The sequence below is a fragment of the Hemiscyllium ocellatum genome, chromosome 18, assembly GCF_020745735.1.
Source record: "Hemiscyllium ocellatum isolate sHemOce1 chromosome 18, sHemOce1.pat.X.cur, whole genome shotgun sequence".
Lineage (NCBI taxonomy): Eukaryota > Metazoa > Chordata > Chondrichthyes > Orectolobiformes > Hemiscylliidae > Hemiscyllium > Hemiscyllium ocellatum.
This window is the reverse complement of record NC_083418.1, coordinates 31,609,539-31,889,743: the sequence shown is the minus strand read 5'-3', so window position 1 is coordinate 31,889,743 and position 280,205 is coordinate 31,609,539. Positions and strand designations below refer to the sequence as shown.

Sequence of the window (280,205 nt, the reverse complement as noted above, 5' to 3'; positions counted from 1 at the left end):
CTTGCAGAGTTACATTGTACTTCGCTCAAAAACTGCATGAATCCATGTAAGACTCTGTTAACTCACTTTTGAGATTAGAATCAGTCTAAATATTATGGCACAGGCAGGGAACATGGGGGCTAACACTCTCAACATAGAATCTGGCTGACACCAATTGTTACAGTTAACCTGAGAATGTAACTTTTAAAAAAAAGTTTTGTGATTTACATATGAAAGAAGTGACACTATCATCGTATTCTAACAGATGAAAGACTCAACAAACAATCAAGATATTTTTCAATGTATAATTTCAGTTCCATCACACTGTAAACTTTTGATATAAATTCTGTGTCTTACAATTATGGCCTCCACAACCACCTGATGAAGGAGCAGTGCTTCGAAAGCTTGTGCTTCCAATTAAACCTGTTGTGTGATTTTTAATATTGTACACCCCGGTCCAACACCAGCATCTCCAAATCACTCCTGAAGTGTGGCTAAGTAGATGGTGGATTAGTCTTTACGGTAATAAAAGAGAAGTTACTTAGCGCAGAATTCTTAATGTCTGACCTTTTGTAGCAACAATATAGGGCTGATCTAATTCAGTTTCTATTCACTGGAAAGCCTCTGGATGTTAATAGTGGGATATTCAGCTATGGTATTGCCAGTGACTATTTAGATACTGTCTTATTGGATATGCTACACACTGTGTATGAATGTTACTTGCCACTTGACAGCCCAACCCTGAATGTTGTCTAGGTCTTGCAGTGTATATAAACTGCTTTCATGCTTGAAAAGTTGCATTGGGTGCTAAACATTGCACAATCATCAGAGAAAACTCGACTTAGCCAATGGAGAAAAGGTTGTTAATGAACTGTGAAGAACTCACGTCATAGAGTCATAGTGATGTACAGCACAGAAACAGATCTTTTGGTCCGACTCGTCCATGCCCACCAGATATCCCAACACAATCTAATCCCACCTGCCAGCACCTGGCCCATATCCCTACAAACCCTTCCTATTCATACACCCATCCAAATGCCTTTTAATGTTGCAATTGTTCTAGCTTCCACCACTTCCTCTAGCAGCTCATTCCATACACATACCACCACCTGAGTGAAAAGGTTGACCCTTAGGTCTCTTTTATATCTTTCCCCACTCACCCTAAACATATGCCCTCTAGTTCTGGACTTATCCCACCCCAGGGAAAAGACTTGGTCTATTTATCCTATCCATGCTCCTCATGATTTTATAAACCTCTATAAAGCCACCCCTCAGCCTCCGACGCTCCATGGAAAACAGCCCTAGCCTACTCAACCTCTCCCTATAGCTCAATCCTCCAACCCTGGCAATATCCTTGTAAATCTTTGCTGAACCTTTTCAAGTTTCACAACATCTTTCCGATAGGAAGGAGACCAGAATTGCACGCAATATTCCAACAGTGGCCTAACAAATGTCCTGTACAGCCGCAACATGACCTCCCAAAACCTGTACTCAATACTCTGACCAAGGAAAGCATACCAAACTCCTTCTTCACCATCCTATCTACATGCGACTCCACTTTCAAGGAGCTATGAACTTGCATTCCAAGGTCTTTGTTCAGCAACACTCCCCAGGACCTTACTATTAAGTGCATAAGTCCTACTAAGATATACTTTCCCAAAATGCAGCACCGCAACTCCATCTGTCACTTCTCAGCCCATTGGCCCATCTGATCAAGATCCCATTGTAATCTGAGGTAACCTTCTTCGCTGTTCACTACACCTCCAATGTTGGTGTCATCAGCAAACTTACTACCTATACCTCTTATGCTCACATCCAAATCATTTGTATAAATAATTGGACTAAGATGATTGACCTCCAACACTGATTCATCTTCCTTTGTGCAGATATGACTCCAACTGCCATAGAGTTTCCCATCTCCAATTCCCAGTTTTGCTAGTGCTCCTTGATACCATAACCAGTCAAATGTTGCTTTGAAATTCAGTGCAATCACTCTGACCTTATTTTTGGAGTTCAGTTCCTTTGCCAATGTTGAACCAAGATTCTAATGAAGTGGAATCCAGATTAATTTCAATGAGCAGATTATTTTTTTCTACATCCAGCCTGATGAAACTATGAATGACCCATTTCACTATCTCGCCGATTATCGAGAGTAGACTGACAGGGCAGTCATTGGCTGCATTGGCTTTGTCCTGCTATTTGTGCATAGGCTGTACCTGAGCAATTTGCCATATTTCCAAGTAGGTAACAGTGTTGTAGCTGTTCTGGAACAATTTGGCCTGGATCATCCATGTAGCACTTCTGGCTGGTGCTTCAGCTTTCTCTTGGCAGTGTTGAGATAGACTCCCTATAGTTGAGGATGGAGACATTTATGGAGCCTCTGCATTCTATTAATTGTATGATTGCCCCCCCCCCAACATTCATGACTGAATGTGGTAGAACTGCAGAGATTTGATTTGATTTATTAATTGTGAATTTATTTAACCTGGTTTATTGCATGCTGCTTCTACCATCTGGCATACAATTTATCCTGAGTTATACATTCATCAAGTTGATATCTCATTTTATATATTCCTGCTTCTACTATGTCCTCCTAAACTTAGGGTTGATCTCAGCTGATGCTAATGATAGAGTGAGGCATATACTGGGCCATGAGAGGACAGACTGTGAGTAAATAAAATTCTGCTATAGTTAACGAACCGCACCGTCTTAAGGAAACTTAGTTTTGATTTAGTACAATGATATCGCAATTCAATGTGAATATTTTCAATGTGAAAACTGAACTTTGTCTCCGAACAGGTAAGCAGCAGGTTTATTGTACCATGTTTATGCAAGGGTTTCCTTTAAACTGGGGAGACCAACTGTATTCTGGAAATCCACTTTGCAGAACTGACTGACCCTGAGCTTCCTGTCACTCACCTTGTAACTTTTCACCTTGCTCTTATTCTGACCTTTCTGTCCAAGGAAACTCAACACAAGCTTGAGGAACAACAGTTCATCTTTTTTCTTGGCATTCTGCAGCCTTTTAGACAGATCACAGAGTTTAACAACTTTAGATCACAGCTTCTGCCACTATCTTGTTTGGTGTTTTACTTTGGCTCTTTTGGTTAGTTATCTTGTTTCTTTCTTTGTTCTTTAATGTTTTAGAGTCATACAACATTGAAACAGACCCTCCAGTCCAATTAGTCTACACCGACCATATTCCCAAACTAAACTAGTCCTATTACCTGCATTTGGCCCAAATCCCTCCAAACTTTTCCTATTCATGTATTTGTCCAAATGTCTGTTCCGTGTTGTAACTGTATTTGCATCCACAACTTCCTCTGGCAATTCATTCCACACACTGACCACTATCTGTGTAAATAAAAGTTGCCCTCATGTTCTTTTTAAAGCTTTCTCCTCACCTCAAAAAATGCTCCCTAGTTTTGAACTCCCCCAGCTTACAAAAAAGATCTTTGTTATTACCTTATCTATATTCCTCATGATTAATAAACCTCTGTAAAGGTGACCCCTCAAACTCCTACACTTCAGTGAAAAAGTTTCCAGCCTGCCCAGCCTATTTCTATAACTCGAACCCTCCATCCTGGTGGATCTTTTGCTGAACCTTCTCTAGCTTAATAGTAACCGGGTGACCAACCAGAACTGCACACAGTACTCCAGAAGAGGCTGCATCAATGTCCAATACAACCTCAATATGATGTTCCAACTTGTACAGTCAAAGGTCTGAGCAATGCAAGCAAGCATGCTAAATGCCTTCTTGACCATCGTGTCTATCTGTGACACAAATTTCAAAGAACTATATACCTAAATCCCTTGATCTCTCTGATCCAAAACACTACCTAGGTCCTATCATTAACCGTTGCAGTTAGATGCTGGTATATAGTCATTCGCACCTCTGACATATTATTTAATCATAATCATAGTGTTACAGAATGAAAAAGGGCCCATTAGCCCATCATGTCAGAACCAGTCAACAAAGACCTATCTACTCTAGTCCCATTTGCTGGAACTTGACCTGTCGTCTTGAATGCTGTTGTGCTTGAAGTGATCATCTAAATGTTTAACTGTTGTGCGATTCCTGCCTCTACCACCCTTTCTGACGAAGGGTTCCGGATCCCTACTACCCTCTGGGTGAAATAGAATCTTTGTATCTTCTCTTAGCCCCCAACAATTTACCTTAAATCCTTTGGTTATTGATCCCTCTGCTAATGGGAAAAATGTATCATTCTATCTACCCAATGCCTCTCATAACTGATGTACACAAAATCAAGTGCCCATTCAGCCTTCTCTATTCTAAGGAAAATAACTCGAGCAGATCTGATCCATTTTCATAGTTAAAATACTGCAGCTTAGGCAACATCCTGGTGAACTTCCCTTAAACCCTTTTGAAAGCAATCACGTGCTTCCTATTTATGTGGCAGCCAGAACTGCACATAGTACCCCTGCTGTGGCCCAACTAACATCTTAGACAGATTCATAATAATCTTTGTTCTTAAAGTGTTCTGTCAGTTTGTCTCTCCACAGATACTGTTTGTCCTCCTGAGCATTTCCTGCATTTTTATTTCGAGCAGTGAATGGCTCTTTGGTTTCAATATTTACTTCCCTATTCGACATATAATGCGTCCATTAAGGATGGGCTAAACAACATCAAATAATGACTGACAATCAGGCAAAAGCTTCTACAAGGTTGTTTTTTCAATGGTCAATCATGTGCTTAAGGACCTATATTCTTAATGTATAAACTTGAATGCAGATTGTTCTTCCCCAAGAGCTCAAACATGGAACATCTCTCAGGAGTTCCTTCCTGTTACAATCTAAACATACTCAAAGCAGTCCCAACATCAACTAATAAGTACTCCTTTCTGACATCTTTACAACCTTGCTATTGTACTATATTTCCAATAAGTTTTCTCAATGATAAATAAGTCACTTGGACCTCAATGAGACATTTCTTACTATTTTATTGATACACTTTCCTTTGGTTTATATATGTCCGAGATATGAAACTTACATTTGAATGAAAGAAATGTATGATTGGAACAGATCTAATGGCTCAATAAGTAAATGGAATAGCCACATAAACTAAGAGTGGGAAGGTTACAGATTGTCTGATCTCAAGTGTGTAAACTACAAATCTGCCCCAATTCACCAGAGTGATCCAGGGAGAGGGAAAGAATGTCAACCAGAGTTCCCAAACAACACTTTTCATGTAAGGACAACACCAAACATATTCTTGAGGGATATTCTTCAAAGCACTGATAAGTTGCAAGGTCCAGTATATTTGAAGAGGTATCCATCTCTTTGGCAGATGAAGGGAGGGAAGTAAACAAAATAACAATCTATAAAAGGTGTACAATTCCAGCAATACAAAAAAAATCTTAGATCACATAATTCACAGACCTATACGTTATAGATAGGAAAAATTGGTTCCATTCCTATAGACTATAATTTGTTAGATAATACAGAAGCAGCAGCAGGACATTTTCTTTGAATCAGTCCTGGTTCCAAAAGGAAAGTCACTGGTTGACCTGTAAGAATAAATGAAAAGGGGTGTTACAAGTTTAGGGCTTTACCTCAGACTTTCTCAAAAGTATAATGTTAGTCATGTGCTTTATATCCAGCAATGTGATCATAAAGCTCAATGTCCAGCTGTACAATGACTTAACTCAGGACTGGCAACCCCTTGTGGTTTGAACTGGATATTCATGTCCACATGCCTCCATCTGCACCTGTAGAACTATTTTGTTGACAAAGCAAGAGAACACTTGATAGATACATACAAAGTTCCTTTATTTCTCAGCAAGTGAGCATACAGAGCAACAAGCAATGACACAAGTCACTCAGTTTAATCAGTACTGCTTGTGTTTGCAATACAATAAAGAATAATGAACCTATTGTGTTTCCCCTTGAGGAATTTAGCACAGTGGTGATATAGAGAAAGTGAGGACTGCAGATGCTGGAGATCAGAGCTGAAAAATGTGTTGCTAGAAAAGCGCAGCAGGTCAGGCAGCATCTAAGGAGCAGGAGAATCGACATTTCGGGCAGAAGCCTTTCTTCAGGAAGAAGCCCTTCCTGAAGAAGGGCTTATGCCCGAAACATCGATTCTCCTGCTCCTTAGATGCTGCCTGACCTGCTGCGCTTTTCCAGCAACACATTTTTCAGCTCCACAGTGATAGCATCCCTATCGCTGGGCCAGGAACCCCGGACCCAAGTCCCACCTACTCCAGAGGTGTGTCAAAACACATGTCTGAACAGGTTGGTTAGAAATCTACTGTGCTTTCCACATCAGCTAGTCATTTTGCTTAATTTCAGCAAATTAATGTTAAACCACTATTTAACATGCCTAACCTTCTAGGCTCAGTGATGTTTTTAATCTTCATCATGGCTTGGAGGCTTCCCTCTGAGCCAGGATTTATTTCTCATCCTTCGTTGTTTTTGAGAAGATGGCAATGAAAATGTGCACTTTCAGTTTTCTATATATAAACCACATAATTAAATAAACATTTGGGTCACTGTTATTATCTCAAACAACTTAAACAAACCCTAGGAAAGTACTCATGGCCATGGATCAGACATTAGTTGTTGCACTGTGGATCCCACCAGGAAGACTGGAACTTGATCGGAATCCACAACAGTTCCATTACAGCCAGCTATCTGTGATTACATGACAGCTGGCTAATTAATAGAAGTGGGGGCATGGAGCCCATCCGACTATGTAACACTGATGGGATTCAGTGGAAGAATACCATAATTGGGTGATTTTAATCCAAGATCTGACACTATTTCTAATATTACAGACAAGCCTTGTTTGCACACTCCCAAAACTTCTGAAAGCAGCTGAGTCAGAAGAGTATATCAAGTCAAAAGACTCAAAAAATATAATTGCGAATAGATGCTAATGAACAGGATACCTCAGAGTTGAAAATATCCCTCAGCAATCTCAGAGGGAGATTAAAACTTGCAGTGAGAAACTGTGCACCATGGAAGAATGACTCTGATATACAGAAAAAAATCTAATCCCATTGTTCAGCTCCAGGCGATCTGTGAACAGTGAGGTGTATTGGTCACATTCCAAAGGGAATGGAGTGTACTGTGTGCTCTGTTTTACAGAGACATGGCTCACTCCCATTACACTTGACTGTGCTTTACAACTGGAGGTTTCTCATTTCACTGAATGGACCACTTGGTATCCTCAGGCAAGGCAAGGGACGATGGGGTCTGTCTCCTAATTAACACCTCCTGATACTGAGATGTGGTGATGCTGGTGCGTTACACTCCCAAGACCTAGAATTTCCTTAGACTTAGTGCTATCCTGACCACTTGCTGTGCAAGTTTACCTCCGCTATCCTGACAGTGGTCTACATCCCAGCAAGTGCAGAAGTGAAGAGTACACTTGATGTAGTACAGAATCAAATCAGTCTTGACACAGAATACCCAGAGGCCTTGTTCATCTTTGCCAGTGATTTCAACCAGGCCAACCTCAAGAACGGGCTATCAAAATACCATCAACACTTCTCCCATTCCAGCAGAGATTCAAACATCCTTGACCATTGCTATACAACCAAAGATGCCGACCACTCCATCTCCCATCTGCGTTTTGGAATATCAAATCACAACGCTCTGTTTCTCCTCCCAGCTTGCAAGCCAAAATTGAAGTGTGAGGACCAGTACAGAAAGTAGTACAGTGTTGATCTGAGGCAACAGAAGGGTTCCTACAGGACTGCATAGAGTCAGTGGGCTGGTCCACATTTAACAACTCAGCTGTTAACTGAAAAGTGTATGTTCCTACCATTTCAGACTTCATCAGTAATTGTGCAGAAGACTGCATGTAAAAGAAGTTAATCTGAATGTTCCCCAAACAGAAACCATGGATGAACTGGGAGATTCACTCCTTAGAGAAGTCCAGGAATTGACCACAGGTTACACAGTATTCACTCAGACTCACCATCATGAGGTGGAGTAGGTCATTCACTTTCTTCCTGAACTGGACCCAGTCTTGCTGCTTCACATCACAACTGCTCGCTTCCATTCAACTCCTGGCCAAGCCTTGTGGTTAGTTGGGAATGTTTTAACCGAACCAGTATGGGTAATCTGGGTATGACCTTTATAAGGCTAACCATGCTGAGAGACAATACCAAACTAAGCTTGAGACCCAGACCAACCACAGAGACATCCATTGTTTGTGGCAAGGCTTACACGACATAACAAGCTACCAAGCAAATTCAAACAGAATTGCAAATAACAGTACATTCTTTCCCACTGTGCTCAAAGCATTCTGTGGTCTCGTTGAACAGAAGGTCAGTGAAGTGATGTCACCTATCCCAACTGCCTCAGATGCTCATGGTCACCACTGCAAACGTTAGATTGGCCTTCTTGAGATGGAGTCAAAAAGTGTGGTGCTGGAAAGGCCCAGTCAGTCAGTCAGGCAGCATCCAAGGAGCAGGACAGACCATGTTTTGAGCATAAGCCCTTCATGAATAGTCGACTCTCCTACTGCTTGGATGCTGCCTGACCAGCTGTGCCTTTCCAGTGCCACACTTCCTGACTCTGATCGCCAGCATCTGCAGTCCTCATTTTCTGCTTCTTCAGACTGAATCCATGGAAAGTAATTGGCCTGGATGGAGTCCCCAGCCATGTACCCTGATCCTGTAGGGACCAGCTGGCAATATCTGATCTGCAGTATCTGATCTGAAGTCTCCACCTGCTTCAAGACCACCATAATCTTGGTGCCAAAGAAAAGCTTTGCAAATGCCTCAATGACTACAGCCTGGGGACTCTGACCTCCATAATTATTAGATGATTTGAAAGGTTAGTCATAGTCCACATCAACTCTAACCTCCCAAATTGCCGATATCCTTTGCAATTTACCTACTGGCATAACCGATGCTGGCCCTAACACTCATCCCTGGAATATTTGGATATCTACGTCAATATCTACTTATTGACTACAGCATTGCCTTCAACACCATAATTCCAAACAAACTCATCTCTAAACCCTAAGACCGAGGTCTGGGCTCCCACCTCTGTAAGTGGATCCTCGACCTCCTGATCCATAGACTGCAAATCAGTAAGAATAGGTGACAAAACCTCCACCACCAAAATCCTCAACAACAGTGCCCAGCAAGGCTGTGTACTCAGCCCTCAATTGTACTCCCATTATATACTTACAACTGTGTAGCCAAATTTCACCTCAACTCCATTTACAAGTTTGTTGATGACACCACCATTGTAGGTCAGATCTCAAACAAGGATGAGACGGAACATAGAAAATGGAGGAGCTGGTTATTGACTTCAGGAACTGGAGTGGCGTGCACATCCCTGTCTGCATCAATTGTGCTGAGGTGGAAATGGTCAAGAGTGTCAAGTTCTTAGGAGTGATGGTCACCAACAATCTGTCCTGGTCCACCCACATCGATGTGACAGTCAAGAAAGTACAATAATGTCTCCAAGTCCTCAAAAGGCAAAAAGAAATGTGGCATGTCCACAAGAATTCTTACCAAATTTTATAGATGTACCACAGAAAGCATCCCATCTAGCTGCATATGGCAACCACTCTTCCCAAGACCACAAGAAACTAAAGAGAGTTGTGAACACAGCTCGGTGCTAGCCCTCCATCTGATCTCTCATTCTGCACTTTCTCTGTGGCTATAACACTGTATTCTGTACTCTTCTGTTACACTGATACACTTGATTTGGTACAATCTACCTGTATAGCATGCAAAACAACATGTTCCACTGTACCTCAGTACTGATAACAATAAATCAACCAACATAAAACATTCCCAGCTAGCCACAAGGCTTGGCCAGGAGTTGAATGGAAGTGAGCAGTTATGATGTGAAGCAGCAAGACTGGGTCCAGTGCAGGAAGAATGTGAATGATCTACTCCACCTCATGAGGGTGAGTCTGAGTGAATGCTATGTACCTGTGGACAAATATGTGTAAGGCACCCCCTCTCTACTCCAAAATTTGCGTGGATCAGAGCTCTTCCCTGGACCTCTACTGAAAATCAGGTTCATTCTCATACAGAGACAAAGAAGCCACTCATAAGCTGCCAGCTTTTACTCGTCAGGTTTCTGAAGGCATGGAAGAATCTAACAAATCCAGTCAATCACCGTAAAGATTTTACTGAGGTTTGAGCAAATTTGCTTTAAGGGGTTGGCATGAAGGTTAATTTATTTCCTGCCATTAGACGGCAGCTTTGTCACTTTGCATCCTTTCCCCCATACACTTGATGATACACCTATCGACTGCTGCTGAGGTTCAGTTGGGAATCCTCCCATACAATTCTCTCAGACTTTCCACCAGTTTTGCCTGCTCCAATAATCTTCACTAACTTCCACCCCTTGTTCTCCCAACACGGATATATATATCAATTGCTGAGTGTCACTAGCAACTGGTTATTGTTTTCAATCTTTGGGGAAAGTTTAGTTCAGGAGCATTTTAACCATTATGTGTATGTGATTTTTTTTAAAAATGTGAACATATTTTGTTTTAGAATGTAATATTTAAATCCTTGTTCCAAACCTTTAATATGCAGCAAAGCACAGAAAATAATAACCACAGATTGATACAAAGTTATCATGCACTACAAACAGTCACATTAGATGGCAAAGCTTTAAGGAGATAACCACTTAGTGAAAATAATTCTTCATTTTCAGCAATGTTGTACTTTATGCTTAATAACATCTTTAATGTAAACATTTGGAATTTCAAAACATAAATCAAGCCATCACTTGCTCTAGAGTTATTTCAACAATCAATCTTTCACAACCAACTCCCATTGCTCATAACAGAGGCAACCTCCAGCCTCAAGGTCCAGTTTACACAGGTGTTCCTACCCAACTAACTCTGGAACCTTTCATAAATGTATTTTTTCCAAAACACGAGGTAGATACTGACATTCTTATGGCTCAATTTAAGACAGCATTTTCCTTTCCCCCTTCATTGCTCAAGCTGGGAACAACCCTTCTCAATTCAACCCTCACTCTCCCAAACACAGTTCATTCTGGCACTTCTATCTTTGCTCCCTCTCAATTAATGTAAGAGTGCACTGCTTTGGGTGGAAGAAGAAGGCAAGTGCTAACATGAAGTTGAGATCGACAAAAATCAGGTGGACATAAAAGCTCTCTTAGCTCCACACAAAGAATATATGTAATTCTCTTAGCACCATGGCCAATATGCATTCATAAATGAATGGCCAATATTCATTCCTAAACCAACATTTTCAAAACCGATTAATGGGAGTTTACTATGTGCAAATTCGTAAATACATTTGCTGACGAAGCCACAGTGGTTAATAGCTGTGCAGCATTTTGGATTAGCCTGAGGATATGAAAGGTGCTCTGAATAAGAAAAACTAAAAGTATGTGGTCACCAGAATCATTTCTCAGTGCAATGATGAAACACAGATCTAATTCCTAAACACGAACTGTTAGCTGCTGCTATATTTGTGTTCTCCTTTGGCCAATATCTCCTCAAATACTGATCACAGAGTTCAACAGGCCAGTCAAAGTCCAGAATTGTCCCAATTCAGTGAGATTATCCAGAACATAAGGTGGCCACCATAAGCAAAGGCATAGCCATTGATGTCACCTGGTCGTGACAGGACAGGTTGCATAAAGTGTCTGTGCATGCACCAATGATGTCAATACATTCTGTGGACACTGATCATAAGATGCAGGAGCAGAAGTAGGCCATTTGGCCCATCGAGTTTGCTCTGCCAATCAATAAAATCATGGCTTATCTGGTAATCCTTAACTCCACTTTTTATTTTATTTTCACTCTATAATTCCAGATTCCCTTCCTGATTAAATATCATCCTATCTCAGCCAAAAACAGACTTAATAATCCTCCCAGCCTCTGTAGCCCTTTGCAGTATAAATATCCACAGATTCACTACGCTTGAAGAGAAAAATAATCACCACATCCTCATCTAAAAGTGCAACCCAAAACTCACCATCATCAGCACATGTCACACCGACGGATTGCCTGGCAGCTAATGACTCTTGAAGTGTAGACAAAGGATATTTTGGTTTTTTTTGGGGTTGTGGGGAGAGGCAGATTGGAGGAAGGCCTGTACCAGCAGCAGGGTTGGGAACAAGACCTGCACCACTGTCAGGGGCTGGGCCTTCACTGGGAACAGGCGTGTTGGGTACAGGCTGCACTGAACAGGCTTCAAACTAACATTTTTTTTGTCATACAGGGGATTTAAACACCTGCTTTCCTTCGTTTGAGAATGATGTCAGTTTTCTTTCTGCTCTTTGCATCACCGACATGTGGCATGCATGGGATACTCTGACAATTGAATTATGGTATGGACTTCCCAATGTTACCTTCGTTTAAAGCAAATTTCTTTCCTGAATCACTTAAAACAACTTCCAAGGCCGAGTGCTGAAACCCACAAGGCCTTATCAAAACAATGGTGACTTGCTTTGTCGAAAACTGAAAGTGCAGTTTATTTCCAAGGTAATTAATTCCAGTAATCCATAGTTCACCCAGATTGTCTGGGATCGTGGGATCAAAGTATAGATAGTTTTTCATTATCCTGCAAAGGAAAAGGACAAAATACAGATCAGAAGAGCAATTTTCAGACAAAAAGTTTGGTCTGCATTGTGATTGTAACTGGAAGCAGTAATAACTATACTAAATGCACTTTCCTGAGTAATCTATATTACAAAGAAATGTTGACACATGGAAATTGTTCAGTTAGGAAAAAGGATTCCAAGGTCAAGATTTCACCACACGTTCAAAAATCAGGAAGTTACGAGTAAGACAGACAGTCAGATTGTCTTTTTTTAAAAAAACATTCAAGATAATGAATCAATGAGTTACATGGAAAGATACTGAAGCAGACAGTATAGTAAGATGGAATGGTCAAAATTCTCACGTACTTGCATACATCCACAGTACTTCTGTGTTAAGCTTTTTATCTTAATTCCAATTGTGAATATTAGGAACGTTTTTCAGCAAGGAGGCCTGTGACAGTGGAGTGCCACAAGGATCAGTGCTGGGTCCACTACTTTTCATCATTTATGTTAATTATTTCGATATGAACATTGGAGGTATAGTTAGTAAGTTTGCAGATGACACCAAAATTGGAAGTATAGTGGACAGCGAAGAAGGTTATTTCAGATTACAATGGGATCTTGATCTGATGGACCAATGCACTGAGAAGTGGCAGATGGAGTTTAATTTAGATAAATGTGAAGTGCTGCGTTTTGGGAAAACAAATCTTAGCAGGACTTATACAATTCATGGCAATGTTCTAGGGAGTGTTGCTGAACAAAAAGACCTTGGAGTGCAAATTCATAGCTCCTTGAAAATGGAGTCGCAGGTAGATAAGACAGTGAAGAAGGCATTTGGTATGCTTTCCTTTATTGGTTAGACTGCTGAGTACAGGAGTTAGGAGGTCATGTTGCAGCAGTACAGGACATTGGTTAGGCCACTTTTGGAGTATTGCATGCAATTTTGGTCTCCTCCCTATCGGAAAGATGTTGTGAAACTTGAAAGGGCTCAGAAAAGATTTACAAGAATGTTACCAGGGTTGGAGGATTTGAGATATCGGGAGAGGTTGAATAGGCTGGGGCTGTTTTCCCTGGAGCGTCGGAGGCTGAGGGGTGACCTTACAGTGGTTTATAAAATCATGAGGGGCATGGATAGGATAAATAGACCAAGTCTTTTCCCTGGGGTGGGGGAGTCCAGAACTAGAGAGCATAGGTTTAGGGTGAGAGAGGAAAGATATAAGAGAGATCTAAGGGGCAATTTCTTCACACAGAGGGTGGTACGTGTATGGAATGAGCTGCCAGAGGGAGTGGTGGAGGCTAGTACAATTGTAACATATAAAAGGCATCTCGATGAATAAATGAATAGGAGGGTTTGAAGGTATATGGGCCAGGTGCTGGCAGGTAGGACTAGATTGTGTTGTGATATCTGTTCAGCAAGTTGGACCAAAGGGTCTGTTTCCATGCTGTACATCTCTATGACTCTAAAAGAGGCAAAACCTGGCCTATGCACCTGCACAACTCACTGTCAAAGCCTGTTAGAACTACACCAAAAAGTAGCAATCTGACTTCTGCAGGAGAAGTATTTTCCATATGTTTATACAGTTAGAGATAAAATAGCCAGAGTTCCTGACCTTGGCACATATCCAGTGACCCTGTTTGGAAATTCTGTCTTTGTGTATATAATTACGTTCCAGACAGGATCACTTAAGCTAACTACACTCCTTTACTGTAGCCCAACAGATACACACATAAAGTATGATAACTTGTTAGAGATAGTAATATTAGTGATTTATCACCATTTAGAACTGAAGAAAGAGCATTAATTAAAGCGAGAGCATGTAGTAGAAAAATATACAAATACCCTATTCTGATATATATCTTTATGGAAAAAAAATTGTGTATAATAGATTATTGTATATCTGAATGACTCAAATAAAAATTGGCTATATTTACACTGACCTGAAGCCAGTATAGCCAAATAACACTGTTTGCATGAAGCCACCCATTCCGGTCAGGAAATTCACAGCTCCTGATCCATCTGGATTTTCACTCCAAACCTGACGTAGGGGATAAGTAAGGGCAAAATAAGTGTCCAGAAACTTTTCAGCAAGCTTCATGCTTACCCTTTGATTCAAATTCTGTATATAGCACTAATGATGACCCGACTTAGAAATAAAATAATTCATTCCTTTATCTAATCCATAGAGGAACAGCCATGGCTCAGTTGTTGGTGCTTTCACCTCTGAATCACAAACTTCTTTGTTCAAGCCCTAGACCAGAGCATGAGCACAGAAATAATGTCCCGAGGAAGTATAGCAATATTGGAGATGCTATCTATCAGATGAGACACGAATCTAGAGCCCCATCTGCTGGCTCTAATTAACATAGCAGATTTCATGGAACTATTTTGAAGTAGGCAGGAGAGTCATCCCCAGTGTCCTGGCCAATATTTAACTCTCAATCAACATCACAAAAACAGGCACGTAAATGACCAATGAGAACCACAATAATATGTATAGATAATAATCACATCCAATACCGTGCTCTCCATACCACATCACTACATAGCTGTCTCTAGGAATTTGCTGAGTGCATTTTGACTGTTGAGTTTTCTACATTATAACACTGACTACATTTCGCAAATAACCGAGCATGGAGTAGATGGAACCTTGTGGGGCATGTGAGCCAAACATGGCTAAGCACTTAAGAAAAGTCTGTCATGTTGAATTTTTAATGTTATTTCCTTATTTTTCTATGTTATACTTACAATTTTGTACCTAGGCACCTTTATACTCAAGATGACGCTGAGAATGGTGACTTTGTACATTTTCACTGTTGTCTTGAGTACATGTGACAATAAAATCTAATTGTAATTCTATACCTGTGAAATGCTTTGAAATGTTCATTTGTCATGAAAAGTATTATATGAATAGAGGTCATGTTAATTTACCTCAGCAGAGTAAGAAGGTGCCTGCTACAGGTAACCTCAGTGACATAGGCATCAGGATGATGTGAAAGGGATTGACATCAGAGACTGATGTCACATTTCAGTAAGGTGGTCAAATAAGGAATTCCTTACATAAATTTCAGGGCATGTTTCAAGCAAAAACAGATATCCTTACTAAATTCAGGGACGAAAATTAAAGTTGCGGAAAATCTAAATTTCCTGGTAGAACCCACCCCTCCAACAAAATTTAATATTCTTTCCTTCTGCACTTATATCCTCTTGAGTAAAATTTAAAATCTACCTTTGTTCTGAAATAAGCTTGTGTACGTTTGTTGTTAAAAAGCTTTTGTGAAGGCCTTTGTTTGCCTTTCATAGTTTTATAGTTTGGTATGCATGCAATTGTACAGAGCCTCAAAATGTTTTGATGGCATTACCTTGAATGGTTCCTGAATGTGGCTGTAACATTTGTTAAATTGATGCTGAGCCTGACTAACATTCTTCAGCTCCAGCCAACCGATTGCAAACATACTCTGAAAAAGAAATGTGTTTTAAAAAAAAATACAGATATTGACTATTTTGATTAAATTAATAGCCAATCGAACAGGAAATTTCAGATACAAACATGAGACCAAAAGGATTTTGGTCAGTATAGTGGAGATTAAAATATAACCCCGAAACAGTTAACTTAAGTAAACCTGTTTACATGCACATGGGAGGTACGAGTATTCTAGACAGCCCCTGTTGATGTATTTGTCCTCATTCTCCCTCAGTCATAAGATTGCAAAGCTTCTATAGTTGCAGCTTATTTTGGCTACACATTTCTTACATTATACAGCGACACAACCCATCATGGCTGGACATGCCCAGGCCATGGCACCAGGTCACATGCATGCACATTAGTTTTTTTTAGATTAGATTCCCTACAGTGTGGGGCCCAACAAGTCCACACCGACTCTTCGAAGAGTAACCCACCCAGACCCATCTCCCTCTGACTAATGTCGTTAACACTATGGGCAATTTAGAATAGCCAATTCACCTGACCTGCACATCTTTGGACTGTGGAAGGAAACCAGAGCACCCGGAGGAAACTCATACAGACACGGGGAGAATGTGCAAACTCCATACAGACAGTTGCCCAAGGCTGGAATTGAACCTAGATCTCCTGGTGCTGTGAGGCAGCAGTGCTAACCACTGAGCCACCGTGCCACCCCACGTGATTGGATCATGTCCTTCTAACTGCTGAAACTGTGGTTTTTAACTCCAGCATTGCAAGGTTCTACCAAGATTGCCTGTTAACATTCATTATTACTATAGCCTTGAAATTATGACCTTTACTGTTTACTCAAGCAATCAAGCAGTTACATTATGATTTCTTACTACAAACACACAAAACTATCTTTTGACCCTTATGTTCCTGATTTGTAGTGTGGCACGTCTGCCCCTCTCTAGTTAAAGTTGAAAATCACACAATACCAGGGTTACAGTCCAACAGGTTTACTTGGAAGTACTAGGTTTCAGAGTGCCTACTTACCTGATGAAGAAGCAGTGCTCTAAAACCTCATACTTCCAAATAAACCTGTTGGACCATAACCTGGTGTTTTGTGATTTTTAAACTTTGTCCACCCCAGTCCAACACCAGCACCTCCACATCAGAGCCACTTTAGTCAGTAAGCCTTCACTTTTCTGTGGTATTTATGGATAAAAAGATGCTGTTACCAATTCGTTTTGACTATGTCAAAGGGTCTATTCACTTTCGCAGTGGTGAAGGCTCAACCACCACTGAATCTGAACAAAAGGCTCTGTCTGACCAAGCTATGCAGCTGTGTGTACAAATGTATCTTTTGGCGAGACTTGTCTTATTAATAATGTCTCTATCTCTGACCAAAAGATCTAGGTCAGCCTATCTCGAAGTGTCATAACATGTCCAAACAGGTTAATATTTTAAAAAATTGTTAAAAATTGTTGCAAAGACTATAAGGAGGCCTGTTGATCATAAGTTTGCACTCCACGTGAACCTAAGATGTCTACCTTATTCTCACCCAAGCTTTTCTGACATCATCAGACTAGGTGGAGCTAAATGTAGTCCCCAGCATTGATCCTTTCAGAACCATTACCTAAACACCACCGTCCACTTCTCAGGACTATATTTCAATTGTTTACTCCCTCTGTTGAATTTTAAGTTCCTAAGTTATTTCAATTCAATGTTGTTATAATCTCACTGCAAAAGAATAGATAACACAGTTTGGCAGTTCCAGGATAACTGAACTGTCATATTGCTGTAGAAGAATCAACACAAATAGCTGACTATGTTTGGTAAACAATCAACATTATTACATTAATACAAAAATCTGTATATCCCTCTCCATAAGCTGCCACACACCACCCATTCCAGGTTCTTTTCTGTTACAGTATTTTATTTAGGGATCTAATTCGGTTTCCCTGAACAAGAGTCAAGAATTCCTGGTTATTTTACTTTGATATTGTACAAGGATATTTTAATCTATTTGCAAATGCCTGCACTTCCAAATTCACCATATTTTTGGGTGAAATATTTGCTAATTTTTGTATCACTAGGCATGAATACTCTCTGTGCAAAATTACATTACTCTGCTTTTAATCTATTCTGTATTGACAAGGGATTGTTGAAGAGAACTAGTCATCTATACTCTGTCCACATAATCTGCACTGAAAAGGGTAGGTAATTTATGATTATTTGAGCTGAGGTTTTTTAGAAGATCATTTGCGATGTTTGAATTTCATCAACCTTTATTCAATTAGAAAGGGCTGTTTTTAAACCTGTTGCCTCATTGGTAGATAAATTTTGATCTTCTGTCCTGGAATTTGTCAGTATCAAGAACTTGAGATCTGTAAATTAATAGAAACATGGATCTTAAATCTTTTATGCATCTCCCTAAGTGCCATTGTCTACTGTGGCATATATTTAAATGGCCGATATAAACCAAAAGCTTCAAAGCACCCACTTTATTCCAGATTTAGCTTAGAGTCTAACTATCTGAGAACATTGATGGGGGTTCTCTTGAAAAATGGGAAACTATTCAATTCTCAATCACAATAGAGAAATAAATCATCCAAAATAAGAATTAGGCACAGATATCAGCACTTTTACCTGACAAGATACATGAAACGAAATTAAAAAATGCCTGAAATATTCAGCAACTCAGACACTGTCTGTAGATAGAGACACATAGTTAATGGCCCAGATTTTTAGCATATTGAAAAACTTGGTTACACAATTAAAATGGTGGAAGTTCTCCAAGATCACAAGTGCTGCACACAAACTCATAGTTTCCAATTTAAATGGCCAGCTGTCTCCATTTAAATCCTATTTTGGGGTCACTGATGCATGAAACTGGAATGCATGAGATAGACTAGTTCAGGTCTGTCCACTGCATTTTTTTGGACTATTCAGGGAACAATTCAATGTTGACATGCCCCAGTGGGCAAGGTCCCAGAACATTCTTTGGTGGGGGGGGGGGGGGGAAAGAGAGAGAGGAAGGGGGGTTTAACAGGGTCAGATATCAGATTTCTCTTGGGGAGTAGGGAAGATTATGCCTAAAATGTGAATACGAGCCTGGGAAATGAAAAGATGTAAACTGTAAACCTTTCAAAGCAGTATGAAACTTGTCAAGGTATCTTAATAAGTATCAAACTTTTTTCAGAACTATTAAAAAGCATCAAATTTGTTAAGCCCTGTCAAAAAGTGTCAAAATTACGAAAACTACAATGAACTGCCAAGGTGTATCAAAGCTGCCAACAGCTGTCAGAAGGTTTTTTTAAGCACTAGATAATATTCTCAGTACAGTGTAATCTGCTATAGAACATTATTTTTCTCCTGTCTACTTGAAAACTATTAGAATACAGGTAAGTTGGTATCGTAGGTGAAGGACTAAAGGGTGGATCTATGGTTGACATGAAAAGGCACTAAGTTAACATTGGGAGTATTAGGGACGTATGGAATATGAGGGGACATGTGTATGGTTATAGAGAATTAAGACTCATGTTGGCATGGATGGACCATGGAGTGTGTGTGGGGATGGGGCGGTGTTGACAATTGAGGTCTAGGGGGAATGGCTTATATTTAATTCTTTGAGTTTAGTATTTAGAAACAGGACTGAAGCCTTGCCAAACCAGCTACTGTAACTGGCAGCCTTCAGCAATTCATGGTTTGCCTGGTCCAACTTCAGATCCAGCCCGCTGTATATACAATATCAGGAAGATAGGCAAAAGTGAGGACTGCAGATGCTGAAGATCTGAGTCTAGATTAGAGTGGTGCTAGAAAAGCACAGCAGGTCAGGCAGCAACCGAGGAGCAGGAATGAAGGGTTTTTGCCCGAAACGTCGATTTTTCTGCTCCTCGGATGCTGCCTGACTTGCTGTGTTTTTCTAGCACCACTCTAATCTAGACCCCAATATCAGGAAGATATCAGTGTGGAGACTGTACTAGAACAGCTTAACAATGAGTGCAGCAATTTCTGGAGCAGAACTCTTCAGTACTATTGCTAGAATGTTACAAAAATCCAAAGCCTTTGCAATAACCAATACTTTCAGCCGGTTTCTTAGTGTCACTTGGAGTGAATCAAATTGGCTGAAGTCCTGCATTTGTGATGCTGGAGACCTTCTGAGGAGGTCAAATGGACCATCTACTCAGCACTTCTGACTGAAGGTTGCTGCGAATTATTCAGCCTTATATTTTATACATGTGCTGGGTTCCCCCATCATTGTGGATGGTGATGTCTGCAGAGCTTACCTGAACAGATAGGCAGTAAAAGTTAGAAATGCACTAACTTCTGGCTAACCTTCCTCCACAGTGATCTGGACCCAACTCAACACCCCGGTTGGTAGCTGGAAGGAAGGGTCAATCAAAGAAATGGAGTGTGTGTGTGTGTGTGTGTGTGTGTGTGTGTGTGTGTGTGTGTGTGTGTTATTTGAAATTGGAGAACTCAAATGTTGAGCCCTCCAGGCTGTAGGCTGCCCCAGGCAGAAGATAAGCTTCTCTGATAATCCAAAGGTTTTCAACATGCCCTGTCACTCCATCCCTGATTGTGGACTCCAGTAATTTCCTGACAACAGATGTTAAATTGGCCAGGTTCTTATTCCCTCTTGATTATCCACATTTTAGGTACTACTGTACTGTGATTAAAATAGCATCATTCTGTGCCTGTTGAACTATCACCTTCTACTAACCCAGGTCATGGCAGGTCCATCCTGAGCTGTCACACCTTGATACATCACTAAGTCATTCTTCCGCACCTGAGTACTCATGGGATACATGAAAGGGTAACCGAGTAGCACAACATCGGCTTGTTTCACGACGACTCCTGGAACACAGAAACACAATTTTTAAGCACATAAGATGCTATAACCAAATCTTCAGCAGCACATACAGTGTGAGAAACTCCAAGATAAACTATTTTAAAATTCTAATCAACTTTTTATCTTCCTTTCCTTGGACACAAACACCAGTAATGTCTTGCCGAAGTGAGCATTGTTCAAATGGGCTTAACATCACAGTTTCGCTCAACAATATCAATACGAATAGACTTTCCAGTAAGGATTACTGGTTTGTGATCAAGAGTGACTATTTTCTTCCAATTTAAAGGCTGAGATAGACAGATGTCTAATCATTACAGGAAACAAGATTTATGATGATAAGGCAAGGAAGTGGATTTTAGGATTATTATATCAGTCATGATGTCATTGAATGCCAGAGTGGATTTGATGGGCCAAAGAGCCAACATTTCATTGTATGTCTTATGAAATTAACTACACTGCCTCTAACAAGGATACAAGAAACTTAAGAAATAAACAAAATAGGAGTAGGGGGTAGGCTACTTGGCCCCTCGATCCTGTTGAGCCACTTCAATAGGGTCATTGCCAATTGGCTCATGACTTTAACTCCACCTCCCTGTCTTGCATAATCTTTGACTCCCTTAAGATCAATACTCTGTCCAATTTAATGGTGAATATATCCAAAGATACAGCCTCCATTGCTTTCTGGGGTAGTGAATTCCAAGGTCAAAAACCCTCTGAGAAGAAGTTATTCCTGAATGTCACCTTAAATATTTTTAAACTGTGGCTCCTAGTTCTAGATTTCCACAAGATTTCCATCTTACCCTATCAATCTCACAGCCTGGATGTAGGAACAATCCAAGTGCCAGAGAAGTAGCCTTTTTTTTGAAAGGAAGGGAAACTTGGACAGTGGAATATCAGAATTGCTCACCAATGTCTTTCACCTCCATATTTTCCCATAAAGGGGCTCCCAATGGCAATAGCTGCACACCAGTTCACGGTGGAGGGCCAGTCAAAGGATAATTAGCTATTAAATTCTGTCTTTTAATGCAAAATGAAAGAAGGCATATTTTTCCTGGGCAATAAGGAGAACCTAGCAACACATCAGAATGCGGAGGGCACTGGAGGCAGCCATAAATGCTGCGATCACAGAACCATGAAACTGAAATGGCCAGAAACATTCTTGCAGAGAAGCACGTGTGAAGGATCAGGACCTCCACGTGCTCCCAATACCTGAAAAATTGTGGAAGAGGATTCTGCCCTGCCTTGGCAGATTCTTCAGCTTGGGTTATGTCAAACCTTCAGTCAAAAGAAAGTGAGAAACCATAGTGGGTTTTGATAAAACAAGTCATGTGGCAGGAATAGAGGGGAAGGTTGTTGGAGAAGGATATAGTAAGGAAGTCTGAAGTTAATTCTTCTGCACCTGACTTATATCCATCAAACTCAGGATGATACTGCTTCAAATGGTCAAATGGCACTTTGATTTTCTCAGCTATTTTCATCCATTTTGATGGAACTGTAACTTTTAAACGTGATCCCAATTCTGTTGCAAACTGGAGGCTGGAAAAAAATAAATAATTTAAATCTACTGAATTACTTGAAGATTAGTTGTAAATTTGATGTGTAACACAATGTGGCAAATGAAAGTCTTATCTATAACATCAATTACACCTTAACTCACACAGACCCGTTGTCCAGTCACGCACATGCTCACTCATCTACAATGACTGCAGGCAGGCTAAACCTTAAATTTAAAATTCAAGTCTTTACATCAAATATCTCCATGATCTGCTCCTACCCCCAAAACATCTCTGTAATTTCCCCCAATCCCAAAACTCTCCATGTTATTTGCATGCCTCTGATTCTGGTCATTTGCACTTTCATAATCTGTTTCACTGGCAGCCATGTCTTCAGTTGCTTAGGCCCAAGCTCTGGTAGTGTTGCTATATAGCTCTCTGACTCTCAATGTTACTTTCCACATTGAAGACTCTTTTTAAAATCTCTTTGATCAAGTTTTGGATCAAATAACCTATTATATGCTGATGTGGTTTTGTGGTAAGCAACTGATTTTGTAATGCTCTTCTGAAGTGCCTTGGAATGTTTCACTACATTAAAAGCACCATGTTAGCATTGTACCACTCAGAAGTAAGCATTCTTCAAACCCTGCGATGAGGTGAATTCCTGCAAGAGTGGTCCAACGTCTTGATTTAATGAGATAGTTTGAAGATAAGCAGTTATCTCCTCCTCAAATTACATAAGAATAGATAAATTGAGAATTACATATAGATATGTTGCCAGTAATGGCATAGTGCACCACTATTCTGATGTTCTTGGCCAATAAACCTACTGCAATACGTACTTCTCACTTGTTCTCCACTCTACTGATGGCTGCATGCAAGAATCATTGAATGGTATTCTAACATAGGAACCCTAGCTGACTTCTTTCCTCTCCTGCCTTAGATGCTACAGTCAGTCATTGTTGTTATACCAGGGAGCTTTCCTGAACTAGGAATGATGAAGTAGGTAAAAGCAGCAAGTGTGGCACAATGACATTCACATAATTAAGGTGTAAGTAGCGACATGACTGATATCAGTGAGACAGAAGACACTAGTCTAGAATCAGTTAGGTCCGAGACACTACAAAGGAGCTGTATTTGACAACTACTATGTATAGATGTAAATAAAAAGTATTACACCACATAAAGAGTTGATGAGATTTACTCCATAATAAGATGCAAGCAGCCTTCGGGACAGTGCATGTAGATACTGATAGACTGTGATACTCCAGATCAATATGTTAATTTGCAAGTAGCAGTTCTGATTTAAAGCTCAAGACAAAGCACCAATGTTGAGGTTTATGTGAGGCTTGGAGGGCAGTGGTGGTGGTCCCACATGCCTGCTGCTCTTTAACTCTGCTGAAGCGTCATCTCGACTCGAAACGCTAGCTTGCTCTCTCCATAGATGCTGCCTGACCAACTGTGATTTCCAGCAATTTTTGATTTCAGTGTCCACTGCTCTTGTTCTTCCAAGTGGTTAAGATTACATGCTTTGGTAACTTAATGCAATACTTTGTCATAATGCATTTCAGTCACAACGGTAGAGGTAGTGGATGAGTTTGAAATAATGGCGAGTGTGCAAGTCAAAAAGAATACTTTATCCTAGATGGTATCAAACTTCTTGAATGTTGTTACAATTGCACCCATTCAACAAAGCAGAGAATTCTCCATCATACTTATGACTTCAGACAAGTAGGTGATGGACAGGCAATAAACCGCTCTCTAAAGAATACAGCACTGAACCCATAGTTAATGATGGTTGGGGATTTGGTACCAGGTAAAACCACTGAGTGTTAAGAATAATTAGGTTTCTCTTGTTAGAAAATGGCCATTGCCTATGACTTGTTTTGTAAAAATGTTACATGCTACCTATCAGCACAAGCTGTTGTCCAACTCTTACTGTATGTTAGCGTGTACTGTTTCAGTATCTGAGGAACTGTTAATTGAACTGAGCACTCTGATATCATCAGAACACACTCCCACGTGACTTTATGATGTTGGGAAAGTCACCGGTAAGGCAGCTGTTACACCTAAGGTCTGCTCCACGACACTATCCTGAAGAACTCCAGCCACATCCTGTGACACCTTTGGAAGATTGCAAATGGTTAAAATAACAAAAAGTTGCTCACCAGAGTTTCACCTCTTCTATCTAGGTTCAAATTCAATTTATGCTGAAGGATTTTTTTCACTGTTAAGTTAAAGGTTCAAATGAGCAATTTTGTGCAGTTCCAATTCGTTGGAGATAACACAATAAAGTGTACAGACAGCAGCTTAGATTTGGCAAATAACATATTGCTGCTTTTGGAAAGTCTTTTGTCTAAGGATGGGACAGAGAGGAGAAAGCTTGATGATGCACCCAAAGTAGTTATGTTCATTTTCAAATGTCTAGACTAAAAGTGAATGAAAAAAAGAGAGAAAAGATTTCATAAACATTTTTCAAACAATCTTCATCTTTCTTCCTGTGTTTCATTCTGAGGATTGGTAACAACACAAGTTCAACACTTATAAAACTAAACATAATGAAAGCTTGAAATATGACATAAAAACAGGGAATGCTGGAAATACTCAACAGATCAACTTTCACAGAAAGGTCATCTACATGAAAAGATATTTTTATTTTTCTCTCCACAGAAGCTGCCAAATCTGCTAAGTATTTCCATCTACTTTTTCAATTTCAGTTTATTATTGGTCTTGTATTTTCATAAGAGTTAGTGCCACAATTTCAGTTGTTTCTTATTACTCAATACTAGCAACTGTAGAAAAATGGGAAAAGGAAATTTCACCTCCCCTGTCCCATCCTCACCTGTACTTGGCCACCACAGCAGTGTAGGCAGAATTGGTAACATCAGATTGATATTCATCAGGTGGCATTACTCCTTGAAGAAATTACATGCAGTGAAATAATCAGCGAGTCACCAACAGATGGGTTCCTGGGTACTTTTCACACAATGTCAGTTACCAATCATGCAACAAATGAGAAAAGGCCACTTGGTTCTTTCAAGCTCATTCCATTCATACATTAAATCTGCCCTTTATAATATCGGATTTTGTTTTCTATGACATTTGCTTTTATTACCTTGCTTGATATTTTATTCCAAAGAGTTCCCACTACTTCAGAAAAGCAATTCTTCCTGACTGCAGCCCAATTTGGACAAGGACAAATACAGAGGTACTGAATAAATTCAACATGACATGACAACTAATTGATAGCATTCAGAGGCCATGAAAATAGCTGCCGTTAGAGATGAAGGTCAAAGGTTGCAGCAGGAATGTTCTTCAGAGACAGGTTTATAGAATTATAGAAATACAGCACAGAAGGGGGTTATTTTGCCCATTATGTCACGCTGATTCTTTGAGTTAACAGTCATATTTAATCTCATACCCCATGTATTATCCATTAAAACCTTAGTAGGAAGAATAAATAAAATACTTTCTGCATTCGATCTCAAATGAAGTACTTGGTTATGGATGCCTAAAATATGGAAATGGATTTTATTTCCAGTGTTAAGGCACTTCATTTTAGGACGAAAGTGTCAGGGACAGGGAGGTGTTACAGTGAATGAGGCGTGTACAAAGGCAGAAGCAGAAAAGTCTCAGCTTTTGCAAATTATATAACAGGTACGAAGTTCTTGTGGTTTGTACATATGAAAACAGAGGCTGCAAAGTGGATGTGCATGGTACCATAGAGTAGGAAGCCTCCATCAGAGAAGAATAAAATAGGAATGTAATGGCATTGGGGACAGTATAACCAGGAGGATAGACACAGTTTTCAGAAGAGAAAAGTCAGTGTAGAATATAGTGTTGCCTGCTCAGTACCAGAGTTTAAGATATCTACTCTAGCCTGGCGAGGACCTTGCAGTCAAAAGGGCAAGAATTAGTTGTTGAGTTTTACACAGGTGACAATGATGGAGATTGCACAAGGAAAGAAGTACTGCAGTAGGACTAGGAGCTGCCAGAGGTGAAGTTAAAAAGCAGAATGTCAAATGTAAATCATCTCGGAATTATTATTGGAGTGACAAGCAAATAGGTGATGTGTAAATAAAATTCAATATTTGAGTGCATGGCTCAAAGATTGATATGGAATAACTGGTCTTCATTCACGAAGCATGGCACCAGTCCTAATGAAAATGGGAGCTATACCATTGGGAGAGGTCTTCACCTGAACTGTGCTGGAACCAATGTCCTTTTAAACCATATATCTACAGTGATAGAGATGGCTTTAAATTAAATACTGGGGTGAGGGATCAAACAAGGGACAGTATGATAAATCAAAGAGAGAAGACAAGACATGAAAGCAGGTTAGCAATAAGGGTATTGATAGTCTGAGCATGGCAGGAAGCGACCAAGCTTAAGAGTGCAACAGCAGATAAGGCTAAAGATTTGAATAGTAAAAAGACAAAGCAAAAGGGATCTGTATTGTCATCTATGTATTTTGCCTTGAAGAAAATTGTTGAATGTTGGCAATATTGCAATTCATCCTGGCAGTTAGTTTGCCTTGAGTCTGCCACATGCACATACAGAAAATCAGTTGGTTGCTGTAATGCCTGCTTCATAACTTGTAATGTGTTGTACTGTTTTAAACACACAAATCCATAGCATTGCAATTCCTTTAATAACTTTAGGCTGACCTAATTTTTTTCTGCTTTTCATAAACATTTTGGAATTTGTGTTTGCACCAAATATTCTGTGGAAATTCGGTAAAACACAGACCCACTCGAGAGCTTCTGTGTAATAGTTAAGGTTAAAATATTGCCGACCATTCAATGATAGCAATGTGACAATGTTTGACTCTTTTGACCTTGGTGCAGCTGACAGAGGCATACAGCATGGAAACAGACCTTTCAGTCCAACTTGTCCAAGCCAACCAGACATCCTAAACTGATCTAGTCCCATTTACCAGCATTTGGCCATACCCCTCTAAACCCTTTCTATTCATATACCCATCCAGATGTCATTTAAATGTTGTATTTGTCTCAGCCACCATCACTTCTTCTGGCAGCTCATTCCATTCAAGCACCAATCTGTGTGTGAAACAGTTGCCCCTTCGGTCCCTTTTAAATCTTTCCCCTTTCACCGTAAACCCATGCACTCTAGTTACCTACCCTAGCAAAAAGACCTTGGATATTCCCCAATCCATTGCTCCTCATGATTTTATAAACCTCTATAAGTTCACCCCTCAACCTCCAATGTTCAAGGCAAAAAATTTCAGCCTTTTCAGCCTCTCACCGTAACTCAAACCCGCCAACCCTGGCAACAAATCCTGAAAATCTTTTCTGAACCCTTTCAATTTTCACAACATCCTTCCTATAGCAGGGAAACCAGACTTGAACTCTGAATTTTAAAAGTGGCCTCACCAATGTCCTGTACAGGCACAACATGACTTCTCAACTCTTATACTCAATGCATTGACCAATAAAGGCAAGCGTACTAAATGTTTTCTTCACAACCATGTCTACCTGCGACTCCACTTTCAAGGAACTATACACCCTTACCCTTAAGTCTCTTTGTTCAGCAACATTCCATAATTATTGGCCAAACATATATGTTTTCCTTCATCCCAGTGACTCTATTGGTCATAGGATCACTTGTAGACAACTCCATTGTGGTTATAGAACAAACATACTAGAAACTTCTCACACAAATGCGTAGGTAAATAGACATGGCCTACTTCATTCAGATCCCATGTTTTTCCCTGGGGTGTGGGAATCCAGAACTAGAGGGCACAGTTTTAGGGCGAGAGTGGAAAAATTTAAAAGGGACCTAAGGGGCAACATTTTCATGCAGAGGGTGGTGCGTGTATGGAATGCACTGAAGGAAGTGGTGGAGGCTGGCACAATTACAAAATTCAAAAGGCATCTGGATGAATATATGAATAAGAAAGATTTAGAGGATACAGACCAAGTGCTGGAAAACAGGACTAGATTAGCTTAGGATATCTGGTTGAGATGGACGAATTGGACTGAAGAGTCTGTTTCCATCCTGTACATCTCTACGACTCTAATTATACAGATGAACGGCATAAGAAATGTTCTGAAATGTGAAATCTATCACAAAGGGAGATGTTTCAGCGTGTAAACAAATTCTTAACAAATCAGTTAATAAAAATGATGCATTTCAGAGTCTTAGTGACATGGTCTCAACTCTAAAATTTCCAATTTAGGGAGTTCTTGATTCTCAGTGTACCTCACACCTTCATCATCTAACTGGATCTTCTTCCTTATAAAATTTTCTGAGATTGAAAGTCTGAAGTAGTCGAATGACCCTAATTTTTGCTCAATTTCATATTTATTACCTTTGATGTCATAGCACTCTTCCAAAGGGTTCCAAGTAACTCGACTGCTCCAAAATTCAGCTATGTTGCTGACCACATACCAACCTCCATCATTTTGGAAAAACTCCAGGTCCTAAAACCAAAAGTAAATCGTGAGATTAAAATAAACATCCAAAAAATGACTGAGAATAGAAACTACAACTGTGGAAACTTGCAAAGACCTAAGTGTTCGACTTTGGGAAAACAGTTTGATTGTGACAGACCTGCTTGACTTTCTTAAGGAGAAATATCGGAATTCTATTCTCCTTAATGTAAAGGATCAGAGAGTGGTGGGCAGGATGTCTGTGATAGAATAAACATGGGATCTGAATGAAGTTGGTTTGAAGAGAAAATTGCATCTTGGTACTTCACAGTTTTAGCATTTTCAAAAAGCAACCATACAAGTTTCCTGCAGATTTCCACCACTTATGAAAATAAAAACCAGTTAATGAAGTAAGACATTAAACTTCTATAGAAGATCATTGACTTAAAAGCCCCAAATGCACTCTGTCCAGTTGTCCCAAATTCACATTTGAATTAAATTCTTCCAGTAGCCTTAAACTGTAGCATTTCCAGATTGCACACAGTGATGCTTCCAATCTCACAATCTTTAAGACTTAAATTCATCACATAAATTTCTTCCTCATTGCCACAAATGTGCTTCCTTCTTCAACAAGCATAAAAGGAATTCAAAAACTTGAAGTTTGAAGATAGAAAACTGTCAAAAGTGAAGAGACAAAACACCAACAAAAGTTGAAATGTAAATTATAAGTAGATATCAAAAAATGTGGGTTTTTTTAAATCCTTCACATCACAGATTGAAGAGAGGTAATGAGTTCCAGTTTTCAAACTCAATGAAACAAAGACAGTCTTGATTTCAACATTAGGATATAGGGAAGAGGAAGATTATGTAAGGTCGAGCATTAACCGTTTATGAAGAACAAAAGCACAGTTCAAAACAGCAACTTTCCATAGTGATATTGAGAAAATAACTCAAAGAAAGACTGCAATGAATAAATTGATTTGAGCAAGAAATTCCAGAAGCATCATTCAACAGGTGACATTTTTCTTTTCATATCCAGAGTTCAAAACCGGAGCAATAAAAACATTAGTTGCAGTCTGCTATAAGGAATGCTGCAGAAACAGTGCTCACCTGGGTGACGTAAAAATACTGCTGAAATGCAAATGAGATGTCACCATTGATGTGGATTTCTTTTAGTCCATAAACAGCTTCATTACAAACCTCAAATCCAGTCACTGCACTCTCCCATGGATATTTGGCACCCTTATGAAACAAGAGATATTAAACTTCATACACAGAGCCCATTTATAAGGATGCAAGTAAAGCAGATTACTAGCAAATAATGAAGTGCAGTGAGATTAACAGGCTGTAACTCTAAATATTTAGTCAGTTTGGTAACAAAAGAAGCTTTTTAGAATTAAGTTTTAGATTTTGATTTGTAAACTAAATGTGATATACACCATCCACAAGTGAACAATTTACTCTTGTCTTACAGTATATGGTTCATCTGTGTTATGGTGTCAGCTCCTGTACAACAGGAAGCAATTACTGTCATCTGGTATTGTATATCTCAACATTAATTTTCATAAATTAGCTAAGATGTGATCATAGCATAGAGCAAGTGGTGCTGAGAATAATGTTTTATTGGTAGTATAGAAGATTATTTTCATTTATCAAACATTCCAAACGAACAAAGGAATCTCCTCAATTTATTTTCACAGAAGAACTGGATCATGCTGCTGTTCAACTTTATTTACTCTTTTACACACTAATCATTTCATTTTGGGTGCCTACCATATTAGGAGAAAGTGAGGACTGCAGATGGTCGAGATCAGAGCTGAAAATGTGTTGCTGGAAAAGCGCAGCAGGTCAGGCAGCATCTCAGGAGCAGGAGAATCGACGTTTCGGGCATGAGCCCTTTTTCAGGAATGAAGAAGGGCTCATGCCCGAAACGTCAATTCTCCTGCTCCCTAGATGCTGCCTGACCTGCTGCGCTTTTCCAGCAACACATTTTCAGCTGCCTACCATATTACATAACTTAGGTTTACATGAAAACCTTTTCACACATTAGTGTGGTCTGAAACCTGAGTTAATGACAATTTTTCTGTACAATTTAATATCTACTCATCCGGGAATATCAGCTAACATAATAAACGTACACTGATCTAATAGAAGTTTTTTTTATAGACAGATCAGAAGGAATATTGTTCTATTTACCACTGAAGGCACATATTGGGTAAAGTATTGGGTTCAATTATAACATCATACCAAACCTTTTCACACCAAACTGAAATAATTCTCTGATGTTTACTTAGTCAAACAAAACTACAGTAGTCGTCATTCATTTCTGGCTGGATAATTTTTCTCTGAAAATATGGAAAAGCACTATCATTTTGGCAGTTATTTATTTGTGATCAGATGCCTTGTATCATTCATGTTTAATGAACAATAGGAAGCAGAGTGGAGCAAAACACATTTGTAAAGAAACATGTCTGACCTTCCTCTGCAAAAGAAGTGGAATGTGCACACCTGGGTAACTGCCAGCTGCTCAGTTCAGTGTCAGGAAAAGCATCATCATTATACTCCTTTGAGAATAAAAGCATGGCAAGAATTCATGGAACCTCTTCAATATCAGGACCAGAAAAAAAAACCCACAAAACAAACAAAAGGCAGGTATGGGACGCTGAGCCCACAATGTGAAAAGAAATTTACTGTTCTGTTGCCACTTGCTTACCCGATATCCTTGTTGTCCAGCAATGACTTTTGCAGCAGGAAGTGTTTGAATGCGGTTCTTCAGGAGGATACGTGCCAGCTCTGGATAAAATACTAATACATTTGGAAACATCCAGATTTCCTAAAACAAACAAAGCCAAATATCTTTAAAGGATCCTGGCAGCTAATAACTAGATCGCAGAACTATTAAGTTAAGTAAAGAGGGGAAGCTGATGATGACATCCTGAAATGGATCAGAAATTGGGATGGGCATTTTATAACAAAAAGAGTAACTGAGCTCTCCAACAATTGTGGTTTAAAGTACCATCAATATGGTATAAGACTGAGGTTTGATCTCTAATTCATGTTCACATTAACTGACCTCACCCCAAGTGTTTTGCTCTGGACTTCAGATTTCTTTTGCTTTACAGAAAGGACTTAGGGAAAAAAAAGTGACATCAGTGTTCTCCAAGACATTGGCCACTGCATGCATGGCTAATTCAGAATCTAGGTGCAACCTTGTTGATTATATTTTGTAATACACTCATTCATGTGATGTGAGCATCAATGTAAGGCCAACATTTATTATCAATTCCCAATTTCCTTCGAGTAGGTGTTGGTAAGCAGCTAGCCTTCCTGAACTGCTGGAAGCAGTCCGGTGTCCACAATGTGTATCCACAATGCTGTTCATAACGATATTCCAGGATTTTGACACAATAACTGTGTGAAGGAACTGGAATACAATTCAGGTGGTTTGTGACTTGGAGGAGGTATTACAAAATGGTGATGTTCTCACATACCTACTGCCCTTATCCTTCAAATAGTAGAGTATATGGTTTTGGAAGGTGCTGTTCGAAGAGATTTTAGTGAGCTGCTTCAATGCATCTTCTAAGTAGTACGCAAAACAAAGTATCTACTGAACTTGGGGTGAAAGGAATGAATGAAGGTTTAAGGTGGTTGATAGGGTACTGATCAAGTGGTTACTTGGTTCTGGATGATGCCAATCAAGTGGGGGGCTATTCCTTCACAATCCTAATTTGTATCTTACAGAAGACGACTTTGGAGAATCAACTGGCAAGTTCTTACTGTGATCTACAGAGTTTATATGGATGATCTGGTTATTGATGTCATGCTTTTGAATGTCATGGGGAGATGGTTGATTTCTATCTGAACGGTAATGGTCATTGCCTAGCAATTGAATGAAAAGTGAACAATAAACATTTTTGTCAGTCATGTGATCTCAATATTTGAATGGCACTTGCATGTGTCCTTTTAACCATTTTGTCCATTTGTTGATACAACAACAATAGGGTGGGGCAGTCAAGATATGTCCAAGAAGTACAACTTGAAGTACATTGTAATGTTTAATGAATGCAAGTTGTTTCTGACTAAAATTACTCCATGTAGCAAAAGGAATGTCATATTAGTCACGGTAGCACTAGTCAGCAATTTCTACGGACATCAGAGTCACATATTAAAGTTGTATTATCAAGCAAAATGCATGCACACAAATTTAAAAACAAAAGAAAGGCAATTTCCAATAATTTAGACTTTAAAGCCATATCCTCAAAGACAGATAGAAGCTTATTTTTACAAAATTAATAAATAGTTCAAATGTATTAGGTTGTAAGGTCTTTGATGCAGAGAGTGCTCAGTAGGGGTCCATACACGTGTGAAAATAAACCAAAGAACAGTGGATGCTGGAAATCAGAAACAAAAACAGAAATTGCTAGAAACCCCAGCAGGTCTGGCAGCATTGGTGGAGAGAAAGCAGAGTTAACGTTTCGGTCCAGTGACCTTTCTTCAGAAACGTTAACTCTGCTTTCTCTCCACAGATGCTCCCGGACCTGCTGCATTTTCCCAACAATTTCTGTTTTTGTTTGTATCCGTTGTAGTCTAAGATCATATAGTTTCATCTTACTAAGGTTTTACAAATTACATTTTTCAAAAAAAACTGGACAACCACACAATGGATACAAACAACAGGCAGCGGTAAAATGGACTCAAAAAAGGCTAAGTCTGAGTCATAAGGTTCCACATCTGATTTGCTAAAGACACCATTATTTTTCACAGATGGCTATGATTATGGCAATCTAAACAGTGGTTTATTCAATGAGATTCATTCTTATTTTTAAAAAACTTTCTCTGACTTACAAGACCCCAAAAGGCCAAATCACAATCCTTACATTCACATCAATAGAGAGAGTTATACAACATGGAAACAGACCATTCAATCCAACTCATCTGCCTTGACCAGGTATCCTAAACTGATTTAGTCCCATTTGCCAGCATTTGCCCCATATCTCTCTAAACCCTTCCTATTCACATACCCATCCAGATGCCTTTTAAATGTTGTACTCTAATAAAAGAAGGAAACTGTATTTGTATAGTATTTTTTAAGTGTCATCACTATAATTTTAAAGGCAAATGCAGCAAATAATCGTACACAACGAATTCCACAAACAGCAATGAGATAAAATGACTAGTTTGTCTGTTTCGGTGATATCAAGAGATAATTACTGGCCTGCACTTCAGGCTGAATTCCCCTGATATTGTTCAAATAGCACCTTGGGATCTGGTACTTTTATCTCACTGTCATTAGCTCCAGCAACATAGTGTTGTCTCATATTCCCTGTCAACTGAACTCAAGAAATACTGGGCTCTTGGGATGCGGTGTTACTGACAGAATCTTTTAAAAAAATAGGGAGTCATTTAAAATTGATTTTTGTTTTTTTTCAACTTGCATTCAGCCTTGAAGTTCCACATTATACTCTGCAAGTATTGAGGACTACCACCATCGCTTTATATCCTACCCACCAGTAGGCGCCAATAATATTTGAGTTGCTCTGACCCCTGAAAATCAACTGGGATCTGATTCCATTCAACAAACGAAGCAAGCAGAACATATATCCATAACAGTTTCATCAAATTTCCTCAAAATGTACAAAGTTCAGCCATATGATCAGAGCCTTCATATCTAATACCTCCTACCTGATCCCAGAAAACGTGTCCGTGATAAACTTCTCCTTTACCCCCATTGGAAAGACCTCCAGGACTTAATCCTATATAGTGGAAGTCAGTGGATTTCAGAGGGGGAAGAGCACTGAGCAGGTAATATAGACACCCGTACATAGCCTGGTTTAACTTTCTGCAGCCTTTGGCATGAATACAGCTCTGCTTCCATAATGCAGCCCATGCAGCCACATGCGAAGAGTACAGCTGATCGAATTGGATCAGGCTTTGTCCTTCCACAAAACAAGCCTTCACTTGCTCTGCTGTGCCGGCCACCGCAGTTAGGAATACCCAGGAATTTCTCTGCTCCTCTGGCAACAGAGTCAGAGACTCTGGAAGTGGCACTGAGATCATGTGAACATTTTGTCTTGCAGCCCCTTTGACCTCTGGGGTAAGAGTCTGTCCATAGATGTACCTGAATTACAAAGAAAGAAAAACTTTCCTAAGGAAGCGTCAAAAGAAAGATCTTAACTATACTCAGCCAATGAATATTGAGAAATATAATTCATGAGAACAGATGGGGGGAAATTTAAATTTGTTATTTCGAGACATTGGCTACCAATTATGACATGGGTATCTCTAGGACATGAAACATTTATAGCAGAGGCTATACAGAGAAATAGTCTAAAGCTGAATTTGAGGTTGAATGCAAATATTTAAGCATTTTAACATAATTTTTAATTTATTGACTTTGCATTTTATGTATGCAGGGAATAATGTCTAATGTTTCCCAGTGTATTCTTGCTCGACATGTCGTACTTTTTAAATATAACACACATGCTTGGATTGGGGGCAGGTTGGAAGATTTATCATGGGATGTAGGTCTCTGCACTATTCTGTCACTAGACATCCCTCAGAGTTTATTGAGTTCTGAGCATGGGTTGAAAGATTCCACAGAGGACTCGCCCTCTTCCAGAAGGGTCATCTGCTGCAATGTACCGATAAGGTTGAGATCACCACATCTGGAGATGGTGATAATTCAAGGCTAGGGATTTAAAACTCAGTTTAGAATAAACAGTATGCAAGGATTCATATATTTTGGGTGGAATTTTACTCAGAAGACAGCATCAGGTTTTCAGATAAAGAAATTCAGATAGTTACAATGCAGGATGGCTCTCTGATCCTGTACATATCTTCGACAGTTTCCGAGGTAGCAGGCAGCAAATACAAATATGCTTGGCCTGCCTCATTGAGCAGAGTAGCCAATGAAGGCCCCAATAAGAAGCCATTCGCAGAAGCTGCCAGCATTTCCCAGCACTGGACTCATCCTCTGCTGAGTTTAGCCATGACTTGGACACAACCTCCCAGCTGCAACCCCCACAGAGACATCACTGCCTTCTCTCACTGATGAGCTCACAACGATTAAAGGTTACGATTGAGGGTAAAGCCATTTCTGTCAATAGGTTGCACAACAGTACAATTTGCGTATCTTTATAGCCAGACCATTGGTAATAATTTGTAAAGCCATGGCTGAAAACCATTTGAGCACAGTGGGTTGGGGAGTCAGAACAAAAGTTTTATTCACCCAGCTATGAAGTGCATAAAAGTTTGGCATTATATGAGACAATAAATTTTATTTCTTATTCATTGTCAAAAAAAATTGACATTCCAAACATAACTATCCACACATAATAATCTCATCTTTCACATTTGCAATCTCTTATCGGCATTGCTTATGTGTATTATAATTTGTGCATTTTGCACAATTCTCAAACATTATCGAGGTTAAAATATTAAACATTCACATTATTTTGGGTGCTCAGAGAGCTGGTAGATTGATAAGGGGATCCACTATAAATAAAGATTGTGAACTATGACTTTTAGGTGAAGAATACTCAGTAGAGGAAGGATTGGAGGATAGATAATGTTTTCCGTAATATTGATTCTGGGTAATCCAAGATGGAGGACGGGAAAGATTTCTGGCTGTAACATGCTCCTTCTTTGTTGAGCTGTTTTAGGTGTTGGAGGTGATTTCCTTGAATTCCAGGAACATCAATTAATGTTTTATATGCTGTTGCATTGTTTTGGAACTTTGCAGAAAAAAATGTCAGAGCAACAGCAGTTTTAAAAGGGAGAAGAACAGACAAAGGAAGCACCTGGTGAGGTCTGTGCAGGAAAGAGAGAGAGAAAGAAACCCACATTGCTAACTGACAGAGTTAGCAGTTACTGTCTTTGTTGTTGAATTCATGTATTGCTGGTCATTGGAGTGCGTCTGGAAAACTTAAAAAAACAGTGAAATTCACAACTGATCTTGGAGGAACCTGTTTGGGAAAGGTCACAGCACAGAAGCAGATAAGTGAATTTTAAGCGTGGCCTTAAAATAAGTCTGCAGTAGTGAGCAGAGTGGGTTCTTTCTTGATTATATGTTTTATTGAGCTATGTCTCTTGATTAAACTTAAGATATAAGCCATAAGTATAAATTTAACCTGGAGCAGTGTTATGTAGAGGAATAAGACAGTCCTATTTTCTGGGTCTGTAGATTGAAAGAAGCAAAAATGGCCCTTAGTAGAGTGATATGCTCTTCTTGTCGGGTGTGGGAGTTTAGGGAGAGTTTATGGGTTACTGAGGATTATATCTGCAATAAATGCCATTGTTATGAATCCTATCAGATTGAATAGATCGGTTGGAGAGGCCGTGACAGGCAATGCGGAATTTACAAGAGCAAGAGGATGTGATGGACAGCAGTTATAGGAAGGGGGAAAAGTCTCAGATACGGTCACATAGATGGGTTAACTCCAGGAAAGGTAAGAGAGGTAGGCAGGTAGTGCAGGAGTCTTCTGTGGCTATCCCAATTTCAAACAAGTATGCTGTTTTGGAAAACGTAGGGGGTGATGGACACTCAGGGGTACGTAGCATGAACAGCCAAGTTTCTGGTATTGAGACTGGCTCTAATGTAATGAGAGGTACGTCAGGTTCCAAGCAATCGACTGTGTTAGAGGACTCTCTAATCTGAGGCACAGACAGACATTTCTGCCGATAGCAGCGAAAAATCAGAATGGTGTATTGCTTCCTTGGTGCTAGGATCAAGGATGTCTCAAAGAAGGTGCAGAATGTTCTCAAGGGGGAGAGGGACCAGCGGGATGTCATTGTACACATTGGAACTAATGACATAGGAAAGGAAAAGGTTGAGATTCTGAAGGGAGATTACAGACAATTATGCAAGAATTTAAAAAGGAGGTCCTCGAGAGTAGTAATATCTGGTGCTGCGAGCTAGTGAGGGTAGGAATAGGAGGATAGAGCAGATGAATGCATGGCTGAGGAGCTGGTGTATGGGAGAAGGATTCACATTTTTGGATCATTGGAAGCTGTAGAAGTGACCTGAACAAGAAGGACGGATTGCACCTAAATTTGAAGGGGGTCAATATACTCGCAGGGATATTTGCTCGGGAGGATTTAAACTAGTAAGGTGGGGGGCTGGGACCCAGGGACATAGTGAGGAAAGAATTCAATCTGGGACTGGTACAGTTGAGAACAAGGGCAAGTCAAACAGTCAAAGAACAAAGCAGAGAACAAGGTAGGACTGATAAATTAAACTGCATTTATTTCAATGCAAGAGCCCTAACAGGGAAGGCAGTTGAACTCAGGGCATGGTTAGGAACATGGGACTGGGATACCATAGGAATTACAGAAACATGGCTCAGAGATGGACACTACTGGCAGCTTAATGTTCCAGGATACAAATGCTACAGGAAGGATAGAAAGGGAGGCAAGAGAGGAGGGTGTTTGGCGATTTTAATAAGGGATAGAATTACAGCTGTACTGAGGGAGGATATTCCTGGAAAATACATCCAGGGAAGTTAGTTGGGTGGAACTGAGATATAAGAAAGGAATGATTACATTATTGGGATTGTATTATAAACCCCCTAATAGAGGGAAATTGAGAGACAAATTTGGAAGGAGATCTCAGTTATCTGTAAGAATAATAGGGTGGTTATGGTAGGGGATTTTAACATTCCAAACATAGGCTGGGACTGCCATAGTGTTAAGGGTTCAGATGGAGAAGAATTGGTTAAGTGTGTACAAGAAAATTTTCTGATTCAGTATGTGGATGTACCTACTAGAGAAGGTGCAAAACTTGACCTATTCTTGGGAAATAAGGCAGTGCAGGTGACTGAGGTATCAGAGGGGGAGCATTTTGGGGCCAGTGACCATATTTCTATTAGTTTTAAAATAGTGATGGAAAAGGATAGACCAGATCTAAAAGTTGAAGTTCTAAATTGGAGGAAGGCCAATTTTGACGGTATTAGGCAAGAACTTTCAAAAGCTAATTGGGCACAGATGTTCGCAGGTAAAGGGACGTCTGGAAAATGGGAAGCCTTCAGAAATGAGATAATGAGAGTCCAGAGAAAGTATACTCCTGTTAGGGTGAAAGGAAAGGCCGTTAGGTGTAGGGAATGCTGGATGACTAAAGAAATTGAGGGTTTGGTTAAGAAAAAGAAGGAAGCATATCAGGTATAGACAGGATAGGTCAAGTGAATTCTTACAATATAAAGTCAGTAAAAGTATACTTAAGAAAGAGATCAGAAGGGCAAAAAGGGGACATGAGATAGCTTTGGCAAACAGAGTTAAGGAGAATCCAAAGAGTTTTTACAAATACATTAAGGACAAAAGGGTAACTAGGGAGAGAATAGGGCCTCTCAAAGATCAGCAAGGCAGCCTTTGTGTGGAGCTACAGGAATGGGGCAGATATTAAACAAGTATTTTGCATCATTATTTACTGTGGAAAAGGACATGGAAGATATAGAATGTAGGGAAATAGATAGTGACATCTTGAAAAATGTCCAATTACAGTGGAAGAAGCACTGGATGTCTGGAAATGCATAAAAGTGGATAAATCCCTAGGACCTGATCAGGTGCACCCTAGAACTCTGTGGAAAGCTGGAGAAGTGATTGCTGGGCCTCTTACTGAGATATCTGTATCATCAATAGTTACAGGTGAGGTGCCGGAAGACCAGCGGTTGGCTAACATGGTGCCACTGTTTAAGAAGGATGGTAAGGACAAGCCAGGGAACTATAGGGCGGCACGGTGGGACAGTGGTTAGCACTGCTGCCTCACAGCGCCTGAGACCCGGGTTCAATTCCCGACTCAGGCAACTGACTGTGTGGAGTTTGCACTTTCTCCCCGTGTCTGCGTGGGTTTCCTCCGGGTGCTCCGGTTTCCTCCCACAGTCCAAAGATGTGCGGGCCAGGTGAATTGGCCATGCTAAATTGCCCGTAGTGTTAGGTAAGGGGTAAATGTAGGGGTATGGGTGGGTTGCGCTTCGGCGGGTCAGTGTGGACTTGTTGGGCCGAAGGGCCTGTTTCCACACTGTACGTAATCTAATCTAATCTATAGACCAGTGAGCCTGACGTCAGTGGAGGGCAAGTTGTTGGAGGGAATCCTGAGGGGCAGGATGTACGTGTATTTGGAAAGGCAAGGACTGATTACGGATAGTCAACATGGCTTTATGCATGGGAAATCATGTCTCACAAACTTGATTGAATTTTTTGAAGAAGTAACAAAAAGGATTGATGAGGGCAGAGCAGTAGATGTGATCTATATGAACTTCAGTTGGGCGTTCGACATGGTTCCCCATGGGAGACTGGTGAGCAAGGCTAGATCTCATAGAATACAGGGAGAATTCACCATTTGGATATAGAACTGGCTCAAATGTAGAAGACAGAGGGTGGTGGTGGAGGGTTGCTTTTCAGACCAGAGGCCTGTGACCAGTGGAGTGCCACAAGGATCAGTGCTGGGTCCACTACTATCATCATTTATATAAATGATTTGGATGTGAGCATAAGAGTTATAGTCAGTAAGTTTGCTGATGACACCAAAATTGGAGGTGTAGTGGACAGCGAAGAAGGTTACCTCGGATTACAACAGGATCTTGATCAAATGGGTCAATGGGCTGAGAAGTGGCAGATGGAGTTTAATTTAGATAAATTTGGGAAAGCAAATCTTAGCAGGATGTACACACTTAATGGTAAGGTCCTTGGGAGTGTTGCTGAACAAAGAAACCTTGGAGGGCAGGTAGATAAGATAGTGAAGAAAGCATTTGGTATGCTTTCTGTTCTTGGTCAGAGTATTGAGTACAGGAGTTGGGAGGTCATGTTGCGGCTGTATAGGACTTAGGTTAGGCCACTGTTGGAATATTGCGTGCAATTCTGGTCTCCTTCCTATCGGAAAGATGTTGTGAAACTTGAAAGGGTTCAGAAAAGATTAACAAGGAGGGTTGGAGGATTTGGCTACAGGGAGAAGTTGAATAGGCTAGGGCTGTTTTCCCTGGAATGTCGGAGGCTGAGGGGTGACCTTTTAGAGTTTTATAAAATCATGAGGGGCATGGATAGGGGTGGGGGTATCCAGAACTAGAGGGCATAGGTCTAGAGTGAGAGGGGAAAGATATAAAAGAGACCCAAGGGGCAACTTTTTCGCTCAGAGGGTGGTACATGTATGGAATGAGCTGCCAGAGGAAGTGGTGGAGGCTAGAACAATTGCAACATTTAAAAGGCATCTGGATGGGTATATGAATATGAAGGATTTGGAGGGATATGGGCCAGGTGCTAGCAGGTGGGACTAGATCAGGTTGGGATATCTGGTTGGCATGGACAAGTTGGACTGAAGGGTCTGTTTCAGTGCTGTGCATCTCTATGACTTTATGACTCTATGAGATAAACAACTAAACCACACTGCTTCTATGGTCAACCCAGGCAGCCAACACATTGGGGCTGAATTTCCAAAGTGGGGATTCTGTAACTTCAGCAGAAAAGCAAAATGAACCTTTACAAATAGATCAAGCTACATTTATGTCTAATAATCTGATGGTGGATGAATGGAAGGTTCCCATCCCCACATACTGGGGTGGAGTGAGGGTGAATAAAAATTAGCCAATGTTTTCTGTCCTGGTGATTATTGCTCTTACATGTTGACAAGGGTGAAGATTGACTTTGAATCTTCTGTAAATCACCACAGTTGATGAGCTTGCCAATATTAGTTACACACACGCTTGCTTAAGTACCTCAGGAAAAGTTAGCATCTTCAGGAGCCAAGTTTCCAAAATTCGAAGCTAGCAACTTATATTGATTAAAATATAACAATTTAATAATAAATATGTACAATTTCCAAAATAGGTGAGAATCTGTGAGAACACACTGTCGAGGGTGATAAGATTAATGTATAATGCTGTTTGTAATATAATTTCAGTATTTACAAATTTTCTCCCAATCACCAATTCAACATACAAAATTGGATTGCCAGAAAAAAACAATGGGTGTAAGACAGTGGAATCATTCATTAGCTGTTTTAGATGTTACGAACAAAGTATTTGTGCATGGGTGGTGTCGGATAGACTAAATGGCAGCCTCATCTGAATTTTTGCTCTGAAGCTGTCCAAAGATTTTCAACTGCATGCATATTGAAAAATACAAAGAGCAAAGTCATAGTGAAAACAAAATATAAGGGTATCAATATTATAAAATGGATGAAGCTTGAAAAGAGAGGGTGGCAGTTTAAAGAAGTAGTTCACCCATAGAGACAGCAAGAGAATATTGTTAGCAATTATAGTTAAAGGAAAAAAATAAGCAATGTAAGAAGGTCCAAATGAGTTATGCAAGGGAGAAGAATGATCAAGCAAGATATTGAAGACACAACTATGACAACATGCATATAGCCCTGTCCTTACATCCAAACAGCCCTCTGAGATTGAGCTGTCTCTATTGGCACACTGACAATGCCATAAAACAAAACCTCAACAACTCCAATAGGAAAAAAGAAAGGAAATTTTATCTCAATAACACTAAACGTAAAAACTTTGTTGCCCTGAGCACCAACATACGACATCAAGAATCAGAGATCTGATCCTTACTTTGCTCCCATGAAATCTGGTCCACTCACGAAGTCAATATTCTGGCTGTGGGGAGCAAATGACGATTTTATTTGGACTATGCACTGCTCCTTGGAAGTGGTTAATCGCTCCAAAGTTATGGTTAGAACCATGAGATGAATCTGAGTGCGATGGGCAAATATCTGCTGGATCATCCTGAAATTCTGTGTCTCTATGATATGGCTAAACACACCTAGGGAAAGGAAAGCAGCAATCATTATGCAACTAGTGAGAGGAATTTTAGAAACTTGCGTCCTGGAAAAGCAACCACCATATAGGTTATTTTAGCTATAAGAAACATAGGCAGAGAAACAGTTAACATGTATTTTTTTTAAAAAAAGAAACAGCCGAAAGAAACAAAGAGAGAATACAGGGATAGGTAAACAAAGAGATTGTTGATGATAAGGAGAGTGGTGGGGGGGGATGGAGAGAGATACAGACAGAGACAGAGACAGAGATTATAGGTAAGTGGGATGCTAATGAGAAGTGTAATTGTTTGAAAACCAGTTGGCTGTGCTGGGAACAGATCATATAGGACAAGACCTAGGGGTACACAGGTAGGAAATAAACAATGGAGAGAGTATTCACATTCTGAAATTGTTAAACTCAATGCTGAATCCTGAAGGCCTGATGGTGCCCAGGCAAAAATGAGACATTGTTCCTTCAGTTTGCCTTGAGCCTCATGTGATCCCTGCAGTTGACACAAGGTGAAAATGTTGGCATGATTATGTCTCAGTCTTATGCAGTGCTGCAGCAGGACAGTACGTTTTTAAAAAGGAGATGATTTGGATACATTTAAGATACATTCCTGACAGGGGGAAAGGTAGAACAACCTTTTTCTGCTCCTTGGATGCTGCCTGACCTGCTGTGCTTTTCCAGCCCCACTCTAATCTAGACCAAGGCCTAAATTGTCCATCTATTGTTTGTAAAAAAAAGTTAAAGTTTGTTAACCTCAAACAAAGTAGCTGGTGCAGAATTCAGAATTGAAAATGTCACACTCAAGTCTGGGCTAAAACATTGTTTTATCTGCAAAAGAAACTTTATTCTATATTTTACTATCTTGCACCTAATCTTGGATGGCATATTCAGAGTCAAAATGGCAAGTATCTGTTTCTGCAGGACATATTTCTCACTTGATAAGTAGAAACATTGACACAAAAGCAATGACATTAGTGTAAGGCGCTAGCTATCCGCAAATAAAACCTGCATGACACAGACAGTCTTTGAAAAGGCATTTGTAAATTTTAAAAATTATAAGTAAATAGATTTCTTTTACCTATCCTTGTGTTCAAGGTGTAGGTTTCTTTAAAAGTTCTCTCATCGGGTATGGTCAGTCTGGCATTAACAGTAGATGGTACATCTGCCCGACAGCTGTCACCATTTGCACCATTATATATCCCATTAATATGCATTACATCACCAAACACTCGAGTGCCAAGGTATCCATTGGCAACTGTTGCCATAAAACGAAGGTCAGAAGGCAATGTGTCACTGGAAAATACTGCAGGGTCATCTTCATAATCTGACATATTGCATGTGGCATCTAAATGGGAAGAAAACATTTCTGAAATTTAAATCTAATAACTTATTTCTCTTATTCTCCCATCCCCAATCTCCATAATAATATGCACTTTTGCAGACACAGAGTGAAGGGACTGAACAGGTATTTAACATGAGGTGGTGCGACATACTGATGATCTGCCATGAGCATGCTATTAAACTCACGCTAGTTCTCGTAACACATGGACAAGACATGGGTCACATAGTACTGCAAAATTAAATGAACTTCTATTACAGCTCTGTGTATTTACACAAGTAGGTTCCAATCACAGGTACATTACAATCATAGGTACTTGCATGTCTGGACTGAAGCCAAATAATTTGGATGTACTGTAGTTTGCTTCACTTAGCATGTCATGCTGCAAGAGGCCAAAGCTCAGTAAGATGGAGACTTGAAATTGTATACTATTATGCTATGATACAGTGATGAATTCTTGAACATATACCTTAAAAGGGATATCACATATCTGCTGTGAGACATAGCACGAAAGAATTGACACTTTTTTGAATACAAAATCACTGTAAAAATGTTTTTTCTCATGTCGCCGTTATTTCTTTTGCCTACTATCTTAAAACTGTGCCCTCTGGTTCTCAATCCTTCCAGTATTGGGAACAGTTTCTCATCTACTCTATCCACACCTCTCAAGATTTTGAATAATTCTCATCTAATTTCCTATCAAATTCTCATCTAATTTCCAAGGAGAACAGACCCAATTTCTCCAAACCTTTCACTTCAAGAGTTTAAAATTGACGAGGAGCATGTTTCATCTTTTGTTTGTTATTAAATAACCACGCCGGGGTGAATTGCATCCAAGTTTACTGAGGGAAGTGAGAGGAGAAATTGCAGAGACACTGACCAGAGTGTTCCAACTTTTCTTAGACTCAGATGATGCCAGCAAATTCAAGAATTGCAAATATTTTACAATCTTATTCAAAAAAGGTTATGATCCACACACCCCCCACCAACCCAACCTCCACTCCCGGCACCTTCCCCTGCAACCGCAGGAAATGTAAAACTTGCGCCCACACCTCCACACTCACTTCCCTCCAAGGCTCCAAGGGATCCTTCCATATCCGCCACAAATTCACCTGTACCTCCACACACATCATCTATTGCATCCGCCGCACCCGATGTGGCCTCCTCTATATTGGGGAGACAGGCCGCTTACTTGCGGAACGCTTCAGAGAACACCTCTGGGCCGCCCGGACCAACCAACCCAACCACCCCGTGGCTCAATACTTTAACTCTCCCTCCCACTCCACCGAGGACATGCAGGTCCTTGGACTCCTCCACCGGCAGAACATAACAACACGACGGCTGGAGGAGGAGCGCCTCATCTTCCGCCTGGGAACCCTCCAACCACAAGGTATGAATTCAGATTTCTCCAGTTTCCTCATTTCCCCTCCCCCCACCTTGTCTCAGTCGGTTCCCTCAACTCAGCACCGCCCTCCTAACCTGCAATCCTCTTCCTGACCTCTCCGCCCCCACCCCACTCCGGCCTATCACCCTCACCTTGACCTCCTTCCACCTATCCCACCTCCATCGCCCCTCCCCCAAGTCCCTCCTCCCTACCTTTTATCTTAGCCTGCTTGGCTACTCTCTCTCATTCCTGATGAAGGGCATATGCTCGAAACGTCGAATTCCCTATTCCTGAGATGCTGCCTAACCTGCTGTGCTTTAACCAGCAACACATTTTCAGCTGTGATCTCCAGCATCTGCAGACCTCATTTTTTACTATGAAGATAAAACCAGCAACTACAAGCCAGTCAATCTAAATTCGTGGAGGGCAAGTTTTTTTAAAAATGATCATTTAGGGCAAAATTAATGGTCAATAAGGAAAATGTTTTTGAAGGCAAGCCAGGATGGACTTAAGGTCAAACTGAGACTAACTAACTTGCTGGAGTTGTTTCAAGTAACAGAGAGGACTGTTGAGGGTAGTGTTGTTGATGTGGTGTATATGAATTCCAGAACGCATCTGATAGATTGCCATGAAACAGTTTTGTAAATAAAGTTAGAAGTAAAAGGTACAATAGCAACATTGATATAAATAGGTTGAGTGACAGGAAAGAAAGAATGGTGAATTATTTTTTAGAATGGAGTTTGTAGTAGAGTTTTCCAGGTATTGGTGTTGGAATCCCAGCTCTTTCTCATTATATGTTAATATGCTAGATCTTTGTGCCTATGTCACATGTGGATCGCTTAAATTTCTAAGTACTGAACCTCATGAGAAAAGTAGTGTCAAAAGGGCATGAACATGTGGCAGATTAAATTTATTGCAGAGAAGTGTAAGGTGATTATTTTTTGGAGGAAGAACATGGAGATAATAACATAGAACAAAAGATACAATTCTAAAGGAGGTGCAAGAAAGGGACTAGGTGTATTTTATAAATTATTGGCAGGACACATTGACAGCACACTTAATAAAGCATGAGGAGTCCTGAGCTTTATCAATAAAGGCAAGGGAGTTATGTCAAACCAGTATCAAACACTAGTGTGGCCTCAACTGAAATATTGAGTCCAGTTCTGGACTTCAGGAAGGATGAGAAGGTGGTAGAGAGTGTGTAGACAAGATCCACAAGAATGTTCCAGAGATGAGGAACTTAAGTTAGTTGCTGGGTATATCTTCAAGCTTTTTTTGAATAGGGTTGTAAAATATGCAATTCTTGAATTCACTGGCAGCATCCCTGACTCTAACACAGATTGGAAAATTATGATCAGTGCCTCTGCAACTTCTCCTCTTACTTCCCTCAATGGCTCTGAACACATCTCATATGTACTTGGTTGCTTATTAACTTAAAAAACAACAAAAAATTCTCTGAAAGTTGCCACCCAGGTAAATAGTGCTGTGAAGAAGACATACGGCGTACTGGCATTTATTGGTAGAGGAATTGAGTTCCGGAATCCTGAGGTCATGTTGCAGTTGTATAAGACTCTGGTGCGGCCATATCTGGAGTATTGTGTGCAGTGGTCGCCATACTATAGGAAGGATGTGGAGGCACTAAAACGGGTGCAGAGGAGGTTTACCAGGATGTTGCCTGGTATGGTAGGAAGATCATATGAGGAAAGGCTGAGGCACTTGGGGCTGTTTTCATTGGAGAAAAGAAGGTTTAGGGGTGACTTGATAGAGGTGTACAAGGTGATTAGGGGTTTAGATAGGGTTGACCATGAGAACTTTTTTCCACGTATGGAGTCAGCTATTATGAGGGGCCATAGCTTTAAATTAAGGGGTGGTAGGTATAGGACAGATGTCAGGGGTAGATTCTTTACTCAGCAAGTCGTGAGTTCATGGAATGCCCTGCCAGTAGCAGTGGTGGATTCTCCCTCTTTATGGGCATTGGATAGGTATATGGAGGATAGTGGGCTAGTGTAGGTTAGGCGGGCTTGGATCGGCGCAGCATCAAGGGCCAAAGGGCCTGCACTGCATTGTATTTTTCTATGTTCTATGTTCTAAGCCTCCGTATCAATTTTAATGCCTGAAAGAGTGTTTTAACTACCTTTCCTTTCACCAGGACCTGGGTGACCTCATCCTCCTTGGTTAACACAGATGCAAAGTATTTGTTTAATACTTCAGCCATGCCTTTTACCTCCATATAAATCCCCTTTTTGATTTCTAATTAGTCCTGCTCCTCCTTTTATTTATATTTCTATAGAAGACTTTGGGATTTGCTTTTATGTTGGTCACCTGTCTAATCTTGTACTTAGTCTTTGTTTCTCTTATTCTCTTATTTTAAATCCCTTCTGAAACTTCTTTCTTCAGATTGGTTCGCATTTAGATTATCCATATAATCTGCCACAAGTGCACCTTTTCTGTTTCAGTTTAATCCTTATCTTTTTCATCATCCAGAGAGCTATGTCTTTGCTAATAGTCCGTTGTTCAGTTACAGTTTTGCTGCCAGTCTTTGATCCCTATTTGTTTGGATTAGAGTTAAAAACCACACAACACCAGGTTATAGTCTAACAGATTTATTTGGAAGCACTAGCTTTCAAAGCACTGCTCCTTCATCAGGTGGTTATCATTTGGATTAGATCCATTCTCACTTCGTTGAAATAGGTTTTTCCCAGTGAGTTATTCTCGTTTTGGTTTGCATCTTTTCCACTGAAGACCCTAAACTTTATGATATAAAGATCACCAACTGCTGCTTCACTTCAACCCCCTCGTCCCATAAACTTCCTTTCACTGGACTGAAGCATCCCAACTTTTGTCTAGTTTTGGGGTGGCCGCGCGGGGGCGTGAGGTAGAAAAGAAAATTCAATTCTCCATTCCTTCCCTCTTTGGAACCTTCACCTCCCCTGTTAAAGCTGTTTGTCAATTCATTTAGGCGAGAAATGCTACAAGATCGAAATTATTGTTTTGCAGAAACTTATTCCGGCTTGACATGTGGCTCTTTAAATTGCCCAGGTTGACGGGTAAACTGGAAGTTACCAGTCTCTGCCTGACTATAACCTAAATTGATCAGATTTACCTTGCGGAAGCCCCGACTCCTTCTCTCGTTATTTATTTTGTAGGTCTGGCTTTCAATGTACCACTGAAGTTCAAATCCAACCAAAGTTCCGACCTTAAAGCCTCAAGTAACCTCCCCTAGCCCGCTTCTCGTTGTCAAAAACAAAAGATTACATTTACTCCAATCAGGAAATAAGGGTTCCCAGTTTCAGACTTCGCTCGGACAACGAAAGCTTCTAAAGTGTAACCATTTGCTACAATAGAAAAGACTGCTCGCGCAAAGCGCCCCGTCTCATTCTAACGGGACAAAGCCCAGAGTTTGTTACAGAGGATTACTCAAACGGTTACTTGCAGTTCTCAGCTATTTCCTGCGATCAAGTGTGGTTTCCGCCATTCCTGCATTCTCAAATAATCCCGCAAATGCAAACTCTGTCCACTCACCGAGAGTCCCAGGGCAATCTGCTAACTTTCCCGGGCCTGCTGCAACCGTTCAGGGCCTCGCCTTCCAATCGGTGCCCGAGGGGAAAATCAACAACCAGCTCAAACCCTCCCTTTTGTACACGGAAATCACCTCAGTACTAAAACACGACGGGGGTGGGATCACAAAGCGGGCGGCAGATGGCTTTGCTGTGAATATTTGAAAACAGTTTATAACTTTCTAGTAACGAAAATAATTCCAATGGTATTGTGTTTAATTTTAATAACATGCCCCCAGACATGTAGCGAAGCAAATGTTTGGAGTAGTTTGTTCAGGAACGGTTCAGCATATAGACTGACATGAAGTTAGGGGCTGGGCGAGGAGACGCAGAATTCTTCGCATATGCCATCCTGTTTCAGTAGCTCGAGTCCAATTTGAATGGCTATTTTGACATAGGGTCATGGGCCGAACAAAGCTGTCAGCGTCTCCAAACTGCGCTAAGATCCAACTGAGACTTTCTTGCCAAGACATAATAGCAGTAATAGGTAATTCAGCCCATTGAGTCAGATTCACAATTCAATGAGATTATGGCTGACTTAGCGAGTTTTGAGAAGATTTGTAGCTCAGGTTGAGGTTTTGGATGTAAGTTTGCTTGCTGAGCTGCAAGGTTCATTTCCAGACGTTTTGTTACCCTAATCGGTAACATTTTCAGTGGGCCTCAGGCGAAGCAATGTTGAAAATTCCTGCTCTCGATTATATCTTTGAGTTGGTGATGTCATTGCCTATGGTGAAGTCACTTCCTGTTCCTTTTCTCTGGGGGTGGTAGATGGGGTATAATTCAATGTGTTTGTTGATAGAGTTCCAGTTGGAATACCACGCTTATAGGAATTCTCGTGCGTGTCTTTGTTTGGCTTGTCCTAGGATGGACACCAGTCGAAGTGGTGTCCTTCCTCATCCATACATGAGGATACTAGTAAGAGAGGGTCATGTCTTTTTGTGGCTAGTTGGTGTTCATGTATTCTGGTGGCTAGTTTTCTGCCTGTTTGTCCAATCATGGTAGCCCACAAACCTATCAACATCCTAAAACAGCAGCTAATGAACTTGAAAGACCCTATTCAGATAACGAGCAAAACTCATGTCATTTACAAAATACCGTGCAAGGACTGTAACAAACACTACATTGGACAAACGTGCATAAAACTAGTCACCAGGATACATGAACACCAACTAGCCACAAAAAGACATGACCCTCTCTCACTAGTATCCTCACATACAGATGAGGAAGGACACTATTTCGACTCGGGCAACACATCCATCCTAGGACAAGCCAATCAAAGACATGCACAAGAATTCCTATAAGCGTGGAAATGCAACCAGAACTCTATCAACAAACACATCGAGTTAGACCCCATCTACCACCTCCTGGGAAAAAAGAACAGGAAATGACTTCACCACAGGAAATAACATCACCACAGGCAATGACATCACCAACCCAAAGAAATCCAAATATATAAATAGAAAGCAGGAATTTTCAGCATTGCTTTGCCAGAGGCCCACTGAAGATGTTATACAAAATGTCTGGAAATGATCTTTCCATCTCAGTGAGCAAACCTACATCCATGGCTGATTTGATTTTATATACATATATATAGAACTAGAACATTACAGTGCAATACAGGCCCTTTGGCCCTTGACGTCGTCGCATCTTAAACTTCACTTTCCTGTCTTTTCCCCTTGACCATAATTCTGTAATTGATTAAAAATCTGTTTATCTCAGCCTTGAATATTCTAAATGAACCTATCTCAATCTACTTTTGAGGTCACCCCTTCACTTTTTCATTCAAGTCGGCATTGCCCTTGAAAAGAAGAGTACTGCTTGTCACTGGCCACTCGGGTGTTTTCTTTTCTTGGTAGTGGAACACCAATAAAGTTTTCTGCACTCCATGTTTCTTCACTGTGACCCTGCACCTACACGTACAGGACATGGGTACTGGGGAGAAATAAGCATCACTCTTGTTTGGCAGTAGTGTGGGGGATTTAAAAAAAGGCATAACCAAGAGCTTTGATTCTCAAAACAATATATATACGTTGGTGGTAAAGAATTTCACAGACTCACAACCCTCTGGGAGAAGAAATTCTCCCTTACCTCCATCTTAAATGTGTGATTCCCCCTTCTCTCAAGTTATGCCCTCTGGTCTTAAGACTCTCTCGCAACAGGGAACAGCTTTCCCACATCTACCCTGTCAAGTCCTCGAAGAATCTTCAGTTTCAAAAGAACACCTCCCATTCTTTTATCTTCCAATGAGTATAGGGCAAATCTACTCAACCTCTCCTCATAAGACAGTCCTTTCCCATCTGGTATCTTTTCTAGACTGCCTCTCGTGCCAATATATGTTTCCTTAGAGAAGGGACCCAAAACTGTTTACAGTATTCTAGCTGTGGTCTGACTAGTTTTAGCAAAAGCTCCCTAATTTTTTTTACTCCATTCCCTCTGAATTAAAGGCCAACATTCCAAATTCTTTCCCTATTACCTGCTGAATCTGAATACTTACTTTCTGTAATTCATGGATGAGGACTCTGAAATCCTTCTATTCTGAAGCTTACTGTAGTCTTTTTCTATTAAAATAATATTCAGCTCTCTTATTCCTCCCAAAGTGCATGACCTCACATTTCCCCACATATTCCAGCTGCCAAATTTTTGCCCACTCACTTAACCTGTCTACATCCCTCACCAGAGTATTGTGTCATCTGTCCCACTTACCATTCCACTTGTTTTTTGTGCAGAACCTACTTAAAGTAAATGAAAGGCTAAAAGATCAGCATGATGTGCAATGGGATTCTCAGATCTGCTTGTCTATGGCTTTACCCACTGTGTTTTTGGGGAATTTAACTGACATTAAATATATTACCCTCGACTATTTCCCAGTTTATTTTGATAATACTTGAGTGACGAGATCCTTGTGATTTAGTGGCTCGTGCCCCTTCACCCTAAGCCAGAAGGTCTATGTTCAAGCCCATGAATGTTCAATAGTGGACTGAACACATTGATAGTCACTAAAATAAAAGCAAAATATTCAAGCTGTTGGAAACCTCACAAAAAAAATCGAAATATTAGATAAACTCAATAGGTCTGACATCATCTGTGGAGAATGAAACAGAGTTAATATTTTGAGTCAAAAATGACTCTTCGAAATGAGAATGCAACAAGTCCAGAGGGAGACAGGTTAGAGTGAATGAGGGGAGTGGAGAAATTAAGGTGATCAATGTTATGTCAACAGTTTACAATTAAAAGAACTAGAACAGGTAAGAGTTCAAAAGGGGTCCAAGTGAAGTGAAAATATTGGAAATTGATGAAATGGAACTCATGTCTCAGGGAGGAGCCCTGCCCAGAAAAAAAATGAACACAAATGCAAGAAAGAAGTGTTCAACATCATGCTGAACTCAAAATTCAGAGGGTAGGGCAAAAATTATTTGCTAAGTGCAATTTATTCAATATCAGGGAAAGCAAGATCAGAGAGTACAGATGTCAGTTTTTTTCAAACACTCTACTTTATTTCAGTCACTATTTACCCTGCTAAACCTTCCATCATGACTGGTTTTAGCAATGAAAGAAATTCTTGATTATGCCGGTCTTAGTGTAGATGGTGCTTCTCAATCTTTTTCTATTTATTTCTCCCTAACAGAAAGCGTGCCTGCAGTCCTTTTCTGTGGCTTAGAAGTTGTGACTGGATGTTAATTAAAATTTATTAGAAAGGCCTTTTTGAATTGTCATACAAGAATATTGTCTGAAAAACAAATTTTATAAATGGGCCTTTATAAACTAATATAATGACTGAACCAACATCCAATTTGAAAAGAAATAAATTTACTATCAGTGTTTTTACTTATGTCCACTGGGAACCCTATTCTTGTGCCCAAGGGATGTGGAAGGCTCCAAATATGCTCCAAACTGCATGCTTTTTTACCCAAGGAATCCAAATAAATACTATTCAGCAATATTTGAGGACTAGATTTTGGTGACAATTGTTCTTAGCCAAAATAGGACAGTTTTTTAAAAAAAACATTAGAAATGTCACATTTCCTGAATCAATGTGTTAGTAGTCGCTCAGTTTGTATTTCTTATTCATGGGTCGCTTTTGTGTCTCTAATTATGACTATCCCAACTAGATTTAAAGGTAAATCTGACAGTCAAGATTAGTTGAAGATTAAGTAACCATGCATTAATCTCAATTTCTTTGAAACAGTTTGTCCAAGGACCAATCTCCTAACTAACCAAAAGAAAACATCATGTTTTCATTTTCTTCTATTAAAAACATTTGCTGTGCTAGCTGCTGCTCAAGTAATTTTCCAGAAATATGAATTGTAAAACAGAGCTAGGATCTCCAATTTTACTGAGGAGCCGGTGAATCAATTTCACATGTACAGGTTTATTTAGGAAGCTAAACAAAGATTCTGGCACCTTATGAATTCAATTCCACTACATCTAGTGTGCATAATCTGTGCAATCCTCTAATGTTGCATTATTGGAGGTGCTTTCTGAGATGTAAATACAAGGACCTGCCAGTCTGTTCAGAAACACAAAGAAATTGGAGTTCCGGTTAACATTCCTCCCTCATCCAATACTTTCAAAAATTTAATAAGCTTTGTTTTACTGTTATTAGTAGGATGTAGGGCTTTTCCTGAATTGTTTCCCTTTCACTGACATTGTTAAATATGACAATTTAATAAATGCAAAGATTAATATTATTTAAGTATATTTAAACAAATCAGTGCTGAGTAAACAAGGAGAGTGGCTATCAACAAATCCATCAACAATCAGATGCATTAGCTCACATAGAACAAACATTTGACTCATTTTTTAATAAAACATATGACGTTGGTTTTGCTGTTTTCTTTACTTGAGTGACAGGAAAATATGTGTGATAAAAGCATTTTGATGAAAGAACTCACTGATACAGCATCAAATGACGTGCATTACTACAAGGTTAGATCTTGCAATGCATTATTAGGACAGTTACTGCTTCATAATGTGTGATGATAAATGCTTTTTAAAGACTCCAGAAGTTGTTTGCTGAAAACATAATGGTCTTCATAACATGAGGGAATGTCTCCATGTAAAACCAATTGCTTGATCCCAAAATAAGAAAGAGAGGTTCACTGATATTAACTACCCATGATGCTTTTCATCCACCACCAGCTTTTGCAGACAAGGTTTAAGATTTGCCATTATTATACGGTAAACTATTTAATTTAGTCAGTATTAAAGAAAAATAATATTTTTGAAAATACTTCTCTTGTTTTAGTTTTCCTCCATCATCTAATTCTTGCTGGGGGATGGTTCTATGGTGCCAGTATAGTTCTGCACCTAAATAACTGGACTAACTTGTAAAGGCAAGGGATTCAACTATGATACCAACAGAGCTAAACCTCTTCTCACCCGAGCCATACATATTTTGCATCTCGATAATAATCAGGTTATCAATGGAATGATCTTTCCTCCATAAAGAGGCAAATTGACCCACAATGACCAAAGATGAATTCAGTATTGACAAGAAATCAAACTGAAATATTGCTGCTCTGTGGCTTTTCTGACTGGCTCAGTAACACAGCACAAGGTATAGGTACTCGCTGAGATATTAGATTGCTCTCACTTGAAGCTCTCATCATGTCCCAGTAAGAAAGTATTCTCACAGAGCAAAGAAAATTTGATAATTTATATAGGACATCGATTAATCCTGTAACATAGTGCCCCTCATCATCCTTTGCAGTTCAGGAAACTATCCCGGTTCCCCAATACATTTTAAAATCACAGCTTCACTGACTCAAATAGCAACTAAACATGAACTTTTAAAATTAATGGTGAAAGTGTTGAATGTGCATCTGCATTTGAGAAGTCGGGTTAACATTTTAAAGTGAGAGCATATTCCGAGGAATAGTCCCATCCCAAAATGTATCCTTTTTTAGATGCTATCAACTTACCTTTCCATTGTTTTTTTCTACAATTAATATTTTTTCCTGTGATGATTCGCTGGGATACAATTCCAGGTGGAAACAGCTTCCAGTCCTGTTGAGCCGAGATACCAAGTCGCGACAGTAAACCTTTTGAATGTGGGAAGGGGACTTCACCAGCTAAACCCAAATATGCACACACATACATACACACAGATGCTCACACAAAGCTTGGATAAGTCAATTCTAACATCACCAATATTGAGGTCACTTAATGTAGCATCACCTGTCGATAGAATCTGGGACCTACTTGGCTTGTTTTAGTTGGTGTATAGTGCAATTACTGGGGAAATTTTCTTTCATAAACACTGTCACCATCCTTTCACTTCATCTTCCTGTTAAGACTTGGATGCATAAGAGCTGGCAATAAGGGAGCAAATCTAGGAAATGGCAACTTAATTGGTCCTGACTAACAATGCTGTTACAACAGTGCACCATCAACAGCAAATAATTTAAAATTATCAAAAAAAGATCCTGAATGTTAATTGTTTGAGGGAGGAGGGGTGAACACATTGGTGTTCTGGCTGTGCAGTGATCTCATGTAATCGGGTGTCTGAGGTGTCTGAATCATTGAGGATCTGGAATGATCGAGCAATAGTTGGATAATCCGCAGCTCATGCTCACGCTCCTCTCTTCGCCTCTCTTCCTCCCATTTGTAGAACCTCTCTTCAGCTTTCCTCTGATAGTCCATAAAGGTGTTGATAATTGTGCCAATGTGTCTTTGAAACATGGTTCCTTTCTTCAGCTTCATCCTCTTGTTTGGCACTGTGCATTCTAGAGGTTTTCAAAAGGACAGTTAAGTGACATATGATGAAATTACTTGAGATAAGGCAAAACATGGATTTGCATTTAGCAATTAAATACATTTCAAAGTGCTTCACAACCAATTAAATACTTTTGAAGAGTTGTCATTCTAATAATAAGGCAACCAATTTGCATGCAGCGAGTTCCCAAAAATAATCTGTTTGTGAGACATTATTATGGGCTAAATATTGCCAGGACATGAAGGAGTGCCCCCTTACTTTTCTTCAATAATGTCATGGGACGTTTCATACCAACCTGTCAGAGAAGATGGGGCCTCTGTTAAATATCCTAGCAGAGGTCATTCAAGATGGAGCTTTGAACTCTTCTGAACTTTATTGTTTAGAGCTACATTTTTTGTGATGGTTACTTTGTCACATAATGTACTTTTTTAAGGTTTGGTTTGGTGACTGAGAAGGTCTAGCCTGGGATGTCTAAGGAAAGGGGAAAAGAGGGCAGCTTGGGTCTGGAAAACAGCAAACACCAACATTACAGAATTACAGTGAATGCATTAAATACATAAATAATACCCGAAAGAAGCATATAACATTAGGTTCTTCCATTGTTAGGTCACAATCTAGTATGTATTGACTGTGCCAATTATTCCTGACAGTTTTCCCAATTTATAAGCCATTATTTAACTATCCAGCTCATACTCAACATGATTAGTGTATCATTGTTCAGAAACACACCGTGTTCAGATTCAGTCCTTTTTCTGCTTGTTGCAGCAGGGGTCTCCGAGGCTGTACTAACCACCTCTTCTTCCACAGGGCCTTCTGTTTCTGCTACACCAGAAATCAAGAGAAATAAAAGGCAACCATAAGCTTTAGAAGTCCCATTTCAACACAGAACTCCACCAAACATTTCCTTTTCAACATTAAATTTCATGACTCACTATCACTGGGATTCACATTATCCAGTAATTTCTATTGGAAGTCAACAAATTGAACAAAACCTCATACACCCTTAAGATGTTTCATGAGACTTTAACCATTAATTACCCTCTGTCACAGTATGTCCTAAGCCTTAGATCCAAATGTAAATTCCAACCTGCTCCTGATACACATTACCATCCTCAATGTGAGCTTCAGGCTGGAAATAAGATCAGAAGCAGAAGAAAACCACTCAGCTCCTTCAGCGCACTCCACTGTTCAATAATATCACGGTTGAAGTGATTGTGGCCTTAACTCTATTTTCCTGCCAGCCACTCATAATCCTTCACCCCCTTTCAGATTGAAAATCTGTCTAACACAGCCTTGAATAAATTCAGAGATCTAGCCTCCACTGTCTCTGATGAGAGGCAAAATTCTGTCTAATCTGTCCAATGTGGGAGACATCGTATTTTTAAACCGACTACTAGTTTTAGAGTTCTCAGTGAGAAGAAACATTAGCACTGCATCTATCCTGTAGAGTGATCTCAGATTTCTATGTTTCATTAATATTATCTCTGAGTCCTTTAAATATATTTTTTACTATCATCTGGACTTATTAAACTCTGTATTCCCACGCTAGTCTATTTCTCTTACTATTTCAATTCTGTAACAACACTTAAAGTATCTGTAACTAAGTACGCTGTACCTAAGATGGCACCAAGAGGCGAGATTACAAACTTTTCACTACACTCATTTGAGCGCATGTGACAATAAAGGCTAATCAATTCTATTCATTCTCTTTACTCTCCAATGAGTATCATCATAATTAATTGTCTTATCAATAAGAAATAGGAAGAGTAGGTCATTTGGCCCACTCAAGTCTTCTCCATCATTACCCTTCATTTCCCTATTGATCAAGAACCTACCTACCTCAGGTTTAAATAAATACAGGGATTTTCCCCCCATAGCTGTTTGTGACAAGAGTTTCAAAGACTCCAAACCCCTCAGGAGAAGAAATCCCTCCTCACCTCAGCCTTAAATTGGAAACCGTTTATTCTGAGGCTATGCCCTCTGGTCCAAGACTCTTCGATGAGAGAAAACACCCTCTTAGCATTTAGCCTGTCAAGTCCCTTAAGAATTCTATATGTTCAAATAAGGTCACCTCTCATTCTACTAAAGTGAGCAGAGTACCAACCTGTTAAACCTTTGCTCATGAGACAATCCCTTCATATGAGAACCTTCTATGAACTGTCACCAATTAAATGATATACTTTCTGAAATAAAGAGGACCAAAACTGTTCTCAGTCATAGCGGCCCCAGCATGTGTACAGCTGCAGTGAGACTTCCTTATTCTTATACTCTCAACATCCTTGAAATAAGGGCAAACATTTCATTAACCTTCCTGAATATCTGCTGCAGCTGTGTGCTCACTGTCTGAGTTTAATATCCAAGTATCCTGAACTCCCTTTATATTGCAGCTGCCTGCAGTTTTTCTCCATTTAAATATGACTCTGTTCTTTTGTTCTCGCTTCTAAGATGAACTTTACATTTTCCCACATTTTCTGCCACTTACTTCAATTATCTACATCTCTCTGTAAACTGTTTGTATCCCTCTTGCAACTTGTCATCTACAAATTGGGCTATTGTATATTCACTTCCTTCCTCCAATTCATTAATATATATTGGAATTAGCTGCAATCCCAGCACTGATCCCTCTGGAACCCAACTGATTATAGGTCATCAACCTGAAAAAGAACCTGTGTCCCCACTCACTGTTTTCTGCCCATGAACCAATTCCCGATCCATGCCAGTGAATTACCAAATGAATTGGACCGAAAGGTCTGTTTCCATGCTGTACATCTTTATGACTGTATGAATACGTATTCACCCTTTTTAGGGACAATACCCATTTATCCAAGTCCAGACAATCTACCTCAACTCAGCCCCACATCATCCCAGGCACCCACAAAACAGGATGCCATGCTCTCTCTTCACAACATTATTAGTTGCATCCATAAGTAGTTTATGTAAGTGCTAGCATTTGATCCTTGCCTTCCCATCATCATCAGTGTGTATACATACCTGTAACACTGTCTGCTTCAGACTGTGGTTCGGGCAGAACCTTATCGTCTTCCCCATCTCTGCTCTGGGCAACAACTGGTTGGATATAGCATGCTGTAGGAGTTTAAAATTTACAGTTTGTCAGTGCTCCACAATTTCAAATGTAAGACATGACCTGCTTCTAATTTGAAATCTGGGGTGATCAGTAGTGGAACAAAGAGTTTATAATGTTCTCTTGAAGATTCATTCAAGCAAACAGATTTTCTTTAAACAGTTTTCTCCTACATCTCACTCCAAGTTGTTGATTTTATTTGGGGTATAGTTGCACAGGAATGAGGTACTGTTTTGATAGTTCATGCAGGGACCACTACTTATTTCAGAGAGTGAGTGTTGGTAGGACTTTTAACCTAAGTAAGTATTGAAATCCAAACCTGTCCTTAGTCCATATCCACCTATGAGCATTGTCACTAAGCTCACTGGATACTAATCAGGAACAGAACACCTCATTAACTTTCACTTCCTGAAATCAGGCCTTTGCAGTATCTTTCTCACTGTCTTGAATGAGATCAGCAGTCAGACACAGGCTGAGAATATAATCCCAGATCTTCTGGATCCTGTAACTCAGCTGCTCATTTGTGTAATTTATCAAGTTAACAAGAAATCAATAAATGATCCATTGAAATATGTGGCAGGGCATTAGCCCAGTCATTAGGCTGAATTTTGTCAAGTCTTGATACAGGGATCAACTGTGGATCAGTGACCATATGCATAGGTGGAGGTGGCTGATTTTCCCATCTCCAACAAATTAATGTCCAGTAGGCTGGGAGTTGGACAAAAGTAGGTATCAGGCAGATGTTCTGGCAGTTCAAAGGCAGGCACTATAATTAACGGCCAATCTACAAATTTACTATGGGCAGAAAGCAGACAAGATTGAAAGGGGTACAAATCAATTATTGCTGTAGAAGTGTTGAAGTCAGATTATGAGTGGATCCAAAGTTTAGTAGCCCTTGGTGGTTTTCTGTAGGAGGGAACAAGGGTTGAAATAAGTAAGCCTCACCAAGAGAGCAGAGGTAGAGAAAGTCAGAAGCCACAGTATTAATATGAACATATAATGTTGAAAGTGAACCAATAACCCTTGCAGTTTGGCAACATAACTGCAGCCATAATTGCAGGTTTGCAGCCCTATTGATCCTAAATACAATCATGTGACATAAAATGATGTGGCCTACCCACAAAATGGGCTTGACCAAGGATTAGTGTCCACAGTGAGGAATAGAATTAGCTCATGTAAGATGTCAGTTAGATGTGATCATTGTATTGACAAGACTGAATGGCTGTTTGCTTCATACCTCTCAGTGTTACCAACGTGAGACATGTAAAGAGGCACCAGACTGATGAGTACATGACGAGACATGACTAGCATTGTGCGTGTATTTGTTTCAGCAAAAGCATGCTCCCAATTGTTTTCTATTCTTTCATGATTTGCAGCCCATCTCTAATAATCTTCTTGTACCATGGCATTCCATCTTGGTGTAGGGTACACACACAGCGCTGTTATGAAGGGAGTACAGGTTTTTGATCAAATTACAATGAAGGAATAGCAACATAACTCCAAATCAGGATGGTGTGGGGCTTGAACAGAAGAGGCTGAGGGGAAACATAATTGAAGTGTAAACAATTACAAGGGGCCCAGATAGAGTGGATACGAAGGCCTTGGTTCCCTTATTTCAGGGGTCCACCACCAAGAATCATGGACCTACTGTACAAGGTAGAAGATTCAAATGGGGTTCTAGGGAAAATTGTTACCAGGGAAGGGTGGTGGGATTTTGGAATTCATTGTCTAAAAGGTTGGTAAGGTAGATATGCAGCTGAAGTACTGTAACTTATAAGGCTACAGGCCAAAAGTTGGAAAATGGAATTAGGCTGGATGATTATGGTGGAATGGCCTAGTGCTGTACATTTCTATATTCATATATATAAATATATGAAATAGATGAATATTGATTCTATATTCATCTAAAACTACGCAGCTGTGCATCAAGTGAACCATGTCTAAATATGTCATCAGCAACAGTTGCTGGATGCCAAAATAATTGCATGATAAATGCTTTGTAATATTACTGCAACGTAATTACAGACTTTTTATCGGCAGTCCTTTCAAGTTAATTGATCATCATTCGAAATGAGTGACAAGAGCCACAATTGTAACTGGGGTAATAGGAGTAAAATGTTCGAACAGGCCTTTCTTTGGCTGGAAGAAGATCAAGACTAATTATTTTCTACCCAAGACTTCTGGAACCTGCTGTGAATGTTAAAGACTATGATAACTGTTGAGGTCGATGCTTTGACTATTAAGGACACTTGAAAGATGATTCTATCATCAGGTGCCCATAACATGCTGCATCCATCAGGAGCACTCATGCCAGAAATTTAACAGTTCTCAAATTTCCATCTATTTAAATTAATTATTTGCATTTTATAACAACTTTAAAACACAAAAACGCCAAGCTTCATTCATGGAAAATTAATTTGTGGAAAATCAAGCACGGTTGGTCAGCAACTTCCTCACAGTGCCATTCCTCACCTGGAACATGCTAATTAAAATCAGCTTGATGGTGACTTTAGGGGTAAGTACAATGAATGTTAAAGGACAAATATATCTCCAGATGACTGCATCTGAGATATTAAACATAAGAATAGTTATCAAAAATTGTGAACATTTATGACAACCTTTCATATCACAAAAAAACATAGCTCCACCGTTTTGTTAATAGGCCCTGTTGCATTTCAGCTGTATTGTGCTTAATGACACTATTGTTTCCAGAGTACTGTACTTTAATTAGAGTCAAAAGCATTGACAGATGGCGGCCCTCAGAAATGCTTATATTTGAAAGTATCTCTGATGTTTCTTTTTGTAACTGTTATCAGTAATTGGCATTAATTTCGCTTACGTAAAGAAAATTTCGGAATTGTGTTTTTCCCTTTAGAATCAACTCGATTATCTATATGATTCGCCTGTTGTAGAAAGAATTAAGAGGTTACCTGTGATATTTTCGGAGGCTGCTGAGGCCTGTGCTGGGCCATTTTCCAATTTATCCTCCCTCTCCTCTTGCTTGATGACCACACTGAGGACTGTTCTGTCCTGTGATCCTTTAGCCTGGGGGGATCGGCATCCCAGAACAGCGTCAATTTCATTGTAGAAGCGCATGGATTTACACCTCCTACCGGATTTCCTCTGGCTCATCATGGTCCTGTATTCGTATTTCAGGTTCTTCACTTTAGCCCGGCATTGCTTCCAGTCCCGATTGACCCCTAAGGCGTTAAGGTTGTTGGAGATCCTCACGAACACATCTTTATTCCTCACTGCTCCGGCCAGCTGATCCTGAATGGACTTATCTTTCCAAATGGACAGCAAACCTTTGATCTCCTCGTCTGCCCAGTTTTTACTTGCTCTCCTGGCCATTGTTAAAAATGCTGGTGATCATCCAATTTATTCACGATTTTCAGGGATGTATGGGTTTGGGGATGATGATGATGGTGGAGGAAGAAGAATGATGATTGGTGTTGGCTGAGGGGTTGGAGAATGCGTCACTGCGTACCTCGGCAATGCAGCGTAAAGGCGATTAACCCGTATACATGGAGAGGGAGAAGGCAGGCAAGAAACCAGGGCTTACATTCACAAGTGCTGTACGAGAATAGGAGTCAATCTCTGCAGAGAACTAAAGATTCCACAGACTACTCCAATTGCTTTTGTGAGGTACAGGAGAAATTGAGGTTCCGGTCTGAAATCGTTGATTCCTTTTTTCCAAAAAAAGGCTCATTGGTCTATCATAAAAGTGGCGGACAACGAAAAGGAAACATAGCCAGCTTTTGTTCCCTCCTTTTAAATCTAACAGGGATAGTCAGAACGAATCTATTACAGCTGGTTATATGAATAAGGTTCTGCCTTTTGACTATGTCAGTAACAGAACTTATAAACCACTTCGAATATGTGGCGTGCCCTTTTTGTGATGACATCCGTACGCTGTTCCTTCTTTCCCTTCCTGAAGACATTGATTTTTTATTTGTCCTGGTCCAAGTCGCGTGCTGTGCAGTGTGTAACTAGAAAGCTTCTGGACGCAACTGCATTTCCCGAATATATTCATTATTATTTGTGATTGAGCGTTTGAGAACAAGGAATTCCTACGCTGCTATCAAAGATTGCAACCGCTTAAGTAAAATTATTTTGTACTTGGTGCTACAAATAAGACCGTAAAATATAGGAGCAGAATTAGGCCATTTGGCCCATCGACTTTGCCATTCAATCGTGGCTGACAGGTTTCTCAAACCCATTCACCTGCCTTCTCCCATTAACCCTTGATCCCCTTGCTAATCCAGAGCAAACGCAAGATAATATGTGAGCATCCAGAGCAGTGATAGGCACCCCACTGTCACAGAGCCAGCGGCTTGAGAAGTTTTACTGTTGCAGAGCTTGAGTGATCTTTCTTTCCTGTACAGTAGCTTGGAGCGAGTCAGGCAGCTTGAGGGGAGGATGACACTAATTCCCAAGGCCAGCAACACCATTGATACGCGAGATTCAGCATCTGAAAGGTTTGAAACAGTGAAGAACTACATTGGCATTCATATTAATATGATGCAGCAACTAACATCTGGCACAAACTTGCCATTTGCCCACACCTTCTTACAGCTTTTGACTGGCGTCTTGAGATTACCTGTTCTGCTTTCCAGCTCCACCTGCCTCAGTGCCTTGAGGTGCTGAACAACCTGCCAAATATTCATATTAAATTCATCTGCAGAATGTATGTTTTGTCTTCCCAACACTAGCACTATGATAAACACAAGAATAATAAGCTTTGCGTTGCCAGTGTTACAACATGTTGTTATTTTTGGGTTTAAAGACATTTGCATTTATCACGCACACCTTTGTTAACTCTAGGTTTTGCTATTCAAATGCACTTTTTTTTAAGATTAGATTAGATTACTTACACCGACCTGCCGAAGCGCAACCCACCCATACCCCTACATTTACCCCCTACCTAACACTATGGGCAATTTAGCATGGCCAATTCACCTGACCCGCACATCTTTGGACTATGGGAGGAAACCGGAGCACCCGGAGGAAACCCACGCAGACACGGGGAGAACGTGCAAACTCCACACAGTCAGTCGCCTGAGTCAAGAATTGAACCCGGGTCTCGGGCGCTGTGAGGCAGCAGTGCTAACCACTGTGCCACCGTGCCGCCCACTTCTGATTGGCCATTAGAGTTCTACATCTGTAAATGAAGTCATCCAAATATCTGCTGTCCATGTCCCATCTTGCACCAAATCCCATTCATTCATCACCCCTATGCTCAATGATTCTGATTAAACAACAGTTCAATTTTAAATTTTTTGTTTTTAAGTTACTTTATGTCTACACACCTACTTCTTTCTGTATCCCAGCCTAATAGGCTTTCAAGATTAAAAAAAAACAGAAGTTACTTGGAAAAGCTCAGCAGGTCTAGCAGCATCTGTGCAGAGAAATCAGAGTTAATGTTTTGAGTCCGGTGACCTTTCCGCAGTTCCTCAAGGATCATGGGAAGCAGGCGGCACAATCGGTTTGAGAAACAAATTGGCCATGATTGAATAGGAGAGCAGACTTTATGGGCTAAATGGTTGAATTCTGCTCCTATATCTTATGGTCTTATCTGTAGAACCAAATACAAATGAATTTTATTTCAGTGGCTACAATCCTTGAATCCAGCACAGGAATTCTTTAGCCCCAGATGCTCAACCATAAATATTATATGATGCTAGATGCTTGTTTCCACCTTCCAATGAAGACTCAGGAAATGCAGTGGTTAATGTATGCCTATTTAAATTGCTTGACTTCCTAAGCCAATAGGCAACATTTGAAATGCTTTCTCACCAAGAATATGATAAAGTCTACCAAACTAGAAATTCCATTTAGATGACGAGCATACATGGCATTGTTGACAAGGTGCATATCTTCTGGGTCACCCAAGGCTGAAAACTAGAATCTGATTTTTATGTATTTAATTTCTTTAATGTGGAAATAAAACAGTTTAAGAGGAGATCAGATTAAAATGTGGAAAATAATGAAAACCTTGGCACAACAAAGCAAGAACAACTCTTCCCTGCAGTTGAAGAGTCAGGATAAGATAATCCTGGAATTTCAATTAATTCAGTTAAAAGTAAATCCGAGAAAAAAAATTCACAGTGAATTGTGAAAATGTGGATAACACTATTCCAGAAAACCACTGTAGTAAATTTATTTGAGGCATTTAAAAGGGAGTTAATGTTTATTTGAAAGTCATTATTAGATAAAAGTCAAGCAATTGATATTAAAATGATACATCTACTAAAGCTAACAAAAATATCAAAAGCTCTCCTTTTCAAGGGCTTCATAAACAAAAGCACAGGAAGAAATCCTTGCTGGAATAAAAATAACACACTGATTTTGAAGCAGTTCCATGCATACCTCAATCCAACTTTCTAAGTGAATGTGAAAAAAATACAAGAAATAAGAGCAGGAAAAGGTCCTCTGGAACCTATATCATTCAATAAAATTATGGCTGATGTTTTACCTCAATTTCACATTCATGCTCTCTTCCATATACCTTTATTCAGTTAGTACAAAAAAAAGTATCGATCTGTCTTAAATATATAGAACAATAGTGTAGCCAGTATCATCTTAGGTGAATTCCAAATGTAAATGTGTTGCTGGTCAAAGCACAGCAGGTTAGGCAGCATCTCAGGAATAGAGAATTCGACGTTTCGAGCATAAGCCCTTCATCAGGAATAATGCTCGAAACGTCGAATTCTCTATTCCTGAGATGCTGCCTAACCTGCTGTGCTTTGACCAGCAACACATTTGCAGCTGTGATCTCCAGCATCTGCAGACCTCATTTTTTACTCGAATTCCAAATGTACATGACTCTTTAAGTGTGGAAAGTTCTCCTCATAGGAGTCCTACAGAGTTGGGCTTTTATCCTAAGAGGTGTAAACTCCTCAACCAGGGAAACATCTTGCCAGTATTTATCCTGTAAAGACATATAAGATTTTACTTTTCAATGTGATCACCTGTCATTCTGTTGTATCTAAGGAATGTAGATCTAATCTAACCAAGCTCTCATCTTTGGACAATCCCTTCTTCCTGCAACCAATCCAGTTATCTTTCATTGCATTCCCTCCAAAAAGTGTTCCTTTCCTTCCTAAAGCAAGGATACATGTACATGGCATTCTAATTTGGTCTTGGCAAGGAATTCATTGCAACAAGGTTTAATTTTTTTTATACGTCAATCCCTTTGTTAAAGAAGCTAATGTTTTTTTTTCATTGTTTGCTAAATTTCTGTAATTTGTAAACAAAGGGATAGTCAAGTCCTTCCAAATACCAATACTCCCTCGTCTCTAAACTTCAATACAAATATAGCATTTCTGTTTGTTATCCAGAAGTGGACAACAACACTTCCAGACATTACATTCCATCTGCCAGTGCTTATCAATTTACTTTAAAATATTATATCCCTTTATTAACATTTTGCAGATTAAAAATACCTTTTGCTTTAATGTTTTTCTCTATCATCTTAGTCACTAATATTATTTTTGTTATCTGTACCACCTTGACCCACTCTTATTTTTACTCAAATCACTACTATGTTCTCAGACTGCTTTTGAATTTGCTCTTTCCTGAATCCTGATATTATCCCTTCTGAGACATCTCAAAGAGAACTGAAATTTCACTAACAGTGATAGCTGAGGCACTGATAGAACACTACAATTGGTCTTATCCTGGGAAATGAGGGAAAAACAAACCAAGCATTCTGGATTCCCTCATCAAAGTATAAGTGTCATACTATCAAGTGAAAATAGGATGAGGTTTGACTGTGATGTGCTTTACTGCTAAACAGCTTGATACTCACTGTTTAGACTTCCACATTAATAATAAGTCTAAAAAAATGTGTATAGTGTCAAAAAGCTGCAAGTACACATAGAAAGTATCCTAGCAAGAATTGGCATCTTTGAACAGGAATGAGAGAGGAAATGGCACATCTGCAGATTTAATGAAAGTCTCCACATCTTCGGAATCTTGATCTAATCCTGTGGCTTGCCCTCACTGTCTGTCCATGCCTGATTTATGGTGGATGCACCAGATACCAGTTTGTCGACCATCATCTCATTTTCTGTGGAGGTGTGGTTACCCTCAATGGCTGGGCTTATTGGCAACGTTACCTTTGGGTTCAGGAGATTCAGAACAGACACCCTCTGAATAGTATTATTAAGGTAAGCAAATGGAAAAAAATGAATAAGGGGTAAGGATGAATTTACATTGCTGTGTTGCATCCTATCATTTCCTCAAACATTTCATAATCAACTACTTATAAGTAATATTATGCCTATTTGACAAAATAGTCAATTTTCTGCAGAGCAGTCCTATTAACACCAAATCAGATAATCTCAGTCTTTGTTTGTAGGTGTTGGTTTATATAGAATGATGGGCTGGACACCAGAAGATTTGAGTTGATACTTAACATCCTTCGTCTTTATTTTCAACTGAATCACCCGAAAAGCAGAATCTCCAACAATATGGCACTCTTGGTGCTATAAAGTACAGAAAAGCTACCCTAGATGTTTTGGAGTGGTACTTGAAACAACAATTTTCTAAATGAATCCTATCAACTGAAGCAAGATGCAACATGTGGCAATATTACACACAGGATAATGCAGAGACAGGAGTGCTTCTCATGTTTTATGAGATCTCGGATATTTTTCATACTCAGCCTCCTAATATCAGTGAGATTAAAATTGGGGGAAACAAAAGAAGGTTTTGGTTCACTGTCACCTATTTTACAAGACATCACAAAGTCAAATCTATTCTCTTAACATTTCCACAAAACTGTTATTCCCGATATCTATAGTCATCTTCATTGCGAAATTCAGTACCCTTCAATATAATTCTGTGTGACCATCAATAATATAAGCAATGATCCTGATCAGCTAACTACCTGTTACAGCAAAACTATAACCTTTTTAAGATGTTTTACTTTTTAAAAAATTATTTCTATTCCTTTAATAGCAATCAGCAACATCATGTGAAGGATACAGTGCTGCTGCACAGAGTGGGGAGGCTAATCACCGATGGTGCTTGGGTTAGACGGAAGAAACCTGCTGATCCTGATGGATGAAAGTACAAACGAGCCTTTGGAGTAAATACTTGTCCAACCTTCATTGGCATGAACAGGGCTGGGAAACAAATTTCATCTACCAGGGACAGTAGAAAACATTAATAAGTTAATATACGCATATTTATGGGTTCTAATCACTGGTTAACGTGTGTACACATATACTTTTGATCTGAGATCAATGGCTCGTGATTAGGAGAAGAAACAAAATGCTCTTAACTAATGGTACAGACCAAATATCAGATATGACTCTTGAATGGCTCAGGCCTTTTTAAAAATAATGGGGCACCTTTTATCTTTTTCCACAAAGACATGTCATTTTTATTATTTGTGGTTGGCAATCCTACAAATATAGTTTGCAGTATATTTGCTTGTATGTTTCCTCTCATTAAAGATCTTTGTGCCTGTGAGGAAGGAATAATGGCTTCCACACACTCCTCGGTACTATTCTACCACTGGGACACTGAGATGTATGTGAGTGAAGGGGCATTTCCTTTTTAGGGACTGTATCTGGCTTCCAATTGATCATCACTATATCTTTAAATGGAAGGTTTACCAAGTAGGAAAATACACAAGTGAGCCTGTAACCAGTTCCTCAATGTTACACAGCAATTCAGTCCTGAAGAAGGGTCACTGGACCCAAAACGTTAAATCTGCTTTCTCTCCACAGATCCTGCCAGACCTGCTGAGATTTTCCAACAATTTATGTTTGTTTCAGATTTTTGGCATCCATAGTTTTTTTTTTAAACTGTACAGTTGAAGCTCTCCAACGTAATGTTACTTTTTTTTTTGCTAGAGGTCACCTTTACAAGTAATGACTTGCTAAAGGTTGGCTTTTGCAAAATTATTATTAACCAACTCAATTCCATCTGTTTCTTAAACAGAATATTTTCTCTGCCTCCTGTCTTCTATAAAATCCCACGACATGCCATCTGAGAGATTGCGATCACAGGGCTTCTGAAACTGCATGTAATGAGGGGGAAACTAGCTTTAGGAATGCATCAGTATGAACGTCTGCCAACTCTGACATTTTAATATGTTCATAGCAACCTCGGAAACTAGGAAAAGCTGATCGATAAATTTAATTTAAAAATGCTGCTAACAGCCTTAACATAGAAATTGGAAGTAAAAGCTTTAAATTATGTCAACAAGGATATGGTGAGGGGCTGAAATTATCGGGTAGTTCTGGGGCAGGGAACAGAATTCAATTTGCTCCAGAGATGAATGAAAAGCTCTTTTGACTGTCTTCACTGCATCGTACAGGTAGTTTGGGAATGTGTCGAGGTATGGTTCTGGGAATTCTACCTGAAGTTCTCTGATAAGATCAGCTGGATATTTGTCTGCCAAGTGCAGGCTTGGATCCTGTTCTAGGCCTTGGGAAGAATTGCTAGTGCAACAATAATTTACCACAAGAGAAACTGACTACCCAGAACAGCAATCTTATACCGATAGAATCCACATAAAATTGGAAGGCATCTTTATTTTCAACATCCAATCCTCAGTCATGGATGCTTAATTTATACCTGAGATTAGGATCATTGTGGGGGGGGGGGGGGGGAATGATTTGTGAAAATTGTAACATTCAGGGAACTTGTGTTACAGTGGCTGCTACTTCCACACTTGGAACAAAGCTGGGGCTTGAGAGACTTTCAATAGGTCACCCCAAAACAGTTCCTGGGTCAAAGTCGGTTTTAATTTGAGTCAGAGAGAGAGTCAGGAGCAGGCCTACTCCATGCAGAGAAAGTGCTGCGGTTAACTGTGCTGGTGAGAAGTCAGCGAAACATTACTGGCTTCGTGTCGTTGAGGCTCAAGAAGATAATCCAGGAGCTGCTTGATATCTCCCCACAGTTAGGGCTCAGATAAGTCCTCGAAGCCAGTAGGTGTTAACTAAGTGTCAGAATTTGGGTTGAGTAAAACCCCGGGGGTGGTGAGGCTTCTTAAGAAATCTGTGGAACATGGACATTTGACATGAATGTTAGTATCAGGATTTGCAGTCAGGACTCCAGCTCAGACTAAGCTTTCTAATTCACCAAGACATTTATATTTGAAATGGACCCATTCTCTGGCACGTCCGAGGCTGAGGGGTGACCTTATACAGGTGTATAAAATCATGAGGGGCATGGATACAGTAAAGAGACAAGGTCTTTTACCTGGAATGGGGGGGGGGGGGGGGGGGGGGGGGTCCAGAACTAGAGGGCATAGGTTTTAGGTGAGAGGGGAAAAATTTACAAGGAACCTAATGGGCAACTTTTTCATGCAGAGGGTTGTGCGTGTATGGAATGAGCTGCCAAAGGATGTGGTGGAGGCTGGTACAATTACAACATTTAAAAGACATCTGGATGGGTATATGAATAGGAAGAGTTGAGGGATACGGGCCAAGTGCTGGCAAGTGGGACTAGATTAATTTAGGATATCTGGTCGGCATGGATGAGTTGGACCAAAGGGTCTGTTTTCATGCTGTACATCTCTATTACTCTATACCATATTATGTAATACTCACTTCAAAAGAGATGGAGAGAAAGTTGGAAACAATACAGCAATCAAAATCATAATTGTCTTTTAATTTTGCCAGACCACAAACCTTTGCTTCTGTTGCCACTTTCTCTGTTGTCTGAGTGCCGGTGAAGCCTTTTCTGAACCAAAAGCTGCTTCTCAAGGTTCTGACGAGTCTCACACTGGAGCTTTTCAATCATATTTTGTTTATTTTTCCACATGTTTTCCTCCAGCACTTTCATTCTCTTCCAAACCTAAAACCAACATCACACTCCTTACTGCAGTGCTGTGAGTTACATACCCTGTTCTTTCACTAGAGAAACTCAGGTCTGAATCTAGTCCAAAACGAAAGACCTGAAAATGTGTTAGATTAGACTTACAGTGTGGAAACAGGCCCTTCGGCCCAACAAGTCCACACCGACCCGCCGAAGCGAAACCCACCCATACCCCTACATTTACCCCTTACCTAACACTACGGGCAATTTAGCATGGCCAATTCACCTAACCCGCACATCTTTGGACTGTGGGAGGAAACCGGAGCACCCGAAGGAAACCCACGCAGACACGGGGAGAACGTGCAAACTCCACACAGTCAGTCACCTGAGTCGGGAATTGAACCCGGGTCTCAGGTGCTGTGAGGCAGCAGTGCTAACCACTGTGCCACCGTGCCGCCCACTTGCCACCGTGCCGCCCACTACCACCGTGCCGCCCACTGTGTTGCTGGTGTTGCTAGAAAAGCGCAGCAGGTCAGGCAGCATCCAAGGAGCAGGAGATTCAACATTTCAGGCATGAGCCCTTCTTCAGGAATGAGGAAAGTGTGCCAAGCAGGCTAAGATAAAAGGAAGGTAGGAGGAACTTGGGGGAGGGGCGTTGGAAATGCAAAAGGTGGAAGGAGGTTAAGGTGAGGGTGATAGGCCGGAGTGGGGGTAGGGGCTCAGCGGTCAAGAAGAAGATTGCAGGTTAGGAAAGTGGTGCTGAGTTCGAAGGTTGGGACTGAGACAAGGTGGAGGGAGGGGAAATGAGGAAACTGGAGAAATTGGAGTTCATCCCTTGTGGTTGGAGGGTTCCTAGGCGGAAGATGAGGCGCTCTTCCTCCAGCCGTCATGTTGCTATGGTCTGGCGATGGAGGAGTCCAAGAACCTGCATGTCCTTGGTGGAGTGGGAGGGGGAGTTGAAGCGTTGAGCCACGGGGTGGCTGGGTTGGTTGGTCCGGGTGTCCCAGAGGTGTTCTCTGAAACGTTCCGCAAGTAGGCGGGAACGCCGTACCAACCAATACCCTTCCACTGACACCCTCCTTCGACTGACTGAACTGGTCCTCACTCTGAACAACTTCTCTTTCCAATCCTCCCACTTCCTCCAAACCAAAGGAGTAGCCATGGGCACCCGCATGGGCCCCAGCTATGCCTGTCTCTTCGTAGGATATGTGGAACAGTCCATCTTCCGCAGCTACACTGGCACCACTCACTACCTTTTTCCTCCGCTACATCGATGACTGTATCGGTGCTGCCTCGTGCTTCCACGAGGAGGTTGAACAGTTCATCCACTTTACTAACCCCTTCCACCCTGACCTCAAATTTACTTGGACTGTCTCAGACTCCTCCCTCCCCTTCCTAGACCTCACCATTTCTATCTCAGGCGACCGAATCAACACGGACATTTACTATAAACCGACCGACTCCCACAGCTACCTAGACTACACCTCCTCCCACCCTGCCCCCCTGTAAAAACGCCATCCCATATTCCCAATTCCTTCGTCTCTGCCGCATCTGCTCCCAGGAGGACCAGTTCCAATACCGAACAACCCAGATGGCCTCTTCTTTCTTCAAAGACTGTAATTTACCCCCAGACGTGGTCGACGATGCTCTCTACCGCATCTCCTCCACTTCCCACTCCTCCACCCTTGAGCCCCACCCCTCCAATCGCCACCAGGACAGAACCCCACTGGTCCTGACCTACCATCCCACCAACCTCCATATACATCATATCATCCGTCATCATTTCCACCACTTCCAAACAGACCCCACCACCAGGGATATATTTCCTTCCCCTCCCCTATCAGCATTCCGAAAAGACCACTCCCTCCGTGACTCCCTCGTCATGTCCACACCCACCACCAACCCATCCTCCACTCCCGGCACCTTCCCCTGCAACCGCAAGAATTGCAAAATTTCCACCCACACCTCCCCACTTACTTCCCTCCAAGACTCCAAGGGATCCTTCCATACCCACCATAAATTCACCTGCACCTCCACACACATCATTTACTGCATCCGATGTGGCCTCCGCTATATCGGGGAAATGGCCACCTACTTGCGGAACGTTTCAGGGAACACCTCTGGGACACCCGGACCAACCAACCCAACCACCCCGTGGCTCAACACTTCAACTCCCCCCTCCCATTCCACCAAGGACATGCAGATCCTTGGATTCCTCCATTGCCAAACCATAGCATCACGACGGCTAGTGGAAGAGCGCCTCACCTTCCGCCTAGGAACCCTCCAACCACAAAGGATGAACTCAGATTTCTCCAGTTTCCTCATTTCCCCTCCCCCGACCTTGTCTCAGTCCCAACCCTCGAACTCAGCACCACCTTCCTAACCTGCGGTCTTCTCTCCGCCCCCGCCCCCACTCCAGCCTATCACCCTCATCTTATCACCCTCACCTTAACCTCCTTCCACCTATCGCATTTCCAATGCCCCTCCCCCAAGTCCCTCCCTACCTTTTAGCCTGCTCGGCACACTTTCCTCATTCCTGAAGAAGGGCTCATGCCCGAAACGTCGATTCTCCTGCTCCTTGGATGCTGCCTGACCTGCTGCGCTTTTCCAGCAACACATTTTCAGCTCGGATCTCCAGCATCTGCAGTCCTCACTTTCTCCCAAAATGATAGACCATCATCGATTGGCTGCAAGAGTCTTAATGATGTGAATTTGGACAATTCCAAATCAAAATACTAATGCCTTATTCAGCTTCAATGTATCAATCTCATTCAGAGCAATCAAAGATAGAGAATGTAAAAATGTTACAGGAAGTTGCATCAGAATAGATAATATTTATATGGAAAAAGTTTCTGGCTGTCCTTATTTCTTTGTTGAGAGATTCCTGCTCTGAGACAGCAGCTCCTCTACCATTCTCCACCTCTCTTATTCTCGTCAATACTTGCAGTAGCCTATCTGATTTGTCCTCTCCCGCCAGAAAGCATCATTTAATTAGGGAAGGCAGATCAGAAAATACAGCAAACTTTGTTTTAACCGGCACTTTATAAACCAGTTTTCTCAATAAACTGACAAAAATTATGTATCTCAAATACTGTGAAGTTTAATGTATCATTCGTGCAATTATAATAGTTTTCTTTAATTTACTTACCTCAATGTAAATACAGTATACTTGTTGTTCAATTGAATAACGACATGAAATATCAACAGTTGATTCAATTTCGAGTCAATTTCTCCTCAAATACCACAATCTACGGCGATGTCTGAGTAGTCAGTTGAGGATGCGAATGAGAAGCCTCTTTGCCGCTAAGTTTTATTTAAGGTACAGTTGCATAATTATTTAAGTATTTAAGCTATAAATAAAGTATAAACGAGATGTGTATGCCCCCTGCATTACGTTTCATTTACTTAGTGTGTGCTTAATATTAACTATGTGGACCTCTTGATTATCGGAATATTTGATCAACTGGCATACTCTGGTCTCACAGCTGCCGGTTAATAAAAAGTTTGCTGTTCCTGAATGAAAATGTGCTGAAATTCTGAAAAATAAACAAGGAATTTCCTTTTCGATTTAATCTTTGATGATTCCTGCTAGGGTATTTAATTGCATCCTTTGGTGCAATTATAGGTTGCTACTCCTGACATAATTATCTGACTTAACCATCTGACAGTTAAATCATTATTGTTCTATATCTAAAGCAGCCATTAGAAAGAAGAGCATCTTGTTTCCTTGACTTAAGAATAAAGCGTCAAATGAAAAAAAAGTAAATAGTGCAAAACCATTTTATTTATCCCGTACTTACATCCTGTGGAAGTTTCCTCTTCAACAGCAGGCTCTCAGTCATGCTCATTTTCTGTTGTTTTTTGGCAGCACTGTGGGCAAAATGAGAGAGAAATCTACAATAAATCAGACAAACAGACTGCATGGAACAACTAGAGCCAGGGCTTTACACAATTAATAAGAAATAATGAGAATGTGACTACAATGACAAATGACCACATGATAGATTGAAGGACAAGTTTACAGACATGTGGATTGTAAAATCCTTGTAAACATAAGAATAGATAAATACATTACCCAAATCTGAAGGCTAACAAGGTTCACAGTACAATTCTCAGTCTGTAAACTTGGGTAAAAGTTGCAGGCACTAAATATGTATGAAACATTCTTAGCTGGAGGCATACTAAGTCACGCAGGTTCCCATTATAGATTAAAAGTGTCAGGTGTCATCCTCCTGCTGTAGGGTACCATATGTGCAAACCCTCTGCTCCAAGTTTCACTCTCATCAGGAAACACTAGATGGTATTGTCTATCTCTTTGCAGTAACACAGCACAGATTGATAGCTGTAATGATATCACCTCTGTTCTCCCACTTCAAGTCATATACAATAGTGACATGTTTCTTCAAAATTTCCCTTTAAAATCTCTTCCTCATTCCTCTGAAGATATTGACTTATTTTCTGGGTGCAGCTTCAAAGCCAAATTACCTTCATCCACACATGAATCTAGTACCTGCAGCCTCAAAATCCCAAACACTACAGAACTGAATTTTGTGATCCAAATTTCCCACCTCTTAAATTATTTAAAGTAAACTTTCTAATCTGATTCCTCTTTGTTTTCATAATTAAGTGGCACCAAATCCTCACCTTTTCTGTGGTGATTTTGGACTGACCAGTGATGATCTGGGATCTCGAGCTGAGCGATTGAATAGCCATCTATCTTTTGTCTCTGTGCCATCATGCTGGCTCTCAGTTGTCAACTGGGCATTCTCTGATCTCAGCAACCTCTCTGGCACATCTGCTTAAAAATACAAACTTTGTTTCGCTTACACTACTCACTTTCGATTAATAAACACTAGATTACATTCAATATAATTATTGAATAAAAACACATTACTGCAAGAAGCTCAGTCTGTTAACCTAAATGTTGCATTCTCTTCCAGGCCATTGGTAACAGGAGAAGAGTCGAAGGTAGTCATCTCAAAGAATAAATGAAATATCTAAGAAGAGGTTACAAAGGCATTTCAACCCCTGTAATTGCAATGTTCTGCTCCAACTTGATTAACTTTTCAGACTTTTACCTCAGCCTTTCCTGGTGTTAAGCACTCTTCATACAAAGAAATTCCATCAGGTATTGTTCCAAAGATCTGTCCAATGACAAATTGAACCTAAGCCCCCTGTTCCATTGGCATGAGCTACATTCAACTATAATCGAGCTTTTGAGTGTTCCATATCAGATAATATCTTCTGATATGCAGTTGCCATCAAAGAGTCCTTATGTTTCCAGTCTTTCCTGAATTCCTGCTTTTGGAGTCAGGAAGGTGACTCCTCTCTGATCCATCCTAGGTTTTGAATTTCTTCTCTTTCGTCTTAAACTATCAAAACTAGACATAATATTCAGGGTGCAATGTGATTCAAACACTTACGTTTCAGTGGAACTGTTTCAGACATTGGCAAATTTATTCAGTAGTACTATGTCAGCATACTGTCTTTTGATATGGCTTCATGTTGATTACAAATCTACAAAGTGTCAAAATTTTGAACGACATTTTTAGCTCTTTCCACATTTTATTCAGATTCCATTGCCCAATTTTTGCTTTTCATGTGGAGAACCTTATGCTTTGTGTTCATACATTTGAGACAATACTTTCACAAAAATAATTTTTTAAATAAAGTTTTAATAATGTTTTTAAAATTGCACTGAGACTGGAAGGTATCTATGTCTCTGCACGAGACCTAAAATCTTGATGCAGCTAAGATTGCACTCCCATTCCCTTTATCCTGGGATCTCAATTCAGGGACTGTGATTATGTATTTACAAAAGTATATGGCCATAAAGGAGGACATAGAGGAATTGTTGCCAACTTTTCAACTGGCAAGAATGAGATTTTAAGCATTGAATTGTTTATTTACTGTTGGTTGTATTATGACCAGAGAACTACTTTGCACACTGATTATTGTATGAATTCAATTCAAGATTGATAAGTGGGAAATTTAAGATCTAAAGTTGACTATGTTTAGGATGATCTTTAAAACTGTATTGATATAAAGGATAGAGTATCTGGTCATTATCACTTTGTTTTGCACAAATACTAAGATTGTTCTTATATTAACTGCAAAAATATATAAAGGGCTGCAAAGAATTTTGCAGTGTCCTGTTTTCATGAAAGGCACTCCATTCATTGTATCCTCTGACTCTCCACGGGCAACTGTCAGGACCTCCCAGGATTCCTAGTACTGGCATAATCTTTAAAACCCAGTCATACACCCAGTCAAGCACCTGCAGTCTACTGTTGCCCATGTGGTACGTTGGTAATGAGGCAAGTTCGGAAAAAAGAGTGCAAGAAAACATACTAGGGTCACAGAGAGAAACTGAATGAAATTCATCAAAAATGATCCAGCTGATTTCTGCCATGGAAGAGTCAACACTTCTTTTTACAGTGGGATATGTTTTCTTATATAAATTAAAAATTTCTCTCTCAATATGGACTTTATCAGGGGAGGCAAAGTCCAATTGGTATTATCGCTGTACTGTTAAATCAGAGACTAGGGTAATGTTCTGGGGATCTGAATTTGAATCTCATCACAGCAGATGGTGGAATTTGAATTCAATAAAATAAATCTGGAATTAAGAGTCTAATGATGACCATGAACACACTATCAATTGCCGGGTAAAACCCATCTGGTTCACTTGTGTCCTTTAGGAAAACAAACTGCCATCCTTACTTTATCTGGCATACATGTGACTCCAGACCTATAGTAATGTGTTGACTTTTAACTACCCTCTGGGCAATTAGGGATGGATAATAAATGCTAGCCTGATCCATCAGCCTTTATCTCATGAATGAATAATAAAAACAAACTACACCAAACTTAATCTTAACTATCCCTGAAATGGCCTAGCAAACCACTCAGAAGTACAAAACCTCTCTGACATAATATAATTCCTGTTGAGCCAACTTCTTTAGCTACTTTATTCAGTAGCATTGGCAAAATGCAAGTCCAGATTCCAGTGCCTGCCAAAGCAGTATATCCCCCTGCCCCCAAACCTCCAATCTCCACCTTCAGCCTCACCCTTAGTGCATCTGGAAATTCTCAGCTAGAATATTGATTCAACATCCCATCCAAAGATACTGGCTCCATCATTATTCCCTCCGTATTTCACCAAGGTCAGTTCAGATAATGCATTTAAACCTTGGTGTAGGGTTGAAAAACACAACTTTTTGAAATGAGTGCAATGATAACATCCTCAGAGACAAATCATCAGAGAATGAAGAATGACTGAACTGAGGCAGCAATAAATTGGGAAGTATAGTTTGAAAAATGGAAATTAATGGACTCATGATGCTATCCTCCCCAAGTCTATATAAATACAAGTCAACAGAAATGCCTCAACACCTACCGAAATGCGTCCAGCTAATTCACCCAGACTGGGTCTAAAACTTGGACTTTTGCATGCCTTATGACTCCATCTCTTATTGTACATAACAGTAGCAGGCCAAGCCTTTAGGGGCCTCCACTTTTGGTGGTTTGCTAGGAAAATATTATCAATGCATCATACAAATTTTGTGATATTGCAGACTACAGCAAAGGTCAAAATAAAATCCAAAGTACACACAACTGTCAATCATTGATGCACACCGATCATAAATGGGGGAAATATTCCATAGTTCTCAAATGATAGCTCTTTAACATGGAAATTAACACACAAAAATGCATATATACAAACACATTAACATACACTCAGCCTACCTGACATGGAAGTCTGATGGAGCGCACGGTTTGTTGTAGTGTTTGATCTTAGTGACTCTAGAAGGTTCCACAACTGCTTCCTGAAATTTCATAGCAAAGTAGCAATGAGATTGAGTTCACCCAAATTGTTTCTAGTCTGGATATTTTATATGTGTATATTTGTGTTTGCCTTTGACTTCAGAACATGCATTGCTATTTCCTTTGTGATGTTAGTTCTTCGCCTTGTTGGCCATTAAGTTGGTAATTAAGTTAAAATACACAAGTATATTTTATATTAATAGAAAGCTTCTCAATCTGAAAACAACGTCCTTTTACATATTTATGACAGAAAAACACAATAAGATTCTTTGCAGAAATATAGTCAGACAAAAATGAACACTGAATCAATGAAGCAGATATTAAGGGGTTGATCAAATATTTGGTGAAACAAGATTTAAGGACATCCTTGTAGTACTCACCAAAAGCCTTTGTATACACAAATATATCATCACCTATCTCATCAAAAAACTCATCACCTATTAAAGCATTTCATAGCAACTAGTAGAAGAAGAGATAGAAAAACTGATCGTTATTTAAATTTGTCTAAATCTTTGAGGTGAAAGATGGTTATTAATGGAATCTCTGACTGCGATAAGAATCTGGGTATGCAAGTGGCCTTTGAATAATGAAGTCTATCCTTGGGATTCTAGTCAAAAAGGTGGATTTATCCAGATTCAAAGCCATTTTACAGTGGGCACTTTATTTTTCCCAGTGGAGTGAAGAATATGTTCTTTTCAAGTACACACTCAAAATGTTATCATGCACGGAACAATTTGCATCAAGGTCAGACAAAATTGAGTTTAGACACAACTGGGAATATTGAATTTCAATCTCGAAGAAAATTTGATTAATCTGGAAATTGATTAATCTGGACCATCTGGTAATTTCAGAACCAGTTCTTGAAGTACCAATATGACTGAAATTAGTAAAAGCATAACTATGATAATATGTTGGAATTCCTGTAGCAGGAGAGTCCCCTTCTCCTCATGTGACATTTCCATTTCTGAAATTCTGATACCTTATCCAATAAGAATTGTTGAATTTGTGCCAGATGCACAACTAAGGAGACACTGTTGTGTGATCCCAACTGATAGTAATCCTGGACAGGTCGGATTCAAGTGTGAAACGTGGCTTGATAAATCATAGGTTTAGTTTTTGTAGTTGGATACTGTAATGACTGAACATATTTACATAGGTTACTAATGACATTTTTAATCAAAAGAACATAAGCTTATTACATAAAATAAAAAAACGCAAACAGAACTAAGACAGTTCAGAAAGATCCTAACTTGAACAGCAAAATAAAATTTGAGTACTTTTTTCCTAGCAATTTTCTTTAAAGATACTCAAGTGAAGTGTCACTCTCATTTCTATCCTTAATTTCTTATTTAATTGGCTGTTTCAAGTTTGGATAGTTCATCCAGTTCCGAGGACCCAGATGTCTATTCAATTCTGATGGCCTAGAGACTCCTTTCCAGCCATGACACCCTAAAACCTAAGATTCTCACAACTCACTTTGCTGAAACAGCTTTTTAAGACTTCAAAAACAAACGTTCTTTCGTCTAGGATGAAACTGATTTGCACTGAAATCTGATTCTGAACTGAATTTAAAAAAAGTCTGTTTTCTTTGTGTGTCATAAAAGTTGAACTTTGTAAACACTTCATCAATTACCTTCACAGGCATCCTACCAGCTACTTAAATTAAGTGACATCTTGGAAATTCTGTCTTTAATCACTGTTCCAAATTACTGACATTTTAAAACCTATCTTCACAGTACCTAAACCACACACCTCTTCTTCTTCTACTACTACTTTAAAATCCAAATTCCCAAACTGCAGCATAATATTATACACTTATCTGTCCCAAATCATTTTACTTAGGACTGTTGCTACTCTTTCAAATTCAGAACTAGGGTGAAATATATCTTCAATGAGAAAAAGCTAACAAGCACTTCAGCCAGAAGTGCCAAGTGAATCATTCATCTTGGCCTCTTCCTCAGGTCTCAGCATCAGAGATGTCAGTCTTTAGCCAATTCTATTTACAGCACATTCCCCTGGCCAAGCTGTTCCTGTACAAGGATGACATTAGAAACTGTCTGACAATGTGGACAGTTGCGCAACTGCATCCTGTCCACAAAAAGAAGGTCCAATCCAACACATTGGTCTCCTCTTTATCATCAGGAAACTGATGGAAAGAGACTTCAATGGTGGTGTCAAACAGCAATTAACCTGCTCATTAATAAAGCCAGGACCACTCAATTCCTGACTTCATTACAGATTTGGTCAAATATGGACATAAGAGCTGAATTTCAGAAATAAAGTGAGAGTATCTGCTCTTGGCATCAAGTTAGCATTTGATTAAATATGCCATCAAGGAGCCCTAGCAAACTGGAGCTAAAGGGAATTGGGGAAAGCTCTCTGATGGTTGGAGTCATACCCAGAACAAAGATGGTTGCAGTTGTATTTTGCATTAAATTCATTAATGTGAGAATTATAATCCTCTATTGTAGTTAGCTACACATACTCACTCATGCATTTCCTGCAATTGGGCGAGCTGGAGATTGTGCTCTTCTATCAAAAGCTGCACTTCTTCCTCAGGAACTAAACCCTGAAAACAGGGAGGAAAATATCAAAAAATAACTTCATAGTGCTACATATTAAACTAAAGCAGTGAGGAAGGAAGAGTTATAGGGACAAGTGTTACATCTTCTGCGACCGATTGGTGGTTGCATCCTGATGGATGATCCTCTGAATTCAGAGGCTTTGGAATGGAAAGAGAGGACAAAAGGTGGACACTATTGTCATGGAAAGGAGAAGTAGTAGTGAGGGTAGAAGCATGGGAAATAGGTCAGAAACAGCTGAGGGCTTTCTCAATCAATTTCTTAGTTGATTTCTCTATTGAAGAAAAATAAATACATATCAGAAATATCCCTGTTACACATCTATTCCAGTGATGTTACATTCCACCACCAAAACCATCTTCACTCCCTAAGGGTACCTTCCTATGCAATTGTACTTGTCCCTTTACCTCCCCTCTCCTCATTGACCAAGGTCCTAAATTCATCTTTCAGATGAAGCAGCAGCTTATTTGAAACTCTCTCAATATAGATTCACAGCATGCCTACAATGTGGAAGCAGCCACACTGACCCTCCAAAGAGCATTCCACCCAGACCTACCCTCACCTCCCCCAACCTATCCCTGTAATCCTGCATTTCCCATGGAAAATCCAGCTAGCCTGCACATCCCTAGACACAATAAGCAATTTAGCATGGCAGGCCCACCTAACCTGCATAGCTTTGGACTATGGGAGGAAACCAGACTACCTTTAGGAAACCCATGCAGACACAGGAAAACGTGCAAACTCCACACACTCACCCGAGGCTGGAATTGAATCTGGGTCCCTTGGGCTGTGAGGCAGCAGTGCTAATAACCATTGAACCACCTTGCCACCCCATATAGTCTACAGTAGTGAGACAAAATACAGACACTTTCCACAACATGTCTGCCGTTGTCCTCAAGCATGACACAGACCTTTCCAACTTTTGCCATTTCAGAACAAAAGTTTATTGTCATGCTAATGCTTCTGTCCTGGGCCTACTGTGGTGTTTCAGCAAAGTCTAACACAGGATCCAGATAATTTCCATTTAGACACTTTACAGCCTTCAGGACTAAAGACTAAGTTCAACAAATTCAGACCAAACTCTGTCCCGGTTTTCATAATATCTTTCATACCCCCCTCCCCCCCACCATGTATCTTGTTTATATGGTTTTGCTGTCAGCAGAGATATTTTTTCCTGCTATTAAGATCTACCATTCACCTATATTTCGTTTACATTTCATTTATCTTCTGTTCAGGAGCACATTTTAACCATCTATTCCACTTGCTCCTCTCCCCTTTCTCCACTGCATAAAACCCACCACTTTCCCAGCCATTTAATCCTGAAGATGAGTCATAACAGACTCGAAATGTTAACTTTATTGTTTCTCTTTCCACAGGCTGTGTTTCTTCAGAACTTTGTTTTATTTCAGCTCACCAACATCTGCATTACTTTGCTTTTACTGGAGTAAACGAAGGTTTGAATATAATTGAGGACTTGGGTAATTTATATTTTGATACTAATATATAGTAAGAGACTGGGTCTTGGCTCAAAGTGCATGACAGTCAAGACCAGTCCAATTATTAGTGAACAACTACACATAAGCACCGGTCAATACAGATCACTAGACAGCCACAGACAGAAGTCTCTAATATCCTATGTTAAAAATGTTCTCTTTCTTTCCAGCTTTGTATGGCACTTACTGATTTTTCATGAGAAGAGGATACCCAGGACATTGCAGAAGTGCAGCATTCTCTTAGCTCAGGTTTTTTGACACAATTTTCAAGCTCAACTTGACTAGTTTCCTTCAAGTCTATCCCTGTGCAAAGAATTACATAGAAGTTAGAGTCTTTTTTTGATTGATTAGATTACCCATGCAACCATTCTGAGGTGTCTCCATACTTGGGCACATATTTTCTCTTAGTCATGTGATTGAAATTAGGATCTTGGCATGTGAAACACATGGGTACAATGAAACTCAGTCAGACTGCACCAGCATTTGTCTGTTTCACATTGAGCTGTTAATTCAAAATGATCCTTGTGATTTACAGAAGCATTCATGCATTTTAAAACCAATTAATTTCTAAAATGGAAGGATCCACTACTAAGAGCCATGAATCAGAATGCTACACACCAATGTAAATTTTGTTTGTTATAACTTCTTCACTTATTTTTCTTTGCTAATTGTCAAGTTTAGCTCCATGGATGCTACTCTGTTAACACCAGAATGACTGAATGAGTGTCAGCACAATGTTCATGGGGAGGATATCAGGATCCTCAACTCACCAAATACAAACAGCCCTTTCAGCATTCAAAAGCAATTGGGGGCAGGAACATCAGCTGCAGACTGCAAAATTCTAACTAAAGTATTCATTAATCAGGTCAGGTCAGCTCTGGGATCAGTGATTCACCCCAACTAAATCTGTGCTGTACCTGGCAGGACAATCACTGAGAGCCTTCCACTTCTCATGGATCTGATCAGTTACGTGCGGGACATGGGGTGGATGTATACCTCATCAACCTGGTCCAGGAGAAGACCTTTGACAGAATATAGCACAGCTGCATTTGGGACATGCTCTCCAAAATGGGCTTTGAGGAGGGAATCTGTAATTGGATCTGCCTGCTGTACACTAACATCATTGGTGCAATTTCAATTAATGGGTGGGAATCAGAAAGCTTCCCGATAAGAGCAGAGTCAGGCAGGGCTGCCCACTCTCTCCTGCCTTGTTTGTGTGTTGTATGGAGCTTTTTGCCAAGTCCATCAGGATGGATGCAAGCGTGAGAGGTCCTGTAGGTCTAAGACTCCCTATATTTGAACAACATTGCAGCTTTCCACTCAGACCAACTGTCAATGTGCAGATTCATGAGCATGTCCAACCAATTTAACTGATCTTGGGAGCCAAGGTAAATCGAGACAAAAGTGAAGCCATGTTCTTTGGGATCTGGGCTGATCGATCCTTTATCCACCTTACTGCCAGAACAGATTATCTGAAGGAGCTTGCAATAAGGTTCAGAGGGGGCGGGCATGCACTAAAACTTGGGAGGAGCAAATCACCAAGGTGAGGCACAATTGGGCTTTTGGGAGCACTGCTCCCTCTCCGTTATGGGTAAAAACCTGGCCATCAAGTGTGAGGCACTCTCTCTGTTGTTGTACGTGGTGTAGGTCTGGCCCATTCCCAGAATCTGCGCCATTGCAGTCACCCAAGCCATCTTCCACTTCATTTGAAGGTCTAAAATGGACCACGTCCATAGGGACACCATGTACAAAACTCTGGATAAGGAGGGGGAAGAAAGTACCCAGCATTGCCCTCATCCCGATGGCCATTTTGTTGTGGCTGCATCAAGCTATGCATAGACCCTCAGTACATAAACGCAAGTCTCATTTTATAATGATGTTCTACCTGTCCCCAGTTTCACGAAGGATGGGCCAGGCCTCGTTGCCGTGGAATGCTCCAAGTAGTTGGACTATTCCATATTACCTATCCTTTATGCAGAAATTTGTAAAGAAGAGCACCTTTGACCACAAGTCCATTAGGAATTGCTCAGCATGTAGCATCCTCGAGACCCTGCAGGAAAAGGAGAGGTGGATTTTGCCAGGCTGTTCCCTGAGCAGTCTGCCAAAGTCATTTAGCAGAACACCTCATTGCCATAACTTTCCAACAAGCAACAAGACATCACTTGTCAAGTGGTGAAAGACTGTGTCACCGCATGCTGCTCTCAAAGCGTTCTGTGGGGGCGGGGTTGAGAATGTCACATAGCTCCTACTGGCATATACCTTTGCAAAGAAAGTCTGGAGAAAGATGCAATGGTTTTTGTTGAGATTTGTCCCCTGCAGCTCTGTGACGCAGGACGCTGCTCTATTTTCAGATCCCTGGAATGCAAACCAAGAAACATCGACCATGCCTGCGGACCATCAACTCAATGAAAGATGGTCTTTTTGTTGGTCTTCCAGAGCAAGGAGTTGACCTTGGCTGGGTTTTGCAGACTGGCAAGGTCCAAGACTACGTGTTGAGGGACGCATTAAATCTTGGGGTAGCTGCTGCCAAGGTACAGTTGGGACAGACCACCATCTAAGGTCTTTCAGCTGAAGTTAAATGGGGGCCCATTCAGCTATTGGATCATACAGTGCCTCAAATATCTATAAATATAGCCTTGTACAAGTGAGAAGTGCCTTTGGTTTGTTTGTTGGATAGAGTCAAACTCCAATTTTTGTTAGTTTCTTCATATGCTACTCTACAGAATCAAACTGCTTAAGTATGTATATAAAGATATTTTTATGAACAAATATTCTTGAAATAAAACAAATCAGCTGAATTCCACCTAGCCTCCTGAGGGAGCTATAACCCACATACTTTTACCTCACTCAAGATCCAAACCTTTAGATGAGACCGGAGATCAAAGCTGGAATAATCCTGGTCATGTGGCTCCGTAGAACACCATGCAGAACATCTTCTCTTCCTACACATTCATGGGATACGGGCATCACTGGCTAGGCCAGTACTTTATTGCCCAGTTCTCTTACCCTGAAGGAAGGCAAGCTGCCATCTTAAACTGTTGCTGTCCTGACGTGCAAACATCCAGAATGCACCTGGAAAGGGAGTGCCAGGATTTTGATTCAGCAACTGTGATAAAGTACTAAGTCTAGATTGTGTGTGACTTGGAGGGGGCATTGCAATGGCTGATGTTCCTGTGTATCTGTTGCTCTTGCTCTTCTTGCTGTTAGACATTACAGGTTAGAAAATGCTGGGAAAGGAATCCTATTTTTTCACTAAAGTGCATTTCTACCACAGTGCATGCCAAGCAAGAGGGTTGCTTTGACCTAGATGGTGTCAAGCTTTCGCACCGTGTGATGCTGAAACTATCAAGCCAAGGGGAAGGTACTCCATCACACCCCTGCCTTATGCCTTGTCGGTAATTGACAAGTGGTGAATTAGTGGTCACAGAATTCCTAGCCCCTGACCTGTTCCTGCAGCCACAGTATTTATGTGGTCATAGAATCATACAGTACGGAAACAGACCCTTCAGTCCAACCAGTCCATGCTGAACATCATTCCAAACTAAACTAGTCCCACCTGCCTGCTTCTGGCCCACATCCAAACCTTTTCTCTTTATACATTGAAACAAATGTCTTTTAAATGTTGTAATTGTACTCACATCCACCACTTTCTCAGTAAACGCCAGAATGTTGGTCAACGATAGTAATGTAATTGTACATCAAGGACAATTTTTAGAAACTTTCTTGTTGGAAATGATCATTGCCTGACACTTATGTGAGATTAAAGTTATTGCCACTTATCAACTCAAGCCTGAATTTTGTTCACGCCTTGCTGCACATGACACGGACTGCTTTAGTATCTGAGGAATCACAAATGGTGCTGAATGTTTTGTAATCATCAGCAAACATTCCCAAACTTCTGATCTTATGATGGAGGAAAGGTCAGTGATAAAGTAGCTGAAGATGTTTGGGCCTAGAGCACTATCTTAAGGAAATCTCACAAAGATGTCCTGGAACTGAGATGACTGACCTCCAACAATCACAACCATCTTTCATTGTGCCAAGTATGATTCCAACCAGCATTGGCTTTCCAATTCCCACTGACTCAAGTTTTGCTCGGGTTCTTTGAGGCCAAGTCAATCAATTGCAACCTGTCAAGGTGCAGTCACTCTCACCTCAACAATTCAGTTCTCTTGACCATATGTGAACCAATGTGATCAGTAGCTGAATGGCCCTGGCAGAACCCAAATTGGACACTGGTGAGCAAGTTATTACTGAGCAGGTGCTGCTTGATAGCACATCAATGATACCTTCCAGCACTTTACTAATGGCCGAGAGGAGACTAATGGTTGGTAATCGCTGGGTTGAGGTTCTCCTGTTGTGTACAAGATGTACCTGGTCAGTTTTCCATTTACTTGCTCAGTTAGGTGCCAGTGTTATAGCGGTATTCGATAATCACTAGTTGAATCCTTTTGAGAAATTGATTCTGACCAGAATACTAAGAATATTTCCTTGCTTGTCCTCGAAATTAAAGAATTCACCTGAGAAGGCAGACAGGATCTGAATTTTATGAATCAATTGAATGACAGTACCTCCAACAGTGCAGCACTCCTTCAGTACCCTTCTAAAAGTGACAGCATGGACCATGTTCTCTCAAACTTGAACCTACAACTTTCTGACTCAAAAGCAAGTGTCATACATTAAGGCTGATATGTTAACCTTTATTGGAACGTTATTTATGATTTGCAGGATCTAAACTAAAAAAGGTTCTTATCATAGTGCCAGTGGAAAACCTGTGCAATTTTTACTCTCAAGCCCCATTTAAAAATCCAGCCCCATTAAATGATGACTATCATCCAAAGCCAGAGACAGGTCTGGCAAATCACAAGGAAATCTTAAAACAACATAACTTAGCTCGGGATCTTCTGACCCCATTCCTAAATGGTTCACACATTTTGAAATTAAATTAGCATCAGAGTCCAAATTATAACATCAGATCTAGACATTGAAATACTTGAGGCCCCATGTGCAGCAGCATATGGTCTAGACACAAAGAGTTAAAATGCTGGGGAATGAATAGCCATTGGGAGTTTTGTTTTACTTTTACTTCAAGTTATTGTTAATAAGCGGTTTCACCTGTAGCATCCAAGACCAACTCCTCTAGACTCCAAGCTTCAGTGGACTGATCCTTCCACATGAACTCCTCCATCTCCTCTAAGTGGAGGCTGATGCATAGGGCCGCAATGGTTCTCGCTGCTAATCGTGAAGATTTAGGAGTAAAAAGTTGAATTTCGATATTACTCCTATGTTTTTGTTCCATCTGTAGATCCTGAGAAAAAGTCAAGACAGAGAGATCAGCCTCTCTAATTGGGGACAATTATATTTGAATTTATTTATTTACTCCAACTTATGTTCTGCTTGGCAAGTTGAGGAATACCAGTGCTGGAAAGTAGAACATTGTTTGACTTTCTGCTTTGAGGCATCAATACTGAATGGCATAAAGTTACATTCATATTTATCCAAGAAATTCTTCTAAGTTAATCAAGTACAACATAGATTAAATGCTTTCTTTCCAAAATCCCTTAAATTGTTCTCACTTCAGCATGGAGCGGCAGTAGTAAACAGAATCCCTTAAATTTGGATCAGCATGCCAAGACCAGTTACAATATTGGTTAGATGCTCCCTCTCTGTTGCCAGGGTAACATTTCTTTGGCTCACCTTCTATTGTGCAAATTAACATTTACGACATCCAACAGGTTTGAGTGAGACTGCAAATCTACATTGAATTTTATCCTATAGTTTTACAATTATTCATAACTGTGCTGAAATTCTTAAAATTCATTTCAATTAGAAGAACTGCAGCCAAAAATCCCAATTGTTTAAGGCTACAAAGAAATCCAAGAAACAGATTTAAAGAATTGCATTTTCAATATGCTACCATGAATTTTCCAGGCTTTAATATCAATCCGTACAATCTGATCTTGGCCAGATAGCAGTTTGGTTCTACAGTTGGTCTCAACACTCTTTAATTAAATGAGAAGAAAATCAACTCATCTTCTTGCTCCTGGTCTTATATCTTTCCAATAGTGTGTTAGAGAAGGAGTAGGTGTGGAAGTTTCATGGTTCAAATGGCCTGAGACACTCATTGTCTAGGTTTACTCATGTGCATTTAGGTGATGTAACTGACCAACCAATGTCCATAGATCTATTTCCCAACAAGAACACAAATTCACCCAAAAGACAAACATATTGACAGGGAGTGTGAATAAATGCCAATATTTTGACTATCTATTTGCACTGAAACTAAATCACTGTAGCAACGCAGAGGAATACTGTGTCACTAAAAGCTGCCTGCTTCATACTTGGAAATCAATGTGTATTAGTGAAAAATAGTTGAAATAGTGTAATTATTTTCACATGATTCATAATGTTCCTTTAAAAATGAATTAACTTAGATTACAACTTAAATGCCAACTGATTGTGACTTACGTCTAGGGCTGATGTTGAGGGGGAATGCTTGTTGTCGTACCTATATGCCAGACCATCCTCAAGATTGTGTCCCCACATTTCAGATCCTTTTGCAATGCACTTTTCTCTCATTCAAAAGGGTGCCAGACAGATTTGATGACAGCTCTGCTGATATAACACTTTAGATGTGTGAAGGTTTGATCCCTGCTTCACCCAGAGGTGAACCATGCCATAAAGTAGATAAGATACAGGAGAAAAAGCGGAAACTGTCAGAAGAAATTTACATTCCTTGCACAGTTCCCAACTCAACAAGCCTACAGCCTTGGAAGAACAAGTGTCATGACCAGAAAGAATGTAAGGTACACAATTCACAAGAACAATTAGATTAAATTTTTAAAATAATCAATAGAATAACAGCAATGTGTTATTGCTACCTCTGGCAATCTGAACTCCCCTTCGGCAATCACACCTTGCTGTTTGTGGAAAAGCAACACCTTCAGCATAGAAGAATCCTCCTTATCTCCCGATAGCACCATTTCAAACTTTGCTCCACAGGTACTAAGATAAAATAAAAAATTAAACAGTTTCATCAATAAGGAAATGGGAGCTTTATATCCCTTAAGTCTCACTGTCAATTTCATTTGATTTTCCTTTTATTTTCTTTGTATGGCACACAGCAAGTAAAGGATGTTTTTCTAAATTGATCAGTCAAAGCAAAAAGGTTTAGAGAATGTGAGAAATCATATAGGTTGAAGACAAGAGGCAAGTGAGTAGCAATTAAATGGCAAGTACTTTTACAGTGATTTCAACCAAATGACTAGTTGTGCCAAGCTCGACCAGATGCTCTTTTTATAATAATACTCAATCTTTGATATTTTGCTGGTTTTCTTGTGATGCTTGAGAAGTAAACTCTAAGAACAGGCTTTCAGACCAGGTCACTCAAGTACTCTTCTGACCTAGAAGAATATTAACTAAATTTAAGCAATGTTGCTGTGTATTAAAGCCCCTTCTGTCATACTGGCTGCAATGGCAGCTTTCCTGAAACCCGAAGACTCTTCTGCAGCTGAGACCTGAGCTCATCTGTATTAGCAACTGTTGGAAAGTATCCTGTTATGACTTACGGTCTAGGTATCTCTTAGGAGATACTACAGGACATGCATCACTAGGGATTGCATCCCAGCATAAATCACTTTCATGGAACATTTTCAGTGAAAATCGTTGAAAGGCATAATTTACCCAGCCAGTACAGACTCCAAGGCTGACTTTGCAAAATCACTCTTGGTTACTTCTGATGTTTTTAATATTCCAGGTGTAGACCCTGTGGCAGGCAAATCTGTCAACATTAAAAAAAACAGTATTGAGCATTGAGATAGATGACCATCCATGATCCAAGTAAATGATGAGAAGGCTTGATGAGCTGAATGGTCTACTTGTGTTACATTGCTCTGATATTCCTAAATTAGTGTCATGACCCCAATCAATCAGAATACAGCACTGAGTTCACAGTATGTTATATTATGTGCAATATTCTTATCCAGAACTGTCCTCATCAACCCATCATTTCAGAATGTTCCTGACTCATTGAACCTATCCTGTTTTTCTTTCTCTCTCTAGTCTTCCTATCTATATTCATGATTCTTCAAACATCCGATGTAATTTCAACAATATCTAGGTCCCTGATTCTAACTGCCTTTTCTGCAGAATGAATTTCCAATCTTTCTCCAGAGTTCCATCCATTGAAAGAGTGTTCCAAGAGCACTCAGGTTCTTCCTTCAATGGAGGACCATATAGTCCCTCTCTGCCATCATCTTCCACTACCTGGCTAAGCTTGATTTCCTATTGAACAATTTCCCCTCAACTTGGATCTTGATCAGATAGGCAAATGGGCTGAGGAGTGGCAGATGGAGTTTAATTTAGATAAAATATGACATGCCACATTTTGGAAAGGCAAATCAGAGTAGGACTTATACACTTAATGGAAAGGTCCTGCGGGATGGGGTTGCTGGACAAAGAGCCCTTGGAGTGCAGTTCATAGTTCCTTGAAAGTGGAGTTGCAGACTAGGATAGTGAGGAAGGTGTTTTGAATGCTTTCCTTTATTGGTCAGAGTATTGAGTTAGGAGATCATGTTGCAGCTGTGTAGGACATTGGTTAGGCCACTTTTGGAATATTGTGTGCAATTCTGGTCTCCCTCCTATGGAAAGGATGCTGTGAAACTTGAAAGGGTTCAGAAAAGATTTACAAGGATGTTGCCAGGAATTGAACTATTGGGAGAGGCTGAATAGGCTGGGGTTGTTTTCCCTGGAGCATTAAAATCTGAGAGGTGACCTTATAGAGGTTTATAAAATCATGAGGGACATGGATAGGGTAACAGACAAGGTCTTTTCCCTCGGCTGGGGAGTCCAGAACTAGAAGGCATAGGTTTAAGTGAGAGGAGAAAAATTTAAAAGGGACCTAAGGGGCAACTTTTTCATGCAGAGGATGGTGCATGTATGGAATGAGCTGCCAGAGGAAGTGGTGCAGGCTGGTACAAAAGGCATCTGGATGGGTATATGAATAGGAAGGATTTAGAGAAATATGTGCCAAGTACTGATAAATGAGACTAGATTACTTTAGGATATCTGGTCAGCATGGATGAGTTGGACTGAAGGGTCTGTTTCTGTGCTGGACATCTCTATGACTGTATGTCTCACTCTGTCCAAATAAACAGGATAACTGAATGGGGCCTCGCTTGGCCTGTCTTTTCATGGGAAGGGAGTAACATTTCTTGTTCCAATCCAACTCAGATCCTTTAACCCAACACTTTTTTCTGGTATATTAGTGTATTGGTGCTCCTTCCTGCTTTTGTCCAGAACTGAAAATGTTCAGCAGTTTTCCTTCTTTCACATTCGCACAGTCCATCTCTGACACTGCCTTTCTCTTCCTTGATTAATCAAGCTTCATTTCTGGGGTTAGTCTATTAACTATATTCATTATTAGTGTACCACATCCCACAAGTCCTAAAATTCCTCATATCCTGATTTTTCCAAGTTTTCCATTCTATTATCCCAGTTTCTTCATCTCTATTGCCTCTGTTCTGTTGATGCTATTTTCCACAACAACATTCTGTCATGTCTTCCCTTTTCCTTAACCAAGGAGTCCCCTGTAGTGTAGTTGACGCAGCTCAGAATCATATCCAGCACGGCTGCAGGACTCCTGCCCTCACTTCTTCCCTTTCCTCCTAGAATAGGGTTCCCCTTATCTTTATTTTTCACCCTTCACCATCCTCCACATTCAAAAGATCATCCTTTACCATTCCTTCCACTTCCAGAATGGCACCCCAAATATTTCCTCCATCTGCCTCCATTGTTAGTATTTCAAAGGGACCATTCTCACTTCAATACCTTTGACAAGTTTTCTCAACTCTTCATCCCCTTCTATGTAAACATAGTAGGTATAACACCTGCCTTTTTACTTCCTCCATGCTCACACTCCACGCCCTAAACACTCCTTCCCAGTCAAGCAGTACCTCTTTCAATTTAGTTTAGTGTTTTCATGGCTCACTGTGGTGTAGTGAATATCACTAGACTAGCAAGACAGAGTTCCAGACTAGTGTTCTAGGGACATGGCTTCAAATCTCAAATGATTATAAAAATCTGAAATTAAAAACTAGTTTTGGGAAGACCACTGTTGTTTGTCATTAAAAATAGATTTCCTCTGGGAAGGAAATCTGACATCCTAATCCAGTCTGGCCTACATGTGCCTCAATGTGGTTAACTCATAACTGCCTTTTGAAATGGCAAGCCACTCCATTCAGGGCAATAAGCAATGGATGATAAATGCTATTTCAGCCAGTGTTGCACACATCACATTTGTATTTCTCTTCAGTTCCAGAGCAGAATTGTGTTGGACTTGAAATGTTAACTCTGTTTCTGTCTCCACAAATGCTGCCAAGCCTATTGTGTTTGCAGGATTTTGTTTTATTTTAGTTATTTTCTTCAGGTTTATTGGTATTATTATACACAAGGGATCAGTGTTTACTGGGAATTCAATAGCCATTGATCTAGATAAGTTGTTTTACTACTATTGACGTCAAAATTGTATGGTTTGTTGCCAAGGTAAGGAACACCAATGAGAGGGTGTTGAATATCCTGCAAGAGGATGTAGAAGCTCTGATCTATATCAGAACCAATGAAATGGGGTGAGGAGAGCTGACATCCTGCAGTTGATATTAATGAGTTAGGGAGAGTGTTAAAAAAGCAGGTGTACTATTCTCAACACACATGCTACAGAATGCTAGGATGGTTAGCACAGAAGAGTCATTTTGCCCATATGTCCATGTTAGCTCCTGCAAGGGCAACTCAGTTCACCCCATCCCTTTTCCTATAGCCCAACAAATTTTCTCTCTTCAGATGCTTATCCAAATCACTTTGGAAAACCATTACTAACCTATCTTCACCACACATTCACAAGGTCCTAACTACTTACTGTTTTAAACGTTATTCCTCATGTCACAACTGATTCTTTTATTGATCAGTTTAAGTCTGTGTCCTCTGGTTTTCTACCCTTGCACCAATATAAATAGCAATTACTCTGTTCAGATTCCTCATGATTTTGAGAAACTTGAAATCTTCTCCCAATCTTCTTTAAAGGAGAACAACCCCAGCTTATCCAATATAGCCATGTAGCAGAAGTCTCATCCTTGAAACCATTCTTGGAAATTGCTTCTGCATTCCTCTCTAAAACCATCACATACCTCCTAAAGAAATAGGCACCTAATTTAAGAAAGGATGTTAAAGCCCTGGAGAGAGTGCAAAGGAGGTTTACTAGGATGATACCAGGATCAAAGGATTTTAGATACAAAGAAAAACTAGAGAAATTGAACTTATTCTCCTTGGAGCAGAGAAGATCAAGAAGTGACCTTACTGAAGTATTTAAAATTATGAACAATTTTGATAGGGTAAAGAAGATATTCTGTTTCTACTAGTTGGTATGTCAGTAACTAGGGATCACAATTTCAAGATTGTCTGCAAGAGAGCTCGAAGGAAAACCCCCTTTACTTACAGAGTTGTTAGGCTTTAGAATGCACTGCCTGGGAGGGTGGTAGAGATGAATTCCATACCAGGTTTCAAAAGAGAGATGGATATATATTTGAAAAAGTGATAAATCTAGAGGGCTGGAGAATGTGATTACCTGGGGAGCTTATTCAAGAGCTGGTACGGACAGGATGGAATGAGGGCCTGCTTCTGTATTATAAAATTGTATGATTCTGTAAACATAGAAAATAAGTGGAGTAGGCCATTTGGTCCTTCGAGCCTGCACCACCATTCAATATGATCATGGCTAATTATGAAATCTCAGTATCCCATTTCCATCCGTTTAGCCACTCCCTCTTGAAACGAGTCTGTGTGAGTGAGTGAGCGAGAGAGAGCGAGAGAGAGAGATAGCGATAGCGATAGCAGTGGAATGTTATACTCCAAAAGAATACGCAAGATGCTCTAATGATCATTACATTTGATCCTGCCTAGACCCAAGAGTGAATCTGTTGGATTGTTTTTAATATGTCACTCAAGTGAGTTCAAGTATAGGATAAGAGGCATTCTTCTTCCCATCCACTGTAGCCTCCTGGCATCCTAATCTTACACTTAACTTACATTCTTACCATTTGACAGCAGCTGTCAAATTGGATCTATGTCGTTCTGTTTTAAATTACAGTATAATTGCATCTGACTGCTTGAAAAAGGGGGTGTGGTTTGTCTTCCCCTAACAGTTCTGCATTATGAGGGATTTATAAGAATGGAAGTATGGCTTCCACATTTCTGAAGGAGCCCTGATCAGAACACCGTGTCAGAGATCTTTAGTTGGGTAAAACAAAATCTCAGAAAATCCTAGCCAAGCAAGTCACTTGAGAACCACTCTGATATCTACCATTTACCAGCAATCACTGTGCAAGTTTGGGAAGTGCTGTCTTTAAAGTGGTTAGGTGGGTGTTCAATTATTTCCTTCAATGCCCTGTTTTTATACATAGAGACACAAGTCAGATATGAATCTTCATCCTACCTTGTTTATCGGTACTTATTTTGACTTGTTTTCGTGATTTTCTGTTTTGCTTGTTCTCTGGGTCCTGTACAAGCTGTATCTGGTGACATTCTTGTTGATAGGTAAGTTGACAGGACAGACCTTGCTCAAAGGGGCCATAAAATTTACTCACTGTCACACAGAGAAATCTGAATTAAAATAAATATTTGCATGTTAGAAACTAGGCGAAAGGTATTCTTAATGAAGGGCTTTTGCCCGAAACGTCGATTTTCCTGCTTCTCGGATGCTACCTGACCTGCTCCGCTTTTCCAGCACCACTCTGATCTCAAGAAAGATAATTCAAGTCGTCTGTACTATTAATGTCCATGATGAATAGAACAAAATAAAACTTTATAATGACAGCCTTTGGAATTGAATGTGAAACTTTGCAGCCCAAAGATAAATTTTAAGCTCTCACATCCATGACAGAATCTCACTTGAATGGGGAGTTGAGCAAAGAACTGGATGCAGATTCAATTCATGCACTTCCTAATGTGTGATCATTAAATTTAAACACTGGGAAAGCAGGAACTTCACAAATGAGTCATGCAACAGTCACATCTGATGTTTTGATCAGCATTCCAGCTGAATTAAGTCATACACTAAAAGGCTAAACCTTTTGCATGTATCCTTGTATACAAAGCTTACTGTTTCACAACTTAACAAAACTGTTTAGTAGCCCTGGTTGGATGCCCGAGACCATTGCACAAATAGATTTGATTTTCTTTCAAGAGGAGGGGCAAATATAATGAGACAGTCAATTTTAGGATAATCTTTGAAGCTTTTAGGTGGATTCTGCAAAATATTCTTAGAAGCAAAAGTAGATGATGTGGAATGAAAATATACAAATATGAGAGTCAGGAGCAGGTGTAGACCATTCAATGCCTCTAGTCTGCTCCATTTTCCACAGTTCATCTGTTTGTGTCTCAGGTTCCACATTCCCAACTACTGCCCATAACCTTTGATTCCCTTGCCGAAGACGAATCTATTTAGCTCTGCCTTACAAGAATTCAATAATACTGCTCCCATCACCTTTGTGGGATAGAGTTCCAAAGTTGCACAATCCTCTGGGAAAAAAAAAAGTCTCTTCATCTCTGACCTTAATTTTAAACAGTGCTCTTAGTTCTGGACTCAGCCACAATAGGAAACATGATTCCATGACCACCTTGTCAAGACTGTTCTGGATTTTATATACTTCAAGTCACTCTTCTAAACTCCAGTGCAAACAAGAGTAGTCTATCAATCTTTTCACATAAGTTAACCTGCTCATTCCATGTATCAATCTAGTTAACTTCTGATGATACTTCCAATGCATTTACATCCTTTCTTAATATAAAGACAAAAATTGCACGCAGTACTCAAGGCACGCTTTCACCCAGGCCCACATAACATCCTTCCTCTTATGCTCAATTCCACTCGTAACAAAGGTTGGTATTCCAGCAACCTTCTTCATTGCATATTGCACCCACATACTTTTTGTGACTTATGCACAGAACACTAAAAACCCTCCATACCTTGTAAGTCTGCAGGCATTATCCTTTATATAATATTCTGCTTTTTGGTCTTCCTGTTTTCACATTTTTTCATATTATACTCCATCTGCCAGGCATTTTTCTGGTACATAGAGTACAGTGTGGGAAAGTGCAAAATTTACAATTTTGGCAGAACATTTTTTTTTAAATTATTTAATTAATGATGGGTTGCAGAGCTCGGAGATGTAGAGGAGTCTCGGTATCCCAGCGAATTGTAAAAGATTAGTATGCAAGTACAGCAACAAATTAGAAAAGCTAATAGAATGTTATGATTTATTACAAAGGGATTGAATTCAAGAGTAGGTAGATAATGCTTCAGTTATACAGGATAGCGGTGAGATTGCATCTGGAATACTGTGTACGATACTGGTCATCATACTTACAAAATAATAAACGGAATTCCAAAATATTCACTGCAAAAGATTTACTCAACTAATACCTGAAGTGTAAAAAGTGAGGTCTGCAGATGCTGGAGATCAGAGCTGAAAATGTGTTGCTGGTTAAAGCACAGCAGGTTAGGCATCATCCAAGGAACAGGAAATTCGACGTTTCGGGCCAGAGCCCTTCATCAGGAATGAGGAGAGGGTGCCAGGCAGGCTAAGACCTGAAGTGAACAGGTTGCCTTATCAGGACAGTAGAGGCTATGTCCTTTGGAGTTTAAAAGAGTCAGAGATGACTTAATTGAAATACATACAATCAACGTTGAAATAAAGATATCCAATTCTCCAAGCAAGTTTTGAAAATTGTCTTCTATACTCATGCAAATCATAAATGCACGATGAAAGTGGAAAATATTTGCCACCCCGTCCGATATTGGCTGAATAAGAGGCTTATTTCTGTCTGAGCACACGGGCTCTACTTGTGAGCAATGTAAAGCCCTTCAACACTTTCGGCCACTTAAACAGTACAGGTTGAAATCACCTGCAATCAGAGCACTCTGAATGTGAAATACATGCGGTGCACAACTGGGTAGGTTACAAATCTTCATCACAAGCAAACATGATCACATCATTGGCTATTGCCGACTGAACATTGTCAAATCTGTGAAGCAAAATGAAATACAGGTGACCTGACAAGTGACACTTGTATGCCATAATTCACAAAGATAATCCAAGATCAGAAAGGCTTCACAAGGACACAAAGCTGATTTTTTTCTCACCATGAGTGAGAAATTTTTGCCAACATGCTGCTTTCTTTGGTTACATGGTGGAGTGGGGAGAATATAACATCAGTAATCATACTGCACTTACAATCTCCCATGGAATTTGTGCAACATGGATTGTGCTGCATTCATTAGAATAGGGACCCGATGTCAAGGGTGAATATTCGGTATTCCATGATCCTCTTTGTCAGAGTTCTCTATGTCCAGCAGTAAGGAGGAGCTTCACATTCATTTCTGAGTGTTGCAACTGCTGTCTGCCCACGTAGAGTCATAGAGATGTACATCTGAGGATCTTTTCTTTTTCTTATATTTCCGACCAAAGTTCATTGGAGACATGACCAATAGATCCAGCCATAGCAGAGATTAGCGTTACTGTTGATTCCACACACTAAAGGCACAGATATGTTACCAAGTTCAGGATCAACAGTAAACCTCTACAGAAAGAGACCACAGCTGAAGGTACTCAGGATGTGAGAGTCCATCACCCTCAATTCTATTATTCTCCCAACACATGAGGTGCACTGTTCCTGTAAGCTGAGGATGTCCTGAGGCAGAGTCTCTGGAGTGGGATCTGCAACGTGAAGGATTGGGTGGCTATCAAAGTGACGTTTGGGCAAAACTTTTATGAAACTAAATGGTTCTATATCTTAGAAGTCTGTGACAGCTTCCTCAGAAGCTGTCATGATGTATGTATCCTTGAAAATCCTCAAGTTCCTGCTTTGTTTGAAGGGCTTGATGCCTCACAAGACTGACCCTTTGCAACCACGTTTGATGACTCTATGATGTAACCTCCTGAACGAGGCTGAACATAGAAACAATGCCACCCATTCTTTGGCCAGGATCATTCAGAAGCAGACGATATGCCTAGTGTAGGCGAGTTTCTAGTGCTTAGAGATTGCAGTACAGCCCAAACAGGGAGGAACATTACCTTCTGCATGTCAGTGCAAAGCAGAATCAGATGCAACAAGCCAGTTGGGAGTTAATTATCATCTGGTTTCAATTGATATGAGCTGGCTGCAGTGACCACTCATTGACTGTTTCTTCATTGCTGCTTGTAAGGCAAACAGCCCCTGTCTGTTCCCAGTAATGCAAACTGCTTTTGTTTGCTTTTTCTTCTCTTTTGCAGTTGCTGCATGAAAGGGAATGCTTTCAACCATTTAAAATCTTTCCAGGAGAACAATAAGATGATGTTATGTTAGACTGGGCACTGGGGAAAAAATAGCACTCCCTAAACAGCTTCTAAGATGGGATGACAAAGGACAGGTAACACGAAGGACAGTAACCCGTGTAGCTTAGTTCTTAACAAGCAATACACTTATGAAATTACACTTGTATTTACAATGAAGTGCCAGTTATGCCAGCTATTTGCATTCAGAACCATTTCTTTTTGGCTCTCCTCCACTTTGTGCACTGTGAAGGGAAACTCCTGCCTGCTGTGCTTGATCTGGTATGTGGCTGGGCTTTAAAACTGGTACTGAGGATGCTGGGAAGTTCCAACAGTGGCAAGTATTTCTACCTCTGGCAAGAGGGAAGATGGGATATGCAGAGCAGAGTGGAGCATGGTGAGATTAATTGCAGTGAATAGCATGAAAAAAACTCACTTGTGATCATGGAGAGAAATCCTCATGGAACTCTTGAAATTGACACTTAACTGATTTCTGGTAAAATTCAGTCTAGAGTTTAACTTTAATGAATAGGGTAAAGAATACATCCTTTGCAATTCTATGCAGTTCATATTTCTTCAGTGGGGAAGATACCTTCACTGTGGAACTATAACTTGCTGAGTAAATTGGGCTTATATTTTCCAGAGTTTCGAAGAATAAGAGGTGATCTCTTTGAGACATACAGGATTCTGAAGAGGCTTGATAGTGCAGATTGCTAGGAGAGTCTGGTCAGAAAATTAAAACACAGGGGCATAGTATTAGAATAAGGACTGAGACGAGAAGAAATTACTTCATTCGAAAGTTGTGAATCTATGGAATTCTCTCCCACAGAGGTAGTTGAATGCTCCAGTATTGAATACAGTTAAGGCTGGGATAGACAGATACTGGTTGCTCAAGGAACTAAATGATATGGAAAACAGACAGAAAGAGAAGCGAAACCCAAGATCAGCCATAATTGGATGAAATGTTAGAACAGACTCTGCTCGTTGGATGCTGCCTGAACTGCTGTGCTCTTCCAGCACCACTGATTCAGAATCTGGTTTCCAGCATCTGCAGTCATTGTTTTTACCTCAATGAGCCATATAGTCTACTCTTATTCCTTGTCCTGGAATTCCTCCTCATTTAGCTGGATAAAAAAAAGGTTACATTTGCATGTTTAAGCTCTATGGTTAGTAACAAGCTAGTTGCTTTTTTTGTACAACTACTACTTACCTAAGTTGGAGGGGGTCACCTGTCCAGGTTCCCTGCTCCTCTGTCTGTCCCTCAGTTTGTGCTTCTCTATCAATAGTGTCTATCTTTAAAAAAGTGCTCTCACCCTCCAATGGAAACTGCAGAAAAAAAATGAACAAGCAGGCTGAGGAAGAATACCCAAGCATAGTAATAGGAACGTTAGTGTCAGAGCAAGCACAGAACTACATAACGATATAAAATTTTAGTCATACTTTAATGTTGGAAAAATCAAAAATTATTTTGACTTGATTTAACCATATGATGTAACCACCTGTGTCCAACATGAAGCAAGATTTCATTCTATCTCAAATAGTACAATTTATGCATTAAGTTTGGCTTTGTTGATGTGACTTGGAAATAAAAATTTATATGTAATTTTAACATTGAATTCAGATTACTGTATTACTTTACAAGAACAGTTCAGTGTTAGAATTCCTGAGTCTGGGACAGCAAGATACTTGAAATAGTAGGCCACAATTTTAGGTAGAACTCTCTTCTGCTGGGTCTCAATTGCTTTTTTCACTCATCAGCAAAATTTTGCTCATCCCTTTTGTTCTGACATTTTAAAAGAGGTGGAATTGGTGGGGTAGCATTCCTGGCCAGAAATTCCACCAGTTTTCTTACCATAATGCTGATCCCTCCATCAACATTACACAGCAATTAACTGGCCATTTATCACGATATTTTCTGTGGAAACTAGTATTGTTGCAATGTATTCTGAAATTTTAACATATTATTCTTGAAATGTACTACCCTGGCTGTGAAACATTCTAGACATTGTCAAGTTGTGAAAAAAACATCTGCTAATGTAAATTGTTTTACTTTTTTTGCTCACTACATTTATACAATGCACAGCTTCTTTAAGTTTTGAAAAGTACTTACTCTCTCCATTGGGGCCTTAGTTTCCTCCAAATCACTGTCATCTGTCTTCTCTTCCTCATTCTCAGTTCCTTTCCCTGTATCAGCCTCTTGATCCTCGCTGCTAATCAGGCTCTGTCGGGATTCCTTCATGGGGCAGTAATACCAATCTGCTTATACATTACTCAGCAAAAAATCTGAAACATATTCCATGCACAGTAGAAACTTTCTATATACTATCAAGATATGATAGTCTGGAATAGAAAATATGTCTGGATGCCTTATATTGAAATCAAGATATCAGCCTTTGGAATAGCTGAAAATTGTATCTTACTGCTCTTGAAATTTTGATTTTGTCACACAATTTATTGATAATGTTCATTTTGTAGTTTTATTCAATTTTCATACTTTAGGAGTAATGTTGTTCCAATTGTCCATTGCTATTTCATCAAATAAATAAGCTTGATGTACGAGCCAAGATGGTGAGTGCTGAATTGTTTGATTGTGAAGGAAATCACAACCAAACCCGACATTTAGAATTGGTGGTATAGTAGTCATGTTCTTACACTCACCAAAGGCTCCAGCTAATACTCAAAGATACAAGTTCAAATTTTATTTTAGCCACTGGTGGAATTTAAATACTATTAAACAATGAAAACTTGTAATTAATAGTTTGTCCCACTATTGATAACCATAAAACTACCCAATTGCTTTAAAAACCCATCTGTGAGGATCTGAAACCTGAATACAGGCTGAGGTAACTAGTAACTAGCACTCTCTACAATACCAATCAGACCAATTCATCAAGCTTCCTTGAAGAGCACTTGGAAATGTTGTAACCTCTGCCACTTAGGAGGAAATGGATAGCCAACACGCGGAACACCATCAGTTTCAAATTCCCTCACTGCCATAAATCATCTTGACTTGAAACCATGTTGCAGTTCTTTCTGTGGCTGGATCAAAAAGTTCTTAACAGCACTGTGCATTTTCAACATCAGAAATTTAAGTAGTTCAAGACACACCAGGAATTGAGCTTGGTTTAATTCTTGTCTGTGGGGCTCAGTACTTCAATAGACACTGCAGTTTCAGAAACACTAGGTGACATGGAGGAATATTTATATTAGTTTAAATTCACAAACCCTGAAGACGTGCTGGACAAAGGATACACTTGGCCCAGGCCCAGGCCCAGACTTAGTCTGATATAATATGTGCCTAAACAAGCCCTTTTTGTATCTCCTTCTTTCTCCGTCCCAGAGCCCAATCCAAAAGAATTGGGAATAAGGGCTGAATGTCAGGAAGAGAAAAGAAGAGAAAGGGAAAATTTGAAGAGATATAAGAAATACCCACCTAAGGAATGTGTAACTCTGTCTCAAAAATGGTACACAGCCCATGACACAATGAAGTTGGTGGGGGTAATGCTAAATTACGTCTAAACATAGAAAATGAGAGTGAGCTGGTGATTCAACCACATGTGCATTACTATTAGTTCAATAATGTTGGCAGAGATCACTGAAATATAGTCAGGATTAGGACCCTGAGAGATTTTCTCTTCCCTAGATCAGGGATATGGAAACCAATATGACAGTCTTATTACTTTCATGTCAACAAACAGCAATGGAACTGCCTTGTTTGTGTAGCCTAGTTGCATAGAATTATATATTTTCATTAAAGTTTTCTTAATTCGATCTTGAAGTGTACATCAAATTCTCAGTCTGACACAAACTCCTTTTAATTGGCAGGACAATACATACAACTTCTGAGAAGGATAATTAGTTCAATTTATCAGATAGTTAAAAATTAAATAATCTCACTTACTGTGACTTTAGAGACAATGTTCAGCTCCGAGTCAATTTGCCCATTTCTCATTTCAGACTTAATTGAACTTCCCATGAACTGTTGAGATTCTAGGCTGTAACAGTAACAACCAAACATCTTCAAACTGCACCATACTATCACTGTGACCACTAATGAATGAGTGTGACAATTACAGGTTTATTTCTACTTACCTGATCACACCTTTCCTCTTCAGGTATTCCACGCGAAACTTCCACCGCCGCCCATGAGTCTTCGCAGTCTGCACACAGAGACAGATTGCCACAGGATCAAAAGGAAAGGTTTATTCAGTCTAGCACAGTGCCACAAATACAAAAGCAAAATAAGAGGATGATGGAAATTTGAAATACAAACAAAAATAGTTGGAAAATCACAGGAAATTCAAATCTGCCATGGCAGAATTTGAACCCAGGTCCCCAGAACATAACCTGGGTCACTGGATTAATAGACAGTGATAACACCACGAGGCCAGCACCTTCCAAATACATGGATGGAACAGCAAAGCAATTCCTCAAAAGATTGAATATTTTGTTACTAAACCTTTCTTTGACTTCAACTTAAAAAATATTGTGCTGTTAGTATCTTCAAAAATTGGAATCCGATAAACAAGGTTTGGGAACACCTCATGGTTGACTTCAGTAAATGACCGGAGTAAAAGGGAAAGGAGTAGAGCAAACAATACCTCACTCTCTTGAGATTAAGAGGGAAGAAGCAATCAAATTTAAATTCACACCATTCCCGCTTTGTACATGACAACTTATGTCACATGATCATTTGTTGTAAATATTAAGGACAAACTGATCTGATCTTTCAGAAAGGCAGGTGGGGGGAAATTAATTAGGTGAGAAGCAAAATGTCTGATTTCTGACACCAATTTAAATTTTGCTATTAACTTCTAAGTAATTTCAGGCGGGTTGGGATTTTGGATTGTAATTAGCAGGAACCTCTTTTGCATTCACTAGCATGTCATATTATTATTAACACCCAGTCCACTACAATTATGCTTGCAGGTGCAATGCTGTTGTCCATAAAGCAGACATATGTCTATTCACAAACTCAACTATACATGAGATGCATACATGGCAGGATCAACTATTTGCTCCACACTCTGGTAAATACAGACTTCTCACTGACTAGGCTCCTTCAGAAAGAAACAGCTGATTTTTCTTTGTGTGAAAATAGTCTTGGCTGGGGCAAAGCTTGTCCATGGTGATGAATTTATGAGACGTATCATTCATATGTAGCCTGCCACGTTGTGCTTAAAAGCTTATAGCGTTCGGATTGAATGCTCTCCATGTTGATGAGTCCATGAAAAGGGTCTGCTGTCATTGCAACTGAAACAGTCACATTGCTGAAAGCATCACTGCCAGACAGGTAGCAAAGATCAGAACCATTCATAACTGAGTAATTTTGATCATTGCAGAATAGTGAGCCAAGTGCAGGAGAGGGGCGACAAGCTGAGCTCACAGCAGGGCGATGTGCCAAGCTCATACTAAGGCAGTGTTCCAAACGTAGGAGTGGGGCAGCAAATGGCACTGTGAGCACAATGATAATGTAAACAGCATTATTCATGTGGCTACTGGTGCAATGGGTATTGATTTTATATTGTAGGTGCATAAATGTGTCAGTGCCACCAATTTCCTGAATCAATGTTGTAGCAGGAGATACATTCAAACACAGTCTGCCATCATGTACTGAAATGCTTATGGTGTCAGGACTTAAGCTTTTCCATATTGATCAATTTATGAGATTTAAACAGTCTATATTATCTTGCATTTAAATGTTTACAGTGTTAAAGCACATAATAACATTGGGCTGGAATTGGCCATGATGAATGCCATGAGGGTGGAATAAGATATTTACGAGAAAACCTATTCTTCCTTGTGGCAGAAATCCCTCCAAAACACAAGACACAACTCAAATAGCTCAAAGGAAAAAAGGAGAAAAATATCACTGTGGGCAAATTCAAAGCATAAAATGAGACCACTTCCTTATCAACAAGATTGAAATGCTGACCACCATAGAATGATAGAAAACCTTTAAGCTAGACCAGTTCAGATAGAAAGTTGAAACAAAATCAGAGATTGGTGGAGAAACGCACCAAGTCTGGCAGCATATTTAAGAGAAAGCAGAGTTAACATTTCAGGTCTTGTGACCCTTCTTCAGAACAGATGGAAAGATGTTTCACTATGGGCAGAGAGGTAGAGTTGACTGTGATCACTCAAGCTTTGCACAATGTACATGCCTGATATTTGTGTGTTCTCTGAAGCCAATTTTGTGATGACTTTGGTGCACCATGCAAGTTTTAGATGAGAAGCTACACAATGTTTTGTTCTTCTAGTTGTCAGAAAAGGCCAATGAGTTGTTGGTGTATGAGCTGCAGAGTATTCCAGCTCCTTTTTGGGCTTGCTAAAACCGGGCTGATGGGAAAGAGGTAGCAACACTGCGTTGTAAATACAACATGTGTAGACTCAATTGAATTGATAAACACTAATGGGACATGAGACATGTGGTAGAAATGTTTAGCAACCAATCTTGCATATGATCGTCCTGTGCGGCGACAATGCTTACAATGTTAACTCCCACAGGGATGGATGTGGTTGACAAGCACAGATCCGTGATGGTACTGGGTTGCAAAAAGAGGTGCTGTCCAGTTATTTCAAATATGATGCCCTGAAGCTGAAGTTCAAAATGTTTTGGCAGGCTTCAGTACTTCCTTCCCACATACACTAAAATTTGACATTTTACATAGAGTACTGAACTTGAAAGAACATTACCACATGGCTATTCTTGCCCCACCCCCAACAGTCTATTAGACTGTTAAGTTCACAAACTTATAGCTTCATTACTAGCATCTTTGAGTAACTGTGAATAACTGCGTGAGGTATCAGATCACTTGATATAATGGAATTCAGTTTGGATGAATTAATGGATTATCTAAACGGCAACCTTGGACCTGGATTATGCTGAGGCACTTCTCTGTCCGACTGTACTCCTCAGAATGACAAAATCACATACCATCAGCTTTCCAAACAACTTCTCCCAGTTCAATATCTGACGTTCCCGAGCAATCCATCTGGCCTAATAAAAAAAGAAAATTGAAGAGATTACTAGAAAGTACTTGAGGGATAAAATAATAATCCCTTTGTCAGGGTTAATGATTCCCCTAGTGGCCATAGAATTCTCTGTTTTCTGATCAAAATTGAGAATGTTAAGGAGCAACAGAGTCATTCGGGCAATGCATAGGGGCCGTGATTTTCCGTTTGGTAAGAACATTGCTGCTGACAATATCAGTATCAAACCACTGTAGCCATAGTTTCCATCTTTTCATCTATTGGTCCTGGCTCAAAAGCAGACAATGAAGAAGCACAAGGGTATTTTTCTGTCTCTCAAAAGTAAATTAGATTATCCTGTAAATTTCAAAAGTAAATTTCACTGCATATCCTGAATTCATCCCATACTATAAGCGAAACTAGCAACATAATTCAAACATCTGATTTTCCTTTAGTGATTCAACTTCCATTGGTGTGGCTCCCACCCAACCATTTGAACATGGGTATGCTTTACCTCACTTGGGTATACCTGCTTTATATCAACTGGAGTACTATATACAGTTATGGGTGCCACATTTTGGAAAAATGTGATGCATTGAAGGGAGTACAGTAATGGTTTACAATAGTGTTTCCAGAAAATATAAACTTCAGTTATGAGGATAGATTGAAGAACTTAGGATTGTTATCCTTAGGGAGATGAAGCCTGAGAGGAGATTTGATAGACATTTTCAAAATCATGAGGAATAAATAGGGAGATGCTGTTCCTGCTCATAAAAGAACAAGAACAAGAGGGCATAGATTTCAAGTAATGAGTAGAATAGAATAGAATGGAAATTTATTGTCACGTGTACTTTCACATGAAAAATACAGTCAAAAGTTTTATAAGTTGCCCCACCATGGCATCTACACCAATGATCAAAGTCATGTATAATATATACAATTTTTAAAAGTGTAAAAGTAAGACAAAGTTCATCACAGTTCAGTTAACAGCTAGTGGGGTCAGGGAATGCCGATTTAGGATCAATAGAATATCATGAAGATGCAGCCAGGACATAACCACTACCCCAGGCCACTGGATAGTATGCTGGGAGCCTCTGCCGAAGAAGATTGCCATGCCAGGTCATTCCTGATTGAAACCGTCTGCCGGGAAGCTGGAATACTGGAAACCGAAGATGACCTCCACAAGGGAAGGAGACCTCCATGACAGAATAAGGCTGCCATGCCAGGACAAGTCTGCCACACTAGAAAACTGCCACGCTGGGCCTAGATCACCTTTCTCCTCCTTCAGGTATCTCAGCCTAGCCTGTGAGTCTGGGCCAGGAGAGTCAGCAGGGACCTGTTCCAAGCTCACTGGGAGACTCAGGCTGGGGTTCAGCCGTGCCCAGCTCATCTTGGTGTTGCTACCACTGCTACCATGCTGGAGGCCGCCTCCTTTACCAGCCACTTTCCAGGCTTAAAAGAAAACCAAAAGTAAAGCAAAAGTAAAAAGAAAGAAAATGGAGACAGAAAACTGACAGAACCAATGAACCCCGGGCTCAGCCCCACTACTCCGCCGCCATCATAAAAAAAAATGTGCAAAAGAAGCAAGAATGATATGAGGGAAACCATTTTCATACCCGCTGTTAGAGGATGGAGTGCAATGTCAGGAAATATGGTGGAGGCAGGTTCAATTGAGATATTTGAGGGCAATGGAATGATTATTTTTGATAGAAATAGTCTGTAAGTGTATGGGGATGAGGGAAGATTTAGGCAGTAGGTTATAATGCTCATTTGAAGAACCAATGCTAGCATGATGAGTCAAGTGGCTTCCTTCTGCATCCACATAACAATTCTGCAATTGTCTATGATCCTGAGTTCCACACAAACATATAAAATTGCAGCAAAAGTACTAAGACCAAGACCATTCTGAATTCCACAATCCCATCTCACCCTGAGAATCATTGATTCCTCTGCAACAAGAAATTATCCACTTCTGTCTTAAAAATATCCAATTGCCCAGCCTCCACTGCCTTCTGCCCCCTACTTTTGGACTGACCCACAACAAAAAGTATTTTTTCATACTCACCTTATTAAAACCATTCAGGCTCTCCACTTCAATCAAGTCACACTCAAACTCCAGTGGAAGCAAGCCTTGTTGTCCAAGCTAACCTCAGACTTGTTTTGTGGTTGGACTGATTTACAAGTGGGATCTCTGACAAGGGATATCCTTACATCTATCGCTCCAAGAATGTGGCTCATAGAGAGTGGGCGGAGGTTCACCCTTTGTTATAAATACAAAGTTTAAAAGTTTGTATTTTGGGACTGCCTGTTTCAGATGAAATGGAGTATTGAAGGATAGGATAGACTCTGAATCTTAGTACCAATACTCGAGGTGGTTTGGTTAGTATGCCTACAGTGAGGCTCAGATTAAAGTATTGGGAAGAAGCTACCCATCTACGAACAATGGCAAGGGTATATGTGATATATGGCTCGACTCTGAATTGCTAAGTCTCACAGGGAGATGTTAGGAATGTCAGATTTTGCAAACAGTTATATTTTAATGTTTCTATTTTATCTGAAGATAGAATGGTGCTGGAGGTATTAAATAGTTCATTTAATTTATACTGTATTTGATACAAGCAACGTTGCTATAGAAATGTGCTTTATGAAGAACGAAGTCAATATGAAGCCACTGTAAAATGGGGTTATATATTTTCTTAAGAGATCGTTGAACATCATAGACACAGTTAGTCTACAAGATTCTGTGAGAGCAAGAAAAGGAGCAGCGATAGAAGCAGTCACCCATACTGTTTATCACAAATGATGTGAGTGGAAAGTTTTACTCAGATTGAAAAGACCAAGTTTCTGAGGATTTAAATGAGACTGAAAATTTTGCTTAGCTTTGGTTAAAACTAAATATCTTTCCAGGTTAATCATAAAAACTGGAAATAATAGGAGACTGACAGAACTCATGAAAAATTTTGGCCCCGATGTTATATAACTTTTTTCTGGACATTCTATATTATACTTGGCAAAAATGTAATGGCAGTGAAAGATTTTTTTACATAGTGGGTGGTTAGCATCTGGAATGCCTTCCTTGCTGTAACCATTCTATAACTCTATTTTATAATAAATTCAGTGGCACAGTGGCAGCATCCCAGCCTCTGGACCAGGATCCCGGGTTTAAATCCCACCTGCTCCAGAGGTGTGTAATAACATCTCTGAACAGGTTGATTAGAAAAAATAGGTTAAATTAAAATAAATTTTGAAATGAATAAATGGGATGCAAAATATATATTAGAAGATGTTAAATGAGATCAGGGAGAAAGCCAACACAAGAACTGACCATATCATCAGAAATGAAAACAGGGTAGTAATGGAGTCATTGACATGTACAGTATGGAAACAGATCCTTTGGTCCAACTCGTCCATGCCGACCAGATATCCCAACCCAATCTAGTCCCACCTGCCAGCACCTGGCCCATATTCCTCCAAACCCTTCCTATTCAGAGACCCATCCAGATGCCTTTTAAATGTTGCAATTGTACTAGCCTCCACCACTTCCTCTGGGAGCTCATTCCATTCCTCACCCTCTGCGTGAAAAAACAAGAACATGTAATAAGAACTGTTTCTGATATAACACTATACTAGCTTTGAGAACTGCAGTGAGGATCTTATGTACTTGGTAGTAGTTACAGGATTTATTGTTAATTTATTGTGCATTTTAATCCAGTTTCGTAAATTGAGACAAGGATAGATGCTATTGAGGAAATAGGGACGTGGGAATTCTCAGGGATATGAAAGCCAAATTAATCTAAGGTGAGATCACTTATGGAGAAAAATAAAAGACAAATCTAGAGCACTATTCATCTAGTGTCTAGAACAAGATGTCACAGGTTAAAAAAAAGTTAACTCAGAGTAGCAACTTACGGTCTATTAATGTAGAATTGTTTTCTCCCACAGCAGCCTTTCTTGTTCCCCACTAAAGCCTGTGACTCAGCACAAAAACAGTGAATCTGAACCTTTTGGATTTGAATGGCTGAGATTACACATTGTCTTCTTGCAAACTATGGCCTGCATTTACTGAAATTTCGTAGGCTATGATTTTTGACAAAATCCCAAATTGAAAGTAAGTTAACAGTTTGAGAGAGAGATTTGTTAATTGGATTTCCTGGCTGCAGCATTAGACTGGTGATAAATGAGCTATGCCTTTGGTTGCAAGGTAAACTGAAGTTGATTGGCAGAAAAATAGCTCAGAAGATTAAATTTCAGTGCTGAGAACAGGCATAGAAACTCCTATTATTCAGTGAATTTCAAACATTGGTCAGAAAGGATGGGAGCTCTGAAAATTGTGTGTACACTCTGGACATGCTGAAGAACTGGATAATATATTCAGGCCTGGTAAAAATTATGTACCATGCTTCTTTTGAGCGGTCAGATGAAGGCAACTTTGGGAAGTCACACAATCAGAACTGTCATGAAACAAGTGGAGGAGATTCAGTGTCCTTTTTTAATGATCATAGTTATGGAACTAAGGTGGATAATGATTAAATCTTGCATGAGAGAAAGGGACTAAATTCCACATGAAGAAGCTAGAGTTATCAAAGACTTCGGAGAATGTTCCTGTGCTGAGGGAAACAGTCAATACATTTGCAAACCATATTTATTGTATTGGTTATTTCAAACTTTTTTTTAGTTCCTACTGAACAACATTTGTCTGTTCAGTTTATATTTATCTTGGTTACAGTAAAATACTTAAGAAGTGAAATCTTGCTCATTTTTTCCCCATTGGGGTCCTTTGAGAAGTTTGGTTTTTTCACATTTTGTCTCCCTGGGTTTCATAACAATTTTGATTTGCCATTGTCTGTCAAACTCAGACCTCACAACTTTGATGATCTCAAAGCAGAAACTTACATGTCCATCAAGTAATTGCAGTCGTCTCACTGCCACATCCAGCTGATGCTTTTTCCTGAAAATGTAAAACAGAACTCTTTCATTAAAAGTCATCCTCACACCACTGGGACCAGACATGAAAAATAACATTGCCTTTGGCATCTCATTTTAGAGTTGCATTATGTTACTCCAATACTCAGTTGGTGGTTTGGCAAAGGCAGTACTTCTATTTGCATAAATTTGTACACAATATTCCTGTTCCGTACATTTGAGCTGGTATTTCAAGGTCCCCAACATTGTCTCCAACTGTTTTTAAAACCATGGTGCTATGGTCCAGAGTTATAGGCTAACTGTCATGCATATTGGTGGCATATTATAGTTCTGCATTTACTCTCCTTCAATTTATCATGTGCAGTGCCATACTGGGTATTATTTTAACCTAACCAGTTCATCAATGGAGCTATCAACCTGTCATATTTTCCTTCACATGGATAACAGGCAACAATACCTTTCATGATCTGCATACAATAAGTTCAGGATTTCTTTCTTCTGTTCCCATGGCGTAGCATAGAATCGTACAAGGCGGACCAGCTCAGTGGTTGGAGTGTACATGTCAGAAACACTGTACCATCAGAAACACAAAAGGGTGAATGTTAAAAAGGAAAATTATGATAGGAAACAAATAAACTGCTGAAGCCTCGTGAATAACTTCTCCTTTCAGAAAACAACTAAAAGATTGGAACAGCATATAGTTTAATTGAGTTACCTGACTGAAGGGCTAAAATGCACATCAAAAAAAACCTTAGTGAGGCAATAATGAAAATTAGGTAATTCAAAAAGTAGGTAATATTATCTGAGGACTGTTGATTGTATGATAAAGAAACGATTGATGAAGGTGAGAAAAAACATAGTTTTGAAATTCTGGTAAAGAAAGATGTGAATTTTATCTTCTATCGATAGATGGAAAATGAGCAGTAGCAGGTGGCCCACCTGTTTTAATTTCTATTGATTGCACTGTATAATTTTTTTATACATTACATAGAAAGAGAAGTTAATTCACCATTATCAGTTTTACACTTTTCATTAGAATGAAAATTCACTTGAATTGATCAGTGTGATGAGTCTTGATTTCAGCAAGCATGCAAGGAGGTGGACAAATATAGAAGTCTGGACATATACAGTTAAAATAGATTTTCATGTAGGATATGTTTGAAATACCTCTCACTTCAAATGAGAGTATAAGCAGTGATAAAAAAAGTTACCTGCATCCATTACACACAGACAACCTCAATAGTTTGAGCAGAAACAGTTAGTCCCTCAAAATGCTCATGCTCAGTAGCAACAATGTGTACCATGTACAAAACGCACAGCAGAAATTCACCAAGGTTCTTCAATAGTATCTTTTAAACCCATGTGCACTACCATTTAGAAGGGCAGCAGATGTATGGGAGCACCACCAAAACCACTCATCATACTGACTTGGCAAGTTATTGCTGTTCCTTCAATGTCTCTGGGTTAAAATCCTACAATTCCCTTGCCAATGGCATATTGGTCTACCTAACCACAGACTGCAACTCACCACCACCACCTTCTCAAGGGCCACAATTTTTGCCAAGCCAGTAATATCACATTTTGTGCATTTTTAAAGAAAAGGTTGTTCGGACCATTTTCTTTCAATGACTCCCTGTTAAATATCAGGAAGAGCTCAACTGAAATGTGCTGTACCTGATTAAGTTTGAGTCTGTCATCATCTTGAGTTTCAGGACAAATGGACTGACCTTACATTTCATTCAGATAGTCTCATCCCTGAACAGACAGCTGGGTCAGAATGGGGATGGAAGATCAACTGTTTTCTGTATGCCTGTTGATCCTGCAACAGCAGTAATTCAGTTGACATGTTGCCTCTTTTGTCCATCACGTCTACCCAGTTTTAAAACAATAATGATCTCTTTTATGATTCAAAATTAGTTACAGGACCATTGTCAGATTGTCCAATCAATCCTTAAACAGGGTCTTAAAGTAAGATTTCCAGTAAGGACGGATATGAGGTAGGAGATAAAAACATGCCACTCCAATCTTGGGTATAAGTATGCAAAGTGAACAGGGACTCTGTCACTGGTCACTACTATTTTCTTCTGCTTTCACCTGGAAAATAAATGTACAAAACCACAGAAATTTAACGTCCCTGCCTCCATTGAGGAATCTTCTGCAGAAGAAACCTATCCAAGCGTCATCAAGATGAAGAGGAAACAAAGTGCAAAAAGCACTCCACTTTTAAAATCTAAAGTTGGTTCTATGGAAGTTGGATATCTCAAATAACTTATTCAAACAGCCACTTGTTATTTGTGAGATTAATATGGAGCTACTCTCAATGTTACAGCCATGCTTTATCTTGATTTGGAGATGTCAGTGTTGGACTGGAGTCCACAACCACCTGATGAAGGAGCAGTGCTCCGAAAGCTATTGCTTCCAATTAAACCTGTTGGACTATAACCTGGGGTTTTATGCTTATCTTGTTCTCACACAGCCCGAACCCACAAGCCTCATTCCTTATGAAGGACTTATGCCTGAAACATCTATTCTCCTGCTCCGACGATGCTGCCTGACCTGTTGCGTGTTTCCAGCACCACATTCTCAACAACTATCAACGTATTGCAATAATTTGAGTACTAAGGACAATAATTTGAGTACTAAGGTCCTGAAGGCAGGAACTGTAAACTTAATCACCTGTTCCATGTTATATTAAGCATTCTCTTATGTTGCTCATGCTGAAATTGGTATATGCCAATTTAATACAGGCAATTGTGAGTTCTTTGCCTGTTTATGAAATCAAATACCATTTTCAACAATCATTTGTATGCAATTTGTCAGTTCTACAGTATACACAAAAGTTATAGCAAGGAATAGTTGCGGGGGGGGGGGGGGGGGGGGGGGGGGGGGGGGTGGATTGTTTACAACTATTCTTAAAGGGATCCTTTAACTTTCCAAGATGTTGTCTGGCTGAATCTTCACTGAAAAATTGTGACCAGGGACTTCTGGAAAATTTCAGATCAAATTTTTGATTTCAATGTTTGAGATATTATTGTGCCCAGAAGCAAAGCAGAAGCAGTAGATAACAGATCAGAGAACAACAGCTATAGAGAAAAGAGGCAGCAGGATGGAGCATACATGAACTCAATGCCTGCTAAAGTGTACAGGCAAACAGCTTTATCCCAGTTGCCAATTGTAAGCACAGATATTACTGAAAGCAGACTCTTAAATAGAAATGAAGCATATACTTCAAAATGGCACTTATCAAACAACAGAAGCTCATCCACCTCACATCCATTTTGGACTCTGCGAGTAAATTATCCTAATTTCACCATGTTAAGTGAATGTTGAAATTGTTAGAGCCACACTTTATCTTGTTCTCACAGAGTGTTCACACAAATATACCATCCCATAAAGTTCACTGTTTAGTGATGAGGAGTTTAAACCCTGGTCAAGTTTTAGCCTTCCTTGCTCAAACTAATTATTGTGCCCAATTAGCTGCATCATCTGAGACCAACTAACTTAGAGCAAATCAGAAATTGAACATCAAGCTAAATTTCAAACAGTCCCTGTTGTAAAAAGCTCATGTCCCTTTCTTTACACACCGAACTTTTAAAAGAACTCCAAGACTTCGAGAATAAAAAGTTCAAGGGAACACACACTTTATTTGATGATCTCTTGACATTTTTATTGAGAAATATGTGTGAAAGACCAAGATAGAACATGAAAAACAACAGATTAGGAAATAAGGTAGGTACATTAATAAGAAGTATGCAATGCTGAGCTTAGGTTTCTACATTGTAGAACAAGGAGACAACTAGTACAAATTAGGATCAGTATCATTTTGAGTCCTTGGAATACAGAGAGCTAGGTTAGAGACAGTACAATCAGTGTGATCTTATCAGTTATACGAATATTTGCAATACCTGCGGAAAAGCCGTCCTGTGATGACGACCAAATGGGCTAGGAGACTGGTTGGAAGGGCATGGTTCATCAGTTGATCTTTGAAATCCAAAAGCTGTTGGAAAACCAAGATACAAGATGCAATGAATAATTGATACTGATTAAGCACCATTACAGAGATATGACAGGAGACGGAGTCTGGCGATTCCATTCTTATAATAACTGCCCTTTATAATGAAAATATCTTTCTTTTTGTCTTCTACATCAACAAAGTGCTCTTGATACACGATGCCAATCTTCATGCAGGTAATGATTATCGGTAAACCATTCAACAGGGGCAGGACACTGCAGGACTTAACAAAATGTACAAAGGCACATTTTCCAAGTACTAGCAATTCACAGACAGTGTTTGTAGTTGCTGTGGAGCTAAGTGGGCGGCACGGTGGCACAGTGGTTAGCACTGCTGCCTCACAGCGCCTGTAGACCCGGGTTCAATTCCCGACTCAGGCGACTGACTGTGTGGAGTTTGCACATTCTCCCCGTGTCTGCGTGGGTTTCCTCCGGGTGCTCCGGTTTCCTCCCACAGTCACAAAGATGTGCGGGTCAGGTGAATTGGCCATGCTAAATTGCCCATAGTGTTAGGTAAGGGGTAAATGTAGGGGTATGGGTGGGTTGCGCTTCGGCGGGTCGGTGTGGACTTGTTGGGCCGAAGGGCCTGTTTCCACACTGTAAGTCTAATCTAATCTAAATACATTATGTGGAGCAATATTATGTCATATGGATCAAGAAAATTACAGGGTCAAAATCTTGGTATGCTGAAATAACTGGTATGAGTGAGAGCAGTGGTTTGAGGAGCAATAGCTGATTTCAAGATTGATATTAGCATTAGCGAAGAGAATGGGATAAAATATACATAAAAAAGATATACCCCTGCATTACACTGCATAAAGGACAGAAATTAAAAGACTAATCTCAGAGATATATTTCACGAAGGAGCTATGAACAAACAATTGTGGGTTTACCTCAGTGATACTGTTTTGCAGTAATGCCAGTGATGATAGAACAGTGTCACACAGAGTTTCAAACAGTGTGTAATCCTTTGCTTCTTTCGGCCTTGCATCCTTCTAATAAAACAGAAAAAAAACTATTTAACACCATCACTGTCTTATTCAGACTGAAGACTCATTTAAGTTAAATATCATGATCAGAATTAATTTGCATAAAGCCGTCTCATCTTCAGGATCAACTTTGAACAGGAAACCTCTCTACTGAGGTGTCATAAGGACACAGCGCTATGAACAGAACCACCATTATTGATTACAAGCCTGCATTCATTTGTCTCTAATTTATGTATTACCAGGATATATAACTTCTACTGTCATGTGCAACTCACTAGCAACTCTGACCCTTCTTTCTTCCGCTGAAGATATTCCTGCCCTTCAATGGCCTCATTTGAGAGATTAGAAGAATTAGATCAATCACTATGTGCTAATGACAGGGATGCTAGTAAGTGGGGAGAAACAAAGCAGGTAACTTGAAACAGACAGATAAGCAAGTGTAAGAACAGCAACAATGAGAGAAGAGAGTAAATATAGAAAGGAGAGAGCATCAACAAAAAGATCAGTGAATTATTGAGATATTTCATGCAGAATGTGAGAGCGCTAAACCCCATTAAAAATTGGTTTGAAACATTTGGGACACTGCAAGGTGTAACTGATCTTGAAAACTGGCACAGTACTAGTAAATTTCCAACTCTTATGAAGCTGGTATAACATTAAGTTTATTCGAAGAATAGCAACCATGAGAAAGAAAAAGAGGAGAATGTCACTTCCATGCTTACATATCACCATGGAAATTTAATGTCTTCGTGTGCAGTGGTTGTGTCTGGTCTGTGCATTTTTTCGTAATCAACAAGCATGGAGAAACAGCCTGGGTTTCACTGTACCTCTTCAGCAGGCTTTTCAGTTTCTTTGTTTTCCCTCTCTTCTCCAGTCTTGGACAGTGGATCTACAGAATCAACATTGCCTGTCACAATGAAAGGTAAATAACAATGTCAAAAATCCAATGTGGAGCGACACAGTAAGTGGAACACTTAAACCATAATTGATTGTTGTCTTGTTTTATCTCAAAAAGATGAAAGAGATGCAACTCTTACGAGATAATTTATAAATAGAGTCATAGAGATGTACAGCATGAAAACAGACCCTTCAGTCCAACCCTTCCATGCCTACCAGATATCCCAACCCAATCTAGTCCCACCTGCCAGCACCCGGCCCATATCCTCCAAACCCTTCCTATTCATACATCCAGTAAAAATTGAGGTCTGCAGATGCTGGAGATCACAGCTGCAAATGTGTTGCTGGTCAAAGCACAGCAGGTTAGGCAGCATCTCAGGAATAGAGAATTCGACGTTTCGAGCATAAGCCCTTCATCAGGAATAAGAGAGAGAGAGCCAAGCAGGCTGAGATAAAAGGTAGGGAGGAGGGACTAGGGGGAGGGGCGATGGAAGTGGGATAGGTGGAAGGAGGTCAAGGTGAGGGTGATAGGCCGGAGTGGGGTGGGGGCGGAGAGGTCAGGAAGAGGATTGCAGGTTAGGAGGGCGGTGCTGAGTTGAGGGAACCGACTGAGACAAGGTGGGGGGAGGGGAAATGAGGAAGCTGGAGAAATCTGAATTCATACCTTGTGGTTGGAGGGTTCCCAGGCGGAAGATGAGGCGCTCCTCCTCCAGCCGTCGTGTAGTTGTGTTCTGCCGGTGGAGGAGTCCAAGGACCTGCATGTCCTCGGTGGAGTGGGAGGGGGAGTTAAAGTGTTGAGCCACGGGGTGATTGGGTTGGTTGGTTCGGGCGGCCCAGAGGTGTTCTCTGATGCGTTCCGCAAGTAAGCGGCCTGTCTCACCGCCACAAGTTCACCTGTACCTCCACACACATCATCTATTGCATCCGCTGCACCCGATGTGGCCTCCTCTATATTGGTGAGACAGGCCGCTTACTTGCGGAACGCTTCAGAGAACACCTCTGGGCCGCCCGAACCAACCAACCCAATCACCCCGTGGCTCAACACTTTAACTCCCCCTCCCACTCCACCGAGGACATGCAGGTCCTTGGACTCCTCCACCGGCAGAACACAACTACACGACGGCTGGAGGAGGAGCGCCTCATCTTCCGCCTGGGAACCCTCCAACCACGAGGTATGAATTCAGATTTCTCCAGCTTCCTCATTTCCCCTCCCCCCACCTTGTCTCAGTCGGTTCCCTCAACTCAGCACCGCCCTCCTAACCTGCAATCCTCTTCCTGACCTCTCCGCCCCCACCCCACTCCGGCCTATCACCCTCACCTTGACTTCCTTTCACCTATCCCACTTCCATCGCCCCTCCCCCTAGTCCCTCCTCCCTACCTTTTATCTCAGCCTGCTTGGCTCTCTCTCTCTTATTCCTGATGAAGGGCTTATGCTCGAAACGTCGAATTCTCTATTCCTGAGATGCTGCCTAACCTGCTGTGCTTTGACCAGCAACACATTTGCAGCTGTATTCATACATCCATCCAAATGCCTCTTAAATGTTGTAGTTGTACCAGCCTCCACCACATCCTCTGGCAGCTCATTCCATACATGTACCACCCTCTGTGTGTAAAGGTTGCCCCTAAGGTCTCTTTTATATCTTTTCCCTCTCACCCTAAACCTATGCCCTCTAGTTCTAGACTCCAGGGAAAAGCCTTTGTCTATTTACCATATCCATACCCCTCATAATTTTGTAAGCCTCTATAAGGTCACCCCTCAGCCTCCGACGCTCCAGTGAAAACAGCCCCAGCCTGTTCAGCCTCTCCCTATAGCTCAAATCGTCCAACCTTGGTAACACCCTTGTAAATCTTTTCTGAACTCTTCCAAGTTTCACAACATCTTTCGGAGAGGAAGGAGACCAGAATTGCATGCAATATTCCAACAGTGGCCTAACCAATGTCCTGTACAGCCGCAACATGACCTCCCAACTTCTGAACTCAATACTCTGATCAATAAAAGAAAGCATACCAAACGCCTTCTTCACTATCTTATCTGCTTGTGACTCCACTTTCAAGGAGCTATGAACCTGCACTCCAAGGTCTCTTTGTTTAGCAACACTCCCTAGGACCTTACCATTAAGTGTATAAGTCCTGCTAAGATTTGCTTTCCCAAAATGCAGCACGTTGCATTTATCTGAATTAAACTCTATCTGCCACTTCTCAGCCCATTGGTCCATCTGATCCAGATCCTGTTGTAATTTGAGGTAACACTCTTCGTTATCCACTCCACCTCCAATTCTGTTGTCATCTGCACTAACTGTACCTCTTATGCGCACATTCAAATCATTTATGTAAATGACAAAAAGTACAGAACCCAGCACCGATCCTTGTGGCACTCCACTGATCACAGCCCTCCAGTTTGAAAAACAATCCTCAACCGCCATCCTCTGTCTTCTACCTTTGAGCCAGTTCTGTATTCAAATGGCTAGTTCTCCCTGTATTCCGTGAGATCTAACCTTGCTAATCAGTCTCTCATGGGGAACCTTGTCAAACGCCTTACTGAAGTCCATAGAGACCACATCTACTGTTCTGTCCTCATCAATCTTCTTTGTTACTTCTTCAAAAAACTCAATCACGTTTGTAAGACATGATTTCCCATGTACAAAGTTATGTTGACTATCCCTAATCAGTCGTTACCTTTCCAAATGCATGTACATCCAATCCCTCAGGATTCCCTCCAAGAACTTGCCCACCACCTACGTCAGGCTCACTAGTCTATAGTTCCCTGGCTTGTCCTTATTACTCTTCTTAAAGAGTGGCAGCACATTAGCCAACCTCCAAGTCTTCTGGCACCTCACCTGTGACTATTGATGATACAAGTATCGTAGCAAGAGGCCCAGCAATCACTTCTCTAGCTTCCCACAGAGTTCTCAGGTACACCTGATCAAGTCCTGGGGATGTATCCGCCTTTATGCCTTTCAAGACATCCAGCACTTCCTCCTCTGTAATATGGACATTTTGCAATGTGTCACCATCTATTTCCCTACAGTCTATATGTTCCATATCCTTTTCCACAGTAAATACGGATGTAAAATGTGAATTCATAAAGCTCAAAAACGATATGTTTAGAATTAATATCAGGAAACACTACTTGATGAAAAAGAATTGAGATCTCGAGCGCATGCTTTGCCAAGTAGGGTAGTGCAGGCAAAGAAATACTGGAAAGTGAGTAATTAGTTAAACAGGTCTCTTAGATGTGTAACAAATAAAATCAATAACTACAAATGCTGAAGACCTGAAATAAAACATAAAATACTGGTGAAGCTCAGCAGGTCAGGCAGCATCTGTGGAAAGATCTCAGAACTGGATCTATAGATATGACATCTTTCCTTTCCCCAACTTTAGTCCTCTGCCTCTCGAAAGTGCTGGTTCTTAGTGTGCCTTAGCTTTAGTTTTATGAAGTATTGTTTTGAGTTGGAGATGCCAGTTTTGGACTGAGGTGTATAAAGTTAAAACTCACAACACAGGTTATAGTCTAACAGGTTTAATTGGAAGCACACTAGCTTTTGGAGCGACACTCCTTCATCACTTCCTTTAACGAAGTATTATTTGGTATCTTATTCAAGAGGTTATTCTTCATGTGTGAATTATACTAGAGAATTTTAGCAGATAATTGAATTGAGACTAGCATTATTATAGAAGCTGGTACTGCCACACTCAATGTTTACACCTGTGCACTTCCCTGGCAGAATAATTATTCTATAAGAAACTTTTGCTGCGGGAACCTGAGAGGATAGGGAGTTCATTTAAAAACAAGAGTTCCCTATGGATAACCCACTCAAACATCAGACCATCTGGCCCAATATGGAACAAATGATAATACCATGGAGACTCATTGACTGAAGGCTTCAGACAAGGGAGAATAAAGTCAGATAAAGAGCTAATTCAAAGTACACTGGGATTGTGTAGTCTGGGAATGATGCTTCGGAAAAAAAGCCCAAAAGGGCAAAATGACAATTGGAAATAAACAATTAAAACAGATTGGAAATGGCATATCCTGTCAAAGAAAGGATAGAAGGAGCTAATATTTCAAGCCATAAATTAGAAACATCCTTACTGGACCCCAAAATGTGCATAGTACTCAAGGTATCTTATTAGCATCTGACTAAAATGAAGGAACAATAGTTCTTTTAGGTTATCTTACTCCAGTGACCTTTGGTTGGGTCATCCTGCATTCAGTTTTCAGATGGACATTTTGTCAATTGAATGACTATTCCTCAAGTGCAAATTAAACACAAATAGAAGCTTCCTTTAAGAAAGAGCTTATAGCTCTCCTGCAAAGAGTTAAAAATGTGAGCGCTGGGTTATTTAGTTGATAATGAGCACATGGTCACTGTCAGGATTTAAAAAGAAATTGGTGAGAAATGTGGCCATAAGCAGTGAAGCAAGTAATTTTGATGAACCTCAGTTTCCTGGAAAGTTTGGAATCTTCGACAGATGGACATTTCACATGTTCAACAAATACAGTAAAAAGCATGAAATATGTTTTTTTTAACATAATACGAAATTCACGACAGGTCAATCTCTGATTAGAAAAGGACAAGACTATTACATCATGATGCATTACACAATGGGACAGACTTCCTTCCAAGCACTCACATTGTCCAATGCTGCATTCCTGAATTTCCTGCAAATTATGTGACAAGAATATGGTTAGATAATTAATACAAGTTTTGATCATTTGTACCCTAATATAAGCAGAGGAAAATTCACCCAAATGTATTCTTCTGCTGCTGCACCATTAATTTTAAAAGGAGTTTTTTAATCCACCTATTCGTGTATGTTATGACATATCACCATGGCAGGAGGACATGAATCCAGATCTTCTTGCTCAGAGATAAGGAACCTACCATAAGAATCCCCATAACATCAGTTTATGTCAATCTAAGGCTGTCAATGTTGATTGGTATTAAGTAAACAATGAAATAATCCATTCAAAAGTTCTTACAGGCTCAATATCTGGCTTTACTCACATCAATGAACTACCTATAGATATTATGGCTCTAGTATTTTCTGTTCAGGGAGACTTTCCCTGGTCTCTCTTTTCTAGCACAGAGAGAGCCCGGAGTTTTTCCACCTTTACCTGTCTAATATTACTCCTTGAAAGTGGAGTCGCAGGAAGTTGGGATAGTGAAGAAGGCGTTTGGTATGTTTTCCTTTATTGGTCAGAGTATTGAGTACAGGAGTTGGGAGGTCATGTTGTGGCTGTACAGAGCATTGGTGAGACCACTGTTAGAATATTGCGTGCAATTCTGGTCTCCTTCCTATTGGAAAGATGTTGTGAAACTTGAAAGGGCTCAGAGGAAATTTGCAGGGATATTGTCGAGGTTGGAGGGTTTGAGCTGTGGGGAGAGGTTGGGTGGGATGGGGCTATTTATCTTGGAGCGTCAGAGGCTGAGGGGTGACCTTGTGGAGGTGTGTGGAATCATGAGAAGCATGGATGGGATAGATGGACAGGATCTTTTCCCTGAGGTGGTTTTTTGGGGGGGTCCAGAACTAGAGGACGTGGGTTTATGGTGAGAGGGGAGCGATATAAAGGTGACCTAAGAGGCAACCTTTTCACTCAGAGGGTGGTGCGTGTGTGGGGTGGACTGCCATAGGAGATGGTGGGAGCTGGTGCAGTCACAGCATTTGGGGGCACCTGGATGGGTATCTGAGTGGGTGGGGGTTTGATGGGATGTGGGCTGGGTGCTGGCGGGTGGGACTGGGTTGGGTTGAGTTGGGATGTCTGGTTGGCGTGCACGGGTTGGACCCGAGGGGTCTGTTTCTGTGCTATACATCTCTATGACTCTGTGACTTATTTTCCGTAACTGAGTGAAAGACTCAAACCAATGAAGAAACTGTAACTTTCAGAATGCACTATTCGTTGTGGTCGAAACATCTTCAAATTCAGATGAAGCAATCTCCCTTCCAAATCCAAGGAAAATGGCCAGATTTCAGGAAGGGCATTTAATGGATAATTTTCTTAAGATTAGCAGTAAAATTTGTGATTCAAACCATATGCTAAGGCTTGTTAATTGCACGTTCCATCCTGAAGGTGGTATTTACCTATTGAAATAAACTGATAGTCCAAACACCAGCAAGGTATCATTAGGTTGAATGAAAGAAGATAAGTATTTTCATTACCGGAATATGATAGGAAGGGACACAAACATACAAACGTTCAAGAGGGCACTGGATGATTATTTGGATGAAAAAAATGTGCAAGGGTATGGGGAGGAAAAGCAGGAGACTGGGGCTATAAAGTTATGCTCATTTGAAGAGTTGGTGCAGGCATGACAGGCCAAATGGCCTCCAGTGCTGCAAAACTTATGACTCCGTAAGAGTGCTTCAGCAGCAAAGTGAGACATGGTAAAATGTTACATAAAAATGGCTCTGCATCTGAACACACAAAACTATAATGAGGGATATGATTTGGAGATGCCAGTGTTGGACTGGGGGGTACAAAGTTAAAAATCACACAACATCAGGTTATAGTCCAACAGGGGCGGCACGGTGGCACAGTGGTTAGCACTGCTGCCTCACAGCGCCAGGGACCTGGGTTCAATTCCCGCCTCAGGCGACTGACTGTGTGGAGTTTGCACGTTCTCCCCGTGTCTGCGTGGGTTTCCTCCGGGTGCTCCGGTTTCCTCCCACAGTCCAAAGATGTGCGGGTCAGGTGAATTGGCCATGCTAAAATTGCCCGTAGTGTTAGGTAAGGGGTATATGTAGGGGTATGGGTGGGTTGCGCTTCGGCGGGTCGGTGTGGACTTGTTGGGCCGAAGGGCCTGTTTCCACACTGTAAGTAATCTAATCTAAAAAAAAAGGTGTATTTGGAAGCACTAGCTTTCGGATCGCCGCTCCTTCATCAGGTAGTTGTTAATGTAGATAAGAGATGAAAATGTATGACCTAATAGACATTCTAGCAACGTGCTTAAAAGGTGACCAAAGTTGGGACCTGAATGTAGAAGGTAATTTGAACAAAAGAGAGATAGGAAAAGACACTGGAGTCATCTGTTAATTAAGGATGGCATTGGGTCAGGGTGAGGAGATAACTTTAACTTGAAGGACAAGGTGTAAAACTGTAAAGTTAAGAAAAAAGTAAAGAAGTCCCTTGAGGGGATACTTTACAGGTTGGGGGCGGCACAGTGGCTCAGTGGTTAGTATCATTGCTTCACAGCATCAGGGATCTGCAGGTTTGATTCTGCAAGGACTAGTAGTGAGTCAGTACATTTGGCAGACTTTAAAAACTGGTAAAGAATGACTAAAAGATAACAAAGAGGCAGATAGCCAAAAATGAAAGAAAGCTAGCTAATAATATAAAACAGATAGTAAGAGTTTTTATAAATATTTGAATAGAAAAATAACTAAAACTAATGTTGGATTCTAAAAGTGTGTCTGGGGAATTCATAATTGAAAACAAATATATAGTGGAGACTATGAACAGGTACTTTGTTCCTGTCATCATAGTAAAGAACTTAGAAAATTTCCCAAACCAGCAGACAGAGAGGGACAACTTAAAACAATCGCCAACACCATGGAAGAGGTGCTTGGAAAACCATTGGACCAAAGGGCTAATAAGTTACTAGACTAGATGGCCTGCATCGTAGGACCTTAAAAGAAGTAGCAGCTTTGATAGTGAGATGCATTGGTTATAATCTTCCACATTTCCTTAGATTTTCAAAGGCTGCCAGCAAATGAAACACCTTTATTCAAAAAGGACAGATACAGAAGGTGGGAAACTATAGGTCAGTTAGCTGAATAGATTACAATAGGGCATTTTAAAAAATCACAAGCAGGCAAGTTGACATGACTTTGTGGAAGGGAAACAATTTTCAATGAACCCATTCAAGGTTTTTGACCAAGTCACATTCGCAAACAATAGAGGTGGCTGTGGCGTACTTGGAATTCCAAAAGATATTTGATAAGGTGCCACATCAGAGGTTTGTGTATAATTTGTATGCAAGTCAGAACACAAGCAGGGCAATACAAAGTAGCCATTCATAAGTACAGGAAACATTTCTAAATTGAATGCCTGCTTGGGATTGCCTTCGTAAGTGCAAACATTCATAAATCAGATGTCTGTAAATTAGGGATCTCTGTATGGATAGAAGATTGGTTAGCTAACAGAAAGCAGTTCGCAGAGAACAGGGATAAGTGGGTCGTTTTCAGATTGACCAACTGTAATTAGCAGACTGCCACAGGAATCAATGCTGAGTCATCAACTATTTACAATCTATATTAATGATCTGGATGAGGGGATTGAATGTGTGATAGCTTAGTTTGCCAATGACAGTACATAGGTAGAAAAATAGGTTATGAAGAGGAGGTGGACATTCTGCAAAGGAATATAGACAGGTTAACTGAGTATGCAAAAGGCATATGTAGTATAACATGGGTAAATATGAATTTGTCCATTTTGACAGCAAAATAGAAAAGCAATGTGTTGCTAAATGGAGTCATTCCAGGACTTGGTGGAACAGATTAGTCTGGGTGTTTTAGTACATGAATCACAAAACATTAACTTGAAGGTATAGCAAATGATTAGGAAGGTGAAAGTAATGCTGTTATTTATTGTAAAGTGAAAGGAACTGGGGAGTTTTCCTGCAGCTGTACAGGGCATTGAGATCTCATTTGAAGCGCTGTGCACAATTTTAGTCTCGATTTGAAAAAATATATAATTGCTTTAGAAGCAATTCAGATAAGGTAATAACAATTCCCTGAGATAAATGACTTACCTTTTCAAGAAAGGCTGAACAGGTTAGCCTAATATTCATCGGTGTTCAGAAGAATGAGACGTGATCTTATTGAAACGACTAAAATCCTGAGGGAACTTGATAGAGTAGATACCAGGAGAATGTTTCCTCTGTGGAAGAGATGAGTACTGGGAGACAATTTAAGAATAAGAAGTATTGCTTTTAAGACAGTTTGAGCAGAATTATTTTAACAGTTTTGTTACAGTAGGTGGATAAATCCCCAGGACCTGATCACGTGTGCCCGAGAGCTATGAGGGAAGAGATTGCTGGGTCCCTTTTTGAGATATTTGTAGCATCAATAGCCACAGGTGAGGTGATAGAAGACTAGAGGTGTTGGCTAACGTTGTGCCACTATTTAAGAAAGGTAGTAAGGAAATGCCAGGGAACTATAGACTAATGAGCCTGACGTCGGTAGTGGGCAAATTGTTGGGGGGACTCCTAAGGGACAGGATTTACATGTATTTGGAAAGGCAAGGACTGGTTGGGGATAGTTAACATTGCTTTGTGCGTGGGAAATCATGCCTCACTAACTTGATGGAGTTTTTTGAAGAAGTAATGGCTGAGCAGTGGATGTGACTTCAGTAAGGCAATCAACAAGGTTCTTCATGGTAGACTGGTCAGCAAGGTTTGATTACATGGAATAAAGGGAGAACTAGCCATTTGAATACAGAATTGGCTTGAAGGTAGAAGACAGAGGGTGGTGGTAGAGGACTGCTTTCCAGACTGGGGGCCTGTGATGAGTGGAGTATCACAAGGATCGGGGCTGGGTCCACTACTTTTCATAATTTATATAAATGATTTGGATGTGAACATAGGAGATATGGTTTGTAAGTTTGCAGACGACATTAAAATTGGAGGTGTAGTGGACAGTGAAGAAGATTACCTCAGAGTGCAATGGGGTCTTGATTACGTGGACCAAATGGTTCAAGAAATGGCAGATTGTGTTTAATTTCGATAAATATGAGGTGCTGCACTTTGGAAAGATAAATCAAGGCAGAACTTATACCTTTAATAGAAATTCCTGGGGAGAGTGCTGAACAAAGAGACATCAGAGCGCAGGTTCAGGTTCTTGAAAGTAGAGTCGCAGGTAAATAGGATAGTGAAGAAGGTGTTTGGTACCTTTGCCCTTATTAATAAGTGCATTGAGAATAGGAGTTGGGAGGTTGTGTTGTAGCTGTATAGGACATTGGTTTGGCCACCTGGAGTATTGCATGTATTTCTGGTCTCCTTCCTATAGGAAGGATGTTGTGAAACTTGAAACAGTTCAGAAAAGATTTACGAGGATGTTGCCAGGGTTGGTGGGTTTGAGTTATAGGGAGTGGTTGAATAGGCTGGGTTGTTTTCCCTGGAGCATCAGAAGCTGAAGGGTGAGCTTACAGAGGTTTATAAAATCATGAGGGGCATGGATAGGGTAAATAGAGAAGATATTTTCCCCACGGTCAGGGAGTCCTAAACTAGAGGGTATAGGTTTAAGATGAGAGGGGAAAGATAAAAGGGACCTAAAAGGCAACATTTTCATGCAGACGGTGATGTATGTATGGGATGAGCTGCCAGAGAAAGTGGTGGAGACTGGTACAGTTACAACATATAAAATTGCAGATACATTCTATTTTGTTCAAAAAGCACACAATCTGCAGATAGTCAATGCAAGCAGTCAATCCATGTAACATTTTATAAATTCCTACTTTGGAAATGGAACCAGTCTGACTCAAGATTGGGATACAGACAGACTCTAACCTCACACTTTTACCTGAGCTGTCACCTTTTTAATATAAAACCTTAAGTTATCTCAAGAATGCAACTGAAAAGAAGTTCTGGGATTTACATATTAATGAACCGAAGCCTCCAACCCATTCTAAAAGATGAAAGGCTTAACAACAATGTTGGTTTGTTCAATATATCGTTTCAGTTGCATGCCACTGTGATCCTTTGCTATAAACTGTGTCTTATGATCCTGCTCCACAGCTACCTGATGAAGGAGCAACACTCTGAAACACTTTAGTACTTCCAAATAAACCTGTTGGACTATAATCTGGTGTTGTGTGATTTTTTAACAACATCTAACATGCATCTGGACTTGTATATGAATAGAAAGGGTTCAGAGGGATATGGGCAAAACGCTGGCAAGTGAGACTACATAATTTAGGACATCTGGTCCGCATGAACGAGTTGTACTGTTTCCGTGTTGTACATCTTTATGACTCTGACTTTGTTACAGTCCATCCCATTCGTCGCCCAAAATACTTTCCCCTACCTCACCTACCCTGTATTAAGGTTCAGGAAAGTAGACAGAGAATTGTATCGTAATTGTGGCCTTTTCAAGCTTTCTTTCTCAGCAGCAGCAGCCTGCGACGTGTGTCCTTACCTGGGGAGCTCTCCATGTTTCGCCTGCCAAGCTTGCTCCGCGGTGTGGTTCCTGGTTGCCTGGAGACCAGAGGTTGGACAGCAGTAGTCCTCCCGGCCTGAGGGTGGCGCACCGGCACTGGAGCAGCATTCGCTTGAAGTTGATCCAAAGATCCAATCACAAGGAGTATGGAGCCTCCTACAGGCTTACCTGTGAGTAAATACTTTTCTTAAGAACACACACAACCCAGGAGACCAACTGAGCACTTTTAAGCCTTTCACATTGGTTTTGTTTTGAAATTGTAATATATGACAGTGGAACAGCATCCCTCAGTTCCTCCAAAGGTGACTTGTTTATGATTTCTGAGAATTCAATGTCTGCCTCCAAGGATGAATGTAGAGGATTAACTAACCCGTTTTCCTTGATATTTACCGTTATTGAGAGTTCTCCCTTACATTTCTAGTATTTTCCCTTTTTTTGGGGGGGGGGGGGGGAAGGGGAGGTGAGGGTTTCTATCCTTCACCGTTGCTTCCTTCTCTCGTCTTGTTCATTGAATCTGCCTAGTTGTTCTCGTCACGTGAGCAAGTTTAATTACTCACCACATCCCACTACTTGTCAAATGGCTGTCTCCCCTCATTTCTCGGATAGTAAAAACGGATGGTTGAAGAAGTAACATAGATAGTGGAGAGAAGAAAAGAAAAATAGGGCAGTGTTGGAAAATGTAGAGGTGCCTAAAGAAAGTGAAAGTATAATGACAAGGGTAATTACTATGTGAATAAAAGTCTTGTTGGGAGGAGGCCATGTTTGTGTGACTTAATTCTAGTTACACAATAATCATTTGGATGATATTCTGTTGTTGAAATAGAATGGAAAGCAGTCAGAACCAGGAGCATGCAAAACCTGCAGCTATTTAGACCAGAAGACATGGGTGCAGAAATTAGGCCATTCAGCCCATCGAGTCTGATCTGCCATTCAACCCCATTCTCCCCATAATCCTTAATCCCCTTCATTGAGTGCCGAAGGGGCTTATTCTGCGCTGTATAGATACTCAGGAACCTACCTATCTCGGTCTTAAATATACTTAATGACCTGGCCCCCACAGCCTTCTGTGGCAATGAATTCTATTCATTCATCACTCTGGCTGAAGAAGTTTCTCCTTATCTCCATTCTAAAAGGTTTTCCCTTTATTCTAAGGTCTCCCCCTTCTCAACTCCATCAAGTATAAACCCAGAGTCCTCCAAAGTTCCTCATATGTTAAGCTTTGTATTTCTGGTACCATTCTCGTGGATCTTCTCTGAACACACTCCACGGCCCAGACATCCTTCCTGAGATGTGAGGCCCACAACTGTGCACAATATTCTAAATGTGGTCTGACCAGAGCCATATAGAGCCTCAGAAGTACATCCCTACTTTTACATTCAAGTTCTCTCAAAATAAATGCCATCATTACACTTGCCTTCCTAACAACTGACTCAACCTGCAAGTTTACCTTAAGAGAATCCTGGACAAGAACTCCCAAGTCTCTTTTCACTTCAGAAATTTCTCTCCATTTACAAAATAGTCTATGTTTCTATTCTTCCTACCAAAGTGCGTGACCTCACATTTTTCCGTGTTGTACTCCATCTGTTACTTCTTTGCCCACATCCCTAGCCTGTCCAAATCCTTCTGCAGCCTCCCCGCCGCCTCAATGTTACCTGTCCCTCTATCTATCTTTGTATCATTTGTAAACTTAGCCAAAATGCCCTCAGTTCCTCCATCTAGATCGTTAATGTATAAAGTGAGAAGTTGTTGTCCCAACACTGAGCCTTGTGGAACACCACTTGTCACCAGCTGCCATCCTGAGAAGGATCCTTTTATCCCCACTCTCTGCTTTCTGCCAGACAGCCAAGCTTCTATGCATGCTAGAATCTTGCTTCTGACACCATGGGTCCTTTTCTGATTGAAGATCCTCCTGTGCGATACCTTGTCAAAGGTCGTCTTAAAGTCCAGGTTGATAGCATTCTTTGGCTGTCCTTGGTCTAACCTGCTTGTTACTTCCTCAGAAAAGTCTAGCAGATTTGTCAGGCATGACCTCTCCTTGCTCAAAAACCATGCTGATTTTGCCCTATTTTTTCATACACTTCCAAGTATTCAGAAATCTCATCCTTCACAATGGATTCTAAGATCTTACCCATGACCGAGGTTAGGCTAATCAATCTGTAATTTTCTATTTTTTGCCATACTCCCTTTTTAAACAGGGGTGTTACGTTAGCAATTTTCCAGTCCTCCAGGACCCTCCCCGATTCTAGCGTTTCCTGAAAGATCACCACTAACTTCTCTGCTATCTCTTCAGCTATCTCCCTTAAAACTCTGGAGTGTAGTCCATCTGGTTTACCCACCTTCAGGTCATTCAGTTTTTTTAGCACCTTCTCCTTGGTGATGGCCACCATACTCAGCGCTGCCCCCTCACTTTTTTGCATTTTTGGCATATTACTTGTTTCTTCCACCATGAAAATTGACACGAAGTAATTATTCATTTCTTCAGCCATTTCCTTGTTCCCCACGACTCTCTCTTCAGCATCATTTTCCAGTGGCCCAATGTTCACTTCTGCCTCTGTTTTGCCCTTTAAATATCTAAAGAAACTCTTACAGTCTTCCTTTATATTACTGGTTCACTTAACCTCCTCGTTACTTCTTTTTTTGTTGCCCTCTGTTGGCCTTTGTAAGCTTCCCAATCCTCTGGTTTCCCACTGCCTTTTGCCACATTATATGCTTTCTCTTGTTTTTAGGCTATACTTGACTTCTCTAGTCAGCCTCATCCTCCCTGTGCCATGCTTCTTTTCCCTCAGGATGAATCTCTGCTATGTCTCCTGAATTACTCCCAGAAATTCCTGCCATTGCTATTCCACTGTCTTTCCTGCTCGGCTCCTCTCCCAGTCAGTCCTACCCAGCTCCTCCCTTGCGCCTCTGTATTATTCAGCTGTAATACCTCTGGGAGATTACGCCCGAAGTGGGAAGTTCGGATGAGAACGCACCGATCATTCAAAAGGGACAGAAAATTTAGCTTAAAGGGCATTTCATAAATGTTTATATTCTATAAGAAAGATTGCTGATACATTTTGGGTGCTTTGCATAATTGATTTTTGATCTGTGGAGCCCTTGGTAACTCAATATTAACAATATTAATAACAATTAACAATATTTTAAGCTTTCAATGTTGGGAAAAATCCTGCCTCAAAAGCAACCAGTGTGCAGAATTCCAAGGCATCTTTGAGAACCACCCTAAAAGGGTGGGTTCTTTCAGGACAAAGAGAAAAGGTTTGCAAAAACAAAAAAACTTCTGTTGATGAGAAGTCAAGCAGTGTGAATGACCTGAAACCACAGAACTAAAGAAGGACAAGGAATGTTCTCTCTTTTTCCAAAGAGTATCCTGCAGGTATATCTGTAGAAGAAAAACACCAATTATCCAAATACAGAACACAGTGCACTTGGTGGATCTTTTTTGGTTTGACAATAAGGAAGTTGAACAATGGTTACCAAAGGCTTATTGTGGTCTCAGACTTATTAGGACTTTCATCTCCTATGTATTCTTTCATCTTCTTAATACTTGTTTAATCTTGATATCTGTAATTTATTGTTAATAATTTTATTGCTTTATCTCTCAGGAACCATCAGCAATATCTTATACTAAACTAACTCTTAAGCTGTTTAGACCAAAGCTTAACTGTTAGTCTGCTTTAACTTGCATTTTTGGACATGTGGACATATCTGGTGGTCACAACAAATGCAGTAGTGATATCTTCTATACCCTAACTATAATCCTTCAGAGCTCCTTAGATCATCCCTCTGGTTTGGAAAACTGCACATGAAACTTTGCTTTCTAAGGGTAAAAGAGGAACACCAGGGATAGCGTATTACAGACCGCTTAGCCTAACATCTGTGCTGGGGAAATTCTATATATGGGGAGAGTCTATAATCAAGAATACCTCAAATTTTCAGTTAAACAGGGAGAGCCAGCATAGCTTCATGACAGGTAGGTCATGCCTGCCAAACCTCATTGAATATTTTGAAGAGGTGACTTAAGGTAGTGGACAGGGGAATGTCTATAGATGGTATTTATATGGACATCCAGAAGACAGTTAATGAAGTTCACATAAAAATGGTGGGTAAATTACTGACATAGCTAGGAGATTGGTTGAGTGGCAGGTGACAGCAAGTAGGGATAATGGGTAGAAACTCAAATTGGCAAGATGTGACCAGTGGCGTCCCAAAGGAATCTGTGTTAGGACCTCAGTTATTCATAGTATCTATTAAGAATTTGGATAGTGACATAGAAAGTCATATATTCAAATTTACTGATGACACAAAGTTAGGCAGCTTTGTAGACAGCGTGAATGATGGTCTATCAATATCTCTTTGTAATTTTAGGCTGAATGAATGGGCAAAACTGTGGCAAATGAAGTTCAATGTAAGCAATCATGTGATTATCCATTTTGAACTGAAAAAGGTTAGATTAGGGTCCCCCTTCCCAGATGGTATGAAATCAATAATAGATGTCCAAAAAGACTTGGGAGTTCAGTTGCATAGATCTTTAGACTACCATGAACAGATATACAGAAAATAATCAAAGAGCCAAATGGAATGCTGGCTTCTAGAAGAATTGAAATATGAGGATGCAGAAGTTATACTTCAGTGGGACAAAACCCTTGTTAGACCTCGTTTGAAATACTGTGAGTAGATCTGTTTACCACACTTTAATAAGTATATATTGGCCTTGAAGGGAGTACAATGTAGCTTTGCAAAGTCGATGTGTGAGAAGAGGTTATGCACATTAGGCCTGTTTTTTCTAGAATTTGGAAGCTTAACATAGAATACAGAACAGTACAGCACCATAAAAGCTCTTTGGCCCTTGCTGTTGTGCCGACCCTTTGTCCTACTCTAAGATCAGACTGACCTATCTTCCATGAGCCTATCCAAGGGTCGCTTAAATGTCCTTAATATACCTGACTCTACTACCACTGCTGGCAGTGCATTCCATGCACCCACCACACTCTGTATAAAGAGCTTACTTCTGACATCTCCCCAAACCTTTTACCAATCACCTTAAAATTATGCCCCCTCATGATAGCCATTTCTGCCCTGGGAAAAAGTCTCTGGCCATCCAATCTATCTATGCCTCTCATCATGTACACCTCACTTGAAATACTGTGAGTAGATCACCTCTCATTCTTCTTCACTCCATTGAGAAAAGTCTTAATTCCCTCAACCTTTCTCAACTGCCCACCAGTCCAGGCAGCATCCAGGTAAATCTCCTTTGCAGCCTCTCTAAAGCTTCCACATCCTTCCTATAATGAGGCAACCAAAACTGAACATAAGATTCCAAGTGTGGTCTAACAGGGCAGTATAGGGTTGCAGCATAACCTCGTGGCTCTTAAACTCAATCCCCTACTAATGAAAGCCAACACACCATACACCTTCTTGACAAACTATTACCATTGTTGGGAATTCAAGAATGAGGAGGCATAGTGCCAGAATTAGGGTGTGACCATTCGGGAGAGATGTTAGGAAGCACGCTTAAACACAAAGGGTGATAAAGGTTTGAAACACTCTTCCACAAACAGCTGTGAATGCTGGATCATTTGTTAATTTTAAATCTGAGATACATTTTTGTCAAGAAAAGGTATTAAGGGATATGGGCCAAAGGCAGGTATATGAGTTAAACCACAGGTCAGTCATGATCTCATTCAACAGCAGAACAGGCTCGAGGGCTGAATGTCCTACTCCTGTTCTGATGTTCCTCTAGAGAAGGTAAATTTTCTTTCTTTGGTTCTTAGAAGAACATGTTTATTCACAATAGTTCTTTGATTACCATTCTATGTCTCCCATCTCTTGTCCAATGGGTCCAACCAAAACTACTTTTTGATTGTTAATTGTTTTGGTTTCACAGTCTCACCTAACCTGAAATGGAACTCCAATATTTTGTCCATTGTCACTTCAATATTTTAATATATTTTTGATTAGATTAGATTTTGGGCAGCACGGTGGCACAGTGGTTAGCACTGCTGCCTCACAGCGCCTGTAGACCCGGGTTCAATTCCCGACTCAGGCGACTGACTGTGTGGAGTTTGCACATTCTCCCCGTGTCTGCGTGGGTTTCCTCCGGGTGCTCCGGTTTCCTCCCACAGTCACAAAGATGTGCAGGTCAGGTGAATTGGCCAAGCTAAATTGCCCGTAGTGTTAGGTAAGGGGTAAATGTAGGGGTATGGGTGGGTTGCGCTTCGGCGGGTCGGTGTGGACTTGTTGGGCCGAAGGGCCTGTTTCCAAACTGTAAGTCTAATCTAATCTAATCTAATTACTTACAGTGTGGAAACAGGCCCTTCGGCCCAAGAAGTCCACACAGACCCGCCGAAACGCAACCCACCCATTCCCCTACATTTACCTCACACTATGGGCAATTTAGCATGGCCAATTCACCTGACCTGCACATCTTTGGACTGTGGGAGGAAACCGGAGCATCCGGAGGAAACCCACACAGACACGGGGAGAATGTGCAAACTCCACACAGTCAGTCGCCTGAGTCAGAAATTGAACCCGGGTCTCTGGCGCTGTGAGGCAGCAGTGCTAACCCTTGTGCCACTGTGCCGCCCTTAAAATTTTGTTCCTCTAAATGTTGTTCATTTTAAAATTAGTATTTTACACATTCTTCTTCCATTCATCCAGACACTAAGATCAAGATTATCATAATATCTCCTATTCTAATCATCTGTAGCGTCTCAAAATTGGAATTCCTTACTTCCCATCATAATTCTGTTTATATTTTACAGTTTGCAAAACCTAGGCTCTGCGTAATTCAAAGATTGCTTCATTTTCTTTGCATTCTGTTTTCAATGTCAGTGCATTCTTATTGTTTAGAGAGAATTAGTGCATTTTGAACAGTAAATCTTGCTTTTACATTTGGTTTAACAGTTTGAAAATTGTCCTACTTAGCAACTATAAATCAATTGCATCAAATTGATGATACCAAATAAATGCTATCAATAAAGAGAGTGAGAGTTTTAAAGCATAATATATATAATTTATTCTAGCTATTCATATAGGCTTATTCAGGGTTTTAATGTAGTGGTTTTGATTCAAGATCATATCTTTTAAAGTTGATCAATAAAGGAACATTGTGGCAGTCTTCACATCTTCCCCTGTTGCTTTGAAGTCTCCGCTCTGTTGTGTTATCATATATTTGCCATTTGGTGCTTTGAGGATCAGAACATTGGAACCAACCAGCTGGATAATGAAGTTTATTGGTTGCTCTCCAGTACCACTGATGAAGCCATCTTTGTCCATTTCCCAATACTTGTCTGTGGACACTGAACCAGAATATAAAGAAGCAAACAGAACTTAACCAGGGAAATACCAGAATTCAGATAAATAAGAAGTTTTGAATGTTCAGAAAGAAAAATCTGTGGTCTGGTGTAAGACAGGAATGCAAAATTCAAAAAGCAAAGGAAACATGTGGAATTTTCAATAGAGTGCATTTATTGGTGTCCAATGGCCACCTCTTGTATGAGTGTTTCAGATGTTTCCCTGCTGTTTCATGTATCTTATTTCACTTTGCAACATCAAAAACAAGATGGAACTCTGGAATTCCCAGAGTGGAAGATAAATATAGAATAAAAGACACAAATAAAGAAATAGAAAAGAGAGAGAAAAACAGGCATAAGAAATAATAGTATAGAATACTGTAATGAAAAAGTTTTGCTCTACTGTATATTCTTGATTTCTTTACAGTACTTTTGATATTGAGCTAATTTTTGTTTGAAATAACTTGGAAATTGAACATTTCGTTAAAACAATATGCTCACCACTGCAACCAAATCAGCTCTGATAAAACAGTATATGAGTATGTTAATTGTCTCATTGTTACCTTGTTTGCTGGTACTACCTTTAAAACAATCAAATAAGATAATTGCTGAATCAATAGAAAATAAAAGTTTTAGTCTGTGAAGGTATTTCATCAATTTTTTTCTTTTATTTTACTGCTACAAAGAAAGTGAAAGCTGTCATCCCAAATAATCTCTGTTTCAAGTTGTGTGGAAATTTAACAGCAATTGTGAAAGATAAATAAAAAGCAAAAAAAAACTGTTGGTGCTAGTTAAAACAGAAAATGTTGGAAATAGTCAGCAGATCTGTCAACATCTGTGAAGACAGAATCAGCTGTAAAAGAAGTATATTTGGTTGCAAATATTTTTGGTTGGTTTTCGGAGAATGGATTTATATTTTGAACAGGGTTGCTGGAGTTGCTCTTGTGTTCCTGTATTGCAGACAGTGGGGCTGTTCCATTTCAATACTCCATGGTGGTGAAATGAAACAATTTTATATTTTAATGTTATACATGCTAGTGCAGAGTTAGTATTTTAGATTTTGCGAAGTATTGCATATTTTGCTACTGTGCTATACCTAAGTGTAAGAAATATATCTGAGAATCAAGTGAAATCTGGCACATTGATTTCATGTTTTTTTATTCCATCCTTTTCGTGAATTTAATTGATGGATTATAGTGTAAGTCACACTCGTAGACAACTTATTCTTCCATTAAATAAAGAGGGTTCCTGGCAAATCCAGACAGTTATTACATGGTTTCAATTGGATTCTAAAGACTGTGATATTAATGGATATTGTGGGAGATATTCAACTTCCCTGCTAGGGTGGTAAAACGTAGGGGAGCAAACGTATAACTTGTAAAACCCACCGAATTTTGAAGTCTTTTATTTTAGCGGGTTGAAGAAAAGGTAGGGTCAAGTTGTAGTTGAACCTCTCCAGTAGGTCATTGCCCAGTTGGTGAATTTGAAAATGACTTGCACTGTGTGCATAAGGTTTTACTCTTGTTTATAATATGTAAGTATTCACTCATGTGAGAGGCCTTTGTCTTGAGTATGTAAGAAATATCCTAACAACACAATAGGGACTTCTGGATGACAAGAGATATTGAGTCTTTGACCAGAAAGATGAAGGAGGTGTGGCTCAGATACAGGCAGCTGGGATCAAGGGAATCCCTGGAGGTACACAGGCAATACAGGAGTTTACAGAAGAAGGAAATGAGGAGGCCGAAAAGGGAGTATGAGATAGCCTTGGCTGAGAAGGTCAGTGTGAATCCAAACAGGTTCTTTAAGTATATTAAACAAAAAAGAATAACTATAGAGAGAGTAGTCCCCCTCAAGAACCAAAGGACATGTGTGGTGATATCTTGGGGACAGTCCATATCACAGTAGAGGAGTGTTAGATGTATTCGAATGTATCAAGGTGGATATATCTCCTGGTCCTGATCAGATATATCCAAGAACACTGCAAGAGGCTAGAGAAGAAATTATAGGAGCCCTGGTTGATATTTTTACATTGTCGTTAGCCACAGGTGAGGTCCTGGAAGACTGGAGTGTAGCGAATGCTGTGCCATTATTCAAGAAGGGCTGCAAAGAAAAGCCCGGGAACTGTAGACCAGTAAGCTTAACATCTGTGAGTGGGAGATCATGCTTCACAAGTTTGTTAGAGTTTTTTGAAGAAGTGACCAGGAAGGTTGACAAAGCCATGGCAGTAAGTGTACTCTATTTGGATTTCAGTAAGGCCTTTGATAAGATTCCACAAGTTAGGCTGCTGTGGAAGGATAGATCACATCGAATCCAGGATGAGCTGGCAAATTGGATACAAAATTTGCTTGATGGTAGGAGGCAAAGGGTAATAGTGGAAGGATGCTTGTCGGACTGGAAACCTGTGACTAGTGGAGTGCTTTAGGGGTCAGTGCTGTGTCTATTACTGCATGTTATCTATATCAATGAATTGAATGAGAGTGTACAAGGCATGAATAGTAAGTTTGCTGATGATGCTAAAATAGGCAGTATCATGGATAGTGAGGAAGGTTCTCAGAAACCGCAACAGGACCTTGATCAGCTGTGGAAGTGGGCCGAGAAATGGCAAATGGAGTTTAATATAGATAACTGAGAGGTCTTGCATTTTGGAAAGTCAAATCAAGGTAGGAGTTTCATGGTGAATGGTAGGGCCTTAAGGAATGTAGTGGAACAGAGGGACCTTAGGGTTCGGGTTCACAGTTCTCTGAAAGTGGAGTCATAGGTAGACAGGGCAGTGAAGAAGACTTTTGGCACACTGGCCTTCATCAGTCAGGGCACTGAGTATAAAAGTTGAGAAGTTATGTTGCAGTTATACATGATGTTGGTGAGTCCACACTTGGAGTATTTGTTCAGTTTTGGTCACCTTGTTATAGTAAGGATGTTATTAAACTGGAAAGAGTGCAGAAGAAATTTACAGGGATGTTGCCTGGACTCAATGGTCTGAGTTATAGGGAGAGGTTGGACAAGCTAGGACTTTTTCTCTGTAGATCATAGGAGACTGAGGGGGACCTTATAGAGGTGTATAAGATCATGAGGCATGGATAGGATGAATGCACTCAGTCTTTTTCCCAGGGTTGGGGATTTGAGAACTAGAGGGCAGCAGTTTAAGGTTAGAGGGGAAAGAATAAAAAGGAACCTAAGGGGCAGCTTTTTTTTCATAGAGGGTGGTATGCATATGGAATGAGCTGCCAGCGGAAGTGATTGAGGCAGGTGATACATTAACAACATTTAAAAGGCATTTGGACAAATTCGTGGATAGGCAAGAATTGGAAGGATATAGGCAAAGTGCAGGGAAATGGGGTTAGCATGGGCGGACATTTTGGTCAGCATGGACCCGTTTGGGCCAAGGGGCCTGTCTTCATGCTGTAGGATTCGATTACTCTATGATAAGGTATTTTAGTACAATTTTGCTAACTCCTGTAACCTATTGGAAAGAAGCAGCTTGTTTAACTATCTTTAATGTTTTAGGTGTTGGAAAATACCCACAGGTTTCAGAGTGAAAATTTCAAGCATAGGATTTACCCAAGGTTAGCAATTGGTTTAGTTGCTCTCCTTTATAACAGGAATTTTGAGATAAGAAAGGACAAAATTTTCATGCAGAGTTTTGCTCATGTGATCTCTGTAATGGGAAATGTTGCCTTAAACTACTATTCTGCTTCATATGTACACAGGACCAGAATTTGATTTTTGATTAGATGAGAGGAAATGAACATAAAAAGACAGCTTGAAAGTTCAACGCCTCAAACAGGGAAGATGTGTGACTAAATAACTCATTGATGTCTGTCTTTAAGAATTGAGAAATAGTGGGGGAATTCAGTTGATTAAAAGTTATTTAGAAAGAAGTAATTTCACAGTCATGATAACCACTTTTCAAAATACTTCACCAAAGGACCCACTATTAAGGTTTGCTAACAAGACCACTTTTAAAGGGAGAATCGAACTTCAGGTAGGTTGACGAATAATCAGCTTTTTTTTTGCAGAATATCCATTAAAACATTTTTGCATTTTTTAATTGTCCTTGGTTCAAGTGATTCCTCATCTCACATATTGCGCATAGAGGGCAGGTGGATGCAGCCAATGCATTGGTTGAGAATAGGAATTTGGTTTGAATGGTTACAGCACAGAAGGCCTTTTGGCCCATCATGTTCATGCTGCCTCCCTGCAAGTGACATCAGCTGCTGACTTTAATAGTTTAGCTGACACAGGAAGAAAGAATACTTGAAGGACTGAAGGTTGACTTACAAAGCCATATCTCTGTAAGAATCAATTCAAGAGTGAATAGTAGAAAAGCTGGAAGGAGTAAAGAAGAGAATAGGTGAGAGGAGTAAAAAGGAGACAAGCTAAGACAACCAAATTGCCTCTGTTTTTCAAAATAGCTTTAATTTAAAGCAAAATAAAATTATTTATCTTTCTTAAAGATAATTAGAGTTATTTTAAAGGTGTATTGCGCTATATGGATTTTAGTCTTACCGAGTTTGAATTGGTAGTAGCCCTCTTCATCTGAAGTCATCCTACTTACTTCGTACATGGGTCTATTGCCATCTAGTCTTTGTGTTCCAGAACCAAATGCAACAAAGCCATAATCACTTTGCAATATTAGGAGAGGTCGGTTGATGAGTTTTAGAATGAATTCTTGGGAATTATCTGTGAAGAAAACAAACTGTAATATAATTTCCAAAGTTCTCAGATTAAATCCTCAGAGTTATTTTTAAATTCTGTTTTTATCAGCTGATTGCTTCTTAGTAGATAGAAATCAAACTCAGAATCTAGGTAGACGACTTATTTTTAAGCTTTTGAATCTTTTACCTTTTATTGCTTATATTTCTCTCCCATCTTCTTTAAATGAGCAGCCAATAGAGCCACCATGTTCCCAGACAAGAGGCCACTATAGAAGGCTTCCACAATGCACCAGGGACTGCCAAACCTCCGTTTTATTTCTGTTTTCTTCCTTTTTCTTTCCTTTCTATCCCACACACTCAGTCTTTCATCTCACATGCATAAAATTGGGAGGTAACGCCGACACTGCTTGGCCCCATTCTGAGTGCTACAGTAGCCATGATTTAAGTGGAATTCTATCAACATTGTCACTTCTCAGTCATCACCCTTCACTCCATAGCCTATGATATTGTGCTCCATTGCCAGCTGGACAACCAATCATAAATAAGCAAATATTTTCTCAAAATTAATACTGGCAAGACAAAAGTGATCTTGTTAATTAACTAAGTTGATTCCGGTAGTTCTGTTGATGTCACCAACGTCAACATTCAAAAGGCATGTGATAAATTATGACATCATAAATGTCTGCACAAAACTGAAACAAAATTGCATGAGCAACATTGATACAAATTTGGCTAATAGATAAAGCAAAGACTCAAGGCAAATGGTTGTTCAGGATAGTGTATAGCGGTGTTCCCCAAATACTGGTAAAAGTGTTGCTCTTATTTTTGATACAATAATGACAAGGTATAATTTAAAACCTTGCAGATGACAGTGTTAGAAATGGTATAAACAATTAGATGACAGTTAGGAAAAACATGGATGACTGAAATGGGTAAACGCATTATATCTCACTGCATTGAATGCCATCAGTTAAGTTAATAATTTCAGCAAGTAGAATGAGGCGAGGAATATAAATTAAATGGTGCAATGTTACCGAGAGTACAGAAACAGAGATCGGGGAACTAAGTACTTTGAGGCGGTAGGACATTTTAAAAAGGCTGTTTAAAGAAACTTAGAAGATTGTTGACTTTATAAAAGTAAGTATAGTTAGAAAACAAAATGTTAAACCTTTATCAAGTGCCAATTAAACCTGGTTACAGGAGTATTGTGCACAGTTACAGGTACCACACTTTAGGAAGGATCTTAATGTCATACAAGGGTGCAAAAGAGATTCATTATTTTATACCAGATATGAAAACCTTCACTTACATAGAGAAACAAAAGAAATGGTTGTTTTTCTTAATGCAGATGTGGTCGAAGGGGAAAAGCTCAATAAGCAGAGGGCGCAGATTTAAAGTCATCAGCAAAGAAAAAGGTAATGAGGAAGGCTACTGTTTAGCACATCAGTTGTTAGGATACCGAGTGTTATGCCTAAACGAATGATGGATGCAGATTCAAATTTTTAAAAAATCTTTCTAAAACAAATTGCACGCATACTTGTAAAGCAAACACTTGCTTCATTCTGGGAGTAGACTAATGGGACATGTCTTTCAAAGAGTCAGCACAGGTGTGATTTGATGTCCTTTGTTGTATCATTGTCTAATTATGTGAGCACCCTCCGCAGGTAGTGTGCCAGAGTGCTCAATCCATCTCTATTCTCAGCAGCTTGTTCAGACTGAATCCAAATTTTGAGTTCAGTTTGTGTGTCAAACCTGACATCTGGTCTACCACCAAGACCTTCACGTCAATCTTCACATCACTGTCCACCTACTGTATTGACTGTTCACACTTAGGCCATTCAAATCCTTAATCAGTGCCTGTAGCTCAAGACTTAATTTTTTTCCAAATGCCCCTCTCTCGAACTTCCTGAATTTCACTTTGCATAATCTCAAACTTATGGAATCATAGAGATAAACAGCACAGAATCAGACCCTTCCGCTTAACTCATCCATACTGACCAGATATCCAAAATAAATCTAGTCCCATTTGCCAGCATTGGCTCATATCCCTCTAAACCCTTCCTATTCATGTACCTATCCAGATGCCTTTTAAATGTTGTAATTGTACCAGCCTCCACCATGTCGTCTGGCAGCTCGTTCCATACATGCACCACCACCTGCATGAAAAAGTTGCCCTTTTGGTCGCTTTTAAATCTTTCCCCTTTCACCTTAAACATATGCATTCTAGTATATGCCCTGGGAAAAGACCTTGCCTCTTGACCCTATCCATGCCCCTCATGATTTTTAAAATCTCTGCAAGGTCACCCCTCAGCCTCCGACACTCCAGGGAACCCCCCCCCCCCCCCAACGTCTATTCAGCCTCTCATTGTAGCTCAAACCTTCCAATTCTGGTAACATCCTTGTAAATCTTTTCTGAACCTTTTCAAGTTTTACAACATCCTCCCTGTAGCAGAGGGACCAGAATTGCATGCAGTATTCCAATAGTTCAGAAATTTGGTGTCTTGCCTGTTCTTTTTTCATTTCCAGCTCTTCTTATATAGGTATTTTTATTGGGAATTTAACATTTTGACAAATTTACAAAAATAAGCAGAATTTTCAAGTACAAACATTAATATAAAAATAGATCTTAAATATATCATCAAAATTCAACTAATCCAGAATCATCCAGAGTGTATAGTTGAGTCGCTTACATCCTTCAAATAAGAGAAAATGTTCTCTAATACACTCATAACAGTATGATAAAAAGGAAGCTATTTCCAAACAATAAGAACAAAAAAAAATTAAACATGTTTGAATGGAGATCTTCCCCCTTGTTCTCAGGGGGCCTTACTACCTTTCCAACGTTCCACCATATCCTCTCCCAAACAGTGTCCCACCCTCGACCCGGGCGCTCCTTAATAGGATTTAGATATAATACTGAGCTAGAGTTAACAGTGAGCGCCGCACCCCCACCCCTCCCCACCCATACCTGAGTATATCTAATAGCATCAATGCCACGTACAAACACACATAACTATAAAATTACAACTCCAACAGATTACAGTTAAGTATAATAACATAGCAAGGAAGACAACCCCGCTCCCAGAGGCAAAAGTAAAGTAGAATAAAGTATCCATTTCTCCCCACGGAGTGTGGGAGAGGCAAGCCAACATAAATTGTCTCTTACGATTTATTTAACCGAGTCTAAAAGTTTCTTGGCCTCTTCCGATGATCTAAAATTATACTCGGATCCTTCGTGGGTAAAGCATAACGTCGCTGGGTAGCGTAAGGTGTATTGAATATCTAAGTCCCTTAAACATTTCTTCACCTCATCAAACGCCTTCCTTCTTCGTGCCAAAGCCGGGGAGAAGTCCTGAAATAACATAATCTTGGATCCTTCATGAATCATAGCTTTAGGATCCTTTCCAAGCTTTCTGGAGGCATCCAGGAGTATCTGCCTCTCCCTATAACTCTGCAGCCGGAACAGGATCCGCGTACTGCGACCCGGTAGGCCCACTCCACCCTTACCCGGTCAGTTTCAGCCCCCAGGTTTAAAAGCTGGGGCAGCCATCGCTCCAGAAATACTACTAACTGTTCTTTCCCTTCTTGCTCTTGAAGGCCCAGCAACCGAATATTCTTTCTCTGATTTCTGTTGTCAATATCATCCATGTAGATTTCAAAGGCCCGGACTCTCTGCTCCAGAGCTCGCACCTGTTCTGCAGCTGTTTGAGCTGCAGCCTCGGAGGTCATGGCCTTTAGTTCCGCCCCCTCCACTCGGCCCTGCAGCTCCTCCATGGTTTGATTCTGTTTCTGCAGCTTTTCTTCGAATGTATTCCATCTCTGTCTGGATTCTGCGATGAAATTGACGAGTGTCGATTCCAATCTAGCAATCATCTCTATAAGGCCTGTTTTTACATCAGCTGCAGCCGGAGGAGAGGAGGGTGGGGGAGGGGTCTTTGTTTTTTGAGAGCTGCAGGGTCCCTTTGATTTACTCATTATCCACTCAGTATTAGACTATTTAAATATAATATTCAGCAGCTAATTAAGATTAAAGAAATTTTTTGGGTGGTTTGGCAAGTGTGGTGGGGGCAGGAAACCCACTTTACCCAGGTTTTGGGAAGGGCTCTGTAGACTCAGACTTGCTGAGTCGCCGCCATCTTGGATCTCCATTTCCAGCTCTTCAACCTGTATTGTACTAATTCTAAAATTCTTCTTATTAAAAACAGAATCTGTTTGTTCTGATAAAAGATCTATAATGATGAAATGTTAACCCTGATTCTGTCTCCACAGATGTTGCCTGAACTACTGAGTATTTGTAGCACTTTTTGCTTTTATTTCAGACTACCAGCATTGACAGTATTTTACTTTTATTTGAAATTCTTGTTCTTGATTTTTTTCATTGCTCCAAGGTTTCACTCAGCAACAGCTCTGCCAAAGATGGCAAAGCACACAGCTTGCACTTCTATTTATCTGTACATCCTCTTTTCTCCCCCCACTGAACAATCTGTGATCTGCATTGCTTTCTCAAAGTCTCTTTCTGACCCCACCCACCATACTCTACCATCTCTCCCAATCCTCAGAATGTACTTATGCAACCATACAATCCATAGCTTTTCTCCCAGTTCCAAGTGATGTCCTCCAATAAGATACAAAATTGTTGAATGGAATTGCAATCTATCCTTGCTCTGTGTTCTAGAGGGTTATGGGAACGATCCCCAAACTCTTCACTAGAGCACAGAAAATTTTTCAGAATGTGTTGGGATTCACAAAGTTAATGTTGCATTTTCTTTAAAAAGACAAGTACTTAGAGATTCTTGAAGCAAGTAATCCTTGTTTCCTATGATTGAAGCTCCAAATATCAGACAGTGGCTGCTTCTTAATTTATTGAATGGTGCTCATATATGCGGATGTGGGTACTGCAGATGCTGGAGATTAAAGTCAAGATTAGAGTGGTGCAGGAAAAGCACAGCAGGTCAGGCAGCATCCAAGGAGCAGGAAAATTGATGTTTCAGACAAAAGCCCTTCATCAGCAATCATGATGAAGGGCTTTTGCCTGAAACGTCGATTTTCTTGCTCCTTAGATGCTGCCTGACCTGCTGTGCTTTTCCAGCACCACTCTAATCCTGGTTCTCATATATGTTCAACTGCTAATACCCCACTGGAATCAGTATGCACAGTCCATCGTAAACTGGAAGCACACTGTTTACCTATTATTGTATCTGTATGACTTGGATCTCTATTTTTGCCCAGGAGGACTTCAGAGGAGCAACCATCAACAGTTATTAACTCCTAAGTGCATCTAAAAATGGGAGGGATGTAACAGCAACTGAAGAAAAAGTAAATTGTAACTCACCAGCTGTATAGTATCCTAGCACAAGCTGACCATTGGACTTTGTGGTGAGGAGTTTTCCATCTCCTGTCTTAATAACCACCTTAGGCCCATTGTACACAATATTAAACCAACAATCATCAGTCAAGATTGGACTCGCCACAATTATATTTTGAGGGCCCTTAAAGATAAGAGAATAGGAATAGATATTAGATGCTATTGAATACCTTCACACCAATTTTAGAAGAACACACATCCATTCCCCTGGAGGTGCGTACCCATTCCTGCATTATGATTTTATGGATACTAACACTTCAATAACACACTCAAATGCCTATTCTTTGTCTGAACCCAAATAATGTATTGTCAACTTTCTCTGACATCATTAAATGATGTAAAAATCACAGTCTAGTATAATTTTGTCCTTTCCTGATGTTTGCACATGGGATATTCCAGCAGGAAACACTGTGTTGCGTCAGCCCCCCGAGCCTATCATAAAATTCAAATGCCAAGGCACCTAACATTAATGATAGCACCGATACTGGTTCTATTATCCCTGGTCTTAGTCATTATTTCTTACTGGCATCCAATAAACCATCAGGGCATCCCATAATTAGCTTTCGTTTTAGCATTTGAATTCATGACAGAGTACTCTCAGATATCTGCTGCTTCTACAACAATTTATGGAGTCATATTAGCTGATAAAGTAAATTTTTAAAATTAGAAAAGTTACTACTATGGAAGCGTTAAGAAGAAAGTCACCCAGATTTATTAAAGCAATAGCTGAGGTGCAGATCATAGAATGATGTAGCACTGGGGAAAGCAATGTTGACTTTTTAAAAAGAGCTAACCAATTGGTTCCATTCTCCTGCCCATTTCTCAATAGTCACACCCCTGTTAACATTCACATACATCTCCTTTGCACCCTCACTAAAGTCTTATCATCATTGCTCAAGTGTAGTGCCCATGTTTGTACACAATAAGCCGGCTGAGATCTAACCAGTTTAGCCTAATTTCCGTTGTGTTTTTTTAAACTTTCGCTTTTTGGATTTGAGCATCGCCAACTGGACCAGCATTTATTGCCCATCCCTAGTTACCTTTGAGAAGATCATAGTGAGCTACCACCTGTTGCAGTCCATTTGATGTAGGTAGACCCACAATGTTGTTAATGAAGAAGTTCTAGAATTTTGACCCAGTGACATTGTAGAAATGGTGATACAGTTCCAAGTCAGGAAGCTATGTGACTCGCTGGTGGTGCTGTTCCCATGTATCTGCTACTTTAGTCCTTCTCAAAGAATTGATAGTGAGTTTGGAAAGTGCTGTCCAAAAATTGATAAATTTCTGAAGTGCATCTTAGACATGGTACACACTACTAGTCAGTGGGGTCACTGAGCATTTGTGATGGAGGGATTGATGTTTGTGGATGTGGTGCCAATTAAGAGGTCTGTTTTGTATCAAGCTCCTTGAGTTTTGTTGGAGCTGCTCTCATCCAGACAAGTGAGGAGTGTTCCCTTTTGATTCTATTCCTGACTAGTATCTTGTAGATGGTAGACAGGCTTTAGGGAGTCAGGAGGTGAGTTGCACAGTGCAGGATTCCGAGCTCGGACCTGCTGTAGTAGCCAACTTACTTATGTGGCTAGCCCTGTTTCAATTTGTGGTCAATGGTAACCCCTAGGATGTTGATAGTCAGAGATTCAGTGTTGGTAACACCATTGAATGTCAAGAGGCAATGTTAAGATTGTATTTATTAGAGAATGTTTTTGTCTGGCATGTGTGACACAAATGTAACTTACCATTTTTCAGCCCAATATTGTCCAGGTCTTCCTGCATTTGAACATGGACTGCTTCAATATCTGAGGAATTGCAAATTATGCTGAACATTGTGCAATCATCAGTGAAAATGCTCACTTTTAACCTTGTGATGGAAGGAAGGTCATTGATGAAGTAGCAAATGGATGGGCCTAGGATTCTACACTGAGGAACTCCTCCTGAGATATCCGAGTGTTGAGATGATTGATCTCCAGCAACCACAATCATCATCCCTTGTGCCAAACTTCATGACTCCAACCGTCAGAGAGCAAACCACCACCCCCCCCCCCCCCCCCCCCCCCCCGGCCTCCCCCATGATTCCCATTGACACCACTTTTGCGAAGGCTTCTTGATGCCATACTTGGTTAACTGCAGCCTTGATGTCCAGGGTAGTCACCTTCCCTTCACTTCTGGAATTTACTTGACCAATTTGAATCAAGGCTGCAGTGAGATAAGGAGCTTGTGGTCCTAGCAGGACCCAAACTGAGCATCATTGATTAGATTATTGCTGAGCAGATGCTGCCTGGTAGAATTAGATTAGATTAGATTACTTACAGTGTGGAAACAGGCCCTTCCGCCCGACAAGTCCACACTGACCCGCCGAAGCGCAACCCACCCATACCCCTACATTTACCCCTTACCTAACACTACGGGCAATTTAGCATGGCCAATTCACCTGACCTGCACATCTTTGGACTGTGGGAGCACCCGGAGGAAACCCACGCAGACACGGGGAGAATGTGCAAACTCCACACAGTCAATCGCCTGAGGCGGGAATTGAACCCGGGTCTCTGGCGCTGTGAGGCAGCAGTGCTAACCACTGTGCCACCGTGCTGCCCGCTATTGATGAAACCTTCCATAACCTTACTGATAATCGAGAGTAAACTGATGGGCAGTCATTGGCTGGGTTGGACTTGTCCTAATTTGTGTACAAGACATACCTTGCTAATTTACCCATGCTTGCGGAGGTGCCAGTGTTAGCTATGCTGGAACAGCTTGACTAGGGGTATGGCAAGGTCTGGTGCATATGTCTTAAGTATTGTTGCCATAATATTGTCAGGGCACATAGCCTTTGCAGTATCCAGTCACTCTAGCATTTCTTGATCTCATGGGGAGTAAATCAAATTGATGAAGACTGGCATCTGTAATGCTGTGGACCTGTGAAGGAGACCGAGGTAGATCATCACTATCGCACTTCTGGCTGAAGATGATTGCAAATGCCTCAGCCTTATCTTTTGCACTGATGTGCTGGTTTCTACCATTTTTGAGGACTGGGATATTTGTGAAGCCTCCTCCTCCAGCAAGTTGTTTAATTGTCAACCATCATTCACGATCAGATGTGGCAGGACTGTAGAGCTTAGGTCTGATCTATTGATCGTGGAATCACTTAACCCTGACTATCACTTGTTGCCTATGCTGTTTGATATGGAAATAGTCCTGTTTTACATAATTCTGGATATCACACTTTAGTAAGTTTGGAGAAAGTTTACCAGGTGACATCAAAGAGGAGGGACTTCATCAGTTATGTGGAGGTATTGGAGGAGGTAGGATTAATTTCCCTAGAGCAGAAAAGGTTAGGGGAGACTTGATAAGAGTATTCATCACTAAGGCTTCTGATAGAGTAAATAGTATGATTTATTTCTGTTGGCAAATGAGTCTGTAACCTGATCTTAAAGATTTAAAACAATTTGTTTAAAAAGATTAAGGACAAATGGGGAGAAAATTTTTCATCCAGTGTTGTTAAGATCTTGAGCTCACCACTTGAGGGGGTGGTAGACAAAGATTCCTTAAGAATTTTGAAAAGATTTATAGTTTTGGGGTGGCACCGTGGCTCAGTGGTTAATACAGTTGCCTCACAGCACCAGGGACCTGGGTTCGATTCCCACCTTAGGAAACAGTCTGTGTGTAGTTTGCATGTTCTCCCTGTGTCTGCATGGGTTTCCTCTGGGTACTCTGGTTTCCTCCCACAATTCAAAGATGTGCAGATCAAGTGAATTGGCCATGCTAAATTGCCCGTAGTGTTAGGTGCATTAGTCAGAGGGGAATGGTCCTGGGAGGGTTACTCTTCAGAGGGTCAGTGTGGATTGGTTGGGCCGAAGGGCCTGTTTCCGCACTATAGGTAATCTAATCATCTAATTTTATAAATTCATACAGCACAGAAAAGGCCTTTCAGCCCATCTGCCACCGCATAAGTACCAGTAAAGGTGTGCTAACCCCAATTTCCGGTACTTGTCTTCTGAATGTATGACTTTTTATATGGCTTTGCTAAAATTCATATAAACTGCTTCAACTGAACTTCTCTTATCCACACACTTGATCACATTTTCAAAAAATCCTAACAAATTTATTAGGTATGACCTCCCTCTGGTAAAGCCATGCTGACGATCCCTAATTAACCCATGCCTTTCGAAATGGGTAGTAATTTGCTCTTTCAGAATTTTCCCCAACAGTTTCCCTACCACTGACGTGAAACTCACAGATCTGTAATTTCCTGGTTCATCTCTACTGCCTTCTTGAAAAGTGGAATAACATTAGCTATCCTCCAGTCCCTGGCACTTGTCCAATGACCAGAGAGGAATTTAAAAATTGTGTCAGAGCCCCTGTGATTTCCTGCCTCACCTCCCACAGCAGCCTGGGATGCAGTTCGTCTGGGCCAGAGGATTTGTCCATTTTTAAGCCCAACAGAGCCTTTAATACCTCCCCATTCCCTATGTCAACCTGTGCAAGTTCCTCACAGTCCCTTTTCCCGAATTCCATCCCTATGTTTTCCTTTTCCAGAATGAAAACCGAAGAGAAATATTCATTTAACCCCTTTCCGACATCTTGCAGCTTCATGTATAGGTCACCTCTTTGTTCCCTAATGGGCTGTACTCTTTCCCTGGTTAATTTCTTCCCTTTAGTCTATTTATAAAATAGGAATTCTTCCTATTCCTGTTTGCAAGTTCTTTATCATGACCTCCTTTTGCCCTTCTAATTGCTTAAGTTCTGTCCTGCCCTCCTGCATTTTCTGTCTTCCTTTAGGACCACAGTTGAATTGTTCTCTTTGGACTTCCTCATTCAGACCTGAATTGTCCTAGTCATCCAGGGTTCTCTGAACTTATTCTCCTACATTTCCTTCTAAAGGTTGCATGTTGGACCTGTACTCAGCTCCTTTTTGAAGCCCCCCACTGCTCTGCTGTAGACCTATCCAGAAAAACCTGTTCCCAGTCAATTGTAGCCAGATCCTGCTTAACTTTAATAAAATCTGCCTTACCCCAATCCAAAGCCAGCTTTTACAGGCCATCTTCTTTCTTGCCCTGGACAAATTTGAACCATACCGTGCTGTGGATGCTATAAAAGGGAATAGGTCATGTGCTTGAAGCCATACCTAATCCTTTAGATTTAGTTTGGCAGATTTTCGCAGGTTGACACAATATATTTGTGTGTTGGAGAAATATTCAGTCTTTCTATTATTTCCTCCCAAATACTTTATATACTTTCCTCTGGGGGGATCATGTTAGAATGTAAAACAGACCATCATTTTCAATTCAACTACATTGTTCATCAGCATCTTCTGCATCTGCGAAACAGGGTGTGCTTTTCATTGTTTCGCTGCATAAACTCAGATATAATGTTTAGACTCTGCTATATTTTGAGTTTACAAAAGGAAACTTGCCTTTGAATTGCTGCTGCAATCTTTTAAATCATAGAATCCCTACAGTGTAGAAGCAGGATATTTGGCAAAAGTGAGGACTGCAGATGTTGGAATTCCTGATGAAGGGCTTTTCTCAAAACGTTGATTTTCCAGCTCCTCGGATGCTGCCTGACCTGCTGTGCTTTTCTAGCACCACTCTAATCTAGAAGCAGGACATTTGGCCAGTAGTGTGCACCCTAACCCAGATCAACACCCCTACCCTATTCCTGTAAGCTTGCATTTTCCTGTGGTTAATCCATCTAACTTGCACATACCTGGACACTATGGGCAATTTAGCATGGCCAATCCATTCACCCTGCACATCCTTGGACTGTGAATGGGAGCCAGAACACCTGGAGGAAACTCACGCAGACACGGGGAGAATGTGCAAATTCCACACAGACAGTCGTCCAAGGCTGGAATCGAACCTCGGGATTCTGGCACTGTGAGGCAGCATTGCTAACCACTGAGCCACATGCTACCCATAACCTTAAATAGGTGTGACAGTTCAAGAAAACCTGCTCTTACTTTGCAGGCTTCTGAAAGGAGATAGTAAGTGCCTATTGGACTGATACATTTCAACAGTGAAAACACTTCACAAGTACTTTGTTGGCCGTAAAGCCCTTTCCAGTGTCCTGAAGTTATGAAGTAAGATATAAAACTACAAATCTCTGTTGCTAACTAAAAATAGTTCACTGAAAACTCTGCTTTCTTAAAGTATATTCATTTGCAGGATGTAGGATGTCTCCCCAAGGAGAGCTGTAATATGACGTCCTAACTCCTGTACTCAATACTCTGACCGATGAAGGCAAACATACCAAATGCCTTCTTCACCACCCTGTCCACCTATGGTGCTCTTTTCAAGGAACTATGTACCTGCAGTCCAAGATCTCTCTGTTCAACAATACACCCCAGGGCCTTACTATTAACTGTGCAAATCCGACACTGGTTTGTCTAACCAAAATGCAAACACCTCGCATTCATCTAAATTAAACTCCATTTGCTATTCCTCGGCCCTAGCCCAGTTGATCAAGATCCCATTGTACTCTTTGATAACCTTCATTGTCCACTATACCAGCAACTTTGGTGTTGTCCGCAAACTTACTAACCATATCTCCTATATTCTCATGCAAATTGTTTATATAAATGATGAACAAGCATGAGCCCAGCACCAATCCTTGCGGCATACTGCTGATCAAAGGCCTCCAATCTGAACAAAAACCCTCAACCACCACGTCTGTCTCCTATCGCCAAGGCAATTTTGTATCCAATTGGCTAGCTTGCTCTGGATCCCATGTACCAATCTACCATGTGGATCTTCATTGAACACCTTGCTAAAGTCCATTTAGACAACATGTAACACTCTGCCTTTATCTATTTTCCTGGTCATCTCTTCAAAGAGCTCAATCAAGTTTGTGAGACACTATTTCCCACACACACAAAGCCAGCCTGACTATACATAATACCTTAATACCTTGCCAGTCCAAATGCATGTAGATCCCAAATCTCTCAGAATCCCCTCCAACAATTACCCACCACTGATACTAAGGCCATCAGTCTTTAGTTCCCTGGCTTTTCATTGCAGCCTTTCTTGAATAATGGCACAACATTAGCTATCCTCCAGGCTTCTGGCACCTCACCCTTGGCTGTCAATAATGCAAATATCTCTGCTAGGGGTCCTGCAATTTCTTGCATAGCTTCCCACAATGTCCTGGGATTTACTTGATCATGTCCCAGGAATTACCTACTTTTAGGACCTCCAACACCACCTCTTCTGTAATGTGGACATCCCTATTCATTTCCCTGAGTTCTTTAGCTTACACATCTTTCTCCAGAGTAAATACTGATGCAAAATATTTATTTAGGATCTCACCCATCTCCTGTGATTCCACACATACATAGCCTTATTGATGTTTAAGGGCCCCTATTCTCTCCCCAGTTACGCTTTTGCCCTTAATATGCTTATAGAATCTCTTTGGATCTTCCTTAACCTTATCTGCTAATGTTATCTCATGTCCCTTTTTTGCCCTTCTGATTTTCCTCTTGTACACCTCTTAAAGACATGCATTTGATCCCTGGTGGAATAGACCTGACATCTGCCTCCTTTTTCTTGACCAGAGCCTCAATATTTCTAGTCATCCAGTGTTCCCTACTCCTTTTAGCCTTACCCTTCACACCAACAGAAACATGCAGTCTCTGAACTTTTAAAAGTCTCCCACTTGCCAATCTCCCCCTTTTCAACTTTTGAATGTTCCTGTCTAATATCATCAAAATTTGCCTTGCCCCAATTTGGAACTTTGGACCGGGCTTATCCTTTTGCATAACTATTTTAAAACTAATAGAATTACGGTTACTGGTCTCAAAATGTTCCCCCACTAACACCTCAGTCACATACCCTGATAATTGAGAGTTTTGAAAAAAATTGAAGAAAGACATTGCTGACCAGTGACCTAGTGTAGGTTAGTGGGTACAGAGGTAATGGGTGAATGAGATTTGGTGCAACTTAGGACATGAGAAGCAGTTAATTGTCTGTCAGTATAACTCCTTACAGAATGCACTCATCACTGCTTTGCCATCACTTTAGTTCTCATACTTTTTGACTAAATATGATATCATTTCCATTCCAATTAAGTTCAAAAATATTATAATTTAAAATCACAGTGATAACACTCGCATCAAATTCCCTCGTTCATATTCAGTACCTCTGCACTCCATAATCACTCCACGACGTAACAAAAATTCCATTCAGTCAGTTGAAAATATGTTTATTACTCACCACTGCAAGGTAGTCCTTTGAAATAGCACGGAAGCAAGCTTTCCTAGTGGTGTTATTGATGATAATCTGAAAGATCTCAGAGTCTGTTACTTGTGACTGATGTACAGAGACATCTGCACCTAACAAAGAAATGCGACAGTACTCTACTGAAAATTAACACATTGTGATGTGTATTTGGTTTTAAAATTAAGAAATCTCTTCATTTTCTCACCAGTTTTCTTTCTGTGTCCCTCCTCAGAGGTTTGACTTATTCCTAGAATTTGATTCACTGCAGCATGTTGTCAACATAAATATCAAAGGGCAATTTGACAGGGACCATCAAAGCCAAATCCCATAGGTGTGCATTTGAGCACATGCAATTCTGGCAACAGTCCCTTTTTTTCTCCCTTTCTGAGCACAAGAATCTTGAGTCCAATTGCAACATCATGCAACTGTCTTTGTTGAGCTCAGTTTATTTATTGTATGCCAGAGATTAAACCAGGGATTTTCTTGGTGTTAGTCATAGAGTAATAGAGATGTACAGCATGGAAACAGACCCTTTGGTCCAACTTACCCATGCTGATCAGATATCCCAACCCAATCTAGTCCCACCTGCCAGCACCCGGCCCATATTCTTCCAAACCCTTCCTATTCATATCCCCATCCAGATGGCTTTTAAATGTTGCAATTGTACCAGCCTCCATCACTTCCTCTGGCAGTTCATTCCAGGTAGTCAGTAATTTATTGACCCTTAGAAAAGCAGAATGGACAGATCTGATGCACTTGAAGTATTAACTTGCATGAATCCTAATAATCTGCTGAATGTTTCAATGCTTTCATTTTATTTCAGATTTCCAGAATTTGTGGTTTTCTATTCTGACGATCTATCAGGAAACAGATTCTTAACTTATCCTTGATGGTTAATACTGTGACAAAATAATTAATACTATGACAACATCCACATTTGTAAAAGCAGATTGCACTTTTTGTTTCTTACCTGATTTAAGACTAACATATTTGCCATTCAGTGTTGATCGGATGGTGACCTGTCCAGGACTGGGTTCAGGAGAGAAAAGTTCATCCAGGCTGGGACTGTCAGTTTTGATGGTTCTAATATAGTTGTCCCTTCCAGTTAGGAACCTTCCTTCACTGTCTTTTAAGCAAATCATTCCACACCTTATCTCCGGTATGTACAGGGTTTTTGATGACTGACAGGGCTCAAGTTTCCCATTCCAGGCAATAAGATCTCCACTACTTGTCCTTATGCTGTATTTCTTCTCTTTAGGAACAAAATGAAATGAATTTTTTTCTGTATCAAATCAAAATATTAATGTTATATAAGATTTTCAACTTTCTAAGATGAAAAACCAACTGACTTAATGGGTTTGCTGTCGCCATTACAACCATCCTCAAACTACCAACCCCTGACCTCTCTGCTCTTATAAACAACTACCCCATTTTCATTCTCCTGTTCTGCTGCAAGGTACAAGCTGGATTATGGAAGATGTTGAAGGTTGCATTGATCAGGTGTTTTATCTGCACATTTTAAGGGAGGCAGGCAGGAAAATAGAATTCAATTTTGATATAGCTGGTCTGATACTGAAAGTAGAATCAGTATCAGATCAGCTATAATAAAATCAAAAGAATTGTGGATGCTGTAAATCAGAAACAAAAACAGAAATTGTTGAAAAAGTTCCGAAGGTCTGGCAGCATCTGTGAAGAGAGGGGTCATCGAACCCGAAAGGTTCATGCTGATTTCTCTTCACAGGTGCTGCCCAGCTATGATCTTATTGAACCAAATGGCTTATGCCTACTCATATTTCTTATGTTCGAATGTGGAATTATAACCTTTCAAAGCAGTTAGCACCTTCATAGCTTGATGAATGGAGAAAATGAGAAGGAAAATATTGATTCTTAAACACTATTGTCTGAAATTCAACATTTTGCCTTCTTCAAGTAGGTTACATTGTTGTGCATATCACCAGGGATGTATGAAGAGAACAACAGAGAGAACTTTATTAGCTAGTGATTTAACCTGTCCTTCACTTGATAGCCCACTATCAACTGGAACTTCAGTGGCATGAGGCTGAAGAAAATTGGTGAAAATGTACAATATCAGCAGAATCTTAAGAACTGTACAAAATCAGTTTTAAAATTTCATGTACCTTTGAAGTTAAACATGAGTGTCACAACACAGTCTCGGCCCCAAGGCAACTCACTGTCACATTGTACTGCATTTTCGTTAGCATCATAGCGCAGATATTTCTTTTTGCCTTGGTTGAACATGCTGATGTTGGGATGGATGGCTAGATGCAGTACCCATTTTTCACTTTCTGAGATTGCCTGAGCAAAGCAAGTGATATTGTCTTCTGCTCCTCCTAAGTATCGTTTTGTTTCCTCAGACTGGAAGGACACCTTACCATCTGGATGCATTATCATTACAAACTTATTGTAAGGATTGGGAATCTCCCGATCACAAGTGATCTTCCCATTATTATCTCCAGCTAAGTACCTCCTCAGAGAGCTTCTGATGTGGACCATAGGGGAATTTTCCTTCAAAACCTCTATAGTCCAAATCTGTTTTATCTTCAAGATGGTACTGGTAGCATTCACCCTGAAATTGAAATTCTCTGCTGTCAAGTATTTCTGGGCTGAGTTAATCAGACCAACTGGAAGCACCCTGTAAACCATCTTCCCCTGTCTACACTTTAAGCTGTAAGCGTTACCAGCACAGTGTTAGTTTTGTACCTCTGTGACATCATCAGTACACTGGAGCAGGGTAACTACAGTGACATAAAGTATCTTTATGACATCAGGGAAAATCACTCTGAACATTGTGAATGAGATAAAGATAAAAGGTGTGACATGGACATTACTACAAACTCATGATCACTGAGCAAATATTTCTAATTTGCATTTCCCAATTCCATTCACAAAGGTTCTATAAACAAAAAAAAAATGATTTTGTGTATACTAATCAATTCATATTGTTCTAAGTGTGCAGTAAATAATTTCTTCAAAAATGTTGACACTATTCTGGTTGTAGAATGATAGAGCACAAGACATAGAAAAAAATGCAAACATTCCTGAAGAAAATCACCTTTGACCAGAATGTTGAAATTCCACACACAGTAGCCAGATGTCAAAAATGGACACATGAAGCAATAAAATAACTGACTGAAGAATTCTTACTATGTTGAAGAAGCACAGATAATTTGATTCCAATTGTAAATTAATTTCAAAGTTATCTTTAATCTATTTTCTTTGCCTGTTATGCACAATAAGACGAAATTTGCCAACTGCTGTCAAATCTGCCACACTTCTGAAACTAGATACCAAAAGGATTGTCCAAGTTCTTCTTATTCCCTGCTTGTAGGAAATTTTTAGGAAGTTAATAGACTAAAGAACTATGGGCTTGATGTAATGTTCCCAAAAATTGGGAACCACTTTCCACCACTCTCTTCCTGCACCCCCAAACCATCACCCATATGAGAATAAAGTGGGGAATGAGGACATCAGATCGACAATAAAATTTCATCCTGCCCGCTTCCCACCATTTTGAAATGACTAAGTAACAAGCTTTTAGGCTTGTTAATGATCAATCATCTGCAATTTTTTTTTTGTTGCTCACTGTATATTTTCAGGTATTAGGTATGAAAAAGTTTAGGATTAGTTTACAGTGTCCACCACAAGGGCTCAGGAAAAGGGCTGTGTTGGAGCCATGGTTGAATGTGTTGAAAGGTTCAGATGGGGGAGGTGGTAGCTCTGTATGTTTCTTTAACTCATTTTAAAAATCCTTTTGATTTTTCAATAAAATTATAAAGACTGATTATGAGGGCAAGAAGCCTTTAAACTTATAGCCATGACCAACTTCCTGATTACAGTAATATCCCTCTGCCACATGATATCCCTATCTATGATGGTGACTGGGTGCAGATCATCCCAATACTCTTCTAATTGGCCTCCCTCCCAGCAGACAAATGTGTGTTTGTTATCCACATTTGATTGGATGAGCTGTGACAATGGGAACTTGGAGCAAATGGACCACAGTTTACGTTCTGCATTTCGCATTATGTCAAAAAATGTAAATTCCAGTATCATGTATACTTTAGGTTTACAGGTTTTGGCACAGCCCCTCAAGGATCTGATGACCAGTCCTGTAGTCATTTAAAATGTCTTTTTTAAAGTCTGTTTTGAATTCTGTGCTCATCATATTGTGTATTGCATGTGTACTAAGAGCAAAACATATGACATTTTGAGGCCTTAATATGAAGCAGATCAAATACAATCATTAAAACTGGTGTAGATCTCACTGCACTTTATCTTCAGCTTCTGTCCTAGAAACTACTTTTCTCAATCCACTTGTATTTCCAGACTGTGCACCTGCCTCTCTGAGTGATATCCTGAATTACAGGTGATCTCATGTAATTTAGGGACTGAATTGAAATTGTCCAAAATTGTTACATATTAGGGAGTTACAGATAAATTGTATAAATCAGGCCTGAAACACCAGTACTCTAACCAACATTGCAGGGGCATACTTGGCGATGACTATATTGAGGTTGCCCACTCAGCCCTGGATTCCAAGTCACTCTATTTCTTCAACTTTCTTCAAGAAACTTGGTCTTTCCTTGGGTGTTGCTAAGATAAATGTTATATATCATCTCACACCTGGCCAGCCAAAAATACCACTTCATATACATGTTGAAGGGGACATTGTGGAATACTTTAGTCACTTTCCATATCTTGACATAACCTCTCTCAAAATGTCACCGTTGAGAAGGAAATCCAGCATCAGATAAGTAGTGCCAGCTCAATCTTCTACAAACTATTGCAATGAGTTCTAGACAACAAGGACGTCTGCAAGTCAACAAAATCCTTGGTGTATAGAACAGTTGTCATCAATCTTTCCTGCTTAAATAAATTTGAAATAATGCTGTCACAGTACTGTTAGAAGTTTACTATTTTAATGGTCACTAGAAAACAATTCCATTTTAACTCCATCCAATTGATAACCAAATTAAGTTTCAGAAATGAATGAATCCAAAGATGTAAGAATACAATCAGAAAACTAATTTGCATTCAGTCATACAGCACAGAAACAAACCCTTCAACCCAACCAAACATAATCCCAAACTAATCTAGTCCCACTTGCCGTTCTTAGCCCAAATCCCTCTAAATATTTCTTATTCTTGTACTTATCGAAAGGTCTTTTCAATGTTGTAACTGCACCTCATCCACCACTTCCTCTGGAAGTACATTCCACACACCAACAAAAAAATTGCCTCTCATGTCTTTTTAAAAATCTTTCATCTCTAACCTTATAAATATGCCCTCTTGTCTTGAATATTCCTAACACTTAGGGAAAAGACACCTGCCATTCACCTTATCTGCATCCCTCATCATTTTATAAACCTTGGCTACCCTAAACCTCCTGTGCTCCAGTGAACAAAGTCCCAGCCAATCTAATCTCTCCTTATAACTCGAACAGTAGACAAGTTGTAAGCTGTTATAAGTAGATCTTTGATGAGCCAATTGTGAAGGTTTACCGAACTTCTTCTTACACATTGGTCTCAATTCTCAAAGATTGGGAAGGTGAGAAGTGAGGACTTGGAGGCTGTACCGTTTTTAGTCAAAATGTCTGATTTAAATAAAACTAGAAGTCTTGCCTAACAACTGGTGTGATTGATTACCTGATGGCAAAAATTCTTCCTGAAAGACTGGGGAAACAGAAGGCAATTGCAGCGATTAGGAGTGATGAAAATCCTAATTGTGGGATAGGAAGCAGCCTCTGTCCACATTTGAGGGGAAGGGGGCCAAGCAAAGGAATCTTTTGGACATCTGGAATGGAGCAGATTCACCAGAGTTTGGATTAGAAGTAGCAAGAAAGACTTTAGGCCTTTTTGAGGGGTCTGGCAGAATACTGCTGTCTGATTGGGCATCAGCACTACTCTCCCCACTCAGATTTACAGTTTGAAATTGTAGATCTAGCTTTGATCACCTTAATAGGCATGATCTCCATAATTAAAATAGGCCCTTGCTTTTTTTCCTGGTGGGTGCCCTGCTTGTCAATATTGGGACACAATAGGAAACTAACTAGATCAGAGCGGTGAAGTGATGGTATTATTTCAATTGCCCGAGCCTAATTTCCACCTGATGAGAACGTATAAAATCAGGGCAAACTCAGAAAATGCTGGAGAAACTCAGGAGATTTTGCAGCATCTGTGGAAAGAGAAACAGTTAACATTTTCAGTCCAGTAATGGTCTTCAGCAGAACTCGGGGATTTCAACAAAATCAGGGTTAATATTTCAATTCACACAACGAATATCAGTTTTGGACACTAAACAGAAATCACTTTATATCTTGACACAGGAGTGGAAAAGCTAGGAGCAGGAGGTATCAATTAAGCCCGATCAGCCTCCTTTGCTATTTAATACAGTCATGACTAATCTCATCTTGGCCTCAACTCCAATTTCCGGCCTGCTGTCCATAATCCTTCAACCTGTTACTAATAAAAATCCACCTCCCCCTTAAATTTGCTAAATGTCCCAGCCTCGATCACACTCTTGGTTAGTGAATTCTACAAATTCATGAGAATGTGAGAGAAGTAATTTCTCCTCATCTGTTTTAAATCTACTACCCCTTATCCTAAAACATTCGAGGTAGGTCAAGGATTGTGCAAAATAAGGAGTGTTTATCTAATCGAAGCCTTTCAATCTAATTCCTTCCATGTCACTTGGAAAGATTCATTCATTCCCAATATAAAAAAAAGTGTTGATTGTTGTACCTTCAGACCAGCAAAGCATTTGCCTCCTGTAATCTAAAGTTTGACAAATAAATTAATAAAGGCTAACTTATATTTTTGCTTTGACAAGAATTTAATATATCTAATAGTAATCCACTTCCTATAATTGCATCCAAACCACAATCTACTTTTAGATTGCCTCTAAATGTAGTGATTCCACTCCCGCACCTTTTCACAGTTGTTGCATTAATGCTTTCTCCCTGCCAGTCCTTATCAAACTGTAATGTCGTTGTTGAACAAATCTCGATTGTATGCTGCAGCCATTCTCATCCATTCTACTCTGGGCTAGGTTTGAATCTAGTTTATGAAATTTAAGAAGCCTTTGCAATCCACTAAATTTTCAAGGTGCCTAGTGTGAGTAAAGATCAGATTAATATGCTCACTGTACAAGAATGTAATAGGATGCATGACACAGAACTTCAAGGTCATGTGCCAATCTATCCCTCTCCTCTCCTGCAAGTCTTCAATGCATTAGCTTCATGTTCCTCAGACAAGCCTCATTTGCAAAGTTTTCCTCTGTACATTGAGTTAAAAAAAAAAGACAGCAAGGCATCAGGAATCTACATTTTAATACACTGGAGCTATTTGTGTCACTAAAATATACATAGTAACAAGCTACAAAAAAACTTACAACATTTTTTTATTTCACAGTAAACACACAAGCACAATACAAAGTCACCAACAAATCTTCCTTTTTCATTAAATTGGTACGACTAAAAAAAATTACACTTTTTCATTTTAAGAAAACAGAAACCGCCATAGATGAAGGAAGATTCAAATTCTGCATGGAATGCTGAAGCTAATCCAGAATCTTTCCTGCATTTCCCCTCGTCCCCACTTCCACCGGGGTGTTGGCACCAACTGTAGTAGCACCAAGCCAGCAGGTGCCAACGCAGTTGAAATTCCCAGAGTAGTTATGGTATTCCCATTTCAGGCCATCTAAAGTAAAAGATTTAAATTAAAAACTTAAGGATCTAGTCTGTTTCAGGGACTGAAAGAAATTTGAGCTTCAGAGTCCACTATCAAAGAGATTCTCATCATTGACTTTGCATGTGCAACATTTCATCAAGGTATGGTTTGAAATGAATCACTTGATTGATTGCTAACATTTACACAGAAATCAGTCTCAATTACTCTTTACAAATCCTTCATGGTCTGCACTGCATGTGTTTTCATGCAACAACTGCCATTTAAGTACCTAATAAAAACCAGGTTCAGGTCAAAATTACCATCACTAACCTGCTCCATCATGTCACCATTAAAGCCATTATTGCATGATATGCTGCTCAATCTTTTAGTCCTTGAACTCAGAGCTGTGGTAAGCATTTCACTCTAAAACTGGACATGTGCAGGCAACAGTTGCAAACAACTCAAGACAACCATTGGTCTGGAGACTATATGAGTCAGAAGCAAGCAAATCCTGAAGACTGCAACACTCATTTACTCCTCCAAATGTCATGAATATTCACATTTTGTATACTTTATTGTATTCAGAAAGTACAAGGGACAGCTAGCCACATTTGCTTTTCAAACCAAAGGACTTCGTAGTTTCATGTTAACCCTATTGTTGCAATATGCCTGAATATGCAGAGGTTATTAAAACTTAAATTCTCAATATCTTGAGCGGGACAGAGGAAGCACTGTTTTTGGTGTATCTACTGCATTCTCTATTCCACAAAATGATTGCCAACAGGTTCCCAGTCATTCTTAACAACTTACTTTCACATTTCAAAGCAGTTAAACTAATCCATGTAAACATGGCTGCTCGCTACTACTTATTGCAAATAGTACATCCAGTGAGATTTTCTTTTATTCATGTAATAGTGATGTGGAGCAGCTAGGTGATTTCTGAGAACCATGAAAGCCATACATTGGAGATAGTTACTCAATGGGAAAGAATGTAAAGCATATTTCTGTTATTCTAACAAATCTATGTTATTCCTTTTTTAAAAAGCTCAACAAATGAGAGGTTTTGCAGGTGGTGCTAGAAGTTGTACTGTTTTGACTACAAAAATCTCAAAAAAGATATTACAAATCTTCATCTTTTTGAAATTTACAACCAAACTATTTTTGCAAAGCTAGCATCACAAGCAAAAAGCATTTTGCTGACTGGATTTGATTTAAACCAACACTATGATATACAAAGGAGGATCTGGACAACACTAACACTGTTTTACACATGGACAAAAAAAGAAATTAATCAGGCTGTTACTAACCATTCGCAAGTCATGGAACACAGATGCAAACATTTATTTTAGCTTTCACCCAAATTTGAAAAATTTTTAAAAATATTTATTCCATGGCGGACTAATGACAGTCAGTAACTGTGTGCACATTCGCAGCTTGGAAAGTGTAAAAACATGTAGTGGTAAGATTTCCCTTGATTGTTATTTCCAGTGAAATCCAAAATCTGTTTACTTAAAACTTAGCTAGCAACAGTGACTGATCAGAGGAAATGTTCTGATATCCACAGAAAACAAACAGACATAATTAGTTGCAAGATTTTATTCAAAACAATGCAACCAACTGATGACATTTACCCCTAAATGTTTCACCAGTGATCATCAACTGGTACTACACATTAGGGCTCAGGCCAATGCCCTCAGTGGACAATTAAAAGTTTGGCACGGACGATTACTGCAATCAGTCGAACATGCAGGTTCCCACTGAAGACTCCATCCAAGTCATCTGCACCTCATTGTAAAAAGATTTTCCTGGCCAGCAACGTTTAAAGAAACTGAGAATGTAAAAAAAGTTTAATATAGAATTGTTGAACAAAACAAGTTGTTCGACATAATAGCAGGTCAATGTTCCAGAAAGCCACACCCAACTGGAAAAATTCTTCTAGTTGCAGCTCCATGTGTAATAACACTTTCTACAGCCCATGGTGTGCACACACCTCTCCCAGAAATTCAGCTCCTTTCTTCACTCATTTCAAAATGTCTTCCTGATTTTTTTTTAAATTTTTCTCCTGATCCAGGATCTGTACAAAGGGGAAAATTGTTCTCTGCAGATTGAAGGGTTAGAGTAGAAGAGGAAAAAAAAGAGAAAAACAAGCATTAATTTACCTTAATAACAAGTTTTAGGAATCAGGGCTATTAAAGTAATATCAACCATATCCAACCACTAACAATCAAAATGATTCCCTTCCGATCCAATCCTCTCCTCTTCATCAAGACATTGCACAACAATTTCATAGACATTAATATTTATGTAATGTTGCCAGAATTATATGGCCAAACCATGTTGTTAGATGCTTTACATTGGAAGAGAGAATGGCATCATAACTATGCTTAAGCTTTATTTCACTTGATGTCAAGGCATGTGTACTTTCCAACAGTGGTTCATTGAATTGTGATCAGAAACATGGAAATTTGCAGATTTCTCTCCTCACCTTGTAGAGGTCAGGGTTCAGTTGTGGTATTCATGTTGTTGTTCAGAACAACAAATAAAAACTGTGATTTAATCTTCTAAGTCTCATTTGCCATGTCCTAAAGAATCTGCTAGGTGAAGTCTGTGGTATGTGGTGATAGTATCAACAAGAGGGAAAACGCTACCTGGTCCTTACCAATCTACCTTTTGGAGATATGTCTGTCCATAATGGTATTGATAGAAATGGCCAGTGCAAACTCCTTGTGGAGACAAAGTCCCATCTTCACTGAGAATGCCCTCAATTATGTTCCGTAGTGTGATCACGTGTTAAATGGTATAGATTTCAAAAAGATTTGCAAACTCACAACTGGACATCCATGAGGTGCTGTGGGCAACATCAGCAGAAATGTTCAGGGCTGAAATGACTAATCTCTATTAGTCACAACCACCTTCCATTGCACGAATTATAACTTCATCCAACAGAGAGTTCTTCTCCAGATTCTCACTGACTGTTTGCTCAGGAACCTTGATGCCACACTCAGTCAAATGCTGACTTGCTATCGAGGAGAATCAATTCTCATTCAGAAGTGACTGCCCTTGACATCAAAACAGTATTTGATAGAGGATGGCATCGAATGAAGTCAATGGGAATCGGAGAGAAACTTTCCATTGATTAGAATCATTCCTTGCACAAAATAAGGTGTGTATGGTTGTTAGAGGTTAATCATATCATCTCCAGGACATCTCCAGAGGAGCTCCTCAGTGTAGCATTCTAAGCCCTGTCATCTTCAGCTGCTTTATCAATGACCTTCCCTCCATCATAAGGTCAGAAGTGGAGATGTTTGCTGATAATTGCACAATGTTCAATACCATTTGTGGCTCCTCAGATGCTGAGGTAATCCATGTCCAAATACAGTAATCCTGGACAACACTCAGATTTGTGCTGATAAGTAGCAAGTAACATTTGAGACCCATAAGTTCCAGGCAATCATGAAGAAAGAATCCAACCAACGCCACATTAACATTTAAATATTATTACCAGCATTGAATTCCCCACTTTAAAAATCTTGGGGATTACCACTGACTGAAAACTAAACTGAACCAGCCTTATAAATATTGTAGCTACAAGGATTGTCAGACGCTGGAAAGTGTGTGCAAAGTCTACCATCTTAAAGTGATTGGCCCTCATCATTGGTCAATCATCTTAAAGCAAATCACGAATGTAATGGAATTGTCTCCACTTGCATAGATGAGTGCAGCTCTTACAATACTCAAGAGGACCAATAGCATCCAGGACAAAGCAGCCTGCTTGATTGGCACCTTATCCACTACCTTGAATATTCACTCCCTGGATAATCAATGCAAAGTGGCAGCAGTGTGTAGCATGTCACGATGCATTGCAGTAAGTCACCCAAGTTCTTTCAACAGCATGTTCTAAGCTCATAACTTCCACCACCTAAAAGTATAAAGGCAACAAATGCAAGAGTACATCGCCACCTCTCGAAACCACATAGACCACTGACTTGAAACTATTTTGCCATTCTTTCACATTCTCTCGGTAAAAATCCTGGAACATCCTTCATAACAGAATTATGGGAGTACCACCACCACATGAAATTCAGTAATTCAAGAAGATGGCTCACCATCATATAATGAAGGGCATTTAGGGAGGGCAAAGAAATGCTGGTTTACCCACTGGCACCCACTTCCCGTAAAATAATCATTTTTTTTAATTAGCTATCTTTTGCCTGTGGCAAGCTTATAAATCCCAAGCTTCACAACTTTCTCATCAGGTTCAAAGGTGGGTCAGAAGTCTGCAATGAGTAGAGAACAGTCACTCACATGCTTTCTTTCTCCCCCGTTTGATTAATAAAGGCCAAATGTTGGGTTACCTGTTCGTCCATTACAGGACTTCGGAGGTACTCTTGAAGCTGGAGGGCCAATCAGAGGCATTCTAGCTTGGAAGTAGCCATGGCAGGTTAGTGAGGTACAAGCTGCCCAAAATGTAGGTGCCCTCTCTCCAATTTTTAAAAAATTCTTAATAAAAACAGATCAAGCAGCTGGCCACCCTTGTGGGATGGTAAGGAGAGGATCTCACCGTAGAGTGATCTGCAGTTACAGCTGACCATGGGGAGATAAAGGAATGCATCTAAAGCACTGGTACCCCCGCCCCTACTACTGCTGTCATTGGGCAGCCACCTCCAGTCAGTGGCAATGTTACTTGCTAGCTGTGGGACTTGGACACACAATGGAAAATCCAAGTTGCCAAAGAAAAAGTAATCTTAATTCACATTCTTCACATTTTACTACTGCTCCTCAAACCGTCAACGGTAATAATTGTAATGCATTATGCACTTAGGCTTTTCAGTGAGGTGAACAGACGACCCACCATACTCATTCCACCGCAGCGTAAATAGCCCAAGGATAGGAAGAGGAATCCAAGATGGCAGCATCCAGTTAGGATCACATTTGCTGGCCTCCGCACCACAACACTGACCCAACAGAGCTTGAACCCATCCCATTCACTTTCCTGTGAGTAAAAACACAGTAAAGGAGCTAGAGACCTGAAAAAAAAACGACTTTCCTTTGTTCTTGCACTGGAGAATGCCAAACAAAAGAAGTAAGCCCAATGAAGCAGCGGGCTTGTTTACTCACCAGACCGTGGTTGAGGAGCTGACCAAATCTCATGAGGTCCTGGGGAAGCAGATCAAGGAAACAATTGAAGAGAAGCTGGCTCCTGTATCTGCTATGCTGCAAGACCTGGGAAAAAGGACCAATGAACTCGAGCACCGGGCTGCAGGGGTAGAGGCAGAGACTGACTCCTCCAAGAGCCGGATTGAAGCTCAGAAAACACGGGTCCGTGATCTGTTGGATCTGGTAGATGATCTTGAAAACAGGGGCAGAGGAAAGAACCTACGCGTTGTTGGCATATCGGAGGGGACGGAAGGTGAACGACTGGGGTGGAGTTCTTCAAGAAGTGGTTCCCGGAATTGGATGCTGAGAAAGGGAGGATAATGCATTGAGAGAGCCCACCAGATCAGCACCCACGCCCTGTCCTGGTAAGGTTCCATCATTATAAAGACAAGCAGAGGGTCATGGAAGCCTTTAGGGTGCGAGGAACAGATCCAAGGACATTGGCACGTGACGGCTCCAGGGTCATGTTCTTTCAAGATTTCCTGGCAGCAGTGGTCCGGTAAAGGCATCAAGAAGAGATTGAGAGCGCTTGGGATCCAGTATTCTCTAAGATATCCAGCAGTGCTTTGGATCAATCATAATGGATCCACACACTTGTTTGACTTGCCAGAGAAAGCGAAGAACTTTGTGGACACATTGACTTAAGTCGAATGGCCGAATAGGCATAGAGGAATGTCCTTGTTTGGGCTTGTTCTGCTTTAAAAAGGACTTGGTGGAGTCTGCTTTCTGGGAATAACTTGTGTTAAATGATGTCCGGATGGATAGATTATTTATCTTTAATCTCTAAGTTATAATAAGTTTAGTTGTCTATAGTACTAATCACTCTTGTTTTTTTTTCCCTCTACTGGGTTGTCGGTATATGTGGTGTGACCTTAGTTGGTAGGAGTTGAGAGGGCGGTTGGGATGGTTCGTGAGCTTATAGGATATGTAGTTTGAATGGGGGTAAACTCCTCCAGTCAGTACCTTTGGTGATCTTTTGTTTTTCTGTTTTTGCTGCATATAGTTTTTATAAGTTTTGTAGATTTGTTTACTGTAGTTATTTTAGTCTATGTAGTTTTTGGGTTTTGTGGAATCTTTTGCATTAAAGCTCAGCGATTTGTAGTTCGGGTTCTTCCTCTCTGGAGACTAAATGGTGCTATAGAAGATTATGGCTAAGGATGTGTTTAAGTGGTGCTCCTGGCATATTAAAGGGAGTCATTCACCGGTCGAGAGGAAGAATGTATTTTCCAGTCTTAAAAGGGAGAAGGTAGATGTTGCCTTATTACAAGAAACATACCTGGATGATGCAGAGCATTTGAAGCTGCAACAGAATGGGGTATGAATACGTTTATTTTTCATTTTTCAATACGAGGAATAAAGGGGTGACCATTTCAATGAGAAAGAAGCTCCCTCCCACGAGGGAGATTTGTAATCCTTAAAGTTTTGATACATGGGGAGGAATACAAGATCTTAAATGTTTACTGTCCCCCAGTCCACCCCCTTAAGTTCTTGACAGATGCACCTTCTAGACTGGTTAACTTTGCATCTCAGCATATTATCATAGGAAGGGATTTCAATTGTCTAACACACCTTACAGTGGACAGATTGCTCAAAGGTCTTCCGATATCATCTTCACAATCTAAACAATTAAGGGATTTGGTACTGAGTTAGGGTTGGTAGACATTTGGCGCCACCTTCACCCTACTGGTAGGGACCTCCCGTACTTTTTGAACCCACATAAATGCCATACCAGGGTTGATCTTTTTCTGACTCACGCAGCACATCTGGGCTCGGTGGCATCATGTACAATTGGCAATATCACTACTTCTGATCATGCCCCTGTATATTCAATGGTCAAGAGTAAAGATACTGTGGTAGGTCCGAAGAACTGGCGACTGGACCCCTTCATCCTCAAGGATAGCAAATTTATCAAATTTGTTTCTGTTGAGTTCAGGGCTTTTTTAGATATTAATTCAGGCGCGGCCAGTAGCCCATCTATTCTCTGGGAAACAGCTAAAGCCTGTGCTAGGGGTTTGGTTATTTCCTATTCAGCCAGTAAGAAGTGACAGACAGGTGAACATCAACGCTTGCTTGAGACGCATGTGCAAGTAGCTGAAAAAGCATATTTGTCAGGGCCTCCTGGTTAAATTGCAGAGGATCACAGTGCTCCAGTCTACACTGAACTCCACACTCACACAGACAGTCAAGAGGGAGCTGACATTTGCAAGTCAAAAGTTGTTTGAGCATGGGGATAAGCCAGGCAAGTACCTAGCGTACCTTGCCAGGAAAAAGGAGTGCCCCCCCCAAGCCATTACCTCGATCAGAGAGGACACTGGAAATTTAACCTGCAATTCTCAAAGAATTAATGCAGCATTTCAGAAATTTTACTCTGAACAAAACTAATCTGAAAGCTGTGAGGGTGGGCGGTTAGGATAGAGTCTTTTTTTGAGAATTTGGATCTTCCGGGAGTGACCCCTGAACAAGAGTCTCTCCTCAATGCTCCATTGCCAGAGCAAGAGATGCAGGAGGCTGTGAGGCAGTTCCAGAATGGAAAGGCGACGGGTCCCCCAGTGAGTTTTGTAAGGAATTTATAAGTATGTTGTCAGGGCCCATGCTTAGTATGTTTAATGGCTCACCATCTTTAAAAGAGGCGAACATCTTTCTCATTCTTAAAAAAAGGGACGGTCCCGGTGGACTGTGCATCCTATAGGCCCATTTCACTCCTGAATGTTGACTTCAAAATCCTATCTAAGATTCTGGCATCAAGGCTACAAACTGTATTGTCTTCCATCATTGAGGACGACCAGACAGAGTTCATAAAAGGTCGCAGGTAACAAATCATGTCAGGAGATTACTTGTCATGATGCAAGTATGTCAACAACGATTGGCATGGGGATTAGTGATCTCCTTCGATGTGGAAAAGGCATTTGACAGGGTGGAGTGGCCTTTTTTTTATACTTTAGAGCGTTTTGGCTTGGGCAAGACCTTCGTCAGGTGGGTGGAGTTTTTGTATAGTGATCTATTTGCCACGGTCCTCACCAATGGTGTGCAGTCAAGCAATTTCAATATTTATAGGGGCAGTTGACAGGGCTGTCCCTTATCACTGTTGCTTTTCACAGTGGTTATCAAACCGCTGGTGGAGGCAATACACAGGGATCCCAATATAACTGCTCCAGAAGTTACAGTGTATGCAGATAACGTTATTGTCTTCAGGTCAAACCCAACAGTCTCAGTGCCACACCTGATACAATGCATCAATCTATTTGGTGGCTTCTCGGTTTATAACATCAACTTTGCAAAGTTGGGGGCCATGCCCATGAGTGGTCTCCCGAGAGTATCTGATCCTGAGGGCAGATCTCGATTCCCCTTCAGATGGTCACAGGAGGACTTTCTCTACTTCGTTATATTTATTTCTCCTGTTTTGATCGGCTATTTAAAACCAATTTTGACCATTTATTCAACAAAATCAAGCAGGACCTTCATAGATGGCTTCTGATCTCTTTGTTAGTTCAGATGGCCCTCATTAAAATGAGCATTGTTGTATCCTATGTGAATGCATCCTCTGCTTTTTACTAAGCAAATATTTAGAAGACCGAACGGCTGGCTCAGTTATATTACTTGGTATTGCAAGCGGCCCCTAACTGAATTGACTAAATTGCAGTTACCTTACAGACTGGGAGGAGTGGGCCTCCTTGATATCAAAAACTATCAGTTAAGCTCGTTGCTCTCTTCAGTGAATGATTGGGCCCAGGAGGACCCTTACTCACTTTAGTTGGACATCAAAGTATCTCAGGCAAGATGTCCCTTGATTAGCCTGCTGTTCTTAGACAAAATGAAAACAATTAAGAAATATTGCCATAGCCCAATCATCATCAATACTGTCAAGGCGTGGAGGGCAATGCTTCAGGGTGAGGGCAATATTGCCAAAACATCATTTTTGACACCCATTGTTGGTATGCTGGGTTTTCAGCCAGGGGTGATGGACTTGGGATTTAAACTATGTGCAGCTCAGGGCGTGTCTTGCCTACGTGATTTATTTGAAGGGACATATTGATGTCCTTTGAACAGCTGGCTCAGAAATATGAATTGTCCAGTCGGGACCTCTTTCATCCTTTTCTAATTATAAATTTCATACAAAAAGAAATCACACTTCTAACTGATTCTTAATGGTCCGAAATGGAGGAAAAGGTGTTGAGTGTTGAGGGTATATTATCTGTTAGCGTGGCTTATCATCTATTGGGAGAGGGTCCCTTGGATAGTTCTGTAAGGTATGGGAGATGGAATTGGACATTGAGATCGCTTCTGAAATATATGAGGATATCTGAGAAAATGCAAGAAGGATCTCAATTTGCAACAGGACCCAGGCCTTGCAATTGAAGATTCCCCACAGGATCCATTTGGCCCCAGACCACCTCGCAAAATTTAAAGCGGGAGCTTCTCCAATGTGTCCTAAATGTAAAGTGAGTGTGGGCACGATTACTCATTGTCTTTAGTCCTGCCACAGACTGCGGGCATACTGGAGTGCTGTGGTAGGTAAAATAGAGAAGCCTTGGGGACGAAGGTGGAGATGGACTCAGTATCATTTCTTCTTGGCTTTGTTAATTCACTTTCATTAGATGTACACAAAAAAAACGCTTTTTAGTATCCTCACTTTTTGTGCCAGACAGATCACACTGTTAGGGTGGGTGTTGGAAAATCCCCCGGGGCTAGCGGGCTCGTGTTAGCTGATCATGGAGCACATTGCCTTGGACTTTGTTACAAGTATGATGCACCATAAAACTGAGAATTTTTATAAGATGTGGCAGCTCCTTTTGGACTACCTGGGTTCAGATTTGTCCACCATACTAATAAGAGACTTAATATAGCCATGACAATTCTACGTAATGGATCTGATATCCAGGGAGGAGGAATTATGAACATATGAATATGTATAAACTTATGCGCTCGATGATCAAGGGCTATTGCTTTGTTTCGTTGAGCTGTGTTACTGTTATTATTATTACTGTTAAGATTTCCCTTTTTTTAGCTTAGTTATTATTTATTATGTCATTAATGGGTTTTTTTTAACATTGGTTTGAATTTTGTATCTGTTGTAATATCCAAAAAAATTTCTTCCCTTTTTTTTCAATTAAAATATATTTTTCAAAAAAGGGTAGGAAGAAGCTGGGTGACTAGCATCCAGGCTGGCCAGTCCCTGCCCACTCTGGGGTCCATATGTTTAGTCACTTTCCAAAACTGCAGTAAGCCATTGTGGAAAATGCTTTAAAATATAATAAGGCAATTATGATGCGTTTTTTTAAAGAAGCTTTACTTTTCAAGCATACCTTAGCGATGCCTATACTCTCTCTCTCGCTCTCTTTCCTTGTCACGGTCCCGGTCTCTATGGCGATCGCGTTCTCTGCTTCTCTCACGGTGATAATCTTCATGCCGATCCTCACTGTGAGAGCGCTCCCTGTGTCTACGGCTTCTGTCATGAGAACGGCTGTACTCTCGGTCTCTTGATCTGTCTCTCTTCCTGTAAATGGAAATGCAATAAATTCAATCATTTTTCCCAGGGTACACGTTTGAATGGCCTTTCAGCAATATAATGCCAATTGTTCAATGATGAAATTGTTTAATAATGAAATTTAATGAATAAATAATAACTGGTTCAATTTTACCACAGAACACAAAATGATAAACAAGAAATTATTATACATAAGAAATAGGAATGGGAATAGGCCATTAAAGCCCTTCGAGCCTGGTCTATCATTTATGAATATCACTGATCATAGAATCCCTACAGTATAGAAACAGACCATTTGGTCCAACAAGTCCACACTGACCCTCCAAAGGGTAACTCACCCAGATCCATTCCCCTTCTCTACATTTACCTCTGACAAATGCACCTAACCTACATATTCCTGAATTCTATGGGCAATTTAGCATTGCCAATTCACCTGACCTGCACATCTTTGGATTGTGGGAAGAAACCAGAGCACCCAGAGGAGAATGTGCAAACTCTACACAGACAATTGCCCAAGGCGGGAATCGAACCTGGGTCCCTGATGCTGTGAGGCAGCAGAGCTAACTGAGCCACCATGCTCGACCTCAACTCCAGTCTCTTGCTTGATCTACATATCCCTAGATTCCCTTTGGAGCCCAGAAATCTGTTGATCCGAGCTCGATTTGAGCTCTGAATTTAGTCAACAACTGAGCATCCACTGCCAGCTCCCCAATTTAGAGAAACTTGGTGTTCTGTTGAACAGGTAGATTCAAGATGTTATCTCTAGCCTGTGCTGGGTTGAGTGATCTCAATTAAATACTACCTAATAACACTGCCAGTACCAGCCCATCCAAGAATAAATTGTAGAGAAAACGTAGAAATAGGAGTTGGGCTTTTATAACCTAAGCCTGTTAATTCTGTGAAGTCACAGCTGAACTGTGACTTAACTCCATCTATCCTGATCACTCACTCATACGTTAAATACCTTTGACTAACAAAAATCTGTCAATCTCAGTCTTAAAGTTAAATAGTGACCCTATTTAACCTATTGCCATCCTCACTTGGTATAAAGACCCAGATCCACATCATCCTGGTTGACACTGAACTGATTCTGAAATAGCGTAGTGAGTTACTTAGAGTCATAGAGATGTACTTAGTTCAAAGACATTTAGAAATGGTCGATAATTGCCTTGACAGGATGTCCATACACCACAAAAAAACTTTTTTCAATAGGACAATTTGGGTGATGCTTATTATATGCTTACCTGGATCCTGACCCATATGACTTGGATTCAATTCCATGGAGGCAGTCCTGCAGTGAGCTGACCAGAACCTTGCAGCGGTCATCTGCTGCAACTTTTGACTGTCTAATCAGGGCAATGGCTGTAAGCAATGTCTCAATTGCATTTCCGTAGTCACCTATGTAACACAAATATTAGAGTATTGATCACTCATCAGAACTCTGTAGTAGTGCACTAATTGGTACATCTAAATCATTATTCTCAAGGAATCCAGATTACAGTACTTCATCCACATGCAGCTGCTGAGTCCTGGTATGCTTGTGTTTTATATCCCAATACTTTTCAATTTAAAAGTTGCAATTATGAAGTTTGAAAAGTATTGTTGCCTCTGGTGGTTAAATTGTAAACAAGATCAAGGTCAAAAGGTAACGTGAAATATACCATATTTGAATTAATTAAAACACAGATTATCCTCATTCAATGTCTCTCCTCTACTCTCCGGTTCTGTCAGACTTCATTCACCTGGTTCCATTTTTACCTATTTATTCACTGACACAGTAGCTGTAACAATGGTTTGACTTGCTGCCTTGTGCATGGTCACCAGAGAGTTACCCAACTCCTTAGCCATCTCCCCTTCCTCATTTACATGATGAAATTATCCAAAGACTTGAAGTCAATGTCCACATGTATGCTGTTGGTACTCACTTCTACTTCTCCATCCTTTCCAAACCTTACTCTGTGATGTTAATCTGCTTGTCTGATATCCAGCCTTGAATAAATCATAATTTTCTTCAGATAAACATTGAGAAGATTGAAGCCATTTCTTCTAACCCCTCTTTTACAAACTATCTAACTTCATCACCAACTGTATTCCCCTGCCTAGGCACCATCTCGGACGTATTTCTCCCTGTGGGAGATTTGTTATAACCCAAGCAGCCATTTTGACACATATTAAAGCCTGGAATCCATTTTAATTTTCATTTAGTGTCTGCTTGTACGTTCCCAGGCTCAGTGAGGTGGCTGACCTTGCAGCTGTACTCACATCTGATAGTGAACTCTTTCCCAGCATGGGAATGTTCTTCTTTTACAAGAATCTATTGTTATACTAACATTGCTGATCAATTACTAACCAGTACTGTCCAGCCAGTTACGTGACTGGGACTAGTGACGTGGTCGATTGCCCACTTACTCATTATATTTCAATTAACAGTTTGCTAATTGTTAAATGATTGTATCTATATAAACATGTAACTCTCTGTATCGCATCAGAGTGACTTGTGACCATTAGGTTGGCTTGTCTCTCCCCATGAGTTCAAGAATAAACAGTCAATAAGGTTCGTGTGGCGCGATTACTTGTCTAAATTGGACTGCTACAAGCAAGTCACTCACTGCAATAATTCATTTCATCTCCAACACTCCCAATTTTGGTATTCTGTTCAGAGTTGGTTGAATGTTTTACCCGAATCCTCTCCACGACAAAAACCTCTTACTTCCACCTTCAAACTTAACCCATCTTGTGCAACCCTTATTTCATTCCATTGTCATCTCCAGATACGATTACTTCCATACTTCCCTGGCCGGCCTTTCTTATTTCATCTTAAATAATCAGCTGATGTAAAACTCAGCTGGAAATATCCGATCAATATTGCCCCTTCCCAAATGCTACATTGCTCCTGGTCTCCCATCACCTCTAATTCAAAATTTCCATCCTTGTTATTAGAAATCCCCCCATTCCTCACCCTCCTTATCTCTGTAATTACCTCCAGCAAAACAATGAACACCCACCCTTGGAATTTCCTTTCCTCTAGTTCAAGTTCTTATGCAACCACCATTGCTGCATCATTGGCTTTCAGTTGCTTGGACTCAAATACTTTTATGTAAATCCTTCTGCCTCTTATCTCCTAAGACCCTACTAAAACCAAAACATATGTTTGATCAAGTTTTTTGCCATCCTTCTTAATTTCTGCTTCCCTGGATTTCCTGTTGATTTTTAAATTATACCATTTATGAAATGTCCTGGAACATTGCACCATTATAAAGGTGCCATCTGAATTTCCGTTGGTGCGTTCTCAATGCTCCATGGTACACACTCTGCCTGGTCCATGAAAACAAAGATTTGGACAGTACTATGTTAACCAACCTATTTTCTTTCAAAGTCTGAAATATTCTTCATTTTTTATTTTTCTATTTGGGCTCATTCACAAACTGCTAAAAGTAGGAATTTCATAATTTATACTGCATATGGAATTTGCTTACAGATTGGGCACACACAGGACATCAGAAAGCTGATATGCAGTGGGCAGATTTCATCAGTAATATTTCAAAATCCTTCCTTTCTTGTTCTTCCTAAACTGCAGAAACATCATCACATACACACTGCCTCATTTTTACATCCTCAATCTGTTGAAATTAAGGGTCATCATAGCATATCTGACAACAGTTCTGAAGATTTACAAAAAATGTACCTCTGCATCGGCCACCATTTGACAAGGGCAGAGTGAGAGTACAGGAAGAGTGGAAGCTTTTCTGATACCTGGATGTAGGCTTGCTCGCTGAGCTGGAAGATTCATTTTCAGATGTTTCGTCACCATACTTGGTAACATCTTCAGTGACCTCTGGATGAAGCATTGCTGATGATTTCTGATTTATATTTATATTTTGGATTTCTTTGGGTCGGTGATATCATTTCCTGCTCTTTTTCTCAAGGGATGGTAAATCAGGTCCAAGTCAATGTGTTTGTTGATAGAGTTCCGGTTGGAACGCCATGCTTCTAGGAATTCTAGTGCGTATCTCTGTTTGGCTTGTCCTAGGATGGGTGTGTTGTCCCAATCAAAGTGGTGTTCTTCCTCATCTTTATGCAAGGATATTAGTGAGAGAGGATCATGTCATTTTGTGGCTAGTTGATGTTCATGTATCCTGTAGCTGTTTGTCTGTTTGTCCAATGTAGTGTTTGTTACAGTCCTTGACAGTATTTTGTATATGACATTAATTTTGCTTGTTGTCTGTATAGGGTCTTTCAAGTTCATTCGCTGCTGTTTTAGTGTTTTGGGTGGGTTTGTGGGCTACCATGATGCCAAGGGGTCTGAGTAGTCTGGCAGTCATTTCCGAGATGTCTTTGATGTAGGGGAGAGTGGCTAGGGTTTCTGGATGCATTTTGTCTGCTTGTTTGGGTTTGTTGCTGAGAAATCTGCGAACTGTGTTCATTGGGTACCCGTTCTTTTTGAATACACTGAATAGGTGATTTTCCTCTACTGTGCATAGTTCCTCTGTGCTGCAGTGTATGATGACTTGTTGGAATAATATTCTGATGCAGCTTCGTTTGTGGATATTGGGGTGGTTGCTTCTGTAGTTCATTATTTGGGTTGTATATGTTGTTTTCCTGTAGACGCTGGTTTGAAGTTCCCACTGGCTGTTCGCTCTATTGTGACATCTAGGAATGGCAGTTTGTTGATGTTGTTTTCCTCCTCTTCAGTGAATTTTATGCCAGTAAGGGCATTATTGATGGTCTTGAAGGTTTCCCCTAATTTGGTTCGTTTAGTGATGACACAGGTGTCACCCATGTAGCGGACCCAAAGATTGGGTTGGATGGTTGGCAGAGCTATTTATCCGAGTCTCTGCATTACTGTCTCTTTGTTGTGGTTCTGTTCGCCGAGCTGGGAGTTTTTCTTGCAAACGTTTCGTCCCCTTTCTAGGTGACATCTTCAGTGCTTGGGAGCCTCCTGTGAAGTGCTTCTGTGCTGATTCCTCCGGTATTTATACTGGTTTGAATCTGCCGCTTCCGGTTGTCAGTAGCTGTCCGCTGCAGTGGCCGGTATATAGGGTCTAGGTCGATGTGTCTGTTAATCGAATTCATGGATGAGTGCCATGCTTCTAGGAATTCCCTGGCTGTTCTGTTTGGCCTGTCCTATAATAGTGGTGTTGTCCCAATCGAATTCATGTTGTTTGTCATCTGAGTGTACGGCTACTAGGGATAGCTGGTCGTGTCGTTTCGTGGCCAGTTGGTGTTCATGGATGCGGGTTGTTAGCTGTCTTCCTGTTTGTCCTATGTAGTGTTTTGTGCAGTCCTTGCATGGGATTTTGTAAACTACGTTGGTTTTGCTGCTGCTGGGTATCGGGTCCTTTGTCCTGGTGAGTTGTTGTCTGAGAGTGGCTGTTGGTTTGTGTGCTGTTATGAGTCCTAGTGGTCGCAGAAGTCTGGCTGTCAGTTCAGAAATGCTCCTGATGTATGGGAGTGTGGCCAGTCCTTTGGGTTGTGGCATGTCCTCATTTCGTTGTCTTTCTCTGAGGCATCTGTTGATGAAAGCATTTCTGAACTGACAGCCAGACTGCTGCGACCACTAGGACTCATAACAGCCGGAGGAATCAGCACAGAAGCGCTTCACAGGAGGCTCCCAAGCACTGAAGATGTCACCTAGAAAGGGGACGAAATGTTTGCAAGAAAAACTCCCAGCTCAGCGAACAGAACCACAACAACGAGCACCCGAGCTACAAATCTTCTCACAAACTTTGAATTACTGTCTCTTCTAAGAACCCAGATATCGGAGATTCCATGGGTGTCCGTTGGTTTGTCTGTAGTCCGTCTGTCCAATGGGCTGAAGCTGCATCAGAACATTATTCCAACGAGCCCCCACAAACTGCAGCACAAAGGAACTATGGACAGCAGAGGAAAATCACCAATACAGTGTAATCAAAAAGATTGGGTACCCAATGAACATAGTCTGCAGATTTCTCAGCAACAAACCTAAACAAGCAGACTAAACACAGCCAGAAACCCTAGCCATTCTCCCCTACATCAAAGACATCTCAGAAATGACAAGCAGACAAGTCAGACCGCTTGGCAAACCCACTAATGACCTTGAAAGACCCTATACAGACAATGAGCAAAACTAATGTCATATACAAAATACTGTGCAAAGACTGTAACAAACACTACATTGGATAAACAGGCAGAAAACTAGCCACCAGGATACATGAACATCAACTAGCCACAAAACGACATGACCCTCTCTCACTAGTGTCCTTACATACAGATAAGAAGGACACCACTTTGACTGGGGCGACACACCCATCCTAGGACAAGCCAAACACAGACGCACAAGAATTCCTAGAAGCATGGTGTTCCAAACAGAACTTTATCAACAAACACATTGACTTGAACCCGATTTACGACCCCTTGAGAAAACAAACAGGAAATGACATCACAATAGGAAATGATATCACGAACCTATAGAAACCCAAACATATAAATAGACAGCAGGAATCATCAGCAATGCTTCGTCCAGAGGTTATTGAAGTATGGTGACGAAACGTCTGAAAATGAACCTTACAGCTCAGCGAGCAAACCTACATCCAGAATCTCAACCTGAGCTATAAATCTTCTCAAAACTCGTTTTCTGATACCCATAATCTTAACTCATTGTTGATTAGTACAGTTTTGTAGCTGTCAAGTTATTAAATGCATAGAAATTGTATTGAAGGCCTACTCTTGCTGAATTACTTACCTGTGCTCGCACCAGCCACAGCTTTGGAGATGGCACTGCTGGAAATCGCTCGGTTTTTGTTCATCATTTCTTCAAACTCTGCTTCATTAAGAGGAGGACTACTGGAATCAGGATCTCTGCAAAGGGAAAGGCATTTCATTCTTGACACATAAATCCAAATAAAACAGTTAGTCATCACCTCATCCTATCCCTCAAGTGATAACTCAAAGTTTAGAAACAAGATCAGAAAATTAATACTAGATTGTTGATGGCTAAGTGATCAAGTTTTTCAGGTTCACTTAAGGGTCTTGATGCTCCGTCTCACTATGGATGTCTATTCATAGCCTGTTTGGTTGGTTGTGTTACAGAGCTGATTCCTCTTCTTATGCTTTCTAAGACAAAAGTGAGCAAATTCCAATAGGAGGCAACATTATTCCTATTTACAAACAGCATCTGATTAAAATATTCAGTAGATTTATTGATATTTAAGTTTCATTCTTTGTATGTAGTGCCATGTATAACATCAAAGATAAAGAGGAAGAAAGCCAATTATTTCTTCAAGCTTTCTCCTGATCATGAGATAACCTATAATCTGCCATATTAGAGAAGCCAAACAACCGCTAATTGCAAACAACAACTAGCCTTACATTAACCTATAGATTATTTTTCCACTCGACAGGGCATGTTAGACTCTAAGCATTCACAAGTATGTGAAAATCCCAGATTACATATAATCAATGCTAATATGCCTTGAGACAGACTCTTTACTTTCTGGGCATTGCATTAAAATGACTATCACATTTCACAAAAGTACATTTTTCAGACATCTAGTGACAAAATAATTTTAATTGACTTCAAAATGTGACTAGAAGCAAATATATTTGATTACTTACAGCATAAAGACCATATGATCTTAAAAGAGCGAATCAAATTTTCCCTTGATTTCCATCAATAACAAAGCAGTACATTGAACATTATCACAGTTTAATGTTTTGGCAATATTTAAACAGTGTATCCTCTGAATTGCAAATAAAGCCATGGTAATCTGCTAGAAGTTAGATAATATTAATAACATTAATAGTTTTATTTCTAGGAGCTATTTGGCCCATCATATCTTTGCCACTCTTGGCAAGATTGAAAGCAACATATAGTTAGGCAGTGAGCCCAGTGCTGGGAAGAACATGCCTCAAAATGTTTTAGTTAAGTTCCCAAGGTACTGTAATAGGGAATTTCCCACAAATTTATGACATTGAGATTCTAACCTTCCTGTCCCTTTGTCAGACAAATCTCATCAACCTCAAATTAGTTTCAGCTCAACTCACTGGAGCTCACATTGTGCCACAATCAAGCCCAATTCTGTCCTCATCCAAACTCCAAATGATCCAAGGAGTGTCACTGGATAGGAATTAGAACACTTGTTAATCATTCCCTTCAATCCCATAGCAGTGATCAAGTAAGTCATTCAGAAGAGTGTAACAAGATTTCTTCCATGTCCATACAGTTTAGTGCTATTTCAATTCATGTATGGACGAGTTGGGTATGTTTCTGTGCCATATGAATTTGTGACTCTATAAATTGAAAAGTAGCTGAAGTCATAAAATTACATAACTCAGCTGGATAGATCTGTACCTACCTTCCACGTTTGAATTCCTCTCTGTTGTACTGAGAGGGTGACGGCCTGCCATAGACATCCCCAGGTGGTGGTGGAAGTCCTCTGCTATCAATTGGTGAAGGTAAGCCGGCATTTGGGGGTATAAAGAAGGCTGGATTAATATGGGGTGCAGGTGGAATAGCACCTGGAGGCGGTACTATCAAATGTGGTGGGAGTCCTGGTGGCAACGGAGGTACAAGAGATCCTGGTGGGCCAGGTCGGGCTAAGAATGCACCTGGTGGGGGTAGGGGTCCAGGCTGCACGTGAAGTGGGGGTCCATATCCAGAATTGAGAGCAAGTGACATAGGAGGGGGCAGAAGGCCTGGCGGTGGTATTCCATGTGGATGTTCACCATACGGGAGCCTACCGGGCAACTGAAAGGAAGGCAGTAATTTATCCCTCCTGGGTGGCGCTGCGGCATTTTCAGCTGGTGATGGCCCTCTCCGTGGCAGTGGAGAATCTCGATGGTCTGGAGAATTCATTGAGTCATGTGATTGGCTTCTCTGGGGATTTTGTCCTGTGGAAACATTTAAAAAGCAAGTGAGCATTTAAATTGTGAGTATGTGCTAATTTAGAAAACATGCTCCCAAAAGTGAGGCTATCTGCATACTGGAACATAAGAACATTCAGCCTAAACTATAATGTCTAGTGTTTCAACAGTAATGATCGTCCACTTTCAAAATAGCACCACCTGCTGGCGTAACAACTGCTTTTCCGCCGCTTTGCAAATGGTTCAGATATGATGCTAAACTAAAGCAAGCTGTACAAGCTGTGGAGTACCTCTCATACTGTTAGCTCTTGGGATCTGAGTATAGTTTCCCAAACACTCTAATATCTATTTATATCAGACTGTCACTTCTATCTCAGTATGGTGCAAATCTAGTCTCACAGTGCAAGAAGAGAAATTAAGTCTTTGTTCCTACTTTTCCAAAACACTTAAGAGTGGTATTCTACATTTTAAAAAATGTGAGAAAGCAACTTTTCTCTAATTAATGACCCACTAAAAAGATCACTTTGAATGTACATTTTTCTCTAATTTTATTACTATCATTTTAATTTTGAAGGCATTAAATTTTGTTATTTTTCATAAGAATGAATTTCATCTGATAAGTTTATTTAAAAAGCTGTGTTTGTTTCTAGAAGTCCTAACTTCAAAATCTATTCATTTGTACAGGGTTGAAAAAAAAACTAGCAATAAAAACAAGGCATACTGGAATGTCCAATGATCCTTGAAGATCTTTATTTCCACTGATTTTATCCGGTGTTCTACCAGTTAGACCAGAGGAACCTGCTTCATTTCCACTGCTCGAGTTTCTCTGGTGTTCTACTAATTAAGCCAGAAGGAACCTGTTTTAATTTCCCATGTTGAATTTTATCCAGTGTTCTGCCAGTTAGACCAAAGGAACCTGACGCCACTGGTCATGTTTCTCCAGTGTTCTACCAGTCAGACCAGAAGGAATCTGCTTTTATTTTCACTTTTGATTTTACCCAGTGCTCTCCTAATCAGACAAGAGAGAACCTGCTTTCCGTGTTTTTTTTTAACAAATCAGCAAGGCCACTGGCTTTCAGTTTTCATAGAGAAATCAACAGAATTTTAGAAGCACGTCACAGAAGACTAGCAAAAATAAAATGTGACTTTTTCCAATTACCACAATGAGTGACACTGAGAATCAATAATTCATAGTAGAATATTAGTTGGAAATGTTTGACTAAACTGTAACTTCAATGTTGAACTGCAAGAGAGTGTCCAAAATTGAATTACTTTGTTTGTGTTTGAAGTACAATTGAGGGAATCTACAACAAAGGACCAAAGTAACTGAGGACAAAGAAATATGAGCCAACTTGAGCTTTTAATAGCTGGCCATGTCTAACAAATCTAATGCTTTTTTTGAGTAAGTAACTAATCCAGAGGCATACAATGATATTCCACTTAAGAGACTAGTACCCCAAGTGTAATGCAAAGGGAATTAAAGGTAATCATTAATCTGGTTAAGAGATTGGTTTGACAGTAGAAGATATGCGAAGGGATATTGGGTAGGTATTGACATTAGAAGCGAGCAACCAGTGATGCTCAATAGGATCTGCATTGAGACCTCAACGTTGATCACAGTTAACAATGAGCTAGATAACATACCTGACAGCCATACATCCAGGTTTGGAGACAAGGGTAGGTGATAAGTAAGTACTACAGACGCAGCATACAATTACAGAGACAATGTTATGACTTCCTGAGTGCAAAAAACAGTGACTGAAGAATTTCAATGCAGGTATCAATCTAGACAAAAAATGGACTGACGTGAGAATTTTTGAAATGGTGAAATCTGAGAAGGGGAGAGGTTCAAATGGTTTTAGGGGAACAGGTGGTCAACAGACCGTGAAAATGCAGCAGTCAGATACAAAAAAATCAAAAGGACAACCAGGAAGTTAGCCTTTAAATTTAGAAGACTGAAATATAATGGATCAGAAGTTTTACCGCAATTATACAAAAGCCTGTACAGTTCTGGATACTACCTTAGCACAGTTCACCAGAATATTACAAGGCTCTAAGGGTTTAGTGATGCGATTATATAAATTAGACCTGTTTGGAATATAGAAAGTTAAGATATATTTACATTTTTAGGAATTTGAAAGAAATTAATGGTGTCAAGAGAAACTACTGGTAGATGAATGTGGGACAAGAGAACATAATCTTAAAATCAGCTCCAGCCTATTCAGGAGAAAAGCTAAGGGTCATAGAAGAGTGAAATTCCCAGAAAAAAAAGTAAATGGTAGTTCAGTTGATAATTTTAAAGCTGAAATTGATTTTTTTTTTGCCAGGCAAGGCTATTGAGAAATCATCAGTGAAAGCATGTAGATAGAGTCACAGTATAGAATATATACATATAGGGTTTAGTATAGCCCTGATCTCATTGATTTAAAGAACAGTTTTGAGAGCTATATGTTTTGCTATGTTACTAAGAGTCATAAAGTATCCCTGATGCATAAACTATGTATTTCCTGCCTCATAGGACAATCTTTGCTTTGATATTTTTTGGCTCATAATGCAGATGATTCACCAATGTTGAAAAGAGTGGAGGTCAGCTAAATTAAGAGGTAGTCAATAAGTGACATAAAACCTGGATTTAAAACTTTAGAGACTACAATGTAATGAAGACTGAGGGAGTTAAACTGTTTTGAGGTCATGGTCAAGTGAGTTTGGATAGCCTACCCTAATTTGTCCCCACTCTTACCGCAGCTGTAACTCCTTATCACTCTTAAATAAGTACACTCTTGCAGCCCAAGGCCAAATGAATCTTAAAATGCCCAACCTTACCTGATCTCAGAAACTAAGCAGACGCAAGCCTAGTTAGTACAGTACTTGAATGGAAGACTGCCTGGAAATACTAGGTGCAGTAGTCTTGTCCTGTTGTGATGCAGGGTAGTGTCCCTATACCTGGACAGGAAGGCTTGGATTTAAATCCCACCTACTCCAGAGGTGTGTCATAACATCTCTGAACAGGTTGATTAGAAAAATAGATTAACTTTTTGAAAAAGCACACTCTTTCAAAAGTTTTTAAACTCACCTACTAATAAGACTTTATGAGATAAAGTATGTACAACAGATGTCCCTTTCTCTTTTGGCCCCCTTTCCCCAAAATCTAAGCAAGTATGAAGGCCAACATTTATAATATACATTTGACAACTTGACCAGGCACAACCAACATTTATTCTCTGATGAAATGCTGGAGAGGTGCTTTGTGGACATCCAAGAAAGAAAATCCTGGAAATTAGTATAAAGATTAGCTAAAATAGATTGCAATAACTTTAAAAGTTAATAGTGTCCGAGCGTGTAGTAGTTATAGTGTCATTGAGTCACACAGCATGAAAACAGGCCCTTCAACTTGTACACACTGACTACACATTTCAAATCAACCTTGTCACATTGTCAACATTTTGTCCATATATGTCTCAACCCTTCCTATTTATATGCCCATTCAGATGCCTTTTAAATGTTGCAATGGTACCCATTTTCATCACTTCCTCTGGCAGCTTGTTCCATACATGCACCATCCTCTGGTCTTTTTTGAATCTTGCTACCCTCATCTTAAAACTATGCCCTCTAGTCTTGGACTCCCCCCACCCAGGAAAAAGACCTTGGCTATTCATCCTATCCATGCCCCTCGTGATTTTATAAATCTCTACATCTCATACTTATTCAGCAGGGGAAGAGGTTAGATTTTGTAAAAAAACTTCATTAGTGTTGGTCATTCAATGAAAGCTCAAATGTTCTAACAATCAATTTCTGCTTGTTTAGAAAGTTGCCACTCTGGCTTGTAAAGCATTATTCAGCACATATACTTTTCGCTCTGGTTGATAGATAGCAAAAGTAGTTGCTTCAGTTAGGTTTGGGGTGGTGGCAACAATTGCAAGAGCTGAAAAATACTTCAAGCATTTAAGTATATTTTGAGTTAAACATTTATGCTCAGACAAATACAGGCACTTAATTAAATTGTAGAGTTTGCCAAGCATTAGAGAGACACACCATCGTAGAGAATCTATATTTTGTACACTGCAACATATTTGCACTTACTTTACAGTTTTAATGTAGTTTAAAACTTCCACTGAACTTCACATGAACATTATCAGACAGAATTTGACATGAAATCACAAGTGATCAAAAGCTTGATTAAAGAGATGGAGAGTTAATATGTCATGCACAAATGCAAGAAAAAATCGGATTAATGAGAAAAAAATTGATCCATTTGTAAAATATTTTACTTTTTACCATTAATACCATGCTAGGATTAAAATGTCTGCTAACCACTAATGCTCCTGAGAACTTTTTTGAGCAATTTCTTTATTGAAGATTGCTGTTTGACTGTGCATCTACACAACTTAAAAGTAACATTACTAGCCATAGATTACCAGTGAAGTGTTATTTAATAGGAAAGGTCAATGAAATATCATCCACTGGTCTCCACAAATGCCTTTAGTATTGGCCACAACAGTTGAATAAAATCACAACTCAAATTTATGACACTAACAAAGTTAACAATTTAAAAAGCACCTAACAACAAAGGATGGGAGATACATGGAACAGATTCCCAAACAGACAATAGGTGTAGGAGTAGGCCATTCTGCTCTTCAAGCCTGCACCACCATTCAATATGATCATAGCTGATCATCCTTAATCAGTATCCTGTTCCTGCCTTATCTCCATAACCCTTGATTCCACTATCTTTGAGAGCTCTATCCAACTCTTTCTTAAATGCATCCAGAGACTGGGCCTCCACTGCCTTCTGGGGCAGAGCATTCCACATAGCCACCACTCTCTGGGTGAAGGAGTTTCTCCTCATCTCTGTCCTAAATGGTCTACCCCGTATTTTTAAGCTATGTCCTCTGGTTCGGCACTCACCCATCAGCAGAAACATGTTTCCTGCCTCCAGAGTGTCCAATCCTTTAATAATCTTATATGTCTCAATCAGACAAATAAGTCAATTCATGTCTAGATTTGTGTCTTGGGAAACGGAGTTAAAGATTTTAGTCAGTAGAAGACATTTCCATCATGCATGGAATCAACAGATGGTGGTGGTGGAATATTATGCATAGTAAAGACCCCTAACTTGATGAATTAAATTCTTATTTTCTTACTCCATATTTTATATTCTAAATGATTATAAAAACAATAAAGTTAAATACAACAAAACCAGTAAAGTTTAAAAGCATAAAATTTTATATGACAATAAATTAAAGACATTTAAACAAAGCAGAATCATTATTTGCTTCCTACTACTGAGCCTTAATAACGATAAATATCACACAATCGATTTGTGGACACAACTAAAGAAAACAATCATGAATACTGAAAAAGATTCCACACAATAAGCTAAAATTGCTGAGACTGACAAAGTGTATCTGAATTTAACTCTATCCTACAGATTACTCCAAATCACAAACTTCCACATTCTGATGAAGAACTTGTAGGCAGTCTAGTACCAGCTGATACTGGGAGTAACCACAACTAGCGAATACACTCCAATGGGAATGGACACCCTTAGACTTTACATGGTCAGAGCTGGGACAGCCACATGTGGGAGTGTGTTGAGCGATCTTTTTTTGCTAACATTTTTTTAAGCAGCATCATTACATTAATAATCTATTCAAACTCTGCATCATACGTTGGTGCTTCACCTGGGGACTACTCTTGCCACTATTTTTAAGGCACAATTATGTTTACACAAACAGTACATTCTTTTAGATGTAGGTGATGCTAGAAAGTGAATTAGGATGATGCATTATTGATCCTTTCCTATTGCTCAAATTTCTACAAAAAATTCACACCATATCAAACAGAACATAAGAATCAGAAAAGCAGGATCATTGCAATATTCTATCGTGTTGCTGTGCTTACTTCATTTAAAACTGATTACATCCAAGCTAATTATAATATATTAATTTTCAAAAAATTACAATAATGTGGGGTCATTATAGATTGAGATCACGTGACTTTGAAATTATCATGATTTAAAAACACTGAACAGGCAGGAAACAGCAGAAATGACCGAAGATCAAAAGGTCAATTAAAGGAGTTTTCAGAGGTGAGTACACAAGTAGCAAGAGACAAGAAATGGAATGGGGTAGGAAAATTACAAAGTGAAACAGTTTTGTCACCAAAGGTAAAAGATGCAGGGGATGGAGGGTTGAGGCAAGGGTTTGCTATTCTATTAATTCAGACTGTTCATCTTCCTGCTAAAGTAGAAACAGAAAACTTGAGCACAGGCCAGGCGCTGTTCCACAGTCAGAGGGATAAGCATTGAGGTGAAATTGTCAGTCTTTGTATATGTTTTTTCCCAATAAACCTATTCAGAATTGTTGTTAAGACAAACCTCTGGAGCAGGTGAGAGTTGAACCTTGACCTCCTGCAGAGAGGTAGGGGTATTACTACAATGCGCAAAAGCCCTGGTCAGTCCTTAACCTATTTTTCTAATCAATGTGTTCAGAGATGTTATTACACACCTCTACAGCTGGTGGGCCTGAACCCAAGTTTCCCAGTCCAGGGGTAGGGTCACCACCACTGTGACACAAGAGCCCTTGTCAGTCTTTGCACATTCTTGTCACTAATTCAGAACGCCTGCCCAAAATAGAGTAAAGAAGTGTAAGCCAGAACATCAGATTACAGAATGAATGAAGTGGAGCTAGCAAAGGGGAAAAACAAATAACTTATACCATCTTCTAACTTAAGCAGTGATGGACAACATAGCTCGAGTTCCCTATGCTCCTCCTCAAGCCCCACCCATCACCTAGTAATAATCTGGGTAAAATGTACTCATAACCTATGACTCAGTAAATAAATTAAACATACATTGTAAAATAATTTTGAATGTACAAACTATTTTGCCAAACTTATTTTTTACTATATTGCTATTTTGATCTCGTCTTCAATGTTTAAACATCCCCTGACCCGATAAGCAGAAACCAGAAGTTTAATTATCTTGGGAAGATAAGGATTTCTTGTACAAAACTCTGACTGCTCAGTGAAGTACTATTTTGCACAAAGTAGCAATAGCTTATTGGTTTCAATGTTATTGCGAGACTTGTTGAATTAGTAAACCTTTCGGATGTAGCAAACTATCTACACAATATGAAATTAACATTGTATTTATTCTAGCTTGTAAATAACATCATTTCTTCTGAATGTTTTCTCAAAATTCAACCATTTTCTGCAACTGAACAAAATTCTTTGAATGTGAAATTTGAAAATGAGAGAACTTTGTTTTTACAATTGAAGGATTCAGATGTATGCAAGTACAGTAACACTCCATTATAACTTGTCCCGATTAAATGAACTAGGGCAACGGAACTTGACTGTAAACTCAAATTTTACTGTATGCCAAACTAAGAAAAAACTTTACACTTTTATAGCCATGTGTACTTCAACATTATTCCTCTACCCCTAATCGTCCCCAAAAACAACCATCAAGACAAAGTTAGAGGAAGCACAAGACTGATCAGCTAGTTGTTCTTTGCCCATCCACAACATAGCAGAATACATCTCATTTGTTTTGTAGAGTTCTCTCAGTGCATAATGGATAAAGATTCTAATCAAAATTGAAGAAAGCAATATATCCAAGAAAGCCTCTTGCTTAATTGTCAATTTAAGGTTATTACAATTGAGGTTAGTCCCATTGCAGTAAAAAGCTTGAAGGATGGCAAGGGATTATGTCAAGGAAATCAGCCAGGACTCCTGGTGCTGACCACTATCCAATGACTATCTGGAAAATGTGCAATTGTATGTTCATATCTGCATGAATTTCAGAGAAAACAGGATCAAGCTGTGAAGACAGATACAGTGGAAAAATCTGCTAATATTCACCATCAATGTTTTCACAAAAAAAAAGGCCAATTAGTCAAGGTATTCAAAGGTAGCCCCAAAGTGAGCCAATACCATTAGGGATGAGGAAAGCTGATAAAACAAGAGATACGGTTGTAAAGGTACATTGTTAGCTTTTGAAGATTTTTAAAGTCATATCTTCAATTAGAATTTTCTGTTTTATAGTCCAGACTTTATACTGGAGCTATTTTTGATTTGAATACCGAAAGGACACAATTTATTTGAGCATACCAATTTAAATTACGAGGAACCACGGATACTTACCAAATTCTAGGAGAGATGCGACTTGGAATGTAATGTCCAGTGATTCACAGACACAGAATCTGACTTCAATATTTTTTTTTTAACATAACTTGCATTTGGTTTTTTGGAAACAGGAAGTTCATTTCTCACTCGCTAAAATTCCATAAGAGGGTACAGTAGTTGTCTTCATCCATTTATATCCTTTGTCTCCTCTATTCCCATTTCTTTTTCTTTCCTTTCTCATTTGTCTGCCTTATTTCGAGAGGCATTTGGAATTGTGATATTTACTTTTCAAAAACCAAACGTGAGATTTTAATTCACGCAACCCACAGCCACTTTCAGATAGTTAAAATCATACTCCAAATGTTTAAACTAGAAAGTGAGTTTGGTTCTACTGGATGTTCAGACTTCACAAAATCAGACTGATATTGGGATGCAGAACATCTGAATCTGGCTATAGTATTACAAATGGCAGATTTCTAACATGCCACATTTTATTTCCTTCAAAGCTCTCCTTCGTTTTCTCCAATCTTTCCAATCTTCCTCATGTCATGAACATTGGGACTACATATAATCCCAATGATTATAAGCTAAACAAAACCTAGCACTATGTGCTATATTTTACATAAACAAAATTTTAAGGCAGCTTTCACAAACCAACTTAAAACAAACCAATATAATTAACACACACTCATATACCTATAAGATAAACAAAGTACATACAAGTGTTGTCCCTGAGTCCAATCTTGAGTGGCATGTTGAAAGCATATTTTTATGTCTAATAATTGTCTACTATTCTAAGGTCTGATCAACATGGGTCATTCTGCTATAACACACGTTTTGTCTATGCAAATTCGCTGTCACGAGATTGACAAATTGGGAACACTGTTTCTAAAGCACAAACTTTTAAAACATATGTTGGCTGTAATGCAATTACATCGTCAACACTTTAGGTACTGTCTCTAAAGTGCGATCTTTCTATAACACGGGGTTGCACAAGAACACAACTATCGGATTATAGAAGAACTGACTGTAACTTAATACTGCCTCCATATTTATTAACTATCACAGCATTTCTTCATTCTCCTGGGAAAATTACAAGAACCAAGCTTCTAATATGACAGGTAGTCCTTCACTCATCTCTCACCTTTAATCTGTTAAAAATTGATCTTTACAAAATTTGTTAGAACTATAGTTAATATTGCTCCTACTTTGTATTCTCATTCCTCACAAGATACAATGAACTAATATTAATCCTTGCAGCCAAAATTAATATTGAATTATACCTCATACTATTTTAGCCCATTATTTCCTTTGACTTGAAAATTTGCCTTTGCACAGGATTGGAACTGGGCAATGAAATATGGGATGTGGCTAAGAGCATGGTTGAAAATCTAAGTTCTGAGAAAGCTATTGAAGACGGATAGAGATATGGCAAAATTAAAAGAAATATTGACAATTCCAGAATTCAAGGGAATGATAGCTGAAAGCTCTGCCACATGAAGCAGACCGGGGCCATTGGGCAACAGGAAATGACACATAATGGACTGAAGTTGCAAAAGCAGTGGAAGTGAATGGCAAAGAGGGCTGAAAACAGCAAATGTGATGAAAGGTTTTGTAAAAGGTGACATTAAAGCAAGGCAATATACTTAAAATACACAGTTGAATATGGCAGCAGTACCTGGATCAAGTGGAAGTGAATATAGAGTAAAACCCAGGAAGCCAGCACAAGAGAAACCAAGCCTGGATTTGATAAGGATTTTGACAATGGTAAGAAATAAGTTGGAGGCAGACATGGTACAGTGATTTGGTGGACGTCTAAAGTTCAGCTCAGAGTTAAAGTGGACACTAAGAATCCATCATTAGATTCAATTTGAGAAAACTGGGTTAGCAAAAGGAATAGAAGGTTTGGATACAATGTTCAGTTAGAAGTCAAGCAGAATGCTTTCAGTCAAACTACATGTGGTTTATCCAAGATTTAATGTCATATAACACAAGAAGCAGGGTGGAGGCATTGGTGACGGTGAAGAAATAAAGCTGGGTATTGTTGGTGTGTATAGAGAAGTTGATTGGATGCTTACAGGAGAAATGAGGGATGTCTGAATTCTGGCCACCTTCTACCTGATTTATTGTTTCTAATTTTAGCTTTGATACATGCACTAAAAATTTTGAACATTATTGCTGAGAAGTTCATCTCTTCCTGGAGAAACAACAAGGTTGATATAATTCTTGGTTAGTGAACAAATGTTGGATCAAAGTTCTACATTACATTACCATCTAGCTACTCTTGTTAGAAAGTCCATGTTTGGCTGTTAGAACAGGTTGGTTTGGGTAGTATCCTGTGCTGACTTACAATCCATGATAACTTGATTCATTCATAAAAAATTGCAATACATTTGGAATTGTCCTCCAAGCAGCCTTCAAGAGAGTGGTAGAAAAATAGCCATTTTGCATCCATGCCAGCACAGCACAAAAACACATTTTTGAAGGCAAAATCTATTATCTTCCAGTTTAATAATAACCATTTAAAAGTATGCTAATTGTAAACAAATTAGGACAATGCCTCGAATTAAATGGTCATTACTGTATCCAAAAGAGTAGAATGTGCAAATGTCAATATAGAAGTTGAAATATACAGAATTACAAATCCCAACAATTTCAACCAAACCGGCTATTAGCTTGGTACCCAAAGACAATAGGGATAGCCATTAATCAAAGTGACAAATAAAGTACCGATTAATCAAGTGTTGTCCATCAAGGTCAAATTCATGTGTTCACTTTCATTAACAAGTGTTTAGAAGTCCACTGAATAGTTATTTCTTTCTTTCTTGTATTCTAATATTGGACACGGAAGAAGTGAAAGGGTAGACTTATCTGGTAGACAATTATAATAACCATCCCACTCCCTGTTTTATAGATTATTCATTTTTGAAACATTTTATGTCTTGGGTATATCACATTTTCTAGGAAGCTACAATTATGAATAAAAATGATTGAGATAGATGTTCAATGGCCAAGAGCATATGAATACCACATGATAAGGAAGAGATACGTTCCAGGTTCTCTCCCAGATTCCGTCTTAGCTGATTTATCTCAGCTTTTGAAGCAGTTGGGGCTCTGTCTTATGTGTACTAACCACAATCCAGTGAGATCTGTCATAATTGCATACCTGAACATTAGTTGAGGAGACAAGTTGCAATGTTTCCCAGACACACAGTAACTGGGATTCTAAAGAGGATCCAATATGGGTTGCTGAGGTCATCCAACTCTGTTCATATATGATCAGTTTTTGGAGTTAAGCTGGTACAGTAACATAATTGTTACATTGACCAGCAATCCAGAAGCTTGGACGAATGATCCAGAGACACAAGTTCAAATTTCAGAAAGACAGCTGCAAACTAATCTGAAACAAATGGACTGCAGTGGTTCAAGAAGGCCCTTCTCAAGGGCAACCGAGAATGAGCAATAAATGCTGGCACAACCATTGATGCCCACATTCTGTGAATGAATATGTTAAAAAGCTAGTAGCACATATAGTGACCACTAGACTTTTAGATTGCCATAAAATCCCTTCTGGTTCACTGATACCCTTCTGGGGAGGAAATCTTAGTCCTTAACTGTAATAGCTTTTGTAATTCCAGACTCATGGCTGTGTGATTAATTTATAAAGGTACCTGAAATAGTTGAACAAGCCTCTCAGTTATGCCAAGCAACTACACAAAGTATCATCAGCAGAAAATTATAGACTACAGCAGGTCAAGAATGCAACTCACTGACACCTTTTTGAGGAATATTCGTGATGGGAAATTAGTGTTGGTCTTGTAAATGACAACCACATCCCATGAATGAATACTTGACCTACATTTGTAGGCAATTCTCCCCTATAGAGAATTTGAAAACCTGTGATCCAAATTCTTGTATTTAAAAACAGTCATGTGGGTTAAGACGTCAGAAGGCTGGTGATGCCAGCTGAACTCAATGCCATTATCAGCAGGAACCTTTATTTTAAACCAGTGTGAGAACACAACACACTCAAAACTGACAAAAGTAATTTTTAAAAACAAATACATCAGAAAGGTAGGTTTTTTTAAAAAAGTCAAACCTCCTTCATCTGTATAGATTCTGTATTTATAGAGTTAAGAACACTTTGGAGTCACAAACATTCTGTTCTTCCATTTCCTGCAAACTCACAAACATTTATTTCCTCCTCCCATAAGACCGTAAGGTGAAGACCACTCAACCCATCAAACCCCACCATTTGATGAGAACATGGCTAATCTAATAATCCTCAGTTTTGTTTTCCTGCCCTATTGCCATAATTGATTCCCTTACAGATTAAAAATTGATTTCAGTCTTGAATGTACTAGAAGACCTAACCTTGACCTAACCTTGTGGTAAAGAAACAGAAACAATACCTGCTGAGAGAAGAAATTTCTCATTTTTGTCTTAAAAGGATGATCCCTTATTCGGACAGTATGCCCTCTTGCCCTAGACTTGCCCAAAAGGAGAAACAACCGCTCCATATCTACCCTATCAAGTTCCTCAATAATCTTGTATGTTGCATTAGGGCTTCTCTCATTCTTCTAAACTCCAATATATACAGCCCAATCTACTCAACCTCTCCTCATGCGAAAGTTCTCCCATACTTGGAATCAACAGACTGAATCTCTGGATTGCCTCCAATGCCAGAGATAAGGTGACCAAAATTGCTCTCCAGATGTTATCAGCCTAGTGCCTCGTGTACCTTTAGCAAGCCATCCCTATGTTTATATGAGAAAGTGAGGACTGCAGATGCTGGAGAAGTCAGAGTTTAAAAATGTGGCGTTAGAAAAGCATAGCAAATCAGGCAGTACCTGAGAAGCAGGAGAGTTGACGTTTCGGGCATAAGCCCTTTATAAGAAATGAGAAAGGATGATGAAGGGCATAAGCCCAAGCATCAACTCTCCTGCTCCTCGGATGCTGTCTGACCTACTGTGTCTTTCCAGCGCCACCCTTTTCAACTCTTCCTATTTTTATACTCCATTCTCTTTGAAGTAAAGGATAACAAGTCCATATGCCTCCCCTATTACACATTAAAATTATATGCTAGATTTTAGTAAGTCATCACAAGAATCCCCAAATCCCTCTATGATGAAGCTTTTATCATTTAAATAATATTCAGCTCACCTATTCTTTTCTGCCAAAGTGCATAACCTCATATTTTCCCACATTATATTCACCAAGGTTTAGCCTGCTCATATCACTCTGTCATCTTTGTATCATGCTCACTTCTTGCTTTCTCAACGACTTTTGTGTCATCTGAAAACTTGGCATGATACATTCACTTTTGTCATCCAAGTCATTAATATATTGTAAATAACTGCGGCCCTAAAACGAATTCCTGTCGTTTTCCAAATTCCCCAACTCCCAAAATTTAATCGCTGTCAGATATTGTTAAAAATCAAGCTACTGGAATGAAATTTGGTTTCATTGATTCACAATTTCAAACTGTCTTACAGTGAAGACTGTGCAATTTAGTCAAGTCATATAGACAAGTCCCAGGTTCATAAAACTGATTCACCTGATCTCACAAACTACAAATGAAATACAAATGAGGACAGTCAAGTGCTAGGACCATTAAGCTGGACTCAAATGAAGAGTGAACCGTTGGTGGAGAGCTGTGGGTGCCCAAGGAGCATGCCTGAACGAGAATTAATTGCTTCAGAAAGGAGACTATAGGATAAAAATAGGGCAAGTAGTAATAAAGAGGAGGGGGAAAATAGGAAAGGATGGGGAAGGTAGAGAAAGCAAGGGACCAGCTACATGCAAGAGAGATAACGGGGAAATAGAGAACAGATTAAATAAGCAAGCAGAAGATGTAGTAAGGAGTGGGATAGGGATGTGGGGAAGCAGGCAGGAGCAGGGGATAGGGAATGAAGTGGACAGGAAGTGGTGACAAGGTGATGAATATGTAAGAGGGGATAAGGGGTGGAAACAGGAAGAGGGAACAATGACGATTTGTGGACAGTTGAGTAAGTTTTACAGTGGAATGAGCTGAAGAAGCAGATTCAGAGAAAGTGGTATGAGGGAAGCGGGGTGAGGAATAACAGGGTGGGAGAGATGGAATGGTGATTTGGATGAAAGAAGCATAAAAGAGTAGTTTCATGGGGCCATTAAAGAGAGAAATGGGATGGGATAACCAGATGGAAGGAGCTGAACAGTCAGGTGAGGGTGAGTATTGGGGAGCATGCAGACTCAAGAGCAGGATATAAGAGGAAGGAAATGAAGGCAGAATAAAAAGAAAGTGGATTAGGAAGGATAGAAGGTGGAAAAGAAAGCATAGAAGAGATACAGAGCCAGTGAAGCGGCAGAGATGAATAGAAGAAGGTGAAGAAATTAAGTAAATGACTGATGGACAAGTTGCATTATTCAACTCCTATTACATGCAAACAGTGATAGATAGAAAATATCTGTGGTGCAAACAAACATTTAGGTAAGCAGCATCCCAGTGCAGAATATTTTGAGGAGAATGAAGACCAAAGGAATATTCTATACCAAAATAAAACAGATCAAAACGGATCCTCATCCAGGTAATTATCTGCTAGTTGGCACTATGAACAAAAGGAATAAAACCTGTCAATCTCATGACATTTGATCCCAACAACAAATTTAGAAACATTGGCTTGTCCTAACGCTCCTCTGGTGTTAAAATGACTAAGATATACAATGCAGATTTTTTAAAAAGTTCTTTTCCTGTGGATTTTTTAACCAGCCGTATATAGTTTTGTTTGCAACTTACCAGAAATTCCTGAATTTCAGATGCAACATTGCAGAGTAAAATCAAAGAGGGTGATTTTATAACATTAGTGTATCATCAAGCCTCATTGTAGGTTGGTGTGATCAATGTATTTTATTTTAAAGATACAATAGTTATCACACACGGGTACAAACACAGTCTAAAAGATAAATGCATTACTGGTGCTTGGGGGAAAATTTGTTCAGTACTCCAAAACTGACAGAGACTGAGCCTGACAGTGTGAGGGAGCTGAATTAACATCATTATATCAGTGCCATCGGCATGAGTAACTTTGTCAAGGTGACTGAAAGAGGCAAAGATCTGATGCAGGCGGGACTTTTTTTTTCAGAAACTAGGCAAAGATTCACATTACAAAACAACATAAAGGTTTTTTTAAAAAGTAAGAATCAGGAAATATTAGTTAAATACTGTCAAGTTTGGGTTTTAAAAACCTGTAGACTTACTACTTAAGAAGTGCTGAAGGAGGTGAGGAGCCCTGTGTTCCAAAAATATCAAGAAAAAACAAGTTGAAATTGCAACTGTGCAACAATATTGAATTTGACGTAACATATATGTAGTGAGGGACAGGATATAGAATAAAAGGTTGAAGCTTAAACTGAACAAAAGGGAAGTTCAGAGAGAGAGAGTGATCAAAGTAGTATTGATAAAAAAAGAATTAACAGCATGTTAATTTATTCTCCTCACACTGTTAGACCCAGTGATTCTTTCTAGCCAGTTCCCAAGGTTAACAGCACTCATGTAAATCTATTACAAAAAAATTACAGAAAATGCTAATAAAAATTATAATGTTTGATAAATAAGGGAGATTAGGATTCTGCCCCTTTATGGAATCATATTTACAAAGTGTATTATCTTTTAAAGTGCATAATCCTGCTGAAAGCATTAGAAAAAGGCACACATTAAACTAGAATAGACAGGTAAAACCACTGGACTGGCAAGCAGCTCTGAAGGTTATGGGTCAATACACAGAAATGTAAAGTCAGCATGTTTTGCGGTGGTACAAAAAGATGTTTCCAGCTTTTGGAGAAGAACATACCCCTAAACCCTTGATGAGAAATGATGCACAACATGGAAGACATCACCTGTCCAGTCTGAAGTCTCAAGTTGTCATCATGAAATGCTTTGTTTCTCTACCCCCTCAATCACGCAGCACAGTAAGATCTAATTTTGCACTGACTGCACAAATACAAGGTTTTATTGCAACACAACGTGCAGAAGATTGTGGACTCTGAGAATACTAATGGGAATGGGCAATACGGTCACAACACAACAAAAAGATCTGTTGAAAAAATATACGATATTATGCACTATTCCTTCCATCATATTTCCAAAATGTTCATTTAAACACACATTTACAGTTCACAAATATGAAAACCGAAACATTTGTCATATTAAACTGTTGAGGAGTAGGAAGGGAAAACAATGGTGAATAGAAGAATTAATATCCCGAATCATATTCCTTCTGAACCAAAACTGTCAGCCTGATTGTGTAATATACAGTTGAAATGTTTCTCTTAACCCACTAGATTGTACTGACACTTCCTATATCCACTGCTGCTTTTTAATAGAAACATTTTTTTTTGAAAAACATTGGCTTTTTGCTTTCCCATTGATGAATAGCTATTTCAGAGAAGTGTGTTTTCCTGCTCCTGTAAAACTTAATATGACAAAGGTATGGAATTGAAATTTACTATCCATTGAACTATTTTCAGTTCATTATCTAATGACAATACTTCCATTTAATTTTGCATGTGCTAGAATAACCAAATGGAAACATATTGTGCCACAAAAAGCCAGTGTTAGCAACTGGCTTACTAGCATGGGACCAGAGTAATCTCCAATATGACTGGACATGAAACAGTTTTCTACCATTCCACTCGTACAGGTATTACTCTGCATCAGAAACATACAGGTCTGAAAAGAAGTTAATGAAGATCTAATGTAGTGTAGAATTTCCAAAGATTTACTTTTCTTGGATTGTGCTTCAAACTGGTTGAGATTCTGTTTGTTGCAAGGCATGACCTCTGGTCTCTGTCCATGAAGTTCTCTTTTTGGAAGTAGCTCCATGACGCATCGGACGGAGTTTTCAGAGCCCAGATATACTTCAGCAAACCTGATCAGAAAGTAAAGGAAGACAAAAGAAAAAAGGTCACCATTACTCATCACAATAGAACAATGTAGCAAGCCATTTCCAATTTTTCTCCCCATTTCTCCTGAAGGCCTGTCCTGTGCTAGGTACTCTATCTAAAACGGAATAGTTTCAGATTATCTCACCCACAACACCCATTCTTCTTGCATAAGCCCAGGGAAGGGGTATAATCTAGGGTGACCCAAATATCAGACCCTAAGATGTCAGAGCAGAATTAGGCTATTTTGACCATTGAATCTGCTCCACAATTTCAGCATGGCTAATATGACTCTCAACCCCTTGCCTTCTCCCTGTAACCCTTGATCCCTTTACTAATCAACAACCTATCTCTGTCTTAAACAAACTCAATGACTTGGCCTCCAGAGCATTCTGTGCTCACAAATTCCACAGATTTACCACCCTTTGGCTGAAGAAATTCCTCCTTCCTCTAAGTGTTTTAAAAATAAAGACATGAAATACAGAAGCCTCAACAGACCAGGCAAATTGTGTAAAGAAAACTTCTTTCTTCTAGAAAAACATTCCATTGCAAAATAAAATGACAATGGGAATTTCAGAAATTGGGAGCTAACTGTACTGCATGTTGGAGTACTAAGGAAGGTAAAAACAAGGACTCTATTCCTGATGAAGGGCTTTTGCCCGAAACATCGATTTTCCTGCTCCTCGGACGTTGCCTGAACTGCTGTGCTTTTCCAGCACCACTTTAATCTGGAGTACTAAGTAAGCCATGTTTCCCAGGGTCAAATCTGGGACTGTACTGAGTTTGCTTCACACTGAGACTGTGTGCTGTGGTTTCAGTCTCTCCTAACAGTGAAACATTCACTCTTTCCAGATTTCCCATTATTCTGTAAGTTTCAATGAGATCCCCCTCATCCTTCTAAATTCCATCAAGTACAGCCCCAGGGTCCTTCACCACTCGTGAAAAAACACCTTTATCACTGGGGTCATTCTTATGAATCGCCTCTCGACCCCTCAAAAATAAATAATGATACAAGCATTAATGTTACTGACTGCAGCCCAGTAGGATCCTGGTGGGAAATGCACATGAACTGATGATGTTTATTGGAAGATGCAGATATTTTCCCCCTTTTCTAATAGCACTGCAGGTACATTAACATCAGACAGACTGCAGAAGTTTAAGAAAGTACCACACCACAGTTTTCTCGAAGACAATTAGGGATGAACATCAAATACGGGCCTTGTCAGGGATGCATCCTAAGAAAGAATATTAAGAAATGCTGCTAAAATTTGCTGTCCTGACTCATGCTCAAAATATAGCATTTTCACAAGTCACTGGAGGATAAGTAATGCTAATAAGGGCATAAGTAGAAGAAAAATTTCTAATTCACTTTCACTGTTGTTAAGCTTGCCATATTACTATAAGTTATGTCAGACTTTGAATATCTTAATTTTATCACTTGATTTGATTATGAATAAACAAAATAACAAAGAAATAGGATGAAAAGAAAGATCTGTCAAGCCTGCTCTGCTATCAATATGATTGTGTGTGATCTTCGGCTTCTCCTGTAATTTTTAAATCACTTCCCCAACGTGCTTCAATAAGTCACCAGTGGAGAGACAACAGAAAATAGTTTGTATTGATGTACTTAAAACAATTTGAATCTTAAGTTCAGAAACAATCAAAACAAGATAAGGCTGTACTCTGTTCCACTCCTTTCTCACTTTTTAGTGCAGCACTCAATTTTAAAAAAACGTATTCAATTGGTATGGGCTTTCTGGGTTGGGCCAGCATTCACTGTCCATCCCTAAATGACCTTGAGAAGGTAGAGTGACCTGCCTTCTTGAAACACTACAGCCCATTTAGTGTACAGACACCTACAATGCTGTTAAGAAGGGAGTTCCTGGAATTTGATCCGACAATACTGAAGGAAATGAAATAAATGTCCAGGTCAAGATTGAGTGGCTTGAATAGGAACTTGCAGATGGTGGTGTTCCCATGTATCTGCTCCCCTTGTCCTCCGAGACAGTAGAGGTCATGGGTATTGAAAACACTGCCTAAGGAACCTTGGTGATTCTGACTTTTTTTTCATGACTTTAGACATAGTGCTCAGGGTGCCAGGCAACTTATACTTTCACACCAAATTATTCAAATCTGAGATATTAATGGAGTTCAGTTCTGTCCTCTAGATTGCAGAATTCTACAATTGCCCTGGTAGAGATTAGCAAAGTCAGTACAATCCAGGCTTTGACCCTGGGCAAGATGGCTTAGTAGTCCAACATGCAGTACATGAGTTCCTGATTTCTCAAATTCCCATTATAATTTTTTTTATTTTGCAATGGAATTTTTTTCTTCATAGAAGAAAGAACTTTTCTACACTCAATCTGCCTGGTCTGCTGAGGCTTCTAGTATTTCTTGCTTTATCTTTAAAATATTGTTTAATTTTATGGCTTTGCTAAACATGCATATCTATTGCATTGTAACTTGCTCAGCATGGAAACAGACCTTTCAGTCCATCTCGCCTATGCCGACTAGGTATTCCAAACAAAAGTCCTATTTGCCTATATTTGGCCCATATCCCTCTAAACCTTTCCTATTCGTATACCTGTCAAAATATCTTTTAAATATTGTAACTGTACATGTATCTACCACTTTCTCTGGCAGTTTATTTCACATATGTACTACTCTGTGTGAAAAAGATGCCCTTCAGATCCCTTTTTCTCCTCTCGCTTCCAGTTTTGAAATCCTCTACCCGAGGGAAAAGGCCTTTGCTATTCATCTTATCTATGCCCCTCATAATTTTATAAGCCTCTATATATGGTCACCTCTCAACCTCCTACACTCCAGTGAAAAAAGTCCCAGCCCATCATTACAGTCTTTCCATTCTGCCCACCTTTTCCAAAAGTCAAATGTCCTCAATTCCTGGTGCAGATACCTGCACATCCTGCAACCACGCCCACTTCAAACCATTCACACCACCAACTCATCTCATGATCTCAGGGCTGACTGCCTCAGGTCAATTAATTCAGATCACATTATTTTTGCTGGAAGAAAGTCTTTTTTTTTCAAAATAGTTCTTGAATTAGCTAATATCTGTCACACCATTAACTGAATCAAGGCTTAGAAACTGCTATTTCAAGTGGCAGAAATGTCTGTATTTCAGAAAAAAAAACATGCAGACCAAACAAAGTAAAAAGCAATAAAACATTTGTTAGCATTGACAATAAAAGAAACTAAAAATGCACAGTTGCAGTGCAGGTCCTAAAGCATCTCAAATGAGAAGACAGGTTTGTTTTCTGACAAAGAGGCTCTATCCAAAGCATTAACTTGTCTTTTGCACTTTACAAATCTGCTAAACCACGTGTGAAATCCAAAAGTTTATAATGTTTAGCAAATTAGATGCAATTTAATGTCACAAATGCCAACAATTTGGGCGTCTACTGTTTGAGTACATACGTTGTGGTAGTGAGCTGTTGCATCCACAATCTGATAACTGGAGGATTGAATGTATGAGCTGCTAGTTTCTGGCACAACTCACCATGTTAATCATCTGCTAAATTAACACAAAGCTGAACTGTATCTTCCCTTATTTAGATGTTAAATACACTTCTGGAACTTCTCTCACTATTACACATTAATGCAATTTGTATTCAGTGTAAATCCTGGCGAAAGATTAATAACATGTTAAACACTTAGTTTGCAAGATCAAATTCACTAATGTTACCACAAATGTGAACAATCTATCCATCGTCTATTCCCCCATGATATCCAGAGTGTTCATTATATCTATAACACTAGACACTTTTAAGTTGAAAAGCACAATAGAAATTTAGTGTTCATATCCCCAGTCATCATGTAGGGAAAAAAAATCACAGCATATTATTGGTATCTCATAGCAACCCAATGAAATGCAAGAATTATTCAACTGAATGGTATGTGGCCTGGCCCATCAAAATGATAGCAAACACTCTATCAACCGTATATGTAACTTATGATGATTTATGAAATAAAATATTCATACAAAATTGAAACCTGTAGCCTCTACCCGAGCATAACTGACATTGAATGGAATATTGAAAAAAAAAAGCAAATGTTGTTGTTGTGGTATAATTCAATGAGTTCCTACAGTCTATTGTACCACATCAAACTCCAAATATGCAACCTCAGATTGAGTAATTTTCCACTTGATGGGAAATCTGCCCAATCACAGTGGTCATCACAACTAAACCTGATTGGATTCTTAATCAATATCCACATACAGATCTACTTTCAGAAGGACATACTAAAAATCAGGAATGGGAACCCTCACTGAATTTCACATTCATCGGTTTAAAGGTATTTTAAGAAGTTTAAAAACTATCGTTATTATAATCTTGGGTGTTCATTTAATTGCAGTGTAACCAGTTCAAAGTGAAATAATTATTTTCTCAAAGGATCAATCATTTTGTTAGCTTCACAAAATTGGTCTTATGATTCTGAGCCACAAGCAACATAGAAAATATCCTTCAGATCAAATTGCCCTACAAAGAGATCACCCCAAAATAGCTACCAAATTTACCTCCTCTCTCCAGAGCTCATCCCAAAATGACCACCAACACCCACCTCTGCAATACTAAAATAGATCAGTTTTACTGCAGAATCAAAAATAATCATATTAACTATAAATTTAAGGTCGATAAATCACATTTTACATCACCCATCACAATAACCTAGTTTTAAAAAGTAATCCCATGCCAAGAAAGTAACAAAGTCACTTCAGAAAAAATAAAATAAAATCAAACAAGGTCAATGCTTCTATTTCCTAAGGTCAATTGCCCAATTTTACTTCACTTCCTCTTCTTCTTTACTGAGGATACACTGGGCAATTTTTCGGAAAAGATCTCCTGTAGTGTCAGATTTAATGAACAAGAATTGCATGTGGTATCATTAAAAAGGTGGAGCAATGCTACACCTAGAAAAAAATGTGGTATGTTGTTTAATCATGTTAATAAAGACCAAGGGTATTACTAGGCAAGATGGTGATGTTTTGGATGGGGTTTTTCTCTTAAATTCACATCAATGCCCTGAATGATGCTAGAACTCTTTTAATATGATATTCCTAATAGAAATCACCGAACCTTTCAAAAACCTAATTTTATTCCCTATTATTCCCAAAACAAATTATAACAATTTTATTATTCTTTTGCTTTAAAAAATTGTCTACGTGTCCTATTTTCCTTTGCTCCATTATCATTGTCCTTAACATTTGCTCAATCTAATCACACCAAAGAACATCTTCAATGTCCAACTAAAATCTCCTTTCTCTGCAAAAATGTTTTTTTTTAAAAACTGCAGTAGGTATTTGTTCCTCTTAACTCAACCCTTTAGTATAGGAATCATGTTTTGCAGTCCATCTCTGTATTTCTTCCAATAATTCTACTTTTATCTGTAACATATAAACCACAGCCAAATGTGGTATACCAAGTGTCAGCCATGGCTCAGTTGATCAATCTCTTGCCTCTGAATCGAGGTTCCAGGTTCAAATCCAATTCCAGGGCTAACACTCCAGTGAAGTACTAAGGAAATATTGCACTGTAGGAAATGCCATCTTTCAGATGAGAGGTTAAACCAAGGCCTCACTTGCTTGTTCAAGTGGATGCAAAAAATCTCACAGAATCAATTCAAAGAAGAGCAGGGCAGCTTTTCCTGAGCTCCTGATCCATCTTTTTCTCTCTATGGACACTACAAAAACTGATTATTTGGTCATTACTGTTTGTGGAAGTCTGTTGTGTGCAAATTAGCTGTCTTTTACAACAGTGATTACACTTCAAAACAAGGTAATTAACTGTAAAGCACTTTAAGACATCTGGTTTTGTTAATGGTACAATATAAATTCAAGTTGGTCTTGTCTGTACAACTTGAATATAATCACCTTGACTTATTAATCCCATTCAAAAATGTTTCAAATATTTATCTGCTTTCTCAACCACCTGGAAGCACAAAAAAACGGTTTTAATAATCTATTCATCAAGGGCCTAATCTTTCTGCTGTTGTTACCCCAAACCCAATGACATTCAATGTGTAATTTGCATTCTCAATCCTTTTATTCAATTTTGCCTGTGAGTGTGAGATAACATTTCAAGAAAGTAAATATAAGGGCTATGAAGAGCTTTATGATATCCTGAGGATGTGAAAGGTCTATATATTCACCTTCCACTACACAATATATATTTTGAAGACTAAATCTATGTTTGACCTTAAACAGAACACAGGATGAAAATTTTAGTAACACCAAAATTTCTTCAGTGGCATCACCAGAGTGCCATCCTTGTTTTGAATATATTTACCTTAAACATGGTGCCAGCAGAAAATGTAAAAACTGTAATTGGAAGAAGGTAGCAAATACGATGAAGGAAACAATCAATGTGCAGTTAAAATGATGGAAGATATAAAGTGATTTATTCAGCAGCACAGAATCCCTGAGGTACAGTGTGTTAGTGTAATTTAATTTGGGGCTGTAAATCAGTTGCTTTGTGCCCAAATTCTTGGACTGTTTCAAAACCAATATTCCTACATGTCACTCGCACCTTTAAGTAAACAGGAAGAACAAAATAAACAACACTGAAGTTAAATCATAATTTCTTGTCCACAGCCATTCTTACATTAATTTTCTTTACCTAGTTTGAATAACGTGAAGGTGCACTGGAGGACCCAGATGCTGATATAACGAATGGTTCTACCATTCAGGTTTGATTTAGAAATATTTGTTCTAGCCTTGACTTAATAGCTGAAAGTTAGAATTTCAGTGTGCAGAAACCACCGATAGACACCACAGCTTCCCCTCCACCTCAGTACTAATGTATTGATGTTGTCTATGAGTGATTTTTATTACTTATCAGCTGCAACTTTCGCACCTGAACAATGTATCTCTTTTTCAGGCACAGTCAATTTGACTGGCTGTTTATTATTAGATTTTGTGCATAAATTGTGTTTCATCTGTCTACATCATAAGTCATCAATACTTCATGATAGTGTTGAAAAGGTGGTTCACTCCATTTGAAGCACAGATGTTGTAGGAGATATAATCAGATGGTACAATAAATGAATTTATTTTTTATCTTTAGCACCTCAAGGAGAGGTTATTATGAAAACTAACTATACACAGTTAGCTGAAATTTTATATGCACTCACCCTTTAGACTGCCCATTAGCCCTGTTTTCATAGAACTTGATTTCCAGCAGATCCTGCACACCCACTGAATGGACAGCATCAGCCACATCCTGGTCTGTCGTCCACTGAACAAAACATAGAAGAGGTATGAAAGTTATTTACAAATTTAGAGAGCAAGAATGAGACTTGTAATTTACCCAACAATTTGATTTCAAAGGTAGGAGCAGCACTACTTTGATGAATACTTGTTACAAACAGCATTTGAACCGTAACCTCTTGTAGTAAGCTTTTGTATAAATTGATGGTAGAGAACTGGTTCTCGGAGGTAATCACTGGGGTAAAATTTCAGTACTTGTGACTTACAAGCATGTTATTGTAGTTGTGTTCCAATGTCAGTGCTCCTTCTACCTGCTTTAACCGTACATTTCACGCATTAATTAAGAATTTTGCCTTGCAGGGTTACATGCCTCATCTGTAATTCTGCAGTAATAAATGACCAGTGTGGCTCGAGACATTCACCTTAATCCACTAAAGCAAAAATAGAGGTCATGGTTTGCATTGTGGTTCAGAGAAGTTCCCAATTTTTAAATTGTTCTCAGGCTAAAATGTATTTTATTTGCATCAACTGTAGTATTTCTGTGTAATGACGCTGATCTTGTCCACATCCTTTCAGGTTTTGAATGCAGATACAAAGCCACCTCTGAACCTTCTTTCCGTCAAATTAAATGTTTTTAATTTTTGCAGCTCATAACTAAGATCGTTATAATCTTACTGATCAACATACGAAAGGGCCTTGAGGCGAGAGTGACTAACCCTTGACGTCAAGGAGCCATAACAAATTGGAATGAATGAGAATCTGGAAATAACGTGGGGAAAGGTGAAATGATCCACTCGAATAAAAAGAATGGCATTACATAATATTTTTATAAACTGACACCTTCGTAAATGTTGGCATTCAGAGGCATTTGAAATTCTTGGATTTAAATCGAAGGAAGTTAACATGCAACTCCAGCAAGAATTAGTAAGGCAAATGGAATCCCACCCCTATTTGTAAGGAATTCTTGCTACAATTGATTAAGACTATACCCAGAACAAAGATAGATATACTGTTATAATACACATGCATACTATCAACATCTCCTCTAAGCCACACAGGTGTGCATGTGTTCAGCCACTCCAATGGCCTTTGCTTGGCGATCTGCACATTGTTGCAGATCGCTGCTGCGCATGGATCTGGAGGTCTGCGCAGAAGGAAAAAGAATTAGAGGGAACGCTGCATACTAGAGAAAAATGGAAGATATGAAACAGTTTGTACATTTTCTAGAACAAACAAGGAGTTAGATCAACAATTTGTGTGCGGTTAACTACCTGTTTGTAGAAAAATCAAGCAATGGGGTTTATTGCCTTAATTACAGAAAAACCTGGCTTTGAAGACTTGGAACTTTTAAAGCTAAAGGTTGCTCAGCAACCCTTTCTGGGCTTTAAATTTTATTTAAGAGACCCAAGAATCAGTAAGGGAGATGCCCCAGAATCTGTGAGTCTCTCTCCTGAAATCAAGTTCTCAGTAGAAGTTCTTGGGAACCTGATGGGGTTTTCAAATACCAGCAATTATGATTACCTTGTGAAACTTGAAAAGCTCAACTGTGATCATTTTCTAAAGACTCAACCACATGGTGACTACAATAGAACTCTACATCCACCATCAATCTATAGCTGCCAGCAATGTGGCTTCATTGACAGCAAATGAGGTGACGTGAGAAGGCGTTGCATTCTCTCCTTTGTTTCCAAACACTTGGCTGACACAGTTCGTTTTTCCCTTCTGCTTTCCTTTTCAAAAAAAACCACCTTTGCAGAGATTTACCTTGAGTTATGATACATTGACATAACACATCTGTCAGTGTTTTCCACTTGCTTTAAAGACAAATTTTGTTTATAATAAACAAATTATATTGAATTAAAGAAGCATGGTGAATGTTTTTATTACATAGATAATAGATAAACAATTGACAATTTTTACAGTTGAATCAGCACTATTTACACTAATGATTGACTGGAAGAGTAGTGGGGCCTGATTACCACAACATTCCTCCTGTCACAGTTGTAACAATAGAGTCAAGAATGTGGTGCTGGAAAAGCACAGCAGTTCAGACAGCATCTGAGGAGCAGGAAAATCGATGTTTCGGGCAAAAGCCCTTCATCAGGAATGAGGCTGGGAGATTTGGAATTGGAGAGATAAATGGGAGGGGGGGGCGGAAAGATAGCTGAGAGTGCGATAGGTGGACGGAGGTGAGGACAATGGTGATAGGTAGGAGGAGGGTGGAGTGGGTAGGTGAGAAGGAAGATGGACAGATGGGACACGTCATGAGGACAGTGCTGAGCTGGAAGGTTGGAACTGGGGTAAAGTGGAGGGCTGGGGGAGGCGGTGTGGAATGAGGAAACTGGTGAAATCCACATTGATGCCATGGGGTTAGAGGGTCTCAAGGCGGAAGATGAGGCGTTCTTCCTCCGGGGCATCGGGTGATAAGGGAGTCGCAATGGAAGAGGCCCAGTACCTGTATGTCCTCAGCAGAGTGGAAGGGGGAGTTAAAGAGTTCAGCCATGGGGCCATGCGGTTGATTGGTATGGATGTCCCGGAGATGTTCTCTGAAGCGCTCTGTGAGTAGACGTCCTGTCTGCCCAATGTCGAGGTAACCACATTGGGAGCAATGGATACAGTCAACGACGTGTGGAAATGCAAGTGAAATTTTGATGGGTGTGGAACGTTCCTTTGGGGCCACCCTCTCTCCTGCAAAAATGCTATCCCTTATTCACAATTCTTCCACCTCTGCCACATCTGTTACCAACAGGACCAGTTCCACTATAGAACACACCAAATAACCTCTTCCTTTTAAGACCGCAATTTCCCCTTCCATGTGGATGATGATGCCCTCCAGTACATCTCATCACATCCTGCACCTCCGCCCTCGAACCCCACCCCTCCAACTGCAACAAGGACAGAACCCTCCGGTCCTCACCTTCCATCCCACCAACCTCCATATACATCGCATCATCCTCCATCATTTCTGCCACCTACAAAGGGACTCCAGCACCAGAAATATATCTGCTTTCCGTAAAGACCATTCCCTTCACGATTACTTCGTCAGCACCACACCCCCCAACAACCCGCTGTTCCCTCCTAACACCTTGCCCTATCACCACAGGAATTGCAAAACCTGCGCTCACACATCTCCCCCTCACCTTCGTCCAAGGCCCCAAAGGAGCCTTCCTCATCCATCAAAGTTTCACCTGCACTTTCACGTCCTTTACTGTATCCGTTGTTTCCGATTTGGTCTCTTCTACATTGGGAAGACAGGACACCTACTCAGAGAGCACTTCAGAGAACATGTCTGGGTCACCCATACCAATCAGCCCCACCACCCTGTAACCGAACACTTTAACTTCCCCCTCCCACTCTGCTGACGATAGAGTCCTGGGTCTCTGGGCTCCTTCTTCGCCACTCCCTTACCCCCCAACGCTTCAGGACCTTCCAACCCCATGGCATCATATGGATTTTACTAGTTTTCTCATTTCCCCTGCCCCCACATTACCCCAGTTCCAACCTTCCAGCTCAGCACCATCCTCACAACCTATCCCATTTATCTATCTTCCTCCCCACCTATCCGTTTCACCCTCCCATCCGACCTATCACCGTTGCCCCTTCCTCTATCCACCTATTGTACTCTCAACTACATTCTCTCCCCGCCCCAAACCCACCCACTTATCTCTCCACCTCCAAGGCTCCCAGTCTCATTCCTGATTAAGGGCTTTTGCCCAAAACATCGATTTTCCTGCTCCTCGGATGCAGCCTGACTTGCTGTACTTTTTCAGCACCACACTCACAACTCAAATCTCCAGCATCTGCAGCACTTACTTTTACATAGTCCTAACAATAATTAATTTAAAGGATGTGCAATAAAGGTCATTAAATTGATTCCTGGGATAGTTGTCCTGTGAACAGATACTGACATTGGGCTACAAACAATGGAGTTCACAGGAATGAAGGGTGGTCTGATTGAACTGCTTAAAATTCTTAATGTCTTGACCAGGAAGTTTCTGAGAAGTTGCTTTTTGAAAGAGTATAGATTAGGGATCATAATCACAAGACGAGGAGCTGGTCATTTGGAGCTATGACGAGAAGTTTCTTCTTGTGAATCTTTGGTATTCTACTTTAGAAGGTTGTTGATTTTCAGTAGTTGAGTATATTCAGCACTGAGATCAACAGATTTGTGGGCACAAGGGAGATAAGGTAGCAAAGTGGAGTCCATGTAATATTTCAGCCATGACCTTGCTGAATGTTAGAGCAGACTAAATATGTCCTATGGCCTACCTCCATCACTACTTCCTAAGTGTTTGTGTTACATTCCTTGTATCCTTATCAATGCCCAGAAGTCTTTATAATTATTACATCAATATCAGATACAATTTTAATACTTGCTGAGTTTGAGTTCTATTACTCTGCCTGGACAGCACAAGATACTATTTTATCTCATGGCTCCTGCCAGACACTGTGCTGATGGCTACAAAGGTCCATCCACTATTTCCCCCAAATCCATTCCCTGGCAATATCCAGCAGAAAAATACCACTTTGCTTTCACTGACAGGATTATCATCCTTTCCAATCAGATGATTCTGCTTTGCCCATATCAAATGAGATCTACCACTTATCATTCCAATTCCTCCACATATCTTAGGTTCTTCTCTAAATGATTATTTTGCGTCCAGAAGAGTTTGATGTACCTTTCACATAGTACTGGATGTCTGCCATATTCCTGTTTGAATGCTGTAAGTACCTTGTGATGACCCAGTACAAAGGAAACAATCATAAAGATGGATACCAGAAGAATGTCAATCAACACTGGTCAGAATGAAACCCAGAATACCTAGGGAGGGAAATACTCATTTAGCCCATTCCTTCTCTTTCACTCAATACTACATCAATTGTACATTTTTTGTTCACCTTCATCTATGAATCCCCCAATATCAAGGGATTTGGGAACAAGTCTCGATTCAGCTTTCTAAATTCCAAGGAAAATCACCTTAGTTTGGGTTTTCTCTCCTCTGAATTTTTTTTTGTAAATATGTTTATTTGCTAATTTTTTAAACTTTACAAACATAACATTATTGAAAAATACAATCAATAACAAATATCAGTATAATAAAAACAAAAAAAACCCCACAAACTAAAATACAACTACTGTCTACCAACTACTAACCTACCCTATAATGCAAAACAAACCCTAACACTGTGTAAAGCAGCACCAACAAAAAAGAAAGAAAAGCAAAAAAAAACGCACAAAATACAGAACAGCTATGCTGGCGCAAAGCTCCCAAACAAAGGAATGGAAGCATTGTATATATACCCGCATTAACTCAGGAGACTCCCTCCAGGGCCCAGGGCTTGACAAATCTATCCAACCTAGTTAGACAAACGCCCTAGTTAGGATAACTGACAAATCTATATCCAAATAACTCAAGTAAGGCTGCCATGTCTTATAAAAATGGTCTATTGTGTGGTGCACCATGTTTGTAAAAAAGTCCAAGGGAATGTGCTCCATCCCAGCAAGTCTGGCGGGTTCTCAGACACCCAATTCATCAGAATATTCTTCCATGCACAATATGCAAAAATATTAAATAGTTTTTCCCGTGCCCATCTAAAGATGGTAAATTTGGTAGACCTAAGAGAAGAGATATTAGGTCTACTTTGACTTCAGTCCTCAATACCCTCCCTATCTTTCCAGCCACAGTGCTCCAATAAACACAGAGCCTGTGGCATGTCCAGAAGCAATGGGTAAGAGTACCTACACTTATTTTACATTTGGGGCACCCTGAAGATGCCCCGTTTTTAAACTTCACCAGACAGTCCGGTGCTAGATGAACCCTGTGCAGAACTTTTAACTGCGTAGCGCATGTCCTATTACAGATTGAGATCTTTCGAGTATTCTCCCATATGTTCTCCAATGTTTCAGAAGAGATCTCCACTCCTAGCCCTTGCTCCGAGACCTCACATAACCAATTAATATCCTGCCAGGAGAAAGTGAGGACTGCAGATGCTGGAGTTCAGAGCTGAAAATGTGTTGCTGGAAAAGCGCAGCAGGTCAGGCAGCATCCAAGGAGCAGGAGAATCGACGTTTCGGTCATGAGCCTTCCTGAAGAAGGGCTCATGCCCGAAACGTCAATTCTCCTGCTCCTTGGATGCTGCCTGACCTGCTGTGCTTTTCCAGCAACACATTTTCAGCTCTAATATCCTGCCAGGCCCTGCCATCCAGCAGGTGTTAGAGAGCACTAACCGAAAGGGTGCTTGTAGAACGTAGCAACAACCTCTCTTTATTGGGCTTATAGGGCTTCGTGAGAAGCGTAGTCTTCTTCTGGATCAAATCCCTAACCTGAAAAAAAACGGAAAAGATCTCTGCTGGGTAACCCATATTTGTGGCTCAGTTGCTCAAAAGACATCATAACCTCCCCCTCGAACAATTCTCCCAAACTAAAAACTCCTCTAGCTGTCCATAATTTGAATCCTGAGTCCATCATCCCTGGTCGGAATCCTGGCATGCCAACTATAGGTGTAAGTGGCAAATTCTTGGATAAACAACCCTCACTCTGACACATCGCCCTCCATGCCCTGACTGTACTAATGACAATGGGTTTGCGGCAGTGGTCCATAACTGTCCTCATTTTATCCATGAAGAATAGGTTAATAAGAGGGCACTTTGCTTGGGAGGCCTCAATATCCAGCCATATTGAGTTTGGATCATTACCTACCCAATTGCAGACAAAGGATGGCAGGGAACTTGACTGATACCTCCTGATGTCTGGGAAATCAACTCCTCCCCCTCCTTGAGGCAACTGCAATTTAGTAAGTTTGATGAGGGGCCACCACGATGCCAGACAAAGGAACCAAACCACCCCATAAGCTTCCGCAGCGTTCCGCAGCATACGCATGGGATAAAGCAAATGAAGAAGAACATTCATCTTAATGAGAACTATCTGGCCCAGCCATGAAATTGGAAGAACCTCCCATCTCTGGAGATCTCGCTTAATACTGTCGAGCAAGTGAGCAAAGTTAGTCCGAAATAACAGATCAAACTTGGGAGTAATAAAAATGCCTAGGTATCGGAACCCTGCCCGTCACCCCTTAAAAGAGCCACCTTCAACTTCTGGCACATCTTAAAGGTTCCCCAAAGGCATAGCCTCCGATTTTGCAAAGTTAATTTTATATCCTGAAATAGCCCCAAATGAATTGATGCATTGTATCAAATGGGGTACGGAGGTCATCGGGTTTAATAAAAACAGAAGGACGTCATCTGCATACAGTGTAATCTTGTGTGCCCTTGATCCCACTTCCGGAGTGGTTATGTGGACATTCTGATGAATTGCCTCTGCCAGCGGCTTTATCACCAACGTAAACAACAACGGTGAGATGGGGCAACTTTGCCGACTACCCCATCAATCCTAAAATTCCCAGACTTCACCCCGTTGGTGATGACCGTGGCCACAGGGTGGTGATATAAAACCTCCACCCACCTAGCAAAGACTCCACCCAACCCAGACTGTTCTAAGACATAAACATATATGGCCATTCCACCCGGTCAAATGCTTTCTCTGCATCTAAGGAAATCACCAACCCCTGAATCGATCATTGCTGACAAACTTGGACAATATTCATCAACCTTCTAATATTATTAGAGGACCTATGGCCCCTGTCTAGTCCTCTTTAATAATGTGGGACAACGTCCTTTCCAATCTCAGCGCCAGGATCTTAGACAGAATCTTGAAATGAGAATTTAATAGAGAAATGGGCCTGTATGAGGCACAATCCTCAGGAACCTTCCCCTTCTAAAGAATTAACGAAATATTAGCTTCTCTCATAGATGGTGGTAGGTATTCATGCATATAGGAGTAATTGTACATCTCCAACATCAGCCCTGACAGAATTCCTATAAACTCCTTATAAAACTCATCCGGGAGACCATCAAGGCCAGGCATTTTCCCATTCTGAAGTCGCCTAGCTGCCTCCTATATTTCCTGAACTGTCAAGGGGGCATTAAGGAGAGAGGTCTGTTCCAAGGTTATCCCTGGGAGGTCCAGGTTCTTAAAAAGGGTCTCCATTTTAGCCCTCCTTCTTCACAACCTTCAGACCGATACAATTCAGAGTAAAAGCCCCAAAAAGCCTCATTAAATGTTTTTAGCATCGTATGTAAGGACCCCGGTGCTGTCTCTGATTGTAGTAATGGATTGGGGAGCGACTTGTTCCTAGTCAGGTATGCTAAATACTTCCCGGGCCTATCCCCATATTCAAATGGCCTTTGTCTAGCAAAAGCAAGCTCTTCCTTTGCGTTTTGTGTCAGTATTGAATTCAAGGCAGCCCGGAGAGCCGTGATCTGCTGCAGCTTAGTCACCGAAGGCCGCGCAAAATGTGCTGCCTCGGCGGCTTTCAACCGCATCTCAAGCGCACGCTGCTGTTCCTCCTGCTGTCGTTTCTGGCTAGCCAAATAGGAAATAGCTAATCCCCTAGCAAAGACCTTAGCAGTCTCCCACAGCAGAGACGGACTACAAGCTGTGTCTAAGTTGATAGTCAAGAACTCCTGAAACTACTTCAAAAAGTATTCCACAAATTTGGAATCCTTAAAGAGAAAAGGGTCCAAACGCCAGTGCCACAAACCTAGCCCTTCACTCTTGGCCTTAACCTCCAAATATACTGCTGTATGATCAGAGATAGCTATATTCCCAATTTTACAACCCACAATTGAATCCAGAAGGGCCGAGGGAGCCAGAAAGAGGTCAATCCTCGTGTGACATTTATGTGGGTTTGAAAAAAACGTGAAGTCCCTGCCAGTAAGATGAAGACATCTCCAAATATCCACCAGCCTCAACTCCTTGCATAAGTCAACCACCTGCTTGGTCTACGAAGAAATAGTTGGGGGCCCACAAGGCATTCTGTCCACTGTCGGATCCAAAAGGCAATTAAACCCCCCCCCCTCCATTATAATATGCCGTGTTCCAAAAGCACTCAACTTAGAGAAAGCACTAATCAAAAATTTGAGGGGATGAGCCAGAGGACAGTAGACACTTAAAATTCCATATTCCTCCCCATGTATCAGGGCTTTAAGTATTACAAACCGTCCATGCTCATCTTTCACCTGCTCTAATAATGTGAATGGGAGATTTTTCTGGATAAATATCGCCACTCCCCTAGATTTAGTAGTAAACGATGAAAAGAATACCCGGTCATAAACCCCCACGTTGTAATTTCAGGTGTTCCCCATCATCAAGATGAGTTCCCTGAATGTTCCAGGTGCACCACTTAGTAAGACACTTAGCCATATCCCCTTTCAGAGACCCTCGAACCCCTCAGAGGGAGAACCCTGCTTACAAAGCGCCGAGCATAAGTAAATAAAGATTCATAGAATCAAAAAACTATAGATACAAAAATTATCATAACTATAAACAATTGTTACAACCAAAAAGCTACAAAGAAAACCAACTGTAAAACCTTGAATGGAAGACTCTTCCCCCTGCCCATAGAGGGCACTTATCCTACCCATCCCCTCCTTCACAATTCCTTCAAACCTGTACTGTGCCCCAGTCTTAGGCGTGATATAAAAAACAAGGAGATGATCCTTAAATCAACAGAAAAAAGACAAAGTCAGAATGAGCACTCCACCCATCCCTGGCTTCATGTCACCCCTACTTGGGACTAAAAGAGAAACAGAACAAACAAGAAAAAAGGGGGAGAGACTGTAACAAAGAACATTCACAAATATTCCCATCAGAAAATCCAGTTATTAAAAAAAGGAACAACTTATTCCAAGCTCTTTTCCCCCCTTTCCAAAAAGGAAATTATGAGGGAGAAAGAAAGGAATAAAAAAAAGGAGAAAACATGGGGAAAGATAGAAAAGAGAACAAACATTAACCGTACTCTTCAGGCCAAGCCATCTATTTTATAGTGTCCACAAAGTTTTTAGCTTTATCCACTGAGTCAAATGTATAAACTGAGTCCCCGTGGTTGAAACGAAGCACTGCAGGGTATCTCATGGAGTACTGGATGCCCAGGTTCCTCAGCCTCTTTTTTAACTTCATCAAAGGACTTCCTCTTTCGAATTACAGCCGCAGATAAATCCTGGAAAAACATGATTTTTGACCTCTTGTATAGCAATGCCTGCAGATCTTTTCCCAGGGATCTGGAAGCTTCTATGACTTTTTGCTTGTCCTTATATGAGTGGAAGTGCACTAGGACCAAATGGGGGCACTGCATCAGCCCTGACTTGTACAATGTAACCCAATAAGCCCTTTCAATCTGTAGCCTGCTAGACTCGATGTGAATGTCCAAAACCTTCGGCAGCCATTTTTCAAAGAAGCTGACAGGCTGCTCACCTTCTTCACCTTCAGGGAGCTCAACAATTCGGAGATTTATCCTCCAACCTCGATTTTCGAGGTCATCGATATGGTTTCGCAAGACCCGCACCTCACACTCCAGCACCTGGATCCGACTGGATGAGAACTCCATCGCAGCTTCCGAGGCCTTAGTTCCACCCTTCACCTCCTCCAGCCGCTCTCTGAGGCCTTGGATCTCCTGCTCATGCTTCTGCAGCATGGATACGATAGGTTGGATCTGGGCATAAATCTCCCCACGGATCTCCTCAATCGCAGCCCCAACTTTCAAGGTAAGTCTCTCCATTGCCGCAGCCAATCCCTGAGAGTCTGTCAGGTCCCGGGGGGTGGGGGGTTCAGGAGAGGTTACTGCTGCTGCAGTCTCTGGTTTGCCTGGTGCTGCAAGGGAGTGTCCTCCCTGCTGCTGATTGCTTGCTCATTTTCCCTTTGGCATCCTCCCATTCCCAAATATTAACAAATATGTGTTCTGTAAGGTTTTAAACTAATAATTCCACCATGTAAGTTGTCCAGGAATGGCAAAAAACACCAGTATGCCTTGGCTGTTCTACAGAATTACTGCCATTTTGCCGAGTCCTCTACTCTGAATTTAATTCAACCTTGGAGAGCATGTGTAATTCTGGTAAATCTATGACGTTTATCCTCCAAGGTCATTATCTGTTTCTTAAAAAGTAATGTCCAGAACTGAACACTCTATACCAATTGACAGTGCTTTGTATAACTGCAGCATAATTTTTGAGGGCGGCATGGTGGCTCAGTGGTTAGCACTGCTGCCTCACAGCACCAGGGTCCCAGGTTCAATTCCAGCCTCGGGCGAGTGTCTGTGTGGAGTTTGCACATTCTCCTTGTGCCTGTGTGGGTTTCCGCCCACAGCCCAAAGATGTGCAGGTTGGTTGAACTGGCCATGGTAAATTGCCCATAGGGAAATGGATCTGGGTGGGCGACTCTTTGGAGGGTTAGTGTGGACTGATTGGGCCAAAGGGCCTGTTTCCACGCTGTAGGGAATCTAGTCTAAATAAAAAACTGCTATCCATTTAGATCTCTAGATGTAAAGTTACCATTATATTATGTTCCTTGAATTTTCATTAGAACAGCCCACAACATTTTCATGATCTAGGAAATGAATACTTTATTCTCCTTGGACCTTTCATGTTTCGAGCTTTCATCACAAAATGTACTCTGATCTATCCTTTCCAGTTCCAAAGCAGTGACCTCACATTTGCCAATATTTAAATCTATTTGCCACTTTTGCTCATTCTCCAAACATATTTACATCACAGTGTAGTCTTGAGTTTCTACTTACATTATTTTCAATGCCATCGACCTTTGTTTAATTGTGGATCTCTAGCCCATTTTTGAAGTTATCAATAAATAGTGAATATCTAATGTTGCTGTGTGATGTCATTAATCACATCCTGCTAATTAGAGTGACTACATTTTACAATGCAAGAGGGTGAGGTGAACTGAATTATTGTATTTTTCTTCTCTTCTATGCAATGTGTCACAATGATTTTATTTCTTTTCCCTTTTGAAATACATTGTGATGTGTTATTCTCCAATACTCTTTGTGAAATCCAATTTTTAAGTAACCTGCAACAAACTATCATAGAATCTCAGAATCCGTACTATGTGGAAGCAGGCCTTTTAGTCCACACCGACTCTCCAAACAGCATTCCACCCAGACCCAACCCCTTACCCTACATATCCCTGGACACTGCAATTTAGTATGACCAATTCACCGAACCTGCACATCTTTGGACTGGAGTAGGAAGCCAGAGCACCTGGAGGAAACCCAAGCAGACACGGGGAGGATGTACAAACTCCACACAGACAGAGGTGCTAATTAACTACTTAGCTACCATGCCACCAAACTCTCTGCAGGGTTTAAATGAAACTACAGTTCAAGTCCAAAGATTGCTTGTTGCAACACACATACAAGGAAGACAAAAGAAATTTTAAAGAAGTGTTATCAGTTATTAAAAATTTAAAACTCAAAGATATGGATATTAATTCATGTAAATTTTGGTGGAGTCTGGAAAATAAATATCCAGTGAAGCATCCTCTTTGTAAGCATTTATGTGCATGCACCCAACTGAAGGTTCCTTTTATGAAATTAATAAAGGCACAGTGAAATGAAGTTGTAGTACAGTTTTCCAACAGCTACATTGTCTCCTCTTGGAGCAGTTCATAACGTTTTATTGATTTATCTCATGAACACCTTTGCACGTTTACAGTTTCCAGATTTTCACCATTTGAAAAGTACTTTGATTTATCCTTTTTAGGTTCCAAGTAGTGACTTCAAGTTTATAAAGGAGATTTAGACTAAAAACACAGGCTGAGCTAAACTTGGCTCTGGCTATGGTGTCACCAATCAGATGCTTAGATGACTGAGTCAATGTTTATAATAAACTGTTTCTTAACAGACTGAAATGATAGGTGCTCTGTGACTACAGTTAACATCTCTAGAAGGCAGAATGGTTTTAGTCATTTGATCCACTATTAAAGGAGTCAGTTTCAATTCAACAATTGTTTGCTCTCTCTGGCTGAGATCATGGTTTGTTTGAATGTGATTAATAGTGATCCATTAGCCCCAGTTCAGACATAATTAGTTTCAAAATTCCCCAATATTCAGAAATAGCATGGGAGACATTTTGTGTGCTGGTCTCTTTTGAGATTGTAGACTGCAAGGTCCGCACAAGACAAGGGTGTGACATTCCAGAAGGAATAGGTCCAAGTCCTAGCCTGGTAACTGTGTGGAATCCTTCTAGAGATTGTGATCAGTTAATATCTTATGACTAATGGCGTATATATTTTAATCCAGCAATGTTTATTTCAGTAAGAAAATATTTATATTTTTAAAAATTTATAATATTTCTTGTCTTGTGGACATGACATTGCTCTGGTGCTCAGAAAATGAATGAAGTCAATTTGTCTATTTTAAACAGGTTTTCTTGCCAGACAGAAAGTAGAAATATGCATTCACCTTTGCATCAACTCTTGTACATCAAACACACTAATAGAGGGTGCACTATCAGCACCCTACTGCATTCCAGGGTTTACATACGACACAAGACATTGGTGACAACATTGTTCTTTTCCGCAATACAAATGATTTATCTTCACAGGGTAAAAGACTACAGAGGCAAACTTAAGCATAAAAATCTGGCATTGGCTGTTTTACACTGTTGAAGGAATTTCCAAAGAATTATGCGCCATGTCTAAGCAAATGCTCTCTATTTTTGTAAAAGCCTCTCAACATACCACTGTCCATACCACCTATGATTTTCTCTCTGATGCTATTTATTTTTATGTCATCCAGGTTACACTGCACAATATTTCAGTGCAGCATATAACTGGTTTATTATCCTCTGAAAGGCTGCTGGGGCATTTTGTTCGTAAGACCAATGAATATGACCTTACTCTGGTATGTTTTCCAGAGTTGGAAAGGCTGAGGTTCCTGTCGTTCTGAGAATCATGGAGTCTCACCAGTACCCTTTCAAAAGGTTAGTTTTTGCTGAGGTAGGCAGAGTAGTCCACTTTGTCTGCACATTTCTCAAGTGTATGGATGTGGAATGGAGTCTTTCAGGGTCACTACACTTGCTCCTGGAAAGTAAATGCAGTCATGTTGATCCAAACATCTTTGGAATTAGAGCATTGAGGCAGCTTTAGCAGTTCTCACCAGGAGTAATTACATTATATTGGATTTCCTATCTGATCCGGTCCAGCTTATCAGGCTTTTGGATTATTGGAGAGAGTTCTCCCATAGCCACATCATGGACTGTGAGTGGGGTCTAACCCAGCCGATCTCTGTGTATTTCTTTCACATTCCCGAGCAAAATGGCCACATCCTCCCACAGTTCTTTGGTCAGGGATGCTAACCAGGTATTCAAGTTTAAGATTCTGGTTTCTGACAGCTTGGCAACTGTGGAAGCCGACAGTTCCTCCTTCTCCTCAACTGACTCCACCTGGTTGCCTTAAATGTGCCCAATTTCTGGTGGCACTCTTCAGTTGACTAGGCTTTGGGTTTAATTTTGTTTTATCTCCACTTGAATTTCTCCTGGTGCAGTCACAAGTTTACTCACTCTGTTACTTCGGAGAGGAAGTTGTTCCCAACTAGCCCTTTTACATTTGGAATACTACTGTCCTCGGGTGATTGTCCAGCTCCTACAGCACTCCTCCAGCTCTACAAGTCGGTGAGGGGTAATCGCCATCTGTTTATCTGTAAGGGATCTTTCATGTTCTCCCTGTAAAGATTTGAAAGGTTATGCTGCAAACAGGAGGAGTGCAGGCTTCTTTGCTTTAATTTTGTCTGCCTAGTTTGACAGCTTTTTGTGTGATTACTCTGCTCCATATCCTTTGAGACATGCTCACCCACAAGAGTCTGGCTAGCTTCTGTTGTTCTCCTCTGTGACACTTTGAAATCTGAGCGCAGCAGTTTCCTCAACAGCTCTGGATTTCTTTAGGGACCTCTTTAGCACACCCCAAATTCAAAAAGACAGTTAATTAGATCTACTTATCAGTAAGGCTCCTTTTCTTTTAAATCTCTGCAAATATCTTCCTCACTTTCTGTGGGGCTAATTAGAAATCTCTCTAGTCTTCTGCTATAAATGGAAAGAAGATTTCAGATTGTCTGACCTCCTGTTCAACCAGCTGGTGTGTGGGCTTTGTATTAAAATTTTCCAGGTGTGTCTGGGAACTTCCTTTGCCCCAATTTATATCTAGAAAAAAGAATCCCACAAGCCACACTTTGTATACATTCTCTTTTAACTTCTGTTACGCACATTTAAGCACCTTTACTTCCTTCTGGCCTGTACTAATGTATTGTGCTTACTAGTCTTGGATGCCTGTAAGTTATCAGCAGCATTCAAACAATCTTTTGGCTGGCTGCAAATTTGTTCTCAATTATGGAGTAACAATTTCCCCAAATTCAGCTGCTGTAGAGATAAACTGGTCCCAATTCTGTTCTACGTGCTTTGGGATACACTGCCTCTCACAAGGCTGGCTACTTTCAACCACAATCGCAATTGGCCTTTTGCAAATCTGGGCCTCAATCCCTCACTGCTGAGGAACTGCCTCAGTCCCTGCTTAGTTCAGCAAGGGAGTTGTTGACAATTCAATTTCAGGTTCACTCCCTCTGTGTTTAAATCGAGATTGATTTTCTCACACCCCCTTCAGGTCCTTTTTGCAGCCTTGTGCAACCCTCAGGACTTTGCTGAAACTGCACTGCTTCTCAACATCTCTCATGGGTTCCATACTAATCCCTTTTGACTCCACATGCTGCTTTGTAGGCTCTTGAGTTGCAGAGTTTCTACCCTGACCTTTTTGCATTCCTACAGATTCTGACTGAGCCTTCTTAAAATTCTCCTGGTTTTTCTCTATTTGTCCAATTTCTAATAGCTTTATCATTCTTTTTGGGAAGTTTGAGATTTCTTTCGGACTCCTTTCTGTTTTTCATTCTCTGAGCACACTGCCTGCCACTTTGGCAAGTAATTTTCCCATAATAAAACTGTGATTTCTTTTTGTCCTTCTTTTCCTTCTTGAGTTTGTAATTTAAACTTCTTTTACTGAAGAGCTAGTTTTCACTCCTACTTTATTTTATGAAAAATTACACCTAATTCTCTTTTGCAGTTTTATTCGCCAGTTTTGGCAAGGATAATTATTATGGGTAGAGCACCCCAATCAATTTCAGTTTTGAATTATTTTTAACCACTTCTACAGACAGATGCCCCAAATGCTTGAGGAGTATCTGGAGTAACAGGTCTTTTTGCCTCAGTAGGTATTTCTATCTTAACTATATGTGTTAGTATATGGACTTAGAGAGGTCAGGTTTTACAAGTTTAGTCTTCCTTTTCCACATGTCTTTGTTTTATTTTTTAACATTTTTCTTCAATAGTAAGATGAAAGGAATGTGTTGCAGTGTGTGCATTGCTTTCAAAGACAATTCCAGCCTTTTCTCTTTGGCTTTTTCTTTTAGAATAGATTTCAAGGTTGTTTCATAGATTTGGGGTCTGGTCAAATTCTTGTGGAAAATCTTTGCAATAAATTCAGTTTTAGATGAGCAAACATTCTGTGTTTATGGACAAGATAGCAAAGTGAATTTAATTATTTTATTGTTCTCCTTTTCAAGATATAAGTTTTTTAAAATTTCTTTTCCCTTTTAAATAAGGCCACAATCTGTTCCCTCCCCAAACTGCTATTTATGTTGTCCAATTTTTTTACATTACCTGGAAAGATTTTCAAATTTTTAAAAAGATTTTTAAAATTTAAAACAAAATAGTATGCTTTGGAACCCAGGGGATGATTGTTGCAACAGACATGGACAGACATACAAAGAGAAAAGAAAACAATTTACAAATAATAATTAATTTAGAACTGAAATAAATGGACATCAAATCACATGGTTCTTGACAGATGCCAGAAATTTGGTGAAAGTTCCTTTCTGTGGATCTTCAAACTCAATGAGATCAGTCAGCTGAAGCGACAAAACTTTTTTTTTAACAAAAGTTGGCAAAGTTATAGTCCACCTTTCCAGCAGATACACGGTTTCTTCTCGGACTAGGTTAAGAAGGAGATTTAGACTAAAGGATGGCCCGAAACCTCCAGGAATACTGTCTCAATGTTAACAACAAACTATTTCTTACTAGCTTGAAGTAATAGTTAATTTCTCCAGAGACTGAGGTGGTATCGGTCATGTCACCTGTCCATTAAGGAGTCAGTTTCAATTCTATCATTGGTTTCTTTTTCAATCTCTTTAGCCAGGATCATGTATTTTAAATTACATTAGTGGTGAGCTGTGAGTGCCACTTCAAGCACAATGATTTCAGTAGTTCTCCTTCGTTCAGAATTAACTGAGGAAGACATCTTATCTGATCTTTTTTGTGATCCATGCAAGGGTGTGCATTCCAGGAAGGGGATGTCTGACTGTTAACTGCTGATCGGATTATCTTCAGAAGTTATGGTCAATTGAATTAATCAATGGTACTTTGATGCTATTCTTAATCCAAAGTTCATTTTGAAATTTAAACAAGAAAGTATACCTTTTAAAATAATTTATGACTTCTCTACATATCTTACATTTCTTGTATTGCCTATTATCTCTAACCTTTGCTCAGCCAACTTGCTAACCCGATCAACAATTTAATTCATAGCATAGTAACGTAATTCCATGAGCTTCACTGTAACAACCAATGTCAGACATGACTGAGCCTTCTGGCATGTCCTCCCGCTGATCAGCTGAATGTTTTCAAGGTCTCAGTCACTTTATCCTCAATTATATAACATCGAACATCACAGCGCAGTACAGGCCCTTCGGCCCTCGATATTGTGCTGACCTGTGAAACCAATCTGAAGCCCATCTAACCTACACTATTCCATTCTCATCCCTATGTCTATGCAATGCCCTTAAAATTGGCGAGTCTAAGACTATTGCAGGCAGGCCATTCCATGCCCCTACTACTCTCTGAATAAAGAAACTACCTCTGACATCTGTCCTACACCTACTACCCCTCAATTTAAAGCTTTGTCCCCTCGTGCTAGCCATCACTATCCAAGGAAAAAGGGGCTCATTGTCCACCCTAACTGACCCTCTATACTATATAAAAATATAATCATTTTTATTAAGAATAAAATACTTTTAAAGATTATAAATACAAAACAATGCGATTCAAAACATTACAAAAATAGTACAAAACTAAATCCAAATATTTAAAAAAAATTCCCCAACCCACCCTCCTATACGAATGTATAAACATATATAGAGAAGTATAAAATTTTAAAAAACCTAAACTAGCTATTTAACTCACTAAATAAATACCTGACAACAAATAAATAGTGATAACTCAGCCCAGCCAAACAAAACACTCATACATTCACAGTTCCTCCTCCCTGGATATTGGACTCATGAAACACAATCGTTACGGCTATATTAAAGCCCTTGTTAGTGTGGCAGATAAATCTCTGTCCAGGTATTTCAAAAAGGGTTGTCATGTCTTGTAAAAATTATCAGTACCATATCTGTGAGAAAATCCAGGGGAATATGCTCCATAATCTTCTGCCAACCTGACAGGCCTGGGGGGTTTTCTGATATCCAACCTAACAAGATATTCTTCCTTGCACAGGATGTAAGAATATTGAAAAGTTTTGCATTATGCGAGTCTGCAGGAAATACAATGGGTAGGCCCAAAAGGAGCGAAATCGGGTCCTTCTCCCCCCTACACCTAAACTCCTCTCCATTGCACCCACCACACGCTCCAATAGGTTTGAAGCCTGTCACAAGACCAAAGACAATGGGTAAGAGTATCCGTACAGACCTTACACTTGGGACATGCTGAAGATAACCCTGGTTTAAATTTTGACAAACGGTCTGGGGCTAAGTGGACCCTGTGGAGAATCTTCAACTGTAAAGCATGGGTCCTATTGCAAATTGATATCTTCCTTGCATTCTCCCAAATATCATCCCATGCCTCTGAAGAAACTTCAACACCCAGCTCTCTTTCCCACATCCTGCAGAGTCGATCAGATTCATCTGAGGTGGCACCCCCCAATTGGTGATATGAAGTACTGACAGAGAGTGTACACTTAGCCCTTAGTACCCCGCTTTCTATGTCAGATTTGTAGGGATCACTCAAAAGTGTGGTCTTTTTTTGAATAAAATCCCTACCTTGAAAAAAACAAAAGAGGTCTCTATTAGATAACTCATACTTCCGTACTAACTGATCGAAGGACATCATAACATCTCCCTCAAACAAATCACCCATGCAAGATATACCCCCAGCTGCCTAACGTTTAAATCCTGAATCTATCATACCTGGATGAAAACTTGGCATACCCACTAAAGGTGTAAACAAAGATGTTTTGCCAATATTACCTTTCCTCTGCCGAATTGCCCTCCATGCTTTAACAATATTGATGACTATTGGGTTATGGCAATATTCCCTAACTGTCCTCACCTAGTCCAAAAACAGCAAACTGGTAAGGGGGCACCTTGCCTGGGAGACGTCGATATCTAGCCATATTGAAAGAGGGTCCCCACAAACCCAATCATTTACGCAGGTCAAAAGCGAGCTTAATTGGTCATTTTTAATGTCCGGAAGGTCTACTCCCCCCAATCTGTGAGGCAACTGCAGTTTGGCTAATTTAATGAGGGGCCGTTTACGGTGCCAGATAAAGGAGCTGAACCAACCATTCAATCTCCTGAGTGTTTGTTTATTGAAAATCAGGGGGAGAATCCGTATAGAGTATAGCAAGCGAGGGAGAATATTCATCTGGAACGCCACATTAATCTTTTTAGAATCACATGTTAGGTTCCCAGACCCTTCCCTAATCACTGTAATGGTTTGTGGGGCACTTCTCTTTCTGGCAAGTATTTGCCTGGCTTGTCACCATGCTCGTATAACCTTTGCTTTGCAAAAGCCAGCTCCTTCTTTGCCGTATGTGTGAGCATGGAATTTAGTGTAGACCGCAGTGCCGTAATCCTCTGTAGTTTGACCAACGAGGGTCTGTCAAAATAGTCCTTCTCGGCTGCCTTCAACCATGCTTCAAGGAGATGTTGCTGCTCACCCTTCTGCCGCTTCTTACTTTTGGAATATGAAATAACTAACCCTCTGGCATAAGCTTTGGCAGTTTCCCAGAGAACAGATGAGCTATCAACCGAGCCTTTGTTGATGTCTAGGAATGCCTGAAATACTCCACAAACTTGCTGTCCATGAGAATAAAGGGGTCCATTCGCCAGTACCTTGAATCCATTGTAACAACCTTAACTTTAACCATGAAGTACACTGGAGCATGATCAGAAATGGCAATATTACCAATCGTACAGGATGCCACCAGATCCAGGGTTACCGCAGGGGTCAGAAAAAAATCAATCCTAGTGTGACATCTGAGCAGATTGGAGAAAAACGTGAAAACACCTCCAGATGTCCACCAACCCTAATTCCCCACACAAACCCAATAACTGTTTGTGCAGAGGGTATCGCGGGACCTTTAGGCAACCTGTCTACTGTGGGGTCCACGAGGCAGTTAAAATCTCCCCCTGTAATGATGTGCCGAGACTTGAGATTTATCAGTTTAGAAAAAGCATCTACCAAGATTTTAAGAGGATGAGTTGGGGGACAATAAACATTTAAAATGTCCTTCCCCATTTATCATGGCTTTAAGAATTACAAACCTCCCATATGTGTCTTTAACACATTCCAACAATGTAAATGAGAGATTTTTCTTAACCAATCTAGCCACTCCCCTACTTCTGGTATTAAAAAGATGAAAAATAAATTCTGTCAAAGCCATTCTACTGTAATTTCAGGTGTCATTGTCATCCAAATGTGTCTCCTGTAACAAAGCAATATCCACCTTCTCCTTTCTAAGACTCAAGAGTACGTTCTTCCTCTTAATTGGTGAGTGAGTTCCCTTGATATTCCAGGTACACCATTTAATCAAATCATGAGACATAATCTTCTGCAATTACATTTAAATTCCAGAGAGGAGGAACAAATTGCTGAGCTTTAGTGTTGCATGGTCCACCAAATATAAAAACTATATCAACTAAAACCACTACATTTAACAAACATACAAAATTATTAAAAATAAAAAACAAAAACCAGAAAACAAACCAACATATAAAGCGCCAGTGGTGTTGAGTAGGGGAACTCAACCCCTGCCCGGAGGGGGCAACTACCCATAAATAGGCATCTAACCATCTCAACCATCTTCACTTCTCCCAGCTAGAGCCACATCGCAAGCACAAGGTAAAAAGAATAAACACCCCACAGAATATCAATATGAATAAAAACAATTCTTTTATATAAAAAAGGGGGAATAAATACCCCACCATCCTTTGGTATGTCCTAACTTAGAAATTTAAAATGTAAATCCTAACCACCGCCAGACATAGTTTGAACCAAATTATCTTCAACAGAGGAAAAAAAAGGGGAAAAACAAAGCTTCAACCAGATTTTCTCCATTTCTTTTACAGAATGACAAACGCATACCCAAGCAACAATATTTATACATACTACAATTGTTTAAATTAGGTTAGTTTTGTCCACAAAGTCTCTTGTCTTCTCCGATGTGTCAAAGAGATGCATGGATCCATCTAAGGTGACCCGAAGCACTGCCGGACATCTCAGGGAGTAAATGAATCCCAAGCTCCTTCAATCTTCTCTTGACACCATCATACGATTTTTGTTTCTGGATCACCGCCGCTGAAAAGTCCTGAAAAAACATGATCTTAGACCCCTCGTAAATTAGGGTCTTTGGATCCTTCCCATGGAGTCTGGAAGCTTCCATGACTCTCTCCTTATCCCGGTAATGATGGAACCGCACCAGGAAAGGACGAGGGCATTGACCCAGACCCGACCTCCATGCTGTGACCCGGTGAGCCCTCTCTATCTTCAATCTTCTCATGCCAGTCTCCAAGTCAAGGAATTTCGGAAGCCAATCTTCAACAAATTCCGCAGGCCGTTCACCTTCCTTACCCTCAGGCAGACTGATGATCCGAATGTTTTTTCTCCTGCCCCTGTTTTCAAGATCATCCACTTGGTCATGCAAATTATGAATCTGCATCTTCAGGGCTTGGATCTCTTCCTTGAATGAACTGGCATCAGCTTTCACCACTGTGACCCTGTGCTCCACCTCATCCGTCCTCTTCTCCAGGTCTCCCAGCTACTGTTCATGCTTCTGCAGCATGAGAGAGACTGGAGCCAGTTTCTCTTCAATCTGTTTCCCCAACATCTCGCGAGATTGAGAGCTGGTTCACCAGGTCCTGGAGAGTAATCGGCTCTGAGGCTGCTGCAGGCCCGGCCTCAGATGCTCCTCCTCCCTTTTTAGGCATTTCTGGACAGCTGAAAATACAGGTAAGTCAATTTTTAAATGTTTCTTGGGGCTCCACAATCTTTCCAACACCCCAAGAAATCTGATGACCTGGGTTGGGTGGGTTAAAGGACCGTCCTGCTCCTGCTGCGATGTGAAGCTCTGCAGTGTGATCTTCTCAGATCGCCGCCATCTTAGATCCCCCTTCTGATTATCTTACGTATTTCAATTAAGTCACCTCTCAAGCTTCTTATCTCTAATAAAGACAAACTCAAGTCCTTCAGCCTTTCCTCGTAAGACCTTCCCTCCATACCAGACATCCTAGTAAATCTCCTCTGAACCCTTCCCAAAGCTTCCAAATACTTTTTATAATGCGGTGACCAGAACTGTACACAATACTCCAAGTACGGCCACACCAGAGTTTTGTACAACTGCAGCATGACCTCATGGCACCAAAATTCAATCCCTCTACTAATAAAAGCTAACACACCGTATGCCTTCTTAACAACCCTATCAACCCGGTTGACAATTTTCAGGGATCTGTGTACATGGACACAGAGATCTCTCTGTTCATCTCCACTACCAAGAATCTTGCCATTAGCCCAGTACTCTTTATTCCTGTTGCTCCTTCCAAAGTGAATCACCTCACACTTTTCCACATTAAACTCCATTTGTGACCTCTCAGCCCAGCTCTGCAGTTTATCTATGTCCCTCTGTTATCCACAACAGCCTTTGGCACTATCCACAACTCTACTGACCTTAGTGCCATCTGCAAATTTACTAACCCATCCTTCTATATCCTCATCCAGGTCATTTATAAAAATGACAACAGCAGTAGACCCAAAACAGATCCTTGCAGTACAGCACTAGTAATGGAACTCCAGGATGAACATTTCCCATCAAGCATAATCCTCTGTCTTTTTTTCAGGTCGCCAATTTCTGACCGAAACTGCTAAATCACCCTCAATCCCATGGCTCCATATTTTGTACAATAGCCTACTGAGGGGAACCTTATCAAATGCCTTACTGAAATCCATACACGCCACATCAACCACTTTACCCTCATCCACCTGTTTGGTCAAATTCTCAAAGAACTCAATAAGGTTCATGAGGCATGACCTACCCTTAACAAAACCGTGTTGACTACCTCTAATTAGCTTATTCCTTTCTCGTTGATTATAAGTCCTATCTCTTATAAACTTTTCCAACACTTTACCCACAACTGAAATAAGGCTCACTGGTCTATCATTACCAGGGTTATCTCTACTCCCCTTCTTGAACAAGGGAACATTTGCTATCCACAAGTCTTCTGGCAGTATTCCTGAAGACAATGACAGCAAAGATCAAAGCCAACAGTTCTGCAATCTCCTCCCTGGCTTCCTAGAGAACCCTAGGTTAAATCCCATCCAGCCCAGGGGACTTATCTAATTTCATACTTTCCAGAATTGTTAACACTTCCTCCTTGTAGCCCTCAATCCCATCTATTCTAGTAGCCTGCATCTCAGTATTCTCCTCAAAAACATCGTCTTTTTCCAGTGTGAATACTGGCAAAAATTATTTATCTAGCACATCCCCTATCTCCTCCGATTCCACACAGAACTTCCCACTACTATCCTTGATTGGCCCTAAGCTTACTCCAGTCATTATTTTATTCCTGATATACCTACACAAAGCGTTAGGGTTTTCATTGATCCTATCTGCCAACAACTTCTCATGTCCCCTGCTGGCAGTGCTTAGCTGTCTCGACGTTTTTCCTGACTAACTTATGACTCTCAAGCTTCCTTACTGAGCCTTCATGTCTCATCCAAACATAAGCCTTCTTTTTTGTCTTGACAAGAACTTCAACTTCTTTAGTAAACCACGGCTCCCTTGCTTGACAACTTCTTCCTTGCCTGGCAGGTACTTATCAAGGACACACAGTAGCTGTTCCTTGAATAAGCTACACATTTCAATTATGCCCATCCCCTGCAGTTTTCTTCCCCATTCTATGCATCGTAAATCTTGCCTAATTACATCATAGTTGCCTTTCCCCAGCTGTAACTCTTGCCCTGCTGTATATACCTATCCCTTTCCATTGCTAAAGTAAATTATAGATTTCAGAAACCCTCCAAGAACAGGTGTTAGGCGAACTGGGTTTGATTTTCTCTTTTCACAAATAGCAGAGAAACATGTGAAATATTCCAATATAAAGGAATAATTCCTGAATACAAAGGGCTTTGTGGAAGATTGTATTTATGGTATCCACAATGTTGTCACTAATTACTGTTGAAATCTTGCAGCACAATAGACATGAAAGTGCTAAATTGATTATGGTTTTCCATTTTTGTGCTCACCAGTTTGTAATTTTTCTCATTGAAGCAAGTGAGGGCAAATATAAAAAGGAAAATTCTAAACCATTATCTCTTGCCTTAATCAGAAATACTCTCAGTTTCTCTTTGTTAAGATCATACAACACATTTTCATTTCTTTTACCTTCTTCCTCCCTAATTTTCCAATGCCATTCTCCTGACATTAAATATATTTCCCTTGTGCAAAAGTCTTTGTCTAGATTACCACAATATAGCATTTATCTGTTACGAATGATTGTGAAACTCCAGACTTTTGATTTCAAATGACACATTAAACCCACTGTCCACAATGGATGTGTATGTTGCTGTGCCAGTATTTGGAAATAATTATGGATTTCTCTTAGTGGGCTAGTCTTACATGGAAAAGTCTTCAGAATCACATTGACAATATTTCAAAACGCACATTAGCCACCTCTAAAACACTGAGAAGCCTTGAAAGGCACTTTAAAAATGTAAGCCCTCCTCTCTCCTTCAAGAATAACAATTAAAATGGAATATATCTAAAATTCTTTCAAACAAAAACCATAGCAAAGTCTGAAAGTAGACTTTTCATTTCGGAATCAAACAGACATTCAATATATTGGTGATTAGCACTATTGCCTCATAGCACCAGGGACCCAGCTCGGTTGACTGTCTGCGTAGAGTTTGCGCATTCTCCCTGTGTCTGCGTAGGTTTCCTCCGGGTGCTCCGGTTTCTTCCCACAATCCAAAGATGCGCAGGTCAGGTGAATGGATCATGCTAAATTGTCCACAGTGTTAGGGGCATTAGTCAGGGGTAAATATAGAGTAGGAGAATGAGTCTGGGTGGGTTACTCTTCGGAGGGTCGGTGTGAACCTGTTTCCATAGTGTAGGGAATCTAATCTAAATATGTAACTTAGCACTTCTATCACATGATATTATTACAGAAATTCTATATGACCATCCTATCAAAGAGGAAACTAAAAGAGAATTTCAACCTGGCACCTGAAAGAGGAGGTCTTTTCAACTTAATTTAATTTTTGGAGCTTGGCATGAGGTTAGTAGGTAACCAGGTTGTCACTGGATATGTTGATTTTCAAAAAGCTTTGACTAAGATAACCTACTAAAAGAAAGGTTCATTCTCTGGGAATAAATGGACAGAGTGCTGGTAAAGAATTGGCTGTATATGTACGGGCAGGAAAAGATGATTGATGGCAATGGTTCTACAAATGAACTGGTAACTACTAAAATCTATCAGGACTGTATTAGGATGACTGATTTTCACATATCAATAATCTGGAATAAAATATCAGGGAAACAGAAGGCTCACTTGTGATTTAATTCACAGATTTGGACCTAGAAGTTCAGATAGAAAGAAAGCACATCCAGGTTTGATTGGCGAACAGACCCATAGCTACCAGACATCACTTACTACAGAAACATAGAAACGATACAGATAGATTAATGTCGTATCATACATATAGATAGGGACAGTGTAAAACACGTGCATACAATGTTAAAATTGTGAACTTCAGACCATTCAGTCAGAAAAAAAATTCAAGTAATCATAGTCACTGATAAGATTCACAACAGGTGCAGGATGTTGCAATATCAAATAGATTCATCATAAGTAAGTGTGAAGATAATGCAATATTAAAAGAGTCTACAGCTCTTGTACATCCATGACCAGTTTTGGTCTCTTTACATTGAGTAATATAGAATCCCTGGAAAGGATCAAGATAGGACTGCAAGATTGCTATCTCATTTAAATTCCCTTCAGTACCAAGAAAAGCTTAGCGAGCAGCATTCGTTTTTACTGTTTAGGATCATTTAAATTGGTGAGGGGACCAAATCTGATCTGCTATTTGACTTAGATGGGTTAATTTAAGGAAGACATGTAGCAATTTATGTAAGTTATATAAACATTGTTTTTAATCTATCTTCGAACATAAACCTAAGTAAAAATAATGTTAGATATCTGAAACAAAATACAACTCATCAGATTTAGTAATAGCTGTGGAGACAAAAACAAAGTTAATGTTTTGAATCCAATATTACTCTTCTTCAAAATTGGATATTTGGAGGCTTTGTTTATCCACAGTCTTACTGTGCATAGCTTTACTGTGATTTCATGGAACTTGTTTGATCACCTTTGGGTGTGTAGAAGGTTTCTAGAGGTTTTTTACTCCAGGTGTTTTTCTCTGTTCTTTGTTTGTCCAACAGATTACAATGCTGATGAAGGTCCATGGTAATAATGTTAAACTGTACAACAATGTTAATTGATGGCTGTCGTGGAACATTTGGCCTTCTGTCATCTAACATCTTTGTTCATAATCACTTGACAAACTCAGTCTCATGAGCAACACAACAAATCCAGAATTCTGAATAAATGAGATATTTCTGTAACGTGTCAGCATGAATGAACAAATTCACTTGTAATTAGCATGGATCTGACTTAATTTTACAGAGGCAATACCGGCAAGAGTAATCCCTCTCCAACAATGGGGAGAACTGATAAAAGTTACATTTAGAGTTTTCAAAGCAGGCAAAACATGTCAAAATTAAAATCTCTAAAACAATTTAGCAAATATGCTCAGGAAAGAATGAATAAAGACAGGAAAATAACATGACAGGAAGCTTCATTCAGGTCTCTTGGTATGGCCAAACACAGAAGTCAATGATTGGACAAGTGGCTTTGTACATTGGAGTAACACTAATCAGGCACAGATTCACTCACCCATGTCAGATTTCCCACATACACAGCTTGCCGTTTGCCTCCATATGTGTAGACTATGGTTGGCCTGGTGTTACTGTCAGCTTTCTGTGGCTCACCGGGAGTCCGTGGTAATATTTCATCAAAACTTTGATCTTCATGGTTATTACTGTCAGCAGCTGTTATTACATCGTCATAAAGATCAACTTGATCATTTGCTGCATAATCAGTCTCCTGAAAAAGAACCCACACATTTCATTTAGGACAGTCTTCTTTGTGAAAAATTCAGTAGGGGCAATTAACAATATTTAGGATGCATTGTATAATGTAAGGCTGCCACATAATGGTCAATACATTGGACAGATGATCTTAGTTTGACATACCCTTCCATTGTCTCCTCTCTCATAGGTGCCAAAATCAAAGTTTTAGGAGCAAAGGTCTTGCTTGACAAATTTTGTTGACTTTTTTGAAGATGTGTTTCGAGCATGAGCATTTAAAGCTCTGCAAGTTATCATTCTGTAGATCATGCCTGTAGATTTTCTAAAATGTGTTTTATTTAGACTTAGATGAATGGCTGAAGGTACTGCTACCGATGACAGAGAAAAGTAAGGTCATTAAAAAGATTAAAACTAGGGTGAGATTCTTAAATCCTGGAGAGATGTGATGGGTGAATGTTTAAAGATATAGGCAAGAGAATTTTGGAGGAGTCAGAAAGTTTGTGAACTAGGACACTGTTCAGGAGAGCGTTGGAACTTAAGAGAAGGTTGAGATGGAATATACATTCACCATTTCTGTTTGAAGATACCTGCAAATACCACAGCTTTCTCTTCTGTACTTATTGCTGAGCTCCACCAGAGATTGGGAATGCTCATGAAATCTTTTTTCTTCCATTAGTGGTTAATTATCCACATCCATTCATGACTGGTAATTTCAGAGGTTTGATCTGATCCATTGGTTGTGGGACCACTTAGCTCTGCCTCTAGCATGCTGTTACCACAGTTCAGCAAATACGTAGTTCTAGTGCGGCTTCACCAAGTTCAAACAAAACCATGTATAATTCTGCTCCTGCTATCACATACTACCTTTCTATCTTGACTTGATCCATTGACAGAGTGAAGAATATACCAGGATGTGAGGTTAGGGATTGTGAAGGACTACAATTCTGCTGTGCCTGATGATATATATTGCCTCAAGGATGCTCAATTTGGATCTAGGGAATCTGTTGTGATTCTATCATATCTAGCCAGTGGTAAAAAAAAACACAACAGAGAGTACCTTGGAATGAAAATAGGGTTTTACCTTCACAAGGGCTATGCTGTGGTCTACTATTTAATCATTGACTTGAACAAATGCATCTCTTGACAGGTCGTCATTGATAATCAGGTCAAGTCAGGTTTTCCCTCTGGTTGTTCTCTTACACTTGCTACAGGCTGGCAGACATGTTTTTTCAGGGATCAGAACTCCTCTTGACATGTATTGAATTGCCCCACCCAGAGTATATTCTGTGTACTTCTCCTCAGTGCTTCTTCCAAGAGGTGTCCAACAAGATGAGTCTGGGACATTGGCTATAAGGTTTGATTTGGTATATGTGACCATGTCATGTATTGCTTCCCTTGTTGATGGGGCAGTCTTCCATATTTGGCAAAAGTCCACTGATGTTAGTGAGGAGGACTGAACTGAGTATGCAATTATAATATCCAGTTCCTAGATTACTGCCTCATGACCTATCCAAGGGTGGGATGAGGGAGTGAGGAGGGCCCAGTAGCAGAGAATGAGAGGAAGCCTTGCAATAACACTGGAGGAGAGTGAGAACAAATGAGAGAAACAACTGTCTATAGTCACACCATGTTTCGTCCAGAATGGAGATTGTTTTATTTTTCTAGTCAACTTGTTCAGAGATGTTTTTATAAACTCTGAAGCAGGTAGGACTTGAACACCTGGCTTAGAAATAGGAACAACACCCACTCCAAGAACCCCAGACTGGAGTATATTCGGTAATTCCCCTACTAATCACACTTGAGGGCCATTGTGAGTGACTTGGATTGATTTTATATAATTTTGTAACTATCCTCCACTTGCTGAATTTTGCTGACAAATAATTCTGATTTTAATGCATGTTGCTGTGATAGTACCAGGTAGGGATTTTGTTTGCAGCATCTCGAAGATTTTATATTAAATGGACTGTGCTGAGGTAATGCACACTCAAATGTCCAACCTAAATAAATTTCTTTACCAAGGAAATAAAATTGCTTGTTAAAATAGATCTTTCAGCAAACATTGAGTACATTCTAATTTCTAACTTGCCTTCAACTCATTGGCTAATGGTGCTGGTCAACAGAGATAATAGCTTTACCTATTGAGGTATTTGTCTTCATAGGCGACAAGTGTCTAAATCCTCAGGGCCTGCACGTAAGGTTGAAATTCATACTCTTATTAATTTGCATAGAGCCACTGCTGAGACTAACAAACCTTGATGTCCTTATTTCGTTCTTATTGACCACAGAAGCCATAACAAAATATGGCATACTGTAAAACATCAAGCTCAAAAAAAATTCAACTAAAGTCTAACTGGCAAAAGAAACTATTTAAGTGAGTCAGAGGTGGTTTACTGATTGATACCTGGAATGAGTGGGCAATCTTATGAGCAAAGATTGGACAGGCTGAGCTTGTTTTCACTAGAGTTTAGAAAAGCGAGGTGACTTGGTTTAAGGTTTGTAAGACCCGAAGTGGTAATTTAGGGGACATTGTTCTCAAATTAAAGGTAGTACATGAGTAGGAAAGATTTGGAGGGATATGGGCCAGGAGCAAGCAGGTGGGATTAGTTTAGTTTCGGATTGGTTGAACCCAAGAGTCTGTTTCCATGCTGTATGACGAAAATGAGAAATTATTTTCTGTTAGAGGGCTTTGCATCTTTGGAACACTGCCTCAGATGCCAATGGAAGTAGGGTCCTTCTTTTTAAAGTGAAGGCAGATGGATTCTTGTTAGGTAAGGGAATCACACGTTATCAGGGATAGAGGGAAATATGGAAATTGGAACACAAACAGATCAGTCATGATCTTATTGAATAGTGGAACAGACTTGAAAAGCTGAATGGCCAATTTCTGCTTCTGATTCCTAGGTTTGATGCATGTAAAGTGAAAGCAGCTAAGCTATCAAAGGACTAATTATGAGGCCACTTTTGGCTTAACAAGTGCCTGTGGATAGTGATGGCACAAGACTTCAAAAGGTCTCATAGTGCATGTAAAGGGCTAGAAATGGTTTATTTGTCCCAAGAATCCCAAATTCTTTAAGTATGAGAAATTATGAAAGAGCCCATGTTATGTCCAGTCAACAAAATAAAGGAAGATGAGTTTATGTTCAACACTAGGCAAGCCACAGTAACACTGCAATACCAGGCTGATACATGGAGAGGACAGAGCAAGCCCTTAAGCCATCTCCCTGCTCCAAAAATCCATTTAATACAAACACTCCCATGTTCGGGAGATATCAGTGATTAAACTGATAAGAACAGAAACAGAGCTTTTGTCCGAAACATCAATTTCGCTGCTCGTTGGATGCTGCCTGAACTGCTGTGCTCTTCCAGCACCACTGATCCAGAAGCCACAGTAACAGCAATTTAACTTAGAAAAGCACTGTTCTCAGCAGTTGATTAAAAAGCATACCAGAATGTTTTTGGTGCACAGGTGAAGCCCAAGAAAACAACAGAAAAAGACTTGCACTTGTATCTGACCTTCCACCAGTTCAGGATTTCCCCAAAATGCTTTCCAGGCAATGAAGTACTTTTTAAGTGCAGATACTCTTGCACGCAAATGTACAAAGGAAGCTTCCACTCACACCATGTTATGACCTCTCTTAATGATGTTGGGAGAGGGACAAATATTTGGTTAGGGTATCAGGGATAAACTCTCTGCTCTTCTTCCAGTGACATGGGATACAAATGATATCCACCTGAGACAGATGACAGCCTTACATTAAGAAATTATCTGACAGCACAGTGCAGCTGTTCTTCACTAATGCTCTCAGTACTGCAATGAAATGTCTGAGGTTCAAGTACCATTCTTAACTCTGAAACGAGGTTTGAACCATAACCTTCTGACTCAGAGGGAGTCACAGCTGACAACTGGGTTTTTTGCAAAAGATTTTATGAACAAAAAGAAACAAAAATTTGTTTCTCAGTTAAATGGGTAAAAGTAAAAAGATCACCAACACCAGTAGTAGCTTATTTTGCATGGGAACGAGGAGTTGTTGAAAGGGCAGCTTATGACTATGATGAAGTATTGCAGAAAATGTAGCTAATGGGACGAATGGGACCAGAATCAAAAATAAAAATTAGATAATTTCAGATCAACCTGGCTATATGTTTTAGCCATGCTGACTGATTGGGTGAAAACCTGGCAAATTTCACTATTTGTTCCCCCAGGACAGGAAAAAGAAACTCAACTATATACATAAAACTAAACCCAGCTATTTATTCTAAGGAATTGCAAGATTTTCCCTCTCTTTGTCACATTTTACACAGTCTTACTTGAAAAATCACAAAAAATAAGTATTTCAAAACTCAAGTATCTGCTTCAGCTTTGTACAGTCACTTTGTTAATCCAGCTCTTATTGCAGAGGACCTGTTTTACCTAATTTGCTTGCAAATAAATTCACGATTCCCATGTCTTCTTTTCTCCTCTGATTCTGACCAAGCTTCACAGACATATTGTAATATCTTACAAACACCTTAAATGAGCAGAGACATAGAATGTTCTAACCCTCTGAACCACTTGGACAGCCAAAAATATAAATTTTGCAGTAATTCAAATTAAATTTCCATTGAGTTCACATTTCGATTGTTTCTGCAGGCGTTACTCAGTCCTCTTCTGGACTGCGTTTCAATTTCTACTCTGAAACCTGTCTTCAACCTCCAACACAGAGTTAGGAGGAGCTTAAGCAACAATCTCATGTGGTAATCTGTTACATCCATCTCCGGTCTCCAAACCATAGATCGTGATCGACTCATTGACTGCAGAATCCTTGACAGTTGATTCTCAGTCTCAATCCCCCTTAAACCACTCACATTCCCTCTAAGCCGTGAACGCTTGTTGATCATGCTGCTATCACACACAGAGCTCAGACTAAGAAAAAAATTACAAAGATCTCTACTATGCCCTGTGCAATTGCTGAGTGCAAGATGACTGGGACCCCAGAAACAAATCACAGCCACTGAGGTGACCTCGCATGCCTCTACACTTTAAAACAGCAGAAGTATTCCAGATATTCCAGAGGCATGGATACAGAGGCTAGAGTAACATCACAAACCACAAGACGAGTGCAAGAGATGAAGGGTTACATTATGGGATTATAGGAAATAGGTGCAGAGATTCTGGAAAAGTCCCGAAGAATTTGAAAACTGTCACTATATCACCTTCAAAAAAGGGAAACAGAAAAAAAAAACTGTACACCAGTATTCTAACATTTGTCCTTAGGAAAATATAAGTCTATTATAAAGGATGTAATAACCGAACATTTAGAAACACAATATTCTCAGTCAGAGTCAGCATGGCCTCCTGAAAGGAAAATCTGCCTGACAAATCTAATCTATCTGTATGGGGGTAACAAATAGAATCAACAAAGAGAAACCAAACAGTGTATGTCGTACATTTGGATTTCTAAAAAGCACTTGATAAAGATCCTTCACATAAGGCTACTTAATAACATAAAAGCCTGTGCTGTTCAGGGTAGTATATTAGTATAGATAACAGTTTGGCTCACTCAAAGAAATTTGGATAAAGGGATAATTTTCAGGATGGCAACCTATAACTGGTGAAGAGCCCCTGGTACCAGTGCTAGAGCCACAATATTTACCATATGTCTTAAATGACAGAAGTGACTGACAAAAACAGGTGGGAAGGCAAGCAGTAAGAATGACACAAGGAGTCCACAGAATGATATATATAAATTAAATGGAATATAATGTGAGAAATGTGAGGTTATGCACTTTGGCAGGAAAAATAGAAGAGCTGAAAAATGTGTTACTGGAAAAGCGCAGCAGGTCAGGCAACATCCAAGAAGCAGGAGAATCGACGTTTTGGGCATGAGCCCTTCTTCAGGAATGAGGAAGGTGTGCCAAGCAGGCTAAGATAAAAGGTAGGGAGGAGGGACTTGTGGCAGGGGCATTGGGAATACAATAGGTGGAAGGAGATTAAGGTGAGGGTGATAGGCCGGAGAGAAGGGTCGGGAAGAAGATTGCAGGTCAAGAAAGCGGTGCTGAGTCCAAGGGTTGGGACTGAGATAAGGTGGGGGGAGGGGAAATCAGGAAGCTGGAGAAATCTGCATTCATCCTTTGGATTTATCCATAGGAAGAATAGAAGAGTTGGATATTATTTAAATGGAGAAAGACAGCAGAAAGCTGCAGCACAGAAGACCTGACGGTTCTTATGCATGAATCACAAATGCTGGCATCAATGTTAAGCAGGTAATAGGGAAGGCAAGCTAAATATCAGTCTTTATTTGACAGGAAATTAAGTATAAAAACAGTGAGACTCTTCCAAAGACATACAAAAGCACAAGTTAGTCCACAGCTGGAACACTGTGAAAAGTTTTGGTCCCCTTATCTAAGGAAAATTACCCTGGCTCAGAGGCAATCCAGAGAAGTTTCACTCAGTTAATCTCGGATGGGAAGGGATTTTCTTATGAAGAGAGCTTGAATAGGTTAGGTTGAACTCATTGGAGTTGGGAGAATGAGAGGAGACCTTATTGAAACATACATGATTCTTTGGGGGGCAGTGCTCGACAGGTTGGATGAGATGGGATGGATCAGAGGGCATAGAATGAGACAGTAATGAATTTGTGGAATTCTTTACCATAGAGGTTTGTCAAGATTAAGCCATTTAGTACATACAGGCTGAGACAATGAGATTTCTAATCAGTAAGGGAATCAAAGTTTATAAGGATAGGTAGGAAAGTAGAGTTGAAGGTTATTAGATCAGCCATGATCCTATCGAATGGTGGAGTGGACTTGATAGGCCAAATGATTTTCTTCTGCTCCTGTGTCTAATGGTCTCATGGAAAGCAGTTTTCAGACTCTCATTTAAAACTCATGACTGGTTCCAAGTGCAAATTTTATCTTGGAGTTCAACAATTTTAAAACTTCATTAAAAGAACGTTTTACCATTTGGTTGTTTGTGTGTGCATGTTTTAAGGATATAACAACTAAAGAGTATCTTTTCACCCTTCTGTCCCTTAAAGAGAGAATAAGAGGTGATGAGATTTACAATGAATTGCAAAGAAACATGCTTGAGAAAAGCATTCCAATCAAGAAACTGGTTTCCAATTGATGGTGCATTCACAAATACAAGCTTTGTTGCATTTTGCAAAAAAATCCTAATTTCCCCTCTTTTATCAATTACCACTGAATTGCAAGCATTAAAAAATAAAGTTATGGACTTCTCTCATGTATTGAAAATTGATGTCAAAATGTCAACTAACTTCAAACAACATGTGGAGATACCGGTGTTGGACTAGGTGGAAACATTTAGAAGTCACATGACATCAGATTTATTTGGAAGCACCGGCTTTCGGTGTGCCGCTCCTTTCTCAGGTGGTTGTGATAAATTATCAAGATAATGGTGCTAAAACAGAATAGTAAGGAAGATTTTACAGACACAGAACAGTATGGTGGGGTTACGTGTAGTTGTTGGTAAAATCTTCCTTACTGTCCTATTCTAATTGAATTGAATTGAATTTACTGTCACATGTACGGAGGCACAGTGAAAAGCTTTGCCTTGTGAGCAATACAAGCAGATCACATAGTTAAGTAGCATAGATAATAAATAATAGGTAAATAGCAGCAAAAACAAAAACACAGGTACAGGCAAATGCTAAGAGTTTGTGAGTCCATTCTAACAACAGTAGGGCAGAAACTGTTGCGAACTCAGCTGGTGCAAGAGTTCAGGCTTCTGTGCCTTCTCCCCGATGGTAGCAGTTGTAGAAAAACAGTGCCAGGGTGGGATGGATCTTTGAGAAAGCTGGTGGACTTTCCTTGATAGCGGGTCTAGTAGATGGATTCTATAGATGGGAGGTTGGCCTTTGTGATTGTCCGGGCTGAGTTCACCAAACTCTGTAACCATCTCCGATCTTGAATGGTACAGTTGCCATGCCAGCTGTAGACAGAATGCTATGGCACACCTGTAAAACTGGGGGGCTCCAGTGATGATGAAATATTGTCCCCCAACCTTCACTGATTATGGCCTGTGGGTCAGGAAACTGAGGATTCGGTTGCAGAGAGTGGGGCTTAGTCCAAGATCACCAAGTTTAGTAATCAGTTTCAAGGGGATAATAGCTTGAAGGGTGAACTGTAGTCAATGAGTAGGATTCTTACATAACTGTTCTTGGTGTCAAGGTGTTCTCGGGAGGAATGAAGGGAAAATGATATGGCATCTGATGTGCATCTATTGGTCTGATAGGAAAATTGGAGTGGGTCAAGTATAGTGGGGAGGCTGGAGTTGATTAATGCCATGACCAGCCTTTCAAAGCACTTCATGACCACCGGAGTTAGGGCCACTGGGCGGTAATCATTGAGACATGCTGCAAGACCCTTCTTAGACACAGGGATGATGTTGACTCTCTTGAAATAGTGGCCTGCTGCAGGGAGAGGCTGAAGATGTCCGAGAAGACTTCTGCCAATTGATCTGCACATGCTCTGAGTTCACAGCCTGGTACTCCGTCTTGTCCTATCTTTCCTTGGATTCACTCAAAGGAAAACTGATCTGACCTCTGATGCACTGACGGTTGGGATAGGTTTGTCAGGACTTGTCAGATTAGGTGTTACCTCTCTGTTGACATTCTGCTCAAAACGAGTACAGAAGGCATTGAGATGATCTGGGAGGGATATGTCATTGTCTGTTATCTTGCACCGTCTCTTTTTAGAACCTGTGATGTCATTCAGACCTTGCCATAGTTGTCAGGCGTCTGTCTGGGGCTCTAGTTTGAATCAGTATTGGTCCTTGGCTGTCTTAGTGGCTCTGCGAAGGTCATACTTGGATTCCTTATATTTGAGTGGGTCTCCTGATCTGAAGGTCTTACGCCTGGTTTTTAGCAGGTTTTGTATGTCCTGGTTCATCCAGGGTTTCATGTTGGGGAACACCTAGATAGACATCCTCGGTATGCAGTCCTCCACAGACTTGCTGATAAAGTCTGTGACAGTGATGGTGTACTCGTCCAAGGTACCTGCGGACTGTTTGAACATGGCCCAATCAGCTGATCCTCTGCCACCTCTGACGAACACTGGACCTGTATCCTGCTTGAGTTTTTGCCTGTAAGCTGGGAGAAGAAGCAAGGCATTGTAGTCGGAGTTCCCGAAATGAGGGCGGGAGATGGAGTGGTAGGCATCTTTCACAGTGGTGTTCCGTCTCCAGAGTGTTAGTGGTGGAGTACAGCACATTCAGAGAATGTAACACCATCACCTTGACACCTTGTTATGATCTCTCTACTTTAATTGGTTTGTACAGTTTTGGATTGCTTGTTACTTTGGTTACACTCTCAGCATGTGAGTCTTACACTTATGATATGCCAGCCATTTAGTTTGTGTCCAGCACCACCTTGTAATTTTTTTTGTAATAATCCCTCTGGCTCAACTAATTGGATTACAGATCAATCCCTTTACTCAGTATTCAGCTGTTGATACTTCACCCACGCCATCTGACACTTTTGACCACCTGCAGAGACTTATTATTCAGCCTATCGACATTCCACTCACACCATTTATATAATCTTTTGATCTCTCTGCCTATAAATTCAGTGCCTGTATACTCTTCTTCACTTCATCTGACAAAGGGGCAGTGCTCCAAAAGCTTGTGAACACTGACCCAGTTTCAAACAAGAGATCTTCAGCACTGCTTGTTTAAGTTCTTACTTTACAAATTCAATGTAAATGCCTACTGTGAACTAATCCTCCAAGGACATGTTAGGTGGTTCAAGCTGAGGGAAGTTCCTGCTAAGATCTTTTGATCTGATACCTAAAATCATGACTTCTGTTTAAAGCAAGGAAAGAACGTAAGCGTGCCCAACTTTGGGTTCCTGACAGGCAATGTCACAACTGAGCAAGTTGAACTGTGATCTGCAGGGAAAGGACAGATCAGTCTTATAAATACATTCAAATTGGGCCTGTGGTCCTCCCAATTAACTGATAAGATGGTGCAACACTTCCTAAGCTTGGAAAAATACTTAAAACAAAAATCAAAGGCAAAGAAAAATGGTTCCAACAGAAAACATCTGTGCATACTTGAGGAGGATAGCAGAAAAATTCAACAGACGATTTCAGGAATTGGACGTATTAGAACAAATCATTATGTTGTCTTAATTCCATTCCTTTAAGTAGAATTGGTGGATTATCTATCATATTCATACCAGGTATTTGATTTACAAAGCAGTGGAGTTGATATGGAGATAACTATGATAAAAAGACTATAGATCAAGGAACAGTGATTTTTGAGGATTCAAAAACTATGAGAATGAGTAAAATACTCATTCCTACCATTCAGTGTTTTTGAAAATAAAGTTTACGACATACCTTTATGAGATAGCATTCTCCCAAATAAAGATAATTAAGTTGATGTTGCACCCGCCCCATAGATACCCATTTGATGAGCTATGTATGACTAGCAATCTCAAAGTACACCCCAAACTTCAAGACTCTGGCAAATAATGTGCAGTCACAAGTGGCACACGGAGCTTTGGTAATTAGACGGCAAGGTGAAGAATAATAATATGTACTTGGTTTTAGATTTATATAACTCCACTAGCCCAGGTGTTCAATTACTGTGGCCAGATTCTCAGTACTAAAGTGTGTAACATCAAACTTTTTTTTCCATGTGGGAAGGCAATTTTACAAACACATGCTGCAAAGTGTGATCTAAACATACAAAAGTTATATAACAGCAAACATCCTCGCCACATTGCAGGGAAATCCCAAACACTGCCAGATGCAAAAACACAATCAAGAATGTTCAATATTAGGTAACACTACTTCCTGCATAAACCACAAACAAAAATATACTTCAGCAACAGATTTTACAAAACACCACTGAAAACGAATCCCTTTCAGGATTCTCCCCAAAACTCAGTGGATCAGTACACTGACTGCAAGATTGTGGTACAGAGCCTTTAGGAATAAGGCGATCCTAGATTCAATTCTGTGTTATGCTGATTAAGCTAACAGGCTGGCAAATTTGTCCTCAAATATTCTTGGGCCAGGGAAGAAAGGAAAATGAACCTTTTTCCAGTCAGGACTATTAATGAGTTACTCCTGTTAGAATGTGGGACTGCACCCTAATGAATCAGAGGTCATACCCAAACTACAGAGTTCAAAATGTTGCTCAGTCAATGATGGAAGTTAGTTTTAACAAGTAATTTGCTTGGGTCAATTAGCATTCCTGTCTGAGTACCAGATAAATGCAACATCACAATTTGCACAAAGCCACGGTCCAACTCTGGATTATTCTGCCTTAAAACTAAACATTCAAAAAAATGATCTGAGCCATTCAAGAATTAGTTAAATCAAAATAAAGTTCAGAATTAAATGGCAGAATTCAAGTTTAAGCATTGCAGGAAAAGAGAACCAATTTTCTTTGGAATTCAGATCTATAACAGGCAGCAAAGTACAACATTCTAACAAACAGCAAAATTCAGGATGCTGTAGTCCTTCATCCAGCTGTCTCTAATGTCAACTCATCAACAGATGAAGCTTCATACAGTCCATTCTAACACCTTACCTCTGGCATCATACATATTAAATAAATTAAAGAAATATAATCAAATTAAGGATGAGAGGAGCACACCTATACAGGTGAACTGAGCCAAATTGTCTTATTTTGCATTATAAATCCCATGTAATTTATTGTGCCATAGAAACTACAGTCAACTTTTTTGATTAGATTCCCTACAGCATGGAAACAGGCACTTTGGCCCAACAAATCCACACCAACCCTCCGAAGAGTAATTCACCCAGACCCATTCCCATACTTTATATTTAAACCTAACTAATGCACGTAACACTATAGGCAATTTAGCATGGCCAATTCACCTGACCTGCACATCTTTGGACCGTGGGAAGAAACCAGAACACCCGGAGGAAACCCACGCAGACATGGGGAGAATATACAAACTCCACACAGACAGTTGCCCGAGGTGGGAATCGAACCCGAGTCCCTGGCACTGAGGCAGCAGTGCTAACCACTGAGCGACTGTGCCACCTTGTTGAGTCTAGTTTGTCTCTTTGAGGACAAAGTGTAATTACTGTAAAAAGGTACCCACGACATAAATTAGAATTTAATTCCTGTTAGTGAAAAACATTCAAGCATCTTCAGAAGTTTATAAATTTCTAATTCCAAATTACAAACTACTTCATCAATTGTACAAAAGCAAATTACTGCGGATGCTGGAATCTGAAACGAAAAGAGAAAATGCTGGCAAATCTCAGCAGGTCTGGCAGCATCTGAAAGGAGAGAAAAGAGCTGACATTTCGAGTCTAACTGACCCTTTGTCAAAGCTTTGACAAAGGGTCAGTTAGACTCGAAACGTCAGCTCTTTTCTCTCCTTACAGATGCTGCCAGACCTGCTGAGATTTGCCAGCATTTTTCTTTTCGTTTCATCAATTGTACATTTTATTGAAAATTCTTCATTTTCTAAAATATGTTTGATACTTCGCACATTGAAGTGAGGTGTTGCATACAATGCAAGGGTTAATGCTGAGCGCATTAAGCACCACCCAATATGACAATGTCGCATGGACTCCAGCAGGATAATAGTTTTGAATCTCAAAGGAGTAAGTTTAACATCAAAGTTGACCTCATTATGTCAGTAACAATGCGTATCATATCAATGTCATTTGTACATAGTTGCAATGAGCTATATCTTGATTAAGACAAGAGTCTCTTCTCATCAGACTGGCTCGTGTATTTTCTCCAATAAATGAGACCAGGAAGGTCCTGTAGATTCCTGTCAGGGAAGAGAATAGTAGCAGCAAACCTTACACCATGATGAGCTGTGGTGCTGAGTAATTTTATAACATGTACCACACACACAAACTTTTACAGATTGTATTAACTGTTGAATTAAGTGTCAAGTCCTATCTGCCACTATATTTATTAGGTTTGTCCTATTTAGATTTTGACCGCTTGGAAGATTGGAACAAACAGTTGCTAATTGGTGGACAAATCCTAAATCTAAACACTAAGATGTTCTGACACCAAAGTGGATTTTTATCCCCTTAAAATATCAAAAACATTCAAATATATATACATAGATATATAAAAATTAAGTTTGAACATACTGCATTTTACTAAAGACAAACTAAAATGATGCCATTGTGAGGAACTGAGAGAGATGTAATAAGTTAATTTGATTTTAAAATCAAATGCAAATTTCTGTTACTGTTCTTTAAATAGTCCACTATCGAAACATTTATTGCCTGTCCAGATTTAGATTTTCTACTGATAAAACAATTGGAGTACAGTAACATTTAAAGGAAAATGGAAATAAGGAGGTCCCAGATCATCTACTGTATTTAGTAATGGCTGTATTTCAATTATATTAAATCTTTGGAACATCAAATATGAACAATTAGAAAATCTTACTGATCCATTTAGTTGATCCCAAAGTTATTTTAAAAAATCACATTCACTCTTAATTGCTTCTCTTTATTGTAGGCCCACACAAGTATCTGAACTGTGAGAGCTTTGTTGTTTTCATATTTCTCAAAAACAAGTTTAACTAAAAACAATTTAATTTTAATATATTTATAACAGAACAATGTTTTTCATTCATTCCATTATGTCTCACCTACATTAATAATTTCAATGAATCAGCATACTTTAGTATGAAGCACTCTTAACCTCTCCATTGCCACAACAGCAGCCACTATTGATCAGCATATAATGGATCTTTCAGCAAACAACAGAAAAGTCAGATATAAATAAGTATAAAAAGCTTGAAAAAAGTCTGGGAAAAAAAAGACAATCTGAGTTGCAGATGTAGGAAAGGAATTTGATTTCAAAAATCAGAGGTCTTCACTTTTCTTTATGACAAGGTCTCCATCCAAATTGGTAACTTATTTTTCTGTATTCAAATACTGCTTGAATATGTAAAATGGTTTTATTTCAGATTTGCAATTTTAAAATTTTCCCCATTTTATCTTTCGAAGTCGGGTTTGTGCCTTCAAAGAACACTAAGTGTTTTGTAATAATCGCCCAGGCCTCGTTCCTTGCTTTACAAGTATACTGTCAGAAACATGGAGAAGCGAAGAAACCACGTACACATTCATCAAACACATCAGCAAATAATTAATATCTCAAAGGTGAAAATCCAAACCGAAAACCTATTATTTTCCCTTCCTAAGATGTCGGCGCAACAGCTGCATAATGCCAGAAAATCATGTTTCATTTATTTTTTTCCTAATATGTCACTTTATTTTTAAATAGTCTTTGAGGAAGTTGCATCTATAGATATGCTGTTTCCAACCTCTCCATGACAAGTTATTTTACACAACTGGTATTTATTTTATAAATATTTGAAAACTTCAGCATGAAGATTCAAGGCCAGCCCTCTTCAGATTTAAGTTCGGTAAAAGTGAATTCCGGTCATTTATTTTGACATTTGAAGCTTCGCTTTTGCTTTGCGAGATCCCATGCAGAACTCAAACCCGAGCGGACTTGAAGCAGGTGATTCACTGGCAGCAGCTCATGGGCCAGTAAAAGGGGTCACCCGGTTCCCTTAACTCGAGCCACAATCCAAGGCCTGCTCTTCAGTCCCGGCCTCTCTCTGTCTCCAAGCCTCAGCTCAATCTCTCCACAACTCGGCTCAAACCCTCTATCCCTAAACTCCAGCTCACTCACCTGATTAAACTCTTCATCCGCGTAAATGTCGATCAAATCAGCTCCCTCGGCCATTCCGCCAGCCGCGCCGCGCGCACACGGACAATCAAACCCCCGGACACCTTTCAGCAACGGACCACACCGCATTGAAGACCCGGACCTTCCTGCCGACGGACAAAGAGCTTACTTCCGCCCCGCTGGTGACAGATGCAACTAACGTCCGCCCCTTCACAACTCAATCTGTTTTCTCTTTTTTACTAAAAAGTAAATTTAATTGTTCTTCTTCCGGCGAGTCCGGAGAAATTTTATGACCTTGGAGGTGGTGAAAGATGTCGTTGGTGCACAGTGTGAGTTAAAAAGTGCAGAAAACGAAGAGCTGGTTTCGGTTGAACTCTCGGGAAGGGTATATTGATTTGGAAGGGCTGCTGCAGTGTACTGAGGCGAAAAGGGTTAACCAAGATAGGTTACATAAACTTGGCTTATGCTCCCTCAGGTCGCAAAGATTCAGTCTTACTCAAAAGAACAAGTTTAGAGTTACAGGGAGAGCTGAATAGGCCGGGGCTTTTTTTTTTACCCTGGAGCGTCGGAGGCTGACTGGTGACCTTGCAGCGGTTTATAAAACCATGAGGGGCTGAGACAGGGTGAATAGCCAAGTTTTTTTTACTGGGGTGGGGAAGTCCAGAACTGGAGGACATAGGTTTGAGGTGAGTGGGGAAAGATTTAGAATGGGCTTGAGGGGTAAGTTTTTCATGCAGAAGATGGGTGTGTGTGTGTGTGTGTGGAATGGGCTGCAAAAGGAATTGGTGGAGGCGGGTGCAAATACAACATTTAAAAGGCATCTGGATAGGTATATGAATAGGAAGGGTTTAGAGAGTTATGGGTCAAATGCTAGCAAACGAGACGAGGTCATATTGGGATGTCTTGTTGGCATGAACGAGTTGGACCAAATGATCTGTTTCAGTACTGTATAACTGACTGTAATTGAGAACATCCAGTGCAGTAACCAAAGATGTCTAAGAGTCAAGGGTTCAGAGGAAATGAATATCTATCATGAGGGAAACAAATGCAACTAAGGATGGTGAGATGAATAACCGTGGATGTTGGAGTCTGAAATACACAAATATGAAAATTGCTGGAGAAACTCACTAGGTCTGGCAGCATGTATGGAGAGAAAAGAACCAGTCTAGTGACTGTCCTCAAAAGATGCTACCAGACCTGCTCTATTTCTCCAGCAATTTCTGTTTTTGCCTGTTAAAGCCTAATATCTTCCAGTCCTGGAAAATTGTGCACTAAATTATCAAATTTAGGTTGATAGGTTGTGCACTAAATTATCAAAAGTAGCTTCAGAGAGAATAGATATACTGGTTGTAATATTCCAATAATCCTTAAATTATTGTCCTAGAGGATTGGAAAACTGTCAATGTAACATTCATTCAGAAAGGGAAGGAGAGCAAAAACACAATCCTGCAGGCAAATTAGATTAGTAGCTGTTTTTGGGAAAATGTTAGTCGATTAGAAAGGATGCAATAGCAGAGAATTTTAAAAATACATAATAATATAGTTACGCAGAGTCAGCATTGCTCATTGAAAGGGAAATCATGCCGTACAAATTTATTAGAATTTTTTAAAGTGGTAAAAGTAGGATAGATAAAGGGGAATTGAATTCCCAAAGACGATTGACAAGATACCGCACAGAAAGCTACTCAATAAGAGCACTGTGACATTGGGAGTTGTGTATTAGCTTGCACAGAAGATTGACAAACTATTAGAAAAGAGAGTTGAGATAAAGGGGACATCTTCAAGAATGGCAACCTGTAATTCGTGGCGAACCCAAGGTGTTAGTGCTGAGTCCGCATTTATCTACAGGTTTTAGTATTTGGCAGAAGTTAATTTTGTCAATGACATGAAAGTAGGTGAGGATGTTAGTCAACAGAGGGATATTGGCAAGTTGTGAGTGGGCTGAAACTTGGCAGATGAAATATAATTTGGGAAAATGCCAGGTTATACACAAACTTATTGAAATGGGGAAAGACTGCAGCACAAAGGGATTTGGATGTTCTGATGTATGAATCACAAAAAGCTAGCATCCATGTTCAGTGAGTAATAAGACAGGCATCATGGACTGTAAGCCTTTATTTGAAAATGAATGAGGTTAAGGAAGTGATAAAATGATCAAGATACTTAAGATTACACCTCAAATACTGCAAACAATTTTGGCCCTTTATCTAAGAATATATATATTGGCATTGAAGGCAGTCGAGAGAAGGTTAATTTAATTAATCCCAGGTCTGGAGAGAATTTCTTATGGGAAGATGTTGAACAAACTAGGTTTTTTTTCCGTCACTGGAGTTTAGAAGAATGAAATATAAAAGATTGTTAGGAGGTTTGACAGTAGGTGTGAATAGGTTGTTCATTGTGAAAGAATCTCGGACTGGGGGGAGGGGCAGGGGGCATCATCTCAATGTAAGAGAAACCAAGTCAAGACAGATGAGGAAGTATCTGTGGAACTCTTTACCTCGGAGAGTTGACGAGGCTGTGTTATTGTTCAAAGTTGAGTGAGATTTTTAATCATGAAGAGAATCAAGGGTTCTTGGGAACATGGCAGGAAAGTGGAGTTAAGGATTATCAGATCAGCCATGATCATGTGGTGTTTCTTCCTGCAGGGTCTCCAAAGCAAGATGTCACAATTCTGCATAATGAAAATGAGGATATTTGTGAACCACTTTTTCCCCACAGGAAATGGTAGTGGAAATCTGAAGTTCACTTCCTCAAAAGTCTATGGTTGTTGTTTAATTAAAAATCTTGAAAATAAGATTCTATTTTTGGTAAGAGTTATGCAATCAAGGTGGTCAGTTAACTGTAATTAAATTATTAGAAGTCTTTGACTGAATAGCATACTCCTGTTTCTAAATTGTGAAAGAAAGAGGAAACATTCTCAGCAGAATTAAAATTTAAACTGCAATGGGTGCAATTTTCTCTTTACCTGCATTTTTGGCAAGTTGATGCTTATGTATCCTAGTGGCTAGTTTACTTGCCCGATGTAATGTTTGTTGTAGTCCTTGCAGGGTATTTTGATTATGACGTTCATTCTGCTGGTTGTTGGTACTGGGTCCTTCAAATTCATCAGAAGCTGTTTCAGTGTGGTGATAGGTTTGTGGCCTACCATGATGCCTAGGGACTGGAGTAGTTTGGTCATCATCTCCAAGATATCTTTAATGTATGGCAAGGTGGCTACTTTCTGGGCATGTTGTGGAGGAATTGGCAGACTGCGCTTAATCGGGTACCCGTTGTTCCTGAATACTTTGTACAAGTGCTCTTCCTCGGTTTCTCATAATTCCTGGGTGCTGCACTGTGTTGTGCCTCATTTGAATAATGTTCTGGTGCAGCTCAGTTTGTGGATGTTGGGATGATTGCTCCTGTAGTTGAGTACTGGTCAGTATGTGTGGCTTTCCTGTAAATGCTGGTCAGTAGCTCTCCATTGACTTTGCATTGTACTGTGACATCTAGGAAGGGGAGTCTGTTATTGTTCTCTCTTTTGTGACTTTCATACCAGTGAGGATGTTGTTTATGTGTTTGTGTGTTTCTTCTAATTTGTTTCATTTTGTGATGGCAGAGGTGTCATCCACATAGCAGACCCAAAGCTTGGGCTGGATTATGGGAAGGGTTGTTCGTTCTAACCTCTGCATAACTGCTTCTGTTAAGTCCTGATATAGATGATCTCATAGGTGTCCCATTGATTTGTTTGTAGGTCTTGTCGTTGAAGGAATAAAGTCAGTAGTGAGGCACAGGTCTACTAGTTTGAGGATGCTGTCTGTGCTGACAGGTGTTCGTGTCCTTGGTTCAGTGAGGCCAGTATTTCTTTGGCTCAGGTGATGTTTATTGATGTGATTAGGGCCGTCACATAGAAGGAAACCATAACCTCATCGTCCTCTACCTTGATGTCTTTGATGTTAAGGAATTCCTGGGTGGAGTGGTTGGGGTAGCTTGAGTCTTCTACTAAGTGTTTCAGTTTGCGTTGCACTTCCTTTGCTAGTCTGTATGTCAGTGTACCAGGAAGTGAGTCTGAAGGGGGGGGGGCCCTTGTTTATGTACCTTTGGTAATCTGTCGAAACGGGGTGTGTTGGATCCTTCAGGTTTTGTTCTTTGGGGGTCTGTCTTGTTGATTTCACTGCCTTGTGAAGTTTCTTCAGGGTTGCAATAATAGTTTTCTCACTGTGGAATTGGGTCCATCACTACCTGTTGGTAGGGATTGGTGTGAGGACTTATCGCAGAAGCAGTAATGCAGAGGTTAGAATAAACGGCCCTTCCCACAACCTAGCCCAAGCTTTGGGTCCGCTGTGTGGATGACAGCTTTGTCATAAAACGCAATAAATTAGAAGAAATCCACAAACACATAAGCAACATCCTTACGGGTATAAGGTTCACCAAAGAGGAGGAGAACAATAACCGACTACCCTTCCTAGACATCACAGTAGAACGAAAAGCCTATGGAGAGCTGCAGATCAGCGTATACAGCAAAGCCACACACAATGACCAGATACTCAACTACAGTAGCAATCATCCCAACACCCACAAACTGAGCTGCATCAAGGACATTATTTAAATGAGCCACAACACATTGCAGCACCCAAGAACTAAGACAAGCTGAGGAAAAACACCTGTGCAATGCATTCAGGAACAACGGGCACCAGATAAGCACAGTCCGTCGATTCCTATACAACAAACCTAAACAAGAACAACACATCCAGAAACTCGAGCCACCTTGCAATACATCAAAGATATCTCTGAGACAATGACCAGACTACAGCCCATAAACCTGCCAGCACACTGAAACAGCTCCTGAAGAATTTAAAAAGGACCCCATACCAACAACCAGCAGAACAAATGTAATATACAAAATACCCTGCAACACACATTACATCGGGCACAAAACTTGCCACCAAAAAACATGACCAACTATCATTAGTATCCATACACAAACGAAGAGGAACACCAGTTTGACTGGGTCAATACGACCAGCCTGGGACAGGCTAAACAAAGACACGCACACACAGAGGCTTGGCATTCAAACCAGAATTCCATTGACAAACATATCGATTTGGACTCCATTTACCAACCTCTCAGAAAAAGAACTGCAAGTGATACCACCCACCAGAACAGACCAAGACAGATAAGTAGAAATCACGACAGAACACCAACACTTCATTGGAGGCTCACTGACAAATGTTACTTAGTATGGTGATAAAATGTCTGAGAACGAATCTACCAGCTCAGCGAGCAAACATACAACCTGATAGTTGTTTTTCTATAAAGCTGTAATTGGCACAATATAACGTCACAATACTTAATGTATAGATGAGAAGTCTGAAATTAAAAACATTAGAAGTGTAATGTAGGTCATTTATGGAAAAATGTTCAGTTTTAATTAGAGCCCTTGATGTTTAAAATAATGGTCTAGGATGCATTGCTTGAAAGGATAAAATTAGATTCAATGTAATCTGGTTAATAGATCTAATTAGATGTGCCTTTCATAAACCTGCAAAAGCACAACGGGCTGATTTACCACCTTTCATAAAATTATAATCCAAAACTACACTTCCGTTCAACAATGCTAATCTCCCACATGTCCTCTATTCTACTGATATTGGTGTAAACTTCAGCTATCTGGTCCCTAATCTTTACATGCAGCACTTAAATGGACGTTGTTTTTGCAATCCTCTTTGAACAACAAAATGTGCTTCAACTACAATATTTCACAACTGGGTTGTCTACTTTTATCTGTATTGAATCGATACAATGTGAATGTTTAAAACCTATGCAAGTTAATTTTGTTTTAAAACCTAACTCATTCATTGGTTTCATGATTAAAAGTATAGATAATAAAGCCAAAATGTGTCAATACATTTTCAGAATTATGAAAGTAAGTACTTCTAAAGAGAAGCTATTTCTTTTATTTGAGGAGTTGATGAGAACTCTAACCTATCATTGAACATAAGGATGGGGGAGTAGGTCAATCTGCTCCTCAAGCCTGTTGGGCCATTTTAGATCATAACTGATTAATACCATATAACCACACGATTCTTGTACCCATCTGTGATTAATAACTAACAATAAATCAATCTCTGTTTTGAACTTAATCAATAAGTTTCCACAGCTCTCTGGGGTAGAGAATTTCAAATGTTCACCACATTGAGTGAAGAAGTTCCTCCTCAACTCAGTCCTAAATTGCTTACCTTTTATTCTGGTTCTATTCTTCACAGCTGGGAAAACCATTATTTCTAAGCACCTCCACCTATTTAAAAAAATTTTTAAGTTTGTGTGAGATTGTTTTGTATTCTTCCAAAATCCAGAGAATTCAGATCCAGCCTCTTCAGTTCCTTCTCATAGCACAGTTCCACCATTCCAGAAATCAGTTTAGTGAACCCCTGCTGCTTTCTCTCAATGGCAAGTATATCTTTCCTTAGGCAACAGGACCACCACAGGACACAATATTCCAGGTATGGCCTCACCAGTATTCTCTCCAAGTGAACCAAGATTTCTTTGATCCTGTACTCATCATCTTGTGACGAAAGCTAACATACCATTTGTCTTGCAAATTGCTTTCTGCACCTGAATGCTAGCTTTCAGTGGCTTATTCATAAGTACATTTAAGCCCCTTTGGAAATTGACACTTTCCATCCCTCACCATTTAAGAAATACTTTGCATCTTTGTTCCTCCTACCAAAGTGAATAACCTCACACTTAGCCACATTTTATTCCATCTTGTCCACTCACACAACCTAAATAAATTGCTCTGCTTTCATTTTGTTTCCTAAACTCCTGTATGGGATTTTACCAAAAGTCTTCCGAAAATCCAAATACACCACATGACATCACTGGTTCCCCAATATTGACTCTGCTATGAACATCTTTAAAAATATTACATTAGGCTTGTTTAGTATGATTTCCTCTTCATAAAACCATGTTGACTGTCCAATCAGACATTTATTTTCTCAATATCTAGTCACCACATTCTTTGTAATAAATTCTAGTATTTCCCCTCCCACTGCAATTATTTCTATTGTTCCCGGTTTTCTCCCTTCCTCCTTCCACAAACAGTGGGATGACATATGCAACTTTCTGAACTACAGACACCATTGCAAAATTAATCAAATTTTGTAACATGATCTTCAAGATATCTTTCAACGCTCTCGGGTGAAGGTCATAGGGTCCCCATGATTTGTCAGTTTTCAATCCATTAATTTCTTCAGTACAATTTGTTTTACTAATACTAACTACTTTCAACTCCACAATTTCATTCAACCCTTGAATGATTATTTCAAGAAAATGTCTTATGACGTCCTCTGTGAAGATTTATTTAATTAACTTCTCTCCCTGATAGAAATACATAAAGTTATGAGAGGCATGGATAGTCAATTCTTTCCCAAGGTTGAAATGCAAAATACTTGGGGCATAGATTTAAGGCGAGGGGGGGTAAAGTTTAAAGGCCATGTGTGAGGAATGTTTTTTTTTGTTTACACGGAGGGATGCAGGTGCCTGGAGAACACTGCCAGGAGAAGTGTATAAAGCAGAAATGTTAGCAAATTTTAAAAATCATTTAGACAGACACATGAACAAGCAGAGAATACAGGGATACAGACCATGTGCATGCAGATGGGGTTAGTTTAGAATAGCATCATGGTCAGCGCAGATGTGGGCTGAAGGGCCAGTTGCTAAGTTATATTGTTCTTTCTTCAGACTCCTGGATTGAACTGTAATGCAATGTCTGCCATTATCAGATTCCATACTAGATGTTTCTTGTCTGCCAACTCTGATGACTGGGGACCATTGTAGGTTAGAAAGAACAATGTGTTTGATATAAATGTCTCACTTAATCTGAACATTCACTGTTTTTAAGTGAGTGCAAAGACTCCTCTTTGGAACATTTCCAAAGGGTCTTTGAATTTAAAATGTTCACTAATATTTCCTCCTGTTACTCAGCAATATTTTTCTTTGCCTGATTGTGCCTCTGAAGCATGCTGGAATGTTACCATGAAAACTAATACTTAATGCTGTGTTTGGAAAATCTGTGAGACCATAAACTATAACTTGGTTCATTTGCTTTAGTTTATTTAAATTAGGTTAATAAAATATAGATTGAAATTTTATTTTTCCTTGACATACACTTTACTGGGGTTGATGGACTTGCCTGCTTAAATCCATCCTAACTCAACAGTAGTTGCAATATAAATAACAACTGTGCTAAATTTGTGATATGTATGCTTGAAACAGTGTAACTTCTAACTCGAAAAGCAAGAGAGACCTCAGTGAATATGTTTCTATCTGTGTGCAACATCTTCATACACTGTATTGCGATTGGTAAGTGACTCTCTGCACACAGGATTAGAAAGACTATTTCATGCTGAATATCAACCTGGTCAAAAATGATAAAACTGGGGAAATCTGTTTGACTGCTATGATCTAAATTCAGTTATTTTGACATATATAAATAATCAAAGGAATAAATAAAATAGGACTGGATAAATATCCATCCTGTTTCTTTCCAGGTTCTTAACCTGTCCAGACAGAGTGTGAGCCGTGCCATACTTGGTGCTTGTTCTGTCAGAGCATATCGTGGAGATATTCCTGATGATGAAATGAGAGACATCTTTCAGATACTGCTGCCTCCATGGGAAGAACGAACCAATGAACCACTAGATACAAAGCGAGCACGCCTCCTCTATGAGAGCCGCAAGCGGGGAATGCTAGAGAACTGCATCATACTGAGGTAAAAATGACCTTGAATTTGAAGATGGACTTGTTCTCTGGCTTATCACCTGCTTTAGTATGTGATTATCTGGTGCTGGCATCATTATATGGTTATATTACTTTTTTCTCCAATTGTTTCCAGTGCTATTTAGCTTAATTAGGCATTCAACCCATCTAGTTATGACTTGAGACAACCATTTGGACCTTGCTGTTTTTTTTGAAGGCTCCTTCTGAGATGTTCTCAGGGACTGTTTGATTTTGGGGTGGTTACTTTTTCATTCTCACTAACTCATTTATTTGGTGATGCTGTCAAGTAGCAACATTATCTTTTGCATTTAGAACATAGAAAAAACATAGAAAAGTACAGAACAGAACAGGCCATTTGGCTCACAATGTTGTGCCAAGATTTAATCCTAATGTAAAATATAGTAACTTAACCTACGCACCCTCAACTCATTGCTGTCCATGTGCATGTCCAGCAGTCACTTAAATGTCCCTAATGACTCTGCTTCCACCACCACCACTGGCAACACATTCCATGCAATCACAACTCTCTGCATAAACAACATATGTCTGACATCTCCTTTATACCTTCCTCCTAATATCTTTAAACTATGACTCCTAGTGCCAGTCAATCCTGCCCTGGGAGAAAGTCTCTGGCTATTGACTCAATCTATTCCACTCATTATGTTGTACACCTCGATCAAGTCTCCTCTCTTCCTCCTTCTACAGACAAAATGTAATATTGTTCTCACACAGAAGCAGAATTTGAATTATCCATCAATATCCTCAATAACTGTGAACCCTTTGTTAAAATCCCAAATCACAAGCATTAATTACGTAGTATTTAAGACTATAAGAACATAAGCAATAAGTACAGGAGTACACCATTTGGTTCCTCGAACATGCTCTGCCATTGAATAGGATCATAGCTGATCCAACATTCTAACATCTTCTTTCCTGCCCTTTCCTCATAATCCTTGATTCCCTTACTGATCAAGAATTTTATCTTTCTCAGTTTTAAATGTACAAAAGGACTCTACCCCATAGCTATCTGGGACAAGGAATTCCGAAGAAGAAATTCCTCCTCATCTCAGTCTTCAAGCCCCTTTATTCTGAGACTATGGTCTGGACTCTCCCTTGAGGGGAAACATTTTTCCTGTCCAGCCCTTAAGAATTTTATATATTTCAGTGAGATCACGTCTCATTCTAAATTCCAATGAGTCGCATCCCAATCTGTTTAACTTTTGCCTGTAGGACAATCCCATTAGGTAAACTAACATAAGTTAACAAAAGTACTTCTGTTTAAAAGTAACTGATACACATTCTACAGGTGGACAGACATCACCTTAAACATAACTTCCAGATTGGTGAGCTCACTGTGAATGCATTTCCATGACACATACATAAAAGTAGAAAAATTTAAATCAGTTAAATCCTATTTTAGTATTTTCTCAATCTCAGATATAAATTGACAGTGGTTACAGAAGCTGCTGAAACTACACAAATTTAAAAGTAAATTATATAATTTATATTACTTATATAATTTTTCCTCAAATCCAAATTACCTCCTTCTCCACTCCTCTCACAGTTCTTCAACCTTCACCTTACCACAATCTCATATCTTGCAACCTCCTTTTCCCATATCCCTTGTACAACCACCTATCTCCAACGTGCCTTTTGCAACCTCCCCCTTCCTGCTAGAGCCCCACCCTCTCTCCGTAAACCCTCCTGCAGCCTGCGCTCCCTTATCTGTAACCCAGCAGACCAAATTCCCAAATCTGGAAAATAGGTATCCCATCCCAGCCAAAGGAGGCAATCATCACTTCTCTTTCCCATCCTGGTCATTGGTTTCCTGGACCATGGCCCATCCCCACCCTTTGGACTTCCACACCTTCCTGGACTCTGGCACCACTTTCACAGCTTAAAGTGAAGTAAAACAGAACATGCTGGAAACCTTTAGGTCAGGCAGTGTAAATCAATAAGCCCTGTATTACGACGCCATTTAAGTAATCTGCTGCATAGTACAGTGGCCATCATGTTATGTAAGATAATAACACATTGCAAAATATTATGCCTAATTTTTTTATTTCAGTTTCTTTGCCAAAAAATATCTGAACAAAATGACAGAGAACCAGTTGAGCTTGTACGATAAACTGATAAATCAACCGAGCAATGATTGGGACATTTACTATTGGATAACTGGTATGTACCTATCCAACTATGCTCATTCTTCCCCATCTCCATCCGAAATTAGCAGGTAAACTAATTGTTGTAAGGTAATTAATTGGCTTCAGAATCTTTTACATTTTAAATTACTTCAAAGGTAATTTCCAATCTCTTAACAGTTCAATGGATAAATTTGGCATGTTGTAGTTTTAATGCGTACAGAATAAAACAAAAAATCTCTGGTCTGCACTGTTGGCTTATAATTTGGGTATAAATTTAAAGCATTACAATTAGTTTACCGTCTCCAGCCTCAAAGGGAAGGAGGATAACACTGTTGATTTGCACAATTAGAAAGATGACAAATTGCCAAGGAATGGGAACTCCTGGAGAGCAGTGAAGCAAATGTTAACAGAATCAGTTGAGGATTAGCTAATCCAGACGAGATTTGCTAACTCACCATGTGCTGCAAATAAAACTAATTTTGCCTGGCTGCAACATAAAAATTGACCATTAAAGATGTCCAAGTTCTTATATGTAAAGAAAACAATGTTTAGTATTGCACCATATTGTATCTGTAGCTTGTATTTGTATCATTAAAGTAGATACCTATTGTCTAAGCACAAATGAAGATAATGGAAGGAGTGTTGAAGACGATAAGCATCAGAACTTGAAAGAATGTCTTTAGGAAAGGGAAGAAATTCACCCTGTGCACACAACTCATTTTTTAATTTCTGTTTAGAATGTGAAATGCGCTTGTAGGCTGAAGCAGGCATTGGTTCAATTTGAAGTCTGAAATGTGAATCTCTGATATCTGTTTTTATCTTCAAACAGAAACCAAGCCAACTCCTCCAGAATTTGATAATGAAGTAATGACTTTGCTGAAGGAGTTCACTAAAAATCGCAACATGGAACACAGGATAGGGCAGCCTGCTCTTGATTATCTCTTTGAGAAGAAAAATTAAAATTGAATTATTTTGCCCATATAAAGACTGCTGATTCTCCAGAGTGTTATTTAACTGATCTATAATAGAAATAAACAGAAGGTACTATGTTCAAATATTACCTAGATCCTGATTAAGAAAAGTGATTTTTGAGGTGAATGAATAACTATTTTTATATAGAATGCTAGGCTGATGGGGTCTTATTCAGTAAAGTTTCAGCCCTTGAAATTGGAGAAGTTGTGTTTTGGAACTTAGTGTTTTTTGTCTCAATATTCAACAGGAGCTCTTTATGGCTTTCTATTTTTAAAAAAAAATTTAAGTTGATAACTAAAAACTAAATAAACCAGAGAACTGCAGACCAGTGTGTATAGGACACACAGATTAGATACTCCAATTACAGGAGCAATCACCACAATACCCATAAATGGAGCTGCATTAGGACATTATTTAAATGGGCCACAACACATTGCACCACCCAGGGACTAATAGCAGCGGAAGAAAAATTATCCAGCGTAATCAAGAATAATGCATACCTGATAAACACAGTCCACCGATTCTTAAACCCAAACAAGACACAAATGCCCAGAGACTTTACCCACACTACCATACATGAAAGACATCTCAGTGATGATTAACAGACTACTCTGACCCCTTGATACCAAGGTGGCCCACAAACCTACCAACACACTGAAATAACAACTGATGTACCTAAAGGACCCTGTACCAACAATCAGCAAAACAAGTATCATATACAAAATATGTTGCAAGGACGACAACAAACATGACATCAGACAGACAGGAAACTAGCCACCAGGATAGATGAGCACCAACTAGCCATGACCAGCTATCAATAGTATCCTTACAAACAAAGAAGGTCATCACTATGACTGGGACAACACATCCATCATGGGAAAGGTTAAACAGAGACACCTACAGGAATTCCTAAAGGGCTGGCATTCAAACCGGAACTCCAACAATAAACACAGTGATTTGGATCCCATTTACCGACCTCAGAAAATGAACCAGAAATGATATCACCACCTGTCTTAACAGAGCAAGACACAAATAGAAAACAGGACACCAGTGCTTCAACAAATGCTCACTGATGATGCTACCTTGCATGATGACAAAATGTTTAAGAACAAACCTTCCAGCTCAGTGAGTAAACTTAGAACCTGAGCTACATATCTTCTCAAAAACTGCAAATACACCTACTTTCTGAAAGGTAGTCCTGATTTACTAAACTATGCAAGATCCACCTGTGATCTGTTGTTGAATCTCAGAAGAGATTAATGTCTGGTATTTGTACTGTAACCTATACCCACTATCCAATCACAAATTAATTATAGACCCATAAACTCCTCCTCCAACAGCATGCTCCAAACGTGTGCCCTCAAGATGTCAAGCTATGAGAACATCACCACCTGCAGCTTGCTTGGAATTAGATTGTTGTTCCTCGCTGTCACTTACTTAAAAATCTGAAATCCCCTCTCAGTAGCACTGCAGATGTCCCTACACTGCAAGTACTTCAGAGATTCAAGAAAGTTGCTCACCATCTTCTTTTAAAGGGCTTTTAGGGATGGCCAATATATTTTACCTTAGCCAGTTCCACCCACATCCTACAATTATATTTTAAGAGTTATAGCACAAAAGGAGACCATCTCTGCTGGCCAAAAGAAAACCTCTCCATTCATTTTTTTCTCCCTAATCAACCTGTACAGAGGAAATGTTATACACTGCTGGTGTAGGTGGGACTTCAACCTTGGCCTTTTTATCCAAGGGTAGGGTCATCTTCCAGTTTTTTGTAACCTTGTACTAAATTCATATCCAGTACTTAATAGTGAACAAGGGGAATAAGTCCCTTGCTCCTAACCACAACTAAAATTTAGAAAATGAAAAGGCTAAAGTTAATCATAGCTGTCTTTGTACAGCCTACTAGTATGTGTCCAGATGCTTATAACGAAGACCTGTTCAAAGTATTAAAAGGTTTTAGCCACCATCAGATCTGCATAATTGAAAAATGGAGAAGAAAGTGCTTGCCTTGAAATCTGCAGGAATATAAAAGCAACATTTTATTACACAGTGTTATATTACCAATATGGGAAATCTCTTTGATTTCTCATCTCATCTTTCCTAGAACCGTCATAACCAGGTTTGAATATGTGGAATTAAAATTAGGTGTTTGCCCACAGCTATAATAGGAATTGGCACAAAATCTGTGTATCCAGGACTGAATCCCTCTTGTTAGTGAATAGCTGTGAAAAGTACTATAAAACAACCAGAAATTTAAATCTAGACTTTGTAATAACAAAAATATATAAAATTGCTCTATCATCCAAGCATCCTTAAGACTTAAAATTTATTCCTCTTCAGAAAATCCCATTTCCCTCTAGAACTAAATTTCGAATCAACCTTGTGCAAATAAATCATTTAGCAGAATTGATACCATAATGATGTCATTCACTGCAGAGCACAAAGCTTGAACAGATAGAGGTTCGACACCCATTCCATGCAATAAGCTCAGCTCAGAATCTGAGCAAAACTGAAGGCAGAATATTGGCATCTCAAAATCATTGACTACAGGGGGCAAAAGCAATTGCATGATGGATCATGTGAAAATACTTGGCTGCAGGTCTTAGAAAAGATAGACATAGAAACCAACTGAAATTTCCCCACAAAACTAAAAGTTAAATTGTAAAAACAACAATGTTGTTTGATTCTTTTGATAAACTGCGAATAGCTCCAGATGGTGGAAATGTCTTGGTAACCCAAACAAAGGATGCATCATTCCAGTCACTTCATGTGTAGAGCCTAAGTAAAATAGAAGTTAAATACAATAATAGTACATAACTCTCCCAATATCAAAATGAGACACTCCTGCTTCATTCAATACACTGAACAATGCTTCTTACTCATTTAAAATGAAGTCAGTGCAATAATTAAGAGTTAATCAGGCAAAAGCTATTAAATAAATTTAGGCTGAATTCAACATGACAATCCAACAATGAAAGGATATGTTTATTTATCCATGGAGGAAAAATAATTGGTGGTACTGGTAAAAGTGGGTGGGTGAGGGGAAGGGAATGGGAGGAGTGGATAGGGGGGAATGGGGTAGTGGAGTGGGTATGGGGGGGAATGGGTTTGTGGAATGGGAGGAGGGAGGAGTGGGGGAATGGAGTGATGGACTGGGAGGAGGGGGAGGGGTGGACGGGGGGTTGGGGGGAGTGGGGAAATCGGAGGGGAGTGGGTATGGGGGGAATGGGAGGACTGAAATGAGAGTAGAGGGAAATGGGAAGGAGAAGTAGGGGAACGGGAGGGAGGGAGAGAGGAGTGCGGGAACGGGAGGGAGGAGTGGGGGAACGGGAGGGAGGGAGGAGTGGGGGAATGGGAGGGAGGGAGGAGTGGGGGAATGGGAGTGGGAGAGAGGGGGAGTGGGGGAATAGGAGGGGGAGTGGGAGTGGGAGGGGAGTGGGGGAATGAGAGATGTGAGTGAGGGAATGGGAGGGAGGGGAGTGAGGGAATGGGAGGGAGGGGATTGGGGGAATGGGAGGGGGAGTGGGAGGGGAGTGGGGGAATGAGAGATATAGAGGTGTGGGGGAATGGGAGGGGGTGTGGGGATTGGGGAGTGGGGAATGGGGCAATGGAGGGAGCGGGGAGCGGGAGGAGGAGTGGGAGTCAATGGGAGGAGGAGTGGAGATGGTGGGTTGGGAAGGGAGGGGAGTGGGGGGAATGAAAGGCGGATGTGGAATGGGAGGAAGGGGTATGGGAGGAGGAGGACAGGAGAGAAAAAAGTGTGAGAGATGGAGGAAGAGGGGACGGAATGGAAAGAAGTGGAGAGGAGAAGAGTTGAGGCTGGTAAGGTGAACAGAACAGAGGGAGAGGGATGGAATGAGAGAGGAAAGATTGGAAAAGAGAGGAAGGGGAGAGGGTGGATATAGGAATGTGTGGAGTGGGACTGAAGGTGATAGAAATTCAGGAGGTAGAGAGTGAAGAATTGTGAAATGCAAAATCTATGGAGCAAATACCTACTGAAGCTGGATTGAATTAGAAGTTGTGTCAACTTAAGTCATCTTGAAGCCAAATTTGAAGTTTTATTTTTATCATTGAAGATGTTTTATTCTGCATCTAACCACTTATATTTGTAACCTGGAAGTACTGTATCTAACCATTCTCTATGCAATCTTGTAAAGCAGCAAAGAGGATATTTATTCAACAGCTAAACTTATTATTATAAAGTTGATATTCAAAATGGAAACTTAATGTTCACAATCCTCACCTAAGGCATATTAAAATGATTGCAGAATATTTTACTACATTTACAGTTTTTACCAGGAATCTAACACTCAAAGGATCTTATTGAAATCAGTAGGGATATTTTCACTACGGGGAGGGGAGGGGGAGTGACAATTAATAGTTACCACTATTCTCAATATCACTGGCTGTTGATCAGATTACCTGGTAAGAGCTGAAACAGCGATTATGGCCAAAATCCCCTCCAATCCATAGATTACCAGGAGAAGTGCATTTATTATTACATCTGCTTTCAGCACATAGGTCTGCCACAACAAGTAGTACAGAGAAAGCATTACATTTCCAATCGTCAGGACCAGGCTAGTAACAATCGGAACCTCCTCTTCAGTCAGGTTACCTTTAAAACCTGGGGAAATGACAGAGATGTAAACAAGTTTTAACACTAAGCAATAAAACAAAGCAACAGACGCTGGAAATCTGAAACAAAAACAAATTGATAGGAAAACTCAGCAGGTCTGGCAACATCTGTGGAGAGAAACAGAGTTAACATTTCTTCAGTACAGCTTTAACACCTCAACTCTGGAAACCTTTCAAGGTCACATACAAAATCAACTCGATCAGAAACAATACCTGAAGCAATCACGTGGCCGAATGGTTTCAGGCTCGAATTATGCCTGTGCTAACTGACCTCATTTCAAATTTGGAGCATGATTTATCTCAGCATTGATGAACTAGGGAAGGGAAAAGTTCCTGATCCTAATGAAACAGGTGGATTTGTAAATATTGGCTTGATACCATTTTCAAAAGTCAAGCACAGCATGATTAATCAGCCTTTTAACAGATGCAATTGTTCGATTATATATTTTCAAACAAACAAAGGCTATGCAAGGTGCTACCTCAGTTTATCACACTATTTTTAATCTACAGTACTATGGTACTGGCAAAATGTAAAATCAATATGTAAAAAACCCATGTATTTTTATTTTTGTACTTATTAAAATCATGGTCTAATTTGAGAAAGAACTGTTTTGAAAACCAGAGATTTACAAAGTGGCTACATGTTTTGAAAGCAAATAATTTAATATCTATTTTGACCTCAGGTGTATGGAATTGCAAGTTCCAGCAATGAGCACACAAACTGGAGTACAGGGTTGTATATAAGTAAAGCTTCTCGTTGCTGTGGAATAGTGGACACTTATTCATGATAAAAGGTCCTCTGCCTACCAATAAGTAGCTGAACAACTTGGGCTGTGAATAAGATAGAGATAGGCAAAAGCCAAAATCTCTCTGTTGCAATGAGTCACATTAAACCTGAAGAAAACAAGCTTATCATTCCTTCAGCAGCTATTGCAAGTCGTGCCTTTGAATTAGGTAAGTTAGAAACCCTTTAGAAGAGAAGCAGCCTCCCTATGTGTCTCTCACAACCAGAAAAATGTTGAAGAGAAACCTTCAGATCAGCAAGAACCAACCCAACAGATTTTGGAAACAAAACTACGGAACTGTTTTTCCACTTTTCCTTTGGCTAATATATTTAATCCCTTAATGTCTGTGTGTGTGTGTGTGTGTGCGCGCGCGCGCGCGCAAGGGAGAATTTATAATGGATTTAGAATTTTAATTTGTACAGTTTACATGTAGCTAGATATAATTTGCTGTAATAAAGTGATTTTTAAGTACAGAAACCTAGTCTATGTTTTCTATCAATCAGTCTGAAAATCAGGAAGTTTGAGGATTTTGCATATTTAATTTTTGTGTTGATTCCGGGAATAGCAGGAATTGATTTCTAGAGGCAGAAGAGTCATTACAGTTTGTTTGACACTTTGGTTGTTAGAATTCTAAGTCTATTATTTCCATAATCTTTATTTTAACCATTTTATTGCTTAGCAAGAGTTAGGGAAAGATGTGACTTTGCAGGTCACATCTGATCAAATAGAAAAGGTTGCATGCTTCTATGACCCTAAATGAAGTGGAAAGCTTCCAGAAGGACTAATATGCAAGTAATCTTCCAGCCAAGCTCAGCTACTGATCAATCTGTCTCAGCTTTAAATATACACAAGGACTCTGCTTCCTCAGCTCTCCATCGCAAGGAATTCCAAAGACTCCCAATCCTCTAAGAGAAGAAATTCCTTCTCATCTCAGTCTTAAGATTGACACCTGTTTATTCTGAGACTATGCCCTCTGGTCCTAGACTCTCCCATGAAGGGAAACATCCTCTCAACATTTATCCTGTCAAGTCCCTTTAGAATTCTATATATCTATGAGATCATCTCTCATTCTTTTAAACTACAATGAGTAGAGTCCCAACTGAGTTAGCCTCAAGACATTTCCTACCATATCAAGGATCATCTTAGGTGATCCTTCTTTGAACTACCTCCAGTGAAATGACATACTTCCTTTCAGAGTTAAACTGAAATCTGTTATTGAAAACTTTCCTCTGGAACCAGAAACAGCAGAGATATTATGCAGAACATCAACAGTTTTTCTGGATGTTGTTCAATTAATCAAAACCATTCATATCATTTTGATTGAATATTTATTATAATGAAGCTGCAACCCTTCAAATTCTGAATCAATATGTAGCCTCTGCCACACTCACTAGCCATTTTCATGGTTGCGAAAGTACCATAGGCAGCCTCTTCTCTACTGTTGTGTAAGGAATATGTTTTATTTATTTATTTCTCCTTGTACTATGAACTTATAAAATGATAGTTGCTGTGTTTGTGAGCAAAGCAATAACAGATAGTTTGTGTTCTAATGGGAAATCATAGATATTCAGTAGGTGTTAAATTTAAAAAATCGCTTAAATAAATTGTATGAAACTGAATATTTATAAAAGACGAAAGATAAGAAGTTACAACAATTCAGAATGATCAATGAAGATTTGAAGTGAGTCTGTCTCTGGAATGTACAGCTTATACAATAGACAAGAAAACCTAAAGATGGAAAGAACTGCGATGCTGTAAATCAGAGACAAAAACAGAAATTGCTGGAAAAGCTCAGCAGATCTGTGAAGAGAAATCAGAGTTAATGTTTCTGGTCCAGTGACCTTTCCTCAGTTCCTCAAGGGACCCAAAACATTAACTCTGATTTCTCTTCAGAGATGTTGCCAGACTAGACAAGAAAACGTGACTAAGTGGTTTTCAGATTTTTGATTACATTCCTAAACTAATTACAACGATGCGATCAATGGTGTTACCAAGAACAATTTAGATTTGAAATTATTGGTATGTTCTAGATTCATTAATTGCAAATCTCAGGATATATTCAGGATTTCTCCAACCATATTTGGTAAAAGTAATTGATTTCCATTGTTCATAACATCATCAATATGATCATTCACTGTGTATCAATGGTCTATTGATGTAACAATCATTACTCACTATGTGACTGGAATTTGAAACACTTAATTATGGGATTTTTCTTTTCTTCATAACTGTATTCACTATTTTTCCAGTGGACTCAATGTTTGATGATTTAAAGTCTCAGAAATCATACTAGATGATGCACAAGCATGGACCTCCATGTTTACCAGAGCTCCAAAAGTACTTTGATCATTATGCCCTGTAAACATTCACTGAACATCCTTGTGCTTATTCTGTAGATGTTGAGCAACATAAATATAGTGAATATAGTTTCTGTTAACCTTCTTGTGACATGCCTTTGTGAGGTAACTCTTTTTGGAGTTGTAGTACGCTACCTTTACAAATCAACAATTGTGTCCAATGTTGTCTTAAGTACAACTTCATTAGTCTTTACTACTATTGCCTGCTGTCATTGGAACATTCTGTTTACTCAACTGTAGCTTATTCACTTAAGTCACATTTTGCCATGTCCACAGACAACGCTATTTCGCAAGCAATGCTAAAAGTTAGTTTTAACAAATGCATTTTATTTTTTAATACCACAAACAAATCTGCCTCACAATGCTCTCTTGAAACTCTAAAATTACAATGAATGGACTGTTTTTAGACTATGATAAACTCTCCAATGTCTTCACTTGACAACTGAATCCTGGTTCTGAAACAATAGCCTCTGAAACCAATAATTTGGGACTGTTGTGCTATTCAAGTTGACTCAATATGTTCGTCATGCAGCACATCCTTTGGCATTGTAGGCATGGGTAAATTCTTCAGCATTCTTCCCCTTTATAGGTGTTTGAGAATATTATTAGCAGTGAAAACAAAATCTCTAAACTTGTTTCGTATGGACTCTCAATCACAGCTTTTATTCTCCTCGTCACCCAATAAAAGCTTTTGATGCAGCCACCTAGAGTATTCAATAGTGATCATAGAGTCATAGAATTCAATAGTGATCACAGCATGGAGTCAGACCCTTCGATCCAACTTGTCCATAATGACCAGATATCCTAAAATAACACAAAGCTGGAATTTTTCCCTTTCTTAGATCACTTGTGCTAAGGCAAGTTGTAGCCTAAATAATGCCCTCGTCAAAATCAATCATTTAGCAGAAATTACAAATCCATGTGCCAAGAAACCTTGATATATCAATGCAATCCATTTGCTGATATTATGCAATCAATTGTACAATGGCTTCTCAAAATATTAAAAGTATACTTCTTGTTATGCTTTTTCTCAAGCTAAGTATAATTTTAATAACATCCTCATGAAACCCTCACTGTATCATAGAATGTAACCTGAGGATATAAAAGCCTCAGAACATTTTATCCTGGGATCACTTGAACATGACACACTGCTGGAAGCATGCTGCTCAGATGTCACCCAATACTTTAAACAGCCCAAACACCAAGTACCTGAGAAATGCAATGTTTGTACATTATCGTTAGCTGTAATAAAGCTGTGTTGGATTCTTCAATTACATGATATCCACACCCAGAATTTCGTTACAAGGAATAACATAAGCATTTCTTCAAATGGTAAAACACCCTGCTCAAGGCAAACTCGCATGTCTTGAGAATTCAATTACCAATTATTTTTAGTAAGACACTCCTTTTTCAATGATTAGGAAAATATTGAAGCATTTAACTATCAGTTTATAAAACTAGCCACCTGAAATAAAGTTTATTTCCTGAAAAAAATCAAATTTATCAAAATTAATTAAAATATAAAAATGATTAAAGCCACTGATCTACAGTTTCCATTGAAAACTGAATAAACATATGGAACTTGATCCTCACAACGCAACACAAAGACACATACAGACTTAACCAATTACTGGAGTTCTGACAAATCTATCACATGGTATGATTTTTTTTAATATGCAATGAACAATGCAATAGTAAATCTGCTAATATTCATATTAACTATTAAATTTTGTGCATATCTATCAAAACTCAAAGCTAGAATTACCCTGATACACAATGCAAACATATTTGAAACTTGATTGGCTCAAATGTGATCCTCAGCAATTTCCTCTTTAAAAAGAAAAAAAACTATAAAATAATTCAATCCAGTTGTTCTTCAATTATATAACTTACATTCTCCAGCAGGGATGCAAACAATCTTGGGAAACGTCAACCATAACAATTAGTTCCAAACTGACCTCAGAATTTTTAAGCACGCAACTTATAAATCAAGTGAGGTTAAACTGTGATTATTAGAAATGCAGATTCAAGGTCCAATCAAAACAGCTACAAAGTTGATTGAGAACAAGTAATGCTCATTGGACTTTGTAATTTAGTTCAGCTTTTGAGGGTCCTTGTGAAGTGGTCGTGTCCCTACCTCTGGACCAGATGATCTGGTTTCAAGTCCCATCATGAAGTGGGTCATGACAGGTTGATTTAAAATATCTATAATTTGAGTATTATTGTGGTGAGTTATAAATGTTTGAACAAGATTATTAAAACACAGCTGGGTTCTTCTTACCTCCCTTAATTTCCCTTTTTGATTTCTTATTGTTGCACTGTTGTGATGGGCAATGTTTGTAATCTGTCAGCTAGAGTACTTGTCAATTTTGATGGTGGGTTTCTTTATGTGAGAAAAAAGAAAGTTGGGTTCTTTCCCCATGGAGGGCTATCTTTTGGATTGGGAAAAGGGATATGTGCAAACTTGTGTTTGAGCTAAACTATAGTTTTGCATAAATCCAGGTAAATTTCTCAAGGTATTTTGCTGCTTAATTCAACATTTGGATAATTGATCTATCAAACAAAACAAAGCTCCAATAAAAATTGTTACCATGCTTTAATTCCAGGCTATCTGTCGTAACACCACAGAGGATCAAAAAGGTTATAACTTAACACAACATCTTACCAAAGTATAGCCTTATCACTTCCAGAATTAACATGAGAATCAGAAGAATCAAATCAACAGCCAGGTAACCATCTGGAAAACTGAACACCTGACCTGAAACATGAAAAGAAGATAATTGCTGGACTTCATATTTTAAATGTCATGATTATAAATAGTTGTAAGAAATACTTAAATGTGTAAACCGTACTTTTGTAGATAATCATTAGCAATGTGGCGAGAAAATAAAAAGAATAATAAAACACATTGAAGTAGAAAACCATCTGGAGAGGGATGGAGGAAAGCTGTTGCAATCTAGTTAAGGACTACAGCTGCAACAAAAACGATGAATATTATGATATTTGATCCTCTAAGATTGTCTGTATCCCAGGTTCTCATCTATTTTCTGATTTTCATCTGGAAATTATAAAGAGATAAATTGGATTACTAATGTCTAAATTTTAAATCAGAAGATGATTTTCCTAAATAATTCCAGACTTATGACTGAAGAAAAATTATATTCCAGTGAATGTTCCTGGGAAAAATTCTGTTGCATATTATCTGAATTGAAATCAGAAACGCAAGTGCAGAAAATGCTTTACAACTTGACAAGACATAAAAGGTCTCAATTCATGCAGAGTTTAGCAATTGATTTGTTTGGATTTCTGCTGAATTTTCATCACCAAACAGCAAAATTCAGAAGTCAAGTAAAGGCATGATTCCATCCTAAACTCTGCTTCCATCCTACTGTCAGTCCATGTTGTGAATTCACTGGATTGTCAAAGTTTCTGGGTAGTCAGTGGCTCTTCTATCCAATAGCATTGTTGCAAGCATCTTCACCTTAGGAAATGCCAACTACCACCTTCTCAATGTCAACTAAAGAGGAGACAATAAATACTGGCCTTGTTCATGTGCACAAAATGCAATTTTGAGAAAGTTGATAAAACAAGGTAACCTAACTTGCTTCAAAGTATAACTGTTCTCAGCACCTTTCATACAAAAGCACTAAACCACCAGTGACTGAAAAACTTTTGTCTTTGTAATAATGTCACAATGAAATATTATCTCATACTTATACCCTAGTTTAGTCGAAAATGCTAAGAATTCAATTCTGCATTCTTTAAAATAAGATGTCAATATTAATTCCAGGCAGAAGACTGTTCAATCAATCTATCAAAGAGTATCTGCACTTAGTACTAGATTTTAAATACAAAAATTGCAAAAGGTGACTAGGTGAGATCTAATAGAAGTTTTCAAAGTCATGAGCAGGCTTGATAGAGTAGATAGGGAGAAACTGTTCCCGCTTGTAAAGGAACAAAGACATAGACTTAAAAGTGATCTCCAAAAGAAACAAGGTGAAGTGAGGAATATCTTTTTCACTCAGTGGTTAGTTAAGGTACAGAATGCACTGGCCAGACTGCGGTGGATTCAGGTTCAATTGAAACATTCATGAGGATGTTGGATGATTATTTGGTTAAAAATAATGTGCAAGGAATGGGGGAAAAATAGACATTAGGCAGTAGGTAATGATGCTCATTTAATGAGCCAGTGAAGTCACAATAGGCTGAATGGCTGCCTTTTGCACTATAACATGTCTATGATAGTGTAATGAGTAAATGCATCCCCATGTGTGGATACCATGTGCAGCAGGGAGGATGAAGTTTAGTCTTAAGTCTGTGCTTAGTTAAACTTTATTAACCAAGTTGGCAGACCTGTTGCTACAATCAATCTTAGCTTTCCTGTTTTGAGGCGAGGAAAGAGAGCAGCCAAGATTCCCACTCTCAGTACAATGGCCCTGGTGGGAAGTGCATCAGTTAGCGGCAAGATTGGGTTTGACTCTCCATACTCCATCAGTCTGTCGCCACAAACTAGAAAGGATCAATAGCTTATATTTATATAGCTCCTTTAATAAATGTTCCAAGGCCCTTCTTAAAAATAAAACAAATGTCAGGTAGCGAAATAGATACTATGGGGAACTGGTAAAAAGTTAAGCCTCCTGAAAATCCAATAAGATTCTGAGGTTTACACAAACAAAATAATCCTTTGGAGCAAAATGGTGGACAACTATCCCGACTGTGGGATTAATTAGCATTGCTGAATCCCCACACTCAATATTCTGGAGATCACCATTGCACAGAAATTTAATTGGACCAGCCATAGAAATACTGTGAATACATGAGTATGAATACATTTCAAAAGTTGGAAATTCTGCAGCAATGAACTCATCTCCTCACTGCCCAAAGCCTGTACACATCTATAACGCACTCAGCAGATATGTGACGATTACTTTCTAGAAGTCTGGATGTGCAGTTCCAACAAGTTAAAGCATCATCCAGGATAAAACAGGCTGCTTGAGCAGAATCCAAACTATCACCTGAAAAATTCACTTACACCCCCCCTCCCCCTGCTACCAGTGCACAGTGACAGCAATATACTGTTGTCAACATGCGCTGCAGCAATTTTCTAAGGTTCCTTCCCCGGCTGGAAGTGAGTGTATCAAAATTCTGGAACTCCCTCTTCCTTCACAGCACTGTGAAAGTATCTGCACTAAACAGACTGCGTTAGTTCATTAAAGCAACTCAGTATCACCTTTGAAAGACAATTATGAAATCCAACCAATGCTAACCTTGTCAAGAGTTTTAAAAGTTCACTCATGGAATATGCACATTGTGGCAATGTCAGGATTTATTACACATTCATAATTGTCCGAGGCAGTTAAGAGTTAACCACAGTGAATCATAGAAACCGTACAGTGCAGTTAAAGGGCAATTAGCCCATCCAGTCTGCACCCCAGCCCTCCCTATTCCACCATTTACCATGGCTAATCCACTTTGTCTACACATCCCTGGACACTAAGGAGCAATTTAGCGTGCCCAATCCATACATTCTGCACATCTTTGGACTGTGGGAGGAAACTGAAGCACCAGAGAAAACTCATGTAGGCATGGGAATAACATGCAAACTCCACAGTGACCCAAAGCTGGAATCCTGGGTCTCTAGCATTCAGAAGCAGCAGTGCTAACCACTGTGCCAGCATGCCATGTGTCTACAGGTACATGCAAGTCAAACTAGGTAAGGATGACAGATTTTCTATCCTGAAGGTCATTAGTGATACAGCTTGGCTTTTATGACAATTGACAATTGCACGGTCACCATTAAGCCAGCTTTTAATTGCAGATTTTTAAAAATTCTATTCAAATTTCTGCTATGGGGAGTTTCAAACTAATGTCATTACCATCACCATCATAAAAGGTAGGGAAACTCACATCACAGGGATTAATAAAGACTGCAAGATTTAATAAGAAAGAAACAATAACTGAGAGAAAAAGATATTACTTAAAGATGTGTGAAATGAAGAAAATGCAGAAAGACAAAGTGAAAGACTGAAAGACAGAATGTAATCCTTCCAAAGAATTTCCCCTTAATTCACGCAGCAGTAGATTCTTTCAATCACTAACCCCCACTAATTCTAAATGTTAACTGTCTTTGCAAATTGTAGAATATATATTGTATAACAATTCCTGATTTTGAGAAATGTTTTGTACTACAAGATAACAATTCACAACAGCATATGGATGCACATATTATTCAACACATATTCCAAAGGATACAACAGCAGCAGATTTCACTGTAAAAAAACGAAAATAACAGTGTAAAACTTGCATTTGACATTGATTAGTACCAAAATACTAAATGAAAAGAAATAGTTTGTTAATAAACTTTATCCAATGCAATTAATGCGACATTTTTAAATTTATCATAACTGTTCAGTATCATCACCAATAGCAAGCCTATAAGCAAAGACCATTCCATTGTTTTTCAGCTCCAAATGCAAAACTTATTCCTTTAAATCAAGTTAGTCTTGTATGAATATTATAATGACTCTCGCATTTTTCTTGAGCTTTTTCAGAAAATAATTTTCTTCAAGCAAGTCACTGCTCTAGTAAATTATTCCTAGACTTCTCTCATTGACATGCTGCAAATATCTCTGGATTTATCTTTTTGCACATTAGGAAAGGGTTCATGTCTGATGTAATTTCCTTTGTATTGCAATGATCATGAGGAACATCTAGGAAAGAGGGTATTGGGTACTGTATGTGAATTTGTGTACTGTCCTTCAACTTGCCTCATACAAACATATGAAATAGGTACAGGAGTATGCCATTCGGCCCTTCGAGCCTAACCATTATTCAATATGATCACAGCTGATCATGCAATCTCAGTTTTCCATTCCCCTTGATCCCCTTAGCCGCAAACTCCCCCTTGGATATATCTAATGAACTGGCCCCAATGGCTTTGTGTGGGAGAGAAATCCACAGGTTCACAACTCTGTGAGTGAAAAAATTCTTCCTCATCTCAGTCCTGAAAGGCTTACCCCTTATTCTTCGACTGTGACCCCTAGTTCTGGACTTCCCCAATACCGGGAACATTCTTCCCACATCTAAACTGTCCAATCCCATTAGGATTTTATATGTTTCTATGAGATCCCCCCCATCATTCTTCTAAATTCCAGTGAATACAAGCACACTTGATCCAGTCTTTCCTCATACGTCAGTCCTGCTATCCTGGGAATCAGGAATTTTCACTCAGTAGCGACAACATCCTTTCTCAGACTGAGAATCCAAATCTGCACACAATACTCAAGGTGTGGCCTCACCAAGGCCCCGTATTACCGTAGCAACACATTCTTACTCCAATACTCAAATCCTCTCACTTTGAATGGCACCATGTCATGAGCTTTCCCCACTGTCTGCTGCACCTGCATCCAAACCTTCAGCAACTATTCCACTATGACACCCAGGTATCGTTGTACCTCACCTTTTCCTAAACTGTGACCATTCAGATAATAATCTGCCTTTCTGTTTTTGGAACCAAAATGGATATCCACATTATATTGCATGTGCCAAGTATGTGCCTACTCAGCAAATTTGTTCAAGTCGCCCTGTAGCCTCTTAGCATCATCCTCACAGCACACATGCCACCCAGCTGTGTCATTTGCAAATTTGGATATATTGCATTCAATCCCTTTGTCCAAATCATTAATGTGTATTGTGAACAGCTGGGGTCCCAGCACTGAACTCTACTGTACCTCACTTGTCACTGCCTGCCACTCTGCAAAGAATCTGTTTATTCCAATCTCTGCTTCCTGTCTGCTAACCAGTTCTCAATACATTACTTCTGATACCATGAGCTTTCCTTACTAACCTCTTGTGGTTATACATCTAGTGATTCATCCTTGTCCACTCTACTGCTCAAAAAATTCAAGAAGTTTTATCAAACTTGATTTTCCTTTCGTGACTCAAGCTGATCAGGACCGATTTAGTCACCACTTTCCAAATGCTTAGATATTACATCCCTAAAGATCGACTCCAGTATTTTCCCCACCATCAATGTCAGGCTAACCGGCCTCTTGTTCCCCATTTTCTCTCTCCCACCTTTTTTAAAGAATGGGGTGACATTAGATACCTTCCAGTCCACTGGAACATTTCCAGGGCCTACAGAATGCTAGAAAATGATCACCAATGCATCCACTATTTCTCAGGTCACTTCCTTAAGTACTCTGGAATGCAGAGCATCAAGTCCTGGGGACTTATCTGGTTTTAATCCCATTAAGTTCCACAATACCATTTCCTAACAAATGAGGATTTCCTTCAGTTCCTCTTTCATGCTTGATCTCCAAGCATTTCCTGAAGGTTATATGTGTCTCCTTAGTAAATACAGATCCAAAGCATTTGTTCAACTGGTCTGCCATCTGTTTGTTGTCCATTACGAATTCACCAGTCTTTCTGTTCACATATCTATAGAAGCTTTTGCAGTCAGTTTTTATGTTTTCCGTAAGTTTACATCCATATTTTATTTTCCCTTTCCAAATTAAACCCTTTGTCCTCCAGCTGAATTTTAAATTTCTCCCAGTCCTTGGGTTTGCTGCTTTTTCTGGCCAATTTATATGCTTGTTTTTTGATTGTAACACTATCCTGATTTCCCTTGTTAGCCATGGTTGAGCTACCATCCATTTTACACCAGATAGGGATGTACAATTGTTGGTTCATCCATGTGTTCTTAAAGTGTCTGCCATTTACGACTCGCCATCAACCCATTAAATATTCTTAGCCAGTTTATCCGAGCCAATGCATGCCTCATACCACAAAAGTTAGCCTTCTTTAAGTTCACAGAACAGGACCAAAACCAGACACCTTTTTTTCAGAAATTTACAAAAAAGATTCTGGATTAGAGCCCTCTTTGTGTCCTCTGGTCTGCCAATTTTGTTTCCTTTGCCATTTCCAAAAATATTTACCAAGGCTTATAAAGGTAAAGTCGCCACAGTCTTCCCAGACCATACGACCGTTCTCCCATTCGAGGGAGATGACTGGAGGTGATTTACCCACATCTCAGGTAAGGGATAAATTGAGAAAAAGAGTTCTTCATGAGAATTTAGCCGCTGCGTGAACTAAACCCTACCCTGTTGGTGTAATTTTCACCACCAGTTAATCATAATGACAACGAGATTTTCTCTCCCCCTTTCTTACCGCGCTCAGTTGTCAGAGGAGTCGCAAAATTCTCAAGCGTTGAAACGGGGACAATCGGAAAAGAAAGTTTGAGATCAGCTGCTGCAAGTTAAAATTTTGCACTCTCAATATGCTTGGCTATTTGAAAGATAAAGTATTCTCAACCAGGATTCCATTCTAAATCGTTTAAGAGTAAACAGCTTGGAAATATTGCCTCTTGCAGCGTCCAGCAGGCTGATCAAACTTATGACAGTTGACATGCTGCAGATAGAGGAGGGTTGCTGTTGCCTGTGGAACTAAGCCTAGAGTCATCGCCTGCTCGAACATATTGGGATATCGGAGGCTTGGGGAGGGAGGGGGGTGCACAGTCTTCTGTTTTAAATTAGTCTGTTAAATGAATAAGCTGAAGCCCCACGTTCACATTTGTACAAAAACTTGAAATGCCTTAAAACAATTCATTTCATAACGAGCGAGGTTGATCTCCGTAAAATTAAAACTTAAAGTAGTTTACAAATCCAAAATTATAACTCAATCTTATTATGGAAAACTTATTTGGGAAGATGAGGAGGACTTGGTTGCGATAGCAACGCGTTCATTGTTCCCTCACCTTTCCGTAACACCATGCCCTCGGCAGACGGGTCCTCCAGTATCCCATCATTCTGTGCACGGTCACGTCAGACTGTTACCTCAAACTGTTAGGAGATCGCCCCCTAACTGTAGGGATGAGTTGGAGATTCCAGTACTGGACTGGGGTGTACAAAGTTAAAAATCACACAACATCAGGTTATAGTCCAACAGGTTTAATTGGAAGCACACGAGCTTTCGGAGCGTCGCTCTTTCATCAGGTGGTAGTGTACAGCTCAATCCTAACACAGAATTTATAGCAAAAATTTACAGTGTGATGTAACTGAAATTATACATTGAAAAATTGATTGTCTGTTAAGCCTTTCATCTGTTAGAATACAATGATAGTTTCACTTCTTTCATGTGTAAATCACAAAACCTTTTTTTTAAAAGTTGCATTCTCAGGTTAGCTGTTAACAATGGTGATAGCTAGACAATATGTTGAAGGTGTTAGCCCCCTGTGTTCTCTGTCTATGACCTGATGTTTAGATTGATTCTAACCTAAAAAGTGAGATAACGGAGTTTTACATAAATTCATGCAGTTTTTGAGCTGAGTTCTATATGAATGCATGCAGTTTTTGAGCAAAGTACAATGTAACCCTGAAAGTACAAATTCACCACACAAAATATATGTGTGCATGTGGGTCTTTGTCTGTCTGTGTGTGTGTCTGTCTGTCTGGGTTGGGGGTTGTGAGTGTGAGAAAGTGTATGTGTGTGTGTGTAGTGAATGTAGAGTGTCTTAAGCCTGTGAAGGGTGCATGTCTGAGTGTGGGAGTGTGGGTGTCTGTGTGTATAGGAGTGCCTGTTTATGTGTGTGTGTATAGTGCAATGGTGGTCACCTGTAATGTGACATGAACCCAAGGTCCCAGTTGAGACTCTCCCTATGGGTACCAAACTTAGCTATCAGCCTCTGCTCGGCCACTTTTTGCTGCTGCCTGTCCTGAAGTCCGCTTTGGAAGATGGTCACCCGAAGGTCCGAGGTCGAATGTCCTGGACCACTGAAGTGTTCCCCAAGTGTTCCACTGAAGTCACATGAGTACCTACCATGTACAAGGTGGGAGGTGTCCCCATGCGTAATGGTGGTATCTATGTCCACACTCTGACACGTCTTGCAGCGCCTACCGTGACAGGGTTGTATGGAGTTGTCCTGAGAGCCGGGCAGCTTGCTACGAACAATGATCTGTTTGAGGTTTGGCGGTTGTTTAAAGGCAAGTAGTGGAGGTGTGGGGAAGGTTTTGGTGAGGTGCTCATCCTCATTGATAATGTGTTGCAGGTTACCCTTCGTTGTTCAGTATTTCTCAAGAGTTGAAAAACTACACCATGTTCTTCGTGACCTGCAACACAGTATTACAGTTCACATGCTGCAGATACCGGAGGGTTGCCGTTGCCTGTGGAACTAAACTTAGAGTAATTGCCTCCTCGAACATACTGGGATATCCGAAAGCTAGTGTGCTTCCAATTAAACCTGTTGGACTATAACCTGGTGTTGTGTGATTTTTAACCGTAGGGAAGGCGAATAACTCTTAGCAGGAAAGAATGAGAAAATGTTCCTGGAGTTGAGTCTGGATATTTATAATAGCTAAAGCTTGTGCTGCGATATACTAAGTTTATCTTTTTGTGATCAAGTCTCTCCACCAGAAACATATACAGCACAGGCACCTTTGTTTATGATGTGGAGATGCAGGTGTTGGACTAGGGTGTACAAAGTTAAAAATCACACCAGCCTAGGTTTATAGAACAACCTTGGTTATCCGAACATCAATTATCCGAATTTTGGTTTATCCAGACAAGATCTTCAGGTCCCGAAGTTTGAGATCGGAAACTGGATTCCGTCACTACCTGCAGAAACTCTCTTTTCAAGACAGACTGCCTACCAGTGAACTCAGCAACTTCGCTCCCACTCTGGCTGTCATATCTAGCTCCTGCAACGGGTTTCCAGAAGGGGGGTGGAACTGTTGTGCGAGGACCTGGAGGTAGATGGTGTTGCACCCACTTTGTGTCTCGGTCCTGGGACTATTTCTGCAAGCCACAGTTTCCAGCCGGCAGCAGTTGACGAAGTGCAGGGCTGGTGATGGCTAAGGGGAGAGACCCGAAGGAGAAGCAAAGGAGAGGAAAGGAGGTGACCTCAGAATCCGATTGAAAAGGCTGTAGGTGGCAGCTCGGTGTACATCCGAAGGAGGTTTTCCCACTGGTTGAGTCGTCTCTGTCTGGTGCAAGTGGTTAAATATTAAATTAATTCAACCTCTTGCTCATGTTAACTTGATTTAAGTTAAAAATCACACAACACCAGGTTATAGTCCAACAAGTTTATTTGGAAGCACTAGCTTTCGCAGTTCTGCTCCTTCATCAGTTGGTTGTGGAGTGTAAGAGCATAAGACACAGAATTCTGTGTCTTACGATATAACCTGGTGTTACATGATTTTTAACTTTGTACACCCCAGTCCAACAATGGCATCTCCAAATCATAATTTAAGATATTTACCCGATTCTGATCAGTTATCCATATATTCGATTATCTGAACAAAATACTCACTGCCCGTGTCATTTGGATAATCGAGGTTGCCCTTCAGAGTGCTGCTCCTTCGTCAGGTATCTAGTCTGGCACAATGCCCAGGGCAAACAATTATATGTAAAAGATCAAAATGTCACACAACTGATGCGATGTATTAAACATCGCTGTTAACTCTTTAATTACTTAAAATGGGCATGCAGGTTTTAATTGATATGTAAATCCCAGAATTTCTTTCAAGTTGGTGGGCGGCACGGTGGTTAGCACTGCTGCCTCACAGCGCCAGAGACCCGGGTTCAATTCCCGACTCAGGCGACAGACTCCCCGTGTCTGCGTGGGTTTCCTCCGGGTGCTCCGGTTTCCTCCCACAGTCCAAAGATATGCAGGTCAGGTGAATTGGCCATGCTAAATTGCCCGTAGTGTTAGGTAAAGGGGTAAATGTAGGGGAATGGGTGGGTTGCGCTTCGGCGGGTCGGTGTGGACTTGTTGGGCCGAAGGGCCTGTTTCCACACTGTAAGTAATCTAATCTAATCTAATCTTACAGCCCCAAGATAAAAATGTTTTATCAGTGGATTAAAAAAGATGACATCTCAGTTCAGACAATGCATAAAGGTGTGAGGTTAGAGTCTGTCTGTATCCCAAGCTGGAGTCAGACTGGTTTTATTTCCAAAGTAGGAATTTATAAAATGCCACATTTGCTGGCTGCTGACAGATTGCGAACATTTTGAACAAAATAGAATGTTTCTGCAAATACAAATCTGCACGTGCAAATTCACCCATAGACCTACATGTGTTTGTGTGTGCACATGCGTGGGTGTGTGTGTGTGTGGAGGGGGAAGTGAGAGTCTGTGTGTGTGTGTGTGTGTGTGTGTGTGTGTGTGTATATATGAGTGACCGAGTGTATTTGTGCACGTACATGCTTGATAGAGTGTATGCACGTGTGCCAGAGTATATGCCCACATACACATACACAGTCAGTCACTCATGCTCCCCTCCCCCACCCCACCCCCAAATCTCACACACAGCACTCCATCAGAACTGCACGAAAGTGGAAGGTGCTGGTGATTTTTGATTCAGTAGTAACTAATATATCAACTTCTTAAATAATTCAGTCTGCTTAGCTTTACTGCAAAGTTCATTAGCAACCTCTCATTGTCAGTAAACAGTGATGGATGTGCTTTGGAGTAATGCAAATTTAATTTTCCAATTTAGTTGCTAATGTAAAAAAAAATTTAAATATCTCCAGTTTATTTCCACTAATTTTCAAACTATGTCTGTTACATACAGCTTCTTCAATCCATCATTCTAAGGTGCATTGATCATGGAACGTTCTTTTGATAAAATCAAGAGTAATAGAATCAAAGGTTATGGGGGTACATAATCTTATTGCATTGGGAAGCAGGTGCGAGGGGTGAATGGTCTTTTTTGTACTGATTTTGTAAACCCATATGTATTAAACTTTACAGTACTGGATTTTATTTCTTGTATGTATCATATACATGTGGTACATTATTACATTTCCTCATAAGCTAACTTTTGCGGTCTTAGTCTTCATATCGCAAATGACAATCTTTCACATTGTTTCCCATGTATTTGAGGTGACACTGCAAAAAGCCAATTTTTTAAAATTCAAAAGTAAATCTCATTTAACCTTTCCCCATGAACTGAACATGCTGATATCTTTCTTATTGTATTTACTAATTTTAAAAATTTGGGCCTGCATCCTTCTCTCAAAAACATGGCTTTAACTCATACCAACTCTTCCCCATCCATGTATGCTTTTCTTCTCCTGGGCTTATAGCC

General features: G+C 39.9%; 6 protein-coding genes and 1 pseudogene across 10 annotated transcripts; 1 reads left to right on the top strand and 6 right to left on the bottom strand.

The window, feature by feature from the left end:
* Positions 1–4,949: 4,949 nt before the first annotated feature.
* On the bottom strand, positions 4,950–48,760 carry pgghg (protein-glucosylgalactosylhydroxylysine glucosidase). Of its 3 annotated transcripts, XM_060838464.1 has the most exons (14): positions 48,657–48,760; positions 43,490–43,756; positions 42,196–42,406; positions 34,331–34,766; positions 31,362–31,481; positions 29,759–29,890; positions 28,588–28,699; positions 25,099–25,171; positions 22,163–22,299; positions 20,635–20,768; positions 15,865–15,960; positions 14,443–14,540; positions 12,313–12,524; positions 4,950–5,507 (listed from the first exon to the last, which is right to left on the bottom strand). In XM_060838464.1, the coding sequence occupies exons 2-14, from the start codon at positions 43,740–43,742 to the stop codon at positions 5,422–5,424; spliced, it is 2,100 nt and encodes a 699-aa protein (XP_060694447.1). In that variant the 5' UTR covers positions 43,743–43,756; positions 48,657–48,760; the 3' UTR covers positions 4,950–5,421. The 3 variants fall into 3 exon arrangements, with proteins under 3 accessions (XP_060694447.1, XP_060694448.1, XP_060694450.1); XM_060838465.1 differs by lacking the exons at positions 22,163–22,299; positions 25,099–25,171; XM_060838467.1 differs by lacking the exons at positions 4,950–5,507; positions 14,443–14,540 and having other exon boundaries at positions 12,409–12,524.
* A 4,277-nt stretch (positions 48,761–53,037) lies between these two features.
* Positions 53,038–61,908, bottom strand: LOC132824179 (uncharacterized). Of its 2 annotated transcripts, none has more exons than XM_060838462.1 (4): positions 61,419–61,908; positions 58,398–58,490; positions 56,136–56,228; positions 53,038–55,416 (listed from the first exon to the last, which is right to left on the bottom strand). In XM_060838462.1, the coding sequence occupies exons 1-4, from the start codon at positions 61,837–61,839 to the stop codon at positions 55,124–55,126; spliced, it is 900 nt and encodes a 299-aa protein (XP_060694445.1). In that variant the 5' UTR covers positions 61,840–61,908; the 3' UTR covers positions 53,038–55,123. The 2 variants fall into 2 exon arrangements, with proteins under 2 accessions (XP_060694445.1, XP_060694446.1); XM_060838463.1 differs by having other exon boundaries at positions 56,136–56,225.
* Positions 61,909–134,573: 72,665 nt separating this feature from the next.
* On the bottom strand, positions 134,574–155,667 carry LOC132824178 (fascin-like). The gene is made up of 6 exons (XM_060838460.1): positions 155,142–155,667; positions 153,974–154,255; positions 152,998–153,116; positions 144,764–144,920; positions 139,272–139,456; positions 134,574–134,768 (listed from the first exon to the last, which is right to left on the bottom strand). Exons 1-6 carry the CDS (start codon positions 155,665–155,667, stop codon positions 134,574–134,576), a joined length of 1,464 nt encoding a protein of 487 aa, XP_060694443.1.
* Positions 155,668–160,404: 4,737 nt separating this feature from the next.
* On the bottom strand, positions 160,405–246,587 carry LOC132824401 (cleavage and polyadenylation specificity factor subunit 6-like). The gene is made up of 9 exons (XM_060838828.1): positions 246,476–246,587; positions 231,623–231,832; positions 204,370–204,473; positions 197,062–197,207; positions 179,667–180,201; positions 178,055–178,170; positions 172,578–172,731; positions 171,152–171,342; positions 160,405–162,789 (listed from the first exon to the last, which is right to left on the bottom strand). The coding sequence occupies exons 1-8, from the start codon at positions 246,527–246,529 to the stop codon at positions 171,153–171,155; spliced, it is 1,509 nt and encodes a 502-aa protein (XP_060694811.1). The 5' UTR covers positions 246,530–246,587; the 3' UTR covers positions 160,405–162,789; position 171,152.
* LOC132824547 (U2 spliceosomal RNA) lies at positions 234,958–235,138 on the bottom strand (annotated as a pseudogene).
* A 59-nt stretch (positions 246,588–246,646) lies between the features above and the next one.
* On the top strand, positions 246,647–258,358 carry sdhaf2 (succinate dehydrogenase complex assembly factor 2). Its single transcript, XM_060838825.1, has 4 exons — positions 246,647–246,801; positions 255,001–255,221; positions 257,298–257,407; positions 258,203–258,358. Exons 1-4 carry the CDS (start codon positions 246,784–246,786, stop codon positions 258,331–258,333), a joined length of 480 nt encoding a protein of 159 aa, XP_060694808.1. The 5' UTR covers positions 246,647–246,783; the 3' UTR covers positions 258,334–258,358.
* Positions 257,274–275,908, bottom strand: LOC132824399 (transmembrane protein 80-like). 2 transcript variants are annotated; one of them, XM_060838826.1, is made up of 6 exons: positions 275,877–275,908; positions 272,375–272,391; positions 268,975–269,068; positions 268,788–268,880; positions 262,768–262,969; positions 257,274–261,123 (listed from the first exon to the last, which is right to left on the bottom strand). In XM_060838826.1, exons 1-6 carry the CDS (start codon positions 275,890–275,892, stop codon positions 261,111–261,113), a joined length of 435 nt encoding a protein of 144 aa, XP_060694809.1. In that variant the 5' UTR covers positions 275,893–275,908; the 3' UTR covers positions 257,274–261,110. The 2 variants fall into 2 exon arrangements, with proteins under 2 accessions (XP_060694809.1, XP_060694810.1); XM_060838827.1 differs by lacking the exon at positions 257,274–261,123 and having other exon boundaries at positions 262,764–262,969.
* Between the last annotated feature and the right edge of the window lie 4,297 nt (positions 275,909–280,205).

What these genes read in the sequence shown, in the direction of transcription:
- pgghg (XM_060838464.1), bottom strand. Translation starts at nt 43,742, where the DNA reads ATGTCAGATTATGAAGATGACCCTGCAGTATTTTCCAGTGACACATTG. An exon ending in CTGGACAACAAGGATATCGG is followed by an intron (nt 29,891 to 31,361) that starts GTAAGCAAGTGG and finishes TTGTTTCATAAG; the next exon opens with GGTGCCAAATATCCATGGGA. An exon ending in ACATTCAGGAACCATTCAAG is followed by an intron (nt 14,541 to 15,864) that starts GTAATGCCATCA and finishes CCCCTACGTCAG; the next exon opens with GTTTGGAGTGAAAATCCAGA.
- LOC132824179 (XM_060838462.1), bottom strand. Translation starts at nt 61,839, where the DNA reads ATGGCCAGGAGAGCAAGTAAAAACTGGGCAGACGAGGAGATCAAAGGT. An exon ending in AGCCTCCGAAAATATCACAG is followed by an intron (nt 58,491 to 61,418) that starts GTAACCTCTTAA and finishes AAACTCCTACAG; the next exon opens with CATGCTATATCCAACCAGTT. An exon ending in AAGGACTGAATCTGAACACG is followed by an intron (nt 55,417 to 56,135) that starts GTGTGTTTCTGA and finishes GAAAACCTCTAG; the next exon opens with AATGCACAGTGCCAAACAAG.
- LOC132824178 (XM_060838460.1), bottom strand. Translation starts at nt 155,667, where the DNA reads ATGGTTTACAGGGTGCTTCCAGTTGGTCTGATTAACTCAGCCCAGAAA. An exon ending in CAAAGGACTACCTTGCAGTG is followed by an intron (nt 144,921 to 152,997) that starts GTGAGTAATAAA and finishes CTTATCTTTAAG; the next exon opens with GGCCCTCAAAATATAATTGT. An exon ending in TCAAACTCGGTAAGACTAAA is followed by an intron (nt 134,769 to 139,271) that starts ATCCATATAGCG and finishes GTGTCCACAGAC; the next exon opens with AAGTATTGGGAAATGGACAA.
- LOC132824401 (XM_060838828.1), bottom strand. Translation starts at nt 246,529, where the DNA reads ATGGCCGAGGGAGCTGATTTGATCGACATTTACGCGGATGAAGAGTTT. An exon ending in TGAAGCACAATCCAAGAAAA is followed by an intron (nt 180,202 to 197,061) that starts GTAAATCTTTGG and finishes ATGTTTCCACAG; the next exon opens with GACAAAATCCCCAGAGAAGC. An exon ending in TGTGGCTGGTGCGAGCACAG is followed by an intron (nt 172,732 to 178,054) that starts GTAAGTAATTCA and finishes TGTGTTACATAG; the next exon opens with GTGACTACGGAAATGCAATT.
- sdhaf2 (XM_060838825.1), top strand. An exon ending in GAGAACTGCATCATACTGAG is followed by an intron (nt 255,222 to 257,297) that starts GTAAAAATGACC and finishes TTTTTATTTCAG; the next exon opens with TTTCTTTGCCAAAAAATATC. An exon ending in CATTTACTATTGGATAACTG is followed by an intron (nt 257,408 to 258,202) that starts GTATGTACCTAT and finishes ATCTTCAAACAG; the next exon opens with AAACCAAGCCAACTCCTCCA.
- LOC132824399 (XM_060838826.1), bottom strand. An exon ending in GCTAATGATTATCTACAAAA is followed by an intron (nt 268,881 to 268,974) that starts GTACGGTTTACA and finishes TTCATGTTTCAG; the next exon opens with GTCAGGTGTTCAGTTTTCCA. An exon ending in AGTGATAAGGCTATACTTTG is followed by an intron (nt 262,970 to 268,787) that starts GTAAGATGTTGT and finishes TCATTTCCCCAG; the next exon opens with GTTTTAAAGGTAACCTGACT.